The sequence below is a fragment of the Chelon labrosus genome, assembly GCF_963514085.1.
Source record: "Chelon labrosus genome assembly, chromosome: 9".
NCBI classification, from domain to species: Eukaryota; Metazoa; Chordata; class Actinopteri; order Mugiliformes; family Mugilidae; genus Chelon; species Chelon labrosus.
Genome location: NC_140359.1, coordinates 25437371 through 25666964, shown reverse-complemented (window position 1 = coordinate 25666964; position 229594 = coordinate 25437371). Strand labels below are relative to the sequence as shown.

General features: G+C 42.3%; 7 protein-coding genes across 8 annotated transcripts; 2 read left to right on the top strand and 5 right to left on the bottom strand.

The window, feature by feature from the left end:
* Positions 1–8761: 8761 nt before the first annotated feature.
* On the bottom strand, positions 8762–11563 carry LOC311492809 (histone H2A.V). The gene is made up of 5 exons (XM_084551223.1): positions 11432–11563; positions 10308–10385; positions 10061–10174; positions 9853–9982; positions 8762–9735 (listed from the first exon to the last, which is right to left on the bottom strand). The coding sequence occupies exons 1-5, from the start codon at positions 11534–11536 to the stop codon at positions 9674–9676; spliced, it is 489 nt and encodes a 162-aa protein (XP_084407349.1). The 5' UTR covers positions 11537–11563; the 3' UTR covers positions 8762–9673.
* A 386-nt stretch (positions 11564–11949) lies between these two features.
* On the top strand, positions 11950–15723 carry purba (purine-rich element binding protein Ba). The gene has a single exon (XM_084551222.1). It carries the CDS (start codon positions 12193–12195, stop codon positions 13132–13134), a length of 942 nt encoding a protein of 313 aa, XP_084407348.1. The 5' UTR covers positions 11950–12192; the 3' UTR covers positions 13135–15723.
* Positions 15724–34571: 18848 nt separating this feature from the next.
* Positions 34572–40581, bottom strand: LOC311492849 (uncharacterized protein). 2 transcript variants are annotated; one of them, XM_084551267.1, is made up of 5 exons: positions 40502–40581; positions 39197–39307; positions 38928–39049; positions 38613–38822; positions 34572–36714 (listed from the first exon to the last, which is right to left on the bottom strand). In XM_084551267.1, exons 1-4 carry the CDS (start codon positions 40509–40511, stop codon positions 38613–38615), a joined length of 453 nt encoding a protein of 150 aa, XP_084407393.1. In that variant the 5' UTR covers positions 40512–40581; the 3' UTR covers positions 34572–36714. The 2 variants fall into 2 exon arrangements, with proteins under 2 accessions (XP_084407393.1, XP_084407392.1); XM_084551266.1 differs by lacking the exon at positions 40502–40581 and having other exon boundaries at positions 39197–40070.
* Positions 40582–91306: 50725 nt separating this feature from the next.
* ckap2l (cytoskeleton associated protein 2-like) lies at positions 91307–108498 on the bottom strand. The gene is made up of 9 exons (XM_084551986.1): positions 108304–108498; positions 106812–106893; positions 106670–106724; positions 105239–106416; positions 103966–104161; positions 103321–103479; positions 100401–100461; positions 94065–94227; positions 91307–92185 (listed from the first exon to the last, which is right to left on the bottom strand). The coding sequence occupies exons 1-9, from the start codon at positions 108341–108343 to the stop codon at positions 91867–91869; spliced, it is 2253 nt and encodes a 750-aa protein (XP_084408112.1). The 5' UTR covers positions 108344–108498; the 3' UTR covers positions 91307–91866.
* A 7033-nt stretch (positions 108499–115531) lies between these two features.
* LOC311493481 (interleukin-1 beta-like) lies at positions 115532–117123 on the bottom strand. Its single transcript, XM_084552168.1, has 4 exons — positions 116785–117123; positions 116504–116662; positions 116120–116253; positions 115532–115952 (listed from the first exon to the last, which is right to left on the bottom strand). The coding sequence occupies exons 1-4, from the start codon at positions 117002–117004 to the stop codon at positions 115731–115733; spliced, it is 735 nt and encodes a 244-aa protein (XP_084408294.1). The 5' UTR covers positions 117005–117123; the 3' UTR covers positions 115532–115730.
* Positions 117124–132296: 15173 nt separating this feature from the next.
* On the bottom strand, positions 132297–176573 carry LOC311492619 (metal transporter CNNM4). Its single transcript, XM_084550948.1, has 7 exons — positions 174980–176573; positions 158024–158167; positions 157632–157766; positions 154090–154259; positions 141919–142015; positions 134363–134541; positions 132297–133127 (listed from the first exon to the last, which is right to left on the bottom strand). The coding sequence occupies exons 1-7, from the start codon at positions 176385–176387 to the stop codon at positions 132870–132872; spliced, it is 2391 nt and encodes a 796-aa protein (XP_084407074.1). The 5' UTR covers positions 176388–176573; the 3' UTR covers positions 132297–132869.
* A 3261-nt stretch (positions 176574–179834) lies between these two features.
* Positions 179835–225971, top strand: LOC311493243 (putative phospholipid-transporting ATPase IM). The gene is made up of 28 exons (XM_084551803.1): positions 179835–179961; positions 193521–193612; positions 195381–195439; positions 197847–197960; positions 198866–198964; positions 204396–204457; positions 205911–205983; positions 206935–207005; positions 207201–207283; positions 207489–207647; positions 208355–208443; positions 208742–208935; positions 209034–209242; positions 209364–209407; positions 211155–211320; positions 213045–213233; positions 213341–213456; positions 215400–215564; positions 215655–215766; positions 216361–216466; positions 216548–216689; positions 216925–217108; positions 218898–219121; positions 219615–219698; positions 220098–220343; positions 220427–220565; positions 220705–220835; positions 221872–225971. The coding sequence occupies exons 2-28, from the start codon at positions 193570–193572 to the stop codon at positions 222199–222201; spliced, it is 3633 nt and encodes a 1210-aa protein (XP_084407929.1). The 5' UTR covers positions 179835–179961; positions 193521–193569; the 3' UTR covers positions 222202–225971.
* The last annotated feature ends 3623 nt before the right edge of the window (positions 225972–229594 follow it).

The following is a 229594-nucleotide window of genomic DNA, read 5'->3' as shown; positions in this document are numbered from 1 at the left end:
AGGTCCAACGTAAACTATTTCAACTCGTTTTGTGTGTTTTAGTTTAGTCATCCCGTTACTTCACCCGTTTGTTTTTTTAGATCTCACTTCATCTTTTAGCTCTTTTTAAAGTTAGCACACTTTGTAGTTTCTGCTAGTTTGTGTTTTATTGTTTTTTTTAAACATGTTCTTATCTAATAAATCTCAACAGTCTCCTGCTTGAACCCCGGCTGTGACGTTTAAAGGGCGTAACAACATCAAACGTGTGCAAGTCGCTGACAGGCCTCCCTGGAAACTCCTCTCTCTCAAAGTGTATGAAGATGTTCTCTGTCACCGACTATCTAACATGTTCTTTACACCGAGGATCAAAGGAAGCATGCGTTTCTTTTCATCATAAAGTTATCCCCCTTTATGAAATTACCTCAAGTTTCACCACCGCACTATAACAAATTACCACAACTGTACTCTATGTTCAACTCCTCACTTTATGCATCAGTAGAGAACATTTTAAACCAAATAGGTTCCAATTTAATATGAAAGTTGCACATGCAGTTTTAACAACAGCAAATGTTTTCAGTGACTGATTGCAAGTTTAATTCTTGCGCGTTTTACGCCGGCCTGCAATTGAATTTGTCTGAAACAAAAAAGAAAAACATTCCTGGAAATTTGACCTCACAAGTTGTCAGTGTTTCATTGAGAGAGATGTGAATGAAAGCTGAAGGCTGACCTCTGACTGTCACCCTCCCACGATCCTCAAGAGCAAACCGCTGAGACGGAGACAAAGGGAGAGATGTAAGAATAAACAAATGACTCCCGTTCTTTGAAGATGCGAGGCAGCTCCATCTTTCATGTGTCCCCGCAGAGGCCCGCGCTCGTGTGGACAATACATCTGGTGTCACATTTGATTATAGGAATCTTCACTTTTATGTGTTTGGGGTTCCCGGGTTTGCAGCTGCGGTTTCATAACTAGCCTTTTGTCTTGACCTAGGAGTGATTCTCTCTCTCCTTCGTCTTTGTTTTACAGAATGTGATGAACGAGGCGAAGGGGTAAACTTCAGGCTTAAATGTCCTATTTTGGCATGACGCTCTCCTACTCGTGTTATGACAGCCAGCTCTGATTTTGGTTTTCAGATATACAGACCGAAAAGTTTTTGCATGCTTCGGAATTTTCCTGCTGGATAAAAATGACTCAAAACATCAGCCAACTATTAAACAAGTACTGAAGTTGGACAAACAGAACCTAATTAAACAAAAAATGAAAATTAAATATTACACTTGCATATATTTATTTATACAAGAAAATTAATCATTTGTTCATATCTACGAGTTGCAAAAGTAAGCAAACCCTTGTTTTCAGTATCTGCTGTGAACCCCCTTGTGCAGCAATAACGGCAACTAAACATTAAACTTACAGAACTGCTTCAGTTCTGAGATGTTGGTGGGTTTCCTCACATGAACTGTTTGCCACAACATTTCTATTGGATTAAGATCAGGACTTTGACTTTGCCCTTTCTCTTTAACTGTTCTTTTGTAGAACCACTTGTGTTCTTGGTTCTCATTGTCTTGCTGCATGACCCAGTTTCTCTTCAGATTCAGCTCACAGACAGATGTCCTGACATTTTCTTTTAGAGTTCACTGATATAATTCAGAATTCATTGGTCCATCAATGATGTTCAAGCCGTCCTGGGTCAGATGCAGCAAAACAGGCACAAACCAACACATTACCAGCCCCGTGTTTCATGGAGGGATGAGGTCCTGATGCTGGAATGCAGTGTTGTTTCATCTCCAAATACGACACCTCTTCATTTAAACTATTCTACTTTGGTCTCATCCGTCCACTAAACATTGTCCCAGTTGTCTTCTGGCTTGTCCACATGAAGTAGAAATGTTCTTTCTGGAGAGCAGTGTCTTTGTCCTTGCCACTCTGCCATCACACCATAGTTGTTCAGTGCTCTCCTGATGGTGGATTCATCAACATTAACAGTAGTCAATGAGAGAGAGGCCTTTAACTGCTTACAAGTTCCCCCTGGGTTCCTTTAGGACCTCTCAGACTGTTATGGAGTGATCTTTGTTGGTGGACCACTCCTGTGGAGGGTGACAGTTGTCTTAAATCTCCTCCATTTGTTCTCAATCTGTCTAAATGTGGATTTGTTGATTCCAAACTCTTTAGAGATGGTTTTCTGACCTTCTCCAGCCTCATGAGCAACAACATCTCTTTCTGAGCTCCTCAGAAAGCTCCTTTGAGTTGTAAAGATCAACCAAACGGGGCATTGAACAACACCTGAGTATCATTACATTGATTGGAAACACTTCTGAACAGATGGACTCTAAGGCTGCGTTCAGACTGCCAGCCAAAATCCAATTTTTAGCCCATTCAGATTTGAATCGGATCTCGATTTTGAAGTCTGAACAGTGACAGATCACATGAAATCCGATTTTTGCCAAACGGTTGCAAACCACATCCAGAGGTAGTTTCATATCGCATTCGTATCGGATCAAATCAAATCAAATCAAAATTTATTTATATTGCACTTTTCATGCCTTTTAAAAGCAACACAAAGTGCCTCACAGAGGCTAAAAACAGCAAAAACAGAACAAAAAATCGAACCCTCCCACCCCCATAAAAACACAGAGACACGAGACACAAGGAGAAAGCCACCTTTGGGAGCCGACCACACCGGGAGGGCCTCCAGCCCACGACTGTAGGGAGCACCGCCATAGAGACAGCCCCGACCCGGGCAGACAGGAGGCCCCACACCAAGGTGCAGACTCAGAGCCCTCCAGCCACCAGGGCCAGAGCCGCCCACAGGACAGCACCCCCGTCAGTAGACCAGCCGCAACTCCCAGTGTGGTCGGCCCCCATGAGGAAACACTGGGGCTAAAAACCGAGGACTAAAACGACCAATATGGATAAAATGCTTTTCAGCTCATAAAATTAAAACATGTAGTTATAACGTATAATTAAAATAAAAATAGAAAAGGAAATAATAAAAAGTCTGATAAAAACTACTAAAAACTAAAAATTGCTAAAAACTGAGGGACTAAAACTGTAAAATGGGAAAGAAAGGAACAATATAGATAAAATGCTTTCTAACGTACCATAAAAACATATTAAGAGAATCAATTAAAAGCTTGGTTGAAAAGGTGGGTCTTGAGCCTCTTTTTAAAAACATCAACAGTCTCTGCGGCCCTGAGGTTCTCCGGCAGGCTGTTCCATAATCGGGGACCATAATAACTAAAAGCCGCCTCCCCGTGTGTTTTTGATTTAACTTTAGGTATGATTAAAAGGCCAGTGCCGGAAGACCTCAGGGTCTGCGAGGGTTGATATGGTAAAAGTAAGTCAGATAAATAAGAAGGCCCAAGACTGTTAAGACACTTAAAAACAAGTAAAAGAACCTTGAAATCGATCCTGAAGCGCACGGGAAGCCAATGCAGCGATATGGACAGATGCGTCTCAGTCTGAACAGCTCCCAACACTCAGATGGGTTTTGACTGTCCGTGACGTCACTTACGCGACGCCAGGCCAGAACCAATGCGCCAGACCGCGTGCCTATTTCCGTTGTGGAGGAGCCACGTTACGGCCACGGACAGTGATATTACAGCTATCACAATGGAGGAGGACTTTGAAAACAATTCGCCTTGGACAGAGGAAGAAACTGCATGCCTTATAAATCTTTACACTGTCGTGACGTACATCCATCGTGTTGTTTGTTGTTGTTTTGCTTGTCGCTGTCGCAATTATATGACGTCTGACAAATACACGTGCTGAATGACGCTTCCGCTCGTTGCTACAGCAACCTATCAGACCGGTGAAGAATGTGGCCCAGTCTGAACAGAACCATATCCGATTTGGACACTTGCTAAAGGCAGTGTGAACAGTCAGCCCTAAAAATCGGATATGAGAAGGAATCAGATTTGAATCAGATCCGTCTGCAGTCTGAACGCAGCCTAATTTGGCCTTGAAATTAACTCCTAATCCTGGAGGTACACCTCACAGATATGTAATATTGGACCATTTTCCAGAATTAAAAATGCTGATTGGATTGTCTTTGTCTCCTTTCTTTACGTGGGCCAAAACCTTCTGATGTTTTGAGTCATTTTTACATATTTTACTTTGTGAGTACTTCACGACTTCATAAGTACTTCACAAGTGGCACTGTATGAAGGGTTTTAGGGAAGGCAAGAGTGAGTCTACAACTTTTATCCAGACTTAAAGATCTCAACCAGACATGCTCCTCGTTGCAGACTGTATATTTACAGTCACTTCAGGCCTAAAAGGCTCTCGGGGCCAACAGCTACAGGATAAGGTTTGGTGTATACTCCCGTAACAGATCTACGCAGAGCCTTTAAGTTCTACTTGTGGCATCCTTCTATAATTACGTTTCTAAAACGCGAGTCAATCTGCGCACTTCAAGCAATGGCGGCTAAACCCAACCCACACACAAAAGAGAAAAGACGTCGTCTGGATAGATGTGTAAAACGCAGAAGGGTGGTAAATTTTCAATGCTTGTCCGGCCACAGAGAGACGTGAAGAATGAAATGCATCACCAATCAAAGCTTTCGTGAGTCTTTGGCTCTGGATGTCACTGCAAAGGTCAGCCCCACTAGTGTTGTCATAATATCCTCACTGTCAGTGCCGGGCTGCGAGCTATACGACGCATCCCAAGCGACACACTGCATCATTTCAGAGTCATTACACCTCTGAGTCAGACATGAGCAAACACAACTTCACAAGTGGGGCGTGAATATTTTTAAGCAGCATCCTCTCATCTTTGAAACTGCATGTTCGTCTACTGTCTCGTCACTCATCTCTTTCCACATCATCTCCACATTACAGCGCATATAATAAAGAGATGTTCTGACACTTCAGCCTGCAAGAACCGGAAAGGAAATAATGTGACGAGCATGAGACTCTGAGGTGTCGAGGAGATGCGAAGGAGGAAACCACAGTTGGGCTCTGGAGTCAAAAAGTTAATTAGGCCTCAAGATTAGGGATTGTGAAAGTAATATGAGCTTGTTAACTGTAAATTGTTTCGCGTTTGAAGAAACTAGAGTGGGAAAACGTCTTCAAGAAACAAGTCCAGTTGCCTTTCTTTAACGTTTTTGGGATATTTAAAGGAATAGTTCAACGATTCTTTTATTAGCTGGACACTGGGCAAACAGATTCAGCTGCAAATGTAAAGAATGATGCGAGTACGGGTTGTACTTGGCCAAGCAAGCCATGCATGTTATGGAGAAAGAGGAACTAGAGCATTGGGGTCAGACTCATTTTAGTTCAGGGGCCACATACAGCCCAGTTTGAACCTTTTACTAAACGTTAAGTGCAATTTCGGTTCATTGTTTAGTCCTGGGTGTTGTGTTTTCTCCGCTACTCTGGACAAATTAGAAATAGCAGTTACCTTTCTTGAAAAATTTGCAGTTAATGTCTCCTATGTAACTTTCGCGCTTTGCAAATTCATGCTGCGGGCCAGATTGGACCCTTGGTGGATTGGTTTTGGCCCACGGGCCTCTGGAATGGAGCATGAATGGATAAAGAGAGGAACTGGGTAACTGTAAGGTAGGGGAGGATGATGAATGGGTGAGAGAGGACTGCTTGAAGAGAAGTATTTGAGGTGTGGCCGTGCTCCTGAACCTTACATCCAAAAACGTATGAGAAAGGCATCTCGACTTGTAGAGTTTCTTGAAGACGTTTTGCCACTCAACTGTGGGGTTTCGGAGTTTAAATAATCTAGACTGGAGCCCCTGACTGTCAATGGGTTGTTAGAGCAGCATTCATTGGAGAAAAAGGACACGATCAAACAGCCTCCATCCAACTACAGGTACGTATCTGGTCCTTAACTTTCTCATGGTCTTAACTTTCCCACAGATGTTCCTATTTAAACCCCAACTCCTCAACCAGTCCTTTAGCTTTGAAGAAGTTATTGGCATGAGAGGTCTTCAAGAAACTCCACAAGTCAAAGTGCTGATACTTTCTGACAGAGCAAAGCTTGCAGGCTATGCTAAGCCAAACGAACTGCCTGCAGCTTCATGCTTACTGTACAGAACTCAGAGGTTCACATCTGACCCTCACAACTATGCAAACTATGCACCGACGCCTCTGTGCAGAGGATTTGTCACAGTTCGAGATGGTTCATTACGAAAATGCAAATGAGAAACTTATGGAGCAACCAGGAACTAAGGCAACAAATGATCACATGAGAGGATAGAAAGTAAAAGACAATGGAAAGGTGGTGCAGTAGAGCTGACTGGGAACGGGGAACAGGTGCAGTTTGGTGACTGTGAGGACATCTGGTGGGTAGATGTGGAGTGACAGCAGAGACTTAGAGAAACTGTGACAATATTACTCATTCATTCATTCATCTTCTGTAACTGGCAGGCGGGGTACACCCTGGACAGGTCTCCAGTCTATCACAGGGCTAACACAGAGAGACAGACAACCATTCACACTTACACCTACGGACAATTTAGAATCACCAATGAACCTAACCAGCATGTCTTTAGATGGTGGGAGGAAGCTGGAGTACCTGGAGAGAACCCAGAACCTTCTTGCTGTGACGCATCAAGGCTAACTACCAAACCACTGTGCTGCCCTTGTGACAATATCATTCTGGGCAAAAATAAAACTCGAGAAACTGTAAGAAAAAGAAACAGCAGTGGTTTTGCTCATGTCACAGAAGCTGATCTGAAGTATAATCCTAAAAGCTGTGGGTGCAGAATGATGTCACAGTGACGGTATAGAGCCCTGGTTATAGTTTCAACTCCACATCAAGACATGAAACTCTCACTGCTTCTACTTATACGTGAGCAAATCTTGTTTTTGACACTCTGGATGCAGACTGCCTAGACTCTGGAGACTGGGATCAAGTTTTAAAGAGGCTCTACTTGCAAGGGCATCACTTTCAGTTGGAAAGGAAAGGATTTCAATACTTCTTGCAATCCCCCCGCCCCAGCTATCGACTGAAGTATGTGAATGCTGCTGCCCTTTGGAAAGCCCGCTACGCTAACCAAGTGAAGTTGTGAAGGTCGAAGCTCAAAGTGTTTTACAAACAGCTGAAAGCGACTTCAGCGGCACCACTGTCCTTCAGAAAATCACTCCTAACAAGACAAACGAATCAAAAGGAGTGAGAGAAAAGCAAGTGGAGCAAAAGCAGACATACTTCAGCCTTGAAAAGTACATATATCTACTTCTATATTATGTATTTGCTTATAACAAATGGCTCAGCTGGAAAAAAAACAACCGTGTGTCATCATGTGCGATAAAACCCGCAGCCCTCGAGCACTCCATGGAAACTCTCTCCATCATCTTGTGGACGAAGAGCTGAATTGCTGTGTGCACTTGAAAATCAACAGCTGCCCACACAACAGCACCCACTTAGAGTCTGTGCAGGACAGTGTCACAGCCAGTGGTCCAAATCAGACTGTCACAGTTAACTGTGAATGTGCGTGCAACCTGTGTAAATAACATGTAATATAATAACATAATTTAGTATATTATTATATGCGTGCATTGTAATTGGTTTGGGTATCACTAAAAATCTAGTCTGTATGTGTGAACTCAAATAAATATGGCATAACATTACGACCACCTTCCTAATATTGTGCAGGTCTTGTGGTGACTCATCAGTGAATGGACATGGGCCTTCTGAGGGTGTCCTGTGGTGTCTGGCAACAAGATGTTGTTAGTGGGGGGCCTTTGAGGGGAGGGGCCTCTGTGGATCATCCCACAGATACTTGATCAGTTTGGGATCTAGTGAATTTGGAGGCCAAGTCAACACCTTGTGCTGTTCATGTTTTTTTTTTTAATTGTTCCTAAAGTGTTTTTGTGTGTGTGTCTGTGTCAGGCTGCATCCTGCTGGGGATGGCTGCTGCCATCAAGGAGTGTCATTGCTATGGGGTGGGGGTGCCTGGTCTGGTCTAGGTGGGTGCTACATATCTAAGTAACATCAACACCAATGAATGCCAGGTCCACAAGTTCCCCAACAAGATGTTCTTTACTTCTCTCGTCATAATGTTATGGCTGATCAGTGTCGCTTGCACATATAGACACAACCTAAACATTAATATATAGTAGTCTGGGGTATTAAAGCAGTGGCATGATAAACAGGCTGATAACGAACGTCAAATCCACTGTCCATATTATTTTATTTATTTTTTTACTCAATAAGTATTCTAAATTGAATAGCAAAGTTCAATTTTTAATTTTTATTTATATAGCGTCAAGTGTATTCGCATAATGCACAAATATATCAAATATTTTTATAGCGCAGCTTTTTAAAGTTGGAATCTTGAATTGCAATTTAATATAACATCAGGTGAATGTGTTTCACTGGAAAACCCAAACCGTATGTCATCAATACATTAACAGCACCACATGACCTGAATACTGTTTTTGTATATGTTTTTGTCATGTGTGCAGTTTGCAGTATTGCTATGAGCTGATATAGTTGTCTGAAGGTGGAATATTATATGCAACCAATATTTAAAAAGAAAAAAAAAGTGATTGTTTGATAGGGCAAGAAGGAAAGACAGTGGCTCCCCCTGCTGGTACAAACTGTGATTAAACTGAGCCAGGTGACAAAAAGATAAACAAAGACACATTTACTAAATTATAAAACCCCTAATATGTTTTAATACCTCCGTTCTGTGTTATTTAAGTACCTAATCCTCCTGTTTTTTGTCCTACGTAAAGGCTTAAAATAGGTAAAATGTAAATAAAGCTCACCTGCACAGGTAGTTTGACAGAAAATCATTTCAAGTAGAGGTTTCAAACCAAGCCACGGACAACATGCCAAGGGTATTTATTCAAAGATAAAAATCATTTCCCTGAACACATCGTTCTTAAAAAGGCTCTAACTTTTAGGACTTTTAGGGACGGGGACGTTTCAGCTTGCCTATACATATAAGTATTGCATGTAATTGTTTTTAAGCACTGGTGTGGTATGAAGGTACCCATCCACAGTGATATGTAGTCGACAAATGGCAAGACATTTGTTCCACGATGACGGAATAAACTGCAAGATCAGTGTCACCTGATCACACTGCCAATATGTAATTTCAAGTTTTAACACATTTTCTTCAGCCGCTGTAAACACTGGCACAAAACACTGTAGCAGACCCTTACAATAGGTTGTTTTCAATATTTCATTTTGATGTAAAAAAAGAAAAAAAAAAAGAAAAAACATTAACTTTTAATACATCGCTGTCTTTGTGCAGTTCAGAATATTACAGTAAAAGGAAAAAAGCACCATCTTACATATAGCTGCTGTTAAAGTCACTGTCCAAAAAAATCATTTCCTTAAAAACTGGTTGTAGTATAAATTGCAAATTCAAGAAAATAACCACAAAACAAGATTTTTTTTTTTTATATATAAAAACGGTTTAACAATTTTCTTTTTTTTTTTTTTCAGTATAAAACATTACAGAGAACCAGGCCAATCAAACAAATTCACTGTCAACATTTCAAATAATCATGAACTCCCCCAGTCAAACGTTCTACAAGAGCATACAAAGGATTTTCTGTCGTTAAGGGGTTTTCTGCACGATTTTCTAGCTATGGGAAAATGTAACAACACAAAAAATCTAGCAATCACCCTTCGTTTGCTATAATATTAATAATAAAAAAAAAAAAAAGAACAAATGTGAACTCCTGGTCCGATCAAAGCCCAAGCCCCAAAATTTCTGGTCAACATGGTATCTATGCAGTCTTCTGCTGGCCCTTCTTCCCAATGAGGGATTTGTGGATGTGGGGAATTACACCTGGGAAGAAAAAGAAAATATACATGATTGAATGACTTATAAAAAAAAAGTGTATCTGCACGATTAACAAAAATAACTGCACTGCGCGCGCAAACAGGAACAAAGCAATCAACCCACCTCCTCCGGCAATCGTTGCCTTGATAAGAGAGTCCAACTCCTCATCACCACGAATGGCCAACTGCAAGTGACGGGGAGTGATACGCTTCACCTTCAAGTCTTTGGAGGCATTGCCCGCCAACTCTAGTACCTGAAATGACAAGGCAAGGCATCAGTGCAAACAGTTATTAGTCACAAAAACAACAAAGCGTAAAAGTCAGCGGCTTACTTCAGCGGTGAGGTACTCGAGGATGGCAGCGCTGTACACAGCTGCTGTGGCTCCTACACGACCGTGGCTGGTTGTGCGGGTCTTCAAGTGCCTGTGGATTCGACCCACCGGGAACTGTCAGGAAAACAGAAAGTGGTTTGATCAAATAATAATAATAAAAATGCAGCAGGGAACTTTCTGCAAATAAAGCTTCATAGCACCTGCAGTAAAGCCACAAACTGCCACATGGAGATTGAATGATATTTACCTGCAGCCCAGCCCTCTGGGAGCGCGACACTGCTTTCGCCTTGGCTTTGCCGCTGTCTTTTCCTGCCTTGCCACCAGCCTGCGAGGAGTCATTTCAAGACATTTTTCAAACCACAGAGGAGAAGTGGCACATGTTTGTATTCTGTGCAACACTACAGCAGACATTTATGAGCGAGCTAAACAAGTAAGATTGAATAATAAACCATAAAATAATAAGAGAAAGGTGCAGGAACTGAATAAAATCAATAAATTAGACAAGACAGTGGTAAACACATGGGTCAGTGATGTCAGGTTGCACGGTTATCGCTTTCCCGCCAATCAAAAGGAAAACAAAACAAGGCAACGGCTGCAAATACGGTTATAGTTTTCGGAAAATACGTGAATTAAACCGAATAATAAACCAAACGAGGTGATGGGAAAAATAACACAGAGCCAATTAAGAAGAGAAAACGGACGAGAAGCTGTCAGTGCTGCTGCCACTGACCTCCACGACAAACCGAAACACCACCTCCACGAAGAAGAAAAAACGTTTCAAGACGGTCTCACTTTTAAGATTTTAATTTTAAACAGAAAGAAAAGTTTGTCCCGGTTGAATCGCCCGGGAGCATGTAAACCACACACATCCCGAGTTATCTCAACTTTCCTTAAAAGTAGTACAGACTTATTATGAATGACTTGCGGTCAACAACAAACCAGCTAACCAACCGTTAAACCAATGGAACGGCTACCACTTAGCTTGCTAATGCACCTTTCAAAACGGCTACACCCGAGTCAAAAAAAAACACTTTTTATATAAATGAATCAAAGTTTATATGTCTAATTAAACACTCTACTTTTACACACGGGGTCCGATTAAACAAAGCGTAGCAAACACGACATGGTACATTGAAAAGAAAAGCTAAAAAAAAACCTCGGGACTTCTCACGGTACAGTAAACGTTAATGCTAACGTATTAGCTGACAGTTAGCAAGCTTTTTTTTTTTTTTTTTTTAAACCACACACAGTCTAATCGAATTTCCTCAGTTCAAATTCAAAACAGCACTTTCAACAATTGCACATTAATTGCAGTAAGAATATAACCGACATGCCCGCGTACGCGTTTAGCAGCAGCCGGAGAGCACGTACCATTTTTTCCGCCTCGTTATTTGATCGCAGAACTGAAGAAGATAGCAAATAATTTCGGCTCCCGAAAGCAAAGAAACAATAAACCCTTTCGCAAATCTTTTGCATGCAACCCCTCGTGGGAGTCCCGACAGCCAATCGCGGTGCGCGTTGTTACTTCGAATTTGCCCCTCGACCAATAGCAGAGCGACTTGCAGAAAATTCACCCATCCCCCACACGAGGATCATCGTGCCCTGTCTTTGCGCACGAAACCAACAAGTAGGCGGGACTGTGTGTGTGTGTGTGTGTGAGTGTGTGGAGTGTCCTTCCAGGGACATTAGTCCTTAAAAATGTACAACAAACATAATCTGGACACTTTAGTTGACATTATTTATTTTATGTTAATACACGGGCACGTTTAACATCTTCAGGTAAAACATTTTTTTTTTTATTATAGATTAAGGTATAAAACAATATATGTACCAACGGAAAATAATTATCAAGTGTAGATATACGTTAAATACAAGTTTAATACTGGCGTAAAGAGAGAGCCGTTATGGATTGTAAATATCTACTCGAATGTCAACGGTCACGTGGCAGTTGACTGGCAGTTGAGCGAGCGAATGAGAACGCTCGCTGTCTATGTGGTGTTGTGATAGGCAGACGCGGCAGCCAATCAGAGCCCAGGAGCCCGCGTCCGGTTTCCTCCGTTCACTCGCTCGGCAAACCGAAGGGGGGTGGGGGTCAAAGATACGCAGAGAGAAACGGGCTGCTGGTGGCGAAGATGGCGGATGGGGACAGTGGTAGTGAGCGCGGTGGCAGCAGCGGCGGCGGCGGCGGCGGTGGCGGCGGCGGAGGAGGGGGAGGAGGCAGCGGGTTTCAGCACTACCAGCGGGAACCGGAGACCCAGGAGCTGGCCTCGAAGCGTCTGGACATTCAGAACAAACGCTTCTACCTTGACGTGAAGCAGAACGCCAAAGGCCGGTTCATCAAAATCGCCGAGGTCGGAGCCGGGGGCTCTAAAAGTCGGCTCACCCTCTCTATGTCAGTTGCGGCGGAGTTCCGCGACTACCTGGGGGATTTCATAGAGCACTACGCCCAACTCGGGCCTAGTACCCCGGAGCAGATTGCTCAGTCATCCGGCGGGGATGACACCGGGCCTAGACGGGCCTTGAAGAGTGAGTTCCTGGTGCGTGAGAACCGCAAATACTACCTCGACCTTAAGGAGAACCAGCGGGGTCGGTTTCTCCGGATCCGACAGACCGTCAACCGAGGCCCCGGTTTCGGAGTCGGAGTGGGTGGCATCCCCGGGGCGGGCCTGCAGGCCGGACAAACCATCGCCCTCCCGGCCCAAGGCTTAATAGAATTCCGCGACGCCTTGGCTAAGTTGATAGATGACTACGGAGGGGACGAGGAGGAGCTGGCCGGCGGCGGAGGAGCCGGGGGCTTCAGCGAGCTTCCGGAGGGCACCTCCATCATGGTGGACTCCAAGCGGTTCTTCTTTGACGTTGGATCCAACAAGTACGGAGTTTTCTTACGGGTGAGCGAGGTGAAGCCCAGCTACAGGAACTCTATCACGATCCCCTTCAAGGCGTGGAGCAAGTTCGGGGGAGCGTTCAGCCGCTACGCCGAGGAGATGAAGGAGATCCAGGAGCGGCACCGGGATAAGATGTACGAGAGGAGAACCGGAGAGGAGTCGGAGGGCGACGACGTGGACGACGATTGACGGGGAAGGAGTGAGGAGGAGGAGGAGAGGTGGCTGTATGTGATGAAGCTGACAACATGATGCAAAGCCTAGAGATAAACAGAGAAAGAGGAACGACTATTCTGTGCATGACATGAATCGAACTTAAAAACAAAAAGCTAAAAAAAATGGAGTAAACTAAAAAAAAAAAAAAGTATATTTGACTGAGAAATAACTGTCTATATAAGAGAATCATGTTCTAAAGTTTAGGTGGATGTTATAGCTAACTGAGTGCGGACTGCAGTAGTCAGCTCCTGTATGAGATTCCTATTGATTTTAAAAGAAAAATCTATCTATATATATATATAAATATGCTGATATATATATTTATAGATAGATAGATAGATTGAGTGTCCATTTACAGATGTAGCCCAGCAAATTAAGTTTGGCCGTGCTCAAAACACAGCAGTAGGTCACCAGCACTACTTCCTGGTTGATGTCCAATGGTAAGAGCTCACCTGGCGCTGACCTGTAGTTCTTTCTGTGTGATGATAAATAAGGAGGCGTGAAACCAGGAGGCGCAGGAGGCGTGGGAGTGACCGCCATGGCTGTGTGTGTGTGTGTGTGTGTGTGTGTTTTATTTTTATTTTTGTTTTGTTATTTCTTTTTTTTTTTTTTTTTTTTGTTCGTCTGAAGTGACCTGTAACGACCAGCTCGCCCCAAAACAGACCCGCAACACCCAGAGCCACGGTCTCGGCTACGGCGGGAGGTTGTGGTGGAGGGGAGTGGGGAGGGGGAACACACCCTTAGCATCGCGGGACGACCTCTCAGCCCAGCGAGGGTTACCCGCAAAGTGATCTGTTACAAGCACACGACTCATTTGGATTCTCTGGACGATCCAAATGAGTCACAACCGCCCCCTCTCCTCCTCCTCCTCCTCCTCCTCTTCCTCCTCCTCCTCCTCCTCCTCCTCCTCCTCACCCTCCCTCCTGGGCATCCCCCTCAGGTGCTGACCTCCTACTCCTACACCTGAAGCGCCGTGAGGCCTTGCTCACGCGTCGCTTGTCGTGTCTCAGGGCTGAACAAGTCCCCGACCGGCGTTAACCTGTGCCTGCACGTCATCCTCAAGAGGTTCAGGGTGGTGGTCCGGTCAGTCCGTCGATCCGTCAGTCCGTCAGTTGCTGCAGCTCAGCCGTTTGTGGCAACTGATGATGTCTCATATAACACAGGGCCATGTTTGACCCCTGTGACCTTTTTTTTTTGTCTAAAAAAATAAATAAATAAAACAGGACTGCGGCGACGACGACGGCGGCGGCGCAGTGAGCTCAGACCTCCAGCACTGGTCACAGTTTTTCTGAGTTAAAAGCTTAATATTGCCGGGCTTAAGCTGCAGTCTCAAGGGAACCGGCCTTGTTGACTAAATAGGGTGCACCATTTGGATCCTCTAATCTTGAACTCAGACCATTAGTGACTGAAGCAACATTCAGTCTGATTGTAACAAATGAATTAGGTGCTTTTGGAAAACGAACACCCGCAATTTGGGTGTTGTACCTTATAAGATAAAGAAAAATATATATACACTCGAAGAGATTTACTTACTAAAAAAAAAATAAAAAAGATCAAGTATAGATAGAATTATTTTTCAAAAGAGATATATTGAATTATGTCTTAGAAATACGAGACATTTATTAGATAACGCTGCCTAAAGTGGCTTATTTAAAAACACTAAACTTGGATGCAACTGTCCAGGATGATATTTCATACCTGCTTTTTTTTCTTTTTTTTTTTTTTTTTTCTCTAACATTTCTTTTTATTCCTTAGAGGAAATAAAAAATAAATAAGAGTACAACAAATTGATAACACAGTATGTTATAGCAATTTCTAGAAACGACTTCATTGAAGTAGTTTGTCAGCAAAACACTCAGCACTCCAGTTCACTTTACAGAACATCAAGTTGTCCCCTTGTTTCACTCATGTTTTGTCATAAATTGGCTTCCCATCAGTTGCCATACGACGCGAACACAAACACCTGCAAACCATCCACAGTTTGTCTTTAGTGCTCCTTTTTAAAAAAAAAAAAATCTTTTTTCTTTTTTGTTTTGCATGCCTGCTCTTAACGCGGAGCTGCCTTGTGTTTCTTTTGCATATTCTGATTGCTGTACAATGGTATTTATCCATTTTTACTTTGAGAGCGGTTTCAAGTTTTACTTCTGTATTGCAATAGACAAAAAGAAAGTTTACTTCTCAAGCCTATTAAAAAGCCACCGCGTTCCCCGTGCTTTTTTTTTTTTTTTTTTTCGGGAACTGTCACTTTCATCGTCCCACTTCCTTTTGGTGTGCAAACCTCTCGTTGAATTTTACTTTACCCACTTCCACACAGCAGAGAAATGCCATATGATAAAAAAAAATAAACACCTGGGAGCAATAGTTTTTTTTTTTTTGTTGTTTTTTTTCTTTTTTATTGATATAAATATACTATATATAATATTACACATGCGATTGAACTACATCCTTCTTCCTGTACTGTGTTACGTGAAATGGCAGCTGTTTCAGTCATGTGTGTTCTGCTGTAATATTCTACCAAGTTCCTTTCAACGAGAAATAAAAAAAAAAAAAGGTTTTTGCTCAGGAGAGTTGTGGTGTTTTTTTATGTCGCTCTTTTCTGGTTCACCTTGTTGGTTCATCGTGTGGCGGGTTCTCGGACGCATTCTTGGCTGTGTTATGTCAAAAAGAAAAGTAAAAGCGAAAAAATCCAACTTCTCCTAGGCGGTCAACAGTCTCCACAACACAATAATAATCAGAAATAGTTAATAAACCACAGCAAAAACGTCAAACATGGACGCACTGAATCAGTTCACGTTTATTCTGCACCAGCTCTTGAATTGCTGAAGAAGTATTCTGCAAAAGTACTCATCATATGTTCTTGCATGTGACATTATTAGACCATTAATAGTGATGCACCAGTTTAGCATGTTACTGTTTGTCGCACTAGTTTTAACTCCTCAACATAAACTCTGCTGGTTGTGGTCACCTTTTTTATTCATCACACAGAAGCGGTATACCGTTATGTCAAATAATTAATAATATTATGTTGAAAAGATCAGTAAAAACAAGAAATCCAACGTCTCAGGCGCGTTCAGCAGCGTCCAAAACACAATGACGATCAAGAAGAATCAAACTACAGCAGAAATATCAAATATGGACGTTTCAAAGAGAATTTTTACATAGACATTTTATTTGTTACTAACCCTTCCATCATTTCTTTAGCTTAAATTTAAAATGTTATTCTGCACCAGCTCTTGAATTGCGGAAGAAGTATTCTGCAAAAGTACTCATCATATAATATTGCATGTGACATTATTAGACTTGCTCAACAGTCCAAAACGCAATAAAAATCAGAAATAGTGAATAAACTACAGCAAAACATCAAATGTGGACGTGTTACCAACCTTCTCAATCCTTTTCTTTAACTTAAATTTTATTCTCCACCAGCTCTTGAATTGTAGAAGACGTATTCTGCAAAAGTACTCATCGTATATTCTTGCATGTGACATTATTATACCATTAATAGTGATGCACCAGTGTTAATGTTTGTTGCGCTAGTTTTAACTCCTCAACATAAACTCTGCTGGTTGTGGTCACCTTTTTTATTCATCACATAGAAGCGGTATGCCGTTATGTCGAATAATTCATAATATTATCCATAAATGATTAGATCCAGACTTGTTCAACAGTCCAAAACAAAATAAAAATCAGAAATAGTGAATAAACTACAGCAAGAACATAAAATATGGACGTGTTACCAACCTTCTCAATCCTTTTCTTTAACTTAAATTTTACTCTGCACCAGCTCTTGAATTGTAGAAGTATTCTGCAAAAGTACTCATTATATATTCTTGTATGTGACATTATTAGACCATTAATAGTGAAGCATCAGTGTACTGTTTGTTGCACATCAACATTGAGCTAGTTTTAACTCTGTAATTAAAAGATAAGATCCAGACTCGTTCAACGGTCCAAAACACATTAATAATCAAAAAGAGTCAATATGCTACAGCAAAAAATATCAAATCTGGACGTTTTAACGAGAATTTTAAAAAACATTGGAGACCATTAATAGTGATGCATCAAATGTGCATGACATCACTGAGCTACTTTTAACTCCTTCACATACACTCACGCTAAATGAATTCCAGTTTAACAACCAAGGAATCTCACAGATTTAAAATGTTTCACTTGAAGTGGTCGTCATAGTTATTTAGAAAAACAAAACAAGTCATTCATTCACCTTCTGTGACCGCTTGTCCTGTGAAAATTAAAATGAAATATAAATATAGGACTTCTCTACAAGTTCTTGTGAAAAAAAAGAAGAACTGCTGATGGACAGACAATGTAACCACAGGCCAAGATTTCAGGAAGGTGCTGCTTCTCATGTGAGTGTGCATCAGTTTAGGTGAATAAAAGTCTGTTTCACCGTATTCGTCATATATTCTGCTGATTCACTAAACCTTGGAACTGTAACAAAGGATGAGAAATCATTTCTTCATAACTGTGACAATGCATGGAAAATAACAGCACATGCAGTAGTTTAATTTCCCAGCTTATTCTCCAAACTTTACAGCTACAGCTATCTACAGCAAACTCCGTCAATGAGAACCCATAACTGGACGTTTGACTGTAAACACAGTAAAACACAGTTGTGACGCTATAAAATATGTCACCGTAGGAGACGCGGTGGACAAATAATGGACGTTAGTGGACGCTTCTCTTCATGCGTGACCAACAATTCAAGTCTCATGATGCCATCATGTGACACTTTGCAGAGCTGCGCCACTGACACTGAACAGAAGAATAGAATAGAGTTGTTCCTTTATCGATCGCTCACGGGGGAAATTCTTTCTCTGCATTTGAGACACACATTCGTCCACAGCGGTGCGACTGTTACGCGATGAAAGTCACTAATAAAAACACAGTAGTAAGTAATGAAATCTATAATCTTGACCTGAACACATGTGCTGAGAACAGACAGCTCATGTGCTACATACTGTGAGCTGCAGATAAGTATAGTTTGTATAAGAACATGCAGCACCTCAGCACCATCAGTAGCATTTAATAGTACTCCACAGTGTGTTGTTAGATGGGATAGTGTAGCAGGTATTTCTCTGCAGCTAAAGGTCTAATAACTTTATCAAATAGTTGATGTGCAGCCTCCTTCTCTCTGTTACCACAGGACGATTGGTGAAGTTGTTAACTGACTGCTGTCCAGAGGATTTGGACCGATCCTCTGTTAGCGTCAGGACTGAAATGTCTTCTAGGAGGCGTCCATGTTGTTATCGTCACGTGATCAGTGACTACTCGACGTGATGCTTAAAGGTGCAGTAGGCAGGATTGCGAAGATTCAGTACTTAGCCAAAAAATTTGAACATCGACAACTTCTCAGTCCCTCCCCACTTTCCGCTAAAGCCCAAAACGGTCTCCCAAGCCCCTCCCCCCACAAGGGAGAGCTGTGCACGATAGAGCGCGTGACCTGTGACCCTTCGCTAACCTTCCTTTAAATAATCTGAATGGTTCATCTGACCCCAAAACCTTAAATATTGAGTTTAGTTCCTCCATTATTTAGTGCCCTGTGACCAGATAGGAACTGTGGCCTCCGTCTGGCCTCCAGAGATTCTGAGGAAATGTGTAACTTGGTAGAGAAAGGAGTCATAGTTTCAGACTCTCTCTCTCTCCAGTTCTGTTTTTTTCCTTTCAAACAGTTCAACACTACGAATGTCTTCCTGAAAAACGGCAATATTTGATCAGCGCGACAGGCCACCTCTTCTTTCTTAATATTTGAGAGTGGCAGGTTCAGCTGGAAACACCTGAACTGTTTCTCATCTAACCAGATCATCCTCAGTGTTGCCCCTTTTTTTTTTTTTTTTTTTGCTGACTCTGTTGCTGACTCTTTGTTAACACTGATTCATGACATATTCGTGCAGACGGTCATGCTTATGCAGCAGAGATTTTTCGAAATCATGGAGTTGAACTCGTGCACTTGCTGACCTGGCAAAGAAATTCCCCAATTTTTTTTGAAATCAGAATTTGTCTTGCGATATGCAGGGACATTTACCCCTAACAGGAAGAACAGCAGCCACCGTGACCACTAAACTGTGCTGGAACTGTTTGGCGACGTGAACGAAACGAATGACCTTTACGAGTCATCTTCAAGCTCCGAGCTTAAAGATTGAAGCTGCATTACGAATCTAAGCCGCTCCAGGCTCGCCGATAGGAGACAGTTTTCCAACAAAGTGTCGCATCTTTTCACGATGGCTGCCGTCTCTGTGATGTTTAACAGCAGTGTCATCAGTGCGTTCTTGTCACCTACGGCGCCCGTGACGCTAAATCCTCTGCTACACACTCCAGTTCCGCTGTTTAGCCGAACGAACGACATCCACTGCTGCTGTACTCGCACTCGCTCAAATTTTTATTCACAAAAAAAAAGCATCCCCCTCCCTCCCTCCCTGCGTTACACCCAGCCTCAATGACCTCTCCATACACTGAGCGACGAAGAGTGTGTGCAGAGGCAAAATGAAGAGGGACGGAGCGCTAATGTGCACAAGCGAGAGAGAGAGAGATAGAGAACAGCTCAAGGGCATGCTGAGCCGGGTGCCAGTGAAAGAGGGGATTATTTCACATGGCCCTGGTCTCCTGATGGCCTGCTCCAGAAATACAAGCCACGCTAAGCTGCCTATCCATCATGCAGAGCAGGAGAAGTGAGGGCTCGGATCTCTGAGAGGTGGAGGCATTGGGTTGAATACACCTGGTGCCCAAAATGGCGAAATACAACCATGCATGCACACTAATAGGCGGTTCAGACGCAGAAGCTACGGCAACAGAGCAAACCTGACCAGAAATGTAACTACGCGCCACAAGAGCTGTGATTGGTCCACTTGGTTGTTTTGCGTGATTTCACTTTAGTATTTCCAGCTGTTTCTCCATCTCTGCAATTTTCAAATTGATTGTTTTGGATCAAAGTTCATGAGCCCTTCTTAAATGTCCCAGTGGTGCAGTGGTCCAGACGTGTTGACAAGCGCCCCAGGGAACTGTACTGTCACCATTTTCGTACACCCCTCTACACCTCTGACTTAACTGCGGAGATGGAGAAGCAGCTGGAAATACTAAAGCAGAAACACACTACAACCAAGAGGACCTATCACAATCAATCTTGCGGTCTAGCGGCCTAGTATTTCCAGATGCTTCTCTATCTCTCCGCAATTTTATAATTGATCGTTTTGGATCAATAAAGATGGAACACATCGAGGAAAGGTTAACTGAGGAGGTTCAGAGATACAAACATTTGTAGGACTCGTTTTCGGCGAAATTTAGGCGAAAGTTTCGCCATTGTTGAAGGTGAAGCAGGAAGAAGAAACAAAAATGAATCCGACTGTCAGAAAAGACACAGCGCCGACTAGTGTTTGGGTGGCGTTATTACAGAGCGAGCCAGATTGACAAGGCACAAGTATAAGCATCTTGCACCGGCGTAGGCTACGTACGTAGGTTATGGCGTCTAGGTCCCGCAGTACTCCAAATGAGCCTTTAGGGTTGCACAGACTTGTCGACTTCACGCTTAAGCATCATGTCGACTAGTCTCTGATCACGTGACAATAACAACATGGATGCCTCCAAGAAGACAGGTGAGGAGTCCAGTGGGTCGTTGCAGAAAAACTAGCAGCGGTTCATGAAGTGTGTTGAAATACTTCACTAAAGATAAAGCCTATACTATCGTGACATTTCACATTCAGCCTTTTGCTCCTACTGTTGGAGCAGCTAAGAGCTACAAGGTCCTCCCCAATTATCCAAGACATCATTGTCAAAAGCAATGTTTCATAAAAGTTAAAGGCAGTAAAATGTGTAGTTCTTGTATTCGTAGTAGTTGTAGTGTTGTTATAGTCTAATTATGATGACTTGAATCTAAGGAGCTCTAAGGAGAACATCTGTGATCTGAATCTGTGACAAACTCGGTTAGTCTGCTCGACGTCTTACTGGTTTGTTTGCAGAGAAGATGAGCACCAAATCTATTTTACTCATACGGCTCCAAATCACCAAAGAAAAAAAAAAGAGAGGGAGAGAGAGAGAGAGAGAGAGAAAGAGAGAGACTGCAGAGGACGCATGAGATGAAGACAGATTTATTGGCCTCATTTATTTAAGAAGATCCTCTCCAGACTGTCAGTATGACACGGAGGCAGAAGGATTTGTGTTCAAGGTTTACTTGTTAACACGTAGTAGTGCTACACTGCCACTGCATCGTTCATTTAACCTTCAGTCTTTCTCAAATGTGAAGATGAATGAATGCAGGTGGATCATCAGAAGTTGAGCGAGATGCATCTGCGATCTGGTGCCCAGGCACGTCTGAACTGATGAATCGGTTTGAGTCAGTTAAAAAAAAAAAAAAACAGCAGTGCAATGTATGGATTTCTCGACGCAATGAGCAAAACCATTTCCAAGATGCATGGAGCAATACGATGAAAAAGGAACCACTGTGTTTGTGCAGAGTACGTCTTTTTGCTGTTGATGCTTCCTTCCTGACAAAATGCATCGGCAGCTGGTTTGACGACGGGCAGGAGAGAGGACAGAGCTGATGATGATGATGATGATGAGCGGAGGACCGAGGAGGATGATGGAGGAGAAAGTGTGAGGGGAGGCAGCTGAGGAGGTTTCACGAATGCCCTGAATCTGGACCAAAGGAGCCGAGCAAACATCCTATAACAGTGACTGAGCGAGGGGCTTCCGAGCTATTTTTAGCGCGTGTTGCCATGTGTGAGGAATGTGCTCTGCCTGCCGCTCTCAGGCAAACTGTACATTTTCTGCGCACATGACACGGCGTCATCCAAATCCCATGCATGAGTGGGGGAAATGATCGGCTCAGTGCTGCAGAGCTGGAACTCTGGGAGATGCAGACACGCATCAGAGTCGTCTGTTCCTGCGTTTTCGTCTTGCATCCAAACATTCACTCGGATGTTTGCTTTGATTTTTTTTCCTCTCGTGACAGCTGAAGTAATTCCGCCAAACCAAGATGGTTGTCTTGCATCTGCCTTTTCTCCGTGTGCGCTTTAAGTTCATAAATAAATAGGTGATTGGCGGATTTCTTCTGTTGTCTCTTGAAAGTAACGGCAGTACCTCTGGAATGCCACATGACAGCAGCAGAGATCTACTGACGGAGGTGGTGCTCGTATCGCACAACCTGCTCACCTCACCTGCAGACGGGAAAGCCACAGTGGGATCTGGAGGGTGTCACATGCAAAAAAATAAAATAAAATACCTGCAGTGAGAGTCAACAATGCCTAGAATTTGTCGCATGCAATTACATAAAAGAATGATCCGTTTCAGTGAGTCTTGGATGGAGTAATTCAAATCTCTGTGTTTTGTTATTTCCCCTTAGTTTGAAATCAATTTGAGGACACATCTCTAAGAAGTCCCGCTTCCTTTTCTTCACGCGCTCCCTTGTCAGACATTGAGTAACTGAATCTGCACATGTGCCATGGGTGCGCTGAATCTCACTCAACACAAGGTTATGGTAGAGGAGCTCCCAGAACAGAAAAATGAAACAGTAGTTATACACAATGCCAGATTATCTTCAGTACACGTCATATTGCCTAGCAAAAAACATGTTATCTATTCTTCGGAAGGAGGGAGTATCTTCAGGTGGCAACAAGGTCTCAGGCCTCCTGCACTCTCCTTGAACCAATAGGTTTTCTACATAATCATGCACGAATATAACCTGTTCACTAAATCTAGTAACTGAACCCAAGATGGTCAATGTTATTCACTTCTCCGGTCAGTGGTCATAATGTTATGCTTGATTGGTGTATACAGTTAAAGCTACTCACACGGCCCTGGGAATGTTCAGCTCCCGTGTACTTTTGCAAGGCTGATGTTCCCGATGGATGGTAAGGAGCCATTAATTCTGAAATACCATTACATCACTGCATCCATTACATACCATTTAAAACGCAACCTGGCCCATATCCATGCAAGCCTTTGGTGGTGAAACATCTTTAGTGTGTGGTGATATTGTTCCCATATCTATTCGTGTCACGGGTATGCAAACTGCAAACACAGACAATTCATCGCCAAGACACATTGTCACACTGCCTGGCCAAAAAAATAAATAAATAAAAAAAAGAGTCGCCACCTGCGTTTAACTAAGGAAATATATACGAGCCTCCTGTTGGATAATTCCTGCATGGGTGATTATCTTTCAGCTGGCAACAAGTTATTTAACCCCAACTGATGCAATGAGTAGCTTCTCATTTCTTCAACAACCATGTCTAAAGACACATCCTGTGGTCGTGGAAAAGATGTTAGTCTGTTTGAGAAGGGTCAAATCAATGGCATGCATCAAGCAGAGAAAACATCTAAGGAGATTGTAGAAACTACTAAAACTGGGTTAAGAACTGTCCAACGCATTATTAAAAACTGGAAGGATAGTGGGGAACCATCGTCTTCCAGGAAGAAATGTGGTGGGAAAAAAATCCTGATTGATGGTGATCGGCGATCACTTAAACGTTTGGTGAAATTAAATGGAAGAAAAACAACAGTAGAGCTCAGGGCTATGTTCAGTAGTGAAAGTAAGAGGATTTCCGCACGTACAATGTGAAGGGAACTCAAGGGATTGGGACTGAACAGCTGTGTAGCCTTAAGAAAACCACATCAGTGAAGCTAACCGGAAAAAACGGCTTCAATTTACTAGGGAGTATAAAGACTGGACTCTGGATGGAAATAAATCTTGTGACATTGCAGAAACTTAGCGAAACAATGGCGTCTAAAGACAGTCCATAAAAAATATTAGAGGGTGTCACCTTTGTTTTTTTTGGTGAGGCAGTGTAGCACACTTACTGTACTTTCATTTCATGCGGAAGATATTTTGTTTTTGTTTAACTAACAGTATCCCTGGCTTCTCTAGGTCTTGTTGCATGACTCACATTAATAATAAATCACATCAATATTCATGAATTAGAAAATCAGAAGCACATTAGCAACATGCCAGCTTTGCCTCAAAATCGATTAAATCAAGGCAGAGCTCGTCTAATGTTTATACAGAGCATATTTGCTGAGCTGACCTTTCCTGTTTACTCTGCGTAATTGAAAGAGAAGCAGGAAATAAAAGGGAACCAAGCCAATGATGAGTGCTGAAGTGGAGAGTGAAGGGGAAAAAGTGTGAGGTAATGAAGAAATGTTCAGACAAAAAAATACATAAATACACTCGATTTGCCGTTCAGGTAGCAAAAGAAACATGTCACAACGTGTAACCAGACACTGGCTAAGAGTGAAACTCAAGAACAGGAACGCATCCAGTTTACAGGCAGACTGGGAAAGAATAGGACCTCCAGTGAGCTGGAACGGGTGATGTATAGGAAACAAATACGAGACTGTAAGATGAAAAGTGAAAGACGTTGTGTACGTATTGACAAGCACTTAAGGGACATCCAAAAAAGCTTTTAAAAAAGGCAACTGGACTTGTGGAGTTTCTGAGATGATAGAGTTTCACCACTCACCTGATCGGTGAGTTCTAGGGGACTGGTGGGAAGTTTAAATAGGAAACTTTTACCGAAGCTTGTTTGTTTGTGTAAACAACCGGTGCAGCCAATTTCCAATTTTAGATACTTACCTGTCGTTGAGAGGGGGCTGTTTGTTTGACGAGCCGTCTGACAAACAGCTTCAGTAAAAGTTTCCTATTTAAACTTCCCACCAGCCCCCTAGAGCTGACGTCTTCTCAAAAACTCTACAAGTCTGCTTTTTTGGATATACCATGACCTGGATGACTGAGAACCCCAAGGAACTGTTCTGCCACCATTCTTGTACACCCTCTACACCTCTGACTAATACGAAAATTGCGTAGATGGAGCTGAAAATACCAAAGCGGAAACACGCTACTACCAAGATGACCAATCACAATCAATCTTGCGGTCTAGCAGCCTAGTATTTCTGTCTTCCTCTCCATCTCCGCAATTTTCCAGTTGATTGTTTTGGATCAGTAAAGATGGAACACTTCGAGGAAAGGTTAACTGAGGAGGTTCGGAGATACAAACATTTGTCAAACAGTTGTACGACTTGTGTTCGGCGAATTTCAGCGCTTAAAGGAAAGGAAACACAAAAAACACAAAGAGAAACAAGACACAGAGGAAGAATTTTACAAAATAAAAAACAGGAAACGCAAACCAAACAGGGTCACAGAAAATAATCAAAGCCGTGACAATTTTATTCACGTATTGCTGTTTTTCTGTATGCATTTACCACTATAGGCTGTATTGTGAGGGACAAACATTTGTGTGACTCGCGAACTTTCAGCGAAAGTTTCAGTCGCCATTTCTGAAAGTGAAGCAGGAAGTGGAAGCAAAAATTAACCCGAGTGGCAAAAAAGACACAGCGCCGACTAGTGTTTGGGAGGTGTTTTTACAGAGCGAGCCAGACTGACGACTGCACAAGTATAAATAAATATGCGTAGGGTCTGGGCTGTCGCTGTCAAATTGATGCAGACCGTTTATCGTCAACGTCACGATAAAAAAAAGTTGCGTCTGTGGCAGAGGTTGCGCTAGACTTTTTCGTTGTCTGTCATTTTGACTGACAGGGTCATAAAAATCCTGTCATAATCTATTTTTACCTGTCACTTTAATTTTTTAAAATGATAATAAAGACATATTCAATAGCATTTAATTTTCATTAAAGCTTAATTAGGGCCGGCTGGCCTTTCTGTTTGGAGTTTGCATGTTCTCCCTGTGTCTGCGTGGGTTCTCTCCGGGTACTCCGGCTTCCTCCCACCATCCAAAGACATGCTCATTAGGTTAATTGGTCATTCTAAATTGGCCGTAGGTGTGAGTGTGAGTGTGAATGGTTGTCTGTGTCTCTGTGTTGGCCCTGCGATGGACTGGCGACCTGTCCAGGGTGTACCCCGCCTCTCGCCCGATGACAGCTGGGATAGGCTCCAGCAGACCCCCGTGACCCTTAACAGGAATAAGCGGGTATAGAAAATGAATGAATGAATGAATAAAGTTTAATTAACTTTAAGTACTTTTTTCAGAACAGTATAGACTTTAAATGGTAATAAAAAACAACAACAACAACAAAAAAAAGTTTCGGCTGCCGACAGTCAATGCTACCGACACGTCTTGTCCGTACTCGGAACGGGACTGCTAGCGTAAACAGCTCTTAGACAGTACCGTAGGGTTGAAGTGCTTCGGTGGTATGCAAATTCAATTTTGGTAGCCATTAGCTGCATAGACGTAGACATATGGTTAGCCGAGCTCTGACGTGTGCATCAGTGTAATCGGTGTACCAGGAAAATGCGATGCGAGACAAGAGCCAATTAATAAGGTCACTCGCCGCCAAGTGGTCAGGGGTGTGAATTGCAATCTGTCAAAATGACGGATGGCCTCAGATTCACATTTAAAAAAAAAAAATAAAAAACGGTCAATGACGGAAAATATTCGGTTAACGCGACCCCTGGTCTGTGGAAGCTGTGCCCTCATTGATCTCGTTTTATGGAGAAGCTGCAGGGTTCAAGATGCTAGCGCCACCTACTGTTCTACGAAATGGTACAATACAGTCAAGCGCAAGTTCCATGTGTGGGCCAGGGTGAATAAATTTGTATACTTGAATGAAGAAGAGCCTGTGGAGTGTGGCCTATTGACTTCAGTAATTAATCCTCAGATGCTTGCCTCACTGACTCATGCTGTGTTAAGTTCTCTGGTAACAAACAATACAGAGGAGAAGGTGTAAACAGCGCTTCACAGGATATTGCGACAACCACCTTCTGATTTTCACTTATCTTATCGTAGGTTCCTAAACATTAATCACTGATTACTTTGTCATCCTACGTGTGTGCAAAGCCTTTAGTACACCAATGAGAGAAAGAAAGGTGTAGTTTGAAGGTTAAAGTTTTGAATGACTGGACTATTTAAATGCTATTTAAGAGCACTTGGAATACAGGGCCGATTATCTTCTGAGGTATTTTAAAAAGAAATGTATAAGCCTTCCTCTGCACAAGAAACCTATTGTATCAGGACTGGGCCTACAGGGTCTGGGTGTCAATTTGAAACTTGCATCAGATTTCTAAACTGCCAAAATGGTATGCAGCACATCAAAAGGAAAGTGTTTGTTGCTTTATCTTTATCTTATGTATCCTATCTTTTATCGCATGTCGGAAGAGAACGATTTTCATCCGGCACATTCCCCTCCAACGCAAATACATCAAGGTGAATCATTGCAGCTCCGTGTTGCCTCATCAAGGATGGTGTGAGAGATTTCCATGCTTATCAGATTATAGGTATCATTCATTAGTGAAACGGAAAGGCAGATTTCTGGTGAAGTGTGAGCTAAATGCAGGACGCAGAGGGTGGAAGGAGCAGGCGACCAAATGGCTTTAATAAGAAATGCAAAATGCAGAACTTAAGGCGCCACAGGAGATGAAACACAAAAAACACAATGCCAAAAAAAAAAAAAAAAAGAGACCAAAACCAAGAATTTGAGGAACTTAACAGATGACTTAACAGAGGGAAAGGGAAAGACAGGGCTTTATATACACCACAGCTGGGCAGAGGGGTAAATGAGACACAGATGAAACTAAAGAGGGCGGAGCAACACAAGGAGAAACCAATCCAACAATTAAAGGGGGGGGGGGGGGGGGGGGGGGATAAACAAGACAAGAAACACCAGGGAAGAACTTTATAAAATAACAAGCAGGAAACGCAAACCAAACAGGGTCACAGAAAATATTCAAAGATCAAAGCCATGACAATTTTATTCACGTATTTCTGTTTTTCTGTATGTATTTACCACCGTATGCTGTATTGTGATGTTTATATACAGTGCATACAGTGCAGTTCTGGCTCACGCTTAATATGCAACAAGTCCTCCAAGTTAAACAACAAAAGATGTTCAGTGCCGTTTGCATTATTCTTCCAGTAGTGTTACACATAGAGCTAGATGATTGCAAGCGATCATAGAGGGGTCCAAAGTCACCCCCGAGTGGGACGCAGAGACATGAGTCACCAGTAGCGCCCCCTATAGACCGTATTGCACGAAACTTGGTGGGCTTATAAGGGGTCATCCACAGATTATTATTATCAAATTGCAAGCAGTTTCCTGTTTTGGTTTGTGAGATATAAACATGTAGTCGTTGTAGCGCCCCCATACTGCCCGAATTTCTCGAAAATTGCCATGACTGTACTCAAACATATTATAATGAGGGGTGCTAAGTTTCACAAGGATTGGGTGAATGCTTCAAAAGTTATAGGCCTTAAAGTCATAGAAAATATTTCCGTGTCACGTGTAGCGCCCCCTGTAGACGCAATGTCACTTGATGGGCGTCTTTCATGAAGCTAGCTATTGCAGTTTTTGAGATATTGAAATGTTGCCTGTGTAGCGCCCCCTACAGACCAAAGTTCACAAAAGTTGGGGTGCTTGTACAGAATCATATTACTATCAATGATATGAAGTTTCATTAAGTTTGGGTATATGCTTCACAAAATATTAGCTTTGGAGTTATACTGTTGCACGCCATTAAAATTAATTAGTCATTAACTTTGTAATCAATAACCCTGCTAAAGTTATTTTGAGAACTTTTCATCATCTTTGTCCATAAAAGATTCATGCCAAGTTTGGTGAGAATTGGATGAGCGTGGTAGGAGGAGTTGATTTTGCTTTGAGGTGGCGGAAAAAAATTGGCTGACGGAAATGGACGTGGCCTAGTCCATTAGAACCAGGGCTATGTAGGAATCAGAGGGAGAATTTTGTTTCTAGGGCACACGGTTCTGGAGATATGAGCCAAAACGTAAATTGACTTATTACAATGCCAATGATAACATCACCAATGATAACATCAATGATAAAAACACAGTAGAGAGTAATGAAATCTATATTCTTGACCTGAATACATCTGCTGAGAACAGACAGCTTATGTGCTACATACTGTGAGCTGCAGATATGTATAGCCTGTATAAAAACAGGCAGCACCTCAGCACCATCAATATCATTTAATAGTACTCCACAGCGTGTTGTTAGATGGGATAGTGTAGCAGGTATTTCTCTGCAGCTAAGCTCTAATAACTTTATCAAATAGTTGATGTGCAGCCTCCTTCTCTCTGTTACCACAGGACGTTTGGTGAAGTTGTTAACTGACTGCTGTCCAGAGGATTTGGACCGTTCCTCTGCTAGCGTTAGACCACTTGAGGCTGGCTCCAAAAGCGAGTTAATCTCTGTAGACCTCCATGTTCATTCCACCAATATTTTGTTATGATACGTTAGTGCTATTCCCCGAAATATTGGTGAAATGAACGAGTTAATGCGTTATTTAGAGGCTGCGTTTCGGTGCCCCAGTCACTCCCACTTTATTGGATATATGCAGATCTTCGGATATCTTCCGAACGGCTCCAAATGACACCAAAGTTATATTGGTGTGTAAACGATTGTATTTTATGCCAGAAATAAGGTCCAGGTTGTAAGAAAAATGGTAATTCCTCTTTAATATGTCCAACTTTACACCTGAAATAAACATGTTTACAGCCTGGTATGAATTACGGGTTTAGGTCTCTAATGTTAATTTCTATTCTTAGAGCCAAAGCTAACAAGGTCTCTTGTTAATATATTGTTTTAGGGGGAACTAAAATGATGATGGTATCTGTGATCCCCAGAAGATAAATCCTATTGACTGCTGAAACATTTAATTCTGCAGCTTTATTTTACCTACAAAACGACATACTCCAAACAGACTTTCTTTATTGTCCTTCAAAGCTATAATGAAATTCCACTTCAAAAAATAAGTCATGTACAGCTATAATTATTCTCTACACATGGGTCGTGAAGCATGTTGTTTGCAAATTCTTGCGTGGGCTGAAATTCCTGCGAACAACTTGAGAACTGAAAGCGCCTTTTGCATCGTTTCAAATCTAATCCATAGAAATCCAACCTCCTGCACAGACAGGTCTCTGGTTTTTAGGTACTTTTCTCGCATGCATCCGTGGCATGTATTAGTCACGTGACTCATATAAACAATCTCCACTACTAGAACTAGGTCAGTCGTATGTTGTGATCTCTGGTTGACAAATTCCAATACCAGGCCTGCTTAAGACTTGGATCAGGTTATGCAAAATAAACATGCTCGGTTTTTCCATTTACCCGGCTGGCAGACTTATTTGGTTTGACTCAGGTTTGACAGCAGTGAGCTGTCTCTTCTCTGAGCCTCTGCAAATAACTTTTACTGCCGCCAGTCCAAAGAGCAAATTATGCTCCAAAAAGACACATGGAAGTGTTTAAACCAGCCCACATCTGAATCTGTTTGAATGATCCCCAGCACATGTTCTGTGTGTTTTGGACAGGTCAGCGCTTTTGTATCTTTACTTTTAGGTCATTTATAAAATCTTTAAAGATGGTGTGAACTCTGGCACTTCCTGTCCCACGGATGAAATTAATTGAGCAATCAACACAAAATCTGTTGATAAATTCAATAGAAGGTCAAAAGAAAAAACTAAAAACCGCAGCGCTGAGTCTGGAGAGGAGAATGCAGAGGTCTGATTCAAGGTCGAAAAAGGGGTCAAGAGAACCGGAAAACTCTCAAAGGCACTGTTGCGTAGGCACTACAGAGCAAACAGGCGAAGCTGGACTTTTATGGAGGCTTGATGAGAAGATGGGATGCAAGTGTGATTCATCAACCGGATGCGGGGCCACGTAAAGATTTTACAGTTAAATTCGTGTGAGGGTTTTACTTCCTTAAATGAAAGGGATGATTTCATTTGGGATAAAAAAAAGCTCAGAAATGCCTCAAAAAGAAGTTGTTCCGCCCCCTCACAGCGAGTTTGAGTAGTTCGCCAGTACACATCCTGTCTGCGCTTGCTCAATATTTATTTATTTATTTACTCATTCACTGCTGCTCTTAGTGAGGTCAACGGTTGCCTCATAAATGATAGTATTTCCCCCTGGCAGCAGTTCAGGAGAGACTTTACTTTTATATCTGTCATCTAATCTATTTATGATCATGTCTGGTGCGTTCCCCTCACAGTGTGACGGAACCAACCAACCACCCACTCACTCATGTTTTCACTTTGTCAGACTAAACTGTTAAACTGTCTCTTGTTTGTAATTCAGGGCACCACTATACATACACCAATCAGCCACAACATTATGACCACCGATAGACAAAGTAGTTAACATAGATAGATAGATAGACAGCAGCCTGCCACTGATCGAGCTTCTCCTCCGACTACGGTGTCCCGTAGAGGGAGGTGGACATGGACCATGATGGATCGGAGTTTGCTCAAGGTCCTTCCATCTACCACTAATGTCAGGGACTCCAGCTCTGCTCCTACTTCTGTATCAGAGGTGTCCTTCTTCTTAGTGCTGACACTACAGCGTAGTAGAAGAGAACACTGGCTATGATAGTCTGGTAGAACATGTCCAGCAGCTTCCGGCAGATGTTAAACGACCTTAGCCTCCTGAGGAAACAGAGGAAAAACTGACCTTTTTTTGTATACTGAGTCTGTTTTAGCCGATCCAGTTCAGTCTGTGATCCAGAAGTAGACCCAGACTTTTGGACAAGGCCTCCATTGGTGTGGATGTTACTTAGACATGTATCACCCACCTTGACGGCAGCAGCCAACCCCAGTGCTGACCTGGCCTCCAAATTCACTAGATCCCAAACTGATCAAGTATCTGTGGGATGATCCACAGATCCACAGACCCCTCAAAGCCCCCCACTAACAACATTCTGTTGCCAGACACCACAGGACACCCTCAGAAGGACACCATGTCCATTCTCTGATGAGTCACAACTGTTTTGGAGGCCACACGGCAGACCTACGCAATATTAGGAAGAAATATCATAATGTTACGCCTAATCGGTGTATATTGATGGAATGGAATATGGCTATACAAGGCAAGAGTGGGTTTAAAATTACGCAATTTTTCCTGAGAATTTTCTGTGTCATCTCTAATACATCACTGCGTCTGCCCTCCTCAACTGGCAGGACACGTCAGGTCTGATGCTCAGGACCAGGGCTCTGCAGATCATCAGGAACATTCACCATCCAAACCACAGAGTGTTCACGTGTTTACTCATTATGCTCCATTACAGCCGTGACCAAGACGCTGAGAAGGAGCTTCTTCCCACGGGTTAAACTGACTATAAACACCCTTCTGTGCAGCAACTTTCTTATTTTTTATTATTCTTTACCTTATTTAATTTAGTTCTTAGGCACTCGCTAAATTTGCACAGTGTGGGTCGTTTCAATTTAAATTCCACTCCTGCTGTACCTGTACACAGGGCAACAGTAAATAAACTTTGACTCATACTGGATCGAAAGAGGTGCACTCTCTTGGGGAGCTGTGGCGTAGTGGTTAGAGAAGCAACCCCTTCGTACACAAGTGATTGCTCCGAGAGTGCACACTACTGTGTGATTGCATGGGTGGGTTAAATGCAGAAAAAAAGAATTTCCCCATGTCAGATCATAATAAAGGGAATAATTATTACAGATTGTGACTTCAAGCAGTTCACATAGACTCTCATATAAAAGCACTATTTTTCAAAATGCAGTCTGAATGGCTTCCCAGAGGCTGGACAGGGTTTCCTTGTGTGTTTCTTGTTTTTTATTTTGATGACTGGGGCGCGGGGGCAGTCAGCAAACGAAACGCTCACTCAAACTCCACTTTCTTTCCAAAGCAAGTACATTAAATCAGTGAGATTTGGACGTTTATTTGAGTAGCTTGACGCATACCAGTATGATAAAAGATCATCCATCATATCCTACTACGTGATAGGTCATGACTTAAGTGTTTGTTGCACCACTCTGTGGTGATTCACTGATTATTCCTTGATGTCGTTATGGTGGATGGAAAGGAATGAGAACTATTTGTGGTTTTTATTATTCAGCTAAAAAAGACTGAACCCCTTTCAGCTGCTACTAGATAGATAGATAATATATATTTAATATCTTATATATCTCACTATATACTGATATCTATATATCTTAAATCCATATTATTGCATTACACACACACACATATATAAACCAAAAAAAGGTCACACAATATTTCGTTGGATCGCAATGTCACCAGATTTATTTCCATCCATTCATTCATTCATTCATCTTCTGTACCCGCTTATTCCTGTTAAGGGTCGCGGGGGTCTGCTGGAGCCTATCCCATCTGCCATCGGGCGAAAGGCGGGGGTACACCCTGGACAGGTCTATTTCCGTCCAGTGTTGCATTAATTTTTCTCCAAGATCTTGTATTGATGATGGGAGAGTCTGACCACTGAGCAAAGACTTCTCCAGCACATCCCAAAGATTCTCAACGGGGTTAAGGTCTGGACTCTGTGGTGGCCAATCCAAGTAAAATTGAAGCCTTATTTAACGGTTAGCCTCACTGATTAGTGGTTTTCTTAATTTCTTTGGACCGCCTTTAGACTGTCATTGTTTTGATAAGCTTCTGCAATGTCACAAGATTTATTTCCATCCAGAGTCCAATCTTTATGCTCCCTAGCAAACTGAAGCCTTTTTTTTCCAGTTAGCCTCACTGATTAGTGGTTTTCTTAAGGCTGCACAGCTGTTCAGTCCCAATCCCTTGAGTTCCTTTCACATTGTACGTGTGGAAATGCTCTTACTTTCACTATTAATCATAGCCCTGAGTTCTACTGTTGTTTTTCTTCCATTTGTTTTCACTAAATGTTTAAGTGATCGTCAATCACCATCAATCAGGATTTTTTTTCTAACCACATTTCTTCCTGGAAGACGATGGTTCTCCACTATCCTTCCAGTTTTTAATAATGTGTTGGACAGTTCTTAACCTAGTTTTAGTAGTTTCTACAATCTCCTTCGATGTTTTCTCTGCTTGATGCATGCCAATGATTTGACCCTTCTCAAACAGTCTTAGAATTTAATTGTCCACGACCACAGGATGTGTCTTTAGACATGCTTGTTTAAGAAATGAGAAGCTACTCGTTGCATCAGTTGGGGTTAAATAATTTGTTGACCAATATATATATATATATACACACACTTGTATATTTATTCTTTTTAATATATACTTTATTTTGTATTTATAGTTATATATAAATACAAGTATATTGTAAGCATATTTTACATATACTTTATATATTGTTTGTATCTACTTGTACATTTTACATACACTTTGTATAAATTCTACCTCACTTTATCTTAATATTTCATTTTTTGACACTTTTTGCTGACTGTGTGATGATGACACTGGACACTGCATGTCTCATTGGAAAAAAACAGCAAAGTCTCGTAGACGTGCGGGAGAACAGGGAGTGAGCGTGACTCAAACTGAAATCTAATCTTACTCACTCACTTCTCTGAGAATTAATTGTCTCTTCCATTAACCATTCATTCATTCATTCATTCATTCATTTTCTGTAACCACTTGCCCTGTGAAGGGTTGCGGGGGGGGGGCTAAGCCATACTCGTAAAAATAACAAAACAAACAACACACCATTCAGAATAGTTCACTTTTAATGATAAATGCCTTAATAAGTAATAAATAACAGTTGCACTGTTAGTACACAAAGTAAAAAAATAAGCTTCATTAGATCCTTTAAACATATATATCTGTTACATGGACAGCGTTTCTACAAGCTGACTGAGATGATTCTGGTCATTCTTATGTAGTTTAATGCAGTGAGGAATACACAGACTTGTACGCTGGGGAAACAAAATAATTATTCATGGACAAACATGTGGCTCAAGGTTGAGGTGCAGTACACAGTATGTAGCACATTAGCTGTCCGTTCTCAGCAAGAATATAGATTTCATTACCTTCTACTGGGCTTTTATTGGTGACGTCACCAGAGACTAGACGGTGTCGTGCAACCCCTGACAAGTATACTTAGTTTTTTTTTTTGGGGGGGGGGGGGGTTAGGGGTGGGACTTTAACGCGTAAAATGCGATTGGTTAATTGCAAAAAAAAATAACAAAAACGTTACAAAAATTTAAAAAAACGCATTTAATCGCAAGATTTCCTGGTACACCGATTACACTGATGCACACGTCAGAGCTGGGCTAACTGCTACCAAAATAGAGGAAGTGGATGAAAGTATGTCGCTAGGACTGATGGAAGGCAAATTTCATTTCCAAAACCTACCTCATAAAAAAAGAGTTTGCATACCACCGAAGCACTTCAACGCTACAGTGCCATTGTAAATGCAAAGCATGTTGCAGTGAGCACAGAAACTGCCGGAGCTGTTAGCGCTAGCAGTCCCGGTTTGAATCGAAATGCAATTAAATGCATTTTTCCAGACTTTAAAAGAGTTTGAGTTTACAATATGCATGTATTTGATTCACTAAAATCCATTTAAATTAAAAAATTTTGCTTTTTGGGGCAAATATTGTTGTGTGATTAAAATGCGATTAATCGAGATTAATTACAAAACCACCCCTAGGTTTTTTACAATTGTCCCATTCCTACAGGACTGCTCCACAGAGCGGGTGTCAATGGCAACTGTCAATCATCAGGATGTCTCATCCTGTTTTTAAGGCGTCCAATAACTAAATAACTATTTAACTATAATGTAAGGGGTCTAATAACAAAAGCTCTTAAACGTACGTCAGCGCTATATTAACTACGTAAAATGACGGAAACCATCTTTGAAAAAACATTTATGTGACGTGTGTTTTAGTGTTGTAGTTCGGCCCAAGCCCTGCCCTCTAACATGGAGGAGGCGGAGCTTATGACCTATACTGCAACCTAACACTAGGGGGAGCCCCACATGCTTTTGCTTCACTTTCAAGGAGCTGTCATGGCGTCCACTTTTTAAACAGGCTACAGCTGAACAGCGACACACTTTTCTATCTCCGCATTTCCGTCGCTCCTTGAGCTGATTGATAATAAATTCTGATCAGGCCAGTCTGTTCTGATTGAGGTGGTTACATTCGGCTATTATTCTGATTAATATAATGTCCATGTAATCATAGCCACTGTAGTGGCATTATTGTTAAAGCTCTTCATACATCCTGTGTCAGTAGAGAGTCTGCTAGTAGTAGCCGTGTAGTAGTAATATAAACAAGCCACAGATATAACTTAAATGCCAACAGATCAAAAGTATTTGTGAAATGTTTTCAAAATAAAAGGGTCCTGTAGTCACTTGAGAAGAAAGAGGGCAGTCGAGTACTGTTTTTCAACTATACCAGGCTCTGGAGTTGTCTTATGAAAAACAGTCCGGTGATCTCAGTTTTGGCAGGGATGCTTAAAAATTCCGATCTGCACTTCAAATTAGGGCCCTGAGCCTTAAAAGCTCAAAAGCAGCAACCAGCAGCAACCAGCAGCAACGTGTAACAATCACAGTATGGGACACTTTCACATAACGAGACCTTAAAATCTCAACAAATCCTGCTGCATCAATTCGTTGCTACGGTATGTGTGAGAGTGTGTGTTTTTTTTAATCTGTCACTTAAATGTCGCCCAAATTTATGGAAGCACAGCAGTGAGAGAGTAATGCTTGGATTCGGTTTAACGAGACAACTGGCCTCACAGGGAATAATGACTCTTTGCTTGGTCCACAGCCGGAGCAGATCTGGTTGACGCTGCAGAGGAAGGAATCTGCCCGAGCAGGGATAAGTGGAGTCATGAAGTTCAGTTGGGCTGTGGAAAAAAACAACACAGAGAAGGTTGAGAGGTTAAGAGCCAGAGAATCAATATTTATAATGCTGTTAATGAATGCAGAGAGTGTTGCAGAGGAAGAGACGCATCGATCGGTTGAGCATCTCATATTATCAGACATCCGATACCTTTAAAGAGAGGCAACTGGACTTGTAGAGTATCTTGAAGACGTTTCATCTAAGTAGCTTCTTCAGTTGTAAAGGACCGGTAAAAGATGCATCTGTGGGTGTTAATCATCAGAACTGGACTTGGACGAGTGACGAAATGTCTTCAAGAGACTCTACAATTCCAGTTTTCTCAACCGTTTTTGGATAAACCACGACCCGGATGACTGAGAACCTTCACAGAAATCTTATCAGACAGGCAATCATAAACGCACACGTTTAGGTCAGGCGTTGCAAAAACACATAGGCTGAATATGTCACCAATGCCACGTTTGACGTGTGCTGTTTAAACGCTCCCGATGAAGCAACGATAAAAGATGAATTAGCCGAGATAAGGCTGTGCCTGGCATTCCTAGCCGCTAACTGGCGAGGAATGCCGGGAAGGTCGGAGCAAATTGTCTTATGTAGTTTAATGCAGTGAGGAATACACAGACTTGTACGCTGGGGAAGCAAAACAGTTGTTCATGGACAAACGTGGCTCAACACAGGAGCGCCAGCTCGTCAGAGAAATACAACACACTGTGGAGTACTATTAAATGCTACTGATGGTGCTGAGGTGCTGCCTGTTTTTATACAGGCTATACATATCTGTTCTGTCTGTTCTCAGCAGATGTATTCAGGTCAAGAATATAGATTTCATTACTTTCTGCTAGAGGCAACTGGACTTGTAGAGTATCTTGAAGACGTTTCATCTAAGTAGCTTCTTCAGTCGTAAAGGAACGGTAAAAGATGCATCTGTTGGTGTTATTTATCAGAATTGGACTTGGACGAGTGACGAAATGTCTTCAAGAGACTCTACAATTCCAGTTTTCTTACATCTTACATTCCTTGCTGCTAGCTGGTGAGGAATGCTAGGAACTTTGGAGCAGGAGTTGCTTGATTTTCTTGCATGCTCTAGGGAAAACCTTTCTGTTGGACAATATTCAGATGTAATTTTGACAATAGAGGGTCAGAGGAGCTCATTCTCCAACAGACTGATCCAGATCCACTCCCCCAGTGAACGCTACAGGATGTCATTCATACCGAACTCTATCCAGCTGTTCAACAACAGATAACTCCATGTTATTCATGTTAATGGACACTATTGCACCTTACTATCATCCCTATGTATATAATATATATTGTTCCATCTCTATTTCTTGTATATTTGTTCATATACTTTTTGCTTTTGTATTATTTTACTTATATTTCAAGTGTTTTTTTTTTTGTTTTTTTATGTTTTGTTTTGTTTTTTTTATGTGCAACTAAGCTGCCATGACCAAGCAATTTCCTTTGTGTCTAAGTCTGTGAGCAACACCAGGTTTATTTAGCACAGAAGGAATTTTTTTCATGCCTGTGAGTGCGCTGGAAAGTCCATGTACAGTCTACTTCCGATTTCACTGGAGCAAAATACCGTGAAAAAAAAAATGAGTGTAGCGCAGCACACACTTTCATTCGTTTTGTCTGTATCCATGTGTTTTCTTAAGCTCCAGTGCTCTGAGCTTTATTTTAGAGTCTGAATGGAGTATCTAATGAACGGATGAGCCAACGGACTCCAAGGCCACTTCGATTTTTAAACTGGCCATGTAAATAAACATTTACAACTTGTTTTAGAACATGCCGCGCTAACCAAGGCCCTGGGGTTTCTAAATGATTTTCATGATGGTGTATTCATTCCATACAATTGCTGATCGGAGAAACTTTTTCACATTATGAAACAACTTAATGAAAACATACCTATATGTCCTCAACTGTGACTTCTGCTCCATTGTCTTTGGTTGGACTCAGCACCAAACTGGAATCCTCTCTTGATATGGAGACGTAATAGTCAGGGGAAACCACAGACTGCAGCATCGTGTGTTCGCTTCCACCGATGTTCACGAACTTAAACCAATGATGTTTATCTTTTAACACTGGCTGGTTTTCAGTGTAGCGTTTCACCCCCAACTGTGAACACACAAAACATAGAATCCAGCATCGTCTTTGGTTTCATTGGTTTGGAAGGAGAAAACTGCGACAAATGGACATGCACTGATTCTTTACTTTATTTACCTTGAAGGAGTTCTTTCCATCATGTTCGACCTTCGGGTAGTAGAGGTACTTGTCATACTCAAAATGGAAGGTCATCTGGATTTCCTGGCCGTCATGACGTCTCTCTGTGAACATGGAAGGTTCTAAAGGAAACAAATTATTGTTAAATTACTATTTTGTTGGTTGATTCAGTTCATGATTTTGTTGGGAGATACTTCTATAAAGTTGTAATTGTAAACAACGGCAAACCGTTGCATAAACTGTTGAGCAACACCAGAGGGACGCTGTACCTTGACCTGACTGATGTTCTTTAGCACACAGCTTGGGTGTACCTCTGAACCACAAGACGGTCACGCATTTGCCATCTTTCGCCTTCAGAATGGATCTGTGCCTGTTGCGTTCTGGCAGGAGGTTGAGAAGAGAGAAACCTTCAGGCTGCAGCACTTTGATTTCACTTTGAATTGATAAACTCCTAGAGCGGGGTCGAAACACTTCAGGCTTAAAAGGTATGAACACACGCAGGACGCATTGGAGTGACATGATCTCAGACCACATGTTAAGGTGGTCCAGGGCCCCGTTCAGACCTTGCATTAACGACCGTCCCGGGTAATCTGATCGCAAGTGATAAATGTAAAGTTCCGTTCAGACAAATGAAAATATTTTAACAACATATTGGAATGTGCTTAAAAACTGATGTAATCCTGATTTATACGGAGAAGGAATAAATGACTTAGAGCATGTCCTTTCAGTGAGAGACAAGTTCAGACTTAATTCTCAGAATCACAAGAATAAAGTCGGTTGTGTGTTTTTGCGTGTTCTGCTTGGATAAAAGAACACCAGAGTATTTACTCCACCTCGGCCGACGGCAAAAGACGCCGAATGTTCATCGCAGATCCTCTCGTTCACACTGACTTCACAGATTACAGGTTATTGCTTGCAGCAGTCTGCGGTTCACAGATTGATTTAGGAGGCAACTCAAAGATTACACATCGATCAGGCGTAACATTATGACCACTTACAGGAGAAGTAAATAACATTGACCATCCTGTGCTAATTCAGTGTTCTGCTCATGTTATGCCTGATCCATGTATGTGGACATAACCAGATCAACAATCTTTTAGTTAATTAACAGCTACAAGGACATTTCTTTTAATTTATATATATTTAAACTCTTATTACTAATGAACAAACATCAAGGTGATTTCTCCTTAACAGGTGCTAATTTATGTTGTATAATTTATAACAATTCTGAATAAATGAGGCTCCTAGCACATGAGCACCCCTGTTGCGATCTCAGTGCATCCTGGGGGTGTTCACACTTGTCCTTTTACGCTGGCCAGATCCGATCTTAATGCATGGTCTGAACACCTGCTGCAGAATAAGAGTGGAATGCATGCGCTTTCATTCACAGCTTTGTCATGTTATTGCCGTGGCGCAGACCTTTAGACTATCCAGGGACAGAGAGAGGGTAGAGAGACACGGAAATATGAATGCGTCTCATATTATTTCATAATGTGATTAAGAAGTCCCCGTATAACGCAGAGCAGAAAACGGTGCAGCGCTAATGTGCATGCATAAATGAAACGGTGTCTTACCTTGAGCCATGAAGTCTTGGGTTTAGGAGCGTGCGCCACTTGGTCTGCAGCAGAGGAGAGTGCACCGCTGCAGGGAGGGAAACCCTTTAAGTAGCCCGTTCTGGACTGACGCAGTTCAAGGCTGCGCCACGAAAATGGGATGGCTCAAAGGCACAGGAGGCTGTTCTGGGAACTGGAAGCGTGCAGTTTATGAGGAGTGAAAAATGTGACAAACAAAAAACAAAACAAAAAGAAAAAAAGGAAAAAGTATGATGTAGGCAAAGTCATATGAGTAATATGTGTAAATTGAAAGAAAACTTGGAAGATGTGTCACCACTCATGCAACAGGTCCAGCTGAATCATTTTGTTTCATAAGGCTGCACGAAGAAAATATGTGTGTGTGTGTGTGTGTGTGTGTGTGTGTGTGCAGCTGTGGCTGATTTGTTCATCTTAGAGTTCTTAGTTTTTAATGAAGTGCGTCATTTTTTGCTCCACAAAGTTTCCTCTCCTCCTTGTGTGCTGGAGTAAATTAAAGATTAACACCAGACAGGAAGGAACTGACCCCCACCCCAGCCCACCCCCCATCCATCAGGCCTCTTTCCTGAAGGAACACAATATAACTGTACACCAGCTGAAACTAAAAGTGGTTTACAATTCATTAGGTGTAAAACAAATAAGCAATAAGAAGATATATACATATAAAAAAAGATATTCCCTAACATCAGCAGTTCTCATATTTATTTATTTATTTATTTCCCAGGACACAAGGAGATGTGTTTCATTACGCTTAGAGTTCATCTCTAATTCAGCTGCAGTCGTACTAAGTTGCTGCAAGAAATTCCTCATGTTGACGATCAAAACTCACCTTGCGGTAGCTAGGGGGCAAGTAGCTCTCTAACCTGTGACCTGGCCTTAGAGGGGATTGTTTGATGAGAACATGACAGCTGGGATAGTCTCCAGCGACCCTTAACAGGAATAAGCTGTTACAGAAGATGAAGGAATGAATGAATACTTAAGAACATCAAAACCACTGATAGGAGAAGTAAATAACATTGTCCATCTTGTGATAATTCATTGTTCTGCTAGGAAACTTTCGGACCTGCATCCATTCATTCATGTGGATGTTACTCAGACACGGGTCACCAACACAGCAGGGAGGCCGATTGTGATCAACTGACTTTTTCATTCATTGTCACCTTGACAACCGTCACATTCACATTAGGTAAACACACGTTCTCAGACTGTTTTTGCAGACTGCTCAGACTCTTTTAGTCATCAGGTTTCGTTTTTCTTTTTATTTTTATTTTGAAGCAGATGAGAGCGTGGACTCTGCCTGTTAAACTACTAAAACAACAGTTAATATGTCTGTGAAGGTTCTCAGTCATCCAGGTCATGGCATATCCAAAAAAGTTTCAAAAAAAGGCAACTGGACTTGTAGAGTTTTTTTTTGAGAAGACGTTTCACCCCTCATCCGAGTAGCTTCTTCAGTTCTAGGGGACTGGTGGGAAGTCTGAGGTTTAAATAGGAACTCTTCCTGATTGGTGCAGCTTATTTCTATTAACGACTGGGTACTTACCTGTTGTTGCGGGGGGGACTGTTTTTGTCCCTGTCCTCTTCCCTATGAGTGGTGCTCTAACGACCCTTGTCCGCCAGAGGCTCCAGTGTCAAGGTGTGAATGAGACTGAAACTTCTTGGGGACAGAAGTTAAAAGTGTATTGTAAATAGATGGCAGATTAAATCTCAGTCCACCTCCTCTGTTTAGTGAAGGTTTTTCCAGTCTGACATAGATGGCTTCCTTCACTCCTCTTTCAAACCATCGGTCATCTCTGGCTAAGATTTGGATGTTGTTATTTTCAAAGGAGTGTCCTTTGTCCTTCATGTTTTAGGTGGACCGCTGAATCGTTTCCTGATGAGCTGGCTCTCCTGTGTTGGTACATGCGTTTATGGGTGGGTTGTTTGGTTTCCCCAGTGTATAAGTCTGTACACTCCTCACTGCACTGAACAGCGTACACCACATTACTCTGTTTCTGCCTGGGTGTTTTGTCTTTTGGGTGGACCAGTCTTTGCCTAAGTGTGTTTCCTAGTTTGAAATAAACTGGAATATGGTGATTTCTGAAAAGTCTCCTGAGTTTCTTGGACACTCCAGCCACGTAGGGGATGACGATGTTTTTCCTCTTGTTGCTCTCCTCCTCGCTGTCCTTTTTGAGCCTTTTACAAAGGCCCAGTTGGGATATCCACACGTCTTAAGTGCCTGTTTAATGTGTTTTTGCTCCTTCTCCTTGCCATCCAGTCTTGTGGGTACAGTCTGTGCTCTGTTCTGATGACCCCTAGTTTGTGTTCCAGGGGGTGGTGGGAATCAAATGGTTAATATGTAATATACAGAGCTGCTTAAAAGCAAATGAAACTGAAACATAATATCTGTGCATTTGTTTAAGAACATGACAGCTGGGATAGTCTCCAGCGCCCCTTAACAGGAATAAGCGGTTACAGAAGATGAAGGAATGAATGAATACTTAAGAACATCAAAACCACTGACGATTGAAGTAAATAACATTGACCATGTTGAAATTCAAATGTACGCTGATGACGCTGTCATCTTCACTAGTGCCAAAAATATTCACGAAGCAGCCTCGTAAATGAGTGGCTTCATAAATCTTGCCTGCTACTAAACACAACTAAAACTGTTTGTATGATGTTCACAAAGCAACCATACTAAGCTGCTGCAAGAAATTCCTCATGTTGACGATCAAAACTCACCTTGCGGTAGCTCGGGGGCAAGTAGCTCTCTAACCTGTGACCTGGCCTTAGAGTGGATTGTTTGATGAGAACATGACAGCTGGGATAGTCTCCAGCGACCCTTAACAGGAATAAGCTGTTACAGAAGATGAAGGAATGAACAATAAGAACATCAAAACCACTGACAGGAGAAGTAAATAACATTGTCCATCTTGTGATAATTCATTGTTCTGCTAGGAAACTTTCGGACCTGCATCCATTCATTCATGTGGATGTTACTCAGACACGTACCACCCAGCTAGACCAGACCAAACAACTGAAATCAATCATCAAGCAATTGCAGAGCTCGTGACTGCAAATGGAGGACCTGGCTCTGTGCCTGCTGTTGATGAGAAAGTGTCAGGAAGTGCCTGTGTCAGGCTGCATCCTGCTGCCACCGAGGAGTGTTTTATTGCAATGGGGCGTTGATAACCCCCAATAAACATGAAACAGCAGGCACAGAGCCTGCAGTCATAAGTGCTGCACTTGCTCAATGGCTGATTACATCTGAAACTAACTGCAGCTTCGCAGAGTTCAAAATAAACTCTCAAAGCACTGCAGCCACTGCAGCAAAATCAGCAAATCAACACCATCTGAGTTAATCTCAACACTTTTAAAGTGTCTATATGGGTCCACACCGCAGAGTTAATTTGAAGTGTTGGTATGTTAACACTCCCAAAGTGTTATTATTGACTCTTCTTAGAGTTAAAATTTAACACTTCTCAACACTAACCAGTGTTAGTTTCTCTCAACACTAGTGTATAGTGTTGGATATCAACTTTCTCATAGTGTCAGTTGTTAACTACTACAGGTGTTTACTTTATATTTACACTGTATGGTGTAAATACAGTTTTCAGTTAAATATTACATGTAAAATTAACTATGATGAAATAAAGAGGCCATGTTAAGCTTAAAACATTTATTTTAAAATGCATGGAACAACACGTTAAACGCCAATTCATATCAAACTTTCCAGATACATCAGGGGGAAGGAGAGAATTAGTCCTGGGGCTCCTACAGCAGGTGTTGTACTGCCTCAGGGTCATAGTAGAGTTCCTGGTTAAAGAAACGCATACAAACACAAACAAACACACAAAAAAGTTTAATTAAAAGAGAAATATAGTCAAATGACTAATCAGAGTTTTTGGACTTCATGTGAACCACCAAACAGACAGCGAGTGGTGCCATTCATTAATACACAGCATTAGATGTTACAATCCCTTGTGCCAAAATCCCAGGCAAAACACATTTAGAGGCCCTGTCCAACTGAGAAACCCTAACAAACCTACAGTCATGTGATATGACGCTTAATCTACAATCTAAATGAACTAAGTAAATGCTGCTGGCTTGTATGTCCCGCTCAGCAGCAGACGCTAACTCAAACCTTGTGAAATATAAGCTAACCAAATGTTTCTGGCTAGCTTAACCTAAATTCTAACTAAATTGAGTAAATGCTGCTGGCTTGTAGGCCCACAGAGCAGCAGAGGATAATTCGAACCTTGTGAAACATAAGCTAACCTAACGCTGCTGGCTTGTATGTCCCGCTCAGCAGCTAACCATAGGTACCAAGCAACATGAAGACATCAGGAACCTGGCCTAAACAACAGCAGTATGCAGCATGTCATTGGGGTTTTCAAGTGGGCATCTCCCTTCACCGATGTTTCGTTAAGTTAGGCCCACGACACCTCAAGAAGGCTTAACAGTGAATTCCAGCGTCCCGGAGTCACCACTAATATTATACAACAACTAATATTTCAATAATTAGCCTAGTCCTTTTATGAATCATGACACAAACAAATCTATCATGGTTCGCCCTGTTGATGCGGATTGAACCACGAAACAAACAAACAAATCTACCGTGGTTCACCCCGTTGATGCGGGCTGAAACACGAAACACAGTAGTACCGGGATACAGCAGCCTGCAGCAGGGCAGCTAACTTTACAACCACTCGCTGTTTTGTTGGTCTCTATCAACTTTACCACTATTTTATTGGGGAAGACAGAAAGCTCTCAAATAATGTATCTACATTTCCCTGTAGGATATTTGAAACTCTTCGTTAGCGTATAACGGCACTGGCTGTGATGGGCCCGCTAACCTAACATGGTTTAGCTAGGGTCAAACGTAATGCTAACCGACAAGCATTTTAACACCACCGCAGTTATAGTCTTTGTCTACTTGGTCAGCTGTAACAACTGAAATAGCCTACTTATGTTAACCTTGTAATTGTACATGAATTAGCATTTACTGACTGTAGCATACGTGTAAACTCGAACGTTAGCGTTAGCGTTAGCTTGTTGTTCAGACAGTCAATATTTACGTAACACATAACTTTATACAAAAGGAATTAACTCTACACTTGCTAAAATTTTGCCAACACCTGAATTTTAACTCTACAGCATTTGCTGTGTGCGTATTTGGCATTCAGTTAAAAGCTTTTCGTAATCATGACACATTCTCCACACCGCAAGGCACATCAGGTGTTCATCAGCTACACATAAGTAACACTGTGAGTTGGAGAAACTCTGCTCACACAGGAATTTACTAGTGTTAGCAACACAGTAATACAATAACCTGATCGTAATCGACATGCACCACTATAATTACATGTGGCAACTAAATTGAATTCTGTGGGTTCTGCTTGGATAAAAGAACACCTGAGTATTTACTCCACCATGGCCGATAGTGAAAGACGCTGAGTGTTCATCGCAGATCCTCTCGTTCACACTGACTTCACAGATTACAGGTTATTGCTTGCAGCAGTCTACAGTTAACAGACTGATTTAGGAGGCATGTGGGAAAACAACTCAAAGAAGCAATAGAAGTAAATAACATTGCCCATCTTTTGACAATAAAATGTTACACTGGGAAACTTTTGGACCTGGGCCCATAGCAGTGACACTCCTTGATGGCAGCAGCCTTTAGAAACAACTGAACTCTACTCAGCTTCATTTATAGAGCACTTTAAAAGCAACCGCAGACAAAACAAAGCGCTGTAAGAATAAGAACTTAAGATATCAGACAGACAAAAGCAATAAAACAATAAAAACAATAAAACAATAAAAAAACAAACACTAAAAGCACTAAATGAGAGCACGGCCTCATGCTGGGTTGAAAGCCAAGGATTGAAAATCAGGGAGTGTCAACAACACAGAACACACACACACACACACACAAAAAAACGCTTTAGGAACAACTCAAAAAAAAAAAAAAAACACTAAGAACAGCACAAGGTGTTGACCTGGCCTCCAAATTCACTAGATCCCAAACTGATCAAGTATGTGGGATGATCCACAGAGGCCCCTCCCCTCAAAGACCCCCCCACTAACAACATCCTGTTGCCAGACACCACAGGACACCCTCAGAAGGCCCATGTCCATTCTCTGATGAGTCTCCACAAGGGAGACATGCACAATATCAGGATGGTGGTCATAATGTTATGCCTGACCGGTGTTTTTTTAGCCTGATGTGCATCGACGACTCTTTTACCAAGTTCCTCGGAAAGCTTTGTCCGTGCCATCATACACTTCCAAAAAAAAAATAACAAACATATGGTGTGAAGATCAGACTGTGACAAGCAAACCCATCCACTGAACAACACCTGAGTCTCATTGCATTGACTGGAATCACTTCTAAACCTCCTCATAGATATGCAATACTGGCTCATTTTTGAGTGTGAAAGGTTGAAAGACAAGCGGTCATGGATAATGACTGAATAAAGTAAGATGCAAACAATAAGGAAGTGCATTATCTTCACTAGTGAGTGTTGGAATAGAAAGAGAAGATGGACGAGGTGCAAAGTCCAAAGACGTGACACAAATTTTATTGATCCTGCAATGTTGCCCTGCCACAGCACGTAAATAACATCTACAGTATAAATGGAGATCAATTAAATGGGAGAAATACAAACATCAATATAGATATTTGTTAGGACGGTTACAGTCACTTTAGATGTGATAATAAATATGGGCTTCTTCAAGTTAAGGTTCAGCGTTAATTTAAGGGTATTTACATCCAAGTTGGATGAAAGGAGTGGGATAAATCAACAAAATCATCAATCATATTTTGTCCAGAATCCTTTGCGGGAAAGTCGTGAAGTCTGCCAACCTTGGACAATAATGAACACATTTCCTCCTTTGAGGTAACCACAGCTGTCTTCCATTGTCGGATCATTGTTTGTTTCTGCCTTTAGTGTTGACTCCAGCAAAGCCTCGATGTGGTTGAAATCAGACTCACCGACTTGGCCGTTGCACAATATTTCACGTCTTTGCTTTAAAAAAAAAACAACCAAAAAAACTGCTGGGTTCCTTTTACGGCCTGTTTTCGGTAATTGTTCATGAGGCGGGCGGTAAATCCACTTACACTACACTTAAGAATTCACACGGCAGCTTTGTTCATCAGTCATATCATCAGCTAATCAGACAGGCTCATGCATCACACTTGACTCCCCAGATGATTAGTCAGAATTTGTTCCACAAATTTTTTGTGAAATAACAACTTAAATTACAGCATGTCTGTGCCTGTTTATCTTAAGAACCACAGACTGTATAAAAACACATGCACCTCGTTAGTTGCCTGTACGCACGATGACCCGAGCAGATTTATTTTCAGATGGGAGGTGATCACTAATATGTTGCTTCTTGTACCACTTTGGAACTTTGTATTTTACTATGATTTTATGTCTAACGATTAATTCATTATTTTGTTTGTGGCTTGACTGCATGATTTATTTTTTTTTTTTTTTATCTCTTAGCTATGACGCAAACACTTCCATTGTGATTCACACCTCGGCTGAAGGAAACAACACGGAGTGCAGTGAAGGGTCACATCTGTCAGTTTCTGTGATGACTATCTTCAGGATTCCCAGATGTCTCAAGCAGGATTATTTACTAATGTATACCAGTTGCGTCAAACATGAGATGGGGAAAGTGACACATGGTGCCCTGTCCTGGCTGCAAACTGGCAGAGACGAGGTTAAACATCTTCATCCTCGTCCCAGACCAGCTTGACAAACATCTTGTCTTCAAGCGCTTCGTTCTCCCTGTAAATGTACATGGCGGCTGCGTCGTTAACAGGCGGGCTGGTCTCCAAACTATTTTCCTCTTCACTTCTTTCTCTTCCCTCCTCTGAAATCAAATCACTGTATGAGGTCACACAGAGGTTGAGGTCTCAGAGAGGCTCTCTCAATTCGCACTGACCGCCTGACCTATTTCTGGCATAAAATACGATTGTTTACTTACCCATATAACTTTGGTGTCATTTGGAGTCGTTCGAAAGATATTTAGATCAGCGTATATCCATATAGTGGGAGTGACTGGGGCACCGAAACGCAGCCTCTAAATAACGCATAATCTCCCACGAAACTCGTTCATTTCACCAATATTTTGTTATGATACGTTAGTGCTATTCCCCATTGAGTCCAGAGTTACCTGTTATCATCATTAGAGGTCTGTAGATTGACCTACTAACCTCTGACCTGGATGATGTCATCTCTGAGCGCCACGCACACCCGCGACGTTATGCTTGTTTACCTGTAATTTGCTACTGCTAGTTTTTTGCAACATGGCTGAATATTTTTCTGATTCTGAGATTGTGGACGACAACTTTGTTTACGATGGACGTCCTTACCGTTTTGAGCCAGAGTATACGGATGAGGAGCTCGCTGAAAGGAGGATGCAGAGGCAGAGAGAGGAACAGCTGGCCAAACAACAACAAAAGACTGCACGCGAATAGATAACACATAACTCTGGACTCAACGGGAAATAGCACTAGCGTATCACAACAAAATATTGGTGAAATGAACGAGTTTCGCAGCAGATAATGCGTTATTTAGAGGCTGCGTTTCGGTGCCCCAGTCACTCCCACTATATGGATAGTTGGGAGTGCGGCAGGAACACCAGCCAGATCACCCAGCTCAACTCCAACTGTGGGAGCTGGCTCAACTCCAACCCATCCCCTTTCACTCAACTTCACATAGAGCAGATCATATATCTCTTCTTTCTTTGCGCTAGATAACACATGCACATTAAATGAACTGGCGATAAGGCACAAATCAGCCTTTTTACACTTTTTTAATACTTCTTCAGTCGGATTAGCCACAAACTCTGCTAATTTGAACTCCATTTTACCTCTGCCACCACCACAGAAAAAACTGCCAAACAGACAAGCAGAAACAACAGAGAAACGAATTCCCCCAACACAATGACACAGAAAAAGTATGACGAGTCCCCATTAAATGTTACGTCCGGCCGAGGGGAACTGAACGCAACAAGAAAAAGGTATGGATGCTCCCCTCTTTCCCCACTCCCAAGGATGAATATTACCACAGAGCTGCAGTCCAACAAAAGTTCATTTATTGCAAATGATGGTAGCATTTGGCTTCAGGGTGAGCATGGCCCAAAACAACAAACAAAACGATTTGACCCAAAGCTAACTTGCCTAACCAAAAACAAAGAAAACAAAATACAGGTTTCTAACCTGACTCCCTATAAGATAAACAGGAGAAAAAAAGGAGATAAACAGAAAGAGCTACTCACCCCTACTACTACCTGGACTGCTAAAGTAAAGTCTCATCAAACATTACCAATACACAAGCAACCTGACACAACACAGTGCAACATGACACAACACAGTACAACTGAGCCTGGTGCAGTTGGGAGTAGGGTGAAGAGAAGAGAACGAATGGCTCAAGCGGCGGCCATTTATAGCAGCTCCATCCGTCCAATCATCCAATCATCAGCCAGCACCTGGAGAGACACCAATGGTGGTAGCACCACCCTCAGGCAAGGAGGAACAGCACCTGGGGAAAGAATCTCAGAGTGGTAGCACCACCACCCTCAGGCAGGGAGGAACAACAGCACAGAACAATCACACATCACGACCAACAGAAATACTAAATTATGACCCTGGGTCATAACACCCCCCCCCCCCCCCCCAGAAGCAGGGCCAAAGCCTCTTTTTCAATAGTGCTGTAACGTAGCTGGTGCTTTTTGAGCTTCTTGGAAAAGTAGCAGACTGGATGATCAATGCCACGCTCATCTTCCTGAAGAAGCACCGCACCTACGCCAAGCGCACTGGCATCCACCTCCAGCTTAAAGGGACGCACAAAATCAGGGGCAGCGAGTACAGGCGCACTACAGAGAAGAGCTTTAACGGCCTCAAAAGCAAACTGACACTTCTCTGACCACTGGAAAGGGATTTTGGGACTTGCCAAGCTCGTCAGTGAAGCCACTACATCGGAAAAGTTCTTACAAAAACCACGATAATACCCAGCCATCCCCAGAAAACGGCGGAGCTCACGGCGCGTTTGGGGAGCTGGGAAATCTATGATGGCCTGCACCTTAGCAGTCACGGGACAGACACGACCTTGTCCCACCATCAGACCTAAGTAGGTAACAACAGCCTTCCCAAACTCACATTTGGCCAGATTGAGGGTTAGGGAAGCCTTACACAGACGTTCAAAAATCTCAGAGAGGGTTTTCATATGTTCAGCCCAGTTGGAGGAATAAGCCACAATATCATCCAAATAAACTTCACAGTTACTCACCCCACGAAGAACTGTGCTCATGAGCCTCTGGAAAGTGGCTGGGGCGTTTCTTAGACCGAATGGCATGACTGTATACTGTAGAAAATGGTCCGGAGTGACGAATGCACATATCTCAGAGGCGCGTGGGGTCAGGGGAACCTGCCAATATCCCTTAAGGAGGTCTAGTTTCGTGACATATTTGGCTGAACCCACCTGATCGACAGTCATCCATGCGAGGAAGCGGAAAAGAGTCTGCCTTAGCAACGGCATTTACCTTGCGATAATCATTACAGAAACGTGGAGTCTGGTCAGATTTCGGAACAAGGAGTGAAGAGAGCTCCATGGGCTAGTACTCCGCACAGCAAAACCATTTTCAACAAGATATTTTGCTTCCTGTTGCATTATGGCACGTTTTGTCGGATGCACTCGGTAGGCGTGCTGTTTTATCGGGGGGTGATCACCCACGTCAATATCATGACATAATACATTAGTTTGGGTGGGAATGTCGCCGAAGAGGGTTGGATAACTTTGTACAAGCTTGCCAATATCAGACCTGGCAGAGTCAGACAGGTGCGCCAAATGGGCATCTAGATTGGACAGAATTTCTGAATTTCTGAGGCGCGCACATGAAAAGGAACTGCGTCTGTCATTCAGGCCGTCATCACTGGGATCATATGGGGACTGTGCAACAGACACTGTGGCAACAGTTACAACTATGGGAGATGGAGCATTCTTCTCACGGTCAACATATGTCTTCAGCATGTTAATGTGACACACACGAGTTTTCTTTCTGCGATCGGGAGTGTGGATTACATAGTCTGTCTCGCTGATCTTACGGTCTACCACATATGGACCACAAAACTTTGCCTGTAGACTACAACCAACAAGAGGTAAGAGAACTAGTACACGATCACCAGGCGTGAAGGTCCGCACAACAGACTTTTTGTCAAAATTGGTTTTCATTTTTGACTGAGCAGTGGAGAGTGAATCACGGGCCAAATTGCAAACGTGATGCAGTCTCTCCCTAAAGGAGCTAACGTAGTCCAGTATATTTTCACTCAAACTAGTTTTGTTTGAGAGAAACTTCTCTCGCAACAGGCGTAGAGGACCGCGAACAGTGTGGCCAAATACCAGATCGGCTGGACTGAAACCTAATGACTCCTGTAACGTTTCCCTCACAGCAAACAACAACAAAGGCAATCCTTCATCCCACTCACGATTTGTCTCAGTACAATATTTGCGAAGCATACTTTTTAGAGTTTGGTGAAATCTCTCCAATGCACCCTGACTCTCGGGATGATAAGCGCTGGAAGTATGGTGGTTCACATTTAACTCCGACATGACCTGGGCGAAGATTTTGGACATAAAATTTGAACCTTGGTCACTTTGAATGCGCCTTGGAAGGCCAAATGTAGAGAAAAACTTGACAAGCACTTTTACGATGGCACGAGCTTTTAATGAACGCAACGGGACAGCCTCAGGGTAACGAGTCGCAGCACACATCACAGTGAGAATGTACCGATTTCCAGACTTGGTTTTTGGCAGAGGACCCACACAGTCTACAATAACGTGTTCAAATGGCTCTCCAACGGCAGGGATTGGCTTTAATGGAGCTACAGGGATCACTTGATTTGGTTTACCTGCGACCTGGCAGGTGTGGCATGAACGGCAAAATTTCGCCACATCTGACTTAAGTCCAGGCCAAAAGAAATAACGGAGGATACGGCTGTAGGTTTTTCTAATACCTAGATGACCAGACATGCTATGGTCATGAGCCAAACCTAGCACCTGGAAACGAAACTGCTGTGGCACTACAACTTGAGTCACAGAGTCATGTGCTAGACCAGAATGAGGGGACCAACGGCGCATCAGAACCCCATCGTCTATCAGGTAGGACCCAGACGTATTACATTTTGGATCTGTTAGAAGAGAAAAACAAGGAGACAGAGTGGGATCAGTTTTCTGTGCCTTAACTAACTGATCTCTGTCTACTGAAAGTGTCAGAGATTTAACATCAGGCTGAAGCTCCACCACAACATTCTCTTTAACATCTGAGGGAGAATCTGTAGGATCAGAGGTAGTCATGAAAGAGTCACTGAGATCCACCAAGTCTTCAAGTTTCCGGGCCTGAGCACGGGTTACAGCACACACAGGAAACAAAGGAGGTAAACCAGGCGCAACAGAATCGGAAACACACAAATCTGCAATTGGGGTTTCAATGACCTCAGGAGACGGGAAAACTTTTCCACCGGCCAAATCGTTTCCGAGGATCAAATCAATACCAGCTATTGGCAACTGGGGTCTCACAGCAATTTTGAATTTGCCTGACACAATCCTAGAGTTTAACTGAATGAAATGCAATGGGGCACGTACAGCACTTAGCTTAACCCCCCATGCTATAATGTCAGAACCACAGTAAGACTGAGCTGAAAAGGGGAGAACATGGTCACACATGAGAGATTGTTTCGCACCGGTATCCCTTAGGATAGTGATTGGAACTGGCTTATCCATACCCTCAAGAGAAACAGAACCTTGTGTAACAAATGGTTTGAAATCCTCATCAATTTCATCTACCACGTCTACACTTTGGTGGCGTTGTGGTTTAGTGTGTATGAAACCGATTGGGGATGGTGTTTTGACATTCTTAGATTGTGCTTTTTTCTTAAGAGTGGGACAGACGGCAATGAGGTGACCCTGTTCATGGCAATAGAAACACTCTCGTTTCTCAATGTCACCAGTAGCAGCAGTGGGGTTACGACGGGAGTTTTTGGGTGATCTAGGGCTCCGGCCAATGGAGACTGGATCACGGCACACTGGGGAAGAGAAAACACTTTTGTGCGTTAACAAAAACTCATCAGCAAGTACAGCGGCATCAGTGAAACAGGTGACTTTTTGCTCATTCAGATAAATGACAATTTTCTCAGGAAGTCGGTTTTTAAATTCCTCTAACAAAATGAGTTCTCTCAAGTGATCAAAAGTTGCTACCTTACTGGCCTGGCACCATTTGTCAAACAGAGTGCTCTTCTCCCTTGCAAACTCAACATATGTCTGATTGGCAGTTTTTCCACAATTTCAAAACTTTTGTCTGTAAGCCTCAGGCACTAATTCATAGGCTCTAAGGACAGTGGCTTTCACGGTGTCATAATTTAAACTGTCTTCAATGGACAGAGAATTGCACACTTCCTGTGCTTTCCCAACTAACTTACACTGGAGTAGAAGAGGCCACACACTCTTTGGCCAATGTAGAGTAGCGGCGATGCGCTCAAATGCACTAAAATATATATCCACTTCAGACTCCCTGAATGGAGGAACTAGCGCAATGTGCCTGCTCACATCAAAGCCATCATGAGGACTGGGTGTGGAGGTCTCCATGGATAAAGGACTGGCAGTTACAGCGGCTCCCCGCTCTAACTCCAGAGCCTTTAGTTTTAGGTGCATGGTTTCCACCTCCAACTCCCGTTGTCTCACCTCCACCTCCTTTATACGGAGGGTGAGCCTCAGCTCCTCAGCATTCATGCCAGTTTGGAACTGGGAGGTTGGGAGTGCGGCAGGAACACCAGCCAGATCACCCAGCTCAACTCCAACTGTGGGAGCTGGCTCAACTCCAACCCATCCCCTTTCACTCAACTTCACATAGAGCAGATCATATATCTCTTCTTTCTTTGCGCTAGATAACACATGCACATTAAATGAACTGGCGATAAGGCACAAATCAGCCTTTTTACACTTTTTTAATACTTCTTCAGTCAGATTAGCCACAAACTCTGCTAATTTGAACTCCATTTTACCTCTGCCACCACCACAGAAAAAACTGCCAAACAGACAAGCAGAAACAGAGAAACGAATTCCCCCAACACAATGACACAGAAAAAGTATGACGAGCCCCCATTAAATGTTACGTCCGGCCTAGGGGAACTGAACGCAACAAGAAAAAGGTATGGATGCTCCCCTCTTTCCCCACTCCCAAGGATGAATATTACCACAGAGCTGCAGTCCAACAAAAGTTCATTTATTGCAAATGATGGTAGCATTTGGCTTCAGGGTGAGCATGGCCCAAAACAACAAACAAAACGATTTGACCCAAAGCTAACTTGCCTAACCAAAAACAAAGAAAACAAAATACAGGTTTCTAACCTGACTCCCTATAAGATAAACAGGAGAAAAAAAGGAGATAAACAGAAAGAGCTACTCACCCCTACTACTACCTGGACTGCTAAAGTAAAGTCTCATCAAACATTACCAATACACAAGCAACCTGACACAACACAGTGCAACATGACACAACACAGTACAACTGAGCCTGGTGCAGTTGGGAGTAGGGTGAAGAGAAGAGAACGAATGGCTCAAGCGGCGGCCATTTATAGCAGCTCCATCCGTCCAATCATTCAATCATCAGCCAGCACCTGGAGAGACACCAATGGTGGTAGCACCACCCTCAGGCAAGGAGGAACAATCACACATCACGACCAACAGAAATACTAAATTATGACCCTGGGTCATAACACTTGTCAAAAGTATTTCATTATATCATTATTTACTTCACATTTTGAGTTATTTTTAGAGATTCAAGCATCAAGATACTGGCTCACGAGTGCAGGTTCAGGAGATATAAGCATGCATCGACATATATATCCTCATTCTCATCTTCCTCAGAAGCTTACACAAAAAACAAAAACAAGAAAACCAGAGTAAACATATTGTAAGAATTAATATTTAATTTAGATTTCCTTTTAGATTTCACTTTTGGGAATGGTAAAATGCATTAAACCTCAAATCTTCTCAACCAAACAAGATACTTCAGTGAAAACAAACCAAAACATTAACATCTCATTTGCTGACGAGTTTGCTGCATCAGATTTATAACAGCTTTTGTCCACCAAACAAATTCCAGACCAATTTTCCTATTTTCTTTCCCCCACTTTTCTTCTACACAAGAAAAATGTTTTCCTCATCTTGATTATATTACCAGCCAGTCCCTGACTTTATCTGCCATTTGGCACTATGCAGGTATGGTGCATCCAGAAACATTCACAGAAGTATTCACAGCCTTTGCTCAATACTACTATGGGGATTTTGGCATTGCTCACCCTGAATACAACAACGGCAACATAAATTAATTTATGGACTGCAAATTTTTGTGGATCTCTGGTTCTTCTTTGGGAGCAGGGAGAAGGGGAGAGCGTGTTATGTGTTATGTGCTGGTTTCCCCTAGGCCAGTCGTAACAAATGGCCTCGGGGCATCCATTTACAGATGATGGAGGTCACTGAGCTCACTGGGATCTTTAAAGCAGCAGAAATGTTTCTGCACCCTTCCCCAGATTTGTGCCTCAAGACAATCCTGTCACGGAGGTCTACAGACAATTCCTTTGACTTCATGCTTGGTTTGTGCTCTGACATGCACCGTCAACTGTGGGACTTTATATAGGCAGGTGTGTGCGTTTCTAACTACAGGTTCCAAAAGACTGAAAAGTAATTACTACCCGACATCTATCAATGTATTAAATGTTGATTCATATTCCTTGAGGGATTGTGCAATAACTGTGAAATGAAGATGTCTGTGTATTAGCATATTTCATGTCCTTTTATTGTATTTTATTAGGTTGCACTGAATGACCTGCACTTTATTTCAATTTATGTAACAATGAGAATGAAAATATTCCTAATTATTTATTTATTATAGGCGCTCGGGTTTTTAGTTCTAATCCTGTTATTTATTTAAAAATGGTTCAATCAAACTTTCCTTCTTCAGAAGCCATGTATCTCAGCAGGTGCAGAAACAATGCATCGTGCAATCACGGAGGGCCCCGCCCATTTGGCACATGAACTGTTCATCCCACTCTGTACCTCAGGCAGAAGGCTGCGTGGCCTCAATGCCAGAACTGCAAAGGCTAAAGTGCAGCTTCTTCCCAGAGGTTGTCTGAGGATGACGAACTCCAGGACCTAAATTCTGTCCCTCGTACTTTGTTGAGTTGCCTCTTGTTTTAAATGCTGCTTGTTTGTGGTTCTCTGGCTACACAGTAGCACAGAGGAAATACACTATATTACCAAAAGTATTCGCTCACCCATTCAAATGATCAGAATCAGGTGTTCTAATCACTTGGCCTGGCCCCAGGTGTATAAATTCAAGCACTCAGGCATGCAGACTGTGAAACAAGACATTTGTGAAAGAATGGGCCGCTCTCAGGAGCTCAGTGAATTCCAGCGTGGAACTGTCATAGGATGCCACTTGTGCAACAAATCCAGTCGTGAAATTTCCTTGCTCCTAAATATTCCACAGTCAACTGTCAGCTCTATTATAACAAAATGGAAGCGTTTGGGAAAAACAGCAACTCAGCCACGAAGTGGTAGGCCACGTAAAGTGACGGAGAGGGGTCAGCGGATGCTGAAGCGCATAGTGCAAAGAGGTCGCCGACTTTCTGCACAGTCAATTGCTACAGAGCTACAAACTTCATGTGACCTTCAGATTAGCCCAAGTACAGTACGCAGAGAGCTTCATGGAATGGGTTTCCATGGCCGAGCAGCTGCAGCCAAGCCACACATCACCAAGTGCAATGCAAGGCGTCGGATGCAATGGTGTAAAGCACGCCGCCACTGGCCTCTAGAGCAGTGGAGACGCGTTCTCTGGAGTGATGAATCACGCTTTACCATCTGGCAATCTGATGGACGAGTCTGGGTTTGGAGGTTGCCAGGAGAACGGTACATTTCAGATTGCATTGTGCCAACTGTGAAATTTGGTGGAGGAGGAATTATGGTATGGGGTTGTTTTTCAGGAGCTGGGCTTGGCCCCTTAGTTCCAGTGAAAGGAACATTGAATGCTTCAGGATACCAAAACATTTTGGACAATTCCATGCTCCCAACCTTGTGGGAACAGTTTGGAGCGGGCCCCTTCCTCTTCCAACATGACTGTGCACCAGTGCACAAAGCAAGGTCCATAAAGACGTGGATGACAGAGTCTGGTGTGGATGAACTTGACTGGCCTGCACAGAGTCCTGACCTGAACCCGATAGAACACCTTTGGGATGAATTAGAGCGGAGACTGAGAGCCAGGCCTTCTCGACCAACATCAGTGTGTGACCTCACCAATGCGCTTTTGGAAGAATGGTCAAAAATTCCTATAAACACTCTCCTCAACCTTGTGGACAGTCTTCCCAGAAGAGTTGAAGCTGTAATAGCTGCAAAAGGTGGACCGACATCATATTGAATTCTATGAGTTAGGAATGGGATGGCACTTCAGTTCATAGAATGAGTAAAGGCAGGTGAGCGAATACTTTTGGTAATATAGTGTAGCTCCAGTGGGGTCATAAAGGCTCCACTCTTCCCTTCCTGGAAGAACTGCACAGCACGCATTGGCACAGGAAATCACAAAGTATACCAAAGGACTCGTTGCACCCTGGCTACAAACTTTTTGAACTCCTTCCAAAAGACTAAAAAAACAGTTACTACCCGACAGCTATCAATGTACACTGAACAAAAATTTGAATGCAAGACTTTTGTTTTTGCTCCCATTTTTCATGAGATGAACTCAAAGATCTAAAACATTTTCTATATACACAAAATAACCATTTCTTTCAAATATTGTTCACAAATCTGTCTAAATCTGTGATAGTGAGCACTTCTCTTTTGCCAAGATAATCCATCCCACCTCACAGGTGTGGCATATCAAGATGCTGATTAGACAGCACAATGCCACAGATGTCGCAAGTTTTGAGGGAGCGTGCATGTTCATTTCTCTACCATAAGCCGTCTCCAAAGGCACTTCAGAGAATTTGGCTGTACATCCAACCGGCCTCACAACCGCAGACCACGTGTAACCACGCCAACTCAGGACCTCCACATCCAGCATGTTCACCTCCAAGATCGTCTGAGACCAGCCACTCGGACAGCTGCTGCAGCAATCGGTTTGCATAACCAAAGAATTTCTGCACAAACTGTCAGAAACCGTCTCAGGGAAGCTCATCTGCATGCTCGTCGTCCTCATCGGGGTCTCGACCTGACTCCAGTTCGTCGTCGTAACCGACTTGAGTGGGCAAATGCTCACATTCGATGGCGTCTGGCACGTTGGAGAGGTGTTCTCTTCACGGATGAAACCCGGTTTTCACTGTTCAGGGCAGATGGAAGACAGCGTGTGTGGCGTCGTGTGGGTCAGCAGTTTTCTGATGTCAGTGTTGTGGATTGAGTGGCCCATGGTGGTGGTGGGGTTATGGTATGGGCAGGCGTATGTTATGGATGACGAACACAGGTGCATTTTATTGATGGCATTGTGAATGCACAGATATCGTGATGAGATCCCGAGGCCCATTGTTGTGCCATTCATCCACGACCATCACCTCATGTTGCAGTATGATAATGCACGGCCCCATGTTGCAAAGATCTGTACACAATTCCTGGAAGCTGAAAACATCCCAGTTCTTGCATGGCCAGCATACTCACCGGACATGTCACCCGTTGAGCATGTTTGGGATGCTCTGGATCAGCGTATACGACAGCGTGTTCCAGTTCCTGCCAATATCCAGCAACTTTGCACAGCCATTGAAGAGGAGTGGACCAACATTCCACAGGCCACAATCAACAACCTGATCAACTCTATGCGAAGGAGATGTGTTGCACTGCGTGAGGCAAATTGTGGCATATCCGGGTCCGGGTTGTGGGGGCAGCAGCTTCAGCAGGGAAGCCCAGACAACCCTCTCCCCAGCCACTTCCACCAGCTCCTTTGGAAGAATCCCCAGGCATTCCCAAACCAGACGAGAGATATAATCCCTCCATCGTGTCCTGGGTCGGCCCCGAGGTCTCCTTCCGGTGGGACATGCCCGAAACACCTCTACTGGGAGGCGTCCAGGAGGCATCCTTACCAGATGCCCTAGCCACCTCAACTGACTCCTCTCGACGTGGAGGAGCAGCGGTTCTACTCTGAGCTCCTCCCGTATGTCCGAGCACCTTACCCTGTCTCTAAGGCTGAGCCCGGCCACCCTGCGAAGGAAACTCATTTCGGCCGCTTGTATTCGCGATCTTGTTCATGACCACTGTCGTTTTCTTAAAACAGAGCGAAATGCTTCCAGTGAAACAAGTTCTGACATTTTCAGTTCAGATTGGAGGGCATTCCAAGCAGAGGGGGCAGAGAAACTGAATGCTTTTTTACCCGTTTCAGTTCGAATATGAGGAGCAGAATAATGCAGAATGTCATTTGATCGAAGGGCGTAACGGCTTCTAGTTCTCCGAAGAAAAGTGCTTAAATATGTGTGAACCAAGCCAAGAAGAGCATTATAAACTAGTCATCCAGTGTGTACAGTGTTCACAGTGGTGGGTGAGGCGGCTACAACCAGTGATAAACCTCAGAGCACAGTGATAAGACAGGAGTCAAGGACTGAAGGAAGCTGGTTGAAGCTGACATATACACAACATCGCCATAATCAAGTATAGGCAAGAAAGTAGCTGACATCAGAAACTTCCGGGCTCTGAGGGAAAAGCATGATTTGTTTCTGTGATAGAAACTGAGCTTCACCCTTAATTTGGAGATCAAATTTTTAACATGTAATTTGAATGAAAGCTCCTCATCAATAATGAATCCCAGGTACTTATAGCTGGTGACCAGCTCTAGAGTTTCACCCCAGACAGTTCTGATTGAAGGGATATTTAAAACCAGTTTCAGTTTCTCCAGACGAATCTGCAGTGCATCAAATGCCTGAGCAATCGAATGTGAGCCGCAGTAAATCACAGTATCATCCGCATAAATGTTGTTTATTTATTTATTCTGTACGCTGCCGGACCTGGGTGAATGGTAAATGCAAACTAAAATAATGAAATCAACGAGAGAGAAATGAGTTCAGAGGAGCAGCGAGAGTCACCGGTGCCCTTTATGTCAGCTGATATCTGCCTCTTATCTCGTTTAGTGTGGCGGATCTGAGTCACCAAACACAAATATGTTGTATGCCTGAAATAACAACTTACAATACAGCATGCCTGTACCTGTTTATCTCGTTCTTGTTAGAGGCCAAAAGAAACACTTGGAAAAAGTGATAGAGTCTAATCGTCAAAACCCACGTGTGCTTTTTAACACCACTGTTCTTAATGCCCCACAACCTGCTAAAAACATCTCCTGAAATGTACAATAGCTTCCTGAACTTTTATTACTGATAAGGTTGCTACTGCAAGGGCTCTCGTCTCAGCTCCTGCATCTGATCCCTCTGACCCTGTCCCCTGCGCTGCTGTGTTTGATAAGTTCGAGCCGGTGTTTCTGTTGTTTTTTAGAAGATGTTGTTGCCCATATTAAGCCATCAGGATCTCCCTTTGACACTGTCCCTCCTCGCTTCTTTAAAGAGGTCCTTCCGAGTATAGGGCAGTCAGTTCTGGCCATACTAAACAGCAGCCTGTCCTCTGGTGTTGTTCCCGCTAGTTTTAAATATGCAGTGGTGCAACCCCTTCTTAAGAAACCTGGCCTCGATCGCAGTGTGCTGGCCAACTTCAGACCCATCTCCAAGCTGCCTTTTATCTCAAAAATCTTAGAGAAAGTTGTTCTTGCTCAGTTAAAATCTTTTCTGGATGAGCATGCTGTCTTGGAGGTCTTCCAGTCTGGTTTTAAAACATTGCATACCACAGAGTCAGCTTTATTGAGAGTTTTTAATGACATCCTCCTGGCAAACGACTCTGGAGACTATTCTTGTCCTGCTGGACCTGACAGCGGCCTTTGACACTGTGGACCACAACATCTTAGTGGCTCGGTTACAACACCTGGTCGGCATTTGTGATAGTGCTCTAGATTGGCTCAGGTCTTATCTGGCAGACAGGACTATGCGTGTAAGCCTTGGTGGTTCTGAGTCCTGCTCGGCTTCGCTGTCATATGGGGTTCCACAGGGTTCAATTTTAGGGCCCCTGCTTTTTTCACTGTATCTACTGCCTCTGGGGTCCATCCTAAGAAAGCTTGGCATTTTCTTTCATTGTTATGCTGATGATAGTCAGATATATATGCCACTAAAGAAGAAGGGTGCTTTCTCGCTCAAACCACTCATGGTTTTCGCGGTTGGCAAAAGTTAAGCCCTTCCTCACACATCAGCACTTTGAGACGGTAATCCATGCCTTCATCACATCCCAGCTGGATTACTGTAACACACTTTATTTAGGGGTCAGCCAGTCGTCCCTCGTACGTCTCCAGTTGGTCCAGAATGCTGCTGCTCGCCTCTTAACTGGAGGACGTAAGAGGGAGCACATAACTCCCACTCTGGCCTCCCTCCACTGGCTGCCTGTGAACTTTAGAGTTCATTTTAAGATTCTTTTATTTGCTTTTAAATCTTTAAATGGTCTCGCTCCTCCTTACCTCTCTGAGCTTCTCCACCCTTACACTTCTGCTTCATCAGGCAGAGGAGTGTGTTCAGTGGCAGGCTGCTGTCTCAATCCTGCTCCACCAACAGACTGAAGAACTCTTTCGTCCCCCTGGCCATCAGGCTGTACAACAGCTCTCAGTGATGGCAGGAGACACAATAGACAATGGACATATCTTTTCGCACCTACTTACTGGACACTCTGTCACTGCCATGTCTGTCTACCTCTGCTACATGTGTGATTTTCATTCATTTTTTTTTCATTTCATTCATCTGTTTACAAACTAATTTAATTTAATTGCACACAGTCCTCCCCATCTGTAGCTCTCATATTTATAAAAAAAAAAAAAAAAAAAAAAAAACCTTCTACTTCTACTGGTCACTTTATATTTTTAACATAGTTTATAGTTGTAAAAAACATTTTATTTCTAGTTACTTTCTATTTTTTATATAGCTTTTGTATTGTATGTTCAATGTATGTTACTGCTACTGGATGCTTGAATTTCCCTCGGGATTAATAAAGTATCTATCTATCTATCTATCTATCTATCTATCTATCTATCTATCTCTACTTCTGTCTCAGGTCAGCTGATCAGCTGCTCCTAGAGGTACCAAGGTCTAAACAGAAGCTCAGAGGGGACAGAGCTTTCTCTGTTGCTGCTCCCAAATTATGGAACAACTTACCACTCCACATCAGACAAGCCCCCTCACTGTCCATTTTTAAAACTTGTCTTAAAACCCATTTTTATTTCTTGGCCTTTAACCCAGCATGAGACTTTGTTCTGCTTTTGTTTCGTGCTTTTATTGTTTTTTATCAGTTTTATTGTTTTTATTGTTTTATTGTTTTTTATTTGTTTTGTTTTATTGTTTTTTATTTGTTTTATTGTTTTATTGTTTTTTATTTGTTTTATTGTTTTATTGTTTTTAATACTTTGTCTTACCAATGTACAGCACTTTGAGTTGAGTTGAGTCCACACTTTTGGTGAGAAGCCTGTTTTTGTTTATCTCTCTTTTCTCCTGTTTTTTGGGTTAGGGAGTTAGGGAAGAACTTTGATAGTTAGGTAGAATTTATGTTGGTTAGTTGTTTTGTTTGTTATATTGGCATTGCTCACCCTGAATACAACAACGGCAAAATAAATTCATTTATGGACTGCAAATGTTCGTGGATCTGTGGTTCTTCTTTGGGAGCAGGGAGAAGGGGAGAGCGTGTTGTGTGTTATGTGCTGGTTTTCCCTAGGCCAGTCGTAACAAATGGCCTAGGGGCATCCATTTACAGATGATGGAGGTCACTGCGCTCACTGGGATCTTTAAAGCAGCAGAAATGTTTCTGCACCCTTCCCCAGATTTGTGCCTCAAGACAATCCTGTCACGGAGGTCTACAGACAATTCCTTTGACTTCATGCTTGGTTTGTGCTCTGACATTCACCGTCAACTGTGGGACCTTATATAGATAGGTGTGTGCGTTACTAACCACAGGTTCCAAAAGACTGAAAAATAATTACTACCCGACAGCTATCAATGTATTAAATGTTGATTCATATTCCTTGAGGGATTGTGCAATAACTGTGAAATGAAGATGTCTGTGTATTAGCATATTTCATGTCCTTTTATTGTATTTTATTAGGTTGCACTGAATGACCTGCACTGTATTTCAATTTATGTAACAATGAGAATGAAAATATTCCTAATTATTTATTTATTATAGGCGCTCAGGTTTTTAGTTCTAGTCCTGTTATTCATTTAAAAGTGGTTCAATCAGGGCAGCAAACTAACAAACGGCAGCAACGTTCCTTCTTCAGAGGCCATGTATCTCAGCAGGTGCAGAAACAATGCATCGTGCAATCACGGAGGGCCCCGCCCATTTGGCACATGAACTGTTAATCCCACTCTGTACCTCAGGCAGAATGCTGTGTGGCCTCAATGCCATAACAGCAAGGGCTAAAGTGCAATTTCTTTCCAGAGGCTCTCTGAGGATGACGAACTCCAGGACTTAAATTCTGTCCTTCATACTTGGTTGTGCTGCCTCTTGTTTTAAATGCTGCTTGTTTGTGGTTCTCTGGCTACACAGTAGCACAGAGGAAATAGCTCCAGTGGGGTCATAAAGGCGCCACTCTTCCCTTCCTGGAAGAACTGTACAGCTCGCGTTGGCACAGGAAATCCCAAAGCATACCGAAGGACTCGTTGCACCCTGGCTACAAACTTTTTGAACTCCTTCCAAAAGACTAAAAAAAATAATTACTACCCAACAGCTATCAATGTATGAAACTAATGCATAATTCATATTCCTTGAGGGATTGTGCAATAACTGTGAAATGAAGATGTCTGTGTATATTTTATCTTCTTTTATTATATTAGGTTACACTGAATGACATGCACTTTATTTCATCTTATGTAACAATAAGAATGAAAATATTCCTAATTATTTATTTATTATAGGCGCTCAGGTCTTTAGTTCTAATCCTGTTGTTTATTTATTTATTCTGTATGCTGCTGGACCAGGGTGAATGGTAAATTCCAACTAAAATAATAGAATCAAGAGAGAGATGAGTTCAGAGGAGCAGCGAGAGTCACTGGCGCCTTTTATGTCAACTGATATCTGCCTCTTATCTCATTTAGTGTGGCAAATCTGAGTCACCAAACACAAATATGCTGCATGCCTAAAATAACAATTCAAAATACAGCATGCCTGTACCTGTACCTATCTCGTTCACATTTACAAGAACCACAGACTGTATAAAAACACCTACTGCACCTCATTCCTTGCTCCAGATTTATTTTTAGATGGGAGGCGATCAATAATCTGTTGCTTCTTATAGCACTTTTTCTATGATTTTATGTCTAATAATTAATTCATTATTTTGTTTCTGACTTTATTGCATGATTTTTTTTAAATCTCTTAGCTATGATGCAAACTCTTTCATTGTGATTCACAACTTACAGTTTCAGGCTCAGTTCTGTTATCGATACCGAGTGCAGTGAAGCGTGACATCAGTTTCTGTCATGACTATCTTCGGGATAACTACATGTCTCAAGTGGAATTATTTACAAATGTCTGCCTATGAAGAACAAAAATATGAAAACACATGAACAAGTTACAACGCCAATACTGAACACTATCATTTTTATTTTTACACGACTAATTAAGAATTTATTATTTTATTCTAAGGCAGAAGCACTTTTACCTCCATACTGACAATGTGGAAAAAAAAAAAAAAGATTTTTGCAAATTTATTAAACATAAAAAACTAAGAAATCAAATGTACATAAGTCTTCACAGCCTTTGCTCAATACTTTGTTGATGCACCTCTGGCAACATATACAGCCTCAAGTCTTTTTGAATATGATGCCACAACCCTGGCACACCCATCATTGGGGAGTTTAGCCCATTCCTCTTTGCAGGACCTCTCAAACTCCTTCAGGTTGGATGGGAAGTGTCAGTGCACAGCCATTTTCAGACCTCTCGAGAGATGTTCAATCGGATTCAGGTCTGGGCTCTGGCTGGGCCACTCAAGGAGATTCACAGAGTTGTCCTGAAGCCACTCCTTTGATGTCTTGGCTGTGTGCTCAGAATCACTGTCCTGCTGAAAGATGAACCGTCACCCCAGTCTGAGATCAAGAGCGCTCCGGAGCAGGTTTTCATCCAGGATGTATATTGCCACATTCATCTTTCCCTCTATCCTGACTAGTCTCCCACATCCCCACAGCATGATGCTGCCAAGGAGTGGCTTCCGTCTGGCCACTCTATCATATAGGCCTGATGGTTGGATTGCTGCAGAGGTGGTTGTCCTTCTGGAAGGTTTTCCTCTCTCCACAGAGGAATGCTGGACCTCCCTCCCCAGATTGCTCAGTTTAGACGGCCAGGCAGCTCTACGGAGAGTCCTGGAACTTCTTCCATTTACAGATGATGGAGGTCAATGTGCTCACTGGGATCTTTAAAGGAGCAGAAATCTTTCTGTACCCTTCCCCAGATTTGTGCCTCAAGACAATCTTGTCACGGAGGTCTACAGACAATTCCTTTGACTTCATGCTTGGTTTGTGCTCTGACATGCACCATCAACTGTGGGACCTTATATAGACAGGTGAGTGCATTTCTAAATCATGTCCAATCAACAGAATTTACCACAGGTGGACACCAATTAAGCTGTAGAAACATCTCAAGGATGATCAGTGGAGACAGGATGCACCTGAGCTTACCTGATACTTATGTACATGTGATTTCTTTATTTTTTATAAATTTGCAAAATTCTCAAAAAGAACCTTTTTCACATTGTCATCATGGGGTGTTGTGTGTAGAAGTTTGAAAAGTACAGAGAAGTAGATAAATAAATCTTTAAAACTTTCCTCTCCAGTGACTTGAAAGAGTCTGCAGGAGGAAATGAAAGTTATGTGATGCTGCGATAGTAGTTTCTGTGTTAGTGTAATTCTTTCGAGAAAGCCTGTTGCAACACAACTGCAGCCACCGAAACCATCTTTCTACTGGATATTTCAAAGGTGAAAGACAAAGGCAGAAATAAAGGCACATACAGACATGATTTCAGGATGTAGAACATAGTCAAGCCATGTTTAAAGGACTAAAGCAATGAACGTTTTCTGAGAAAGTATTCCCACAGGCCTCCATATCAAGGCGTGTCCTGGTTTGGAAAAAGCAAGAGTCGTGTTTTTATCTGGGTTCCTGCTATTATAATCCATCATGTAACCGATGGGAATCACAGCACAGAGTAGAAGTATCAGTATGTGGAAGGTGTCTTCAACATTTTAGGTTCCATCAATGTCCAGAGTCATGTTCATAATGCAAAACCAGCAGTGATGCTTCTGATTAGGTCTGCGCCAAATTATTATTTCAATCGGTTATTTTTTTCATCTTGTTGACCAATATATCAGATTAACGTTTCTATTAATCTGTCGTCTAGTTTCTGAGTAGTCAATTAACCCTTTGATTAACCAGTAAATAATACTAAACAGAACTGAGGATGTCCACATCATTTTTAAAATGATCTCATCGTTTTTGGGCTTCAGCCAAGAATGATCTACAGTAGTTAGTTTATTTGAGGTCTGCCATAAACCAAAACCACATCCTTGTATCATCGAAACGTCTTCTCCAATGCCTGAGGTCAAAGTTGACAAAAATCTAAATAGAAGAAGAGGAACCAAAATTACACGACAGAACAAGTCTTTGTGGAAGTACTCTACTCTGGAAATGAAGTCAGGTGGACAGAAAATGGTAAAGTATGAAATGTAGATGTTTGGCAAGGTGGTAGTAGGAGATCATCATTCAATACTACCAACTTGATTCACCACCTACAAAACAAATCACAAATACATGGAGTACACTCACAACAAACACTGAACGCTGCATTTAAAGGAAGAAAACAGCTTCCTGGAGACGGCGTCAAGGAGAAAAATATTATATAGATGTTTACAGAGATGGTGGCGTCGGATGACCAGAACATTTCTGGAGCAGAGAACACACGTTTTCTGGAGCCAAGGTTTGAGCTACCGTCTCCACCGTACCGTAAAGCGACCTGTCCGGGGTCTGCCCCGCCTCTCGCCCGATGGCAGCTGAGATAGGCTCCAGCTTTCAATGCAGTATCTGTTGAAGGTCTCCAGCAGCTTGCCCTCCAAGTTGTTCCTCCTGAGCACCCTCTGGAAGTGAATTTGCTGCTGGGCCTTCTTGATCACTGCCGTGATGTTTGTGGACCAGGAGAGGTCAGCAGAGATGAGAGTGCCTAGACATTTAAAAGTGTGGACTCTCTCCACACAGGCACCATTGATCTACACAGGAGTGTGCTCAGCCTTCTTCTTCCGGAAGTCAATGATGATTTCTTTGCTTTTGTAGTGTTTAGTTCCAGGTCATTTGATGAGCACTAAGTTGTCAGTTCCAGGATTTCGTTCCAGTAATTTGCCTCATCTCCTTAACATCTCGATAAACAGACTTAAGTTACGAGTTAAGTTCCTTTCTCAGAAACAACAGATAAGGACACAACCACCAGCCAACAATGTACGTAAACACTAGGACTGTATTTAAACAAGGATTCCCACAGAGCCCAAAAATTATGAACATGAAGAGACAGGAGACACTGAGCTGAGACACAGACTAAATCCACACACTAATATTTACAGCACACATTCTCTGTGGTATTATTTCAAGAGTCGCATTCATTTTTCACCAGGATCTTGTATTGATGATGATTCTCAGTGGGGTTAAGGTCTGGACTCTGTGGTGGCCAATCCATGCAAAGTAAAACTGAAGCCTTATTTTTTCCCGGTTAGCCTCACTGATTAGTGGTTTTCTTAAGGCTACACAGCTGTTCAGACCCAATCCCTTGAGTTCTCCTTATACGTGTAGAAATGCTCTTTCTTACACTATTAAACATCCCAGTGTTTCCCACACATAGACGAATCTGTGGCGGTGCGCCACAGATTCAACTCCGACCGCCACAGATTCAACTCCGACCAAAAAAATAAATAAATAAAAGATTCAACACCGACCGTCACATATTGCGTTTCGTTATTCTTTTTTTTCGCTATTTAAAACACGCAGCGTATTCGTTCAGCTGCATTTCCTTTCCCTGCTCTCTCTTCGTCTCTCTGTCACTCACGCGTCTCTCTCTCTCACACACACACATACCGTTAATTCCGGACTATAAGCCGCTACTTTTGTCACTTGCTTTGGACCCTGCGGCTTATACAACGGCGGATGGATTTTTACAGGTAACGGTCACCAGGGGCGCCCTATCATGGAAGCGCAAGAGCGAGACAGACAGTTTGCGCCAGGTAATGAGAGCAAAACAAACCAAGTGAGCCCAAATGCAGTACGAGAGCTGCTTTTAAGTTAAAGGCGATCGATCTGACTGACTTTTCTGGTATAGCAGGCTGGTTATTTTGATACAGTAATCGGCCGTGTTACTGCACCTTTACTGCTGTGTTGGCTGTTTCCAAAAAGATGCTGGTTATTTAGTTGAGCAGCCGGGTTACTGCACTTGTGCTGTCGTGTTACAGGCAAGCACTTTTAAAAACGGATTAAATTTAGCCATTTAACGTTATTAAGCGGCTCATCAAGCGTTGTAAGCTTTGTTTTTTGTTATACTGCACTACTACGGTACTATGACTGCAAGAAGTGCGCTAGGAGCGCAACGTTGTATTATTTGTGCACTGCACGAATGCTGTTTGTAATGTCAAAGATGTGAAAGTTTGATCGATTGATTGATTGAAAGATTTATTGTGTTTCTCAAATGTAAATAAATGGGACGCTTTGCGTTTCCAAACAGTCATTTCTGTCCCGACAATCCCCCCGTGGTAGAAGAAACCCTTACGGTAATTAAACATTAAAACACCAGCGTTTTAGGGTGCGGCTTATAGTCCGGAAATTACGGTATATATAGGGTGTTAAAATTAATGTAATAAAGTTCTGTGTAACCAATTATTAACTGTTTTTTTAATTATTAACCTTTAGGAATTAGGAAATCCCTTTAGGAATCCCCCCCCCCCCCCCCAATCGGTCAGACACAGGGCACCTCCAAACTTTTTTTTTTGGCCAGACAGTGTATGTGATAGTCTGTGGATTTTAAGACAATAACAATCGATGATTCACTGACGTGGGCGAGGGCTCGCCATAAATCCCCTTTCCTTGTTAAACATATTGACCATTTTATTGATCTATTGAAAAGAAAATTCTTCTTACCTGCCCAGGGACTGCAGATGGAAATTAGCTCCTACCTATAATCTGGTACAAGCCATCTTTTTACTTCGCGTAATTAATGAACCTTGTACATGGTCCCTGTCTTAAATAAACCAATAAAAAAAAAAAAAAAAACACCTAGCAGAGACAAGAAATTACAATTTTACCAGTATAATACAGTATACACAGCATCTGATTTTGATTCGACTTTATCAGAAGCAATCAGATAAACAAAATTTCTTCCCCTGAAGATTCATAAAGGGTTTTCTTATCTTACTTCTTATTCTCCTAGCACATGTGCTCTGTGTGACTGGATTAAGTGCAATAAATATTTCTGTCAAAGTTAATGTAGTGTGGAGATGGTGGCTCATATTTTGGCTCAATAAAGTCTTAGTTCTCTGCTACAAAAATGGGCTGGTCATCCATCGCCATAAACTCCCTAACCCTTTCTGGAATATGTTTCACTTGACATCGTCTCCGGGAAACCGTCTAACAGTGAGGGAGGACTTGTCCTCCCTCACTGGAATGCCTGAAGAAAGAGATATGCAACCCACGGTCCAATATTACAATGGAAAGACACAAGTTCAACACACGCAATCAGAGGGCTCGTGAGACCATTGAATCATATGTCGGTGACTTGAGGAAAGTGCTATTACGTGATAGTGACTTGACCCTAGCCTAAGCAGTCTCTGTCTGTCAAACACATGAGATGACGGAAGAGCACAACAAGACACTAGCTTCACAACAGCATTATGCTACAAATGTTGATGCATTACAGCCTAAATTCATGAGAATAAAAAAGCATGATAGAGATAAAGTGGACAATCACTGGCAACAGGGCATTGCTAACTGCAACAACTGTGGAGGCAGTCATGCGGCCAAGAGAGACAAATGCCCCGCTTTTGGTCTACAGTGCAACGCCTGTAAAAAATGTAATCACTTTCTGGTGGTCTAGTCCACCAGAACTGTCATACTACGATGTGAGTAAACCAGTGACGCTCACATGCGATGCTTCACAGTATGGACTACGCTAGATTTGACCTTAATAAACTGACCACATCATCATCTGGGCCCCATTTAAATAGGGAAAACATTCATCGAGTTTGGCAGCAAGGGACGGAGAGACGACCTCATCGAGCGCGTCACCTAACGCCTCTGGCATGTCCGCACTGGACAGTTCCTGTTACCTGAACCCCTGCTGCAGTACCAAAACGGTCTTACTTTTTGCACCTACATGAGACAGAGAATCAGAGTTACTGTCAACGTAAAGCAACATGTTAACATGGCACAATCAACTCTACCTCCTATGTTCTGGCGTGGCCACAATGTAATCTGTGTCACTTACTTTTTCCTTTATTTCATATGGACCAGTGGAAGCCAGGCAGCACAAACTAAAACCTTATCACCAGGAATGAGGCTTCGACTTTTGGCGTCTTTGTCAAACCACCTTTTCATTTTTGTTTGTGCAGCAGACAGTTTTTTTTTTTTTCGCCAATTGACAAGCACGGTGAAGTTTGAACTGCTCAAATTGCTCACGTAATCACAAAGGTTTTGCTCTTTTACAGTCATTCAGCCACTTGTCTTGCAGCAAAGACAGTGCACAGTGTGCGCAAACACCAACTCAGCTGGACTGAAACCCAGGGATTCTTGAACCACCTCACGGGCAACAAAGAGAAGGAGATGGACACCCTTCTCAAAAGAGTATGCAACAGTTGGCCAGATCAAGAACACTCTCCAGGAGGTAGGTGTATGTGTGTCAAAGTCAACAATCAAGAGAAGAATTCACCGTAGTGAATACAGAGGGTTCCCCACAAGATGCAAACCATTGGTGAGCCAGATTACAGTTTGCCAAACAACATCTAAAAAAGCCTTCACAGTTCTGGAACAACATCCTATGGACAGATGAGACAAATATCAACTTGTACCAGAGTGATGGAAAGAGAAGAGTATGGAGAAGGAAAGGAACTGCTCATCATCCAAAGCATACCATCTCATCAGTGAAGCATGGTGGTGGTAGTGTCATGGCGTGGGCATGAATGGCTGCCAATGGAACTGGTTCCCTTGTATTTATTGATGATGTGACTGCTGACAAAAGCAGCAGGATGAATTCTGAAGTGTTTTGGGCAATATTATCTGCTCATATTCAGCCAAATGCTTCACAACTCATTGGACGGCACTTCACAGTGCAGATGGACAATGACCCGAAGCATACTGTGAAAGCAACCAGAGAGTTTTTTAAGGCAAAGAAGTGGAATGTTATGCAATGGCCAAGTCAATCACCTGACCTGAATCCCACCCAGCATGCATTTCACTTGCTGAAGACAAAACTGAAGGGAAAATTCCCCAAGAGCAAGCAGGAACTGAAGACAGTTGCAGTAGAGGCCTGGCAGAGCATCACCAGGGATGAAACCCAGCGTCTGGTGATGTCTGTGCATTCCAGACTTCAGGCTGTGATTGACTGCAAAGGATTTGCAACCAAGTATTAAAAAGTGAAAGTTTGATTTATGATTGTTAATTTGTCCCATTACTTTTGGTCCCTTAAAAAGTGCGAGGCACATATACAAACTGTTGTAATTCCTACACCGTTCACCTGATTTGGATGTAAATACCCTCAAATTAAAGCTGAAAGTCTGAAGTTAAAGCACATCTTGTTTGTTTCATTTCAAATCCATTGTGGTGTTGTATAGAGCCAAAAAGATTAGAATTGTGTCGATGTCCCAATATTTAAGGACCTGACTATGTTTTATTAACACCAAGATGACCTTCAAGCGGATCATCATGTGGAAGTCTAAGAATTTCCGACTGAAAAGGTTTAGGAACAACAATTTGGGGCACTATGTTCCAGTCGTCATTTGTGGACGTGCGTGGCAGCGTCCATTTACGTACGAGCACACCGTCCTTCAGAACGTAACCCCTAGAAAAGTCGTCAACGTCATTCCCTGGCACAACCGCATCGAAGAGTGTGGAGAGATTTATCCGAAGAAAAGTGCTTAAATATGTGGGAACCAAGCCAAGAAGAGCCTTATAAACTAGTCATCCAGTGTGTATAGCGTCTTATATCCAGGGAAGGCATGCCAGCTTTTGCATACAGTTCACAGTGGTGGGTGAGGCGGCTACAATCAGTGATAATCCTCAGAGCACAGTGATAAGACAACTGTCATTGCAACAATCCCGTTCAGCAGCACACATCCATAGCCATGCGCAGCTTCAATTAAGACTACTGTCTTTCTTAAAGGGACAGCGCTATTTTTCTAAAGGTGCAGTGCACCAATTTTTCTTAATAAAAATAAAAAAAGATATACTCAGTCTAACCGCACAGTGGATCGATGCCGATTTCCAGCTGCAAAAGCTTCTGCTCCATTATCATTTAATGTACACATGAGTGGGGTCAAGTTAAACATTTTATTTTGAATTTTATTTTGTGCATTGTTGGAATGTGCTAAAAAAATATTTTCATGATTTTGTAATTGATTTATTCTTTGAAACATCACTATTAATTTATGCAATTGCAATGCATTGATTTTAGTGAGGGTAGTACACAGTCATAGCCATAAATGCAATGGTACTAATAATTGTAAGTCACAATAATTTCTTTCGGTGTTTCGGTTTTCGGCCTTGGTTTCTGTATTTTCGGTTCTGACCAAGAGTTTTCATTTCGGTGCATCCCTAATACAAAGTGTTGGCCAAAATTCATCAAAGACACAAACCACAGTGTCAGGAAGCACACAGATAAGAATCAAAGGAATGAGGAACGAATGCTACCAGCATTGCACAAGGCACAAAGCAGCAATGCGAGACAGCAAAAACACCAAAAGCCAACAGTGTGAGAAAAGGTCACTGCGTTTTTAACAAAGCCCACACAAGAAAAAATCTGCGTCTCAGCAACACGGCTCAAACAAGCCTCTGAGAAAAAATAAATTCCAAAATTTTGTTTTTGAACGAGCCCCCAAATATCTTACGGTCTCCTTTTCTAAAATGGCTCATAACATATAAAAGGGACACCAGACGACAGTTGAAGGTTCAAACGTGTGTTTTATTTAAACTTACAGGAAGAGCAGGAGAGAAAAACCATACAAAGCAAACTCAAAGAACTAAAAAGGACTGCAGGTGCCGGCCAAAAAAACAAAAGAGGAAGTCGGAACAGGGCCAGCCCCGACCTCATTCCACTAAGTAACTCGACTACTTAAAGACTAAAATAAAATAAAATGAACAAAAACCAAAAACAGGACTACTAGCCACCTACAACCCAAACTAAAATAATAAAGCCTACGAAGTTCTAATACCTTATAGGAAATTAAATAAACCACCTGCTTAAGGGAAAAGAAAAATCAATTTAAAAGACAACCTGGCCTCTGGCGTTGTCGAGAAAGTGCGCCAGATAAAGGGGGCGAGCGAGAGCAAATCTGACTCAGGTGCTCAGCAGGCCAAGTTAGGATCAGGAGGCGACGGTGTGAGGAGCGGTTCCTAAGACGTGCTGGCTTCTTCCTCTGTGACTCTGACACCATAGAGTTGGGCTTTCAGCACCAAACTGGAACCCTCTATTGAGATGTAACAGTCAGGAGAAACCACAGGCTGCAGCATCTTGTGTTCGCTGCTACCGATGTTCACAAACTTAAACCAGTGACAATCATCTTGTGACACTGACTGGCGTTTAGTGTAGTGATCCACCCGCAACTGTGAACACACAAAACATAGAATCCAGCAACGTCTTTGGTTTCATTTTACAGAGTAAATTAAAAGACCTATTTTTCAAGAGGCTTGGAAGGAGAAAACTGCAACAAATGGACGTGCACTGATTCTTTACTACACTTTTAGTGTTTTATTTACCTGAAAGGAGTTGTTTCCATCACTTTCAACCTTTGGGTAGTAGAAGTTACCTTTCTTCTTATCCTCAAAATGGAAGGCCACCTGGCGTACCTTGCCTTTTTCACGTCTCTCTATGAACATGGAAGGTTCTAAAAGAAACAAATGACTAATTACTCAATATTTTATTAAAATCTTTTTTTGTTGGTTTATTCAGTTCATGATTTTGTTGGGAGATACTTATATAAAGTTGTAATTTTAAACAACGGCTAACCGCTGTATAAACTGTTGAGCAACACCAGTGAGATGCTGTACCTTGACCTGACTGGAGGTCTTTAGCATACAGTGTGGATGTATCGTTGGACCGCAAGACGGTCACGTATTTGCCTCCTTCTACCTTCAGAACAGATCTGGCCATGTCGATGTCCAAGTTGTCTGTGATGTAGAGTTCTGGCAAGAAGGTGAGAAGAGAGAAACCATCAGTCTGCAGCACTTTGATTTCACTTTGAATTAATAAACTCCTAAAGCAGGGGTGTCAATCATACCGGCCCGCCAGAGGATCTAATCTGGTGAAGATGGTATATGGGACAGTTCATTAAGTATATGGTCTGTCCTATGTTCAACATGGTTCTCGAACGCACCATAGACTTAATGGTATGAACAGGTGTCAATCTATTTGATTAGCCAATAAGTGATGTTCAAGTTAACCTACCTGTTTCCAGGTCCCACCTCCCATGCAAAGAGTGATTACTCAGAATAGTTTTGAGGTGGTTTACCCACTCTCCTGTAAAATAAAGTGACTGAGCGCTACAAAAGGAACTGCTATTCCTAATTCATCCACTGTCCACAGTAAGAGTAGCGGACAGAACACAACATCCAGAACAATAAAACAATACAATTGCAGAAATTCCAGGTTATTCATAAAATGTTTTGTAAAAGGATAGTTCATTAATTATAAATATTTTGAAACATTTGGAATTGTCATTATTTCTAGGTTATTATACTTTTATATTAGTGGTCCCGCCCATTTGAGATCATATTGGCCCGTATGTGGCCCCTGAACAGGGCAGTGCTAATGTGCATGCATAAATGAAACAGTGTCTTACCTTCAGCCGTGAAGTCTTGGGTTTAGGAGAGTGTGCCACTTGGTCTGCAGCAGAGGAGAGTGCACCGCTTCAGGGAGGGAAACCCTTTAAGTAGCTGGACTGAAATGGGATGGCTCAAAGGCACAGGAGGCTGTTCTATGCACGTAGTTTAGATCTCTCACCACTCATCCAACAGGTTCATAATGTTGTTCATGCCAACTAAATTATATTTTTTCATAAAGTTGCACAAAGTAAAATCTGATGTCTTGTGTACATGCAGCTGTGGCTGATTTGGTTTGTCTTGGATTCTTGTAGTTTTTAATGTTGTCCTTGTGTCCTGGAGTAAATTAAGGATTAACACCAGACAGGACCCCCCCCCCCCATCCCCGACAGGTGAAGTAAATAACGTTGACCATCTTGTGACAACGGGTTCTGCTGGGAAACTTCTGGACCTGGCATTCATTCGTGTGGATGTTACTTAGACATGTAGCACCCACCTAGACCAGACCAGGTACCCCCACCCCATAGCAATGACACTCCTTGATGGCAGCAGCCATCCCCAGCAGGATGCAGCCTGACACAGACACACACACAAAAACACTTTAGGAACAACTAAAAAAAAAACATGAAGAACAGCACAAGGTGTTGACCTGGCCTTCAAATTCACCAGATCCCAAACTGATCAAGTATCTGTGGGATGGTCCACAGAGGCCCTTCCCCTCAAAGGCCACCCACTAACAACATTGTGTTGCCAGACACCACAGGACACCCTCAGAAGGTCCATGTCCATTCTCTGATGAGTCACAACTCTTTGGGAGACCTACACAATATTAGAAAGGTGGTCGTAATGTTATGCCTGATTGGCATATCTATGAGTATGTGAAGCCTTGTTGTGCATCTCACATCTCTGTGGACCATCACCTTTGTGGTGGAGAGGTTTGCGTGTCCCTGTGAACCTTTGAGCTATGTTGTCTTGAGCATGGTGCTCTTGCTAGGGTCTCCCTTGGCAGGTCTTGGTGGAGAGAACAGACTAAGAATGGCACTCCCGGGCCACTGCCTTGTGGCCCGGGAGGGAGAAGGCTAAGGGAGGCCAATCCCCCACTGGAAGGAACGTAACCCCTAGAAATGTGGTCAACGCCATTCCCTGGCACAACCGCATCGAAGAGTGTTGAGAGAGACAAGTCCCGTTTCTGTTCGACAATAAGCTGCTCTCCCTTTTAGAGATCCGGTCTTCACCGTGAGAACTAGCAGCTGGCGCTGCAGGAGCAACAGGAGGAGGAGGAACAGAAACAGCTAGCAAGGCTGAACTGTTACAATCTGCAATGAAGCTATTGGCTGAATCCACCACGTCCAGAGGTGGACAGAGTACACACCTTCACTACTTGAGTAAAAGTACAGGTACTCCTTGTCAAATATTACTCCAATACAAGTAAAAGTAGCTTAGTCAAAATATTACTTAAGTAAAGTACTAAAGTATTTGCTTAAAAAAATACTTAAGTAAAAGTATTTAAAAAGTATCTCAGGAAATACAGGAAAGGAAAGTAGCTTTATTGTCATTATACAATCCACTCTACAATCCACAGCCTCACTCTTTCTCTTGCAGGTCAGCTGCGGTCAGTTCAGTATATTTTTGCATCTGACATCCATGCTTTCTCTACATAAAAAAAGATAGAAAATATGAACTGAAAATCTTCAGTTAAATAGGCAGTACAATAACTGATATTGACGGATAAACAACTTATTGGCCAGTTTACTTTACTTATATCATGCATCACAGCCAAAAATGAGCCGGATAACCCACATCAAAGACACACATCACTAACGTACGCGCGCGCACCCACCCAGTCTCTCTCTCTCTCTCTCTCTCTCTCTCTCTCTCTCTCTCTCTCTCTCTCTCTCTCTCTCTCTCTCTCACACTCACTCACTACAAGCTCATACAATTACGTTTAAAATGTTCATCAGCAATTTAACAAACATTAAGCTAGCTAACGTCAGTAGCTACTTTACATACCGCGACGTGCTTTTTCAGGTTGGAAGACGAGTTCTTGTAGGCCGTGATATAATTTGGTCGCGGTAAGCACAACAAACATTTAAACTGAAACAAATCACTTTTTGTGGCAAAAATCTCAAACGTGGGTTTGAGATAAGGCCACGGGTGCTCGGTGGGAGTTTCTCCAGGTGTTTCTCCAGTTTCTTCCTCCATTGTATGGATTGTATGGCATGACGTACAGGTACGACAACACGACTAAGACAAACCATATGCGAATCAGCAGAAACAGTTTATTTTCTCAGAATTTTGAAAAAAAATGAAAAAAATAATCAGCTGACGTAAGCTCAAAAGTAGCGAGTAACGAGAGCATCATCAGAAATGTAGTGGAGTAAAAAGTACAATATTTGTCCTTCAAATGTAGTGGAGTGAAAATAAAAGTATCCCCCCAAAATAATACTCAAGTAAAGTACAGATACTCAAAAACTGTACTTAAGTACAGTACTCAAGTAAATTTACTTCGTTACTGTCCACCACTGACCACGTCTTTATCATCAGGTGACTTCTATCCCTCATTGCCCTTGCGAACACCTGAGGAAACCTTTGTTCCAACTTGTTCAGGAACTGCAATAACTTTGAGATTGAAAAGAATTTTACCTCCCGCCAAGACATTACCCAGGATAAAGGAAACCCCATCCACGGGAAGCTCTGACCTCACCAACAACCACACGCCCTTTTACGAGGTCCGACTCGAGGCGTACAACATGGAGAGGGACTCCTATGCACCGGAATCTATGGAGGATTTAACAGACAAAGGCAGCAAGGACCCCCTACAGCAAAACTGACTGTGATGCTGCTCTGTCTCGCAAAATTTTGACAGGAACTTCTGGACCCTCTTCAAAGAGGGAGACAAACCCTTTCATCAGAAATGGAGCATATATTTCAAGGCCGTTTTCTGCTTCAGGAGTGAGAGTAGGAGACTGTGTATTAGGTAAGTTTGGCATCTTCAGAAATAATCCATTGTCCACATGTCTGACTTAGTTGAATTGGTTTTAAGGAACCGACTTGCACATTACACATGTGTTATTTTTATCTGGCTGCGTGACTTTCAGCCAAGGTCAGTAACCCTAACCCTAACTTCTTCTAGTGCTTAACATTGACCTTAACCTCTGTAACAGTCTCAGTACGCCCTCTGCTGGACTCTTAGGTACTGCAACATCCTATACACTGCTGCTCAACGTGAACAACCAAGAAATAATGTTTCTACTTGCAGTATTAACAGTACAAATGCAAATATGTAAATAATAAATGATTAGTTCACTGTCTTGGGTGTCTTGACTTTCTTTTTCAGAACAAGGTCACACATGTATTGTGTCACCAGGCTTCTTACAGCAAAAACAAACTTTCGCTTTAAAGTTTGTATGTGCCCTGTTTTTATCCTCACCCTGATAGTGTGCGTTCAGTTGAAACGAAAATAAAAGGTTTAGGTGCGGGAGTGCTACGCTCATTTTCCCGGTGCGTCAGAACATATTCTTCAGAGGACAGCTGCATCAGCCATAGTTTTAACTTTCTGTTCGTTAATATGACTGCAAATGTTTTCAGACAGACAATTTTTAAATTCTTCTAAGAGAATTAAGCCCCTCAAATCCTCAAAGTTATGCACTGTTGTGGATTGGCGCCACTGATCAAAAAGCGCTTCTTTTTCTCGACCAAAGTGACAAAAGGTCTGGCTGTCCGTTTTTCTAAGCCTACAAAAGTTTTGCCTATATGCCTCAGGCACAAGCTCGCAGCACAGACGACTTCACCTGGTCATAGTCAAGACATGCTTCCGGGGCCATGGGCGCATAAACGCCTTGAGCTTTCCCCGTCAACACGGACTGCAAAAGTAACAGCCACACATCTCTTGGCCCTTTCAAAGTATTCGCTGAACGTTCGCACATTACAAAATAGCAATCGACATCTCTCTCATTGAATGGTGGAACTAGACAAATCCATTTATTCGAATCAAAACCTCCATCCTCGGAGCCTCGGAGCGCAAAGCAAATGCAGAAGAGGCCTGTTTAGTTTCGAATTCTTCAAACTTTGTTCTTCAACCTCCATTTTACCACGTTCAAAACCAATAAGCATTTGTTTTTCTTTTAGTTCCCTTTCGTTAATTTCTTCTCTCTCTCTTAGTTCTAAACACCGCATTTCAAGTGCAAAATACAAAGTAGGGATGCAACGAATATTCGGGCACAGAAAATTTTCGGTCGAAGGTGGCCCAAAAGTGCATTTTCGGTTTTCAGCCGAAAGACTTTTATCACAGAAACAACACGGCCGAAACAGAATGTTGTGATGACGCAAGCAACAACTGCAGCCAACACGGGCATGTCTGCCGTGTGGACGTATTTCAATATATAAAGTATTATATAAATATTATATAAAGACCCACTGACAGACATACAACAATAACAAACAAATAGTAAAAATCAAACATAAAAAACATGAAATATTAAGATGCGAGAAATAAAGTGCAGAAGTTGTAGGTACAGTAACAGTTTAAGAACGTAGGCACTGTTCAAAAGATTTCCACTGTCGGTTTCTTAAAACAGAGCGGAATGCTTCCAATGAAACAAGTTCTGACATTTTCAGTTCAGATTGGAGGGCAGTCCAAGCAGAGGGGGCAGAGAAACTGAATGCTTTTTTTTTTTTTACCCGTTTCAGTTCGAACATGAGGAGCAGAAAAATGCAGAATGTCATTTGATCGTAGGGCATAACAGCTTTTAGTTCTCCGAAGAAAAGTGCTTAAATATGTGGGAACCAAGCCAAGAAGAGCCTTATAAACTAGAGTCATCCAGTGTGTATAGCGTCTTATATCCAGGGAAGGCATGCCAGCTTTTGCATACAGTTCACAGTGGTGGGTGAGGCGGCTACAATCAGTGATAATCCTCAGAGCACAGTGATAAGACAACTGTTATTGCAACAATCCTGTTCAGCAGCACACATCCATAGCCATGCCCAGCTTCAATTAAGACTACTGTCTTTCTTAAAGGGACAGCGCTATTTTTCTAAAGGTGCAGTGCACCAATTTTTCTTAATAAAAATAAAAACAAATATGCTCAGTCTAACCGCACAGTGGATCGATGCCGATTTGCAGCTGCAAAAGCTTCTGCTCCATTATTATTTAATGTACACATGAGTGGGGTCAAGTTAAACATTTTATTTTGAATTTTATTTTGTGCATTGTTGGAATGTGCTAAATAAATATTTTCATGATTTTGTAATTGATTTACTCTTTGAAACATTACTATTAATTTATGCAATTGCAATGCATTGATTTTAGTGAGGGTAGTACACAGTCATAGCCATAAATGCAATGGTACTAACAACTGTAAGTCACAATAATTTCTTTCGGTGTTTTGGTTTTGGCATTTTCGAGTTTTCATTTCGGTGCATCCCTAATACAAAGTGTTGGCCAAAATTCATCAAAGACACAAACCACAGTGTCAGGCAGCACACAGATAAGAATCAATACGAATGCTACCAGCATGTTGTGTACACAAAATGCACAAGGCACAAAGCAGCAATGCGAGACAGCAAAAACACCAAAAGCCAACAGTGTAAGAAAAAGTCACTGCGTTTTTAACAAAGCCCACACAAGAAAAAACGCCATCTCAGCAACACGGCTCAAACAAGCCTCTGAGAAAAAAAAAATAATAATTAAATTCCAAAACTTTCTTTTTGGACGAGCCCCCAAATATCTTACGGTCTCCTTTTCTAAAACGGCTCATAACATATAAAAGGGACACCAGACCACAGTTGAAGGTTCAAACGTGTGTTTTATTTAAACTTACAGAAAGAGCAGGGGAGAAAAACCAAACAAAGCAAATTCAAAGAATTAAAAAGGACTGCAGGTGCCGGCCAAAAAAACAAAAGAGGAAGTCGGAACAGGGCCAGCCCCGACCTCATTCCACTAAGTAACTCGACTACTTAAAGACTAAAATAAAATAAAATGAACAAAAACAAAAAACAGGACTGCCAGCCACCTACAACCCAAACTTAAATAATAAAGCCTACAATGTTCTAATACCTCATAGGAAATTAAATAAACCACCTGCTTAAGGGAAAAGATAAATCTATTTAAAAGACAACCTGGCCTCTGGCGTTGTCAAGAAAGTGCGCCAGATAAAGGGGGCGAGCCAGAGCAAATCCTACTCAGGTGCTCAGCAGGCCAAGTTAGGATCAGGAGGCGACGGTGTGAGGAGCGGTTCCTAAGACGTGCTGGCTTCTTCCTCTGTGACTCTGACACCATAGAGTTGGGCTTTCAGCACCAAACTGGAACCCTCTATTGAGATGTAACAGTCAGGAGAAACCACAGGCTGCAGCATCTTGTGTTCGCTGCTACCGATGTCCACGAACTTAAACCAGTGACGATCATCTTGTGACACTGACTGGCGTTTAGTGTAGTGATCCACCCGCAACTGTGAACACACAAAACATAGAATCCAGCAACGTCTTTGGTTTCATTTTACAGAGTAAATTAAAAGACCTATTTTTCAAGAGGCTTGGAAGGAGAAAACTGCAACAAATGGACGTGCACCGATTCTTTACTACACTTTTAGTGTTTTATTTACCTGAAAGGAGTTGTTTCCATCACTTTCAACCTTTGGGTAGTAGAAGTTACCTTTCTTCTTATCCTCAAAATGGAAGGCCACCTGGCGTACCTGGCCCTTTTCACGTCTCTCTATGAACATGGAAGGTTCTAAAAGAAACAAATGACTAATTACTCAATATTTTATTAAAATCTTTTTTTGTTGGTTTATTCAGTTCATGATTTTGTTGGGAGATACTTATATAAAGTTGTAATTTTAAACAACGGCTAACCGCTGTATAAACTGTTGAGCAACACCAGTGAGATGCTGTACCTTGACCTGACTGGAGGTCTTTAGCATACAGCGTGGGTGTATCGTTGGACCACAAGACGGTCAGGTATTTGCTTCCTTCTACCTTCAGAACAGATCTGGCCATGTCGATGTCCAAGTTGTCTGTGATGTAGAGTTCTGGCAAGAAGGTGAGAAGAGAGAAACCATCAGTCTGCAGCACTTTGATTTCACTTTGAATTAATAAACTCCTAAAGCAGGGGTGTCAATCATACGGCCCGCGGGCCAAAACCAGCCCGCCAGAGGATCTAATCTGGCCCGCGGCATGAATTTGCAAAGTGCACAATGTGGAAATTACATGGAAGATATATGGAAGATGGTATATGGGACAGTTCATTAAGTATATGGTCTGTCCTATGTTCAACATGGTTCTCGAACGCACCATAGACTTAATGGTATGAACAGGTGTCAATCTGTTTGATTAGCCAATTAGTGATGTTCAAGTTAACCTACCTGTTTCCAGGTGTGTGGGACCAAGAGGAAAGAGACGGAGTGAGAAAGAAAGTCACCACTAAAACTTAGTTCAGTAAGCTATATTTATTTAATATGATTTAGTTACGTGCCTGCCTGCACGACTTGCATGCATTTGTTTGCTGGAGAGACTGGACGCTCAGTGGGAGCCTTTTCCATCAGCAATTCTACTTAATTGATGCTAAACCGTGACCACACTGCGGACTGTTGTTGGTTAGCTCCTAGTGCTAGCAGTATGAGAGACTTGTGTTTGGGAAACACTTGTTGCACCAAGCTGCTGAGAACCTACTGGATGATTATGAACGTGGACAAAACCTGAGGACATGTTTCTTCACCTCAGTGATGGGACACTGCTGAAGGAGGGGGTTTGCCAAATTATATGTAACTGCATCCTGAGTCCCAGGAACTGTGAGTACTGTTATAACACTGTGAACTGGATTCAAACGAATTTTGTTTTGATATTAAATTCAAAAGTTGAGACCACCTGGTCAAAAATAAATGTTATGTGTGCTTCCAGAAGTACCTTCGTGATAATGTATTTCCTGGTAACTAGTTGGGACCGATGGGGCCACAGTGGTTTTGTTAATGTCTGCGATATAGCCTAACTGTATATGAAGCTAACCAGGTCTCTCTGCACCCTAGAAAGAGTCATACATTCTTACTGCTGCTATACACACATCCCAAATCTAATACTTTAGTAGACCTGTCATCCGTTCACCTCCCATGCAAAGAGTGATTAGTTTTGAGGCGGTTTACCCACTCTCCTGTAAAATAAAGTGACTGAGCGCTACAAAAGGAACTGCTATTCCTAATTCATCCACTGTTTTAGTAAGAGTAGCGGACAGAACACAACATCCAGAACTAAACGGCGGACAACAATACAATTGCAGAAATTCCAGGTTATTCATAAAATGTTTTGTAAATGGATAGTTCATTAATTATAAATATTTTGAAACATTTGGAATTGTCATTATTTCTAGGTTATTATACTTTTATATTAGTGGTCCCGCCCATTTGAGATCATATTGGCCCGTATGTGGCCCCTGAACAGGGCAGTGCTAATGTGCATGCATAAATGAAACGGTGTCTTACCTTCAGCCGTGAAGTCTTGGGTTTAGGAGTGTGCGCCACTTGGTCTGCAGCAGAGGAGAGTGCACCGCTTCAGGGAGGGAAACCCTTTAAGTAGCCTGTGCTGGACTGACGCAGTTTGAGGCTGCGCCACGGAAATGGGATGGCTCAAAGGCACAGGAGGCTGTTCTACGCACGTAGTTTAGATGTCTCACCACTCATCCAACAGGTTCATAATGTTGTTCATGCCAACTAAATTATATTTTTTCATAAAGTTGCACAAAGTAAAATCTGATGTCTTGTGTACATGCAGCTGTGGCTGATTTGGTTTGTCTTGGATTCTTGTAGTTTTTAATGTTGTCCTTGTGTCCTGGAGTAAATTAAGGATTAACACCAGACAGGACCCCCCCCCCCCATCCCCGACAGGTGAAGTAAATAACATTGACCATTTTGGACCTGCCATTCATTAGTGTGGATGTTACTTAGACATGTAGCACCCACCTAGACCAGACCAGGCAGCCGTAATCACTCAGAACTCATGACTGCAGGTGGAGGCCCTGGCTCTGTGCCTGCCGTTGATGAGGAAGCAAGAAAAAAGCTGCCTGTAGCTGTTCTTCATGTGGGATGGCTGCTGCCATCAAGGAGTGTCATTGCTATCGGAATTGCAGCCTTTTCCCTTCAAATGCATATTTGGCATTCAGTTAACACCATTTCGCAATCATGACGCATTCTCCACACCCCCAGACACATCAGGTGTTGTAGCATAGCTAGTCAACAACATCAACTACACAAAATAAACTCTGCTCACACAGGAATGTATTAGTGTTAGCAACTCAGTAATACAATAACCTGATCGTAATCGACATGCACCACTTTAATTACATGTTAATTAATTTACTTTAATTACATTACCAGGACAAATGCAGGTGAATCAATCATATACTCTGGAAACACAGGAGATCAGGCTGCTTACTCAGATGAGGTGGTAATCATGCTATCGAACGAAGCGCAGAAGACTCTCTTAGGATGGGAACCAGGTAGTCCAAGGATCATTCTGGCCAAATTTAAGACCTTACATAAACGCATCAGTCTTAACATCATCCAGTGCTACACCCTCACCAATGACGGAGAAGAAGAGGCAAAGGAAGATTTCTACCAAAAGCTAAAGGAAACCATAAGGAAATGCAATAAGAAGGCTCTCACCATTTTGATGGGGGATATGAATGCTAGGGTTGCCAGTGATAACACTGTCTTCGAACAAGTGATGGGAAAGCATGGCCTTGGAGTGATGAAAGAGAACGGAGAACCGTTTGCCAACCATTGTGCCAACCACAATCCCGTCATTAGTGGAACCCTCTTTCCTCACAAACCATGCCACCGGGTCACTTGGGTATCTCCTGACATGAAGACAGAAAACCAGATCATTTCTGCATCTCTAAGAGATTCAGGAGAAGCGTACAAGATGTGTGAGTGAAGAGGGGGGCTGACGTAGCCAAGGATCACCATCTATTGGTAGCTAATAGAGCCCGACCGATAAAGGATTTTGAAGGCCGATACCGATACAAATATTTGTTGGTTTTAAAAACCGATATATCGGCCGATATTTATTTTTTTCAGAAACGCGCAACAAAACATTAACCGATTTCCCTAACATTAGTTATTTATAGTTATTTATGAGTTTTAACTAAAATAATATGATAATGCATCCCTTTACCTGCACTTTTTAAATTCTTTCCATCAAGCTACATCAAACCATTTTCAATCATCAGTTGCTGCCTGCCTTCTAAAACCTACTATTTAGCGATCTAAATCCATTATGTGACTCGTTAATGCTGCGGCTGTACGACAGTCTGCAACGCACACTTGGCGTCATTGGATTTCACACACGTGTAAAAGAAAAGCTAACTTTTATGCACAAGCTACGTTTGATACTTTTTCTCTATGTCTAAATGTTCACTCCTCGCAAGTCTAACTTACATTTTACAATGCAGGGACTGTAATTAGAGATATGCTAGTTATAAATACAGTAATCATTACAGTACTTTATTTAGGCAGAATAAGTTCGTTGTGGTTTCCAAGCTCATTAATGTTAACGTTAGTGGTCTTCCACTGATAGTGGCATTAGCTAGTTTTGTGGTTAGCTAGTCTATGATGAGCCATAATTTAGCAATGGATAACGTCATACTGCAAATTGTAAAACATACATTTTCAATATAACAGGCCAAGGAGAGATGATACGTCTCATTGCTATAACTGTCACGCTATTAAAGAAATACTTCAGTCACATTGTCAAAAGTTAAAAGGACAGTCAGTCAACTACACTGTAACAACGTAACGTTATTAGCTACTAGCTAATTCCGCTTCACTCTCGGCTTATTTAACAGCAGCAAAACTGGACATGATAGTCACGAATTTTGTCATGCTTATTTGAGTTAAGAGAACTGATGGGGATGTTCTTTTAATTGTTATTCAAGCAATGTATGTCTCGTGACCAACTCACCATGAACACACTTCACCGATGATCTTACTCGCGGATAACTGGTTCTCTCTGCCCGACTCTGGCTGGATCAGCACGAGTTATACACGAGTGTTGCCAACAGGGACGGTGTAGAGTGCCCTCTGGTGGACAAACTAAACTATACAACGCCAACACTCATGACATGGTTGAAGGGTGTTTCGTTTTTATTTTATTTTTGAAATATTCATTTATCGGCCATTATAAATGCCGATACCGATAGTTTTGAAAATGCCTAATATCGGCCGGCCGATATATCGGTCGGGCTCTAGTAGCTAACTTAAAACTTCAGCTGAAAAAACTTCACAACAGCACCTCAATAGGCAAGCGCTACAATGTGCCACTACTGGCCACCAAAGATAAACAAGCTGACTTCCAAATAGAACTTAGAAGCCGCCTCATAGTACTACAAGAGAAGGAAGAAACCGAAGAGGAACCCAGGACAATAGAACTCCACTGGCAGCGGGTAAAGGAGGCATTTACAGGAGCTTGTGAAGCATCAGTCGGGCTCAAGAAGAGGAAACATCAGGAGTGGCTCTCAACTCTGATCAGAGAGGACAGGAAGAAACTAAAGAAAGTATTAAACAAGGAAGGCATGCAGTAGAGCAGATAGACAGATAAAAAGGAGTGCTACGACAGATAAGATAAACTATGTGGCTGAGCTTACAAAAGAAGCGGAGGAAGCGGCAAGGCAAAACAACACCAAAGCTCTCTATGACAACATCTGACTCCTGACCAAAAAATACCAGAAAGGGAACCTCCCAGTCAAAGGAAGGAAGGACACTGAAAACACAAGAAGAACAAATGGTGGGTTGAGCACTTCTTGCACCTACTAAACCAACCATCTCCGGCAATAAGGGCAAATATGCAATCTGCAGAAGTCAGTTGACGACAGACGGCCATCAAAAAGAGAGATTAAAAAAGCCATCATGCTCTCCAAGAATAACAAACATCCACACACATGCTATATGACCTGTTTGCTAGGATCTGGGAGGAAGAGGACGTGCCTAGGGAATGGAAGGAAGGCCAAGTGGCAAAAAGTCCCAAGAAAGGTAATTTAAGCCTTTGCGACAACTACAGGGGAATAATGCCATTATCCGTACCAGGCAAAATCCTAAACGGAGTAATTTTGAAATGCCTCAAGGCAGCAGTGGATGCAGAGCTTAGAGACGACCAAGCTGGATTCAGGAAAAATAGATCATGTGCCGACCAAATCTAAACCCTGCAAATCATCCTGGAACAATCGCAAGAGTTTAGGTCACCGCTATATACTGTATTTCTGGACTTTGGGAAAGCATTCGACAGTCTGGATAGGGAAGAGCTCTGGCAACTCAGGAGACACTACGGCATACCCGAGGAGTTCATCACCATCATTAAGAACATCTATTCTGGAATGCAGTGTAGAATCATACATGAAGGCCAGTTGACGGAGGCATTTAACATCACAACAGGAGTAAAGCAAGGCTGCTTAATGTCACCATTACCATTCCTCCTAGCGGTTGATTGAATCTTGAGACAAACCACTAACAAGAGGCGAAATGGGATCCAGTGGACACTGACAGTCACTGGGCTTCTTCAAGTTAAGGCTCAGCTTTAATTTAAGGGTATTCACATCCAAGTTGGATGAAAGGAGTGGGATAAACCAACAAAATCATTAATAAGAGCATTTTGTCCAGAATCCTTTGCAGGCGTTGACTTGTCGGGAAGTCTGCCAACCTTGGACAACAATGAACATGTTTCCTACTTTGTGGTCACCTTAACCACAACTGTCTTCCGTTGTCGTTTGCTCATGGATGTTTCTGCCTTTAGTGTTGACTCCAGCAAGTGAAATGCATCCTCGATGGGGTTGAAATCGGACTTACCGACTCGACCATTGCACAATATTTCACGTCTTTGCCTTCAAAAAACCCCCGGGTTCCTTTTAACGGTCTGTTTTGGGTAATTGTCTAGGAGACAGACTGTAAATCCCCTCACACTTTAGAGTTCATACGGCAGCTATGTTCATCTGTCACGCCATCAACTGACAATGCACCTAATTAAACATGCTCATACATCCCACTGCTTTCCCAGACGATTACTCAGAATTTGTTCCTGGGCTGGTCTGTCTTGATCAGATATCTTTTTGACAGCGTCATGCTGTCAAAATGCCTGTCGCAACCCAACTGCAGCCACCGAAACCATCTTTCAATTGTAAATATTTAAAAGGTGAAAGACAATTAAACAAAGGTAGGCAGAATTAAAGGTGCATACAGACAAAATCTTTTTAGCCTGGTCTTTCTATTCTTGATGTTTTATGTATGACGTGAGAATTTATGAATACCTCTTTATAATAGACTGCAAAGTCTTTTTCTGGAAATTATCCTGACATCCTCCACCACTTGAGATCATCAACTTAATCCTGAATGTTACAAAAACAAAAGAGGTCATCATGGACTTCAGGAAGAACCAGCCCAGGCACACTCCTCCATCAACAACTCAGTGGAGATCGTCAGCAGCATCAGGTTCCTGGTGGTGCAGATAACAGACTCTCTGAGCTGGTGTGAACACACTGGAACCCTTGTGAAGAGGGCTCAGCAGCGCATGCACTTTCTGCGTCGGATAAGGAGAGTAAACCTACCCCCTCCCATTCTCACCACCTTCTACAGAGGTACCATAAAGAGCACACTGACCAGCTCCATCTCTGTCTGGTCAGGGGCCTGTAGTGCCTCCGACTGGAAGTCCCTACAGAGGGTGGAGAGGACAGTGGAGAAAATCATCGGGACTTCACTTCCTCCCACCCGGGACATTGCAAAGAAACGCTGTCTGACAAGGGCCCAAAACATCCCCTCAGACCCCTCACACCCCGACCATGGACTGTTCTCGCTGCTGGCCTCTGGAAGGAGGTTTCGCAGCCTACAGAGCAGGACAGCCAGGTTGAAAAACAGTTTCATCCCGTATCCCATAAGACTGCTTAACGCATTATAAATAGTTCCCCCCTCCTCACACCCTGCAATTAAAATGTGCAATAATATTTATCTCCATTTTCAAGTTTTTTATATGTATATTTATTCTATTTTGTATATACCGTTTTTGTAAATTGTAAATTGTAGGCTGCATCCTGCTGGGGATGGCTGCTGCCATCACGGAGTGTCATTGCTATGGGGTGGGGGTGCCTGGTCTGGTCTAGGTGGGTGCTACATGTCTAAGTAACATCCACACGAATGAATATGTTTCCCAGCATTGAACTGTCATAAAATGGTCAATGTTATTGATAATGATGTGACTGCTCTGCAAGGTACCCAAGCAATCCAAGAGTGGAAGTTTTCAGATGACACAGCTGTGGTTGGACTGATCTCCAACAAGTCTGTGAAAGTCCAACAGCCTTATGTCTTCCTGCATCATGAAAAGGGCCCATGTACTCGTGAAAGCTGAGTAGGGCCAGGCTTAGCCCTGCTGTCCTTATATTGGTGCACGCCGGAGAGCTGTCTGTTATAGGAACTGCCCTGCAGCTGACAAGAAGATCCTGCAACAAGTGGTTCAATCAGGGCAGCAAACTAACAAACGGCAGCAACCTTCCTTCTTCAGAGGCCATGTATCTCAGCAGGTGCAGAAACAATGCATTGTGCAATCACAGGGGGGCCCCGCCCATTTGGCACATGAACTGTTCATCCCACTCTGTACCTCAGGCAGAAGGCTGCGTGGCCTCAATGCCAGAACTACAAAGGCTGAAGTGAAGCTTCTTTCCAGAGGCTCTCTGAGGATGACGAACTCCAGGACCTAAATTCTGTCCTTCGTACTTGGTTGAGCTGCCTTTTGTTTTAAATGCTGCCTGTTTGTGGTTCTCTAGCTACACAGTAGCACAGAGGAAATAGCTCCAGTGGGGTCATAAAGGCGCCACTCTTCCCTTCCTGGAAGAACTGTACAGCTCGCGTTGGCACAGGAAATCCCAAAGCATACCGAAGGACTCGTTGCACCCTGGCTACAAACTTTTTGAACTCCTTCCAAAAGACTAAAAAAATAATTACTACCCAACAGCTATCAATGTATTAAACGTTGCTAATGCATAATTCAAATTCCTTGAGGGATTGTGCAATAACTGTGAAATGAAGATGTCTGTGTATTAGCATATTTCATGTCCTTTTATTATATTATATTAGGTTACACTGAATGACCTGCACTGTTTCATCTTATGTAACAATGAGAATGAAAATATTCCTAATTATTTATTTATTATAGGCGCTCAGGTTTTTAGTTCTGATCCTGTTATTAATTTATTTATTCTGTATGCTGCTGGACCAGGGTGAATGGTAAATTCCAACTAAAATAATAAAATCAAGAGAGAGATGAGTTCAGAGGAGCAGCGAGAGTCACTGGCGCCTTTTATGTCAACTGATATCTGCCTCTTATCTCATTTAGTGTGGCAAATCTGAGTCACCAAACACAAGTTTGTTGCGTGTCTAACATAACAACTTAAAATACAGCATGCCTGTACCGGTTTATCTCGTTCACAATTTACAAGAACCACAGACTGTATAAAAACACCTACTGCACCTCATTACTCGCCTGTACGCATGATGACCTGAGCGGATTTATTTTTAGATGGGAGGCGATCACTAATCTGTTGCTTCTTATAGCACTTTTGAACGTCATATTTTACTATGATTTTATGTCTAATGATTAATTAATTAATTAATTAATTAAGTCTGGCTTGACTGCATTCTTTTTTGTTTTTAATCTCTCAGCTATGACGCAAACTTTTCCGTTGTGATTCACATCGCCGCTGAAGAAAACAATTTTCACCGTTGCCTAAATAAACAACTTTCAGATCCAGGCTCTGGAATGTGATGTCAGTTCTGTCATCCATACCGAGAGCAGTGAAGCGTGACATCTGTCAGTTTCTGTGATGACTATCTTCGGGATACCTATGTCTCAAGTAAAATTATTACTCATGTCTGCCTATGAAGAACATAAATATGAAATAACAACACATGAACAAGTTACAACGCCAATACTGAACAATATCTTTTTTTTTTTTTTTTATTATTCATCCATATTTACACGACTAATTAAAAGTTTATTCTTCAAGGTAACGCAGCAGCACTTTTACCTCCACGTTAAAATGTGATAAATTCTCCAAGTAACTGAAAATGAATCACTCCATACCTGTGAGACTCCACCTAGTTGTGGTTTCACATACCAGTTGCGTCAAACATCACATGGGGAAAGTGACACATGGTGACCTGTCTTGGCTGCAAACTGGCAGGGACGAGATTAAACATCTTCATCCTCGTCCCAGACCAGCTTGACAAACATCTTGTCTTCAAGCGCTTCGTTCTCCCTGTAAATGTACATGGCGGCTGCGTCGTTAACAGGCGGGCTGGTCTCCAAACTCTTTTCCTCTTCACTTCTTTCTCTTCCCTCCTCCGAGATCAGGTCATTGTATGAGGTCACACAGAGGTCGTGGTCTTGGAGGGACGCGGGGTATCGGAGAGAGGCTCTCTCAATTCGCACTGACCGCCTGACCGGGGTGAAGAAGCGAACCTCCTGGCCGTTGACCCTTCCTGGTTCTCTCTTTTGACTTGGATGACCACTGAGGGAAAGAAAGACAGAACTTAACTTCAGCTCATCTCCAAGGATAATTCACCAGATTCTAATAATGCCTGTTGATTTGGTATCCTGCTAAAAGACAATCTTGAAGGGGAAGTATTGTTTGTTTTTTAAAACTAGATTAATAGAAAAGAAGAAGTAGTTCTTGCAATAAAACCTTTAGTGGTTACAGCTAGGCGGTTCCCTGGAAACCCTTAGACTTGTCAAAAGTATTTCATTATTTATTTCATTATGTCATTATTTACTTCACATTTTCAGTTATTGTTAGGCTGCGTTCAGACTGCAGACGAATCTGATTCAAATCTGATTCCTTCTCATATCCGATTTTTAGGGCTGACTGTTCACACTGCCTTTAGCAAGTGTCCAAATCGGATATGGTTCTGTTCAGACTGGGCCACATTCTTCACCGATCTGATAGGTTGCTGTAGCAACGAGCGGAAGCGTCATTCGCGTAAGTCAGTGTTTTTCAACCTTTTTTGAGCCAAGGTACATTTTTTTCATTGAAAAAATCACAAGGCACACCACCAACCGAAAATATTTAAAAAAAATGAAGCTCTGTAGCCTAAAGTAACAATATAAAGTCATTCTTGTCAAAGTGTCTTGAATATGAATCAAATAAACACAAAGAAAAAAGTCTTATACCGTCTTTCCTCTAATACAGGCCCGGGCCTTTATTTGACTCAAGCGCATCGCGGTCCAGGCCTTTATTGGAAGGAGGCCAGAATTAGAGGCAGGCCTCAATTTCTATTTGAGCAAAACGAACTACGAGTAGAATTAATAAAAACAAGATTTTGTGTCTATTTGAACCTATAAAATACTGGTTCATTTATTGAAAACGTACCGTTACTATAACATGGTATGCATACAGAACATTAACAACAAATGAGCGGCGCGACGCGGTCGGAGTGCACTGAGGACAGTGAGTCCGCTGCCGGTCGGCAGTCGCGCCGGGAGCGAGTGGGACCCGTCCCTCTCCGCACGGAGAGAGGGCGCAGTGAGCACTGATTCCACGACCCCAGGGAAGCGGTGAGGTGAGATGCGTGGGGTCGCTGTAAAGCTCGCGGCCAGAGCCGACGAGCCACCTTCGCCCCGAGCACTTACAGACCGACCCAGAGCCGGTTGCGGCCACCGCCACGGAGGAAATGCGCCCGGCGGGGGCCGGCCGACGCCGGGGAGAGGTCCCGCTGAGGGGATCCTCCCACACCGTGCCGCCGAAACCCTGACCCGCCGAGATGGTTCTAATAATAGCCCCGGCCGCTATTAGAGACCGGCCTTTATTTACCTCCGCTGACACCGAGACCGGCCAATGTTGGAGACTCGGCCGCTAATGGAATACAGGCCAATATTTTTAGATCAATTAGGTGAAACTGGATAATTTGCCACGGCACACCTGACGATCTCTGGCGGCACAGTGGTTGAAAAACACTGGCGTAAGTGACGTCACGGACAGTCAAAACCGATCTGAGTGTTGGGAGCTGTTCAGACTGAGACACATCTGTCCATATCCGATACGAATGCGATATGAAACTACCTCTGGATGTGGTTTGCAACCGTTTGGCAAAAATCGGATTTCATGTGATCTGTCACTGTTCAGACTTCAAAATCGAGATCCGATTCAAATCTGAATGGGCTAAAAATCGGATTTTGGCTGGCAGTCTGAACGCAGCCTTAGAGATTCAAGCATCAAGATACTGGCTCACGAGGGAAGGTTCAGGATTAACGACAGAAATTGAAGATATAGGCATGCATCAACATTTACATGTGACCAAAATGATGACAGATTCATAGAGATTTGTCTGCTGCTGCGAACAACAGATGTTTCATGTCTTATCCATAAAAATAATAATGACTTCAGAACATACCCTGGAGTCGCTGTGATCCTGTACTTGACTACAGAGGAGTCTCCTCTCTCTGCCCAGATCAGAGCTCTGGCAGGTTTTGGGGTCGTCATTTGGTTGTTGCCACACCCTGAACGATCTTCAACTGCTGGACTGTGTCCGTCTTCATTCTCATCTTCCTCAGAAGCTTACGAAAAATAAAAAATAAAATAAAAAAACATGAAAACCAGAGTAAACATATTATAAGAATTAATATTTAATTTAGATTTCCTTTAGATTTCACTTTTGGGAATGGCAAAATGCATTAAACCTCAAATCTTCTCAACAAAACAAGATACTTCAGTGAAAACAAACCAAAACGTTAACATCTTATAAATCTGATGCAGCAAACTCGTCAGCAAATAACAGCTTTTGTCCACCTCACAAATTCCAGACTAATTTTCTTAATTTCTTTCACCCACTTTTCTGCTACACGAGAAAAATATTTTCCTCAACTCGATTATGTTACCAGCCAGTCCCTGACCTTATCTGCCATTTGGCACTATGCAGATACAGTGCATCCGGAAACATTCACAGCACTTCACCTTTTCCACATTTTGCTATGTTAGCGCCTTATTCCAAATGGATTAAATTCATTTTTCCATAAAAATTCTAACATAAAAAACTAAGAAATCACATGTATTCACAGCCTTTGCTCAATACTTTGTTGATGCACCTCTGGCAGCATATACAGCCTCGAGTCTTTTTGAATGTGATGCCACAAGCCTGGCACACCTATCATTGGGCAGTTTAGCCCATTCCTCTTTGCAGGACCTCTCAAGCTCCTTCAGGTTGGATGGGAAGTGTTGGTGCATAGCCATTTTCAGACCTCTCCAGAGATGTTCAACTGGATTCAAGTTTGGGCCACTCAAGGAGATTCACAGAGTTGTCCTGAAGCCACTCCTTTGATATCTTGGCTGTGTGCTCAGGGTTGCTGTCCTGCTGAAAGATGAACCGCTGCCCCAGTCTGAGGTCAAGAGCGCTCTGGAGCAGGTTTTCATCCAGGATGTCTCCGTACATTGCTGCATTCATCTTTCCCTCTATCCTGACTATAGTCTCCCACATCCACACAGCATGATGCTGCCACCACCATGCTTCACTATAGGGACGGCTGATTGGTGCATGACTGCTCTGTAAGGTATCCGAGCAATCCAAGAGTGGAAGTTTTCAGATGACACAGCTGCGGTTGGACTGATCTCCAACAACGAGTCTGTGAAAACTCACGAGGAGAAGCCACTGAAATGGAGTCCAACAGCCTTACGTCTTCCTGCATCATGAAGCGGACCCATTAACGTCTCTTTAAAGAAGCAGAAATCTCCTTTCCCCAGATTTGTGCCTCAAGACAATCCTGTTTTGGAGGTCTACAGACAATTCCTTTGACTTCATGCTTGGTTTGTGCTCTGACATGAACCGTCAACTGTGGCACCTTATATAGACAGGTGTGTGCGTTTCTAAATCATGTCCAATCAACAGAATTTACCACAGGTGGACACCAATTATGCCGCAGAAACATCACAAGGATGATCAGTGGAGACAGGATGCACCTGAGCTCAAGTTTGAGCTTCATGGCAAAGGCTTATGAAGTACTTATGGACATATGATTTCTTGTTTTTTCAAAAATAACCTTTTTCACATTGTCGTTATGGGGTGTTATGTGTAGAATTTTGGGGAAAGAAATTAATTTTGGAATAAGGCTCTAACATAATCTAACATAACAAAATGTGGAAAAAGTGAAGGACTGTGAATACTTTCTGGACACTGCTGGTCTTTTGAGCTTTACACTGAAAAGTACAGAGAAGTAGATAAATAAATCTTTAAAACTTTCCTCTCCAGTGACTTGAAAGAATCTCCAGGAGGAAATGAAAGTTATGTGATGCTGCAATAGTAGTTTCTGTGTTAGTGTAATTCTTTCTAAAAAAGCGTGTTGCAACCCAACTGCTAAAAGGCAAAGGCAAATTGACAAAGGAAGGCAGAAAAAAAGCACATACAGACATGATTTCAGGATGTAGAACATAGTCAAGTCATGTTTAAAGGACTAAAGCAATAAACGTTTTCTGAGACTGTATTCCCATAGGCCTCCATATCAAGGCATGTCTGGATTAGGAAAAAGCAAGAGTCATATTTTCATCTGAGTTCCTGCTATTATAATCCATCATGTAACCGATGGGAATCACAGCACAGAGTAGAAGTATCAGTATGTGGAAGGTGCCTTCAACATTTTAGGCTCCATCAATGTCCAGAGTGTTGTTCATAACGCAAAACCAGCAGTTTTTTTTCATCTCGTTGACTAATACATCAGATTAACGTTTCTATTGATCTGTCGTCTAGTTTCTGAGTAGTCCATTAACCCTTTTGATTAACCAGTAAATAATACTAAACAGAACTGAGGATGTCAACATCGGTTTCAGGCTTCAGCCAAGCATGATCTACAGCAGTTAGTTTATTTTAAGTCTGCCATAAACCAAAACCACATTCTTGTGTCATCGGAACGTCTTCTTCGATTACCTGCGGTCAAAGTCGCCAAAGATCAAAGTACAAGAAGAGGAACCAAAATTACGTGATTGAACAAGTCTGCTTTGTGGAAGTACTCCACTCTGGAACTGAAGTCAGGTGGTTAGAAAATGGTAAATTATGAAATGTGGATGTTTGGCAAGGTGGTAGTAGGAGATCATCATACAATACTACCAACTCGATTTACCTCCTACAAAACAAATCATGATGGCGTCGGATGACCAGAACATTTCTGGAGCAGAGAACACACGTTTTCCGGAGTCAAGGTTTGAGCTACCGTCTCCACCGTACCGTAAACAGAACACCTCCTAATAAACGTTTAAACATATTTTAACATTTCTATGAAGTAAGAACGCATTTCAAACTTTTACTAATCATTACAGGAGTTCAGAAGCAAGGTTTCACTTCACTGACTTGTGCTGATTGTACCGACATCTGTGTGGGTGAACATTTATAGTCTGCCTTTATGTGTCACATTTTCAATATTTTACCACTTCTCACATCAAGATAGTTTAAAATATCAATATAAATAGATACATATCGCAACAAGTTACTTTACCAAAGACAAATTACAGAAAAAGGTTACATTGTGGAAAAGGTTTAAATTCATTTCATGATCTGATAAATATGTGCAATAACACATTCCACATCACAATACACTTTGAAATATCAATATACTGTAGATAGATACATATAGCAAAACATTGATATGTGCATATAGTCATTTACAAAAATTGATATATTGATATTTTAAACTATCTTGATGTGAGAAGTGGTAAAATATTGAAAATGTGACTTGTCTTATTTAAAGCAACTTGTTGTAATTGCTCTCTGACAGGCGACACCTGGGCAGATGAGCACCTGTGCTTCGAGGTCATGTGACCACATGCAGATATACAGCATGCAGTCTACAGACTGCCATTTTGAATTTGCCCTGAAGAAGGCCACAGAGGCCGAAACATGTTGGCATTTTTAATGGATAGCCAAGTTTAAATAAAGGCTTTTTAATTTATATTCCTTGTGAGTGCCTCAGAATTAATTTATTTGATGAACGGTACTGTGTTCCTTTTTTAATAAACTGCCTGTGTACTTGCAAAGTTCTCAATGCTTCGGTTTACATGTAGAGACCCTAGTTATGCTACCGTGCAAGTGTGGTGATATTGTGAGCCTTGTTAGTGGTATAGAAATAGCGATTTCTTTTTATGTGTCGGTGTGCCCCGAAGGCTAGCGTCATACGCTAATTAGCGGTTTGCAAGAAAACTGGTCACATTTGACTAACAAAACAAATGCATGAAAACAAATACCAGAGAACGGTCGAACTCGGTACACATGTGTTATTAACCCCAGGTTCATTTTGCGCCGGAGTTCCCCTTTAACATCTCGATAAGCGGTTAAATTAAGTTCCTTTCTCAAAAACAACAGATAAGGACACAACCACCAGCCACGTGGCCAGGTGGTCCTCGTGTTTACGTGGACGTAAACACAAGCGCCTCATTTAATAAATTATTCCCACAGAGACCAAAAGTCAGTTTAGATAACATGAAGAGACAGGAGACAGTGACCCAGACTCAATCCACACATGAACTAACAGCAGATATTGTTGTTTTGTTGAATTTCTGTTTCTGTTTCTGTTCTGTGTTAATCTGTGGCTTTTAATACAATAAGAATCGATGACTCACTGACATGGGTGAGGCTCAAGAAAATCTCCTTTCCTTGTCAATCATACTTTGTATTTTGTTGATCTAAAAAAACAACAAAAGAAAAACACCTAGCACACAAAAAATTACAATTTTACCAGTATAACATAGTATACACAGCAACTGATTTTGATTTGACTTTATCAGAAACAATCCAATCAGATAGACAAAGTGTTTTCCCCTAGAAATTCATAAAGGTTTTTCTTATCTTACTTCTTATTCTCCAGCACATGTGCGCTGTCAGACTGGATTAAGTACACTAAATATTTCTGTCAAAGTTAATGTAGTGTGGAGATGGTGGCTCGAATTTTGGCTCAAGAAAGTCTTAGTTCTCTGCTATAAAAATGGTTTGGTCATCCATCGCCTAACCCTTTTGGAATAGGTTTCACTTGACACCGTCTCCGGGAAACCGTCTATAAACACAGCATTCAGTGTGACTTGTAGAGTCTAGTTGCCTTTCTTCAGTATTTCTGAATATACCGTGACCTGGATGACTCCCAGACTATTTGCTCTTGAATTTTGGCAGCTTTGACATTAGAAAGCCGCCACTAAAACAGAAGAAGACAACGTCGTAGTCTTTTTTTGTTTTCTTTTTGGCAGATTTGACACTAGCCAAATGCCATTAAAACAGAGGAGGAAGAAGACATTTGGCGCCACAAGGATATGGTTGAGAAAAGATAAGGCTTTACCGATCTGATCATTTTAAAAATGCCAGAATCAGCCCTAATGCTGATCTCCTGATACTGATTGGGATATCCTTACTGGAAACTAGAGATGCACCGATTTATCGGCTGGTGACCGGAATCGGCCGATTTTCACGTGATCGGCCATGACCGGAGACCGGCCGGTCAGTCTGACATATGCCGATTTTTTGCCGGTCAAATGCACTCGGGCGCCGCATGATTTACATCGCGCAACATCAGCATCACACGCAGGCCAGCTGACAGTCTTGCCTGGGCCCGGGACGAGATAATCTTAGATACCCCCCCCCCGCGCTCCACTGTGACCTCTCTCTTCTCTCAACGGTAGCCTGACTCTGTCCCTCCGCTCCGAGACAGCGGGCCCCTCCCGCATCACTTTCTCTGTCACCTGACTGCAGCCGGATCTCTCTCCTCTCTGTCTCATCCTCTCTGACGGAGCTACCAAACTCAACTGTTTCTGTCAAAGATAACGTGTTGTGTCGGGCTTTTATACAAGCTAATGGACGTTAACATTAGAGCTAGCCTGTTAGCTTACGTTACAAGGCTGGTAAACGTTGGCTGCGTTGTTTCTAACCTACGTTCACTTTACTAGTCCCAGCTTCACCGTCACCACCTTTTTTTAAATATTTGTTAAGAAAATCTTTAAGGCCTCTATTTTCTTCTCTTCTTCTCTTTTCTATATATTTATATATTATTTTATTGCCATTACCTGTTTTCCCTGTTTTCATACAGAAGTTTAGTTTGCTAAATATATCACATTTCTTTAGTTGGATATTGGATATGAAAAGAAAGAAATGGTTCTTCCATAACACTGCACTTTAGATGTGTGTGAACTTCCCACACCAGGAGTAATTTATATAGTTCTATTTTTATAGTGTTATCTGTTCAAAAAATGTTCTATTAAAGAAAAGATAATATTAATATTATATTAAAGAAGAGAAAATAAATCTTTGTGTGTGTTGTAAAGTGGTTAGAAAAAATGAAATCGGAATCGGCTAAAATCGGTATCGGCAGGTCAAACTCAATGAAAAATCGGAAATCGGAATCGGCCGGGAAAATTGTAATCGGTGCATCTCTACTGGAAACTAATCGTCCACAAATCGTTTGAGGAAAAATACACTTGAACTAGAATTGGTCTTCGATCTGAATTGGGTCCACGTTTGTCTGGATAGATTGAAAAGGGCTTTTGAGACTTTAAAGGGGAAAACTTCGCAATCAATCATAATGTGTAATTGTGAATTTTGTTCATTTTCTGACCGAGATTCAGAGGTTACCCAACAATAAATATTATGAAGACTAAATCTGACTGGGAATTGTGAAGAGATATATATAATTATATACAGACAGCTAGAGCTCTACAGTGTGCTACCAGTAATCTTAATTCTATATTACAATACATGAATACCAGTTACCTTGGATGTTGTCCTTTTTCTTCAAAATGTCAAACACCACAGTCCTCAGCTCATCCACTGGCTAGAATAAAGAACAGATATATCATCAGCGTTTTTTCTTCTTCTTTTTCTATTTTGTAAGGTTCATACCAGAGCAGTTCAACACGTTTCATGCTGTGGTAGACCAGCAGAGAATAACATGAATAAAGATGAACTTAATCACAAAAAAACAGACTTTTTACATGCCACAACATTTACTAATTAGATTTTCTTACATTAGCCGTGTGACAACATGTCCATAAAAATAAAACTGCTCTTCCCAAAGTTTGATATTGCTCAACCTGTGAAATCTAACTGTTGCTCCTTGAGTAGTTCCTTGAGTTGCAAGATGTTTGCGTGATTTCTAAAATATACTGCCTGTTTCAAATTCACCCCATAATTTTTTAAGTGTTCCAACCACGTCACCAGACGAGATTTTTCTCACGAAAAGCTGAATTCGGTCTGCTCCAAACATGCATACATCTGGGGCAAGACTCGTCTGGCCTAAGAAATGATTCACCGGTCCAGAACACATTATTCCAATTAAAGTTGGCTGCTAACAGCAGTGTTGCTCTAATGTAGTTTTTGGACAGGAAATTGTGACACGGACCTGCAGATGCTGTGGTGACATTTTGAGGAGGTTTTTGGAGACTCCTTCCTGCAAAAACTGTCTGATCTTGATTTGTTTGTTGTCACTTATTTGAGGTTAATTTTCCTTACTTGTGTCAATTATTTCCAGCTGTTCAGAACAGAGCCTTTTCGAGCATGGGTGCGTGTGCTTGGACTTGAAAAAGGTTTCTGTGTACGGTAAGTGCCCAGTGTCTTGGCACGACATTCCATCGTAACAAGACAACCCATTCATTTCCCCTTTCACTGGTTGTACTATTGTGGCTAATCTGTGTCATTAGCTTGTCTATAACCGTTATTAACCCTTTAACACCTAGGCCTTAAAATGTTTGCCCGGACTTTTTGCTTATTTTGACCTGGAACTTTCTGGCAGTAATTTACAATTTACTGCATGTTATAATAGTGTAATAAGGGAGAGGTGCGAGTGAAATTACTGAGATTACACTACATTGGCTGTAAAGCACAAGTTGTTCCAATTCCACAAACCGTGACCAAAGTGTGTGTGTACAAACGTGTCGCCGGTGACACGTTGATTTTTTTTAAGGATTAACAGTCGACGCTTTAAAGACAATCAAGTGTTTCTTCAAATGTCTCGAAAAAGTCACGAGCCATGAAAAGAAGTTACTTTTACGGATGACCTGCTGTCAAAACATTAGAGGCTGGAGAATACGAATGCAATCTTTTGCGTAGATTTAGATTACGTTCAAGTCCTGCTAAACATCGAGCCTGATACACCAGATATAGCAAGGAACAGACTCATTCATTCATTCATTCATCTTCTGTAACTGCTTGTTCCTGTTAAGGGTCGCGGGGTCTGCTGGAGCCCAGCTGTCATCGGGCGAGAGGTGGGGTCCACCCCGGACAGGTCGCCAGTCTATCGCAGGGCTAACACAGAGAGACACACACACCTTTGGACGGTGGGAGAGAACCCATGCAAACACAGGGAGAACCCATGGATTCGAACCCGGGACCTTCTCGCTGCGAGGCATCAGTGCTAACCACCTCACCACTGTGCCGCCCGGAGTAGACACAATAAGTCCCCAAAATATAGATGAAAAGTTGATAAACACAATGTGAGGCAACATATAGTTAAAAATTAAAATCACTGGTGCAAGCGTTTTGTTGTCTCACAAGAAATTTCTTCAGTGGAGCTCTAAATCAAACTATTCCACTTTGGCCTCAACCGTCCACAAAACAATAGTTTCCCAGTAGTCTTCTGACTTGTTCACATGCAAACTGCAGATGGTCCTTTGTTATTGCTATTCATTATTCAAAAGCAATCAACATGAGCCAATGTGAGAGAGGCCTTTAGCTGCTTCAAAGTTCCCCTAGGTTCCTTCATGACCTCTCAGACTATAGGACGTCTTTCTTTCTTGTTGGAACACTTGTGAACAGATGGCCTATAACTTGGCCTTGAAATGAACATGTAATCCTAGAGGTGCATTTACTGTTGCACCTCAAGGACATGTACCGTATTTTCCGGACTATAAGTCGCTCCGGAGTATAAGTCGCACCAGCTAAAAAATGCATAATGAAGAAGAAAAAAACATATATAAGTCGCACTGGACAATAAGTCGCATTTTTGGGGGAAATTTATTTGATAAAATCGGAGACCAAGAACACATTTCATCTTGAAAGGCAAGTTATAGTACTAACAATAGAACAACGGGCTGAATAGGTGTCTGGTATGTTAACAGCTATTCAGATAACTATAGCATAAACATCATAACATAACAAGTTTACCAAACTCTCGATCTCACTCCAAATCACTAAATCCATTGAATTCTTCATCCTCTGTGTCACTTCTAAGCAACTCCGTGAACTTCGGAGGTAGAAGGCGCACCGCCGCTATTACGCAGGAGTAAAAGAAGTAGCAGATACTGGCACACAAGCCTAGAGTGCCCTCTCGCGGCTGTCAGTGTGAAAATAACGAACACGTGAAATTATATATTTTAATATATAAGTCGCATCTGAGTATAAGTCGCAGGGCCAGCCAAACCATGAAAAAAAGTGCGACTTATAGTCCGAAAAATACGGTAATACTGGTATTTGTTAATTTTTCTAAACAAATACCAAAGCATAATATTTCATTTCATTTGTTTGATTGGGTCCTCTTTGTCTAATCTAATCTAATGTCTCAGAACTTCCGTTAAAATTTGAGGCATGCATTTAGTAATTTCTATGCAGAAACGTCAAATATTTTTAAGTGCACTGTATAAAACTCCCACGTAAAATATCTTCAGTGTTTGGATATCATACACTGTAGAGGTCTCACCTCCAAAACAACACGGACAGCCTCTTCAAACATGGGCAGGACATCCAGGTTGCCTTCTTTCTCCATCAAGCGGGCTCGACAGATCCAGTATTTTGCAAACTTCTGGGACAGCGGTGGCAGCCGGGAGAGAACGCCCCTCACCTGATCTAAAGGGCATCCCTGTGGGTGTGAGAGAAATATTTGATACTAAGTAAGGACACATCACTATACGCCAGCCAAAGTTTTGGTATATGGTGTCAAAGTGTGAGAAATCTCTCCGCACCATACTTGTGGTTTTCATACCTACCACAAACCACAATCCAACAGTTACAACAGTTGGATCAAAACATAAAAAGTAAAACTGAGTACCATTTGAACTTGTCTCTGCGGTTGTTTTCAAAGTGTACATATTATCATGATTACCACATCACACATTGTAACTATCTACCCCCACTCTCCCCCTCTCTACAAACTCGCAGACAGGTTTAAACAGAGAAGTGACAAGACCAGTCAGAATATTTTCAAGTACACTTCACCTTAAATCAATTCTTACAGATTACAGAGCTCAACAAATTAACTTCCCGCATATTCCCGTGTCCGCCACATAACTTCGAGTGACATGTAATATGTAGAGGGAGATTAAAAAGGTCACACCACGCGGTATACCTCGCCAAGCAACTTGATGCAATCAGCCAGGGATCTGTCCACTGCACAAATGAGGGACTGGGCATCGTCTTCCTCCTTCATGGACGTCCAGAAAGGCTGCGGGACGGACACTGTGCGCCTGACCGGAGGCTTCACCGGCATTGGAGGACGTTTGTAGGAAATTCCTTTAGCTTCTCGCCATTCTTGCAGTCTTTTCCTTGACGCCAAAATGGTAAAGCAGTTAAAACTTCAACATATTATTTGACTTTTGTGGATAGCACAGCAGAGCGACATGCTGTAGGGAATGAGACGAAGTGGGATGAAACTTTCAACATTTTACTTTGGCAGCTTCAGACGTTCATCAACCACTGCACATTATAAGAGTGAGGCTTTTATTTTTTCTGTATTATATGTGTTTATAGTCCTGACAACGTAAAACTGTTGAAGACCCACACAACCTGGGTATGTTTGAGAGCTAAACTGAATGTTAAGATATTGTTGAAAAAAATAAATATCTTATCAGACCATGTATGACCATCAGACCATAGTTGGTAAGATGGCGGCGCGCAATAGTGCAGCGGCTTCTTGTGCTCCCGGGGTCAAGCCCCCTTTTAGTACTTTGTTTTGTTTTTTTGTTTTTTTACTTATGGCTTGAATCGGGACCAGAGTAACCAATTTCGTTCCTTCCCATGTACCAACATGTGTCGTAATGACAATAAAGAATCCTTGAATCCTTGAATCCTTGAAGTATGAGTAATGCGAAACTCAGCAGCACAAGGGTACATACAGGGTTACACAACACCACAAAATCAGTCCGAACTAGAATGGCGCATGAATCACTCGAGTTAGTATCTTTCTAAGAATAAACTGCATCGAACTTTCACTTCTGCAGTGATTCTATAAGACTTTGAAGACTCCAAGTACACATCATCTTTTTCTTCGACAATACCAGTGATATTAAATCAGTCTACACCCACTTTCCTGGGTGTAGACTGATAGAATAATAGTCCGCCCACACCGATTAGTCATCGTCAAACTGGAAGCCACAGAGCCGTGGACAGTAACTGTTCAGCAGAACACTGAATTGTCACAAGATGGCCAATGTTATTTACTTCTCCTATTACTGGTTTTAATGTTGTGGCTGATCGGGGACATAACCTCGTAACATATTGCTAACATACAGTTTGATTGAAAGGCTAAATGACTAATAATTGACTAGATTAATTGATAGGGATTACCACCCCAATTAAGGAAGTGGAAATAGAGCTACTAGTAACTGTACGGTTTCACTTACAGTCTTTCCTCCTGGGCAGCATTCAGCTTCTTTCCCTCAGTCTGGGGAATCACCTTGACCTGGACCTTTGGTGTCTTCATGTCAGTGGTTCGGCCCGTGAGGCAGAGGGTCCTGGCAGGTTGTGGCACTGTCTTAGATATCACCGGCGCGCATGTTCTCTTCACACCTGCTTGTGGTAGAAGGGCATTTGCAGAACCGCTTTCCTTCTTCTTAACTGTCTCTTTACTTGTCTTGGTTTTTCTTCCCAGTTCAACATCCCGCATATTCCCACTAACAGACTTGCATCTGGTTTCTGGCCTTGAGGATGCTTGGGAGTTAACTTTGCGTCGTTGGGCGTTATTCTCTCCTTCAGTGACCAATCTTGGCTTGGTGGATCGGTCTGCAGGCTGACCAACTCGTTTATTAGTTGTTACTCTCCCCTCGGGCTTAAAAGATGCAGCTGTGCAGGAAGTGGATGCCGATTTTAGTGCATTTGACAAGTGATTCTTACAAGACAGCTGAGGATTTTTACCCAGAAGGGATTTAGAATTGTTCTGAGCTTGAAATTTATTTCCAGGTCTTGCAGTTGACAACACAGCCATGGCAGACCTCTGGGAAACAGAAACTGTTGCTATATTGCCAGATCGCACCTTTTTAGCAACAAGAGTAGTGGCGGAGGTGGTATCAGCTGCTTTGGCAGAGGTGTGTGTTAAGTTTGACTTTGTGCTTTTTGGCTGGGTTACTGCAGGAATTAGACCCGTTCTAGTTTTGACAACGGGACCAAGACTCATCCTGACACTGACATTTGTTGCAGGACGTGGAAAGGCAGCATTTGAACTGCAGACAAATTTGCTGGTTGGTTTTGCTCCGACTGTATGAGCTCCACTGGAAGGGACTTTGCCAGAAGCTTGAATTCCTGTGTTTGGCTGCTTTTTGAGATGGCTAGCTCTATTCAGGTGGGATTTGGAAGACACTACGGTGTATGTGTTGGTGAGCACAGGGTTTACATTACATTTTGACTGTGCTCGGTCAAAGACTGACGATGGACGAGCAGCTTCCTGCTGTCTGGCTGGTGTGTTTGTTTTTGCATTCACTTGGTTAGCAACACCAAATGCTTTTCGGGCTGGGTGTTGTCTTGATGGGAGATGATATCGGAGTTTGTCAGTTGAAGCCTTGTTTTCCTTTCCCCTAACAACAACCTGTGAAAACAAAACAACAATCAGAATAACCACAAGTCTTAATTATAGGCAACTGAATAAGGGGCCATACGTCAACACTGACATAAATATGTGAAATTTATTTGCTTGTCATCTCAATGATGTTTGAGTCACACCCTTTCGATACACCCGTTCCAAATCGTTGGTGTTTTAACAAGTCAGTTCTCATTGTTTGGGCAGGACAAGCTTTTGTCACGTAGAGCACGTGCAAATGTACACCTCATACCCACCATACCTTTAGTGTAGATGTCACAGGCTTCTTACTCTGCGAGTCCTCATGAAGATTCGGCCTGAAGAGTAACGTTCAACCAATTAATTTGCATGACATATTAAACAACCTTGATAAATTAATCTTACTCTCACTGCTTTACTCTTACATTTTGAGTAGATTGGGTGGATTGGGAAGTTTCAGCTTTCCCTTTGCAGCCAAGTACTCCATCAACTTCTGCTTACGCAGCTCTGTGAAAGGAAATCAGACAAGAATTCAGCACTGGTCCCGTGGACAGTTTTTCCCTGCATTCAGCTGTCAGTTTCAACCACTTAATGATTACTGTTTAGTGTCAGAATTAAAACGTGATGTTAATATCATGCCACATACTTCTTAAACATGTGTCTGCATACATGTAAATAAAGGACTGCAGCGCTCTGGAGCTGCAATCTTTAGTGTCTGATTATCGAAGCAGATATTATCCAAAGATGCCGACTACCATCTGGCGACAGTCGAAATGCGTGTTTACACTTGAGTGGAACATCTGAAAGTGGAGAAGGGAATATATATGCAGTCTAACTTGTTTCTCAACAAATATACTTTTGACTGGCTTTTTCCACTGTTATCTGAGATATGCATTTATAGACAACTATGAATATATAAATAAATGGGAATAAGAGATGCTGAAAGTAATTATTTGCGTTCTTATCATATATATATATAGATAATTAAGCTCGGTCTTCAACTGATGGATATTTGTAGACTGGCTGTACGTTTTTCATTGTGTTAATGTCCAGTAAAAATCGACCATGGGCTGCAGTTGGCCCGCAAGCCGTAGTGTGGACTCCTGGCATTAACAATAATGCATATACACGGACCAGCCACAACATTAAAACCACTGACAAAATTAGTAAATAATGCGACAAAGTTGTGACAGCTCTGTTCTGCTGGGAAACTTTTGGACCTAGCATTCGCGTGGATGTTACTTAGACATGTAGCACCCACCTAGACCAGACCAGGCACCCCCACCCCATAGCAATGACACTCCTAGATCACTCCTTTAAGCATTTAATTAACCACCATATTATATCTTCAGGTAAAGCACTGTTCTTCATTTAAATAAAGGGCCTACTAACCTACCTTTCACTATGTCAAACAAAGTTAAAGACTGCATATGTTTACACCCTAGAAATATGCAAATATGCATGGCAGTCTGGGGTGTTTGATCAACATGAGGATCTATATATGTCATATAAATCATATAAAAGCACCAGAATCCAGATAAGCGAAAAAAAACTGGCGCATTTCCTCAGATATCTGACTCCGTTTTGAGAGGAAAGATCATTTATTTTTGGTTCTGTATTCATTAGTTAATTAATTGAGCAGATGTACTGTAGCCATGGCTGTGTTGACGGTTATTATCACCCACTAAAGTTCATTGTATTTTCACGGTAAGCGTTAAAAATCCAGGGAACAACACAAATTAATTTCACCACATATTAAAACGTTAATTTACAACAACTAAGATAACGGCTGCTAACTACATTAGCTTTAGCATTGATTCGCTATTAGCTAAAAAACAAAAACAAAAAAAAAACGGCAGTTATGCTAACAAACTTAGCTAGCTTTTCTAAAACTTTAATCACTTAATTATCGCTAACCTTTTCTGGAAATTATCGCTACAGTCTCTTCTTCTTCCATGTCTATTAAATTCGGGTTCGTCTTTCAGTTTTGTCCAAACTAATACTGGAAACGCGTTATTTCTTTTTTTATCTCTCCACGAAATACAACTCGTTGAACTGGCTTCTAAACAACGGTTCATACATCCGGGTTTGAAATTACCGGGAGTGAGCTGCTTCTCTTCTTTGATTGGACGGTTTGAAATTCCAAACCAACGGTACGCATGCGCGGAAGTCCGGCGTTGATTGGAGCAGAGTTGTAAACAAATCCTGCAAAGACACGGGTATGAAAGACATGTGGACGTTTAACGTAAAGAATAATAATATTAATAGAAATAATGCTTTCAAAAACTCCTTTTTATTGTCATTTATTGACTGATTCAAAACAAAACACTAAACTAGTTTGTAAATTACATCTAAAACAACTAATAAATAAGCCTTTTAACGTCTTTTTCTAGTCTTTTTCTACAGTTAAGTTTAAGCAGTATGGCTGGTTTTGGTCTGTATCTGTTTTAAAAGCTGCAGTACAAGTAATTAATCAATGAGTAATCAATAAAATATTCTGACTCTGATTCTGATTAAAATTTTCCTTAGTAAAAAAAAAAAAAAAAAAAAAAAATGAAATGTAATTTGTCAAGGAAACCTTCTGCCTGGATTGTAGGTTATAGAATCCACTGACTCAAAAGGATATATGTTCTAAAACACTTGAAAATAACAGACCAAGCCCTATTTTATGTTTTCATGTTTGCTTGGCTTTGCTAACCTGGGGGGTATTCCATCAACGTAGCTAAGAATTGCCAGACTAGGTGTAAGCTTGAAGCTTGACTAAGCTCCATTTCCCAATCTAGCTCCAAGTCGTTCCATCAAGTGAAATCAGCAAGCTCCACCTGACGCTTAGTCAAGCCTCACCTGTTAAGTCTCAACTTGTGCACGCCCACAGGGAAATTAAAAAGCCCATTATAGTCGAGTGCCGAAAAGCAAGGGAAAGCGTGCAGAAATGTCCTCTGCAGCGGAGCAAACCCTCCTCATGGAGGTATATGAGGATTACAGCCACATAATCCGAAAGAAGGGCAATACCGCGGCAATCAATAAAGCGAGGGATGTGGCGTGGCAGAATATTGTGACAGGCTGAATGCGTAAGTGACAAAGAAAATTAAGTATTTTAGCATCATCATGTTATATAAATCCCCCATCAAAGGGACAAAATATATGTAGACAATAATCTACCAATTGATTTCTTGATGGTTTTTGTTTTAAACTAATCAATTATGTGGACCTATTAATGCAACCAAATCCCTAAAATTAAAAGGAAAATCCCCAAAGAACAAAAAGACAGCCCTAATAAGTAACATTCATATGAACATAATTAAAATAGCATTATTGTTTCACTGCAATTTATGTGAAATTCTCCATATTTTATCATTTGGCAGCCCTAGTAGTAATGTTAGAACGTGATATTCATCACATTTATCAACTGATTGTTATGCAAATCGATGGGATGGCTTTAATTTATTTCCTGCATGGCCAATTGCTCTGTTTAATTGTATAGAATTTATATCATTTTCATTTAAGCCTGTCATTTTTACATGCTGTATTTGTGCTACTTCTGTATTTTGTCCCAGATGCTATATGTTGAATTGTTGTATTTTCATTTTATTTTATGTAAAGCACTTTGAATCACCTTGTGCTAAAATGTGCTATATAAAGTTGCCTTGCCTACATTTTTGATAATGATAGGCTACATTTAATCAAATGCAATTGCATAGAATGTCTCCTTGATCCGCTGTGGGTCATGATGGCCAGGGAAGGTGATGTAGATATTAAGGAACTGCTTCAGGGCCAGGTAGACTGCTCTTACCTGTAATGTGTTTGCTCTGTGTCATGTTTAATGTATAAATATGAAAGATAACTATGGAAATTACTTTATTCAAATAAATATATTACTTCATTGCCATCTGTCTCTGTTTCCAATTAGTCATGGCCTATGACATCATGGACACCCCATGTGATCATCTCAACTCCTTTGCATAATATGTGGCGATGCTGGAAATAATCACAAATGAATAGAGGACATATAATTGTTACCTCTCTGCAAACAGTTGCCTTGCTTAACTTCTCAGCATCACCAACACTGTAGAGAAATGTACCACTGGCAAAGAACCGCAGTGCAGTACAGACTGACTGCACAGTGGTCAGAGACTGGCTGCGGCGAGTGACCCTCATAATGTGTGGTTCAAGCAAACTGCATAAATACACAATGCTTTGCCTGCTGAACCGGTACCTCTCCCACAGGTACGCATCTGTGTGGGTCAACGGGTTGGTCCTGTCCTGGAAGACCCTTGGTGCTGGTGGTGGTTTTACACATTTACATCTAATTGTGGTTTGGTGTACATATTCAGTCTTTTATTTTCAATGCCTCAATTTCCTTTTATTATATTTTTTGGCTAATTAGTTTAATTTTATTAATTAATTTATTTGTGTCTTATTTTTTATTATATTTTATTTTCATGATAATGTTCTTTAATGTACTTATAGATAATATATATATAATTAGTATAAATAATTTCTTTAATACATTTTATTATATATTTTATGTTTTACATATTATTTTATCATTCCATGACAGTTGTGTGTCTCTGTTTCTGTCTATTGGACATTATTTGATCATAGATGGTGCTAAGCTTCACTTTTAGCCTGCTACAGACCAGGTTTGCCCGGCAGCATAAGTTACCATGGTTACTTGGCTGGCATTCACATTAGCCACCTTGGTGGAACAGGGCTGAGGCTCAGATTGATGGAACGGAAACCTGAGCCACAGTTCTGGTTTAGCCATGGTTGAGGCTTAGCCGGAGTCATAGTTTCCATGGTTACTGAGTTGGGGCTAATCTCAGCCTCTTTGATGGAACCGAACTCTCACTCATATTAGCCAGACTTGGCCATTTAAGCTTGGCTTTGCCTTTAGCCTGCTTGATGGAATACCCCCCTGGGGTGCTTGTTAAGTTACCTGGGTGTTGTTACAGTCTCAGAGTCAATGCGCTATGTTGACGTTTCTCATCTACACCCAGATTAATTCATTTATACCAGAGATTTATTCATCAAATCGTGTGTCTTCTTACGTCAAAAGTTTATTTGTAGCCATACAGACTGGTGCATTGGCAGAAGGCGACCGGGAACAAGCCATCATCAGCTTAGTAGTTTCTCATGGCAGTTTCTTCTCCAAAGATTAAATGATAATAATATCTTTATTGGTTTTTACACCAGTAAATAATGCAAATAATTGCATTATCAGCACCCACTGTTGGTGGCTAATGAAATATGTCAAAGTGGAGCATCAGTCTACACCGTCCACGATTTGACCACAAGATGGAGCTCTGTCTTCAGTTGATGGTTGTTTGTATATTCCTTGTATGTTTTTCCTTATATTAATGTCCAGTCGTAACCAGCGTTGAGGCGCATTTTGGGATTAAAGAGATTAAAGCTCATAAGAACTAAACCAGACTAAAACTTAAGTAAGGATGCTTAAAAAAATAAAAAATAGTTCCATAAATTAATGCAAAGTGCAGTTTAAAAATTATATAAATAGAACTAAACTATCAAATCAGTATTTGGGCAGCTCATTCACAAAACAGCAGCCTGAATAGTGTGGAATATATTTTTGAACTCCTGTAATGGTAAATTCAATTTCTTTGTGTCAGCCACTAGAGATGCCCAACCTCCCCCTTCCTAACGTGAGATTGTGATGTCTGTACTCGGCTTTGCACCTAAATGCAAGATCCTCAGGTGTAAAACACACCAACGGGGGGTCGGCGCTGATACCTGCAATAGACAAAAGGGTGCGAAAACACTTCCTGGAGGGGCCGACCCCTGCAGCAGACGAAGGGATGCGAAAGGGGTGTTCCTCAGGTATAAATGTTTAGGTCTCCCCATATTTGGGGTCTTTCTTCACCTTCGCCTGTTGATTGACCTTTTCTTTGCGAAGAAAATAAAAACCTTGTCAGCCGGCAGAAGTCTCTATTTCATTCTTCACCAGCAGCAGAGAAATTTCCACAACACTCTTCACTTGTCAGTGGGAACGGTGATGCTGCATTCAAGTTATCGCCCCAATGAAAAGTTGTGGCGTGGCAGTGGAATATCTCATCACATGCACTCGACAAGTCTTCAGTTCGAGGCACAAGTGTTTTTCTAGACATGCTAACGTTGCAGAATTTCTTCCCTTTTTTTTCCAGGAACATTCATGCTGCAACTTTAGGGAGGCGCATTCCTACGAAGTCACCATCTGAGGAAGGTTTTCCATGTTGGACAGTGAGTTGACGACCTCTGAACTGGCTACTGTGTCATCTTCATGTGTTTTATCAGCATGAAAAAAAAAAAGGTTTGACGCATTTACTGTATATGGTTGGTTTGTCATCGTGCATCATATTCTCTTTCACAACAGCAACAGTTTGATTTCATATCAAACAGACACACTTCCCCTCGTGTCTGACACTTTCTGCACTCACTTGTTTTCTAGCGTAACGTTTTCTTTTTTAAATTTCACAATCTTATTTTTGGGGCGGCACAGTGGTTAGCACTGATGCCTCACAGCGAGAAGGTCGAAGGTTCGAATCCATGGGCCGACTGGTTCCTTTCTGTGTGGAGTTTGCATGTTCTCCCTGTCTGCGTGGGTTCTCTCCAGGTACTCCAGCTTCCTCCCACCGTCCAAAGACATGCTGGTTAGGTTCATTGGTGATTCTAAATTGGCCATAGGTGTGCATGTGAGTGTGAATGGTTGTCTGTCTCTCTGTGTTAGCCAGGCTTGTGAACAATTCAGAATTGAATTGAGAATGACTCCTAAATTCCAATTCAATTCTTGAATTTGAATTGAATTTGAATTGATGTCAAAAACAGGATCTAGAATTACAATTCGAATTTGAATTAAAGGAAGCAGAATTGTAATTCAATACAAATTCAAAGAAATTCATATACATAAGTGAAGTGTTTAACAATGAAGCTTTACAATATATGTCAGATATGATTTCATTACATATTCTATAAATGATATTAGTTTGAACTACTTGTACAGATTACATTAACAGGAAATGTTTCCCCCCAGCAATGAATGTTAAAAGCTCTAGTCACAGAACACATAATTAGGTTTGATTTATTGGAATTGTAATTTTGTGGAACACAATGGAATGTGACTAAATATCCCAGAATGCTTTGCTTTAACCAAGTATTTAAAATGGTTGCCAAACAATTTGAGGTGGACATTTGTTTGAAAGCTTCTTTTCTACACAATTTGATGGTCAACACCGGACTTTTTAAGTTTCAGAAGTCCCTTACAACTTCAGATTACAAACGTTTATAGATTTAACACCTGTAATAACAGCAACATGGAAAATAATAGCAGGCCTAAAAGGTCATTTGTAAATATCTTGCCATACCAGCTTCCTCTGCACCTGTTGAGAGAATCTTTAGTGTTGCAGGAAAGATATTCAGACCAGAACGGTGCAGACTCAATGATAAAACATTTGAGGAGCTATTGAGAATTAGATGCAACAGTGTTGCTCAATGAGTTTTGCATTGGAATAAATGACAACTGCATTTACAACGACTTTGTGTTATTTGATTACTTTGAAATGAAAATAACATTTTGAACAAAACTAATCAAACATTGAGGGAGTAATTTATTTCAAGAATTTGAACAAAATGTATGTAGGGTTGAGGAGTGACTAGTTATGTGTAATGACATTATGCTATTAAATTACAAAATTAATGTAATTGTATGTGAGATTCAACACATTCTTTCTGTTGTATGACTGTGTGGAATTCCAACTCCAATTCAAATTCAACTTCCTGTGGGGCGGAGTCAATTCAATTCAAATTCCAACTCATGAATTGAATGGCGGCCAATTCTGAAATTCTGAATTGTGCACAAGCCTGGTGTTAGCCCTGCAATGGACTGGAGACCTGTCCAGGGTGTACCCCGCCTCTTGCCCGATGACAGCTGGGATAGGCTCCAGCAGACCCTGCGACCCTTAACAGGAATAAGCGGTTATAGAAGAATGAATGAATCTTATCTTTGGCACATGTGGCAAAAGTCGTCTTCGATCTGGAGAAGCTGCAGGGTTCAAGAGCCACCTGCTGTTACAACTTAGTACAATGCTGTACTATGAGCCATTGTACCGTAATTTCTTTTTGATGAAAATCAAAATGACAAAAAAAGTCTGTCTAAGTCTACAAGACAGTCAAGCAAAAAGTCCATGTATAATCTGTGCACATGGGACAAAATAGAGACACCTGCATGCCCCCTCTGTTCCAAGCCAGGGACACTAGAACACATCTTGAGCAGCTGCTCCAAGGCACTAGACAAGGGCCGATATGGACAGAGACATGATCAGGTCCTCAAATCCATCAAGGACAGCCAATATCGCCAAGCCACAGCCAGGACCATTCACTTTGTCCGGGAAGGTCAGAGAGAACACCCAAAAGCTGCTCTGTTGGTTTGCTCTCCACGGCCCGAGGCTGGGCGATGACAGTTGACATAGAGAGGCGAGTAAAGATTCCACCACACATCATCACCCGGTCCACATTGAGACCTGCCATCATCCTGGTCTCCGAGGTTGTTGCTGAAGCTAACAGTGCCCTGGGAGGAGAGGATGGAGGAGGCTCAAGAGAGAAAAAGGGAGAAATGCCAGGAGCTGGTGGAGCAGTGTCGGACGAATGGGTGGAGGACCAGATGTATGACAGGGGACGTGGGCAGTCACACCCTGAGCAAGTCCTACGGTACACTGGGCATAACAGGTGCCAGTCAAAGAGACATAAGCAGAGAAAGCATCCCCTCCCCTCAAAGGCCCCCCAACTAACAACATCCTGTTCCCAGACACCACAGGACACCCTCAGAAGGCCCATGTCCATTCTCTGATGAGTCACCACAAGGCAGACCTATACAATATTAGGAAGGTGGTCATAATGTTATGCCTGATCAGCGTGTGTGTTGCGTGATACTATAAAAGGCATTTTATATATATATAGATCACAATTTCAGTTTAATTCAAGAGCTTTATTTCAAAATCACTGCACATCATTTAAATACTTGTAAGCCAATTTTCAAATAAATATTAATATTAAAATGATTCATAAATATAAATAAATAAATACATAAAAGCATTTACATTGCGCTGTGTCATTCAGCACAGTAAATATGCAGGATGCTCACCAGACAGCACAATGATGCCGCCTGGTGAAGAAACTTGACTATGTCAATACATGAAGTATTTCACTTGGTAATGTACTTGGTACATACAGTAAATACACAGTCTGTAAAACTCTTTAGCAGATGCTGCTTTTTTTTTTTTCTTATTTAGTTGCAGACACAAATAGCTGAAGTGCAGCAGATCGTACACTCGTCAAAACCGAAATATGGTTTCCTAGCTCTGGCGCTGGATGTTGAAGCTCCGGTAGCGCGGGGCCGTCTCCTGGCACATTTCCACGGGCTTGTTGTCCTGCTGCGCCGTGCTGATGTACCAGTTGGGGAAGCGGGCGGACATGAGAGTGCTGATGTTCACGCCGGTGTCGCGCTTGTAGAAGAGAAATCTCAGCATCTCGCTTTCCGAACTGATCCTCGACAGACTGTCTTTGTTCTTCACCTCCTGAGGAATGAGAAGATCGGCGTCAGATGGACAATCAATACCTTGCTGCGTAATTACAGCTTAGAAAACCAGCCACGTCATATTTCATTAGTCCTTATTTCAGCCATGTGAACTAACTAAATATAACCAAAGCACCATAAGGTGTGAGAGGCTTGTCAGAAGTTTACCTCCAGGTGAAGGGTCGGCGTGTCACCGTCCACGTGGCAGGACAGGTAGAGGTCTGTGCCACGGATGCCCAGGGCCACGGGCCTGGCCTCAGCGCTGGGTGCAGGGTTCACGTAGGTCGACATGTTCAGTTGAACTGATGAGTGAGAAGAACATACAGATTCATTTTAATGACATGTTTCTGTACATTTTGCCAAAAAACATTAAACACTGGATGTAAATTTACTTTATGTTTTGCATTCTCATTCCCTACTACTTAAAACTAGGAGTTATTAAACAGGTTCTACAAAGGATGGAGCACTGCATAATTTAAACACCAGTCGCTTCAATTAAAATATCAAGCCAGCAGCTCGCAGGTGAGCGAACTCCTCAGATCACACCGTTACCTTTGCGGTTGTCACTGCCTCCCTGCAGCATCACTGCGTGGAGCTCCATGCTGTTCTGCACCAAGCTCCTCTTCTGGCTGTCGGTCACGGTGCACTGGTGCTCGCCTGTCCTGCTGAACTGAGCCGGTGCAGCTGCTTCTCTCTCGAAGACAATTTGCTCTGAGAGAAAGGAAAAAATTGAAAGAACGCCAGGTTAGCGATGCCGTTTCAATCAAAGGCTTTTCATTCATTCACACCATTAACAAGAGGGCTCAGCAGTGTCTCGAGTCTTGTGTGGTTACCTTCCACGATGCTCTCCAGCATGATGCTGAGCAGGTTTTCATCTCTGAAGTCGGTGCCCATCACTGACTCCGACCTGCTGGCCTTCAGCCTCTCCATGGCGATGATGAGGTTGACGACGTGCCTCATCTTGAGTGGATGATGGGAAATCTCCAAGTCCAGTCCTTTGGGCATCTGGAGGCTCCACATGTTGCTCACGTTGCATGTCATCTCTGATTCCATTTTTTTTTTTTTGAGTAAAGAAAGATCTGGGGGAAGACAGGAAGCCACCTTCAGTGTCAAATCATCATGAAATGTTCGAAATACAGCTACATTTAAAAGTTGACTTCTAGCTTTCTCTTAGCATCTCACGGTAGCTCAACAACTGGACCATTACGTCTAGAAAAGCAATGTTAAAGAAGCTGTTGTATCAAAGTGTCTCTCAGCGAAGATTAAACCTGCTTCAGAGACAAAGCAAACATGGCAAGAAGAGTCCATTTACCTGTCGACGCTTGTAGATCAGAAGCTGTATTAGTGTGCTGTTAGCAGTTGTCCTGTCAGTGTTGTTCTGCCTGCCTGTGCCTCCCAGCCAAGGTTTTATACTCTCCTCCCGCATGAGCCAAGGGAATTTCTTTACGCGTCGCAGACAGGAAGTGAAACTGTCTTTACAGCTCCACTGACTGTGATGAGGTGTGATGATGAAATTGTGTACTTGCACGCTGCTGCGCTTCGCGGCTCAGGTGTAATATGTGATTGCGACACACGTGCAAGGAGGGGCATCGAGGTCAGTAGTAAATGATTTTGTGTACACTGCAGCAAGCCAGTCCAGTTTTAATGTTAACATATGTCCTCTAAAATACGTTTAAAGAAGAAATATTTTATTGGAACATCATATGAAATGTTTATTTTCACTTTCAGGTTAAATGGATGTGAAAAATATTTTAAAAATCCACTTAGTTGTAGCACTTGCTAGTCACAGAGTGTTTCATCACCTCGGCTGAATCTGATATTTCTTCACTTCCTTGTTGATGGGGCGAGTTGTCTGGCTGGTAGGAACTTGCTTTGAGAAAACCGCATAGCTACTGTATGTGAGAGGGAAGGGCTGCCATTGTTTATGAGACTTGCACGATTCACGTGGTGCGCTGGAGATTAAAAGAACACAATTAATAAATCAAACTCAATTTTTTATGTTTTGTGTACACACATTTTTCTAAGTTGTGTTTCTATTCTTTTCACGGATTAAAAAAGAAGAACCTGCAGCAAACAGCTCTGTGATTTCAGCAAATTAACATCTATAATGAACTTGTTAGAAATTAAGTATGGGAACTAGACGACACCCTTTATCATTGTATTTCCCATGCTTACCCATAAAAATGTGTCCTAACCCCCTCTATCTCTCTCTGTTCGTCTCAGCTGTCAACCCCCACCCTCTCAAACTCTCTCTTCTTCATTTTCCACCTTCCCTTACAGGAAGCAGGGGACAAGGATCCACAGCCTCCTGAGATGTGACCCCCGAGTCTCAATCCCTGGGTTCCTCTACCATCATCTGTCTGCAATTTCCTCCTCCTTCATATCTTCCTTTCGACCCTTTTCATAATTTTCATCCCATCCTCTTGAGCCCTTTTCATCCCACCCCCATGACCCCCTTTCATCCCATCCCCTCAACCCCCTTTCATCCCATCCCCTCAACCCCTTTTCATCCCATACCCTCGACCCCTCTTCATTCCATCCCCTCGACCCATTTTCAAACCTTTTGATCCCATCCCCTCACCCATTTTCATCCCAAACCCTCAAACCCTTTTCATCCCATCCCCTCGACCCCTCTTCATTCCATCCCCTCGACTCATCCCTTTTGATCCCATCCCCTCACCCATTTTCATCCCAAACCCTCGAACCCTTTTCATCCCATCCCCTCACCCATTTTCATCCCAACTCCTCTGCCCCTTTTCATCCCATTCCCTTGACCTCTTTTTACCCCATACCCTCTGCCCCTTTTCATCCCATCCCCTCATCCATTTTCATCCCAACTCCTCTGCCCCTTTTCATCCCATTCCCTTGACCTCTTTTTACCCCATACCCTCTGCCCCTTTTCATCCCATTACCTTGACCTCTTTTCATCCCTTATCCTTCGACCCTTTTTCATCCCATACCCTTCAACCCCCTTTCATCCCATACTCTTCGACCCTTCTCATCCCTCCATCCATTTCTCTCACGACCTGTCTACCAATAAACTTATTTGCATCATTGTTAGTAAAATGTTGGTGTAACAGGGTCATACACGACTTTCTTTCATTAATGTCAGAAAGTCTGCCGTTAAAAACATCTTAAAGCCGCTATTTTGTGAATTTAATGACATAACTAGTGGACAACATTATTCTTTCCTCATTATTTTATACGCCGTACACCAGATATTTGATGACATGGAGTGCTGCTTAAAAGTATTTCAGCGTAAAAATAACTCAAAACATCAACAGATTTTTCCTGAAAGAGTCCTGAAAGAAGACAAAGAGAACCCAATGAAAAAAATAAATAAAAATGAAGGAGAAATATTAGGTTTGTTTATTCAAGAAAATTAAGCATTTGCAGAAGTAGGTGAACTTTTTTGTTTTGTTTTGTGCCAAACGGATGTAATATTGGCTCACTCTCCTGAATAAACAAATACCAAAAGCAGTCGATCTAAACTGCAGAACAAAAGATAATTTCCGAGGTGTGTTGCAAGGCTTGGCCAAATGCAGAAGACAGGTTTGATGAGCGCTGTTGTACTTGACTCTCGTCATCTCTGTAGTACACATCTAATCTTGCATCACTGGAATTCCTTTTGTTTCATTTTTTGGAACAACACAATGACAAAAAATGTCAAGTTTGCAGAATTTCTCTTTTGCTACACAGTGAAAAGTCTGGGCGGGAAATTCTTTATTTTTACACACTGTTGAAAAGAAATCAGAACGGTTCAAGAAAAAAAAAAATAATACACTAAAGAAACATGTGTCGTGTACCTGTTATCTAAGGTTGGTGACGCCCAGCGGGATCCTCTGTGATGATGAAATACTGTACTTACTGCACTCCCACCCCACCCCCTCGGCTCAGGTGTAATGTGAGGGCGTGACACACACAGGGAGGTGCGCTTATGTCAATAAGGAATCAGATTTGGCGTGTGGAGTAATAAATAATTGTTTTTCATGACATCGTTCTAGTTTCAAGTTTTATCACCATTAACTGATTCATGGTCACTAATGACTAGCTCTCACTACCCTTTTGGTTGGAGGTTTTAGTTCACTCAGGGAACACGCAAAACACTTTATGAGAGAGGATGTGGTTCAACTTGATACTAAACAGATACTCTCTCAAGGAATTACACAACTAGAGTCCACATGTTGAAAAATAAAGACTCCAGCAGCACATGTAGTAAATGGAATGGTAATAAAGAAATTATGCAGTTTATGTATGTAATGTGTTTATATCACGTATTTTATTTCTTTTTATATAATTTTGATTTAATCGATTACTTTTATGCATCCTGTTTTTATTGTTTTTATTGTGTGTCTTATCTGTATTCACCTCTCTTTCACCTCACCTAACGCATCCCTGGCTGGTATATATATACACCGATCAGCCGTAACATTATGACCACCTTCCTAATATTGCGTAGGTCTCTCTTCTGCCTCTAAAACAGTTGTGACTCATCAGAGAATGGACATGGGCCTTCTGAGGGTGTCCTGTGGTGTCTGGAGACAGGATGTTGTTAGTGGGGGGGCCTTTGAGGGGAGGGGCCTCAGTAGATCATCCCACAGATACTTGATCAGTTTGGGATCTAGTGAATTTGGAGGCCAGGCCAACACCTTGTGCTGTTCTTCATGTTTTTATTTTTTTTAGTTGTTCCTAAAGCGTTTTTGTGTGTGTGTCTGTGTCAGGCTGCATCCTGCTGGGGATGGCCACTGCCATCAAGGAGTGTCATTGCTATGGGGTGGGGGTGCCTGGTCTGGTCTAGATGGGTGCTACATGTCTAAGTAACATCCTCACCAACGAATGCCAGGTCCAAAAGTTTCCCAGCAGAACAATGAATTGTCACAAGATGGTTTAAATGTTATTCACTTTTCCTGTCAGTGTTTTTAATGTTATGGCTGATCAGTGTATGGACATGATGTTTCCATTTATTTTTTTACTTCATACTAGGGGTTGAATTTTTTAAAGTTGACTAATATGTGGTGAAAGTCAAGTCGACGCCAACTAGTCTCTGATTATGCCACCAATAAAAACACAGTAGAATGTAATAAAAACTATTTTATATTATATTATGCATATTGTTGCGTCTCACACAAAAGAAGCTACGGAGGCTTTTCTGCAAGTTTACTGAAGCTTGAACACAAACTGCTGAAGGCCGTAGCCCATGGCAGCACCACAAATACCGTCAGTCTGACACTTCTAATATGAGGCTCTTGCTCGCCAAAAAAAAAAAGCAAAAAAGCTGCAGATATGTATAGCCTGTATAAAAACAGGCAGCAACTCAGCACTGTCAATAGCATTTAATAGTACTCCACAACAGAAGTCTTCTCCGTGTATAACTTTATCAAATAGTTGATGTGCAGCCTCCTTCTCTCTGTTACCACAGGACGTTTGGTGAAGATGTTAACTGACTGCTGTCCAGAGGATTTGGACCGTTCCTCTGCTAGCTTTAGCATTAGCCTTTTCAGATGCATTCCAGTAGTACTTTAGTTGTATTTCAAGACTGACATGTCCCGGTAGTATGGGCTTCATCTTTAGTGAAGTATTTCCACACACTTGATGAACCACTGCAATGACTCACTGGACTCCTCATCTGTCTTCTAGGAAGCGTCCATGTTGTTATTGTCACATGATCAGAGAGTAGTCGACACGATGCTTAAAGCGTCATGGCGGTACAACTCTGCTTCATACATTATTTAAATTGGCATTAAGGGGTTAATGATGGATTATTGGTTTATTTTTTTGTCTTAGCTGATGAGTTATTCTCCAGATATGAATCACTGCCGTACCTTGACAAGCCTATTGGCTCTCATGGTGCTTTCTTTGACAAGGCGAGGCTCACGTGTTAGTTGTAAACCAGCGATGTCCTTATTAAGTTGATTAAAATACCGACAACAGTGTGCAAATCGATTTATTTATCAGTTTATTCTCAATTTCCCCACGGCATAAGTTCATTTCAGTCCAAGCTTAAATAAAAGTGAATGAAATAATTGAATGAATGCGTAATGGAATAAAGAAAGAAGACATAAAGAAAAACAACAAAGTTAAGACAAGCACAATACCAATACCAACCAGAAACTCTCAAACCAAGGCTGGAAAATTACAGTTGGCCTCGGTTTTCTTTTCATCAGTTCAAACAAAAGCAGCGGAAATGATTCATTTGTTTTGAGCAATTACATTTGTGTGCGTGCGCGTGTGTGTGTGTGTGTGTGTGTGTGTGTGTAAGTGCAGGTTAAGCAGAAAGGGTGTGATAGGTTGTTTTCCGGCCGTTACATAAATCACTCTCTAATTGTTGATGACTACTCTTTAACTTCCTGTGGTGAGGAAGGAGGAAAATAACACGGCACTGAAATTTAAAAAACTATGAAGTTGTGTTGTCACCATTCACAATTTTGTACTTTTACCGCTGGGACAAAGGTCCAGCTCAACACTGCTAATACATTAAGGTAAACATGTCCTCTGACGGGACAAGCTGTACCCAGCAGAGCCAGATAAAGTCAAACTGTTGTAACTGTTGTCACGATATCTTCTTAAAACAGGATGGATTTAAGTCTGTTAGAGGGAAGAAAAATAAACATATATCAGTCAGGTTTCAGTTCACTTTGGAAACACACATTCTCTGACAGTGTCATGATGTAGAAGCCAGAAAAATCCAGACACATGATTTCAGACACATCACAACAACAAACCCAGAACCAACAGACAGAAAAATGGCTTCAACCCCACAGACTGTAATGCAATAGCTCCCATCCCTGTTCCCTATAGTCCAGTGGTTTTCAAAGTGGGGGCCGTGGCCCCCTGGGAGGCCTCCAGGAGTCGTTAGGGGGGCCTCAGACAATTGGAGGGAAGATAAGAAAAAAAAAATTGCAGAAAATAAAAAAATATAATCTATTATCATTATTATATTATTATATAGTGAATAAAAGTAAGAAAAAAAGATTCTAAAAGTTGATGTTTCTTTACATATTTTGTAGCATTGTCTGTGGATTTGCAAAGGGGGTCCTTTGACACATCTTGTCTTGTTTTGTAGAATGATATCGTATTGTATTTTGTCTTGTCTTCTAGTATCGTACCGTATCGTATTTTGTCTTGTTGTATCGCATCGCATCGTATTTTGTCTTGTCTTGTCTTGTTGTATCGTATCGTATTTTGTCTTGTCTTGTTTTTTCTTGTCTTGTCTCGTATTGTATTTTGTCTTGTCGTATCGTATCATATCGTATTTTGTCTTGTTTTGTCGTATTGTATCGCATCGTATCTTATTTTGTCTTGTCTTGTCTTGTCATATCGTATCGTAACGTATCGTATTTTGTCTTGTTGTATCGTATCATATTTTGTCGTATCATATTTTGTCGTATCATATCGTTTTGTTGCGTATCGTATCATATTTTGTCTTGTCTTGTTGTATCGTAGCATATCGTATCATATTTTGTCGTATCATATCTTATCATATCGTATTGTAGCGTATCGTATTGTATTTTGTCTTGTCTCGACTTTCCGTATCTGTAAGGTTGGTCGAGCGGTGAAGGCAAAAAGGAAGAGAACTTTATACTGTTCAACAGTCCAACTTATTTCATTTCCCCTTTCTGCCAGCAGTGAGCATGGTGCAATATTTACAGTGCAGGTCAGCTTGGCCAAACTGAAGAAAAACAAAAGAAAAAGAAATAAAAAGAAAATAACTGGAATCCACTTAACTAAGATACAAACAAATCTACAAGTCAAACGAGGAATCTGCACTAGGCTATGCCCCATTCAGGCTTGGGCCCCTGGCAATGGCAACCACTGTGGCCTGCTGGCTAGTCACACCTAAAATGCCCCCCAGGAGAAGCGCCATCTCCTGCTTATATAGACAGTGGCTCCGCCTACACAAGGGAAATACAATTAGTAAATCAATTAACATTTGGCAGTGATTAATTCATACTCCTGAACCTGTTTTTCCAAGTTAACAGTGAAAAAAACATTAATACATAGTTCAAAGGAGTAAATATGATCGTCAGCTGCTCAAAATCAATACTTGTACTGACATCTCCCAAAACTCCCCCTTATCCATACTACACTTGGCACATTCCCCCAGGCAGGAACCGGACCATAAATGGAATCCAAATGGGCGTGGCCTGGTTTGGCAGTACTGAGTACCAGATCAACACTGCTAATACAGTAATGTAAAGATGTCCTCTGACGGGACAAGCTGTACCCAGCAGAGCCAAATAATAAAGGCAAACTGTAACTGTGTAACACAAAATCTTCTTAAAACAGGATGGATTTAAGCCCGTTAGAAGAAGAAAAATAAATATATATCAGTCAGGTTTCAGTTCACTTTGGAAAGTTCACATAAAGGAGGAAGTGGTAACTGGATGTTACCAGTTTGTTAGTCTTCCACATTCTCTGACAGTGTCATGATGTGGAAGTACAAGCGACAAAGTCCCGATCACCTGTGGTCACAAGAGTCAATTCAGAGAAAGCCAGAAAGATCCAGGCACATGATTTCAGACACAACAAACCAGGACCAACAGACTGAAAAACGGCTTCAACCCCACAGACTGTAGTGCATTAGCTCCCATCCCTGTTCCCTAGTCCACCTGCACTTTATGCACTGATCAGGTTGTGGGGGGTGCTTTGAGGGGAGGGGCCTCTGTGGATCCATACCATACCATTTTATTCATACCATTTCTTAAATATCGTATCGTATTGTATCGTATCTTATTTTGTCTTGTATCGTATCTTTTGTCTTGTATCGTATGGTATCGTATCATATCGTGTATCATACCGTGTGTTGCATCTTATTTTGTCTCGCATCGTATCGTGTTGTATTTTTTTTTGTCTTGTCATATTGTATCATATCGTATCTTATTTTGTCTTTTATCATATCTTTTGTCTTGTATCGAATTGTATGGTATCGTATCATATCGTGTATCATATCGTGTATCACACCGCGTATCGTATCGTATCGTATCGTATCGTATCTTGTCTTGTCCTGTCATATCTTATCTTAGTAAAGTGAATGCTGTCATTGTCTGAACTTAACTTGACATTTACTTCCTGTAGCATCACACAATTGTGTCCTTCCTCTACAGTTAACAGTTTTTTCCTAATCAACTCTACATCCGTCTCTGTGTAGAGTTGGTTACGCCACGGTAACACATTCGGGATCCTATTGAAATCAGTGTTGGCTCACTGAACAGGATTTGTAGGGCAGTGGTTCTCTGGTACATCCTCCTCTGAGCTCTTTGGTTGTGGTGGGTGTAATTAATAACGCTCTCCCATTCATCTATCTTGTAGCAACAGGTTTCTCCATTGTATTCGCCCTAGTTTGAGACAATGGTTTAATCCATAGGTGACAACTTGTAAAACTGGTTTTTCAAACAAAATTCCCAGTGATGACAGGAGAAGCTGCTTTGGGATTTTTCATGTTCGAAATTTAAACCACTTCCCAATACGCCCATTTTCACTTCCTTGTCAGGGCTTGACTCATATTTTTGTCTCTGCATAAAGTGCCCATTTCATCATCATCGTCATGTTTATGTTACGGTGTCTAAGAATCAAAGGCTGTCTAAGTATTACTGTCTTTCAGGTGAATTACATGCACCGACAAGGAAAGAGGACGGAAAAATGCATTATTATTTAGCACGGAGAAGACGGGAAAATATGTCTGAAAATACAGCGTTTGTCATGAACAGCTTGACACATTTTACATTAGTTAGAGAAAGTTGGATCCATTTATTCGGGAGAGTCAGAATATTTTCTCTTTCCAGTTTAGTTTATTGTTTTGTCTTGTTGTTTCCATCATATCATACCAACGTAAATTAAAAGTGGTTACGGCTTCTTAGACGGTTTCTTAGAAACCATAGCCACTAAAGGTTGTTTGCCTCAGCTGAGCCAAGCTGTCTGCCCAGACTTGTATAAATACATGCAGAACATGAAGATGTCACTGTGAGTCGTAGAGCATACAGTTTGAGTCAGTTCAGTGGAACTCAAGTAAACCTTCAAAGAGGGTTGAGACGCCGCCGTAATAGAGTTCACAAGAATGTCTACATTTCTGATTTACACACAGGCCCTGAAAGTAGACAAAGAGACCCCAATCTAACAAATGAAACTGAAATATTGTGCTATTGTGTCAGTTTATTCAAGAAAATGAACCATATGTCATTAAATAAAACTCAACTCAACAGGAGTAACATCCCAGACGACTTGACGGAGAACAAAGGGAAAGGCAGACACAGGTGAAACTCATGGGGGCGGAGAACACAAGGAGAAACCAATCCAACAGTCAAAGCGTGGAAAAACACTGGAAGTAAAACAAGACAAGAAACACCAGGGAAGAACTTCACAAAAAACTATATTGTGACAATATGGACTTATCTGTGAATCATAAAAGTAAGTTATTTCCAGTATCTGCTGTGACCTCCTTCTTCAGCAATTAAACATTAACTGCTGATCAGTCGTCTACAGCAGCTTGGAGGGATTTTAGCCCATTCCTCAGAACAGAATCACTTCAGTTCTGAGATGTTGGTGGGTTTCCTCACATGAACTGCTTGCTTCAGGTCCTTTCACAATATTTCTATTAGATTAAGGTCAGGACTTTGACTTGGCCGTTCCTAAACATTCATCTTGTTCTTCTTTAACCCTCCTTTTGTAGAACCACTTGTGTTCTTGGGCTTGCTGTCTTGATGCATGACCCAGTTTCTCTTCAGCCCATGAACAAATGTCCTGACATTTTCTTTTAGAATTCACTGGTAGAATTCAGAATTCATTGGTCCTTCAATGACGTTCAAGCCGTCCTGGTCCAGATGCAGCAAAACAGGCCCAAAGAAGGACATTAGCAACCCCATGTTTCATGGAGGGATGAGGTTCTGAGTGTTGTTTCATCTCCAAACACGACACCTCCTCATTTAAACTACTAAACATCTTCTCAATAGTCTTCGGTCTTGTCCACATGATGTTAAGTAAATAGCAAATGGGCAGAAATGTTCTTTTTGGATTCATGAACATTAACATTAGCCAAAGTGAGAGAGGCCTTTAGCTGCTTAGAAGTTCCCCTGGGTTCCTTTGGGACCTCTCAGACTGTTATGGAGTGATCTTTGTTGTTGGACCACTGCTGTGGAGGGTAAGAGTCATCTTAAATCTCCTCCATTTGTTTTTAATCTGTCTGAATATTAATTTGTTGATTCCAAACTCTTTAGAGATGGTTTTGTAACCTTCTCCAATTTCCATCTCCTGGTGAGCAACAGCAACTCTATTTCTGAGCTCCCCAGACAGCTCCTTTATCCGTTGCCATCATACACTTCAAGTGTTGTGAAGGTCAGACCGAGACAAATCTCAGATTGTTTTAATCAAACCGAGGAAATGAACAACACCCGAGTCTTATTACATTAATCGGAAACACTCCTGAACAGATGGACTCTAATTTGGCCTTGAAATGAACTCCTAATCCTAGAGGTGCGCCTCACAGATATGTAATACTGGGTCATTTTCCTGAATAAACAAAGTACTGTATATGTATATATAGTTTCTGCGCCCTTCAGAATTTTCTACATTTCAGCTGGATGCGGCAAACTATCCTTTCATAGTATAAATTATCTTCTAAACTCTCACATGCTCTTTGCACACATCCGTCTACGTTTCATCAACGTGAAGGTTTCTCGCCTACATTTACACCAATAAGCTAAACAGGACGTGGGCAACACAGTGGCGTGGTGCTTAGCACTGATGCCTCACAGCAAGAAGGTTCTGGGTTCTAATCCATGGGCCGACTGGTTCCTTTCTGTGTGGAGTTTGCATGTTCTCCCTGTGTCTGCGTGGGTTCTCTCCAGGTTCTCCAGCTTCCTCCCACCGTCCAAAGACATGCTGGTTAGGTTCATTGGTGAATCTAAATTGGCCGTAGGTGTGAGTGTGAATGGTTGTCTGTCTCTCTGTGTTAGCCCTGTGATAGACTGGAGACCTGTCCAGGGTGGACCCCACCTCTCGCCCCAATGACAGCTGGGATAGGCTCCAGCCCCTCCTTCACAGGACAAGCAGTTACAGAAAACGAATGAATGAATAAACAGGACGTACAAACAGTTCCCTCTCATTAACATATCTCTGATAAACAACAGTAACACATCATCTCTGCATTTTGTTCTAAGAGTTTGAGTTTTAATGTAGTTTTTCCCTGTAGTCCTGTAGTTTACTGTAGAGTTGGTTATTTTGCGAACCAGGCTAGGAATTATTACGAATTATAAGTCCTGTAAAACTTAAAAATGACAGGTTGAAAACATCATTTATTCCCAGGGCTGGTGCCCGAATACAGTTTTGATAAAGCCTACGGTACAATATAGATATGCACCGATCAGGCATAACATTATGACCACCTTCCTAATAATATGTAGGTCTCTCTTGTGCTTCCAAAACACTTGGGGCTCAGCAGAGAATGGACATGGGCCTTCTGAGGGTGTCCTGTGGTGTCTGGCAACAGAATCTTGTTCGTGGGGGGGGGGGGGGGGGGGGGGTCTTTGAGGGGAGGGGCCTCTGTGGATCAACTCACAGATTCTTGATCAGTTTGGGATCTAGTGAATTTGGAGGCCAGGTCAACACCTTGTGCTGTTCTTCATATTTTTTCGAGTTGTTCCTAATGGGGCTATGGGGTGGGGGTGCCTGGTCTGGTCTAGGTGGGTGCTACATGTCTAAGTAACATCCACATTAATGAATGCCAGGTCCAGAAGTTTCCCAGCAGAACACTGAATTGTCACAAGACGGCCGTAATGTTGTGGCTGACCGGTGTATGTTCAGAAGAAACTGGGACAGCCACAAAGCTCCATAGAGAAATATATCTCAGGTTTATTAATAACTTTCTTCATCTTCAAAACTCATTAAGACAGAAATTATAAAACAGTATTTACATCTTGTTTCTCTTGTTTAAGTTAAACTCATGCCAGAGAGAATGAAGAACAAACTGCTTATTTTTCCCCAAACTCCATTCGCTCTGTTCCCAAATCAAACTCATGACAAATAATAATAAAAAACAAAAAAAAGAAGAAGATGGTTGTCCACCACGATTACTGACAGTGTTCTGAGGTACAAAAAAATAATCCGACTTGATTCACTCTCACACACACATTCACACACACACACAATAACAAATAACCAAACCCAGTACGATTTAAAGCAGATGTGTGTGGCGGCAGCGAGGGAGGGGGGAGGTGGTGGTGGGGAGGCACAAACACATTTTAACATCAATCTCAGCCGTATAAATGTACAAAACACAACAGTTTGTTGAAACGGGAGTGTGTGTGTGTGTTGATAAATCACACGTGAACACAAGAATAAATTCCAGTACAGTCATGAAGTGACAGCGAAGGCAACAGAACGGTGAGTCTGAGAGCTGCAAACGTAAAGATGTAAAAAAAAAAAATAATTAAATGAAATCTGCAGTGTCACGTTAAGGAGCTGGCACAGAAAATGGTTTTGAAATCCTGACAGTAACGGGGTTGCGACAGAGCTACCCACTCAGCAACTTTGGCAAATTCGTGTCTTTTTGGGAAAATACTGGCTTCTTCTTCTTCTCTTTCCTAAAGTGCTTCTACTTTTACTCACAGAAGAGTCCGAGCTGTTTCCAAAAAAAAAACAAAAAAACAAAAGAAGAAATAAAACGCCAGTGGAACTGATTGAGTTGAGACGCCTGCAGGGGGCGCCAAAGCAGCCTCGTGTGCATTTTTACGATAAATCGGAAGCTACATCTGATCTGGATGGAGGGGGGAAAAAGAAAAGACAATAATATATATATATATATATATATATATATATATATATTTAAATCTTGTTAGTGTTGTCCAGAGAGAGTCTTTTCTGAGAGGAAGAAGTTTATCCGAGCAGCTGGTGTGAAAATAAAAGGATGAACTTTTCCACTAGCCGACAGCCGCTGCCTCTCGCAGGTAGCAGAAATGTCGGTGTAAATACAAAGACGGAAAAAAAATGCAAGTAAATATATCTTCTAGGGTTTGAGTTGGGTTTTTATGGAGAGCTACGACGCAAGTGCTCTTAAATCTAAAAAAATTTAAATAAAAATGTGGCGCTCAGATGTTACTGTCAAGTATTGTAGGCGCGTGTTTACCTTAAGAACATACTAGTTTAGACGGTGAACCGCAAAAAAAATAAAACAACACAAAAAATAATTTGGTGCTGGTTGAGATTAAGGCATAACATTATGACCACCTTCCTATTATTGTGCAGGTCTACCTTGTGGTGGCTCATCAGAGAATGGACGTGGGCCTTCTGAGGGTGTCCTGTGGTGTCTGGCAACAGAATGTTAGTGTTAGTGGGGGGGCCTTTGAGGGGAGGGGCCTCTGGTGATCATCCCACAGATACTTGATCAGTTTGGGATCTAGTGAATTTTGGAGGCCAGGTCAACACCTTGTGCTGTTCTTCATGTTTTTTTGAGTTGTTTCTTTGTGTGCATCCTGGCTGCATCCTGCTGGGGATGGCTGCTGCCATCAAGGAGTGTCATTGCTATGGGGTGGGGGTGTCTGGTCTGGTCTGGTCTAGGTGGGTGCTACATGTCTAAGTAACATAATACATGAATGAATGCCAGGTCCAAAAGCTTCCCAGCAGAACGTTGAATTGTCACAAGATGTTATTTACTCCTTCTCCTGTCAGTGGTTTTAATGTTGTGGCTGACCCAGACATTAAGTTTCAAGTATTATTATCAGATTTAGGCTTAGTTTTACACACATGACACACTTGAAAATCACTATTAAATTTGTATTTAGGCTAATTCTTTACACTTAGATATCTACCCAGTGTGTTATAAACTAACACTAAAACTAAACATTGGTGTATATCTGGTGTAAGAGGGAACATTTCATAAGTTCAAGAGAAAAAAATAATAAAAAATAAACCGACAGAAGCACAGTGTGTTAAAGGATCAGGTAAATTTGACAACAAGCCTGATTTAAGTAAGGCAACACCGCTCAGGAAACTCTCTTTGGTAGAAATTTAATCTCAAGTCATAAAGGAAGTAATTAGCAATGATAATAATAAAAAAAGAACGAAACTAAAATCCCATGACGTTGCTCACGTGTCGGCAGAGTAACCGAGCCCAAAATAACAAGAAATTCACTGGAAAAAAAAAAAGCAGAAAAGAGCTCATCGTGAGCTCATGATTTGGTTTTAATTTCGCAACGAATACGGAAAGAAAAGTGCTTTGTATTTCCTCTTTCAGGACTCGACAAATCCCGCGCTTCAGTAGTTCTACTCTCACGAGGTTTCACAGTGTTCGTTCACCCGACATCGGTGGAAAGCGTTTCAGCGATGGATGCAGCGAGAGAAAGAAATTCACAAATATGAAGACGGTGCTGATTAGACCCAGATATTCCGTTTAGTTTTTAATGAATTCTCACAGAGAAGACGGCGGGAACTCATTGGATTCACCCGTGATTCAGATTAAGTGGTGGTGGGGGTAGAAACTATAAATCATCTCCGCTTAAATCTTTTAAAATCTCACCTTGAACGTACAGTAAAGGTCTAACTGGAGTGTTTGCAGCTCTGCGAACATCGTCCTCCCATAAAACCGACTACATTTTGGCTGAGTGGCGTGCTTGGCTACAGAAATACAAACAGTAAAAGTTACTCCATTCACCCAGATTTATATATATATATATATATATAAAAAGAAAAAGGAAACCCAAACATAACCACTGAATGCAAAGGAACACTTGTTAACATATAAAATCTCACAATGAAGGCAAAAATAAAAATTACACTTCTTCTTGCCCCGCTCCCTCGTCCACGGACGCACACAGAATAAATAAAGTCTCGGATTTTTCTTAAAGTATTTTCTAATCGGGAGGTGATCAAACGTCCCGCTTTTGGTTTCGTGTTCCCACCACGTCAGCTGATGGCCATGTAGTTTTTGGTCTCACACGCACTCAAACGCACACACACATATACATCCACAGATTAACCCAGCCTCTCTTGACTTGTCAAGTCTCTTTGCTCTCAAAAACCAGATTCATCTTTAAAACCTTGAGAGAGAAAGAAGAAAAGAACAAACAACGAAACAGAGAGAGAGAGCGGTCTGAGAGCAGAGCGGCCACAGTTAACGTACCCTACACATTTAATTGAACACATTCATATTGATTGTCTTAATCACAATACAGACTGGCTGTCTATCGGCGGTGAATCTCTTTAACAACTCTGGGACAAAGGCGCTCGACTACTCGCTGTTTCTATGCAAGAAACAAGAAGGAAACCTACATATATACATACGTATATATATATATATATATACGTATGTATATATGTAGATTGACAGATAGAAATCCCTCCCACCCTCACCTCCACTCATACAAAAACAAAAAAAAGTAAGAAACAAGAGTCAGTAGGTGTTTTCGTGTGTCTGCCTCACGCAGAACTCATCAATAAATATCTCGCTATGAATTTCTACTGGATATTTTGCTCTGCTGTGCTGACATGCTCTTTGTCTTCTAGCTGTATGGATGCGGCGGAGGCGGAGGCGGAAGTGGAGGCAGAGGCTGGAGGCTGGAGGCGGAGGCGGAAGTGCAGGAGCTGCTACACATGCGGCGTCGGCGGGGTTGGTTTTGCGGTTTACTCCCGACCGCACTTATGTGTTATGTACATCAGGAGGAGGAGGGCGAGGAGGGCGGAGTCTCCCTGAGTCTCTAATTAGGGACAGTGAACTGGAAGCGACACACACACGCACACACACACACACACACACACATTCAGGAAGAAACTCAAACCGGCGACACATCTGAAGAGCTTTCTGGTCCAGACAAGCAGGTCCTTTCAGATCTTCGTCGTCCCGGAAAACTTGAGAAACGTCTGCAAACGCTCAAACATGGAGGACGTGGAGGCGGGTGGGTGGGTGTTAAGGTGGCGGTAAGGTGGGTGGGGGTCACATGCTGTTCTCCAGCTGGCTGTGGTGATTGGCCGTGTGCGGTGAGTTGTGCTCGTTGAGGAGGAGAAGCGTCGTCTCGTCCGGGCCGTTCTCCAACGGGGCGGAGTCTGACCCCGGGTCCGTGATGGTGGCGTTGGCGGTGGCGGGGGGAGTCGTCTGATCCGCGGTGGTCGCGTTGTGGCCGCTTTCGGGCGACTGGGGCGTGCTGTCCAGACGGGACGCCATCAGGCCGTTCGCGTACTGAGCCCGTGTGATCTGAGGGGGGAGGGGGAGAATTAAACGTCTGGTCACCTCTTTAGCAGATATGGAAAACATGTCAGAATACCAAGATGGCGGCAGGCGGAGCCACCACACTGAGCTTTAAAACCTCTTTAAAGATGGGTTTGTCCATCTTTAAATAGATTCCATGTTTGTTCTACACAACAGGGGATGCTCCGGTCAAGTTTTTTTGCCCCGTGATCCGACACCGATCTGTTAATGTTCAGTGTTGTCTGATCTCAAATTAACAAAATGGAGATTCATAAAGACGTTTCTTCTCTTTTCTTGTGTTCTCTTAGATCACATGTGGACCGTACGACTGGATTAAGACCAATAAATAAGGCTGTCAGAGCTAATGTAGCATGGAGATGGTAGGCTCTCTACTCCAGAAATGTTCTTGTCATCAACTGCCTAACCTTTGATGCTGTCTTGAAGAAAGTTAGTTGATGTTGTTGTTTGTGGTTCTGCCGTTGTTTCAGTACTTTCCGTTCATTACTTTTTTTTTTTTTTTTTTTGTTGTTTGTTTTGTTTATTTGGTTTGCAATGAATAATGATCTCCACCCACCACCTTGCAAAACTTCTTTTGCTTCGATATCTGGTGGCTTTCATGCTGACCAACCACAACTAAAACAGAAGTAGTAGAAGTAGAAGAAGAAGTAGAAGAAGAAGAAGAAGAAGAAGAAGTAGTAGTAGTCATCTTCATGGTTTTGGTTTTGGTTTTTCTGTGTCATTGGCCAATACTGATACCAATACACAACCACCTGAAAGTTATCTTCTGGTGAATTTCAGAGAACACTCGGCAGGTCGTTGAGGTTCAAAAGACCAGTTCCTTTTATTTTTTTTTATCCATTTCTGCTCATTTGTTCCTGCTTGCTTTCTTTTTCTGCTTATTTGGGGATTTTTGACTGTACAGCCCATGTTATTTACTACGAACTTTGAGTTCTGCTTGCTTTCCACAGTAACTGCTGCTTTTTATTACACTAAAACAAAGGGGAAAATTCAGAGTTGTCGTTATTTATAGGTTATTACTCTATTATCGTACTGGTCCAGCTCCCTTGAGCTCAAATTGGTTTGTATGTGGCCCCTGAACTAAAAGGAGACTGATGACACCCCTGCTCTAAATGTTCAGGCAGGACAACGGCGTTTCTTGTCCTTTCATGCAAAAATGTTTTCCTACGTCTAAGGTAAAATCCACTTACTTGTTTCTACGAAGATTAAATGACTGAACTGACCTTGACAAACTGCAGGTCGGTGAGGGCGCGGACGTAGAAGTCGGGCGTGTACTGCTGCAAGGGGATGCTGTTGTTGAGCTGGCTGTTGCTGCCACTGACGGAGAGCGCCTCGGTTCTGTCGGCGCCGCTCAGAGACGCCGTTCGGTTCAAGCCGCTGACGTTGGACGGTGAGCGGAACTCTGCAAAAACACACATAAGAAAAAAAAAAAAAAAAAAAGGTAATCAGCAACAGCTCCAGTCACGTCTAAAGACTTCTCAGGCCGTTTAATCAATGCCATTCACGGTTCTTTGATGCAAATACAGATCGATGAAGTTCTCGAGGGCACAAAATGCAGCGTAGCTTCAATGCAGGTTAACGTTATATGAAGGAGTAGATGTAAGGGTGTAAGGATGCTGGGAGCAGCAGAGACAAAGAGGTTAAAAGGAAAGTCGAGTTATTTCCTCTTCAATCAGAAACATCTCGCACACAAAGTCAGTGGCATCCAAGATGACTGCTATCCTACTTAATTAGTACTCAGACATTCACAAAGTAGAACATATCTCCTTTACATTTTGAGAATACCGTAGTGCAGGATGCGAACCAGCAACGCGTGGATTATTAACACAGGAGGAAACGGTACTCAGTTTGTCATTTCTCAAAGAGAGGGGAGCTTTGTTTAGTTTGTTAAAATCAAAATCTGCAGAGAGGAGGAAAAATAAACTGGCCCGATGCTCAGCTGAGTGCTATCTACAACTTTCCAGACTTGTTAGTTGGTTATCGTCAAAGAAAACATGCTGTACAATGGACTGCAGCGTTTGTATGTATAAATTATTTACATGACTCAACTACTCTGGCAGATGTTTTCTTGATTTAAAAGGACTGCCCACTACAGTATTGCAGAGCTCAAGGTGACGTTCAAATAGCATTTGCTAAAGTTCTGAGATGGAAATATTCTCGTTTGAGAAGTTAGTAAAAACAGATTTGGATTATTTTGTTAGAACGGTAATGGAATGTCTCCCCAACAAAATACGTGGATGGGCATTTTCAGTCAATTCCAAACAGCTGGCCCTGCTTCCAGCTTTCTTCTTTCCTTCCACACTTACCGTAAGCCTCTTAGTCACACTTCTTGACAAATTCTCGGGAATTAATAATACCTAATACACTCACCAGTTGAAAATACTTTCTTTGACTTGTTGTTTTCCAGCTCTGCTCCAGCTGACTGAAACTACGATGACTAACATTCATCACTCGGGTGACGTCTGAGTTCAGATTTTATCGAAACATGCTGACTTCATCCAAACAAAAATCACGTTCCTGAATGTGTCACACGCTCACTTCACACGCAAGGCCGTTACCGTTTGTTTATTATTACCAGTAGGTGTGAGTCGTCCAGCGGGGGGCCTCAGTGAGTCATAGGAAACTGTTTTACCTGCACACGTCAACTGCGTTAGCGTTCAGGGAATGAAGCTAGCTAGTTAATCCTGGTTATCTACGACTGGTTTCCTAGTTAGTGGTTAGATTTAAACATGTAAGATCCAGAAGGAAACGTTTCTTTATTTAGATCCTGTCGACATTTTAGTTCATTTAAATTCTGGACGAGTTCTTCTTTGCTACACATTGTGTTACATTGCTATGGGGTGGGGGTGCCTGGTCTGGTCTAGGTGGGTGCTACATGTCTAAGTTAAATCCACACCAATGAATGCCAGGTCCAAAAGTTTCCCAGCAGAACATTGAATTGTCACAAGATGATCAATGTTATTAACTTCTACAATCGGTGGTCATAATGTTGTGGCTGATAAAACTCTTGGTATGATGGTTTCTCTCTGGTTTGAATAAATCCTTTATCTGGGGTAAACATCAGGTGACGTGATGAGACTGGGCGGTAGGAAAACAGAAGTCGTTTGTGGCTGATGCAACTTTTTTTTTAAAAAATTTTGTTGGAGACATTAAATGAGGTAAAGATTGTTCATAACGTCGATTGTTGACAGGTTCAAAATTCTTCTACTGAATGAATATGGTGCTGTCAATAAAGTTGCTCCACAGCAGGCTGAATAAGTTTCATTCTGATTAATGTTTTGGTTCGCTAAATAAAATGACCACTGATCATTTTATTTAGCATCCATGTCAGCATTTATGTTTTTATAATCTCTAATCAGAATGATTTCAAATATTGTCGATGTAATCGTAATCTTTGTTAAAAACATAGACTGTATAAAGATGGACGGTGGAACAGCTCCTCTAAAATGAAGCCAAAGCAAGTAGAGCTCCCCCTGGTGGCTGGTTGCAGTATATGTCATAAGCTCCACCCCTTCCGAGTTAGTGGGTGGGACTTGGGACAAACTAAAACACTAAAGAACACGTCAAATATTTTTTATTTTTTTCCAAAGATGGTTTCTGTCATTTTAGGTAGTTAATATAATGTTGATGCATGTTCAAGTGTCAGTTGTTTGGAAAAGTTTCGTTTTAGTTAGTTATTTGACGCAAAATGGCGAGTTGCCATGCCAACCGCTCCATAAAGCCGTCATGTTAGACCGTGAGAGTTTTTTTTTTTTTTTAAAATAAGTGCAGTATATAATCCAACATTTCCTTGTAACTGGTGGAGGTAGAGCAGAGCGTAGCATTAATTAAACGAAAGCGCGAGTGAGTCTGGAGGAAATGTGGGCGGGGCATCGATAACGTGGCTCCACTCTCGGAACGCACTGATCAGACTCTTGCTCCAAACTCACAAGATGGCGTCGCCCGTATCCCCGGGAACATACCGTCAGTTTGGCCCAATGCAAGAAAAAGTGGCGATGCATCATCCATATTTATATACAGTCTATGGTTAAAACCTGTAAAGTTCCCAACTGGATCTGTAATAACTATAATCAGAGACTTGTTAGCGTTTCTAAAGTTAAGGTGGAAGAGTTAAGACGCTACCCAATTCCAAACAACAGTCCTCACACACACACAAACATTTTGAGTATCGATTACAAAACTGTGACGCTATTGGATTAGATTTGAAACCGGGCTCCGGTGATGGATTAGTTTTTAAAAATGATCTGCTGTGCTTTAAAAAAAATACTACGATCTACAACCAGCTGTTAATATCTATCACTATATATTTAAACCAGGGCTTATGTCTGCTACAAGAGTGACAAAAACTAAACATGGCTGGCTGCATCTCCACAGCTTCGTCCTAAATACTGGAGGAAGAAACTATGTGAGGCTGTTTATTAAGATGCAGAATTGATGCTGCAGAGAGGAGACAGATTAACACCTCGAGGGGTCCTTAAAGGGGTTCAAGTCCCATCTGGGCGTCCCTTAACGTTGTCCCATCCTTCTCCCGTCTTATTTTTAAATGCGCCATGTGATCAATTCCCTGCCGGTTGAAAAACAGCGCTGACATTTCGGCAAATAAACTCTTTGATCAGCGTCCTCAACGTCCCCTGGTGTCACCTCTGCATCCATCACATGCATGTGGGATAGACAATTTATTGTAAAACATCTTAAATCTACTCTGCTGCTTTAAACTGTTCCACATATAAACTATTTTAAATGTCACAAATAGGAAAAAGGCCTCATGCATGTGATGGTTTAGGTATCATTTTTATCTGGATGCAAAAAGACTATCTGATAAAAGAAAATTTTATCACAAATTTGACAATAGGAACAATATAGCTGCAACTCCTACTTGAAATAAACTTGACATCGTTCTAACACCTGTAATATTATATTGACATTTCCTTTTTCGTTCGTTAAGCCTTAATTAAACTGACTTTTCCAAGAGGAGCAAGAGGAGTCTGACAACACCTCAAAAACAGAAATCTGACAAAGAGTAAATACCTTAAATTAAGGCAAAATATGCTTGTTCTCCTTTTTATTTACCAAGATAATTCTTCTTATTAGACAGTTCTAGTGTTTCGTTCCTAAATTAATCCTAATAAGCTTTTAGAACATGTTCTTAGTTAAGTTCACGCTTAAAATGAGACAGCTCACGTTCAACTTTTGAGTTTAACTCAAAAGAATTAAGGGCAAATATATGTTTTAAGACATATAACCTTATTTAAAGATGATGGTGTTGTCAAATGCTGAATAAATCTTAAATATTTCCCGTGTACCGACACAAATCTACTTGTTTTTAGTCTAAAAACACCAGTTTTGTGGGTCCTTTGAGGTTTTATACATCTACTTGCTGATCATTTTGCTTATTTTAAGTAATATATTCCTCATTTTAATATGTTTTTTTCTTAAGGTGAGTTTTTGCAGTGATGTCTGAGCAGATCTGGTACATTTAAAATGACACAGTGACAGCGAGAGCGCCTCCTACCCAACCTGCCCTGTAAATACATGCAAATAAATTGGGGACTCAGATTCACTAAAAGAAGCCGTTTTGGATTAAACAAAGAGCTTATTTGCCGAAAACGCAGCTGTCATCCCGTAACTCTTTGTTGTCCTTAATCGGTAAATCAACACTGAACAATTATTTACTGTCAGAACCCGTAAAAAGTAGAACAAGACTGTTTTTCTGTCCTCTCTGATCATGCATCAATTTACCCAGCATGCACAGTAAAGCTACGTCTGACACTATAACCCCTTCCCCCCGCCCCGAGCCCTGCCTGTCCTTGGTGTTAAAGCACCCAGACATGCCGGCGTTTACCTGGCAACCGAGAGAACAGAGAAAACCTCTTAAAGGAGAGGTGGCGGGGACGAGGTGCAGCCACTGAGAGGAGACGAGGGGAGAGGGGGGGTTGATGGGAGGACAGGGGGAGAAGGATGAAGGGGAAGGAGGGACAGTCAGTGAGAGACAGGGAGACGGAGTTTCCTCCAGACCCGGTGAGGACATGTAAAACCCACAGAGACGTGGTTCCAAAGGAAAAGAACATTGTTAAACTGTTTGAAGGAGAGTTTTTAAGGCTGAACGTTTGAGGAAACTGTCTGAGGAAGGAAAGAAGGTCAAAAAATGAAAATGACGCTCTTTTTCTTCACGGAGCACCTGAAAGAATAATTAGTTACTGTTAAGAAAAAGCCACATCGTTAAAAAGTCAAAAATCCTTTTCACCTATTCATTTACTCTTCCTGTGTATTAAGTATATGTTTACTTGTTTTTTTGCTTATACTATTGCATTTTATTTTATGTATTTTATTTTTTATTGTATTTTATTATGTTTGTATTTTATTTATTTATTTATTATTTGTTTATTATTTTATTTTATTTTATGTATTTTATTTTTATTGTATTTCATTGTATGTTTGTATTTTATTTATTATTTTATTTATTTTATTATTTTATTTTATTTAATGTATTTTATGTATTTTATTTTTCTATTGTTTATTGTATGTTTGTATTTTATTTATTTATTATTTTATTTATTTATTTGTTTATTATTTTATTTCATTTAATGCATTTCATTTTTTTATTGTGTTTTATTGTATGTTTGTATTTTATTTATTTATTATTTTATTTTATTTCAATTGTCTTACACATTTTTTTGTGCAACTGAGCTACTGTAACCAAGCAGTTTTCCTGTCAATCAGTAAATTCTAAGTCTAAATCTAAATATACGCTAGTCCCACTGAAACCAAAGTCGTTGCTAAATTTGTGCACCAAAAATAAATAAATAAATAAATAAAAATAAAATAAAGTTCCACATCTGTCAGGCCGAGCTCTTATTGGGTCTCTCTCTATATGATCAGCAGACAGAGACACAAATGGAGAGACTGAACTGACGGCTGAGTGCAACAGAAAAAGAGAAAACTGGCAGAGAGGGTATTTTATTTTTATTTTTTTAAGGAATTGTAAATGTGTGTGGGAGAGAGGGATCGAAAGGAGGGGAGTAATTCAGAAACCACAACTACATCCCACTTCCCCCTTGATGTCTCCCCCACGTGCACTCAGTCAACTCAAACCAAACCTTCTCTCTATCATATGGTACAAAAGAAGAGCGAAAATTTTTGTTTCCTGCTGGGAAGTAAATATATGTTAGACCTAAAAATAAAGAGCGACAGGATTAAAGGAGCCATCACATGGTCTGACTTGTGTTGTCAGTAAAAGAGTTACTTCTCAAATTCTCAGGCGCTCTCAGGAAACTTTTATCTGCCTGGTTTATTACATGACAACATATAAACATCAGGGTGTGTGTGTGTGGGTGTGGGTGTGTGTGTGGGTGGGTGGGTGTGGGTGGGTGTGGGTGTGGGTGTGGGTGGGTGTGTGGTGGGTGTGTGGGTGTGTGTTTCAAAGTATGTAAAAAGATAACTGAACACAAATGTCATGTCTTGAACTTGGAGAGTGATGTTGAGCGAATGTCACATAAATTATATAATATATACAATTATACAATATACAATGACATACTCACTTCAGCCAAGGTTAATAATCATAGTCATATCTATGTATATATACACACAGTAATACTGCCCAGGGTCATGTGAGGTTCTTTTAGAGTACATGTAATGTGTGATCTCGTCCACCAGGTGGGGCTGTTTGACCACACTGCTGCAGGTGAGTAGCTGATTTCGCTCCGTTACAAATCACTGGTACCATTTAAAAAGGTCAACTGAAGTTTAAGATGCTCGCTGCTAAATGGCCTCAGGTTTTTATTAAAAGCAGAGAGATGGATGCTAGAGAACATGTTTTTAATAGACAACAGTAAGTAGCATAAAAAGTTTTCACAAAAAGCTATGAGACACGTTAATGATGATACTTAACGATCAAAACGATATAAATATAAATATATATCTATCCTGTCTTTCCTCTCTTAATAATAGGAGAGGAGGGAAGGAGAGACAAGAGGAGAGGAGAAGAGAGGAGGGGGGAGGAGGGGGGAGAGGAGAGGAGGGGAGGGGAGAGGAAGGGAGACAAGAGGAGAGGAGGGGGGGAGAGGAGAGGAAGGGAGACAAGAGGAGAGGAGAGGAGGGGAAGGGAGACAAGAAGAGAGGAGAGGAGAGGAAGGGAGACAAGAGGAGGGGGGGGAGGAGGGGAGACAAGAGGAGAGGAGAGGGGGGAGAGGAGAGGGAAGGGAAGGGAAGGGAAGGGGAGACGAGAGGAGAGGAGGGAGACGAGAGGAGAGGAGGGAAGGGGGAGAGGAGAGGAGAGGGGAGAATAGAGGAGGGGAGAGGAGAGGAGATGAGAGTAAAAGGTTAGGGAAGAGGAAAGGAGGAGAGGAGAGGGAAGGGAAGACGAGAGGCGAGGAGAGGAGAGGAGAGGAGGAGAGACAAGAAGAGAGGAGAGGAGAGGAAGGGAGACAAGAGGAGGGGGGGGAGGAGGGGAGACAAGAGGAGAGGAGAGGGGGGAGAGGAGAGGGAAGGGAAGGGAAGGGAAGGGGAGACGAGAGGAGAGGAGGGAGACGAGAGGAGAGGAGGGAAGGGGGAGAGGAGAGGAGAGGGGAGGGGAGAATAGAGGAGGGGAGGGGAGGGGAGAATAGAGGAGGGGAGAGGAGAGGAGATGAGAGTAAAAGGTTAGGGAAGAGGAAAGGAGGAGAGGAGAGGGAAGGGAAGACGAGAGGCGAGGAGAGGAGAGGAGAGGAGGGGAGGGGAGGGGAGAGGAGAGGAGGGGAGGGAAGGGGAGAGGAGGGAAGGGGAGAGTTTTAGGACTCACCCAGTGTGGGAGCACTAAGAGCCATGACACCATAGTAGGAGAAAGGTCCAGTCTCAAACTTCATGTTCTCGTTTCCAGCCTCCACTTCTACTCGACCCTGAAGGATTCAACACAGACAGAAAAGATAAATTAATCACAGCTCATTAAATCAAGGATGACTTTTTAAACATTTAATAATAAAAATACATACAATAAAACAAATAAACATATGTACTTTAATCTGTGTCTGTGTCATAAATAGTGGAGATAAAAATATAATGTTGCACCAAGTGAAAGGGCAGAGAATCATGTGACACTAAAACTCCTCCTGAAGTCATGTGAATGGATTATCAGCTCCTTCAGAGACGACATAACAGACACAACTAATAGACTCATTCAACCCAGATGAACATTTCAGACTCTATTATAGTTTAATGTTGTTTCTGTTAATGTTAAATACTTCCGATCAGCCACAACATTATGACCACTGACAGGAGAAGTAAATATCATCAACCATCTTGTGACAATCCAATGTTCTGCTGGGAAACTTTTGGACCTGGCATTCATTCATGTGGATGTTACTTATACAAGTAGCACCCACCTAGACCAGACCAGACACCCCCACCACATAGCAATGTAACACAATGTGTAACAAAGAAGAACTCGTCCAGAATTTAAATGAACTAAAATGTCGACAGGATCTAAATATAGACACGTTTCCTTCTGGATCATACATGTTTAAATCTAACCACTAACTAGGAAACCAGTCGTAGATAACCAGGATTAACTAGCTAGCTTCATTCCCTGAACGCCAACGCAGTTGACGTGTCCAGGTGGAACAGTTTCCTATGACTCACTGAGGCCCCCCCGCTGGACGACTCACACCTACTGGTAATAATAAACAAACGGTAACGCGCTTGCGTGTGAAGTGAGCGTGTGACACATTCAGGAGCGTGATTTTTGTTGGGATGAAATCAGCATGCTTCGATAAAATCTAAACTCAGACGTCACTCGAGAAGACACTCCTTGATGGCAGCAGCCATCCCCAGCAGGATGCAGCCACAAAAACGACGAAAAAGAACAAGGTGTTGACCTGAGGATAGATCCACTAGATCCCAAACTGATCAAGTATCTGTGGGATGATCCACAGAGGCCTCTCCCCTCAAAGCCCCCACCACTAACAACATCCTGTTGCCAGACACCACAGGACACCCTCAGAAGGCCCGTGTCCATTCTCTGATGAGTCCCAACTGTTTTGGAGATTAGGAAGGTGGTCATAATGTTATGCCTGATCGGCGTATATTGCTATTTTATTCTACGTGTATTTAACTCCTTGCAACTGTCACTTTACGGAAGCAACGGCAACAAAACATTTCCTTGTAATACGACTGAAACAACCAAAACAGATGCTGATCATTAAGCTGACTCTAAACACAACCAGACAACTTCCTCGGCTCATATTCAGAGAAATATATACAGCTTGGCCGCTAGAGGGCGGTAGACTCATATAGGTGACAACAAGATGATTTTTATTAGTGATCGTCCTCTGGAGGAACTTGGCATCATTCGTGGGAGGAATGGCTTTTTCTTTGGCGACAGTATGAACGGAAATAGGATTCACATAGCGGTGCCTGAAGGAGGGTTGATGCAAGAGAAGAGAAAAGAGAGGCAAACTGTTTTTGGATGGATGGATGGATGGATGGAGAAGTTAGAGAAACCCAGCGGGAGACGCAGGGTTGAGAGGACAGAACGGGGGGTTAAGGAGGCCTCCGTGTTGGTTCAGAGAGTTGGCCCGTATCGGCCCGGCAGGAATGTGTGAACTGCAGCAACAACACAGCACAGTTAATCCACACTGTCACCCCTCCTTCCCTCCGTCCGTCCTCCCACTCCCGCCCACAAACACAGGGTGCGGGCTGATGAAAGCGTAACAGGTGGTAAAATAAAGGAGAGACAAAAGAGCAGAGGGCAAACGGGACAGCGTATGGAGCGTTGCGTCACGTTCTGCGGCCGAGTTCTGATAAAAACCCGTGTGGTAGAAATTCAAATGCATGGGCAGCGCTGATTTAAAACGTTTAAAGAGAGAGAATGCTTACATCCCTCTTAACTGTGCAGCCACGGGTTAATATTTCACTTGAGTCAATAAAGTGTCAGAACATGCAGTAATGTTTTCAGGCAGAAATGAAAAGTGTAAAATGCAACTCTGGAGTTAATAATTCCACTTTCGCAGATCATTTACAAACACGGGTCCTTGAACTCAACGCCAAGAAACCGTTGCTTTGACTTGATCTTTTTCAGCAGACAAAACCCAAACCCAGCCAAAAATAATCTGATTAAAAAAAATAAAATAAAACATTGCTGGTGCTATTTTAGGACACGTGCCAAGCCTTTGTGTCATTACAGGAGAGGGAAGGAGGAGGAGGAGGAGGAGGAGGAGGCTCGAGTTTATTACGCTCTGCTGAATTAAGATCACAACATTCCCCCCATGCTTCAGAAGTCTGCTCATCAGATCAGGATTTGGTCAGAAAGATCAACCTAAATCTGTGAAACACACTTAAATAATCAAGATTACGCATTCAATCTGCTTGTTTTGTTAAGCATCATGTCGACTAGTCGCTGATCACGTGACAATAACAACATGGACGCCTCCGAGAAGACAGATGAGGAGTCCAGTGGGTCTTTGCAGCAAACTAGCAGCGGTTCATCAAGTGTGTGGAAATACTTCACTAAAGATGAAGCCCATACTACCGTGACATGTGAGTCCTGAAATACAACTAACTGCAATGCATCTGAAAAGGCTAATGCTAACGCTAATGCTAGCAGAGGAACGGTCCAAATCCTCCGGACAGGAGTCAGGTAACAACTTCACCAAACGTCCCGTAGTAACAGAGGGAAGGAGGCTGTACATCAACTATTTGATAAAGTTATACACAGAGAAGACTTCTGTTCTGGAGTACTATTAAATGCTAATGATGGCGCTGAGGTGCTGCATGTTTTTATACAGGCTATACATATCTGCAGCTCACAGTATGTAGCACATGAGCTGTCTGTTCTCAGCATATGTATTCAGGTCTAGAATATAGATTCCATTACTTTCTACTGTGTTTTTATTAGTGACACATCATGACTCAACTGAAAATATAATGTTTGCTGGCCGCATTAAGGAGTGAAATGATGAGAAGGTGCGTAAATGAGAAAATGTTTTGGATGCTTGGGATGTTTAATTCCTTTCATTACTACCTCACCGTCTATCGATGCTCACCGTGATATTTATTCTCAGTTGACTTTGCATGAATCCCTTTGCTCAAATCCTCTGTTCCAAATTCGTCCAGTTTCACTGTTTAGCCACAGGCCTCAACCACCGGTCGCTGAGTAATCAGAGGTCAAATGCCAAGGGTACCGGCTGCCGGTCGCTGCAAACCTTATCTGTCTGCTCTTCTTTATTGGCGAGCCAAACAGAGCGAACCAACAAAGGTCTACTCTACTGTTGCACCACATATACATGAGGTTTATAGCAGAGTGCCTTCTTCATCTGACCCTTAATGCAAAGGTTAAAACTTGGCTTGGCTCTGCTCCCAAGTTTATGCAACTTATCGGTGGACTTGCTAACCTCTCAACATACGCTTCGCACAAGCACATTGAAGGCCGAATCGACCAACCTGTAGGCGTCCATGGTTGCGTAGTTGGTGTTTAATTTAAAGAGAGGCACAGGGGAGGTAGAGGAGAAAGAATAGAAACAGGAGGGAGGTGGAGGGCAGCAGCAGTGGGAGAGGTGTAAAGCCTGCCGGTGCTTTGGTCGGACCTGTTTTCCAAGAGCCGACGCTGACAGCCAACACTTTATATACACACACCGTGAATCGTCCAGCTACAAGGGCGCCCATCAAAAGGCGGGATTATTTTAGGCGGCAAGTGAACAATCAGTTCTTGAAGTTGATGTGAAAGCGAGAAAAATGTGCGAGTGTAAAGAGCTGAGCGACTCCGAATGGTCAAATTATGATGGCTAGAGGACTGGGTCAGATAATCTCTAATATGAATGGCATGCAGTGTCTAAGAAAAGAAACACAAGGTAGGGCATCTGTGTGTGGGCACTGCAAGTTTTGTTTAGGTTATAAATGTTGTGCAGTCAAAAAACACAAAAAGAAATGATGTTATATATTTAAAAGTTGGTAAAAGTTGGCCTGTTTTGTTGGTTATTGTTTTTTAGTTACAAAACCATTCTTGGCACGACTCCTACGTATTAATCTTCTCTTTTAATCTTGAAATTGGGAAAATACAGTCTCCGCTCTATGGATACACTGCAGGTTGTGGTTCCTAAGGTTCGAACTGAAAGACAGCTTTTAAGTTTTCTTCATGGAACAACCGAGAGTCTGATCTCAAACTTCAGAACCTGGAAGACTTTAAAAAGATGCATGCACAAGTTTTACCTGATCATTTCTATGTCATGTCACTATAATTTTATGTTAACTCTTATTGAAACTGTTAGGGTTAGGGTTAGGGTTAGGGTTATGGATAAGGGTTTTGCTGCCACTCTTTACTAGGGCTCCTGTTTAAAAGAGATATTTGCTCTCAATGACACAAACCTGGTTAGCTTTAAGTTCATTGGGAGTGTGGGTGTTTTTTCGCTAGGACATGTGCGGGAGCTGAGCTCTTGGCCAAAGTTCAAGTTAGTGAGTCATGACTCATCGACAACGTGAGCAAGGAACTCGGTGTCCCCGCCGAAGAGTTTGTCCGTCAAATCGGCGAGTCACTGATGTATGGCCGTCCTGAAAGGCTAAAAAACACAAAGTCTCCTACAGCCGGGGGGGGGATTAGGAGTCAAGTGAGGACGGGGCAGCTTGTTACAGTGTTGAAATGAGACCTGGATGTCAGCAGAATCACTTTTTATGGACCGTAGAGGAGAAATGAAGGCTCAAAGTCTGAGAAATAAATATGTTTTATTCTAGTTTAAATTTTAGCCATTGTTTCTGTCAGTAAAGAAACCATAATGTCAACTAAACAAGAAGATATATGAGAAGTGATCAAGCCATCAGACAGAAAATGTGTGACAAATGTACAGAGCAACCGTTTAGGTATAAGTTATTTGTATTCCCTTTCAAATATATTTGTTTTTCTAAGGGTTTCTTTTAAATCTGTCTAATCCTGCTCACATTTTTAGCGATTAAATGAAGTTATTTCAGAGACTATAATCTTATTACTATCAAAAAAATAAAAAAATAAATGGTTGCACCAAAGACCTGGAGTCATTTCTGATTTTCTTATCACTTTAAAGTAGTTTTGACCCAGTTTAAGTTATTAGGCTGGATATCGCTATCGATTTTGTGAGTCAATTGTTCTTCTTTTCATAATCTCAAGGTCCTGGTTTGATAAGTTTATGTACAGATAGATTTCAAAGAAAAATGGTTTCAGAGATTTGTGCTTTGCGAAGATAAAATGCTGCCACACATCAGCGTTAAGGCCAGAGTTGTAGCTTCTGTCGTGTTGTGGATCTTCATTACGTGTGGATTCGATTCGTTGCGTGGAGGTCAGTCCAAGGTTTTTATCAAAACTATTGGGATAATTCAAATTAAGTTTTGAATTAGTCAGTAGATTTATTTTAAACCCAACCCCAGTTATTTATAGAGCCAATCCGATACGACCTGTTAATATTCAGTATCGGCCAATCCAAGTCCCGATCCAGGAGATTCTTAAAGGCTCTTCTGATCTTACCTATGTATTCTCCTAAATCAACGTGTGCACCGTGCTACTGGATTAAGTCCAGTAAATCTTTCTGTCAAAGTTAATGTTGTGTGGAGAGGGTAGCTCGTACATTGGCTCCAGAAAACCTGCGTTCTCTACTCCAGAAAGGTTCTGGTCTTCCAGCGTCATAAACTCCCTAACCCTTGAATATTTTTCTCCTTGATGCCGTCTCCAGGAAACTTTTCTTTTAAAATCAGCGTTCAGTGTTGAATGATCTCCAACTACCACCTTGCCAAACATCCACATTGCATAAATTTATAATCACCGTCTGACAGACTGAGTAAAGTTCTTACGCTAGTACGTGTTCAGTCACGTGACTTTGCATCTTTGGCAGCTTTGACGTTGGCCAACAAAGAGGAAGAGGACGCTTTGACGCTACAAGGATGTGGTTTTGGTTTATGGAAGACGTAAAATACATAAAATCTACAAATGGTCGTGCTCGGTTGAAACCTCATACCGATCTGATCGTTTGAAAACTGCTTCGATTGCGACATCCCTAGTTACAGTGTTTGCAGTTGCACAGTCCGCTGATGAGTAATAAGCTGTTATTACACCACTAGAAGGTAAAAGAATACAGGTCAATGCAGTTCACGGTAAAGATCACGATTCTTTTGCTTTTAATGTTATGGAAAAGCAGCCTTTAAGCGTCAGCTATAAAAACAGTGAGGGCCTTAATGTAATGAAACAGGTAAATACAAGAGGACGGACTGTAAAACAGACTGAGGAAACAAACAAGGAAGAATTAATCATATGAACCCCTGCAGAGGTCTGAGGATTTACCGTCACAGGTTTGTTAATAACTTATAACAAGGCACGCAGGGGGGCCTCCCTGAACACACACACACCTCATAGCAGTGTGTGTGTGTGTAAGGGAGGGAGATTTTGGTCATGTGTTTGTATGTGTGTGGTTGCGTGAGTGTGATTTTTTTTTATTTCACCAGCCTCTAACGTTTTAGTGGTTTGTGACCATGTGTTTGTCATACAATGAGCTGCTGATGTCAAACTGAACAATCGTGTTTGCAAAGTCACGGAGTCATTAAGTCGTGAAACACACACACACACGTTCCTTCAGTGGCATGTAAAAGCGTGAGTCATCGCCAGCGTACAATAGGCTAAACCCGACAACACGCTCAAGTGGCAGACACACAAAGACACTGGAAATGCCTCCTTTTAATGCTCCAGGAGTGTTTTCATATTCGCACAGGACATTTTTCCAGCTCGTGTTCACAACAGGAAGACCTGCTCCCTAATGATGCTCTGATGTAATTATCCTGGTATGCGGAGAATCCACAGCAACAATGTTTATATGAAAAGACCAAGGCAGAAAGTTGTCTTGACAGCATAGATAATAAAGTCGTTATTATTTGGATCCAGACGTACATTTATTGCACTAACCACAACACAACAAATTTCTTGTTTGTGCGAACATATTTGGCAAATTCTGATTCTGATTCCTCAATTTCATATTGTTATACACACCAATCAGCCACAACATTATGACCGGGACAGGTCAGGAGAAGTGAATAACATTGACCATTCAAGGTTCTGCTGGGAAACTTTTGGACCTGGCATTCATTGTTGGGGATGTTACTGAGACATGTAGCACCCACCTAGACCAGACTAGGCACCCCCACCCCATAGCAATGACACTTCAAGTAAGAAGTGACATTAACTGATTTTTGTGTCTGTGAAGGTTTGTAGAAGAATTGTATTATGGGTAATGTAGGCACAAGACTGTGACATAGAGGAAAAATATCCAAACAAATGCTAAAGAAAGACAACTGGACTTGAAGACGTTTCGCTTCTGGCGAGCATAGCAACCAAGAAGCGACGTGGATGAAACATCTCCAAGCAACTCTACAAGTCCATTTGCCTTCCTTTAACGTTTTCTGGATATACCATGACCTGGATGACCGAGAACCTTTCACAGACGTGGAGGAAAAATGCATCTGATGTTTTGCGCGTGCGTTCCCATTTGCTGTACATGTTTGATTATATTTTTACCCTAATGTTTATGTCTATATCTGATGTGTGGCGGACTCATGGGAAACGCAAAAACCTCAGATCCAGATAATTCAGCGTCCTCGTTCCACTCCTTTTATAGTGCCTATGTGTTTGCATCTTTGTGTGTGTATTTCTGGTAGTGATCATCACTGTGGGCAGACAGGCTGTTTGTTTATCACCAGAGTGATTCATGTGTCCATAAAGATGCTCTGTGATTCTCACAAAACAGTCGCTCTGCACAGTGGGTTCACATGGTTCCTTTAGCTTCTGGAGATATTTTGTAGAAAAATGTTTTTTCATAAAGAGGAAAAGGACTGGGTGGCAGGATGTTCACTTCAGACTAATAAACCTTTACCTTTGTTTTTATTTGTGCACTGGTTTGCGTCACTTGCATGTTGTTTCATGTTGAGACTATAGATGCCGTAACTTAAAGGTCTGGAGAACGTATTATAAATTGCTCCAGGTAATAGTCAGGTCCGCTTCATCATCACCAAGTTTGAGTCTGAGGGTGTCCTGTGGTGTCTGGCAACATAATGTTGTTATTGGGGGGACCTTTGAGGGGAGGGGCCTCTGTGGATCATCCCACAGATACTTGATCAGTTTGGGATCTCGTGAATTTGGAGGCCAGGTCAACACCTTGTGCTGTTCTTCATGTTTTTTTTTAGTTGTTCCTAAAGCGTTTTTGTGTGTGTTCCTGTGTCAGGCTGCATCCTGCTGGGGATGGCTGCTGCCATCAAGGAGTGTCATTGCTATGGGGTGGGAGTGCCTGGTCTGGTCTAGGTGGGTGCTACATGTCTAAGTAACATCCACATGAATGAATGCCAGGTCCAAAAGTTTCCCAGCAGAACATTGAATTGTCACAAGACGGTCATTGTAATTTGCTTCACCTGTCAGTGATTTTAATGTTGTGGCTGATATAAATAGAATATAAATATGTTTAGTGAAATAGGAATTTCAAGAAGTTGGGTGCAAAAAGATCTCAAATCTTAAAGTAACTAGCCATGAACTGTGAACTTAAATTGTACAATGATACCATTCCTGAACATGTGCAACAGAAATATGAATTCGAGGGATGTCATGCCTTCCTCTCCACGTGAGGTTTCAACATCGGGCATGCACAAAGCCGATAAGAATCTTTCCATCCAAACCAACACTAACACCAGCCCATTAAACAGATTGCTTGAATCAATAAGCATCTTCCTCCTCCCTCTCTCAGTTCAAGCTCTGCCTCTTTTTCCCCAAATAAAGCATATTTCAAATGCGACAGAATCACTGTGTTTACAAATCCAATATAATCAGCTAACTTTAAATTTTCCACGAGCTGTCACACAGAGGCATCTCCCGAGACTCTTAAATGAATAATTCATTGCGTCATCTGCAGAGTAATTGCTGAAATAAAATATTTACCAGGACAGGAGCTAATGAAACTAGCAGTTGAAGTCAACGACCGTGTCTACATGGAAATCCACTAAGCAAGAAACCGGATCTTATGTCATTAAACCGATTTAGATTGTGACTTTGAGTAAAGGAAGAAGACATCATCTACTACTTTTAGATTTGTTACTACACAAACTCACTTACGACCTCAGTCTCCAGAGTTATCAGTCTCTCTAGAAAGCAAAGGCATGCTGACACACTGAATGCCGACTTTCTCTCTCTCTCTCTAAAAGGGTTTCCAGTGGATTATTCCACGTGTGGGGTCCACGGCAGCCTCCACATCCGGCCTCCCACCAGGAAAATCTCACCGGGAGAGCGGCGGAGAGCAAGCTGAAATAGATTTCTGGATTACTGAGAACAGCTAATGACTGTTTGGGGACAATGATGTAACCGGCGTGTGGGAAATGAATGTGTGTGAAAAGAGCGAGACAATGAAGCGTCGCTTTCCCACCCACTGGGACTCGAGTGCAACATGAACGCGGACCCACGGAGGACGCGGCAGAAAAGGAGCGCTGGTGATTTGTTTTGTGAGTGTTTGCAGGGCGTGAACGCGCACAGGGAGGAAGAGATTCTCAAGCTGGAGTGTGTGTCGGCGTGTGCTCGGTGTATCGACAGCAGGCCAGGATGTAATCAGTGCAGACGACCAGAAACACAGCCGCTCCCACATCACTGTTGCTCATTATTTTCTAAATTTAATTACAATTTGAGCAATAATAGAGGAACATAGTCTTGTTATGTTACGTTTATTGTGATATTTTTGGGTCAAAATTTTCAACATGATGTCAGTAAGCTAAACAAAAGCACTGCAAGTTAATTGATTAATTAAAAATGCTTTTTAATTTTAAAGACAGTTTTTTACAACCTGGACCATATTTCTGGCATAACATACGATCATTTACTCACCCATATAACTTTGGTGTAATTTGGAGTCGTTCGGAGGATATTTAGATCTGCTTATATTCATATAGTGGGAGTGAATGGGGCACCGAAACGCAGCCTCTAAATAACGCATTATCTGCCACAAAACTGGTTCATTTCACCAATATTTTTTTATGATACGCTAGTGCTATTCCCCGTTAAGTCCGGAGTTACCTGTTATCTATTCACAGACGTGCACCATGTTTGTTGTTGTCAAACTGTTCCTCTCTCTGCCTCCACATCCTCCTTTCAACGAGCTCCACATCCGTATACTCTCACTCAAAACGGTAAAGACGTCCATCATAAACAAAGTCATCGTCCACAACCTCAGAATCGGAAAAATATTCAGCCATGTTGCAAAAAACTAGCAGTAGCAAATCACAGGTAAACAAGCGGACCGTCACGGGTGCGTGCGGCGCTCAGAGATGACATCATCCAGGTCAGAAGTTAGTAGGTCAATCTACAGACTCAGATGATGACAACAGGTAACTCTGGACTCAACGGGGAATAGCACTAGCATATCATAACAAAATATTGGTGAAATGAACGAGTTTCGCGGCAGATAATGCGTTATTTAGAGGCTGCGTTTCGGTGCCCCAGTCACTCCCACTATATGGATATACGCGGATCTAAATATCGTCTGAACGACTCCAAATGACACCAAAGTTACATGGGTGAGTAATTGATGGTATTTTATGGCAGAAATAAGGTCCAGGTTGTAAAAAACAGTAGTTCCCCTTTAAGGTTTGTGACAGTTGATCAAAATCAACCATTTTAAATCTGATATAGGTCACAGGTTGATGGAGATAAACATGGATGATAAATGGACCGTTACTCTCTTCTAATACTCAAAGTGATGCATCCTGCTGGGGATGGCTGCTACCATCAAGGAGTCTCATTGGTGTGGGGTGGGGGGGCACCTCTGGTCTCGGTGGGTGCTACATGTCTAAGTAACATCCACACCAATGAATACCAGGTCCAGAAGTTTCCCAGCAGAACACTGAATTGTCACAAAATGGTCAATGTTATTCACTTCTACTGTTGGTGTATTTCTGCTGTTGTCAAGTACAGTAACGCTTCAATGTCAAGTACAAACTGATTTTAGCATCCACACAAGAGTCAAAAGATTCGTATCTTTAGACAGAATTAAAGTTAAATATCAGGATCATAAGAGGAAATGGTTCCTTATTTATTAATGTAAACGTAGAGCTTTAAGAGACTTCAGCCTTAGACAGGTTTCACTGTTACGTCTTATCTAATAGCTCAGTGAGCATCGTGTCCGGAGTTGATCAAAGATAATTCCTTTAGGGAGGGATGTATTTCAGGAGGAGCCTCATGGCCTCGCAGCCAAAAATAGACCGAGAAGCACACAAATATAACCCACCACTTACTGGGAATTTTGAGTCTGGTTATTTAGACAATATCTGTCTGTTCTGTGGTATTTGTGGGAGTATGTAGTCAGAAAGAGAAGCGTTCTACTCAGTGCCGTCAAAATGCCAGGAGAAAGAAGGGGTAGATGTTCACATTTATCTAATCCACACGCAGACATACATCAAGAATGAATTTACACCAAAACATGACAGCATCACCAAATCCTGAATAGTGTTGAGTCGTCTGTGTAGACGTCTGAAGCCAAAAAAAAATAAATGCTAACCTACATCTGAGAGCAGTGTGAGCAACCACAAAGCTTTACATCACAACTGTCTGTTTTCACCATAGACTGTATATAAATATGGACAATGCATCCCCACTTCCTTGCATTGGCCAAACTGACGCTATTTTCCCGGGGATACGGGCGGCGCCATCTTGCGACTTTGGAGCAAGAGTCTGATCAATACGCTACGAGAGTCTGACCACACTTCCTCCAGACTCATCCTTTTAAAAAAAAATATTAAAGTCTTTTAATTTGGCCAAGTCCCATCCACTAACATGGAAGGGGCGGAGCTTATGACCTATACTGTAGCCAGCTACCAGGGGGAGCTCTACTTGCTTTAGCTTCACTTTAGAAGAGCAGTTCCACCATCTATCTCTAAACTGTCTATGGTTTTCACCCACCCTGAACCTAGCATCAGTTACAGACCCAACCACTGCCCTACCTACCTGTAGGATGAGGACGAAATAGTCGACGGGCTTGCCCCTCTGGTAGACGTAGTGGTGGGGTGAGCGTTTGTCGCTATCGTTGAACTTGATCTCCTGGATCACGTCGGGATGGCGCAGGATTCGTAGCAGCACCTTGTCTGAGATCTGGGACGGGCTGAACAAGCTCACCTCTGCAGGAAGAGAGGGCCACAAACAGTTTTTGTTATATTACTGTAATCTGTATCACGTATACTGGCTAATAGATGAAAAAAACATTTATTACTTAAGTCTTCCATGTCATTTTCTGTACATTCTCATTTTCATTCTCTACACATATTAATTCTGCAGATTAACTTGTACTTTAGGATATCAGACCTCTGACTAATGATGACATTACAAGAGTTGTTCAAGCATAAATTTAAAGTATATTGGGTAGCTTGTGTTTTGAGTTTGAGTTTGAACTACTACAATTAAAGTTTCGAAATGTGTTGAAATGAAAATCTATCTTAAGCATTTACAAATGCAACAATTCATCAGGTAACAGACTAAAACAAAAAGTAGCTGTTAATAATGACAATAAACAAATGTCTTATGAGTGTTTCTTTGAGTGTTGACTCTTTATGGGGCGAGGAACCATATTTGGTAACTTCCGCACTTAATTTAAATTGCGTCCCGGTGTCTCTCAGTGAGGTTTAGAAGCGTGTGGTTTCCATCCAGCCAATCAGAGAAGATCAAGGTAACGTTCTTAGGTTCAAATGTGGTCTGCAAGGTCCACCTCTGCATGAACGCTGAGCGTAACTGATTTATTATTAGGTACCACGAAGAAGAAGAAGTGTGCTAATGTTGTCCAATGTGATAATGTGTATGTTGACAAGTGTCTGAATCAGCACTTATGTCCTAATGCTCTAAATACATGTTTATATTTGTTTACCAGACAAGGAACCATATATGGTCAATTCATTGATGTGAATTTTCTACATGAAAATTAAAGATTTGAAGTAAAAAAGTCTTCTTATGCCCTACAATAACATTTTAGGGTTGAAATTTAGAATTTCTTAGTATTTCAATAAGAGCCCTATGAAGAGTTAATCTCTTGATTAGGGCTGAGCAGTTGTATTTCATCATATGAACATGTTTGTCAGATATTTCATTGTAATTTCTTAACCTTCGTATTGTCCTTCAGGTTAAATTTGATCCGTCTCGAATGTTTCTAAACCACATAAGTTGATATAAATGTGGATTTGATAAAAAAGAAGCGTACAATATAGAGTGGTTAGCTGAGAAGAAGTGTACGGCTAAAAATGTATGTATGTTTATAGAGGACACAAGTTGCATGGTTGACATGAAGATGACATGAGGGAGTAAATAGCTGTGTTAGATGGCCAAACTGCTAAACCTATATAAGGAAATGCTGTTTTTTATTTCTGATTATCATCAGTTTGGGCTGATTTTCTACTAAAGTGAATTTGTGCACCTTTACACCAGAAATAAACATGTTTACAGTCTGGTGCAACAAGCCTGTTGGTTTTCTCTTCAGCTAAACGCCACATCCATAGCTGCTTTAAGTGACAGGAGGGTTGCAGCCCTAGGATACTAGCTGTTGGCCAAGGCTCTACCAACGCTCCACCTCTTTATTTATATTTGAAAAAGTTGGGAGGAGTCAGGTAGTGTCAAGATGACGAAGGCTGGAGTCACCAAAAACCTCTCTTCAGGAAACCTATCATGCACTCCAAGCTTGGGCTTTGATTTACTGTGATAACCTAAAATCTAACTTTAATTCTTTGAATGTACAAAACTACTTAAGACTAGATTAATTAATACTAAAAATAAAGATGATTGTTTTTAATGAAAACTCAACAGTTTGATAGCACTAGCACATTTACAGAGATGTTGCTAAATTTGTATGTTCGCTGCTTTAAAAAGAAAAAAGAGAAATGGTTTGCAGGGATTTCTCAACAGACAAAAGCCGGGCTGTTGCAATTCGAGCTCAACCGCAAGAGCTTTGGTCCACACCCAAACTGAGAACAAAGAAGCGGTGAACCCTGCAAACAAAGCCCTGTGCAGGGCATAGTGAGAGGTGAGGCATAAATGACCAATGTTGGAATTCATCATCTAAAAGTCAAACAAACTCTTTCATTCTGGTTTACATGCTCGGGCAACAGGTCCACCTGCTTCTTTGCTCTGGTGTTTTTAACAACTTCCTTCATCTAAGGCAGATATATAGTTGTGTGTATGTTCTGCAGCAACCTCAGCACAGAAGGAAAAAAAAAACTCAACAAACAGGTAGAGCTTGCTGCCTGCACGTTCGCAAATGTAAGCACTGAAGCATCACGCTTGTTTCCCCTGCAATAATCTGTGATATTGCACGACAAAATATGAGTAAGAAGAGACATCGCACTCCCTTAGAAGAGCTGGGAATGATCATTAACGTGAGCGGGAACAAATAAACGGTAACACATGATTAGATTTGAACCCCTAGGAAGATGAAAAATGGCATCACGTCTGCAGAGGCACAAGACACAAGCCAGAGTGCGCGCGAGGGGAGGAAGTGCTACGTCATGCTAGCACCGGCTAACTCCTTGTGGCAGAGCGTATCAGCTGACACACGCTAACCAGAGGGATTGCAACACAAGTGTTTTGTAGCGGTGCTGGTATCACCTCCAGCTGCCTAGAGTCTGAGGCAAAGAGGCACACACACACACTGCTTGGGTGTTAAGTAGATCTTCCAAGTAAATAAATACATTTAGTCATCCTCCCTGCACGTGTGGACCTGTCTGCGTTACAGAATCTATCACTTCCTGACATCCTACAAATAAACATGTTGCAGCTGCGTAACGAAGACATGTGGGTAAATGTGCACTCAGCTGACCCTTTAGAAATAAGATAGTGGTCATATGTAAAACTGTGACAAGAGACTAGGTCAACTGGTCACTGCTCAGCCATGACACTAGTCTCTGATCATGTGACAATAACAACATGGACGCCTCCTAGAAGACAGGTGAGGAGTCCAGTGCAGCAAACTAGCAGCGGTTCATCACGTGTGGGTGAACCGCTGCGACCGTGACATGTCAGTCCTGAAATACAACTTACTGCAATGCATCTGAAAAGGCTAACGCTAATGCTAGCAAGTGGTAACAGAGAGAAGGAGGCTGCACGTCAACTATTCGATAAAGTTATTAGACCTTTAGCTGCAGGACACGGAGAAGACTTCAGTGAAATACTGCATTTTTTTTAAAACACTATCCCATCTAACAACACGCTGTGGAGTACTATTAAATGCTACTGATGGTGCTGAGGTGCTGCATGTTTTTATACAGACTATACATATCTGCAGCTCACAGTATGTCGCATGTCTGTTCTCAGCATATGTATTCAGGTCAAGAATATAGATTTCATTACTTTCTACTGTGTTTTATTAGTGACGTCTTCAGAGACTAGTCTGTGTCAACTTGACTTTCAGTCGACTTTGAAAAATCTGAATTTGTGCAGCCCCTATAAGCGACTCTGTGTGTGTGTGTGTGTGCGTGTCTCTGTGTGCATGCTTTCATTGGTCCATCCCTCACCTGTAGCCAGGAAGCGATGAGCGGCCAGCAGCAGCTGAGGAGAGATCTTCACTTTGGATTCACTCTCGTGTTTGAAGGCTGAGAAGTCTCTCTTATTCTTATTGGGCGCCACCTTTTTCCTGGTGCGGTTATCAGCTGAGGAGCAGACAAACTCATTTATTATTAAATTCACGCACGGATCAAACATCAAAAGCTTGAACCAATTAAAAGAGCGAGGTCAGTGCAACTTTATTGGTTTTATTAATCACTAAACACCTGGAGAGTCCGTTTATATTAGTATGAAAGACAGAGCAACAATAATAACAGTTAAATAACTATTACTAAGATGAAATAACCTTATCTTCTTTAGTCAAATAATAAAACATAAGCAACAAAAGCAAAGTGAAACTTACTGTAAAGGTCCGATTCGTCCAGAATCTCACATTTAATAATCTCCTCGATCACGTCTTCGAGGGTTACCAGCCCCAGCACCTCGTAGAAAGGATCTCCCTCCCCCTCGTTGTTCACCTTCTGGACAATAGCCAGGTGGGACTTTCCTACATGGGACAAAGAGAATAATTGGTTATAGACTGATCAGTCCATCTGTAGCTGCAATGTTTTTCTTTCTTGGGTCGTTTAATTTTTCTTTTGGTGCAAACTGTTGAGCAGAACAGCTTCAACGCAGTATTGGGTTATTCTGGATCAATGTTATAAAAGATCTCAGTTTGTTAAAATATATAAATATAACCATATATAATGACATATGTTGTGACGGAGGACTTTATCTGCGCCTAAAACAACAAAAGCAGGTTTTGCAAATGTTATATGAGGCAGTTGTTTCACATTCAGATTCAGTCCCCTAGAACTGAAGAAGCTGCTCGGATGAGTGGTGAAACGTCTTCTCAAAAAAACTCTACAAGTCCAGTTGCCTTTTTTAACCTTTGTTGGATATTCACATTCAGATGCATTTGTTTCACCTCAAGCTGGATTTATTGGTCTGTGTCCGCAGGTGCAACGTAGCTCCCTACACTACACCTCCCCAGAAACGTAGCTACACAACGGGGATTGATCCAAACTACTTATCTTCATATATGTCTCTGCATCTTACACACCATCTAGCCAGACGAGTCGCAGTCATTTCAGTTTGTTAATTGATGAAAATAAACTTTAAACACTTCCATTTCTGAAAGCACATATTTATTTTATTTCTATTTACACAGTACTTGTAGGTCAGCTGATTGCATGTCCTACCACTTTAAAATCTTAGGTCTTCAACAGTTTGTTCTCTTTTATCTGATCCCATATTGCAAAGTATCTCTGTTTACCTTCTGTTTCTCATTTACTTCTTCTTGTGTGATATATTTGTGCATTTGGGTTTGTACACTTCGACACAGAAACCTGTCAGGGTCCCCAGATTATGACAAACCCTCGTGTCACAACGGATTCCTATCTGATAAGAGCTCAGTGCTAACATTAACCCATCTGCCCCCCCCCCCACACCCTCCTCTGTCTGCACCACAAATAGCCTGTTAATGTGTACAAGTCATTACAGTTGGGGTTGGGTCTGGACTTTGGCCTCGATTATTACTGTACAACACATGAACACAAAGACACACACACACACATATATATATAAATATATATATATACACTGTCTCTATGAATGATAAACTCCTTTTAAAGCGCAGAAAGACGCTGACCGGCTGCAGCGCCGTGACCAGACAAACCGGTCCCGGCAACGCTCTAAATTATTAACGACGCTGAGAGAGCAGAGCATCAGGAGACATCAGGGAGTCTGGTCTCCCGAGTGGATAATTTCATCGGCTCTACCCGTACACACATGCTCACACAACCAAAGAACGCCACTGTATCTCTCACATAGACGCCATTAAGTGATTATATGTGCACATCAACACCGTTCGATTCCTAAATATAGACAAAAGAGCTGTTGTCGCTGTCAGTCAATCAACATCAGTGCCATTCATTCCTAATTCTCTGACGAAAGGAGGCAGAGCGAGCGGGAAATCACAAAGGTCCATCAACTGTTTCCAAAATAAAAACAGCAGATCAATGGGATCCACAAAGAGCTCACATGACCAGCAATTAACCGAAGGCTGCAAGTGTTTTTGTTTTGTTTTTTTTGTCTTTGTGTGAGTGTCCTTGATGTCTGCTTGCATGTCCTGGCAAAGTGGGCGTCGCTGACACAAACACACTCCGCACATTCCCCAGCTTTGACCTTGCTTGGGTTTTACTACATGAATAGACTGGAGGGACTTTGAGGAATCAGTTTCCCACTAGGGCCTGCAGCACAGTGGGGCTGTGTGATGTGTCAACATGAGAGGTCAGGGAGGGACGATGATGGACTGCGTGTTTAGTTTGGACGCTCAAATCTCGAGGGCTGGACATTCACTTCTGAATGTACTAACAACCAACTTATCGCAGCGTTAAGGCTGACAACATTTAAACTGAATCAGGAAGTGCGAGTAAAAATGTCTTCTAGGAGGCGTCCCTTCTTCTTAAATCCAATCACATTGTCGACCTTTTCATGTCTTTGACGAAGAGATGGAGACTGTAGGGCCCGTTCAGACCCTTGAATTAAGATCTGATCTGGGTAATCCGATCGCAAGTGGCCAGGGATGTACTGTCTCTGATCATGTGACAATAACAACATGGACGCCTCCGAGAAGACAGGTGAGGAGACCAGGGGTTCGTTGCAGCAAACTAGCAGCGGTTCATCAAGTGTGTGGAAATACTTCACTTAAGATGAAGACCATACTACCTTGACCTCTCAGTCCTGAATGCAACTGAATAGGGTAATGCTAACGCTAGCAGAAGAATGGTCCAAATCCTCTGGACAGCAGTCATTTAACAACTTCACCAAACGTCCTGCGGTAGAGAAGGAGGCTGCACATCAACTATTTGATAAAGATATTAGACCTTTAGCTTCAGAGAAATACCTGCTACTGTGGAGTATTATTAAATGCTACTGATGGTGCTGAGGTGCTGCATGTTTTTATACAGGCTATACATATCTGCAGCTCACAAGTCTGTAGCTCATGAGCTGTCCGTTCTCAGCATATGTATTCAGGTCAAGAATGTAGATTTCATTAGTTTCTACTGTGTGTTTATCAGTGACGTCATCAGAGACTAGTCGGTGTCGACTTTTATCACGAAACAGTTGATCATATTTGAGAGATCTGACCACAAGTGTCTACATTCCTTTTGCAGTGTGAACACACAATCCGTTCCTGAGTCACATTAAAGGCCGCCTGCTCAACTTTACTCAATGAATAAACACACAACCGCGATTAGAAATGATCTCCTAAAAAGGAAAAAGCACCGTAAGCAAGTGTCGTCTGTTCATTAATAATTTGAGTCCTTGTAGATGTTAAGTAAATAATAAACACATCAAGATTTAACAAATGGAAGTATTTAATATGATTACACTGTGTGTGTTTCTGTCATTAAATAACGTATTAGCATGCGGTTAAGTATCGATGCGGTCATGTTGGTGTACGAGGAGCTGTAAGTATTTTCATCTGGAGTTACATCACATCAGGGAGGAATCACATACTTTCATGGGACCTTTAATGCATCATTTTGACAAGATAGAAAACTTTCGTCAGCCGCGTCCCATGGCCGAGAAAGCCTCCAGGGACATTCATTAGCGGATCGCTGTTCATTCCACACAAGATCACTGTAGCAACGAAAACAGAGACATCAAGTAATGGAAAAGGCACTCTGTCTATGTGTGTGTGACCTCTCCCTGTAGTGCCGAGTCAATATTTCAGAGGAAGTAGGAACCCCGGGGGACATACTTACCCCCAGTTACTGGAGAGTCACTTCACAGTCTACCGTCTCCTGCAGTGGAGCAGACACGCTAAGAAAAAGACACTCTAAACACGAGGACGTTCATCCAAACACTGGCTGCTTCGTGCATTCTGTGTCTGAGCCGTGTCACTCGAGGCTACAGCTGTTTAAAAATAAACAAAAAACAGCTGTAATTGAGCTCTTGTGTGTGTGTACGGTCACCAACTTCCATGGAAGATGTGTGCTTCTCATAAAGATGGGGAACAAATCGGTACGTGGGATCCAGATCTCTTCAGGCTCACACAGACAGAGCGGTCACTTATCAATCTGTGAATCTGCCCAGAGGGTGAGTTTTGGTAAAAGCTCATCCCTCCATCCCTCGTCTATTTACACGAACGCCTCTGGCACTCCTTTACGATAACATCCCAATCGTTCATTAAGTAATTTCAACGTATCTTTTTACTATTACCGGATTATGTAATTTAATTGTTTTTCAATGTGAAAGTGATTCACCAGTTTGTAAATAAACCACTACAGAGATAGCAGCATGTCACGATGACCAATCAGCTCATTTGATTGTTATCTCAGAACACATAAGTTAACCCTTGCGCAATTTGGATCAACGTAATTACATTACGGTTCGTGCAATTGGAAAAATTCCAACGGTTTCTGAAAGCTAAGGTGTTTGTGCTTTACAGCCACAACAGTGTCATTACGGTAATTTCACTTGCACCTCTTCCAAAAGGTTATTACACTCTTATAACATTGAGGAAGCTGTAAATAAATGTCAGGTACTGAAAGTTCCAGGTATTCTGCAAGAGTACAAGGACATTATCTGACCTTTTTAAAGTCGAAATTAGCAAAAAAATAGAGGCCCTGGAGGAAATTTTGAGGCTTAGGTGTAGGGCTGGGCGATAAAACGATAACGATATATATCGCGATAGACACGTGATCGATATCAATATAAAATACGTTCGATAGAATGTTCGATAATTTCACTTGAACTCCGTTTGAGAAAAATAGGAAGAAAACCCAGAGCCAGAACTGCAAGCCATTCTGGGCGATGTAGGCAGAGGAAGAGCTTTAGAATCTCGACCTATCACGGCCCAGCTAAGCCAGGTTGGTGGCATCAACAACAAAAAAAAAAAAAAAAAAAAAGAATGGCGTGGAGTGAAAGGAGAATATGTGTGCGACAGTGCAAGAGGAAATTGTAGATAAAAAATGAAAGGTCACGTCACCAGTTTGGCAATATTTTGGTTATTTTAAGTCAGACAAGAGTCAGACCGATGTTGTCTGCAAACTTGGTGGCGAGTGAGCATATTAATTGGCTCTTGTCTCTTGATTAGTAGTAAGAGTTGGTTAAGTTTCGTTTCTCTGCCGGCAGAGTGAGTGGCTGCTGACTCGGTTAAGCAGGGATCCACAAGCAGCGGTTATGAGTTGGTTTCGTTTCTCTGCGTATTGTGCTTAAGTGAGTGAGTGTCTGGTCTGAGTGCCTTAGTTTGCTAGTGGTCAAGTCTGGTAGTACGTTTTGTTTCTCTGCCGAGTGAGATGTAAGATGTTTGAATGGTGCCGTTTATGTCAATCAAACGTGGTAGGACTCAACTGAGCCGGTTAAATAGACTCTAGATTCATGATTCTTGAGTCGTCTTTGATTGCCGGTTATATGAGCCAAATCTTTTTTTCCACCGCTACTGAATATTAATTAAAAATGAATCAAAATTAAATGCTATTGAATATGTCATTGTCATCATTTTTTAAAAAGTAAAGTGACGGGTAAAAATGGGTTATGACGGGATTTTTATGACCCTGTCAGTCAAAATGACAGACAACGAAAAAGTCTAGCACAACATCTGATCAAGAGGTACACGGCAGCAGTGCCATACGACAAAACATCAAACCGATATAAGGAAATAACGGATGCAGTTCAGCGTAGTCTGGGTAGAACAGGTCAAAAAAACTAATCAATAATTATCGATATCGACTGATATGAAACACTTATACCGTGATACATTTTTCAGCCATATCGCCCAGCTCTACCTAGGTGTCAAAGGGTTAAGAAACACCAGATAATAATATCAAATATGGGACAGACAAACCATATTGGATGTGGATCCAATTTTAAGCTTAAAGAGGAGGACACAACTATAAATACACTAAATACTGCTACCTCCAGACACAGGTTTAGATAAAAAAACAAATAGATTAGTTTAGCGTCACAGTTTGAATAAGAGGGTGAGGAGGGAGTGTGGATGAAATATTGTGAATTTCAATGGAAAATAACCTGTTTGGAGGTTATTTGGAGGTTAAGCCTCATGGAGAGGCTTAAATGCTTAAGGAGGTTTTCTTATGGCCCTGTTCAGAAGTCTCATCATTCAGATTCGCATTGTTGCAGAAGCTGTTGCTCTCAGGAAGTTGATTGTCACCATCGCATATATTGGGCACGTACACCAATAATTTCTTTCTGGCGCAGTATTCATACAGAATGTGAAATCTTATTAGGCATAAAAAATACATTTTAATTGGATGGGACTTTATACTGGGTTTCTAAATTCAAAAAGTATTAATATAGAAGCAAAATACTTGGTTGGTTTAATGAGTGTAGCTGCTTGGGGGAAAAAAACACAACATAGAAGTGGCTTCAACCATCTTCTTTGGATGTTTGGTACAAAATAATCCATGAAATTTTCAGAATGGAATGAATCACTTTCTCCATGAAGTTGCAGGAAACTAAAGTTGGCGTGAAGTGGAAGAAATATATTTAACCCAGGTGCCCTCCATTTGTTTGACTTGTACTATTATTACTTTCCTCTTTAGCAAAGACATAGACGCAGTAACTTGTGTATGTAGCCTACGTCAATGTGAACCATTTATACTTGATCTGTCGTCAGTCTGGTTCACTCTGTAACAACACCACCCAAACACTAGTTGGCGTTGTCTTTTTTGCCAATTGGGTTAATTTTTGTTTCTACTTCCTGCTTCACTTTCAACAATGGCGACTGAAAGACGAGTCGTACAAATGTTTGTATCTCTGAACCTCCTCAGTTAACTTTTCCTCCATGTGTTCCATCTTTATTGATCCAAAACTATCAATTAGAAAGTTGCGGAGATGGAGAAGCAACTGGAAATAGTAAAGCGGAAATGTGCTACTAGCAAGCGGACCAATCGCAGCTCTTGCAGGTCTTTTCTGGGGAGGTGCATGTCAGGCTACGGCGTTAGGGTCTGGTCCGACACCGTAGTTTCGCCATCAATCCAACCATCGCCCTCGTCATTTTAGCAGTTCAACACCTGCAGCACTAAACCATTTTATAAAAACTAATCCTTCCTCCTTTCAGCCTGCACCATGAAAGAAAAAAAACTGATTTTCTCCAGAAGGAAGCACACGACAAACTATGAGAGACCAGAGGAGAAGTGTTTGTAGAAACAGGAACCGAGCAACACACTAACCTTTGTGACCCTGCTGAGCGACAGACTGCGGCTTCTCTTTTTCTCGAGGAAGCTCTTCCCCAGGATTGTCTACCAGCGATAATATAATAGAGCTTCCTGCACAAACTACCCAACATTTTCCCTCAGTTTCAGACCATCATTAATTGACTATCACACACAAAAAGATATTCCTCACAGGCAGGTCGGGTGACCTTTCCGGTGCGTTTCCCTGCCCCTCCGGCTCTCCCGTCACCACCGCGGTGAGCCGGCCTATTTGTTGACATGAAACGTCGGCGACAAAGGGATGAGTGGGCGAGCGATGAGTCTTTATGGGAAAGGAATGCCGCACGCATACTGCTCACGCACAAAACACAACCAGGCCGGTGACACATCAGCAGCAATGACCGACGGCCGCCAAACTCCAAAACATGCACGCTGTAGGATGGGGAGGGGGTGAAACAGAAAACCACACGGCTGCAACTATGCAAATATCGTTCATACACACACACACACAGGTTGTTGTTGTGCAGGACGGGTCAAGCTCTTCTTTCCAAATAAAACCGGACACGATATCGCTGAATCTATACGATTTTGATTCACAAGGTCCCGATATCGAGATATTTCAGTTTTAAACAATTAAACGTAATAATCTCGTCATTGGTTCCAGATATTTGTGGTATTTCCTCAATATTTAAACTCTAGTTCCGCATCTTCCATGTGTTTTCTGTTGTCCAGGTCTTCTCTATTTCAGGGTTGCGTCTCGCTGACACCCGGACTAACCCCGCTGCACAAATCTCACGAGATTATGTCGTGCAGGAAATGAGGTGCACTTAACGCTATTTTTCAAACAGAGCCCTAAAGCTGAGATTAGGCGGTGAAGGCTATCTGCGATCTGCTACAGGAGAACATAAAAATAATATATGGTGTGTTTGTGTGCTGCCAAAGACAAGGAGCGAGGGAACGTGAAATATAAACTACCGCCAAGTCTTAGTTTGAAGACGTATCAGACAACAAGTCAGAGTAGAGTAGTTTCCTCACCTCTGCAGCAATTTGTTTTCTTGTGACACTTGCAAGATATAAAACACAATCAGCAGCAAAGTGCTACGTGTAACTAGCCGGTATTTAAGGTATAAAATGAAGCAGTTAATTAGAAAACAACGTGAAGAAAAGGCCCACTATTAAGCTGTTGAGTAACTCCTCCAACACGTAAACCAGACAGATGTGTGCGCTTGTGTTTGGGACATAAACACATTTCTGCTGAGCTGCTCTCTCTTCATGCTGACTGATATCATTGTGGCGCGCAGCCTGGAAGTGTTGATGTGACACACAACCAAACACACGCTCGTCTTGGAGTTAAGAGGGCGGCTGCTGCGCTGTCAGCACTTCTAGCTTGACTGACGGAAAAAAAAAAAAAAAGAGAAACGGTCAAGAGGCGAAGTGAGAAGAACTGACTGAGAGAAACTGATTTCTGGCTGTATGAGCACTGATTAAGGAGAGACTAAGGTCTAAGGTAATTACCGTGTTATGGTGAGAATGTCTTGTTAATTAACGGAACCAAACGGCAAGAATTAACTTTTAATCTCAGACAAGAAATGCTGTGTCCAGAATTATTTTATTATTTCCACTCCATCTACTGACTGTTTTCATTGCCATCTGCAAAGTAAGACCTTATACATTAAAAACACCATTCTGAAAGAGTCTGGAAAACTTTCAGATTGCATTTACACACCAATCAGCCACAACATTATGACTGGGACAGGACAGGAGAAGTAAATAAAATGGACCATCTTGTGACAATTCAGTGTTCTGCTGGGAAACTTCTGGACCTGGCATTCATTGGTGTAGATGTTACTTAGACATGTAGCACCCACCTAGACCAGACCAGGCACCCCCCACCCCATAGCGATGACACTCCTTGATGGCCGCAGCCATCCCCAGCAGGAAACACACACAAAAACGCTTTAACTAAAAAAAACAGCACAAGGTGTTGACCTTGCCTCCAAATTCACTAGATCCCAAACTGATCAAGTATCTGTGGGATGATCAACAAATCCCCCCCACTAACAACATCCTGTTGCAAGACACCACAGGACACCCTCAGAAGGCCCATGTCCATTCTCTGACGAGTCACAACTGTTTTGGAGGCACAAGGGAGACGTACACAATATTAGGAAGGTGGTCATAATGTTATGCCTGATCGGTGTATGTATGTATGAGTCCCATTGAAAAATGATGCATGGAAGTGTGACTTTCTTCTATATCAATGAGAAGAGAATCAAAGCAGTGACTCTCTTCTAGCAAAGTGTCTTCATATATTGTCCTAGCCAGCGCATTGCGTTTGTACATGTTAAAATGTCAATAAAGTTATTCTATTTTACTCTATTCTAACAGCCGAAAGAGGAGAGTAGTTGCAAACCTAAATAAATAACACATACTTTATCTTTCACAAATGGAAAGTCGGCTGACAAGAGTGCGAGTGATTGAGTAGATAGTGGTGTGTATGTGTTAGGGTGTGGATGTGTGTCTACTCTAATTGTAACTCAGGAGAACACTTTAGGGGCCATCTGTCTAAATATAGAAAATCAAATATTTGTTGGACAACATAAAGAAAAATGACAAGAGAGAGAGTGAGAGAGCTATCGGAGCAGGTAATTGGTAGATGTTTTTGCAGAAGATGGACAATAGGGCCAACTCTGGAGGCAGCAGCTAAATGAACCGGACTGGTTTGACCTGAACAGCAGGAATCCTCCGTGACTCCTACATGACACCGAATCTTATTTATCTATCCAGAGTCACCAATGTGAACTCGATCGTGCTTACACATCGATCAGCCACAACATTATGACCACTCACAGGAGAAGTAAATAACCATCTTGTGACAATTCAGTGTTCTGCTGGAGAACTTCTGGACCTGGCATTCATTGGTGTGGATGTTACTTAGACATGTAGCACCCACCTAGACCAGACCAGGCACCCCCACCACCCCATAGCAATGACACTCCTTGATGGCAGCAGCCATCCCCAGACACACACAAAAACACTTTAGGAACAACTCAAATAAAACATGAAGAACAGCACAAGGTGTTGACCTGGCCTCCAAATTCACTAGATGATCCACAAAGGCCCCTCCCCTCAACCCATAGGACCCAAAGCCCCCCCCACTAATAACATTGTGTTGCCAGACACCACAGGACACCCTCAGAAGGCCCATTTCCATGCTGTTTTGGAGGCACAAGGGCGACCTGCACAATAATAGGAAGGTGGTCATAATGTTATGCCTAAACAAATGAGCAGGATAAGCTAAAATAGCCTCCACAAAACCACTGAATCTTTAACAACTCAAGAAAAGCATGATGCGCACACAGCACGGCCTATTTCCTGCTTCAGATTTATTCATAAACAATTTTTAGTAAATAATTTAGAGGGGAACTATTCCCATTGTGCAAATCTTCCGATGTTTTCACTTCACTGACAAACTTCTAGCTCTAATTTGATAGTACTATAGCCTGGTAAGGTAAACAGTTAGCATTTTAGCACACTCTTTCGCTAACAGGGGTAAGTGAAAGTATTACTCAGCCAAAACAAAACAAAAAAAACAAGGACAGATGGGCCGAGGCAGCAACGGCGGAGGTGGAGGGGAGGGGGGGTGTAGTTAGCAACGGAGAGCAGAGTGAGACACACCCGTTATACAAAAAGAGGAGTGGAGAATCAGGTCTGCTCTGTGTCAAACCTATCAGGCTGAGATTAGGTAATCTTGTCTTCAGAGTTGTAAAACTGTGCGTTCCTTTAAGCTTAAAGAGGAGGACACAAATATAAATACGCCAAATACCGCTGCCTCCAGACACAGGTTTAGATAAAAAAAAAAAAACAGATTAGTTTAGCGTCACAGTTTGAATAAGAGGGTGAGGAGGGAGTGTAGTTAATGAATGTCCTCTGATGTATAGCTGTGCTGATGTATGACAACGTGAGTTAGTGTCTGTGTGCAGGGAGTGTCACATGCTCATTAAGAAGTGTTTAAAGGGTGTCTACCTGCATTTGTGGCAGGATACAAAGGTCGCGTAGGACAACATGTCAGAACACATGATAAAGTGAACCGTTAAGTTTTGTTTAAATAAAGTTGGTTTGTGTCCAATAAACCCCGGTTTGACATAAATGTAAATTATTCTCAAGTCAGTGAAGGTGCAGCGTGTCTGAACGCACTAGAGGCTGCACGACTTCATATTTTTTTAAAGTCGACACTGACTAGTCTTTAATAAAAACACAGTAGAACGTAATGAAATCTATATTCTAGACCTGAATACATATGCTGAGAACAGACAGCTCATGTGCTACATACTGTGAGCTGCAGAAATGTATGGCCTGTATAAGAACAGGCAGCACCTCAGCACCATCAATAGCATTTAATAGTACTCCACAGTGTGTTGTTAGATGGGATAGTGTAGCAGGTATTTCTCTGCAGCTAAAGGTCTAATAACTTTATCAAATAGTTGATGTGCAGCCTCCTTCTCTCTGTTACCATTTGCTAGCATTAGCGTTAGCCTTTTGAGACGCATTGCAGTAGTACTTAAGTTGTATTTCAGGACTGACATGTCACGGTAGTATGGGCCTCATCCATCCTCTGTTACCACAGGACGTTCGGTGAAGTTGTTAACTGACTGTTGTCCAGAGGATTTGGACCGTTCCTCTGCTCGCGTTAGCGTTAGCCTTTTCAGATGCATTGCAGTTTGTTGTATTTCAGGACTGACATGTCACGGTAGTATGGGCTTCATCTTTAGTGAAGTATTTCCACACACTTGATGAACCGCTGCTAGTTTGCTGCCCTGTCTTCTAGGAGGCGTCCATGTTGTTATTGTCATGTGATCAGAGACTAGTCGACATGATGCTTAAAGCGCCATGGTGGAGTAGCAATGAAGTCGACAAAAATGATGTTTGCAGAGTATTTCCCATCCTCAGCCGATTTCTTTTTTTGACCTTTTCATGTTGTTCAGCTAAACACAGTAAATACCAGAGCTGTTCTTGCTTGATGTCAGGAGGTTGCTGCTGCACATGTGTGGCACATGATCCAAAGGTTTACATACTTCGTCCAGAACTTCTAACTGCATCCAGTTATGGCTAATCTGAAAGTTAGTCACCAGAGTTTAGTCAACAACTTGATATGGAATATGATTATCTGTTTATAGAGTCCTGATTTCCTTGTTCTGTCAAACTGGCTATTCAAAATACAAACACAAGTTTTCTCCCAAAACTATTTCCTTCGCAGTATTAAAACGTGAAAGGAGTGTTGCAAAATCCTTTCACAAAAAACGATTTCTAGACGCAAACTCCAACCACTCATTGGCTAATCTGTTTTGTAGCTAGATACAGCTGGCTGACAGATAAACGGTCATTAAATTGTGGCACTTACAACGGGACCCTAAAGTCTGGGTGGGGAGGCCTGATAAGTGCCCAAACACAGATAAGCTGCAGACAATGCCGACGGTCCTAACAACCACAAACAAAACGCAAGCTGCTTTTTTTTTTTCCTGAAAGGCTCCAAGTGTTGACAGTTGACGGTTGTGTTTGTCCTATAGCTCCTAGCTAGTCCTAGCCAGGCATCGCCACACAGTCACATTTAATCAATCCATCCAGGTTTCACTAATTATAGTAAACAACTCAGTTAAACAGTAGTAAACATGCTCCTAGAAGGCAGAGAAAGACTCACTTATCAAGAAAAAGCCACAAAAATATCAAGGACACATAAGACAACGCAAAATCACATATCAGGCATTACATTATAATATTTTCTAGGTCTCCCTTGTGTCTCCAAAACAGTTGGGACTCATCAGAGAATGGACATGGGCCTTCTGAGGGTGTCCTGTGTTGTTAGTGGGGTCCTTTGAGGGGAGGGGCCTCTGTGAATTATCCCACAGATACTTGATCAGTTTGGGATCTAGTGAATTTGGAGGCCAGGTGCTGCTTTTTTGAGGTAAAGCATTTTTGTGTGTGTTTCCTATGTCATTGCTATGGGGTAGGGGTTCCTGGTCTGGTCTGGTCTAGGTGGGTGCTACATGTCTAAGTGACATCTACACCAATGAACGCCAGGTCCAAAAGTTTCCCAGCAGAACACTGAATTGTCACAAGATGGTTGATGTTATTCACGTCTTCTGTCGGTGGTTTTAATGTTGTGGCTGATTGGTGTATGTTCCACACAGTTACACAAGACTGAGCCAAAATGCAGGCCAACATAAAGCACTACCTGGGGGTATAGCATGTGAAGGTCTGTTGACAGAGTGCAGTGTGCCTGCAGTGACTTCATGGTTCACTTGTGCTTTGTGTGTTTTCTAAATTAAACCTGATGTCCAGTGTCCACGAGGCTCCACCTTCTACTTAAAGATAACACTGGAGAAACAAACGGGTTCTGTTGATCATTGTCAGGAAATCTCAGTTTGTTCTTTGTGTTCAACTATGTATAGGATATATAAATATCCCTCCCTCCCTTATTAACCTTCTTTTTACGTCTGCTGCTGCCATTTGCTGTGATAATCTCCAGCATGTCATTAAAGTGTTCTAATAAGGTGAAAGCTAACGTGACGTCGACTGAAGAACATCTATTAATATCTGCCTTGACTAAGTTCTTAGCAGCTTTTAAAGTCAACGGTGCAAATCGGATCATACAGGAAACCTGTGCACACACACACACCGACGCTGCTGGATGCCATCACCGTGGTAACTGATGCCAAGCGGCAAGCGAGAGGAACTTGAGATGCGGGCGGGGAGTCGGGTCAGAGCAGAGGCGGGGGGGGTTGTGAGGGCGCACAAGCACGTCGACGCAGTCCACAACCGTCCGACCACAGGCTGCTTCTGCAGCATCTGAAAGACTCTCAGCGTCCGCAAACATCTGCCACGTTCTCGCGTCAGATTTAGAGTTCTTCTGGTTGACGCTCTGTTCGGCTTTAGTGGCCGTTTCTAATCTAACCAACTGGAAACCTTTTTTTCTGACAGAAATCTATTTCTCGGTTTCTCTGAGAAATTCTCAGGTACAAATTTAGCAGTTGGTAAATAAATATATACGCAAGATGCACGGCAGGAAATAGATAACATCAACTGACGCATCAAACCGCAGCAATTCTTGAGTAAACATGCAAACTTGTGCAGTATCTCCTCAGACGCAGATGCATGCATCTCGGTTTTATCTTAGAGTGAGAATAAGCGTCTTGGTGGTGGTTTTATTAACTCTTAGATCTTAGATCTTACATTCAGTCACTTAGAGCTCCTTGACGTGAAAGCACTGTCACACACAGTAAGTCCTACCAAGGTAAACCATGCATGACATATGGGATAAACACAGGATCAGGTTCTAGGGGATTAATTTACACCTTTATTGTTTCTACTCATTAGTGGTTTGGCTGCAAGATGCATGTAAAAGAAACGAACACACTGCAGACATGTTTAGTCACGTAATTTTGGTTCCTCCTCATCTTCTTCATTTTTTTTTTTAAATTTTTTATTGGTAGCTTTGACGTAAGCCAACTACCTTTAAAACAAAAGAAGAAGTGTCGACGGTACAGGGAAGTGGTTTCGGTTTATGCCAGACCTAAAATAAATAACGTCAAAGAGATAATGCTCGGCTGAAGCCCGATAACGATGCGTTCATTTTGAAAACGTCTGGATCTGCCCCGATACTGATCTCTCGATACCGATCGGGACATCCTGCGTAGGGTTAATCGCTTGAGGTGTACCAAAGTTTGCATGTCAACATGAGCTTTCAAACGGACGACAACAAGTGACTGAGCAGCACTTGTATTTAAGTAGCTGAGCATGCTGACCACGTCATAGCTTTTGTCATTCATAGCATAACGTGTGATGCCACTGGTACTAGTGACTGTATTCTAAGATCAACAACCGTCCACGACGTCGCCCACGGGATTCTTAAACTCAACGTGCACCGGCTGCACATCTCGTCATGTAAACAATGCCTGGCTCCACCTAACTCAGACCTCATTCAGAAATGAACAAAGAAGTGACGCGTGAGGGAACCTGCCTGCAGACAGCTAGCAGACAGCTAGCACCTGTCCCTGGAAGCAGAAAGCATCCTTAATAACACTTAACATTAAGTCCTGATATAATTTGAATGGTTGAGTTATACATTAAAACAAAAAACTCCACCTTAGAATTACCTGTGCCAGAATTTAAAAGTATTTATTCCTATTGTAAAAGTTTGACATTTTAACTTTTGGAGCCTGCAATGGCTTCAGCTTTCTGGTTCAGATGCTGCTTGGTTGGTTGGTTGGTTTAAAACCGTTTGCACAAGTGCACTTTGGATTACCGTAATTACGTTAAACAGTTTGCGCTATCGGAAATCAGTTTCTAAAAGCTGAGACGTTGCGCTTTGCAGCCAACATGGTGTCATTACGGTAAGTTCCTCTCCTGGAAGGTTATACGCAAATAAATGTAAATATCTGCCAGATATTGAAAGTATTCTGGAAAAGAAACGGCAAAATCACTGACTCAGGACATTTCCTGACTCTTTTATAGTCAAAATAAGCTTTAAAGCTAAACTACTTGGAAGTAACTTTACTCAAATCACAGTAATCACCCTTTCACTGGAGATTGTAAAGTGTTAATTACAAGTAGCCTCCATCGCCTTTTATGATTTAATTGTATTATTACTTTGCAGCAGCATGCTCTTTCTTGTATTTATTTGTTTCAACCTCAAGATTTTACAGACAACAACCGAGTATATTCTCACAGCTCCTTACAGTAAATCTCTGGAGCCGGTGTAGATTGGTTGGTGTCGACTCTCCGGGCAGCCGGATTTGTTTTGTGTGTGTGTGTGTGTGTGTGTTTAGGCATCGCAGCTTGTTGCCAAAGCCTCCCACCTCGCCAGCCGAGCCCACTTAGACGAGCCGCAGAGCCCATTTTCTCGGCCAAATGTCACGCAGCTCCGTGCAAAAGTTAATTCGCGGCCGTCCATTCAGAGATGAGCTTAAAGCAAGATCTCTGGTGAGGTGAACCTGGACAAACCGGGAGCCGAGGACGGCAACGGGGACGGTTTAATGTTATTCCTACGCCCTGCCGTCACATACTGATGCAACTGCAGAGACACGGAGGCCCGAGACATAGACACAGCAAGACTGCGTCCACATCTGTGACCTTGAGACGGGATGTCTCGAGAAAGGGAAAATATATCCCTGTGGGAGATGGCGTCAGTGTGCGTCCTCCTGAGAGTGTGTTTAGTAGGAGAGTGTGTCTGTGTGTGTGGAAGGCAAAAAGAGAGAAGTGGAAACTGGGGAGTGTTCCTGATGTAAGCGATCGTAAACCTGACCGATATTTCTGATAAAACCTCAACCTTTTATTCACAGTACGGTAGTTTCTACCTAAATTCCCTTCTTCGGTATGAATATGGAACCAGCTTAGACTTCAAATGACAACCGCTGTCACATCATGACGACGCATCTTCTAGCAAACTATGACAAATACAGTTACTACTCTGGGGGTTTTGAAGATGAATCCAGTCATCGCTCGTTCCCAAGGGTAAATTTTCTTTCCACTTCCACAAAAACGTCAAGGGTCCTAGTCATTGTCTAAAAACAGCTCACTAACCAAGACCTTAACCCACTCACTTTGCTGCCTGAACCAGTTGCATCTACTCTTAATTCCAGTTCTTTAATCTAATTACTATTAAGTGAGACGATAGGTCTAAACCAGGGGTGTCAAATATACGTCCCGCAGGCCAAAACCTAAGTCTAATCTGGCCCGCACTTATTTCTCAGGTTGTTCTCAAGATGTTTTGCAAAAGGTATAGTTCCTTAAATGTAAAAATATACTTATTTGCACTAAAGCAAAGGGAAAAGTTGTCGTCACTTAGAGGTTATTAGGCTTTTATGTTTGGCCCGCTTGATACGAATTGGGTCGTATGCGAGTTTGACACCCCTTTTCTAAAGAATCTTGGAGACGCTCACAAATAGTTCGCCAAGAAAGAGGAGCAGAGGTCGTAACGACTACTAAAACCTGCAAAGAGTCCGTCTCTTTCGTTCAGGATTCAAACACCTGACACAAAGGCCCTCTTACCTGGCTCGGACAGCTACAGAACTCATCCCACAACCCCGGAGGTGTCGCCCTCTCGCACGACAACGCGAGACAAGATTTCCACAAACCTTTCTTGAACTCCTCCAGCATGGAGTCCAGCTTGGTGTCGTGGAAGACAAAGTGGACCGGGTGGTTATAGAATTTGGTGATGGTCTTCAACGTGGTGCAGTCGTCGGGGTCCACGAAGGCGAGGTCTTTCACGAACAGGATGTCCACGATGTTGGACCGCTCGTCCTCGTACACGGGTATCCTCGTGTAGCCGCTCTCCATTATTTCGGACATGGTGTTGAAGTCCAACACGGTGTCGCTGTGGATCATGAAACAGTTGTTGATCGGCGTCATGACGTCCTCCACGGTTTTGGTCCTGAGCTCCAGAGCGCCCTGGATCATGTTGAGCTCCTCCTTCACCAGGTCGTTGTACGGCTCGGTGACCTTTAACATCTCCACCAGCTTCTCCCGGTTGTACACGGTTCCGATCTCCTGGCCCAGCACGCAGTCCAGGAGCTTGCTGATGGGCCAGGACAGGGGGAAAGTCAACAGCATGAACAGCTTGGTGACCATGATGGTGTTCGCCCCGACTGCCAGACCGTGCCTGGAGCACAGCGCCTGGGGCACTATCTCCCCAAAAATCACAATGCCGACGGTGGAGGCCACCACGGCGCCAATCCCGGACTTGGTGAGGTCGTCCAGGAGGATGGTGAGGGTAGTGTTGACCAGGACGTTGCCGAGGAGCAGCGAGCACAACAGGTAGTTGCCTTTCCTGCGGATGGGCTCTATCTTCCGCGCGTACTTCTTCTCCTTCTCGGTGCCACAGCTCTGAACGATGCGCAGCTCCATCGGGTCCAGCGCCATGAGCCCCAGGTTGAGCCCGCTGAACATGCCGGACAGCACCAGCAGGAAGGAGATGAGGATCACCTGCAGCCAAATGGGAAGCAGGGACTTCTCCTCCTCCACCACCCGCAGCCTGCCGTCCTTATCGTCCAGCAGGTGCCACTTCTGCTCCTGGACGTCGAGGACGCACAAGCCGAACACCTTGACCACCTCGCTCTTGCGGAGCTGCTTGATGCTGAGCCTGACCACCCCGGTGGTATTTTGGTTGCTTACCTCCATGGGCCCTTTAACTACAATATCCTTCGTGTGTTCGGGACAAGTCCTATTCAACTGGACCGTGAGCGCGCCGAACTCGTCGTCCTCTTTGTCGCTGGAGTACAGCTCGGCGAACCTGACGAGCTCCGAGGTGTTTGGGAGCAAGTGGAGCCCGTAGAACCTGAAGAGGATGTCGCTGCCCTCGGTCACCTGAATCACGCCTGCCTCGGTGGTCTCGGCCGGCCTCTCGCTCCTCTCCAGCCGCATGCCGAGTATCCGAGTGGCGGCTCTCGGGTCTGAGGGCGCCGCCTCGGTCTGCCTGTCCGCAAATACACAAAAAAACACGAATAAAGTTAGAGTAAACCCCCGTCCACTCGAGTCTATCGCCATGTTTGTTTCGCTCTCTGCCAACGGGGGAACTGACGTCACCTACTCGTTGCCACAAGCACCGCCCCCCTCATTGGGATTCTGACACTCAGCCAGTCAGCGGAGGAGACGTCACTCAGAAACTTGGAGCGAGCCCCCCTCGGTTTAATTCTTAAGGTCGACTGACAACATTGCTTTTAAGGTCGACTGTGGGAGTTTTTCCACAGAATACTCGTGTAAACATCTGCGTTGGAAAGTATTTTATTTCATCGTGATATTAAAATAAATATTGAGTCTAAATGTCTAATAGTGTTTGTCTACGTTTATAATAGATTAAAGACCAGTATGAATTTATATATTACGTATTTAATATCTTAAACATCTTACAACTGTGTCTTAAATCTGTCACTATATATATATTGTACATTATATCTATATATATCTACATCACCACATATTTTCATATACATATGGTTGCATTTATATATATTTATTTATATATATATATAAATTTTATATATACACTGTGCATATTTTTATATACATATTATATGGTGACAAACTTTAAATTTAGTTTTTTTCGTTGTTTATATTTCAACATTAAACACAATCTGGTGTCAAACCTCAACAATTTGACGGTTTTTGAAACAAAAATGAATAAAAGTATTTATTTAGGAAAGAGCTCCACCTTTTGGTCAAAGTATGGACAGTGCAGCAGAGTGGCCTGCTTGAAGAAATGTAAATGAGTGGTATTAAAACAGATTAGTATTAACGAGGTTCTATCTATCTATCTATCTATCTATCTGTCTGTCTGTCTGTCTATCTATCTATCTATCTATCTATCTATCTGTCTATCTATCTATCTATCTATCTATCTATCTATCTATCTCAAAAGTTGTGCACTAAATCCCCCTTCAAATCCCTCTTGTTCAAAGCTCAAGGATGCGCTTTGTGGTGCTGTCAAACTGGATTGAATTACTGTGTTACATAATCTTATCTTCATAAAGATAAGATTCATGAAGATAAGATTATGTGCCGGAAAAAAAGGTTTTAAAAAATGGCAACTGGACTTGTGGAGTTTTTTAGAGAAGACGTTTCACCACTCATCCAAGTAGCTTCTTCAGTTCTAGGGGACTGGTGGGGAAGTTGAGGTTTAAATACGAAACTCATACTGAAATGTGCTTGTTGTTTAAACAACCAGAAATCGGTGCAGCTAATTTTAAAACAGTTGGGTACTTACCTGTCATTGAGGGGGGACTGTTTTGTCCCTGTCCTCTTTCCCTATGAGTGGTGCTCTAACAATCATTGTCCATCAGAGGCTCCAGTGTCAAGATGTCAATGGTGTTGAAACTTCTTGGGGACACAAGTTAAAAGTGTATTGTTAATAGATGGCAGATTAAATCTCAGTCCACCTCCTCTGTTTAGTGAAGGTTTCTCCAGTCTGGCTTCCTTTACTCCTTTTTTCAAACCATCCATCTTCTCTGGCTCCTTCTCCCAGTAACAGTTTCCTATTTAAACCTCAGACTTCCCACCAGTCCCCTAGAACTGATGAAGCTATTCGGATGAGTGGTGAAACGTCCTCTCAAAAAACTCTACAAGTCTGGTTGCCTGGATGACTGAAAACCTTCATAGACATAAGATTATGTACAGGACTGTTATATTAGCACACTTCATTCATTCATTCATTCATTCATTTTCACTAATGTACCTACAGTATTAGTATCTGTCTACTAGCTGAACTGGCAATTTAACTGCCAAACAATTTAAACTCTTGTTGTTGCTATTAGAAAGAAAACATCCTGAATTTTATATGGAGCAAGCACCAACATCTTTCTCTACATTTCTAAATCGCCTTTTTTTATTTTATTCCATTAGTTTTCACCACTGAACCTTAACTTAACAGACAACTGACTGTTTATTCATTCATCTTCTGTAACCGCTTGTCCTCTGGAGGGTCACAGGGGGAGCCTATCCCATCTGTCATTGGGCGAGAGGCAGGGTACACATCACCATTCACGCTCAATTTAGAATCACCACTTTATGTCTTTGGAAAGGGGGATGAAGACACAGACACAGGGAGACTGTGCAAAATCCACACAGAAAGGCCACAGTCAGCTAATTAGCATCAGTGCTAACCACTACCGAACACGTACAGCCTGCATACATAGCAGAACGAGCGTGTCAAGTGGTGTGATGTCGCCCTCTGTGGGTCTGTGCCGGTTAACTCGCCTGCTTCTCATCATCCAATCAAGCCTGGAGCTATACTTTCAACTCTCCACACCGTTTGCAACTTCTTCACTTTACCTCTGCTCTACTACTCATGAACCAGTCATATTTATATACTTTTTGTCAACCTTGGAGGTGCAGCTCCTAATGTGCCTGCCTTTCAGTCTTTGCTGCAGACGCAGGCCAAGCTCCAGTACTCCTCGGCCAGCTCCTGCAGCTTCTACTCCTTTTATTTCTTTTTGTAAACGTTTTGCACAGTGGTGTGGTGGTTTGCACTGATGCCTCACAGTAAGAAGGTTCGAATCCATGGGCCGAGTTTGCATGTTCTCTCTGTGTCTGCGTGGGTTCTCTCCAGGTACTCCAGCTTCCTCCCACCGTCCAAAGACATGCTGGTTAGGTTCATTGGTGATTCTAAATTGCCCGTAGGTGTGAATGTGAATGGTTGTCTGTCTCTCTGTGTTAGCCCTGTGATAGACTGGAGACCTGTCCAAGGTGTACCCTGCCTGTGATGGGCTCCAGTCTCCCCTGCAAGCCTTCAAAGAACAACCGGTTGCAAAAGATGAACGTGCAAATTAAAGTTTTTGCTAATTAAACTCTTGTTTTTGTGCCCAAACTCCCAAATCCTGCACTTGGGTCAGTTTTCAGATTTTTTTCCTGTTGTCTCAACATGACAGGATGAATACATTTTTATTTATTTTTACAATCTAGACAATAAGAATAGATAATTATCAGTAAATATTTAAATGTAATATTACTGGTGTAGTGCAGTATAAAAGTATATATATATATTATGACTTTATTAGAGTCCTTCTTATACTTTTACTAACAGGACCTTTCTGTGTTAATGTGTACTTTTGTCTATCATGAATGAAGTCAATGATCTCAGCAGCTCTCCCACATTTCAGTGAAATAAACCACTCAATCGTTAGATCTCTTTGGCTTCTTGAGGCAGTTTTCGTGTTTCCAGTTCGTCAACTAGAGGTCACAGTTGATCACGTTTTCTAAATTAAAACTCGACGTCAAGTAAGAAGTTTTTTTTTCTTTCTCTAACCTGCCCTCTGTCTGGAAGGGTTTTCCGTGTTTCGAGCTGATTTTTAACTGAACGCAGCGAACAAACGCTGCGTCCCCTGGAGGGGAGTGGAGACAAGAGAGGGAGGGAGGCAGGGCGCACAAAACCAGAGGAGGAGAGAGCATGCGAGAGGGAGGGGAATGGTGTAAGAAAGAGGGAGTGGGGAGGCAGGACGAAAACACTGGACCCCTTCTCAGTTTGGGAGATTTTCTTAGCTTTTTTTTGGGGGGGTTTTAATTCCTCACTACCGCAGGCGACGCGCTGCCGAGGCTTGCCCCCCTACACACGAAGCCAGGACGCACGGTAAGAAGGCTCGCTCCTTTTCTTTTGCTGACCTTGTTGGGGTCAAGGTGACGCGGGGAGGGGGTCGACTCCCTGAGATGGGGGTTTGGGGAGAAAAAGGGAGGAGGTGGAGGAGAGAGAGAGAAAGAGAGAGGCGGACAGTTGATCAGGAAGCTGTGAACTCGCTCTTTCCTGCTCTCCGCTGTCCTCCAGAGAGAATTGAGCTGAAAAAGTAACGGAAACAATGAAAAGGAGAGTTGGCCAGGCAGGCAGGGGTAAAAGGGAAACTTTAGGCTGTGCTTTCTGTTTGGTGTCTTTACACAGAAATCACACGATCTCTTCCACGGACAGCTGAAAACGTCTTCTGCTGTTGGTGTTTCCAAAAAAAAAAAAAAAAAAAAAAAGTTCTACAAGCAAGATTTAAACTTCTACTAGAAAGACTTATCACAAGACGTTTAGATGCTTTTGGGACTGATCACCGTGGAGTTGTTCAGCTGTCAAACCCTCGTCTCCTCCTGTTTGTTTTGGTGTTTTCAAATAATTGTCTCCAGTGTGCTGTAGGTCGACATGCGGTTTACAGGAACAATGTATTGTCAGTAAACTGTGTGGTTGAGCAGTGATGTCAGCAGTGAGTAATTTCTGCATCACTTCAGCAGCAGAAGCAGCGGCGAACTCATTCATATCCTGTATTAAGTGGTGCAGACATTTTTCAGTTCGAGGTCAGACAGCGAGGAGCTCTGATGAGGCTGAGTTGTTAAGAACGGCAGCAGTCAGTTATTAAATCCAAGAACACAAGCAAGGAGCATAGAAAGGAAGTTTGGGGGCTTTTTAACTTGTGTCCTAGACTAATTTTTAACAATTAAACCCCATCCGTACAGTAGGCTATGTCAACTCGTCATCACTTGTCACTCTTAGCTTTGTAACTGATAACTGGCCGCTAGTAGATGGTATTTTTCCCACTCCAAACGTTTCACACTGAAATAAGCAGAACATAATGTTAGTGTATGGAGCATAGACTGTATAAAAAATGGACGCCATGACAACTAGCTCCTCAAAAGTGAAGCCAAAGCAAGTAGACCTCCCCTGGTGGCTGGCTGAGTAAAGGTCATAAGCTGCGCCCCCTCCATGTTAGTGGATGGGGCATGGGCCGAACTAAAACCCTAAAGACGTCAAATAATACATTTCATTCATTTTAGGTAGTTAGTGTAATGCTGATGTATGTCCAAGTGTTTTTCTGAGAAGTTTCATTTTAGTTTCAATTCTTTAGAAGCAGGCTGTGACATAGTAATTGACAGTTGCCATGCCAACCACTGTCCCATAGGTCCGTGAGAGTTGGAAATAAATAAATAAATAAGTACAGTGTATAATCCAACATTTCTTTGTAACTGGAGGAGGCAGAACACAGAGCATAGTGTTAATCAAACCAAAAAAATGCGGGTGAGTCTAGAGGAAGTGTGGGCGGGTCATCAGTTACGGCAGCTCCACTCTCGGACAGAACCGTCACCCAACACTCCAGTCCTGCTCGTCAGCAGGGTGGATTAATAGTGGTTGAAACCTTTCAGTTTGAGGAACTTTCTTTCCTTCATTTGTCGTCAACCTCGGTTGTGTCACCATGAAGTCAACATTACTTCAACTTGGTATCTGCCCATTATTGCGTCACCGACCATCTGCTCATCCCCGTCTATTATCACTACAGCTTGCTTTATTTAATTGAAATCCTTCATTGCTGTATCACTGCCAGTCACCGTCTGTGTGTGTGTGTGTGCCCTTAAGGCCAAAAAAGGGGCAAACACCCTTAAATATTCCCATAATTTTAAAGCAAAACGAGATCGACATCAGAGGTCATCAGTTGTGTGGCTGTTCCTTCAGTGTCTGGGTGCGTTCACACCGCTGTCCGACTGTGGTCTCAGGTCTCCAAATGAAGGTGCGTTCGCGTCTTGTGCATAAAATCAGCCACTTATTTTTGGATCACACAGGAAGCATGTTAACACCGCGTGTGAAGATAAGCGCTGCTTGAAAAATAGTTTGTTTTTACTGTTTATTTAATTTTGTATATTAACATGTAAAATAAAACAACACAGCAACAACACAAATAAAATTATATTGGGGCAGTCATAGTCATATTGTAAGGTGAGCACTCTCCTTGGCTTTGAAAGTTGTCCATTTCCTCCAATTTTGTTCCAAGTCATCTGCTTTAAAGGGGAACTACCGTTTTTTACAACCTGGACCTTATTTCTGGCATAAAATACGATTGTTTACTCACCCATATAACTTTTGTGTAATTTGTAGCACTTTGGGAGATATTTAGATCTGTGTATATCCATATAGTGGGAGTGACTGGGGCACCGAAACACAGCCTCTAAATTAAGCATTATCTGCCGCGAAACTCGTTCATTTCACCAATCTGTAGGTCAATCTACAGACCCCGGATGATGATAACATGTAACACTGGACTCAACGGGGAATAGCACTAGCGTATCATAACAAAATAATGGTGAAATGAACGAGTTTCGCCGCAGATAATGCGTTACTTAGAGGCTGCGTTTCGGTGCCCCATTCACTCCCACTATATGGATATACGCAGATTTAAATATCTCCCGAAGGACTACAAATAACACAAAAGTTATATGGGTGAGTGAACAATCGTATTTTAGCTAGAAATACGGTTCAGGTTGTAAAAAAACTGTAATTCCCCTTTAACTTGCAGATGAAAAGTCATTTTCTCCATTGCATAGATCTCCTCCACAGCCAATTCCTGGTAACGGCCTTCTTATTAGTCACAATCATTATTTTGAAGAGGTGCCTGTCCTCTTTCATAATTAACCCTTCTGGGGTCAGTCCCAGATACAAAATCCAGGGGTCCCTAAGAACCTTGGACTGTAAAATGCTCTCCAGACATCCAATAATGCAATCCCATAAAGGTGGCAATTTAGCACAAGACCAGAAAATATGACTGTGGTTGGCATTGATGTGTCCACACTGTCTCCAACATTGTTGTTGTATTCCGATCTGTTTACTTTTAATTGAAAAATAGTTTTACTGAACTGTAGAGATTGTAGAGGCTCACTCAGGTTTTGTGTAACACAGGCAGGACGTTTTTACATTAGACAGAAAATGCTGAGACACGGGAACTGAAAACGTGGATGTGATGGAACCTCAGCTACTCAGTCCCGATCAATGACTTCCAGCCTCAAACAAATGAGCTTATTGTGGGGCTGAGTACAGCTCATATGGCAGCCTGAAGGTCGCCCATTGTTCGATATTGATATGCAGAGTGCCTGTCTGTTTAGTGCAGATTAATAAGGTCAATTAAAATGTCAGTGTTTTATCAGGTAAGATGAGAGGAGCAGTGGCCTGAGAGGTCAGGTGAATAATTCAGAGGCTGATTGTTTTGGGCCTTTTGGTGCAGGCAGCGCTCCGGGCTCAAAGCACAGATACCGCTTTGTGTCCTCATGTCATAACTGTCCCCCTGTTAACCCCCATTCTTGCTTTATTAACGTCTATCGCCAGTGGATCTTTTTCAGGTCAGCCCTAATAAAAGCAAAAAGGTGCCTGACGTATTCGTTGCGTTTCTCTGTCGTCTATTAACGGCGTCACTCTCCCACAGTGGGGGGAATGAGACGCTTATGAGTCATTATCAGAGGGAAATGCCAGTTTTGGAGTCATGACTTTCATTGTTCTCTCATTTACTCAGAATCACAACTCCACCAAGGTAAATGACTTCAATCATTAACCCAGAGTAACCTTGACCCCCACCTCGCCCCAACCACCAACCACCACCATTACGAGTCCGCTGTTTGTTTGGTTTCTAGTTAGACTGACATTATAATTGACCAGTACAAGGAAATCTGATAAGGTGGAATTTATTCATTAATTTTCTGTAACCGCTTGTCTTGTGACGGGTCGGGGCTAGAGAACCCCACGCAGACACAGAAAGACGGAATTAAATTAACTAAAAGCAACATTCATTTTCTTCTCTGCAAACAGATATTACTGCATTTTATTGAGCCGCGTAAAAAGGTTGTTTAGTTCGTTAGCCGAGGCCTTTGAAATAGCCGCAGACGTGGTTCTGTGTACAGTGCAGTGGAACGGAAAATGGAGCAGAACGGAAAATTTATTCGTGGTGAAGGTTTACAGGAACAATTAACCGTTGGTGTGAGTGTCTTTAATGTGATCATCCACCCTCATGCTCAAGCCTTGCTGTGGTCACGGTGGAGCTGTCACACTGCACTCACCACCACTGTTTTACATGTTGCTACTGTTACTGTTACTGCCTTCCTCCTCCTCCTTCTCCTCCTCCTTCTTCCTCTAGTTCAATCTCTTGTTCAGATTCTTGCAATTCATCCCAGCTTTTCATTCTTATTGGCATTCTTTGCACATTCTCGATAGATATCTACAGATTTTGTTGATCCACAAGGGAAATTGCTTGGTCGCTGTAGCTTAGTTGAGAACCACAAGTTAAAAAAAAAAGAGGAAATAAAGGAAAATAGTATAAGTGAAAAAATGTACAAAGTTTGCATGCAAATTGCAAGTTTGCATATGAACAAATGTACAAGAAATAGAGACAGAAATAAGTTATCGAGTTATCTGTTGCAGAAAAGTGAGTCGTTGAACAGCTGGATTGATTTCACTGCAGCAAATAGCTTTTTGGGTCAATTATAATTTGAGATCCCCATAAGCTAAAAGTTAATTTTGAGATAAATCAGCACCGTGACTGTGCAAATGAGTCGTTACAGAGGAAAAAGTACCCTACTACAACCAATCAGAGCCATTTTGTTGTCGACAAATCCAACTCTACGGCGCTCTGATTCAAGATTGCCGTCCAGCCAAATGCCGAACAACGTAGAATCTTCTAAGTAGCATATAAATAAAACGATCCATATAATACAGCATATGCAAATATTCACATGCAAACGAGAGTGTGAACAATCTGAAATGTAAACATAAAACTGAAAAAGAGGAACAGTGCAGTAGGTGTCTGGCTTGAGGGTAGAAGTGTGAACAGTCCGTGTTGGAGTGGTGTCCTGGTGATCTTCTCCGCGGTCTTTACCACTCTCTGCAGGCGTCTGCGGTCTTGACACATATGCCCACGTCGCTGCAACTCTTCGGTCCGTCACCACGTAAAGCTTCTCCCAAACTGTTTGACTGGCCTGGTAGATCTTTGCCGGAGCTTAATCAGTTTCCACCAGAGTGACTCCAGACCAATTTTCCTTTGCAAACATTTTCTGGGTAAGTCGGACCGGCTTCTAGGGCTCTTACCTCTGGAAACCATGTTAAAACACTACTTTTGATTTCTTTTGGGGACATAAAGATGCATGTTTTTCCTGCACGTCTGCCCCTCGTAGGGGTCCAGTTTTCTAAACGGTGGAATGAAGTCATTTGAAGGTTCATTTATTGATTCGTTTTCTGTAACTGCTGGAGCCTATCCCAGCTGTCATCGGGCAAGAGGCGGGGTACACCGTGGACGGGCCGCCAGATTATCATAGGGCGTCATTTGAAGGCCGTCAGAGGTTTAATTTCTGCCGCAGGAGCTTTTCTCGTCACTGGCAAAACCAAGAATCTAGAGGAAGTTCGGAGTAGTAGTTTGTAAAGGTGGTGTGGGTGGTTTAAATGTATGTTACTGCAAACAAAGTTCGTGCTCAAGACAAGTGAGTGGGGCGACAGAAGAAACCAGAAGGACCGCTGCACATTTACATTTTGTTAAGGTCCTCATCGTTGTTGCACGTGTAAAAGGATGCAGTACTTTATGAAATATCATCTGATAAAATGTTCATTGGACTATAGCCCACGGTGGAAACGCAGTTAACAAAGGGCGACAGGAATCATTACTTCTTTAGGAAGTTCCTGGACTTTAGTCCCAGGAAATGATCTGGGGTCGCAAGGCGAAAGCTAAACCTTCAAATGAATATTTCCTCTCATGCAAATGCACACTGCATGTCAGACTGACTGGTGGGTGACGTGTTTGTCAGACAGTCGTCGTCATTAATGCTCCCTTGAGATTTCTGTGTCATGTTAAGACCTCAACCATCGGCTCAGACACAGTTACCCAAAATAACATTTCATCACACATACAAATTATTCTCTCACGCTCATCTTGTGGATGGCAGTTTAACAGCATGCACTCTCTGCTTAGAGATGGTTTTGTAAAGCAGCTTTAACCCCGCACGTCTTAGACTGTGGTCGAACTGTGGCCAGGTGAAACCCAGAGTCGTCTTCACAGAGAAAGTTTTACTCATTCCTGTAGCCTGTGACCTAGATGCGCATTTTAACCAGAAAACAATACTTGGAGGATTTTACCAAAATCAAATGTTAACATACTGCTGCATTCGTGGGTTATCTGGATCTGCGCTTTGGAGGAGTAAACTGGTTCTGATCAACGGCCTTAAAGATTCCTGCAGATATCATGCGGGACTGAAAATAACACGGCACTTCTTCAACGTTTATCATGAGCAAATGCAATGTTTAATAAGGACTGATAAGGGGGTTTCACACAAATTGCGAACTGATAATGCATGACTAGCATTTAAATAGAAGGCGCACTCATGCTGTGAAAGTGGTTAACATTTATTTAAGTAAATTCTAGTTTGCATCAGCATACGTTTGTGACAGATTTGAGCCTCTGTCTGATTCTTTTGAGTCTCTTTTCTCTTTGTTGTTGGGTTACACCTCAGTGAAGCAATCCACATGCAGATATTCAGTAGAGATGAAACCTGCACACACCGTTTTCTTTTCTGCAAATGTTACCGCAAAAACAAAATCCAGCTGATAACAATGAAACTGCAGAAACGTTGCAGTAGCTTACTCCTGTGGGCCACCGGCTTAGTCACCATTGTGCTACCACATTATTCCACAGATATGATCTTAAAGACGTGTGTTTTTAATATCCCCTATTGCTAATCTACTGTGTGTTTAATGTCTCTACACACTGTGGTGGCACTTTAACATGGTCATGAAATACCTTTGACTCACGCTGTCATAACTTTGAGTTTACTGCACCTTTCCTCTGGCGGTCCCATACTGCTGTTACAGGACAGTTTAGGATAGGTTTTGGATCTTTTAAAAACTGCAGTGCGCTTGTGTAGCTTTTCTAAAACTTCCCTTTTAATGGCGTGTGTTTATTCCCCAAAGTTGCCTTTGAGGACAGCTAGCAAGAAGTCGCTATCAGCGCTACTTCCTGCCATTGTTGAGTTACGGTCACAGACTGAAATCTGAAAGCAGACCTGATTAAAGAACACAAATGCGCCATTGTGAGCAAAATAAACAGTTGCAGATGTAGGTTTTTTTTTTTCCCCAAAGGGAAGGAACATTTTGATCGGGCAGATAACATACATCGTCAGCTTCTTGCAGTTTTTAATCTGCACGGTTCTTTTTCGTGTGTATGAGGACATTAATCGTGCTGGCCAGTGATCAGATGCATTCAGAGACAATACAAGATGGTGTGATCGACAGGATGAAGCTGACCGGGAAGGTGATACGAGTCTGTCTTCCTGCTGGGGCGGTGTTAACGGAAGGTATTATTAGCAAGAAGCCTGATAAGAGAAGTACTTGTTGAAGGTGATAAAAGAGGAATGCAGAGCGCTGATGAAAAAACAAAAAAAAAAACAGGAGATTCTCACTCACTGATGGATATTTAAACTGTTTATTGTAATGTCTGGATACTGATGGGCTCAGTGATGGATTGCAAAGTCTCCACCCTCACAAAACACATAAATGTAGACAAAAATAGGTCAAAATCCACCATAAAGTGGCTTCAAATACACAAATAGACACAAAAAGACACAAAAAAAACCCCAATAACACCAAGAGGACTGCAAAATAAAATCAAAACAATCACAAAACGGCACAAAATTGATGTGAAATGCTTGCAAAACAGTCAAACATGACAATATGTGCAAGAAACAGCCTCACTGAGGTGTAATACCACGACAGAGAGACAGAAAATAATCAATAAGAGACCTAGAGGTGTAGAACAAATACAAACATACATAAACAAATGAAAACGGCTGCAGAAATGTACTAAAATGTAAAATAAAACTCTAAAAGTGACCGCAAAGAGACACAAAACTCCTGCAGAAAAGACTACAAAGACAGGCGCTGTGAATAGCATAGAGGTGCTAAGTAAAGAGACATACAACAACCACTAAGGAATCAACAATACTGCTATTGTTAACCCCCCGTCCCCCTCATGTGGGAGGGACGGGTGGTCTTTGACATCTCGTCTCTGTCCAGGGATCCATTGTTTCTTCATCCACTCCCTGTTCACCTATTAACCCGAGAAGCCCTTAAAGTTTACCTAAAAGCTCTTTCGTTTACTCTCAGAGCACACGACCGTGTCCTCCCCCTCCTCTCATCTCGTCCCGGTAACTCACCCTCACCCCACTCTAGACGCCGATCTCTCCTCCTCCTCTCCTCCTTGAAACCAGAGCTCATTCATCCAGAGCTCTGTTTGCTATTAAACCAAACACACTCGGGGAGAGGGAACACGCCGAGGGCTCCGAAAATGCAGCAGCTGTGCTCGTAGCCTTATCTTTCACTGTAGGTCACTGTTGTTTTTTGTGTCTCCAGTTGCAGATTTGAAGTCGCCGCGTCCTTCTCAAACAGTCTCGGTGCACGACTCTTTGCAGAAGTAGACGGTTAACGTCAGGATCACGGTATGAACGACATACTAAGGATCAAATATGAACAAGCAGCTCACAGAATACCCCAATATTACATTTATGCATACTCATGATACGGTATAAAATCACATTTACGTTTACAGTGACTGTAGTGTCGACTAAAGTGGTAGCAGCAGTGGAGGAACTGTTCTCTTTCAAGCACATAAGGGCTCTCCGGTCATTTGGATGCGCACACTCACACATGGAGAGGAGAGGGAAAGGGTTCTTTCTTTCTGCAGCAAACATGCGGTCAGTTTTGATAATAGACCACTTGTTCGGTTAAGAAACCAGAGATCAGCGATCAGACAAGACATCCATTCATCTCGGCGACCTCTGAGCCGCTAGCAGCCCGTCACAGGTGACTCTGACGCTCAGATACTGTTACGAACCTTTTTTGTTTTTACCCGGGGTAACGTTAACACCTGAACTTTAAATAGTGAAATGTCTCAGAGAAAGTGTGTTTGTGTGTGTGAGAGAGAGAAAGAGGGAAAGAGATAGAGATAGATAGAGAGACCTTTTTTTCATTCACTGGTAAACGTGGTTTAAAACCACACTAACACATGTTCAGATTCAACCTCCCACAGACACACTTATGTTTTTCCATTGTGGTTTTAATGCCAAGTGTGTAACGGTTCGTAGCCCATGACCTATTTTAAGGCTTTTTTTTTTTTTATGAGATTTTAAAGATTTTGTGTTCTTTTTTTGGTTTTCTGAATTTTGAAAGAGCTAACAAGTTGGCGTCTAATTCAACAATTTGCTTAAATATTACCGTACAGTTTGGATATACATTAACCGAGTCGTTCTGCTTTTGGTCCGACTCAAAAACAAACTTATCAATCCATCAAACCTATCTGCAAAAAGTTCACACGAGTTTTTTGTGCCAATATACGGCGACTGCTTTATACGACTCTTCATTTCCCTTTTTCAGTTCTCCTTAAAATACATTTTCAGCACCAGAATAGCTTAAAATTACTCAATATTTTACTTAAAAACTTCAATCTTTGAAGTTGAATACACATTTATTAGCTAAACAGAACCACTGCACCAAAGTCCTCAGAGCCCAGAGCGACCAAACCAGCAACTTACTGCATTTGAACTCATCACAAAGATTGGCACATGTCTGTACTCCAGCTTCCTCCCACCGTCCAAAGACATGCTGGTTAGGTTCATTGGTGATTCTAAATTGGCCGTAGGTGTGAGTGTGAATGGTTGTCGGTCTCTCTGTGTTAGCCCTGTGATAGACTGGAGACCTGTCCAGGGTGTAAAACCGTCCCTCGCCCCAATGACAGCTGGGATAGGCTCCATCCTCCCCGTGACCCTCCAGAGGACCAGCAGTTACAGAAGATGAATGAATGAACGACTTTTGTTACGTCTGTTTTTCTTCCCATTTACTGGTTTGCCAATCTTCTTCAAAACTCCATAGACAGGGGTCCATCTAGGGGAAGCGGTCCCATTGATGGCTCAGCAATGAGCAACTGCGCGACTTACGACTAGTCTCTGATGAAGTCTCTACTAAAAACACAGTAGAAAGTAATGAAATCCATATTCTTGACCTGAATACATATGCTGAGAACAGACAGCTCATGTGCTACATACTGTGTGAGCTTCAGATATGTATAGCCGGTATAAAAACATGCAGCACCTCAGCACCATCAGTAGCATTTAGGTATTTCTCTGCAGCTAAAGGTCTAATAACTTTATCAAATAGTTGATGTGCAGCCTCCTTCTCTCTGTTACCACAGGACGTTTGGTGAAGTTGTTAACTGACTGCTGTCCAGAGGATTTGGACCGTTCCTCTGCTAGCGTTAGCGTTAGCCTTTTCAGATGCGTTGCAGTTTGTTGTATTTCAGGACTGACATGTCACGGTTGTGTGGGCTTCATCTTTAGTGAAGTATTTCCACACACTTGATGAACCGCTGCTGGTTTGCTCCAGTCTTCTCTGAGGCGTCCGTGTTGTTATTGTCACGTGATCAGTGACTAGTCGACACGAGGCTTAAAGCGTATTTTATAACTTCACTCTGTACTTGGTGTGGTCTGTAAGATTTTAGATAATACTTGGCGTAACGTGGTTGTAGTAATTGTGATCTGTTCTGTTGGCTCAAACATCCTCTGACCAGATAACAAGATAAACAAAAGCTACAAGAATAACTTCCATTTAACTCGAGAGCTGCTTTTAACTTCCAGGCATCTCCAGTAACCCGCTGGATCAGTGAGTCTGTGGTGTGTCAGCGCTGTAGTAAAAGCCTGGAAAGTCAGAGCAACTGCCAAGAGTCTGAAACAGGGGAAGGCTTTTCCTGCGTTCAGCAGTCGACACCATTTGACATTAAAAGTAAAAGGCTCATTAAATCTCGAATGATGATTGAACTGAAATGTCGCTTTCTTTCCTGCTCCACCCCTCGGCGTTGCGCCACATCACTTGTGTTTCTGTGTTGTCGAACAAAAACCGTGGTTAAAATTAGTGGAGTTGCACGGTGAGTGAACGTGTGGACTGTTTGTTTTACGGGTTTTGTGGTGGAAACTTTGTCAAGGACAGGACACGAGGTGGTCAGTTATAAGTCGACGGGGGGAGGGAGTGGGGGGTGGGCTTGTGTGCAGTGACTTTATTTAGTTGTGTAAACTTGTGTGTGTAGAGTAAAAGAATGCAGCGTAGTCACATGTATGCAAAAAAACTGAAATGAAGTCAGCGTCATATCTCAGTGAAAGACACGCGCTGATAAACTTTAATCTGAATCTGTGATTGATTACAAAGAGAGGAAGGTCAGGTGACTTGTGTTCTTTCACAACGTACACCGATCAGCCACAACATTAAAACCACTGACAGGAGAAGTAAATAAGATTTAAACCATCTTGTGACGATTCATTGTTCTGCTGGGAAACTTCTGGACCTGGCATTCATTGGTGTGGATGTTACTTAGACATGTAGCACCCACCTAGACCAGACCAAACCCCCACCCCATAGCAATGACACTCCTTGATGGCAGCAGCCATCCCCAGCAGGATGCAGCCATAAAAACACTTTAGGAACAACTAAAAAAACATGAAGAACAGCACAAGGTGTTGACCTGGCCTCCAAATTCACTAGATCCCAAACTGATCAAGTATCTGTGGGATGATCCACGGAGGCCCCTCCCCTCAAAGCCCCCCCACTAACAATATTCTGTTCCCAGACACACCTCAGAAGGACACCATGTCCAGTCACCACAAGAGAAACCTACACAATATTAGGAAAGTGGTCATAATGTTGTGGCTGATTAGTGTAAATGTCTGCTGTATTAAGTAATTCACTGAGATCTAAGATCTAAAAAAAATAAAATAAACAACATGCGATGTAGTTTTATTCTCACATGACGTAATAAATGAAACTCATTAAATTGTTTAAAGTTCATTTATTTATTTATTTATTTTTAGTCTAAAGATTTTAACAAAGTTTGTGTGGACCACATGTTTTGGTATGTTGTGTGTGTTTCCAGGGGTTTGGCATGCCTTTTAAAGCACACACACACACACACATTCTTCAGCAATCTCACGCAGGTTTATATTTATAGCTCCAACGTTGACGTCACCTTGGCAACCGATGATGAAGGGGGCGGGGTCTCAGACACAAACACACACTTAAAAACCTCATTCTCACTCATTTATTCTCCTGCCCTAATATTTATAACAAGTTTCGCTGATTTTATCCATTCGAACACAAACAGAACGGGCGACTTTAAACATTTTTATTTATATTCACCCTTAAGGCGATGCCGTCCGTGCGGGACAGGGAACGGGAAGCCAAAGCTTTATGGGAAACGTGGTCTTAATTATGCTCTGGCTGGCATACCTTCTGCAGTGAGATAACAGCTATCACGACCATCGCTATGTCCGCTATAGCTGCGTCCAGAACGACATACTTTACTGAGACATATTCTCACACAGCACTCATGAGCTGTTTTGTGCGTATGTTTGATACGCAGCATTGACCTCTGAGCCGCCCATCACGGGGCGTTTAAGCAAAGATTTGGTTATGTTGAGCTGTGAGGTGGGGCCCGAACGCAGAATACAAGGGGAGGAACTTGTAAAATCAGGAACAAAATCCCAAAACAGGTGAAATCCAATAAAAAGAAACCTGTCAGAGGGAAAAGAAGAAACGCCAAGGATGAAGATGACAAAATAAAAACAGGAAACACAATAAAAACCACACAGAAAACATTTAAAAGTCATACCATGATGGATTTATTTTTAAACCTTATTCTATTTTGGAGCCTTGTTTAAGATAATGAATAAATATTAACACTCTTTTGGAAGCTCGTCATACCAGCTGCCTCTTTTCCGATTCGCCATCACTTGGCTGAGACGAAGTCCAGGACCCAGACCTAGCCCTTGGCTTTGCCCTCTTCCTGTCTAGGTTCCTGGGTGTCTGAAGGATGGGTCATCTGGCCTGAGAGAGAGAGAGTGAGAGACGGATAGAGAGGGGAGCCTCCCTCTGAGTCACTCTGCCCTACACGGTAAAAAAAAAAAAAAAAAACACTAAGGGGCTGGAGGGCTGATGCAAACCTGGAGTAAGGACTTTTGGATCGAAGGAGGGGAAGTGAAAGCAGGACGCTCTCGCCCTCAAATGTCAGCAGACATACAAAGACGCACAAAACTCAAAACTGGACCCGTTAATTCAGCATATTCCGACCATTTCCTTGACCCACCTTTGACAATAAAAAGCTTTTCCAGGGAGCGAAATGCATTTAGAAAAAGGTCTTTAAGAAGCCGTACGGCCGGGGAGGGGTGACCTCATAGAGCACATTACGGAAAATGCCATTATGACAGCTGGCAGGAATTCTCACTTCAGCGGCGGTGATTTTAGTTTCCAGGAGGGAGGCGGCGATGTGTTCACTTGTTATACACTGCACAGCGTTTATTATGGTGTGACTTCTCTCCCTTCTTCTGCAGATCTGTATGATGGGTAGATAGCAGAAGCTGAAAAAAAGAGGAAAAGAAGATGTCGTTCTTTGGCCTGGACTGTGTCAGGAAGAAAGAAAGAGGTAGGCACTGTACTGCTTTTTAACAGATGCACGCAATTTTCAGATATCATAATATTTAAAGTACTGACATTTACCAAAATATTAAAAACTAACAAAAAGACTCAAACCCTTGTAGCCAAACTGGAGCTTTACATGGACTTCCTCTGCAGATTTTTTTTATGTTTTATAGCAGTTATTAGTTCAATTCAAGTACTCATATCTATTACTGTGACAACTTGGCGACTCTAGTTTTGCAGATTAAGACTGTGCAATCTTCCAAAAGCTCCAGAACAGCAGCCGACATGATCATGCTTCTGGTTTCATGCAAAAAGTTCACACTTTTTATCAGTGAAGACACAGTAAACAAGCCTGTGTCGCAATGCTGACAGTTAAACATCAATAAAAAAATGAAAAGATGCGAGAATTTATTTGCAAGAAACTTTTGTGAGCAAAGAATAATAGTAGTGTACTGCAGTTAGTTGCTAATTAAATGTTTTACAAGTTTTCTAATGTCCCTCATTTATGTGAAAGTTGGTCCTAGTTGTGTTTGCGTCGTGCTCCAGAAGTAAATTGACCCAAATGAAATTATTTTAATCTCCTCCTCCGCACAGATTTACATGTAAAAATGACAGCGTGCGCACATCGTCACAAGAACAAATGCTTACATGCTAATGTCAAACGTAAAAACCATCAACCAAGACATGTTGCCAGTAAAAAAGTATATATGCAGTTTTTCTATATGTTAATATATAGTGTAAAAATGTTAGTAGCTTCTCTGAGGCAGCGGGCTACAAGCTAAATGCTAATGTCAGCACGCTAACATTAAAACAGGAACAATGCTTACATGCTAAAGTTTAGCCGGTATGCTATTGCCCAAATTTCACTCATTTAAAAAGCAAACAAACATAAAATCCATCAACCAAGACATGTTGCTAATAAAAAAGTATATATGCTGTTTTTGTTAATACATAGTGTAAAAATGTTAGTAGCGGCTCTGAGGCGGCAGACTACGAGCTAAATGCAAATGTCAGCATGCTAACATTAAAACAAGAACAAATTCCACTCATTTAGGAAAAAATCATATGAATGAAAACCAAGAAACAAGACTTGTTGAAAATATAATGTATACATAAGTTATTCTGTTTGTGTATTATGTTAATATAGAGTGTAATGCTGTTTGCACTGCTCTGGGAGGGATGGCTTTAAGCTAAATGCTAATGTCAGCATGCTAACATCCTCACAAGGACAAATGCCTACATGCTAATGTTTAGCTGCTATACTGATTTACAATTTTTAGTCATTTAAAATATATGAAAACTAAAAAACAAGACTTGTTGAAAATATAATTATATTAATATATTGTGTAATATTGTTTGTAGCAGCTGTGAAAAGGTGAGCTACAAGCTAAATGCTAACGTCAGCTTGCTAATATCCTCACAAGGATTACACGCTATGTTTAGCTGCCATACTAATTTCCAGTTTTTACTCATTTAAAAATAAATAACTTATAGAAACTAAAAAACAACACTTGGTGAAAATATCCTGTAAATGTATGCTGTTGTTATGTAATACTGTTTGTAGCAGCTCTTACAGGGAGGGCTACAAGCTAACTGCTAATGTCAGCATGCTCACGCTCCCTCAAAATGACCACGCTAACATGCTAATGTTATATAGGATTAACCATTTTTTATCTTTTTTCCTGACTTTCACTCATTTTTCAGCGTTCAAAATAAACATTTAAGTAAAAAGCACGTACACTACTGTTAATTTATCTGTGTTTTCCAAACAGAGCTGGAGAGGAAGCTAAGAGCCAACGACCGCGAATACAACCTCTCCTTTAAATACGCAGTGAGTATCATTCTTCCACTCACAGTTCATCGTCGGTGTTTGCGTCGAAAAGATTCCTAAAACAGACAAAGGGGATGTACAGCGGATGCAGCCCACACACCTTTCAGACAAAACCCTCGACTTATCAACCTTTTTGTTGGCACTCATAATTACTGTACAAACAAAACAAAAAAAATAATTCCCCTTTGGGTGCGGTTGTTATCAGGAGACTGGACGTCAGCCAAAGACAAAGAGCTCTGTAGCTGCTGCTGAGTAAACCTCCTCAGTTTCAGTGTTGCTGCTGTTGAGGTCAAAACTGTATTTTAATGTTTGAGCTGATTACGTTAGAACGAACAAATATATCATGGCGCCCATGAGACAGGCTCCGTCTGAGATTAATGTTACTCAGAACTGCAGAACAGGAACAAACAGACTAGTTTATTGTGGATTAATTAAGGAACACTTAAATGTTAAAAAACAAAATGAAAAGTCAAAATTATGCTTGGAAATGGGAACTTAGAGTTAGAGAAACTTTAATGTCACTTTCAGAACAGGTCATAAAGCTATTTAGAAGACTTTGAACATAGAAACAGTAAGAAAAATGTTGATTAAGTAGAGTTTTTTTACCTTTATTGACCGTTTTAATTTTTATTTTGGCTATTCTGATCCTCCAGACAGCAGCGAGGGGATAAATCTATTACATGTAAACATCGTTTCTTTCCCCCCACGCCCGCTTTCGTATTTAAACATTTACAGAGAAAAAAATCTTCAGTCTGTGTGTGGGCGGTGTTGTTAGATGCGCCGATAACGTGCCGTGGGAGCTTGGACGGTCCGGAGGAGCTGGAGGAGCTTTGATAAGATCCACCTGGTGCAGAGCAAACGCCTCACACTCTGATTACGCTCTGCAGCATCTGCAGAAAACTCACAATCATCCGTCATACAACAGTCACCAGAAAGTTTCCCCTTTAGAGCCCTTTCACTACAGATTCATGGCTCAAATTCAGAGACATCAACAAATTAATTCCCAGGGGACATTATCTGAGCTGCTCTCTTACCCTAATTTGGTCTCTTTAAAGCTTCTCCGATTAACTTCAACATTTTAGAGTTGGCAGATGCATCCGTTTAGACGTGCTCAAGGGAAATGGATGATCGCTCCCCAGAAATTATCTGAACTGTTTTAGTCAGACCTCAACTCTTAACTCATAATTTTCGCCCACTTCTTTTTAGACGCTAATACTAAGATTTATTTTAAAACTGCAATACACAGCCTGCAGTTTGTTCTGCTGGGAAACTTCTGGACCTGGCATTCATTCATGTGGATGTTACTTAGACATGTATCTCCCACCTAGACCAGACCAGGCACCCCCACCCCATAGCAATGACACTCCTTGATGGCAGCAGGATGCACAAATGCAAAAATGTTTTAGGAACAACTCAAAAAAACATGAAGAACAGCACAAGGTGTTGACCTGGCCTCCAAATTCACTAGATCCCAAACTGATCAAGTATCTGCTGGATGATCCACAGAGGCCCCTCCCCTCAAAGGCCCCCCACTAACAATATTTTGGACAGGACACCTTCAGAAGGCCCATGTCCATCCTCTGATGAGTCACAACTGTTTTGGAGGCACAAGGCAGACCTACACGATATTAGGAAGGTGGTCATAATACCTGATCGGTGTACAGTGCATGAGTCATGTCTTCTCAGTCCTCTTCAGTCATGCCTTTATCCACACCTCATCAGGTAAGGCAGATTAGAGCAACTAAGCCAACAAACGACCCAAAGACATGCGTTAAAGTTGTCTAGATTGGGAATATTTGCAGCTGGACCGTCTTAAACGTGTAAGACTTAAAGTCTTCCAAAGTTTTCCAGAGTCGTACTCAAGGACCCTTCAGCCCGGGCTCTTTAAGCTCTTTAAAATCGATTCACTCTCTTACATTCTTCTTTATCTACCGTCTGGACGTCTTCATCCAAACATCGTGGCTTAAATCAACAGTTTATTACACGATTACCTACCGTGGGTTTGTCTTATCTTTCCAGACGCATAGAGTCAGATTTCCATAGGAGAAGCCGTGAAGGTTTGATGGATTCGAGTGTAACAGTTGCACTCGTTGACCAAATATGTTCCAGATGAAAAACAGACACTAAACAAATCTTAATCAGGGAGGATCCTTCTTTATATCAACAGTCAGACAGAACCAGATTGGTTGAAGAAGCTCAACGACTTCCTTCTTTTCCTCAGGAATGCAAAGGAACGACTTTTTTTCTCACTTTATCATAACAATTTAAAGTTCCTGGAGTTTCTCCGAGATTTAACGAGCACTTATTACATCAGCCTCAAATTTAATTTGTTTATAATCAGAAGAAGAACCTCCGATCAAGTTGATTCATCACCGTTTCCTTCTCGTTTTTCACCTTTTTTTCCCAGACGAACGCCATCAAGACCTCCAAGTACAACTTCTTCACCTTCCTACCTCTTAACCTCTTCGAGCAGTTCCAGAGGATCGCCAATGCCTACTTCCTGTTCCTGCTAGTGCTCCAGGTGAGGGGGAGAAGGGGAGGAGGGGGTGTTGAAGTCACGCTTGACTCTTCGATATGCAAACCAAGGTTTCGGATATCACAGAAACCACCGTGAAAAAAGTCCCCGTGGCCCCAAAACACACAATTTTAGAACATTATGAATCAACGTGTCAGACTGCAAACATAGTCAGTTATAACTCTTTATAGTATAAATAAAAAATCCTTCTTAGTAGAAAAGATGCATAATGAACAGAAAAGCTGCATTTAAGTATATAATTAAGGTTTGTTGGTAAACTAAGTGTAATTAATTGTCAGAATCACGGTCACACACGTTCACGGATGTGCAATCCACACTTTGTACTAAACCAGATATGGGCAAGTCTAGCGTGAAAAGATAGATTTAAGGAAGTGTCATATCCAGTACAGGATGTTGCCTCATCATTTGCACAACAGTCATGAGGTTGCCTGCAGCGACCGCTCATCTCGCAGCAACAGAGAGCGTGTGACAAAAAACAACAACATTCGTGTTTAGCTTGGACGTCGTCTTGAATCTCGCCAGGGGTGGAGACCACATGGCAGCGGTGACTACAGACACCGACAGGCTGTTTGCACGTTTAATAAACAGAAGCCGAAGGAATTTTGACTGGATTTCAGTGCAAAGCAAACAGATGAGGAGCTCAGCGGACGATGATGAGCTCATGTTTTATTCTGGAGTGTAAACTTGTCTTGTCTAAGTCTGGTATCACACACCTTATCTTCCAACTATGACTGGAGATACACCCACGGCTCGTCGTACTTGTTTTCCATTCTGAGTCACTTGAACTAAATGTCACACGATATAAATGTATTAATCTCTCTCCCGCTTTCAGTTTGCATACAAATGTGAAATTAACCTGAAGGAAACTTGTCCGTGTTTGTGCCCTTCAGGTGATTCCCCAGATCTCCTCCCTGTCCTGGTTCACCACTGTTGTGCCTCTGGTCCTCGTGCTGTCAGTCACTGCAGCCAAGGATGCGACGGACGACATTGTAAGCAAATTTTTTTGGTTTGCTCATTTTCATTGTTTCATTTATTACAAAAAATCTAAAAGAGGGGCGGCACAGTGGTGTGGTGGTTAGAACTGATGCCTCACAGCAAGAAGGTTCTGGGTTCAAATCCACATCCACACAGTTTGCATGTTCTCCCTGTGTCTGCATGGGTTCTCTCCAGGTTCTCCAGCTTCCTCCCACCGTCCAAAGACATGCTCGTAGTGACTTAAATGCGAGTGAACTTGTTTGGACGCTTAACCTAATTTCCCCCACCTGCAGCTTAGCGATATGCACTTTCACACTGGTGCTCCCCCCAGTACTCCATGTATTTGCTGCATATAAATACATAAACACATGTGCACTGTAAAATATATAATGGCTCCAGCAGTGCTCGTTAGGTTCATTGGTGATTCTAAATTGGCCGTAGGTGTGAGTGTGAATGGTTGTCTGTCTCTCTGTGATAGACTGGAGACCTGTCCAGGGTGTACCCCACCTCTCACCCTATGACAGCTGGGATAGGCTCCAGGCCCCCCTCCAGAGGACGAGCGGTTAAAGAAAACGAATGAATGAATCTAAAAGAGGGGTGTAAAACTCATTTTAGTTCAGGGGTCAGTCACATACATCCCAGTTTGATCTCAAAGGCGCCAGACCAGTAACATAACAGCATGATAACCTATAAATAACCTTTGTTTTAACTCAAAGAAGTACAAGTGCATTATAAAAACTTTCACATTTAATGAACTGTCCAAATTTTTTAAGAAAAACAACAATTTCTGGACATTGCCGTCTGCTGTTGCTGTCCTCAGTGTTATGTCTGCAACTCCTGCTAAAAAAGTGCAACCCCTTAGTGAACAAATTAAGAATAGCAGCAACTTTTATTTTAAAAATTGCAGTTAATATCTTCAATGTAATTTTGCACATTCATCCCAGGGACCAGATTGGACCCTATGGAGGGCCAATTTTTGCCTGCGGACCATATGTTATCTCTGCCAAATAATAATAACAACAATAATCATTCGGTATATTATTTTGTGTTTATTTGCATCTGATTCTACTGCAGGTTTGCATCAAAACACATGTTTAACTCCAGACTTCAGAGGCTGACTGCAGATTGTGTTGACTTAAAGCAGCCGTTCCCAGAATGATGTGTCACGCTGTAAAAATGATTGCAATAGTTTGGAGATGAGAAAAAAAAAAAAGGAGAACCTTCACAATGCGTGGACCGCAGTGTGACCTCTGCTGTGAAGTCATGTAAAATAAACGTACTCCGGACATGTGACGGTACATTGTCCTGTTTCAATGTCTGAGGTCAAAGTTGCGCAGTGTTGTTTTAAAGTGTGAACTCAAGGTGATATTAACCTAAACTTCACCTTTTAAATAAACTGAATAGTCCTCTGATATGGAGTGTAACCACATATCAAGATGCTCCACGCCTTACCGAGGTAACCGAGGTAACCCTGACCAAATCCAAAATACTGCAAGTGGACGGAACAAGCACTCGCTATCAGCACGGTGCATTCTTTTGTGTGGACAGCGTTTCTTTGCCGTAAATATTTGGAGAAATCTGCGGTTCTGTCACGCCTGAGTCAACTGGATCAGCCACTCGCACTGACCTCAGGACCATTTCCTCAGAGATGAGGAGTTCAACTCGGTTCCCCAACCGCGTAGAGTCGCTCGCTAAATTTAATGACCAGTACATGATCTCTGGTTGCAACACTGCTGCTCGTCTCATCCTCCGCGTAGTTCCCCCGAGGAGACACATGCTAATGGAGGAAGCCACAGCCAACTCATTAAAGCAAGACGCTGCAGAGAGAGAAAATAAAACCAGTTTGTAGAGGACAGTTAAAAATGTTGAGTGTCTGGGACGTTCATGCCGTTGCTTGTCGGTGGTTTGTGACCGATTAAAGCTCCTAAAGCCAAATGATTAATAGATTATTTTTAGGGATGGGACTTTAACGCATTAATTACCGTTAATTAATTACAAAACAATGAACGCGTTAAAAGAATTAACGCATTTAATTGTAGTTTGCATTCAAAACAACGCAGAACTTTTGTGAGTGCATGATTTCCTGGTACACTGATGCACACGTCAGAGCTCGGCTAACGGCTACCAAAAAGGAGGAATCAGGTGAAAGCACGTTGCTAGGACGGATTGAAGGCAAATTTTTATTTTAAAAAAACTACCAGATAGAAGCCTTGATGGAAGTTTGCATACCAGCGAAGCATTTCAACCCGACGGAACCATCTAAATGCAAAGCATGTTGCAGTGAGCACAGAAACCGCCGGAGCTGTTAGCGCTAGCAGTCCCGGTCCGTGTACGGACAAGAGGTGTCGGCAGCCCAAACTGTTTTTTTTTTTACCATTTAAAGTAAATGCTGTTCTGAAAAAAGCACTTAAAGTATTTACCGTGACACTTTAACTTTAGGTCATTATCATTTCCAGTAGCTATGAGTACGACATTTCTTCACAGACTCCCTCCTCTTGTTAGTGAGTAAAAGAATAAGTAACCGTATTTATCAGCAGATTGCAAATGAAGGGAGCGGCCTTGATGATGCGACTTCGCTGAATATGAAATAAATTCCTCCAGATCTTTCACAATCTACCGCAGCATGTTCTCAATTATAACCATCTCTGACTGTGAGAAAGGTTTTCATTAACATGACCAACACACCTCTACCCTCTCCACCATCTCCTGTGAAACTGCCATATGTTTCAGCGCCACAATAACAGAGACGACGGCTGTTTACGAGAGAGGCTCTGACAACAGGGTTGCTTTGGTAACTGTATCTCTGTTTGATGGAACGTGCGATCAACCACATTTTATCCTCGGCCGACCTGCTGCTTTGTTCTCTTTGTTTCAAGGAGCGCTAAAATTAACTCGCGTACACTAAATTCAGTCTTTGAGAGATGACTTTACAGCCTGGCTTTTTTGTGGCAACAGAATGTTGTTAGTGGGAGGGGGGCGGTTTTGAGGGGAGGGGCCTCTGTGAATCATCCCACAGCTAGTTGATCAGTTTGGGATCTAGTGAATTTGGAGGCCAAAGTTGTTCCTAAAGTGTTTTTGTGTGTGTGTCTGTGTCAAGCTGCATCCTACTGGGGATGGCTGCTGCCATCAAGGAGCGTCATTGCTATGGGGTGGGGGGGTGTCAGAGCTGGGCGTCACCCAATTGAAACCGCCAGAGCTCAACTGAACGATTCGTCACTCAGTTTTTTTGCGGAAATGTGTTGTGATTTACTCGTTTCTGTTGAAATTATGCCATCTGGGAGTTAATTGAGTGGATTGAGAAATATGTTCCTGTCTCTTCTCCCTTTTGTTTCGCGCTGTGTTTAATGCAGAACTAAATGTAACCGTAGAACATTGAAGGGGGAGGTATGTGTGCTCATGCCAAACCACCAAGAGGAAGCAACCTTTAATGGGTTAAGCATTAACTTAAAGAGAAGAAACAAGAAGTATATTTCTATTTTTAAAAGCTCACCGCTGCCAGTAAACATCTGATACCTTCGTGGCGTCGCTAACTCAAGGTCATGCCAGGTGACCATGTTTGGTGAGGCGGATCGACCTTGCAAAACAGACGTGACATTTCTATAACTGTCATCGACACCTGAATTGTTCAAACTTGATCAACTCATAGCCTTTGAAAATGTAGTGACACACTATAGAGGCTAATTGCTAGCGCTACGTCATTATACTAGAAATGTCTACTGACTCATTTTTGTAAGATCGTTATTCACGATCTAAACAGATTCGTCAGATCTCTTCCCTGGCTTTGTGATGAATTCTTCTAAGCGAGCTTCCATAGAGCCCAAGATTGTTCATGTTTTATGTGGAACTGTTACTGACTTTTTACCAGATAAGGAACAAACCTGTTTTTTTTAAATTCTCCACAGAGAACAATACTTCTGCAAATTGGCTTTACATGTTGCTTTCAGTCTTATCAGATTTCACAGACACCACTATTGACTCCCCAGTATTGCTAGGGCTTGCCAGTGTCGTTCTAGTTCTGCTTCTGGTTTTAGCCATGGCCCTAACACATCAGTTTTGAAGCTCTTGTCCATAGACTGTAAATAAATATGGACAATGCATCCCCACTTCCTTGCATTGGCCAAACTGGCGCTATTTTCCCAGGGATAAGGGCAGCGCCATCTTGCGAGTCCTTTATTTGACTTATAGGCTTAAAGGGGAACTATTGTTTTTTTACAACCTGGACCTTATTTCTGGCATAAAATACAATCATTTACTCACCCTTATACGTTTTGTGTAATTTGTATTCCTTCGGGAGATCTTTAGATCAGCGTATATAGTGGGAGTGACTGGGGCACCGAAACACAGCCTCTAAATAACGCATTGTCTGCCACGAAACTCGTTCATTTCACCAATATTTTTGCTATGATACACTAGTGCTAATAGCAGTAATAGCAGTAGCAAATTACAGGTAAACAAGCCGACCATTGTGGGTGCGCGTGGCGCTCAGAGACGACCTCATCCAGGTCAGAAGACATCTGATCGTCCGGGGTCTGTAGGTCAATCTACAGATCCCAGATGATGATAACAGCTAACTCCGGACTCAATGGGGAATAGCACTAGCGTACGATAACAAAATATTGGTGAAATGAACGAGTTTCGCGGCAGGTAATGCGTTATTTAGAGGCTGCGTTTCGGTGCCCCATTCACTCCAACTATATGGATATACGCAGATCTAAATATCTCCCTAAGGAATACAAATTACACCAAAGTTATATGGGTGAGTAAACGATTGTATTTTATGCCAGAAATAAGGTCCAGGTTGTAAAAAAACAGTACTTCCCTTTTAAAGGTTTTTGAAGATTTTGGCATTTTGTGCTGGCAATCAGCTTGGTTTTAACAAAGAGAGGATGTGTTTAAACTTCTTTTATTAGACTGTATCAGAACCCATTTCAGTTCAGGGTCCTATTCAGCCCAGTTTGATCTCAAGAGAGGTGGGTCAGTAACACAATAGGACATTTAGCACCTATAAAAATCCACAAATCCGACTGTTTCCCTGACTAAAACAGTGGACATATTAATAATAGCTGTTACTTTTATTGAAAAGTTGATCTCTGTCATTGCCTTAAATCTGAGCTTAAAGAGAAGTGTGTTTGTTCTGGACATGGACTGCGTAAGAGACGCCACATGACTCTAAAAATTACTGTTTCAGGACGCCTCTCTGTCGCTTACATAGAAATAAATAGCGATCAGAAACTAGACAAAACGACAAAAGTAGCCTAATCCTATTTTGAAGGGAAGTAGAGGTTGACCAGAGGGTCAGAGGTTTAAGTCATGACCAGCATATTTCATTTCCCACGCTGAGGAATTTGTTACACGGGAATTTTTGTCAAATCTAATAACCAAAACAGAAGACCATTTCAGTTTCTCGTGACCATTAATGACTCGCCTTGTGTTTCTGTTTTGCAGAATCGCCACAGGAGCGACAATCAAGTGAACAACAGAAAGGTTGAAGTCCTCATTGATAGAAAGTAAGTCTTCACGTGTCAATACATGTTTGTTTCTTGTTGGAAATACACCTCTGGGTGTTCCTCAGGGATATAGCTTGGGTAGCCTTAGTGTTTGCTTGTTTCCTTGCTCAGATGATAATAAAATGCCCTCATAGACACCGGGCATGCCTCACATATCTGAAATAGAAGACATCAGGTCAACAGGATACTAAACAAATGCCCTGCAGCTGCTTCCTGTGGCTTGACTGGAAAGATGAAGACATAACAGACGGGGAAAAATACAGGAATCTACAACAAAAATATACAAAAGAAATACCGGAGAATTGACCTGGACTTCGAGTGCTGTTTCAAAACCTGTCTCCACATATATACACCAATCAGCCACAACATTAAAACCACTGACAGGAGAAGTAAATAACATTGACCATCTTGTGACAATTCAGTGTTCTGCTGGGAAACTTCTGGACCTGGCATTCATTGGTGTGGATGTTACTTAGACATGTAGCACCCACCTAGACCAGACCAGACACTAGATCCCAAACTGATCAAGTATCTGTGGGATGATCCACAGAGGCCCCTCCCCTCAAAGGCCCCCCACTAACAACAATCTGTTCCCAGACACCACATGACACCCTCAGAAGGCCCATGTCCATTCTCTGTTGAGTCACAACTGTTTTGAAGGTACAAGGGAGACCTACACAATATTAAGAAGGTGGTCATAATGTTATGCCTGATCTGTCTTTGCAAGATGTGCACAGAGGAAGTGATCTCAGTGCTGTCCGTTACAAATACAGCCCCGTATGAGGTGATCGTGAAGGAAGAGTTAGAGCTGCATTTGTATTTTTAGATTTGCACCTGATAAAAATATTTGCATGTATGTGTTGCCTGTTTATTCCTCCTGGATGCTGGATTGCTGCCTCCTTAGTGCACCCTCGGAAGCAGCTGCAGGGCGAAGAGATGTTTACTTCCTCTTGACGCGATGCCTTCTTTTGTTAAATACGTCCAGGGCGCTAGATATGCCGTCTCTTGAGACCAGAGAACATCGATTGTTTCTCTCAGGTGCTGGTCTCATATTCTCTGTGCTGTGGAGGTCATGTTGTCGAAGTCTTCTTTGTAATTTCCTGATGGCTACTGAGCAAGTTTTGATACGTCAGCATGATGTGAAATGTGTAATGGAAAACCTTGTAAAGCAAATATATTCCAGCCAAGTTTTAAAAAGTCCCTCGCTATTATTGGCAGAGAGAAACAGATAATACAGGAAACTGGCAGGGACAGTGGAGTCACTAATATTAGGATGACCTTGGTGTTCGGTGTTTATTTATGGTCTCTTGGGCTGTTTCCTTTCAAAGGAAAAGGGAAAAACGATCAATGTAGCTCTGCTGTGAGTCACACACACACACACACGCACACACACACCCACATACACACACACACTGTCCGAACATGTGCTCACCACCCTGCTTCCTATTTTCAGACTACGGAACGAGAAATGGATGGACGTCCAGGTAGGAGACATCATCAAGCTGGAGGACAACCAGTTTGTCACGGTGAGTAAAACCTTCTTGTCATACTTAGTACGAGGCGATTTAAAGATTATATTTATAATGCATTATATATCAAACCTTTGTTTGGAGATATTATTATGATGATGATTATGCAAGAAATCACTGCATTTCTTGCATCATAGTAATTTCTCCCACTCACTCCCCAACACACTGGCTAGTTCAGGTCTGAGTATCTACAGCAATAGACTCATTCAACCCAAATGCACCACAGATCACCTCCCTGTGGCCCTCAGACTCTACACTGATCAGCCACAACATTAAAACCACTGACAGGAGAAGTAAATAACATTGACCATTTTGTGACAATTCAGTGTTCTGCTGGGAAACTTCTGGACCTGGCATTCATTGGTGTGGATGTTACTTAGACATGTAGCACCCACCTAGACCAGACCAGACACCCCCACCCCATAGCAATGACACTCCTTGATCCACACACACAAAAACACTTTGGGAACAACTAAAAAAAAAACATGAAGAACAGCACAAGGTGTTGACCTGGCCTCCAAATTCACTAGATCCCAAACTGATCAAGTATCTGTGGGGTGATCCACAGAGGCCCCTCCCCTCAAAGGCCCCCCCACTAACAACAATCTGTTGCCAGACACCACAGGACACCCTCAGAAGGCCCATGTCCATTCTCTGATGAGTCACAACTCAAAGGTGGTCATAATGTTACGCCTGATCAGTGTTGAACTCCATTAATTTTGTATTTATTGATCCACTACGTTGGCATCTTACATTTTTTATATATGATTATTTTTACTTCGTCTCTTTGCAGCTGTCACTTTATGGGAGCAACTGCAATGAAACAATTTCCTCGAACGATCAATAAAGTAGAATCTGAGTCTGCTTGTCTCTAATAAACTGATCCCAGACTTGCTTCATATACCGTAAATCTAACTAATGGTGTGATGAATGCCTTTGTGATTTCAGGCTGACCTCTTGTTGCTCTCCAGCAGCGAACCACTCAACCTCGTCTACATTGAGACAGCAGAGCTGGACGGGTAAGTCCTGCACTCTTCATCTCCTCTTCCTCCTTCTTCAGTGCATTCTGACATTCACTATTATTATCATCTCTATCTTTTGTCATTTCCTCTTCTTCTGTGTCTCCACCACTCTCTCTTCCTCCTGTTTTTTTTTTTTTGTCTGCACCACGTTGACTCCCTCCTTCCTCTTCTTCCTCTTCTCCTTTAACGCAGAGAGACAAACCTGAAGGTGAGACAGGCCCTGCCGGTGACAGGAGACCTGGGAGATGACATTGAAAAACTGGCAGACTTTAATGGTAAGATGTTGGCCGACAGAATATATACACACACATAACCTGATAAAAAGTCAACTGTGTTATTTCGCAGATTGGTTTAACTGTTGTATACAGAGGTTTGTATTTGTTTAGAGTTTCTTCCCAGGAATGCAGCACTGATTATGTAGAAAGCACTAAATCTGTCAACAATCAAAAACCGTGCCGTGTCTCTTCTTCTTCCCTCCAGGCGAGGTGCGCTGCGAGCCTCCCAACAACCGCCTGGACCGCTTCAAAGGAACGCTGACCGTCGCCGGGCAGAAGTACTCGCTGGACAACGAGAAAATCCTGCTGCGAGGCTGCACCCTGAGGAACACCGAGTGGTGCTTCGGACTGGTGCTTTTTGCAGGTCTGGGAGACGTCTCATGTTCAGGGACACGTGTTAAAGGGGAACTACTGTTTTTTTACAACCTGGACTTTATTTCTGGCATAAAATACAGTTATTTACTCACCCATATAAGTTTTGTGTAATTTGCACTCGTTAAGGAGATATTTAGATCTGCATATATCCATATAGTGGGAGTGACTGGGGCACCGAAACGCAGCCTCTAAATAACACATTATCTGCCGCAAAACTTGTTCATTTCACCAATTTTTTGTTATGATACGCTAGTGCTATTCCCCGTTGAGTCCGAAGTTACCTGTTATCATCATCCGGGGCCTGTAGGTCAATCTACAGATCTTCTGACCTGGATGATGTCATCTCTGAGCGCCGCGCACACCCGCGACGGTCGGCTTGTTTACCTGCAATTTGCTACTGCTATGGTTCGTCCGCAACCTCAGAATCGGAAAAATATTCAGCCATGTTGCAAAAAACTAGCAGTAGCGTGTTTTGGTGCCCCAGTCACTCCCACTATATGGATATACGTGGATCTAAATATCTCCCGAAGGAATACAAATTACACAAAAGTTAAATGGGTGAGTAAACAATCGCATTTTATTCCAGAAATAAGGTCCAGGTTGTAAAAAAAACAGTAGTTCCCCTTTAATGATGACTTCTGAGTGTGAATGATGAATGTTTTGAGGTTTAGTTTGATTCTGTTTCTCTTTCCGCAGGCCCAGAGACAAAGCTGATGCAAAACTGTGGCAAGACGACATTTAAGAGGACCAGCATAGACCGTCTGATGAATGTCCTCGTCCTCTGTGTGAGTGTCCTCGTTATTTATTTGATTCGACTCGACTATCCAAACCGTTACAGTTCATCATTTTATCAGGCTGGAGCCTATCCCAGCTGTCATTGGGCGAGAGGCGGGGTACACCCTGGACAGGTCTCCAGTCTATCACAGGGCTAACACAGAGAGACAGACAACCATTCACACTCACACCTACAGCCAGTTTAGAATCACCAAACCTAACCAGCATGTCTTTGGACGGTGGGAGGAAGCTGGAGTACCTGGAGAGATTTTATAGTAAGACTTTGGACTCTTTATTGTCTTCTTGCAGATCTTCGGTTTCCTGGCCTTCATGTGCACCATCCTAGCCTTAGGAAACTACTCGTGGGAATTGAACGAGGGCTCCCAGTTTACCGTCTTCCTGCCGAGGCTCGACGGCAAAGGTCCCGGTTTTTCCGCCTTTCTCACTTTCTGGTCTTACGTCATCATCCTCAACACCGTGGTGCCCATATCTCTCTACGTCAGGTAGGACGTGTAAAATGGATCGAACTACTTACACTAAAATAGCCTTTTTTTATTTTTTATTTTTATTAATTAATCTCTGAATGTTCATCTTCCGGCAGCGTGGAGATCATCCGGCTGGGGAACAGCTTCTACATCGACTGGGACAGGAAGATGTACTACGCCCGGAACGACACCCCCGCCGAGGCCCGCACCACCACGCTGAACGAGGAGCTCGGACAAATCAAGTACATCTTCAGCGACAAAACGGGAACGCTCACGCAGAACATCATGATCTTCAACAAGTGCTCCATCAACGGCAAAACCTACGGTGAGACTCTAGTTCTTGTGTGTTCGTTTTATACTTTTAAAGGTTTGTCATCATGCAGTAAATGCTTGTTGTGATGTTATGAGTGTTGTAACCATCATCTTCCTCTTCTTCTTCTCTGTAGGAGATGTGTATGATTACACCGGACAAAGACTAGAAGTTAATGAGGTTAGTCAAAATATTTTTATCCATGTGAAATATTGGCTGATATAGCTAGATGATTTTCTTATATCTAGTCAATTAAAACTATTAAATTAACCCTTTAAAGCTAATTTGTCAAAAAGTATGGTATGTTCCAGCTGGCCGACTTTGCGATCTGTTCAATTGGCTCAGACATATGAGATGTGTTGGTCTGGTTGTGGGCGTACCTTAATTTGGAGGATAAAAGGATTATTATGGAAGTTAACAGGACACAAATCCATAATCGGAAAACTGAAGTCTTGGTGCCGTCATTACAAAGCCTTCTCCAGCACATCCCAAAGATGCCCAATGGGGTTAAAGTCTGGACTCTGTGGTGGCCAATCCATGTGTGAAAATGATGTCTCGTGCTCCCTGAACCACTCTTTCACAATCTGAGCCCCATGAATCCTGGCATTGTCATCTTGGAATATGCCCGTGAACATCAGGGAAGAAAAAATCCATTGATGGAATAACCTGGTCATTCAGTATATTCAGGTAGTCAGCTGACCTCATTCTTTGGACACATAATGTTGCTGAACCTAGACCTGAGCAACTGCAGCAACCCCAGATCATAGCACTGCCCCCACAGGCTTGTACAGTAGACACTAGGCATGATGGGTGCATCACTTCATCTGCCTCTCTTCTTACCCTGATGCCCCCATCACTCTGGAACAGGGTAAATCTGGACTCATCAGACCACATGACCTTCTTCCATTGCTCCAGAGTCCAATCTTTATGCTTCCTAGCAAATTGAAGCCTTTTTTTCCAGTCAGCCTCACTGATTAGTGGTTTTCTTAAGGCTACACAGCTGTTCAGTCCCAATCCCTTGAGTTCCCTTCACATTGTACGTGTGGAAATGTTCTTACTTTCACTATTAAACATAGCCCTTAGTTCTGCTGTTGTTTTTCTTCCATTTGATTTCACCAAACGTTTAAGTGATCGCTGATCACAATCAATCAGGATTTTTTTTCTGGCCACATTTCTTCCTGGAAGACGATGGTTCTCCACTATCCTTCCAGTTTTTAATAATGCGTTGGACAGTTCTTAACCCAGTTTTAGTAGTTTCTACAATCTCCTTAGATGTTTTCTCTGCTTGATGCATGCCAATGATTTGACTCTTCTCAAACAGACTAACATCTTTTCCACGACCACAGGATGTGTCTTTAGACATGGTTGTTGAAGAAATGAGAAGCTACTCATTGCATCAGTTGGGGTTAAATAACTTGTTGCCAGCTGAAAGATAATCACCCATGCAGTAATTATCCAATAGGAGGCTCCTACCTATTTGCTTAGTTGAATCCAGGTGGCAGCTTTTTTTTTGGCCAGGCAGTGTGTGTACATATACACATGGGAACTAATGAGGGCAGAGCAACACAAGGAGAACCTAATCCGACAATCAAAGGAAGGTAAAACACAGGAAGTAAAAGCAAGAAACCAAAACACCAAGGAAGAAACTTTCAGAGCAGAAACAGGAAACACAAAGGAAACCAAACAGGATTAAAACTGAGATAATAAAACACAATATCATGACAGGATGTCAACCTCATGTTTCGTTTCCATTCTTTTGTTTGACTGCATGATTTTTGCAGTTTTGCTTCAGCTTAAGTAACATTTGCTATGTTTTTTTTCACCCGTTGTGTTGTGCATCATTATGACTAATGTTCACATTTGAGTTCTTACATAAAACTGGTTGCACAGCTTCGGTGCCTAACCATCGCCTCGATCTTTTCCTCAGTACACAGACAGGGTGGATTTCTCCTTCAACCCGCTGGCTGACCCCCGCTTCGCTTTCCACGACCACGCCCTGGTGGAGGCGGTGAAGCTGGAGAACCCCGAGGTCCACACCTTCTTCAGGCTGCTGGCCCTCTGCCACACCGTCATGGCCGAGGAAAAGAAAGAAGGTGAGGACAGGTTAGCCGTGTAGATTTGAAGACGTTAATTGACGTGTGCACGATAGAAAACAGCATTGTGGACCATGCAATGGAATTTGCAAGTCTTCCTTACGAAAAACCAGATGTGTCGCAGGCATCATGTTTGCGCAAGCACACTTTAGATTACCATGATTACACCACAGTTCTCTATCTGAGTTTCTAAAACCTGAGGCGGTAATTTCCCTCATGCATCTCCCTGAAGCTTCTTATGACGTGCAGTAGATTGTAAATAACTGTCTGATATTGACAGTTCCAGTTGATCTGGAAAAAATGGGCAAAAACATTCACTCACGGGACATTGAATGGGTTCAATTGAAAGCTAAGAAGCTTAATACCTGAGTTTAAAAAGGACTCTGTGCCTTGTGCTACAGATACAGTCAGTGGGAGTGATGGTGAAGCGAGGCTGTGTCTGAGGGTTGAGGATAGAAACGTTAGGGAGTCTCCTTGTCCTTGATTTCTCACATCTGTAGCGTCTCCTCCAGAAATGAGTTGTGCAGTTTTTTTTATCACAAGTTTGGAGAGCCTTCCTGAGTAGTGCAGTTGCCAAACCACTAACAGTGATTGAGGTGAAGGTGTGAGGGTTGCTTAGGGTTTTGGTTGAGGTGGCAAATTTATTCAGCCTTCTCCCGGAAGCGCTGCCTTTTTTAGGATTTCTTCAGGACATGCTGAGTGTCCTGAGACCAGGTACGACCCTTGCTCGATCCTCGCTCGCAGATGTGAGAAATTTGAAGGTTTTCGCCCTCTCCACCTCTGTCTCGCTGATGTTTAATGGGAGGTGTTGCTTCTTCCTCTTCCACTGATCAGTAGTCATCTCCTCTGCCTTTTCTGCATTCTTGGAGAGATTAGTCTCCTGACTCCTCTCTGGCAACCTCTCCCGGTCGGCTAACACCGCTGCCGTTGTGAAGAAGGCTCAGCACTGCCTGCGCAACTCATGCAGTAACCTGCTGTAGAGAGCCTATTACCATACTGTCCCACGGCGTGGTACGCAAGCTGTTCAGTCCTCAACACGGCTCAGAGGATCATCGGCCGCCCTCTACCCTCACTACGTGACATTGTAGTTGGCCTCTACATTGCTCTCTGGACCCATGATACAGAGTTGCAAAAACTTGCACCACCGGACAACTCAACAGTTTCTTCCTCAAAGCAATTTTGCAATTTCGTTGCATCATGCATGCAATAACAGTAAAGGCTTTTCTAGTAAAGTAGGCAGATGACACCACAGTCAGTGTGGATTATTCCCAGATACTGTGTTAGCACTGATGGCTCACTGCAAGAAGGTTCTGGGTTCTAATCCATGGGCCGACTTGGCCTTTCTGTGTGGCGTTTGCATGTTCTCCCTGTGTCTGCGTGGGTTCTCTCCAGGTTCTCCAGCTTCCTCCCACCGTCCAAAGACATGCTGGTTAGGTTCATTGGTGATTCTAGCTCTTGTGTTAGACTGGAGACCTGTCCAGGGTGTACCCCGCCTCTCGTCCGATGACAGCTGGGATAGGCTCCAGCCCCCCCGCGACCCTTCACAAGTGGTTACAGAAGATGAATAGATGAATGAATGAGGATGAACCCTCTCCATACAGTCTCCATTGCTGGGGATGTGTGGGAGGTCGACCCTGCACCTCCTGAAGTCCAGATTGAGTTCTCTTGTCAGTCTTAGGTGAAGAGGGTTGCTCTGCTCACAGTCCGACCTTCTTCTTTTCCAGGTGAGCTCTTCTACCAGGCCCAGTCTCCAGACGAGGGAGCGCTGGTGACGGCAGCCAGGAACTTCGGATTTGTCTTCCGGTCACGAACGCCAGACAGCATCTCCATCGTGGAAATGGGGAAGCAGCGCAGCTTCGAGCTCCTGGCCATCCTGGACTTCAACAACGTCCGCAAGAGGATGTCCGTCATAGGTGCGCGATCCAGTCAAAGAGATCGGTCAGATATAAAAAAAAAAAAAGGTTCCTCTGTCTGCGAATGTTAAAAATAAATGAAAGCTTTTGTGTATTTGTGCACACAGTGCGGAGTCCAGAAGGGAAGCTGTCTCTCTTTTGTAAAGGTGCGGACACGATCATCTACGAGAGGCTGCACCAGTCCTGCAGCAAGCTGATGGACGTCACCACGGAGCACCTAAATGTAGGTCATATATGTATTTTTAAACCTCATTTTCATTCTTTATACTCACGTTATTGCTGGTGATGAGAGTGAGCACTGTTTTTTTGTCATGTGTAAAGTGTTTCAATGTATTTATGGACACAAAGTTCTCTCCCTATGAGTGAAAGCGTCATTGGAAGCACAGCGAATAGAATTTGCAAGTTTGGACTTCTTAATAATCATGACATTAAGCTTCATTTGTCTAGTACTCATTTATACTTCCCTAAATTTTTGAAGCCTTGAGGCAGGTTTGATACTCACAACAGATTCAGGATAAAGGAGAATGAACTCAAGACCGTACAGGACGATAAAAATCTTGTTTGACAAACACAATGAAACGTTTGGAAAGACGGTCATGGTTAAACTTCAAACTTAGGCAGTTTAAACATTACTTACCCTTTCATTATCCTGGGAGTCTGACCAACTCTTCCACTAACAATCTATTGTATTTTATGTTTCTTTGTGGGGGTGGGGGGGGAGGCCTACAGTTTATTCCCATCTCATACTACGCAACTTCCTGGTTTCAATAACTATCAAACCACCTACATCCCTTTGTTATCAAGCTGTTGGAGTTCTGGTGGAGAAACAACAGGGATTTTATCACTGGAACATTTTAGTAAAAAGAATAATTTAATCAGCTTTGGCAAATATATTAAATACTTTAGTCTCACACTTACTCTCAATTGCCTACCTTCATAACTAGACCTTAGCATGGATGGATAGATGGATAGATGGATGGATGGATAGATGGATGGATGGATGGATAGATGGATGGACAGATAGATGATAGATAGATGGATGGATAGATGGACAGATGGATGGATAGATGGATGGATAGATGGATGGATAGACGGATAGCCGGATAGATGGACAGATAGATGGATGGATGGATAGATGGATGGACAGATGGATAGATGGATGGATAGATGGACAGATGGACAGATGGATAGATAGATGGACAGATGGATAGATGGATAGATAGATGGGCAGATGGACAGATGGATAGATAGATGGACAGATGGATAGATAGATAACCCAACCCTCTAAAAACTCACCACCTGCCAGTTTAGTATATATCTGAGTTCAAGTTAAATATGTTTGAAACTAGTTTGTATAATGTTTCTGGCTTTTTTTGTTTTATAATAAATAGTTATATGCATGTTGATTATGTTTTGGAGATGTCCATCAAGGGACTAGTGTTGTAATCAGCTAAGGCTATAAAATAGTAAATAGTACACTGGTGTTGCTTCTTTAATAATCAGTGGTTTTCTGTAAATATCCCTTTAAAAATAAAAAAAAAAGGTGAGTAAATGAAATAAGCAAACTTAAAAAAAGACAGTGATTTATATAAATGCAGGATCAGTGGCTTGCTCTGAGACAACTGAATGCTGGTGGGTAAAACCTTCAAATAAACTGGAAGATAAACCTGCGGCTTTATGTATGTGATATATTTCTGTTAGAGAGACTGTCAGACTTTTTCTCATGCAGCCGTAAATAGATTTTGTTCTTCTTCTACTTTCTCTGTGACTCTCAGCTCTGAGCCCAAGAACTAAATATTTAAAAACAAACTGTTAGTTTATTTAAAAAAAAAAGGCTCGACTGACTTTAACTTAAACAGAAATGTAAGAAATGCGTCTGCTTTGACCATTTTTAGAAAGAAATATACACATTTGATGTGTTTATGGACATAAAATAAGATCAGCTGTCATCTTCAGGAAGGACACGTCGCCTAGACTCATACTGTGGTTCTCTAAAAGAGAAAGAAATAAGCTGTAACAGGCTCGTCCTTGTATTTATTTCATCTCCTCCTCTGCCTTTCTTTCCACACTTTCATGTTTAGCTCATGTTGTAGAAAGTTGATTATCTCCTGGTTGTTGAAGACTCAAAAAACAAACTTCAGTGTGTGATCTGCTCCTGACCTACAGGAGTTTGCAGGTGAGGGTCTGCGGACTCTAGCGCTCGCCTACAAGGATCTGGACGAGGAGTACTTCGACCAGTGGTTACAGCGCCACCATGAGGCCAGCACCGCGCTGGACGACAGGGAGAGCAGACTGGACCAGCTGTACGAGGAGATAGAGAAGGATCTCCTGGTAGGTTAGAAGATGAACTTAGATTTCTACTTAACTGGACTTTGGTTAAATTCACAGCTGACCGTGTTTCTGATTTTCTGATTTTTCCAGCTGCTAGGAGCGACGGCCATCGAGGACAAGTTACAAGACGGAGTGCCTCAGACTATTGAGCAGCTGTCCAAAGCCGACATCAAGATCTGGGTTTTGACCGGAGACAAGCAAGGTAGATAACTCCAGATAGGAGAACGGTACTTGTCTGACTGCACTGTGCCAAGCGTGAAGTTTGGTGGAGATGTTTCAGAATACCAAGATATTTTGGACAATTCCATGCTCCCAACTTTGCAGGAACAGTTTGGGGATGGCCCCTTCCTGTTCCAACGTGACTGAGCACCAGTGCACAAAGCAAGGTCCATAAAGACATGGATGAGAGAGTTTGGTGTGGAAGAACTTGACTGGCCTGCACAGAGTCCTGACCTCAACCTGATAGAACACCTTTGGGATGAATTAGAGTGAGACTGAGAGCCAGACCTTCTCATCCAACATCAGTGTCTGACCTCACAAATGCTCTTCTAAAAGTTTTTTGCGACCTGGACCTTATTTCCGGCGTAAAATACGACCGTTTACTCACCCATATAACTTTTGTGTCATTTGCACTCGTTCAGGAGATGTTTAGACTTCAGATATTTAGATTAGGTTTGTAAAAACAGTAGTTCCCCTTTAAGTTCACACGTGTGTAAAGACAGATGAGTGAATACTTTTGGCAGTATAGTGTTTATGCTTATTAACCATAGTGTGATTGTTGCTGTTTCCGTTCCAGAAACTGCAGAGAACATCGGCTACTCGTGCAACCTGCTGCGGGAGGAGATGAACGACGTCTTCATCGTCTCCGGCAACTCGCTCGAGGACGTCAGACAGGAGCTGAGGTCGGAGGACGTTCTCGCGTGACCTGTTTCAGTTTTAGAGCGAGCGCGTTATTAAACACGTTTCCTTTTCTGTTGGAGCAGAAACGCACGGAGCTGCATGAAACCAGATGCGACGGAGAGTTCTGTGTTTTTACCAGAGAGGACTCTGGGTAGAGGCCTGAAAGCGATCCCGGACGATGTGGTTGGTGGAGAGTACGGCCTGGTTATCAATGGACACAGCCTGGTATGTTGGGAAAACGTCTAATATTTGGATTTTGTGCTAAATCCTTAAAAATCATGAGGAATTAATTGAATAAATAACATGGGAGATCCTATATAGAGAGCATTGTACCTGTCAGATTCTCATCTCTTTGTGTTCTGTACCTCCACGGTATTTTATCTGCACGGACATTTACAGTTGTTAACATGCTCATCTTTCTCCACTCGTCCCCTTTTCTGACCCCTCCTCTGCTCCTCAGGCGTACGCCCTGGAGCCCACCATGGAGCTGGAGTTCCTGAAGACGGCGTGCATGTGTAAAGCGGTGATCTGCTGCCGGGTGACGCCTCTGCAGAAGGCCCAGGTGGTCGAGCTGGTCAAGAAGTACAAGCAGGTGGTGACGCTGGCCATAGGGGACGGAGCCAACGACGTGAGCATGATCAAAGGTAGCAGCAGGGATGAGAATCTCTTCCTTCTCAGAGGCAATTCAGCTTTCCTGTTTGTCGTGGGACGACGCAGTTTGCATGCAACACCTAGCAGATTACCACAGCGTAGCTCTGGTCAGCGTTTGGCTTCTTTTAGATTTAGTTTCCACCAAAGAAAAATAAGCTGTGAAACTATTTAGCCAGTTTTGCATATTTGTTTTTTTTCAAATCATCAGCAGTTTAGTCTGAAGTGAAAATAATTATTTCCTAGAGTAGAGCTGACTAGTTAAAGATCTACATATTGTTCTCAGGAGCTGGTGGAGACAAACACTGTGTCGTTCAGGTGGTAATCATAGAAATGTCAATGTTGCAGCACTCACCATAATATTCATAACATATAACCAGTGGCGGGCCGTGCATTTTCCACCTAGGCCTTCAGTGACCTCCAACCTCATTCTAAACACCTCTTGATAAGATCGCTGTGAAACCACTGCTGTAGAAACCATCAACAACATACAACCACACAATAAAACAGGACGTTGCCTCGTAGATGGTTATCTCATATAGTGAGATGAAGGTCATTACTAAACCAAGAAACTCACCTTGAACAATTCAAAAAGTCTCCTCTCACTCACTGCAGCTGCTCACCAGCGCCGCATACGTCAAATCCAGCAGAGGCATCAATGTCGACCCAATAAAATGATAAAAATATACGTAAAAGATGTAAATATGATTCATTTTACTCACCAGAACTTAAGAAACGACTCAGAGTTATCCTCATCGCGCTCATAGTTGCTGACCTGAAAGTAACAGACACAGCCTTTCCCCAGCTGAAATGTGTCAGGCTAGCTAGCTCCAGGGTTGGGCAGCCTTTTCCTTCAAAGTCCGTTGTGAAAATTTCTTCTTTCTAAGAAGATCTGCAACCAAATCGATATTGGTCACCGTCGTGAGTTCAAAAAATAGCAAATCAAAACGTTAACAGGGACGATTTGTTTGTGCAGCTAGCAACAGGTGAACATGAACCGCTAGCTTGGCTTAAACGTAGCGGCTCTCTGACCGTCCAATCAGAGGATGTGAAATCGCTGACGCCACAGAGAAGGTATAAGAACACCAACTTGAAACGTGATTGGCGTCTTTACAATGTGTTTCAAGCTTCAGCCGCCTGCAGTTTTCATTGTGAAGGCTCAGGCTGATTTATTTGACTCCGGCAAAACACGTGCCGGCTGAAATATGATTGATAAAAGCTCTAATGCAAAGTTACACTGCAGCTGAGAGACAGACAAGACATAAGATGAAAAGGATAGGTTACTGGGAATAATTTAATAAGATTAATGGTGAAATATTAAAATGTCAGTCAGTGATTTTGATAAAAGTTTAGGCCAAGTTTAGGTTTGTCAGATCTGTCATTCACAGATGAGGACTTGTGGTAGGAAAGATTTCCTGTAGCATTCCTCGAGACAAACAAAATTTCCTTTTTAGAGAAGGAGCTCCATTGTCTGTCTAGTATACTGTGGAGAGGATGCTCAGGGTTATCCAGGATTCATAGCAGTTTGTTCTTTGTCCAGCCTCTTAAATCAGTTTATTGGCGGCGATTCTGCTGCCCCAGCAGAACATTGAGGAGACTTTGTTTTGGTGCATCTCTGCCACCTAGCGGCCAAAAAAATGGAATCACATAATTTTAACTCACAGGACAGGGTTTAATGTTTGCTGAAATCTGCGACTAAAGAAGAGTGAGTTAAATATTTATCATATTCATCAGGTTGTTTTTGTTTCATTTCCTCCTCCTCCTCCCCCCTCTGTGTCCTCCCAGCCGCTCACATTGGTGTGGGCATCTCCGGCCAGGAGGGCATGCAGGCCGTGCTGTCCAGCGACTACTCCTTCGCCCAGTTCCGCTTCCTGCAGCGCCTCCTGCTGGTGCACGGCCGCTGGTCCTACCTGCGCATGTGCAAGTTCCTGCGCTACTTCTTCTACAAGAACTTCACCTTCACCTTCGTCCACTTCTGGTTCGCCTTCTTCTGCGGATTCTCGGCGCAGGTGAGGGAGAAAGATATTAGCCAGTCACGCATCTTCTTAACTACAACATAACACGTGTTACACATGCCTTCAAACACACACACAGTCTCCTTTTGCAACATATTTTTTTTAAAAGAGGAAAGGAACGAGGGTGTAGGATGGAGAGGTGCAAATAATTATGGTTAGGAGGTGGAGGATCTTGGATGTTTTCACATATTTTCTTCCAGTTTTTTCTTATTTATAATTAGAAATCATGCAAACAACTTAAAAAGTAAGAAGAAGACAGACAGATTCAGTTCAATAGACACTGCACTGTCACAACTATCAGCTAAAATAATACCAAATAAATATAATAACCAGTCAGATCAATATATCAATGTGTAGTTCTGATTTAGAGTGTGTAAATAGCAGAAAGTTCTCAATAATATGTGCTTCGTATTTGCATTTGGCAGAAAGCTGTGTTTAAATGAATGTGTGTTCTTTATCCTCTTCTCTCTTTGACTTTGCGTTTCAGACGGTGTACGACGAGTGGTTCATCACGCTCTACAACCTGATGTACACGGCTCTACCTGTGCTGGGAATGAGTCTGGTCGATCAGGTAACGTGGTCACATGTTTATTAGTGTATGTGTCGGACAACGACAAGGCCGTGAAGTCAAACCATAGACTGTAGGAAGATGGACAGGGCAACCGCTCCTTTAAAAGTGAAGCCAAAGCAAGTAGAGCTCCCCCTGGTGGCTGGCTGCAGTATAGGTCATAAGTGGATGGGACTTGTACCGAACTAAAACACTAAAATACATGCCAAATGTTTTTTTTTTCAAGGACTGTTTCCGTCATTTTAGGTAGTTAATATAATGTTGATGATGCATGTTCAAGTGTCAAAGTTTGGCCAATTTAAGGAAGTGGGGACGCATTGTCCATATTTATATACAGTCTATGCGTCAAACTGTTCTAAAAATGAAAAACACCTAACAGCTTTGTCTCCCTCTGCTGGTCAGGACGTGAACGACGCCTGGAGTTTCCAGCATCCTCAGCTCTACGTCCCCGGTCAGCTCAACCTGTACTTCAGCAAGACGGCCTTCTTCAAGTGCGCCCTGCACAGCTGCTACAGCTCCCTGGTGCTCTTCTTCATCCCCTACGCCGCCATGTACGACACGGTGAGGGACGACGGGAAGGACGTCGCCGACTACCAGTCCTTCGCCCTGCTCACTCAGACGTGCCTGCTGTTCGCCGTCAGCATCCAGGTACGAGGGAGGCATTTGTTAGGCGTAAAATGTTGTTATTTAAAACACACTAAATTCTTAAAGCTTTTTTTTTGTGTCCACAGTTGGCGTTCGAGATGTCTTACTGGACGGCAGTTAACACATTCTTTGTTTTGGGCAGTCTGGCCATGTACTTCGCTGTCACGTTCACCATGTACAGTAACGGCATGTTCCTCACGGTGCCCTCAGCCTTCCCTTTCATAGGTGAGATGTAAATGCAGGACGAATTTATTCACTTCTGCTCCTGCTGCTTGTTCCTTTATTCTAGAGGCTGAAGTAGGAATAACATCTGGTTTCATCCTCACAATCTTTCAAATACTTCCACGTGTGTGTGTTCATCCAGGAACGGCCCGAAACACTCTGAACCAGCCCAACATCTGGCTGACCATCCTCCTCACCTCCATCCTGTGTGTCCTACCCGTGGTTACCTACCGCTTCCTGTTCATGCAGCTCTGCCCCACCATCAATCACAAGGTACAGGAGGAGGAACCACTTTTACTCGTTGCACGCGATCTGATTTCAGACGACTCACGCCGGCATTTTATGCATGCAAAACGTTGGGAAGGGATTTTTAGCGCAGCCCTCCGTCAGTTTTGACTTTCTCCTTCTGACGACCTCGTTATCTCCGACATCCACTGCAAATAAACGTCCAAAAAAAAAGTCATGATTTTGCATTTTCTACGCTATTATTAAAATAATCCAGTGACATCCAAGGAGAATGGGCTATAAACTAATTCTGCAAACTCTCACCAAATAGAATCAATAGAATTTAGAAGAAAGAAAATAGAGCCACAACATTATGACCACTGACAGGAGAAGTAAATAACATTAACCATCTTGTGACAATCCAATGTTCCACTGGGAAACTTCTGGACCTGGCATTCATTCATGTGGATGTTACTTAGACATGTAGCACCCACCTAGACCAGACCAGACCAGGCACCCCCACCCCATAGCAATGACACTCCTTGATGGCAGCAGCCATCCCCAGCAGGATGCAGCCTGACACAGACACACACACAAAAAAAACATGAAGAACAGCACAAGGTGTTGACCTGGCCTCCAAATTCACTAGATCCCAAACTGATCAAGTATCTGTGGGATGATCCACAGAGGCCCCTCCCCTCAAAGGCCCCCACTAACAACATTCTGTTCCCAGACACCACAGGACACCCTCAAAAGGCCCATGTCCATTCTCTCATGAGTCACAACTGTTTTGGAGGCACAAGGGAGCAATATGGGAAGGTGGTCATAATGTTACGCCTGATCGGTGTATAATAGAAAGGATTTTCTTGCAGGCAAGCACATTATCCATCCACATAGGAAGGAGGGAAGTGGGGATGGGATACAAACCCTGTGCAAATCAAATCAAGTTTAGATAGATAAAGTTCAAAACAGGTTTTAAATGTTTGGAGAATATAAACAAGTATGATGTGCAAGTAATATGTTTTTATTACATTGCCTCAGTCCAGCATTCTGACTTTTTGTCACTTCCTCCCCAAACCTTCAGGTGATGTTCAAGGTGAGACAGGCCAAAGCAACACTTCCTCCACCGTCCCGACGCGCCCGCATCCGCCGCACCAGCTCCCGGCGTTCAGGCTACGCCTTCTCGCACGCGCAGGGCTACGGGGAGCTGGTGACGTCACGGCGGTTCCTGCGGCGTCCGGCCGTGTCGCTGGCTTCGGGTTTCCCCCACCCCGGACGCACCACCCCGAGCTTCAGCCCCATGGGGCGATCGGCCGGTTACAGCCCGACGGGACGCCCCCAGAACACCAAGGCCCCGGATGTGGAGGTGACGTCGCTGCAGATGTACAGGACATTCAACGACCCTGCCATCTGATGCGACAGCTAACGGCTAACGGGACAGCTGCACACGTCGCTGTCAGTCTTTAAAACTTTAAGGCTTTCTTGCTTTCCAGACGGATTCAGAGATGTTTCACAAGCCGCCTCTCGTCTGCCTGAGGCGAAGTTGGAGAAGTACATGAGTAATTCTGCTCTGAAATTGTGGCTCTAGAGCAAAAAAGGTTCAGCCACTTCTGATGTGGATGCCTCTGTGTAACACATGAAGCTCCAGCGGACGAGCGGCTGACGAATTAAATCTACAGGTGATTTATTTTTTACCACAGGAGGGAAAATGGTTTCCTGAGTCAGAGGAAGACAAACCGTCGTCATGTTTACAGACTACCCGGTTACTTTCTTTACGCTGGGAGTCCAAGATGCACAGCAGTGGTCTGTGCAGAGGAAATAACCAGCGAAGCCATGCTGCATGGAATATTTAAATTTTTGTACCATAGGGGTCTTTTTTTTAAAACCATTTTATTTTCCTAACTTAAACCTTGAAGAACTACGAGCAGTTAGCACTTTGGCGGCGTCACGCGGAACCAAACGACGGCCTACACAGCAGAGGAGGAAGGGAACTGGTTTTGCTGCAGGATTCAGCGACGACGGCGCGTTCAGCCTCTTGTTGATTGCTTCCTACGTGCTAAAACATAAGATAATTACATGCAACAAAATGAAACAAGCCCGCAGGTCACGGTCATCCAGTTTAAACTACAGACATCTGGTTAAATTTGTCGGCACTAAAACCAAAAGAATGAAACTAATTCTAAAACTAAGAATAAATAAATCAAAATAAAAAGGAAATAACATTTAAATAATCAAACCTATAGTAACTCTGCAGCAGGGTTGATGCTGGATGGAATGAGCTGTACTTTATACTGTTAAAGTGGATTGTTTTTCCACAGATAAGAAATAATCAGAATAACAGTTTTTATCGGATTGCCAGGTTTTGAAAGCTCCTTTATTTATTTTTTTGCAGATAATATAGTTCCCTCATATCCCTGGTGCTTTAGTTAAAGAGATCTCCAAAGCTTTGTGATTCCAGCCTATCGGTTTAGAAGATAAATTTTTTGTAATACAGTTTTTTCCATTTCCCCCAGTCTCTAAAACATTAAATCAAATATCTGTCTGTGAAGGTTCTCAGTCATCCAGGTCATGGTATATCCAACAAAGGATAGAGAAGACGTTTCACCACTCATCCGAGTAGCTTCTTCAGTTCTAGGGGACTGGTGGGAAGTCTGAGGTTTAAATAGGACTTGGAAATTCCATGGAAATTGGCTGCACCAGTTTCTGGTTATTAGCATAACAAGCAAGTTTTTCTGAGCTCCTGAGAGCGACCCATTCTTTCTCAAATGTTTGAAGAATCAGTCTGCATGCCTAGGTGCTTGAATTAATACACCTGTGACCATGGAAGTGATTGAAACACCTGAATTCACTTATTTGGATGGGTGAGTGAATACTTCTGGCAATGTAGTGTATTTTATTCCTGTTACTGAGGAGCATCATTGAAATGTAAATAGATTAGTTTAAAGAGCTGAAGATCTACATTTAAATCTCAGTAGACTGTGGGAGGATGCACAACAAAACAAAAGGATTTTTTTCACAACCTGGCAACCCACGAGTTTCACTTTCCAGCAGTGCCTTACTATCTGTTAATGAAGTCATAACTAATCGACAACTGAAAAGGTATTTACAAAGAGATCTCAGATCATCTGCAGCGTGCAACTTCTTTGTGTCTTTCCTTACTTTAAGTTGTTTCAACCTGCCTAATGAGAGATTATTTTTGTCTGTGCCGGCTATTAAACTATAGCAAACATGCACATTTTTACCTGATCAAAAATCAAGAAGAAGAAGGAGCACGGCAGCCGCGACTGAACCTGATGTTGAGTCGTTTGCGTCGTTGTTTGCTGTAGGAAAATCAACCACATCTACCTGTTGTACTGTACATACATAAACACACACACTACACCAAGCTGAGTAATCCTTTAATTCATCCGGGGACACGTTTGTCTGCGTGTCCCCGAACATTTAGTCCTCGGTCGTTTATAAACCACGCTGGGGTCAGATGTTAAATCATATCACGCTTTACGCTATGATGCCAGTATCATGTATTTGCTTTAGCGGCAGGTCTTGAATGTTATCCACCACGTTATCGTCTTCAGCTGCATGTCCTTCTCCTCAGATGTCGCACCAGCTCAGTGAAGGAAAACACAGAGGCTGCCTTAATATTATTCAAGAATGTTTGATTAAAAACCAGGAAGCTAAAAAAAAAAAAAAAGTTATGCAGCTCTGTTTCTTTAATTATTATTTATTGTTAAAGGTTAAGGGAAAATAATAATGTAAGGCCACTGAGGAATCAAACCGGTGACCTGTTGTTCAAGGTGTTCGTGGATTTACTGCCATCAGGTTTTAATATTAGATAGTCGCCCTTCTTTGTTCATTCCCATGTTCAGTTCACTTCAGTTTTATTTATATAGCGTCAACAACAATACAAATTGTCTCGAGCCGGTTTACAACATCCGGTCTGAAACCTCCAGAGCAAGGCTGGAGGCGACGGTGGCTGGAAAAACTCCCTTTTAGCAGGAAGAAACCTTGAGCAGAGCCTTAAGCTTATATGGAGGGACCCATCTGCCCAAGGCCGGCCGGGTAGAGACAGGAAAAGAGAGCGAGGAGAGAGGATAGGAAGAACATACATCTGACTACAAGCCGGACTGAAACCCCCAGAGCAAGGCTTTAGGCGATGGTGGCAAGGAAAACTACCTTTTAGCAGGAAGAAACCTTGAGCAGAGCCTTAAGCTTATACGGAGGGACCCATCTTCCCAAGGCCGGCCGGGTAGAGACAGGAAAAGAGAGAGAAGAGAGAGGATAGGAAGAACATACATCTGACTACAAGCCGGTCTGAAACCCCCAGAGCAAGGCTTTAGGCGACGGTGGCAGGAAAAACTCCCTTTTAGCAGGAAGAAACCTTGAGCAGAGCCTTAAGCTTATATGGAGTTACCCATCTGCCTAAGGCCGGCCGGGTAGAGACAGAAAATGAGAGAGGATAGGAGGAACATACATCTGACTACAAGTGTGGAATCTGATGACTCTCACGTGTCATCCGTGTGTTTTCACTCACGGTTTAAGGACATTAAAATGGCTCGACATCAGCGGAAGCACCCGAACACCTGCGAATTGAATGTACTGTTTCCGAACCAAAGATTTGTGCGTCGTAGTTTAAAGTCAATCTGTTGCTGGAGGACAGTGTGGTGAAGCTGCTCTAAACCTCTCACAACACACTTCTTGTTATTCACTGTAAAGTTTTTCCGTGTGCAAACGTTTCAAAGTCTCTACATGCAGAGGAGATGTTTTGATCGATCTCAAAAATCAAGTTTCTTTGTCAGATATTTTTAGCGGGTGAATCCTCTGCAGGGCTCTCGTCATGTCGCATTTGTCTTAATAAGTCGAAGAGTCCCATAATGAGCGAGAGGACATTGTCTCGTGTTGCACGTGGCGGAGCTTTGTCTGCGCTATTAATGCAGAGGAAATTAAAAGCGGCCCATAATATACTGAGCAGTTTCATCCTCATGTTTCTTTGGTACATTACAAATAAAATGGTAGCCAAAAATATTCATATCAATATTTATCAGCATATTGTACCGTTGTGTTTCCTGCCGTGAAGACTGAAACAGTAAGGAAGTTTTTGATAAATATTTTTCTTTGTTGTTTTTTATTTTTGCACTGCTCTTCTGAATGCCTTTATCTATATCTTTTTGTACCTCCAAATGATTTTACTGCAATAAAAAGATCTCAAAGATCAACATGTCTGTGCCGTTCTAGTTCATCCCAGTTAAGAACGAGACGTGCAGTTTTCTGTTCTTTCTTCTTCTTTCTACAAATGATTTGTTGTAGACGTTTCACTTTCAGAAACCTGTGATGCTTCTCCTTCCTGCATTAACGAGTTTCTGCAAGTCCCGTAGCATCTATAAACGTTCCACTTTGTTCCACCACAGTTGGAATAATATCATGTTCCTAATCCTAATACGATTCAAGATGTATACGGTATAGAAACATGTTTCTCTGTGCAATGAAATTCTTCTTTTGCCGTCAACCCAAATGCCTAACAACATAAAAAACAGTCTGTGTTGGGAGTGGGTGGGGTCTTTAGTGATGGAGGCAGCTCTCCTGTGGACTCTCTTCTTGTAGATGCTCTGCAGAGAGCGGAGTGGAGTCCTGGCGATCCTCTCAGCAGTCTTCACCACTCTCTTGCAAGCGTTTTCGGTCCATGGCTGCAATGTTGCCGTACCACACGCTGATGCAGGTCAAGACGCTCTGAACGATGCAGCTTTACAAGTTGCAGAGGATCTTATTCGACATGCCTCAGCCACCTCAGGAAGTGCGGCCGCTGTTGAGCCTTCTTCACTAGCTGTGTGGCGTTCAGTGAATCATCAAGTACTTTTCTAAAATACTGAAATACAATAGGGCGGCATAGTGGCGTGGTGGTTAGCACTGATGCCTCACAGCAAGAAGGTTCTGGGTTCTAATCCATCATGGCTGACTGGGGCCTTTCTGTGTGGAGTTTGCATGTTCTCCCTGTGTCTGCGTGGGTTCTCTCCAGGTACTCCAGCTGTCCAAAGACATGCTGGTCAGGTTCATTGGGGATTCTAGCCATGTGATAGACTGGAGACCCGTCCCGCCTCTCGCCCAATGACAGCTGGGATAGGCTCCAGCACCCCCCGCAACCCTTCACAGGACTTCAACAAGTCAGAGTAAGGTTTTACTTCTGCCTTATCAGAGCTGTAAATTAGAGTAAACATCAGCCTTACTGCAAGGATTCAGTCACGCCTAGGTTATGTTTGGTAACTTCAGCACACATTTTAAATTGCAGGTTTAGAAGCGTGTGGTTTCCATCCAGCCAATCAGAGAAGATCAAGGCAACGTTCTCAGGTCAAATGACGTCTGCAAGGTCCACCTCTGCATGAAGTGTAACTGATTTATTATTAGGTGCCAGGAAGAAGAAGTGGCCTCATGTTGTCTAATGTGATAAAGTGTCTGAATCAACACTTATGTTCTAATGGTCTAAATATATGTTTACACTTGTTTACCACTTAAAGACAATGAACCGTATGTGGTAACTTCACTGACCTTGATTTTCTACCTGAAAATGTCCCAAAATAAATGAAAGTCTTCTTATGACCTACAATAACACACAAGGTATTTCAGTGAGTGCCCTATAAAGGGATGAAGCTGTTCTTAGAAATGATGCACACTGACGCCACGTTCATTTTAATTACCGTAATAAAAGCTGATGTGTCATGACAGGAGTCAGCCTCTCTCCATCTCCAGCGTTAATATCACAGTCCAGAGTCCATGTTTGTTTTCTGCTTATTGCCACTCATTAGATGTGGACACAAGGCTTCGTCTCCACAGCAGCCACCTCACCTGCTCCCAGCTCCCCACTCATGTCAGCTGGCAACAAGTTGTTTAACCCCAACTGATGCAATGAGTAGCTTTTCATTTCTTCAACAACCATGTCTAAAGACACATCCTGTGGTCGTGGAAAAGATGTTAGTCTGTTTGAGAAGGGTCAAATCATTGGCATGCATCAAGCAGAGAAAACATCTAAGGAGATTGGAGAAACTACTGAAACTGGGTTAAGAACTGTCCAACGTGATGCACCCATCATGCCTAGTGTCTACTGTACAAGCCTGTGGGGGCAGTGCTATGATCTGGGGTTGCTGCAGTTGCTCAGGTCTAGGTTCAGCAACATTATGTTGCCCAAAGAATGAGGTCAGCTGACTACCTGAATATACTGAATGACCAGGTTATTCCATCAATGGATCATATTCCAAGATGACAATGCCAGGATTCATGGGGCTCAGATTGTGAAAGAGTGGTTCAGGGAGCATGAGACATCATTTTCACACATGGATTGGCCACCACAGAGTCCAGACCTTAACCCCATTGAGAATCTTTGGGATGTGCTGGAGAAGGCTTTGTGCAGTGGTCAGACTCTCCCATCATCAATACAAGATCTTGGTGAAAAGTGAATGCAACACTGGATGGAAATAAATCTGGTGACATTGCAGAAGCTGATGGAAACAATGCCACAGGAAATGTGTGCTGTAATCAAAGCCAAAGGCGGTCTAACTAAATATTAGAGTGTGTCGGCCTGCAAACTGCAGAAACTGTTCCTGCCTCACGCTGCACTTTCCTCCTCCCTGTCAACACACAGCGCTGCTCTTTGTAGCTGAACTGAAACAGACAAGACAAAAGGAAAAGAAGTTTTCTTTTTAGCATCGTTGCACAATGAACCTAACGAGCATGTCTTTGGACGGTGGGAGGCTCATATAACATCAAACCAACAATCAGTTTTAAGGATTTGTGTGTTGTTGTGTAGTTTAAAGTAAAGCTGTTGCTCATCAGTCTCTAGATGCAGAGGAACGTGTTTCTAAAAGCGATGGTGTGTGAATCTTTGCCTATGTGCTTACAGTTTATCACCAGCAGCAGGCGCTACGCTCCTTCACACAGCACCTCAGCTGCCTGATGTTTTTAATCAGTGACTAACACTGAAAGAATCTTGCTCTGGATGAAGATTCATTAACGCCACAACAGTTCTCCATTTGTTATCTGCATACACAAGCTCTAATGTGTGACGTAGGTAATATTAGTGAGATTTATGAGGCATGCTGACGCTCTGGTACGCACAGGGTGTTTACTGCACGGTGTGGCTGCAGCTGAGAATGAGTCGAATGAGCAGAAATGAAACCATGTGCACGCTCTGCTGCACTAGAATGCATAGAAAGCAAATGAAATTGTGCACGAGTTCGTTAAATTGATATTATGCATGCAAAGGTTTAACATTAATGTCCCGCCCTGCTGTGCCTCCAGGTCGGACAGACAGATGGAAACATGGCAACGTGTTGTCTTCAGTCTGACTTTATCAACATTTTACAGACATTTAAACAATCTGCTGTTTTTTTTATGTAATCATCTTGGTGAGATCCTGGTGGAGGGAAGAAGCTTCACAAGTAAAACTGGCACAGTCACCCTGAGACTGTTCTTTAGAAGCATTAAGACTAACCCACTCTGGCACAGTGGTGCTTTTAAGCAAAATAGAGAAGACAAAAGCTCAACTTGCTCATAATGACAATGCTAAATTAGCATCCTTACATACCTTAATGTACAATGAACAAAGTACAGAGGAGGCTGATGGGAAGTTTATCCTGATAGCGATACAAAAGGAAACGCCAAAGGATCATCAGAGGTGGTACGATCTTTACTCTGGAGTTATAAATTTCACAGCAATCCATCTAATAATACTTGACAAAATTCAGTCTGGACTCCATCAAATGGCGGACCACTGCTGCCTCATACATCATGTCATTTCCCTCCCTATCAGCTGGTTTCTGTAT

Excerpts from the sequence above, each read along its gene's own strand:
- LOC311492809 (XM_084551223.1), bottom strand. The coding sequence starts at position 11,536 with ATGCAAAAGATTTGCGAAAGGGTTTATTGTTTCTTTGCTTTCGGGAGC. Across the intron at positions 10,175-10,307 it reads CCCAGAGGGCTGGGCTGCAG|TTCCCGGTGGGTCGAATCCA; the intron begins GTAAATATCATT and ends TTTTCCTGACAG. Across the intron at positions 9,983-10,060 it reads TCGAGTACCTCACCGCTGAA|GTACTAGAGTTGGCGGGCAA; the intron begins GTAAGCCGCTGA and ends TTGTCATTTCAG.
- purba (XM_084551222.1), top strand. The coding sequence starts at position 12,193 with ATGGCGGATGGGGACAGTGGTAGTGAGCGCGGTGGCAGCAGCGGCGGC.
- LOC311492849 (XM_084551266.1), bottom strand. The coding sequence starts at position 39,497 with ATGCAAGGTCTGAACGGGGCCCTGGACCACCTTAACATGTGGTCTGAG. Across the intron at positions 39,050-39,196 it reads AGAACATCAGTCAGGTCAAG|AACCTTCCATGTTCACAGAG; the intron begins GTACAGCGTCCC and ends TGTTTCCTTTAG. Across the intron at positions 38,823-38,927 it reads ATGGAAAGAACTCCTTCAAG|TTGGGGGTGAAACGCTACAC; the intron begins GTAAATAAAGTA and ends GTGTGTTCACAG.
- ckap2l (XM_084551986.1), bottom strand. The coding sequence starts at position 108,343 with ATGGAAGAAGAAGAGACTGTAGCGATAATTTCCAGAAAAG. Across the intron at positions 106,894-108,303 it reads AGCGATAATTTCCAGAAAAG|AGCTGCGTAAGCAGAAGTTG; the intron begins GTTAGCGATAAT and ends TTCCTTTCACAG. Across the intron at positions 106,417-106,669 it reads CTGTGACATCTACACTAAAG|GTTGTTGTTAGGGGAAAGGA; the intron begins GTATGGTGGGTA and ends TTGTTTTCACAG.
- LOC311493481 (XM_084552168.1), bottom strand. The coding sequence starts at position 117,004 with ATGGAATCAGAGATGACATGCAACGTGAGCAACATGTGGAGCCTCCAG. Across the intron at positions 116,663-116,784 it reads GCTGGAGAGCATCGTGGAAG|AGCAAATTGTCTTCGAGAGA; the intron begins GTAACCACACAA and ends CCTTTCTCTCAG. Across the intron at positions 116,254-116,503 it reads AGGCAGTGACAACCGCAAAG|TTCAACTGAACATGTCGACC; the intron begins GTAACGGTGTGA and ends CTCACTCATCAG.
- LOC311492619 (XM_084550948.1), bottom strand. The coding sequence starts at position 176,387 with ATGGCGATAGACTCGAGTGGACGGGGGTTTACTCTAACTTTATTCGTG. Across the intron at positions 154,260-157,631 it reads TCATCGCTTCCTGGCTACAG|AGGTGAGCTTGTTCAGCCCG; the intron begins GTGAGGGATGGA and ends CTCTTCCTGCAG. Across the intron at positions 134,542-141,918 it reads TCTTAGTGCTCCCACACTGG|AGTTCCGCTCACCGTCCAAC; the intron begins GTGAGTCCTAAA and ends GTGTTTTTGCAG.
- LOC311493243 (XM_084551803.1), top strand. The coding sequence starts at position 193,570 with ATGTCGTTCTTTGGCCTGGACTGTGTCAGGAAGAAAGAAAGAG. Across the intron at positions 208,444-208,741 it reads TGAATGTCCTCGTCCTCTGT|ATCTTCGGTTTCCTGGCCTT; the intron begins GTGAGTGTCCTC and ends GTCTTCTTGCAG. Across the intron at positions 215,565-215,654 it reads AGATAGAGAAGGATCTCCTG|CTGCTAGGAGCGACGGCCAT; the intron begins GTAGGTTAGAAG and ends TGATTTTTCCAG.